The sequence below is a fragment of the Cyprinodon tularosa genome, unplaced genomic scaffold, assembly GCF_016077235.1.
Source record: "Cyprinodon tularosa strain WSP-4 unplaced genomic scaffold, ASM1607723v1 ctg42, whole genome shotgun sequence".
Classification (NCBI taxonomy): Eukaryota; Metazoa; Chordata; class Actinopteri; order Cyprinodontiformes; family Cyprinodontidae; genus Cyprinodon; species Cyprinodon tularosa.
In genome coordinates this window covers 1,117,894-1,356,536 of record NW_024039141.1, presented here as the reverse complement: position 1 = coordinate 1,356,536, position 238,643 = coordinate 1,117,894, and the positions used below count along the sequence as shown (strand labels likewise).

Genomic DNA, 238,643 nt, shown 5'->3' with positions numbered 1-238,643 from the left:
TCCCTGTCAATATTTCATTAGAACAAGACATATTTTTATTCTGTTTTTTTAAGGAAGATCTTCAGTCGTCATTAGGTCGATCTTTTTAATAAAATTTATATATATATATTAATCCGGACATTAAAATGTTTAGAGTTTCTTCTAGGTACTTAAAACTCAAGCTTTTTTATAGGACATATCAGGGACTTGATTTGTAAAAAAAAATATTCCTTGCTATGGTTCCTTGAAAAAATTGTTCCTTGGTGAACATTAAGCAGGTTTTCCATATATCTTTTGGGCAGGTATGTTTTTCCCCATTAGCCCAGCCACGCCTGAAAATGTTCACCACTGTTTTATTTATCTACTATAGATGGCTTTGATAACTTTATTTGCTCTTGAACCTGTTTAGATAAAGACATGCCTTTTTTGGGGGGAAACAGAAGCAGATCAGAGGAAATCTGGCAAATTTATTTTCCCAGCAATATGTTTGCATTAGTCCAAACTAATGTGAGTTAAAAAAGAAAAGTATCTACTGGAAACACAGTTTCCCAGTTACTTTAAAGTTGAATTAATTTTTCTCTTTGTAGTAGTCAGTCCTAAAGAGTCACTAACATGGCTCTAAGTCTACTCTCCTAATTATCTTTTAACATATTTTTCCCTTTAAGGCCAAACCATTTGTTATTTTTCCTCCCAGTCCCATTAAATTAGTAAAAGAAAAAAAAAAAAACTGTGACAGCTGGTTGCTTCCACATTTCCACACAAACTGGGATTGATTCATTACAGCCAAGGTGGATGTAAGCGTGTCCCCAGAGAACATATGTAATTTAAAACAAATCTAATGTATAACAGATAAATTTAATTTTCAAGATTAGTTCTATTAAAGTTGCCATGAAAAACTATCATTTCAGATATATTTTATGATTTAAATGGGTAAAGAAAAAGAGTTTATGGGCCTGTAATGAAATTATGATCAGAAATTAGAGTATTCAAACTACATAACCCTGAAACATCCCAGTTTGTTGATGCAGACATTAAATATTCAGACTTAGCCTGAAGACAGGAGTTTTTAATTCTCAGGAAGCAATTTTATTCCAACAGCTGCACCAAAATACCAACATGTTAGATAAAGGAGAAGCAGATAAAACACCAGTGGATGAAATAATTCCTCTCTCTCCTGATCATCTGAAATCATTAGTTTATACTGAACACCAAAATAAAAGTACTTCAGCCCATCCTGCATAAAAAAAAAAACCCATAGCATTACATTTAATGACTTAATAAAATGTTTTTATAGTAAAAAAAAAAAAAAAAAAAAATCCTTTGGCTGCTTACTGTTACTGTCAGCTCACTGTTAATTCAATGGTGTTCTCTAGGACAGATCGACGGAGACAAAACTATAGTGAATATTAGATCTTCATTCTTTGCTCAGTTATTTTAGTGTTTTCATGATATCTTTCTCTTTTTTCCTATGCGGTAATATATACATTACAGTTCAAAAGTTTGGGGTCACCCAAACAATTTTGTGTTTTCCTGAAAAGTCACAATTATTCACCACCATATGTTGTGAAATGAATAGAAAATAGAGTCAAGACATTGACAAGGTTAGAAATAATGATTTGTATTCGAAATAAGATTTCTTTTACATCAATCTTTGCTTTCGTCAAAAAATCATCCATTTGCAGCAATTACAGCATTGCAGACCTTTGGCATTCTAGCTGTTAATTTGTTGAGGTAATCTGGAGAAATTGCCCCCCACGCTTCCAGAAGCAGCTCCCACAAGTTGGATTGGTTGGATGGGCATTTCTTGTGTACTATTTAATGAAGATGAAATTCCTATACCTGACATTATGCTTTTATTTTGGAATAGTAAGACTTTATTTTCATATTCAGAACATAAATTTCTCAGTATGGCCCTACTTATCTGCCATCCATCCATGAACAAACATGAGATTTTTGACCCCATAACTTCTTAACCAATACAACTAGACACAGCTTCCTTATTCTTGCAAAATACTATAGCATGGTGTCATCTGCGAACATTAAGTTCAAGATCCTTTTCATTGTCACATAGATCACTGCATTGCACCTTCAAATACACCTTGCTAAAATAAAACGTTATCAACAAAATTACTCCTGAAGTCAACTAAACGAGCTGTAGATCAGCATAAATAAATTGATGCACAAAAGCCTTGGAGGCCAGTTAGAGGAAAACGCAAGGCAATTGAGTAGAACACAGAATCCATAATCTAAGTATCAGAATGATCTGCAAAGCTACAAAGCCATGGCTGCCTACCTGAAGAGCATCAATCAGAGAAGCCCCTAATAGGACAGCCATGTCTGAAGGAGCTGCATGGATTCACGGCTCAATAGGAACATGCTCTCAACAGGAAAACTAATAGTTATGCTCTCCACAAATCTGTATGTTGTTCTTGTTGCAGAAGACAGCAAACATTAGAGAAATGATAAACATTTGGAAAAAGGTAGTCTGGTCAGAAGAGTGAGAAATATAGATTTTTTTGTGGCCTACAACTGCCACACATTACCTAGAACATGAAGGCAGCATCATAGTTTGCAGATCTTTTCTGAGGCAAGGACAGGGTTATGCTTTCATCCTCTGACATGAGAACTGCCTCGGAGTTTGTCTTCTTGTGTCGTTCCTAATCTATTTAAGGTATCTTCTATTAAATCTTCTGCTTTCTGTATCTCTGCTTCTGCCTCCTTGAACCCCAGTCGGCGTCGGCAGATGGCTGCTCACACTGACTGGTTCTGCTGGAGGTTTCTTCCTGTTAAAAGGGAGTTTTTTCTCTCAACTGTAGCTGCATGCATGCTCAGTGTGAGGGATTACTGAAGAGTCAATGACAAAATCATCAAGGAGGAGCATGTCCTGAAAGTCGATAACTTGATGAAATCAAATTATTTTTCTTGACGAAAACCTTTAACTAATCTGACTGTGTTGTCTCTGCAAAGTGCCCTGAGATGACATGTGCTGTGAAGTGAAAAGTAAAAAACTGGTGATCTAGCAGAGTGACAACCCCAAAGCTACAGTGTGTAATCATTAGAGGGATTAACTGACAGAAATATAATATATTCAACATAAGCATGTTATTTTTTTATCATCTACTAACTAAAAGTCTCTATCTTTATGTTTGCATTGCCTTAGAAATTACTGTTTATAATTACATAGGAGTCGGCCTTGCATTTATGGAGGCGGACATCTTTGCGCTACGGTGGCCCAGAGCTGACAAGCTAGGGACTGTAGAGATCCACTTTCTCTTCCTTGTCTAATAAACTCTGTGCTACAGTCAAGACTTGGACACTATAAACAGGGAATATATAAGCTTCCCACCAACACAATCTCTCAATCAAACTGAATGACTACAAGTGTGTTTATATATCACTAAGACAGCTCCCTGAAACATGATGTGGAACAAATAATGGCTATTCTACTGTCTTAGGCCTACATCAAATCTATATCCTACCCAGACTAATAAAATACTATTCACTGAATTTTCTAGTTGACATATTGAAAGGTGACACGGACCTTACAAAAGCCATTTTGTACCATGACGGCCTCCGTATTGTTTGAGGGGGAGAAACGGTGGCGGTATCCGTTAATGACTCTGCATTCTGACCGTTGTTGGTCAAATCACACACTGTAGCTTTAAAGGTTAAGATCAAAACAGAGTGGCCTAGTCAAAGTCCAGGTGGTTAACAGGAAAGAAGTAAAGACTAATTTTTTCCTCTAGTTTGATTAATTTTCAATTACTTTTTCAATGAGGAACTGGTTAAAATCCGTCCAAAGATTGGCAGCCGGATCTGAACTCCCCTTCCCTAAAGGAAACGGCCCACCATGTTTGACATGTCTCGCTTTATTCTGCAAAAACCCTGTTGAAATGTTGTCACATGGAAATGATATCTTTTGATTACTAACCAAAGAAAATGGAATAGAAAAGGAATCCATGTCAACCATGAAAGCCGTTACAGAAACGTTTTCCCACTTTATGTTCAACAAGCCATTGATCTTCCTCCTACTGAGGATCCAGGGAAACGATGTCATGGAAGCTGAAATGATCAAGTGACTCTAACACACTCTGGTCGTGTTTTTTTTTTTTTTCTGGCGGACAAAACAACATTAGACGTTCCCTTAGGAGCCCCCCGGCCTCCCTTCCACCCCACCCCCCCCCCCCCCCCCAACCCCCCCCGCAGCCCTCCGGCCCCTCCTCTGGGACCGCAGGCATCACACCCCACTCTCTGCGAGGCCTTTCGGCTGGATTATAATTGAAGCCGACGAATAACAAAAACATCCAGCCAATGTGACAGACCGAGGCCTGCTGCGCTGCATTGTGCACCCTTCGCCACCTCCTGAGAAAGTTGCACATTATAGATGAAAGTAGACTTTGATAAAGCCCTGCTTAAAAAGAAACTAACTGGATGATTATGGCTGGATGGGCCTGCTTTCATGCGTCAGATATCCAGACAGATGAGTTGATGTTAATGACGTCCTTCTAATCTAACCTAGGAAGCGATTATGAGACTATTCATTAGTGACTCCCGGCAACGCTCAGCTACTGCCCCTAACAGGTTATCCACTAATTATTCGGAGAACATAGCTCACTATGATGTGCCACGGTTGTGTGAAAGAGCCTCAGATATTACTGGGGGTGCTTTTTTCTTTTTTTTTTTCCCATGTTGCTTTTTCTCTTTGTGTGTGTCAAGGACAAAACACGCAAGCATTGAAGTTACAAAGCAATCTGAGGCAGACCTACATGAGGGGGGGGGGGTGATTTCTCTCTATATATGTTTTAAAAAAAAACTGAGTCAGAGAATCTGTTGTTCATTCGTACGTATCTGCTCTGTGATTGGTGTTGTTTGTCTGCATGTTTTAAGGAGGTAATGAGAAAGCCATTCTGCTGTTTACCATTCAGCAGTCTGCAGGCGCCAAGAGAGACAGACACACAAAGGTCTTTAATAATATCTTTAATATGGACTGCGACCTTCTGCTGAAGGAGAAAGTTTCAAAGAAACGGCTTCAGATAAGCTGATAGGGTAATATCAGCATGTTGCACCCACTCTCTTCTCTCTGTCCTCATCATATTACGCGGCCTGATGATTCAGTGCTGGATTTAATGACTAGATCCCCCCCAAACATCCCCGAAATCCTGCATTTCTGCTCCCAGGGTGACTATTAGGAGTGCACAGGTGATAAAAATGTTTCATCCAGACGTCAAATCCCAGCTGACCCCCCTCCTCGGCCTGTTGCTGACATCTTCTTCATGACGTTAAAAGAAGGGCAGGTGGAGACTCAGGGCGATCCCTCTGCACCAGAAAGACAGCTCCCTCCCATCCCGCTACAATGCAAAAAGCACACAGCCAAGGGCGTCCACGCCTTGATAAATATGCATCGCAGCCTCTGAGAAGATGTAGTTATTTCCACCGTCTTGTGTGGGAGTGTAAATTTATGTGCGTAATCCCTGTGTACTATATCGATGCTCCTGGTCAAAGGCAGAATGAATATTCACACAGGCATACACTAACACACACATCTAGCTAGACACCCCCCCTCCATGTTTTTTTTTTTTTAAAGTCAATAAACAGAGCGGGTGGTATCAACATCTCTACACTCACTTTGCTGCTGCAGATGATGCAACCCCTGAGCAGAGCCTTCGTGATCCGGGTCAAGCGTTTGGAAAATGTAAACTCGCTGCAGATCTTCAGAATCTTTTCTTATCCTCAGAAGCATGAAGTGCATTTTGCTCTTCCAGAGGAATTAAATGAACCATAAAGTCGTCTCTTTTTAGGTTGGAGGTTTACATTTATTCAGCCTTAATGGCAGCATTTTGTCTTATAATGAAGGATTTATCCCATTCAGCCATTTTTCAGAACAAAGGGCTACATGATTTCTGAGAATTAAAAATGTGAAAACGACGTTAATTATAGTTAACTCTCCTTTTTATGACCGGTGAGCTGTAGCATCTAAACAAGGAAAACGACTTTATGTGGACATTAAAGGCAGTTAAGTTTCCATTTGGCTTCAAAATATGTTTTAGATCAGAACTGATCAATCACCTGACACTTCTAACACTGTGTACCAAATATTGATTGATTGACTTTATTGATCTTAAAGTGGAGAAATTTACTCATTACATGAACTCAAATAGTAAAAAGAGAAGAAGAATGTGCCAAAGGAAGAAAAAGGGGCATGGGATATATATAGTATATACAGTGTGCCCACATATGACAGTTTTTATTTTGTTATTTTATAGCAGGATTATTATACTTTCACAGGGTGTTTACATTGGTATTTATATAGATGGGTATTTATATATATATATACTTATTGAGCTGGGGGCTGCTCAGTGGAACAGTGGGTAGCACTGCTGCCTTACAGCAAGAAGGTTCTGGGTTCTATTCCCGGCCTGGGGTCTTTCTGCATGGAGTTTGCATGTTCTCCCTGAGCATGAGTGGTTTCTCCCCGGGTAATCCGATTTCCTCCCAAAGTCCAAGAACATGACTGTTAGGTTAATTTGTTTCTCTAAATTGTCCTTAGATATGAGTGTGTGAAAGGTTGTTTGTCCTGTTTGTCTCTGTTTTGCCCCGCGATAGAGTGGCGACCTGTCCAGGGTGGACCCCGCCTCTTGCCTGTAGACAGCCGGAGATAGGCAGCAGCAACCAACCCCGCTTGGGATAAGCATGACAGAAAAAGGATGGGTTATTATACTGGGTATCAAATATAGAGAAACGGGTTATTGCACAGGGTATTAAATAGGAATTGCACAATTATTATTGCCTTTGTAGTGTCGCATAGTGATGTCTGGTGGCTGCAGGGATGAACGATCTGCGGTAGCGCTCCTTTTTACGAACAGGGTGTAAACATTTCCACTAAAGGAGCTGCTCAGCTCCTTTACCAGTCTGGTGCAGGGGATAAAAGGTGTTGTCCATGATGGATGTAAGCTTGGACGGCACATAATGAAGTTCTTTATAATTGTGACGTTGCACACACTGATATTAACTGACTTTATTTATCTTGTCCACCTATAGATCTTCCAAGTTAATTTGAACAGCTACTTTATGGTTTGGAGAAGTGGGGATTATGGACTCAACTCACCATAAATACATTTTTGACAATTCTACAACTTAAAGGTTTATTGTGCGTGTTTTAAAGTACAAGGGTTTTTAAGAGAGAGCCACAAGTGCTGTTACAGACTTCATATAAATAGAACTTGCTGGTGTAATGAAAAGGGCTAAATTGGAGTCTGGTCTATGATGATTTTCCCCTTTTTCTAGGTGTATGCAGACTTGCAGAGGTGTCAAGAAACGAAGTACAAATACTTTGTACACTTTTTAGGTATCTATACTGTACTTTACTCCATTACTTATTTTTCTTTCTACCTCTGACTTCTACTCATTACATTTTCACACAAGTATCTGTACTTTCTATTCCTTACATTTTTCAAACAAACGGTACTCCTTACTCTTGGCTTCGGTTTAATGTTTATAAATATTTATTTCACGTCATGTGTGCCATCCAATGCAGATCATTGGCGCCATCCACATCTGGGGAAAACTAGTGTAATTGGATGAGTCGTATAACGCAAACACTCATTGGTTAGCTAAAGGAAATCATCAGAAGCAAGCAGGTGTTCTTCAAACTGCAAACGTGAATTGTCTATGGCATGCTTCAGAAAAAGATGTTGAAATGTCTGAAAGGTCGGACACAGACGAGAGCGTATCGGGAGATGGAGACCAACAAGACCTCCCTCATCCTTGTCCTTGGCCCTATCTCCAAGAATTTTTCGAAATAGTTGAAAAATTGAGCTTTCAATTTATATAGTGGCATCTGGCAGTTTTTTTTAAAGGTTACTTTATACTTTTATACTTTAAGTAGTACATGTCAGATTAAATAATACTACTTCAGCGATAGTTTCAAGGTGTTACGTCATTGTATGTCTCGTACCATGTCTGTTGGTTGTGCTGTTCTTTTTACATATCTTTGCAGATGATAAAGCAGACTGAAAATGTTTTATCATTATTTCCCTTTTATCTCCTCTTTCTTTCATCTTTTCTCCTTTTTTTTGTTTTTCCTCTTCTGTTCTATTTACATTGCAGTGTCCACATAATCTGTAAAACTCCCTGCATAATTATAATAAAGCAATGCATATGCATAAAACAAGCAGAACCCTATTGCGATAGCCGTACTGTTCCACTTGTGAAAGTAAAATCTGTTGGGCACTTTTTAGCATCAAGACAATTATTCTCATTGCCATATTGCCAGACAGGACATTGTTAACAAAAAATAAAAATAAAGGTTACTTTATACTTTTATACTTTAGTAGTATTTTTGGAGCACATACTTTTTCACTTTTACTTAAGTAAAGAGGTCAAGTTGATACTTCAACTTTCACCAGTGTTTTTAAACTGCAGTATCTAAACTTCTACTTAAGTAACAAAAGTGTGTACTTTTGACACCACTGGGTGTATGCACAACACTGGAGTCATGTTAATGTGCTACCAGAGCAGCAAACACAAAAAACAAAAGTTGTCTTTCTTTAAAGTTTTTGGCAGGAGATATGGAATGTACCCTTCCTCTGCCAATTTATGCAGATAGGAAGAACACCTTTGGAAATGTTTGGAGGTGAATTGTGAGCAGACTCATCCAGCATCAATGTCTGACCTCATAAATATCCTTAAAATGTATGATACATTTCCACATTTTGAATAGATTATCGATCAGTTAATGGATCTAATCTGTTGTGGGAGAGATTTCAGTACTGGTGTAAATATTAGAATTTCTCAAAGCTTTTCCTCTTCACACTAAATCAACACAAATTGCTAATATTTCTGTGAGCCCAACTGTGCAAAATGATCCAAAAACACATCAAAGCTCATTTTATACTGGATAAAGAGGACTATAATAGAGCATCAGAAATAACTCTGGTCTCACTATACTAAAATAACCTGTGGGCTTTCTTTAAAATCTGATCAATCTGATCAATTTTGGCAACAGGCATAGCCAAATATCAGAATTATGCCAAAAGCCTAATGAGGGATAGAAGAACCAGGTGTTTGTCAGCAAATTGCCTAAATTTATCAAAATATAACTGGAGGGGTATTTTTGAACCTACATATGGAAGTATTACACTAGAGTCATAAAACATTTTCAATTGATTCTAATTTCCGCATCTTTGACATTACAGGCTTAACCCTTTAAAGCTCGATCCAAGAATAAAACAAAACAGAAAATTACTTTTTTTGAAGTCCTTAGTTGGCCTTTTAACAAAATATGTAAAAAGAAAAAACAGAAATACATTTTTGATATTAATAATTTATTACTATGCGATAAGTCAAGATTTTTTTTTTGTAGTCTTCTGCCCTCCGTTATCAGGTATATCTGATTGTGTACAATAGGATTTTGAGCAAAGTTTTTACCATTAAATTATGCAAAAGGTGTCAGACGCAAAACATTTCAGAAACCGTATGTATCAAATATGATGCATTTGGCATTACAGGGTTAAAAAGTGCTTTCTTTTCTTCTGGTCTTATAAAATGTACAGCTGTTTGTGTCTGGCTACTTTTCTGGTGTCCAGGATAAAAATAAAAATAAATGAACAAGCAAACAAAAAAAAAATGGATTTAATCAATATGGATGTCTAATTTAGTACTGGAATGAAATTACATTTTTATTTGCTTTTGGCACTTTTTGTTAAGAAAATGTTTGGCGGGACAATTCACATCATCCCAGAGCTTAAAAATATTTAGAATTGTGAAAATCTAAATAAAAGCGTTTCATTAAACCCATTTAGACACATCCTAACCAGAGATTAAGGGATGGGAGACGTTAGAAGTTAATTCCACAGAAAATGAGTCCATCAGAACCTGACTTGAGGAGATAACTTGGCTGATTGTCATTTAATTGGAGGCTGAAATTGTTGAAAATTTCAAATGTGATTCTGTGGGATGTAAATCAGAGAATAATCATCCCTGAGTTTTTCTTTTCAAAAAAAAGAAAAACTCCGCCTGGAGTCTGTCTCTTTAGACTATGTATATGTATGTATATATATATATATATATATATATATATATATATATATATATATATATATATATATATATATATATATATATATATATATATATATATATATATATATATATTTATACACACATATATATAGTTTGTAATGTTTTTTCATGCATGATTTGATGACTGCTCAACATACGGCGCTGTAGCTGGTCAGAAATTCAATTTAATTCCCTCCCACTCATTTTATTTATGTATCTCTAATTCACAACAAAAAATCATCCTGAGGCACTTCGCAAGAAAAACAACCTAATTTGTATGAAAATAGATCAAATCTAATTAGTTTATATGAAGCCGATTCCTTCAAGTATGATTCATTCCTCATCTGACAAGATTCATTTCATTCTAGTTCAATCTGAAAGATGATAGAATGAAAGTTAAAAAAAGAAAGCCCAGTCATTGAGTCAATGACCTTACACCGATCATGACCCCAAACCCATAAGCAAGCATATGATGACAGTGGAAACTAACAACTGCCTTTTAATAGGCCAATTCTTAGGTTCTTGGTTATGAGCTAATGGCAATAACCCGGGGCGACATGAGAAAGTGGAAGACATGAAAATTAGATCAAAGTGTGCAAAAGGCCTCCTTATGTTTTATTTTCTTTTTCCTCTTTATGCTAGCGCTTTGAGATTATCATTGCTATTTCTTTTTTATTAATATTATCTTTATGAACCTCCATCTTCATGGCTATGAACCTCATCTTTCATAGTGTTTAGCAGCAGGAATCCTGGTTTGGTGTTGAAACCTTTAAAAAAAGGTGACTGAAAAATCTGAAGAGAAATACTTAACAGGGACAAAGGAGTTCCGGAAAAATCCAAAAAGCACTGATTGAGTAGCCTAGTAAACTAGCCCCACCCGCCAGCAGCCAAAATCCTTTTTTGCCTGCAAGTTGGTCTAGCCTCGATCAATGCCCCAGGCCCTAGAACTAGCTGGCCAATCACAATGCATAGATGTGTTTTGAATTTTTGGATGCAGAGCGGGTTACTGATTCAGGAGTAATTCCTCTGCAACAGGAAAACAAGAAGCTGTAACTACTATAAAAACAAAAGAGGGAGAAAATAAAGTTCAGGGCAAAGCTAGTTCAGTCTCTGGCAATACAAAAAAGTACTGATGAAAGCAAACAGTCTGAGTCAGAAGAAAAACCATAATCTATAATGATCTGTATTGCAGCAATGACATAAAAATGTAATGCGTAAAGTGGAAAGTCTTTACTGTGAAACTAAGATTTTTGGATGGCAGGTGTATGAAAATCAGCAGCAACAGCGTCATCATACAGGAGCAGACACGCTATGTGTAGCCTGTTACTGCAGTCTCACACGATCAGTTGTTATGAATATTAAACCAGGTGGTGATAGCAAACTGATTTATAGCCTGGAAAATTCAGCTTATTAGATTTTAAACTTAATTTACAATCCATGCACAGGATGGTTTCTTGAAATAAACTCAGTTTGTTTTTATATGGGGGGGTCTTTCCTATTGTTTTTTTAGTGGAGCGACAGATTGTTTTTATTTTTTTCTCCAATGTGTCCCTGAAAATATACATGCATTGCCACTCAATCAGACTGCAGTCATTCAGAGATGAGTTCAAACAATGATCCATTGTGTGCAGTGAGTTCAGTCGATCAGAGAAAAACCCAATCTGTTTGTTCTGTGGGTTTAATATCAAGCAGAACCCTCATGAGGCGAGACATTCACCACCAGACTAATGGTAGAAAATGTCTGGAAGAAGTTCACCTTCCGCCACTATGGGCACTAATCTCAAAATAACTTGTTTAATGATGCCTTTAAATTATTCTTTTCCTACTATGGGATAATGATACATACAAAATGGAACGCTTAAGGAGAACAAAGTGAGCATGTTTAAATATATTTTGGATTTGATCTCATAAACATAGAGTGAAAATTATATATAAAAGCTAAAATTGAAATACCTCAATCAATTTAAAAGAAATCACCTGCTTTGTTTGCTCATCTGAACACCTTGTCTTAAAGAAATAACAGAGTTTCTATGACAGGATGCTTTGCTTTATCCATATCAAAACCCTTTGCAATGAGTTTTGTTTTAACACTGAAAGTAGAAAGTTGAATTTATCCTGTATCCATTCATTTATCTAAGTTATTCCATAAACCACTATTGTTTGCACCAAAACAAACCTCAGTTTACGGGATGAAATATTTATCTTTTTGGAAGCTTCACATTGACAAACTATGCATTTAAAAACATAAAAAAAACTGAACAGCGTATGGAGATAAGTTAACAATCATTTTCCTCCTGGACAGATTTACATGAAACCGGATGTTGTGTTTCTGTAAGAGAAAAGATAGAAATATCTGTTTTATTGGCATTTAAAATTTCTGGCATTACAGCAATAAAACCTTTGTTTTTAAAGCTCACCTGTATGTTTCCATTTCAGTTTAACTTTAGTGATGAGCTCCTAGTCTCAGAATTTAGAAGGCCTCTATGCCATCACCCTTATCTTTATCTATTAACATATTTTTATATGGCTATTTAAAAACTACTATCAGTAAATCTAATCTCCTCCATTATAATTATCTGCAGCCCTTTCTTTGGAACAACTGAGGGTCTCAGACCAGAACACATCTTTTACATGTCAGCTATAAAGACTCAGGCTGTGAGGTTTGCAGTCCACTGGAGACAAATCACCATTTCATAATCACTGCACATTAACTGGACAGTATGGTCTGATGGAGATTAAAATGTCTAAAAAAGATCATTATATTCCAGTATAGAAAAAACCCCCACAAAAAAGAAGGTTATTCTGCAACCTTTCATATCTAAAGAGTCATTTTGCTCTGAGTCTGGCTAAGTAGAAGTCCTTTAGAGCCACAAAATATGATAGGATTTTTATTAATAAAACACAGTTTATTATTTTATTTGAATATCTGTCATTATTTGCATTTTTAGCTTTTAAAATAAGAAAAAATATAAAACGATTATAGAGAGTAAACATTGATTTTCTTCAAAGGGATACTATTTAATGTAAAAAGAAATTATAATAATAGAATAAGCTAAGAAAAATAGCTCTTAAACATATCTATTGTTCTTTTATTGTCATTCTGTTGTGAAAATTCAATAATATATTCTTTAAAAAACACAAACGCTTCTAAGACTGCTATTTGTTATTATAGTACATTAGTTTATTCTGTATATTGTTTTTAGCCACTGCAAAGAGGCATTGTCGAGGGTTGAAAGAGCCACAGGTTGCAGATCCCCGTTCAAGCGTTTTATTGTAGTGAAGCAGACATGTTCATCATCTCACATCCTTTCCGATTATCCACATGTTGTCAATCTGATGAAATCTTCTTTATTACAGCAGTTTCTGTTTTAAAGTTTTATGTCATATCATCACTTCATCATTTAACAAATCAATAAATTTTATATATTTTTTTTCTGGACCCTGCATTGCAAAAACGATCTAGAAATAAGTAAAAATTTCTTAAATTACGTGTATTTACCCTTAATTTGAGCAGGTAAATGAGGTAGTTGGCCAATGGAATGAGTAATGTTACTCCTAAAATAAGATAATTAGATGATATGCACTTGAAATAGGACAATGCAATTGTGTTTTCTTATTTTAAGTGTAAATTGTCTTGTTCAATTGGCAAAATGTCTCTTTTACCTCCTCAATTCAAGAACAAATGCACTTATTTTAAGAAAAAATTACTTATCTAGATTTAGATTTTTTGCAGTGTGTTAATTAAAGGTGTCGCCTTTTTTGGAAAACACTTTCAATATATTCAATACACTTTGGTCGTCGGACAAACTCCGCCGCTGAGAGTTACTCACCAAAGCTGTTTTTAAAAGAATGAATCCGAATGAATTTCCAAGCGAATGAATAAACCTAAACCAGCTACATGTTCTCTCTTTTTTTCATACCCAGTCATTCATGTCCTTCAAGACTTTTCAGTCGTGTCTCATGAATCATTATGATTCATGAGAGTCCAGACTCAGCCACTCTGGGACCATGTAGCTTTCAGGTGTGCTATTTGAAATAAGCTCGGGCTATTGCATTCACTGCTGGCAAATTTGACCAAATGGCCCCTTTTAGGCTTCTTTGCTCAGGCATAGAGCTGTTAATAAAAGGATGGATTCATGCAGGTTAAAAGTGTCATAATCTTATTGGAGATTTCACACTGCCTGTCAGACCTGGTGAGCGTCAAAGGCTGAGATTTCAGCATTTAACATTCTGCTCTCACTGTGTTACAGCCACGGGCCACTCTGGAAGAGTTACCTTCTCTGGATGAATTAAAGCTAAAACTCTCCTAGTTTCACTGGAAAAAAATAACATGCATGAGAGGTTTGGTAATATACAAATGTTTGGCTTATGGTCTTCAAAATAAGATAGAAGTAAGTGAATCTGAGATTGGTTTAAAATAATTTTAAAACTTGTACATTTTGCTGAAAACTTACTTTATTTTTGGCAGCAAACCTAACTCTGTGTCTCAATCAAATTAGAAAAAAACCCACCAAATCCAAATAAAATGATTAAAATACAGTGAGAGTAAACATGAAGAGTGCAGTTAGGTGTCTCCATGTGAGTGTAAAAGAAATGTAAACCTGGAGAGCTTCCAGCTGTTCCCCACAGCTGGGCTCTGCATCAATGAAACCGTCCATCAAACACACAGAACTGCCAACACCACGCTTTTCATGCTACGCTACTAACAAACTGCTTTTATTCCTTTATTTTAGATATCTTCATGAATGCTTAATTGCACCATATATATTTAATGCTCTGAACTTCCATATCAATGCATTTTTTTGCACCATGTCTTTTATCTCTCACACTGTTTACATTTGATTACTGCTGCACTTTAAGAAAATGGAAATGTCAAGAGAATTTCGTTTTGTGCGGCAGTGACAATAAAAGTTGTCTAAGTCTAATTAAACAACAATAAATAACTGTGTTCATTTGTGTTCATTTATTAATATGGATGCTTCCAGATTAAAGAGAAAGGGACAGAGGTTTTTTCCAACAAGGATTCATTGATATATTTGTTTTCCTTTGCTCTGTTGCTGAGTTTGTCCTCTGATTTTATTGATTATATTTGAAATATGTATGTAGATACTTAAAATGGGAAAGAGCAAAAAAATAAAAAGCTCCAAATTGTCTATTTCTATCAAAACATTGTATTGCATTGTATGTTTTTTTTTAAAGGACTTGTGTTATTTATAATTCTGTCATCTAAAATCTATTTTTCCTTTTTGGTGTTTTTGCCTCCATATAGATTGGATCTTTTTTACTATTGTCATGCGCTTAAAACGGAGCAATTTCTTTTATTGTGACGCAATGCTGTGAAGACAAAGAATAAGGTAATGTTGCACATTCATTTCAGTAGGAGAATCTGGGCTTCAAGAGTTTTCAGTTTTTACAAACCCTTAACACAATTTGCCGAGCAACTGAATGAATGAGCGCCTCTGTGTCAATAGCGAACAGATGTTTCTTTGCTGGTTTGGTTTTTAGTAAACATTTGTTGAAGTATTTTTCGGTAAGTAACACTTTCGATTATGGATTTGCTTTTTCCAAGCAGGAAAACTAAAAACTGTTTTAGTTTTGAAAGGGTTTTAGTCTTCCGGGGTGAGCTTTGGTGAAGTCATCTGACTTGAAAAAGCACTAAAAGTTGTATCTTTCTCGTAGTAAAAATGAAGACTGACCTGAAATGAGGCAGAAGAGACTGACAGGAATTCATTAAATACTTTATTTTGTGTCCACTTCACTAAGTCAGATATTCCTAGAAGTTTAACCATCGATCCATGCTTCCTTTCCTATGTGCATGCACCCTAACACTTTGGTTCACTGAGGTCCTTTCATGAAAAAATAAATTAAAAAATCATATCATCTTTGGTCTATGAGTGAAATGTCTTACTAGCCTTTTTCAGACTGCTAGACATAATAGGAGATATTGTCTTTTGGATCTTTTATTCATGTTATAGCCTCTCTGTGTTTAGTTGAAAGAAATAAAAACTTTGTTACAGAAGTGTCAAGTAACAAAATATAAATACTTTGTCACATCACTGAAGTAGAAATGTCGGCTATCTATACTTTATGGGAGGAATTATTTTTTTAACAGCTTTTTACTTCTACTGCTTACATTTTTATTTGATTTTTTTTGCAATTATCTATTTTATTTTGGCTCATTTTTGTTATGTTGGTATTTAAAAAAAATCAAAACCATCAAAATAATTTGTTTCACCCAGACAATTTCTTTGTGGTTGGACTGCACCAACTCGTTGTTCTCCGCATACCAAAATAAATTACATTTTTTATTTAATTACATAAATAAAAACAAAGTTAAATTTCACATTATTGCTTTTAGTTACAAGTCTAAGAAATTTAAGTATAAGGAAATTATTTTCCAGAATTGTAGAAACAGGTTTCTTAACAGGGTAGTGCAGTAAAGCATCTGTCCTGTATTACTTTCACTTTTATACTTAAAGTAGTTTTAAAAATTGTGTTTTACACTTTTACTTGAGTAAAAAGCTTAAGTTGATTCTTTAACTTCTACAAAAGTGTTTATACCTACTTTAGTAATACACTCATACTTTTGACACCTCTGTTCATTTATGATTTAACTAAAGAGGTGATTTTACTTTCCTTGCTCTCTAAACCATAATTCGAAAAATTCCTTTTGCATTCTCTCTGTCTGATATAAACATTTATTTCAGGATTGTAAACATTTAGTGGTGGCAAAGAAAGAGCACAACTCTGTATATTTAGTCATCTAGCTTTGAGATTGTACAATTTGTCATTTTCAAAATTCCTTTTATGAGTTGATTCAAATAGAAGCAAAAATGTGTTTTAGTACAGTGAGGAAAATATGGTATATGGATATGCATGGGACTTATTTTAACTAGCTCCAAAAAGAATCAAAGCTGTTATACCAATGTAATACTATAATTAATTAATACTTTGAGTGGCAGATGTTGAATTATGGTTTTAAAGTCGGTGAGGTCAAATTTTAATGTACATCAAGGCATTTCAAAGTACTTTATATGATCGAATCCTCAGAATGAATGTGCAGTAAAATCACTAAAAACATCAATCAAGTACACAGAAAGACATCAAAACATCTGAATTTTGACACAAAATCATAAAAACACATGATAATCATAGAAAGATGGTAAATGTTTGATCACATGTTTATTTTTTAAACCAGTTTTTCATCTGATTTTGTTAACGGACTACTAATCAAAGGCAGCTCTAAACAGGTGGGTCGTCAGCCTTGAAACTTAAGCCTTGTTTTATCTTTTTTTGGCAGTTTTCTAGGAGTTTTTTCCGGATTAAAGATGCATAAAATGTCATGATCTGCCACTCTGCACCTTTTGTTTCTGTGTAAGTTTTAATTTTGGGGTCTCAGTTATGCTTTATTTAATATTATTCTGTTTTGTCAAGATTTATATCATTTATGCTTTTATATATTCCTTGATCCGGTTTTAGTTAGTTATTCCTTCTCTTATCCTCTAGTTTCCCCCTTGGTTAATCCTTATTTTATAGTCATCCGTTTTATTCCTCTTTAGCCTTATTTAAGTCCTTTTCTAATTATAGCTAAGCCCTGTTTTCCCTGGTTGCTCTTTGCTGCCCCCTAGTTTCCTTTTCCTTTCCCTTGGCTCCTTTCTAGCTGTTTCTGTCCACACCTGCTCCCAGTTAACTGATTACTCCTCTCCTGGTTCTGTCTCCCATATATAATCATCCTCTGCAGCTCATTTGTGCTGGTTTCTTATTGTTCCTCATGTGAGTTTTCATTGGCAACTCCTGTTTTTTGGTTTTCTGTATTTTGTTATTTTTGCTTCTTCTGCCTTAGATCTGCATTTCATCAGCACAGGCTAAACTCTGCCTTCTTTCTTTCTGCTTTTGGGTCCTCCAAATACCTCCACATAACCTGACATAAAAACTGAGGCTGTTTTTCCATGTTTGGTTCTGGGGTTATGAAGCAGTGTTGAGCCAGAAAACTTGAGTGTTCTTCAAGGTTGGAATGATGATGGTAAGCCTTTAATGTATTAAAGGAATAGTACACCCAAAACATGATTAGCCTTCATTTTCTACTCACCCCCATGCTGAACAACACTCTGGAGTACTTTTTTGATATCTCAAATGCATCTGGAGATCTGGGAGGCTTCTTGCTGTCTGCTGACATTCAAATAATGGAGGTCTATGGTGACCGAGACAGAAAGGTCCATAAAAGTCCACAAAAAACGTGTCAATATTCCTCCATACTGCTCGTCCAATGTATTCCAAGTGTCCTGAGTGGGTAGCATCCAGAATTTACTCGAAACGAAGTCATTTAGAATGTTTTTAGAGCGCGCACACGCGCGCTCACGACGCTACGGAAGCCGGCAGATCAAACAAGATGAAAGTGCGCATTCAGCGTCTGCTCTTCCAATAATGCAAGCGTAGAAGAAGAAATGTGCTGTTTACCTGTGCAAAGAAAGAAACAACGAAAGAAAAATATCCGAGGACTTCAGTGTTGAGGAAGAGCATGAGTTCTTTGCCGAGCTGAATGCGCTGGTTTGGTCTGCCGGCTTCCGTAGCGTCGTGAGCGCGCGTGTGCGCGCTTTCAGGAAATCCTATACACTACTGTTTATGCTCTAAAAACATTCTAAATGACTTAGTTTCGAGTAAATTCTGGATGCTACCCACTCAGGACACTTGGAATACATTGGACGAGCAGTATGGAGGAATATTGACACGTTTTTTTGTGGACTTTTATGGACCTTTCTGTCTCGGTCACCATAGACCTCCATTATTTGAATGTCAGCAGACAGCAAGAAGCCTCCCAGATCTCCAGATGCATTTGAGATATCAAAAAAGTACTCCAGAGTGTTGTTCAGCATGGGGGTGAGTAGAAAATGAAGGCTAATCATGTTTTGGGTGTACTATTCCTTTAATATCAGTAATTCAAAGTCTATTCTCTGAGCAACAGAGAACCAGTGGGAGGACTTTGTGCTCTATTTTTCAGCCTTAGTGAGAACACAAGCAGCAGCATTTTGGGTTAGCTGCAGTGGTCTGTTAATTTGTTTTTGTTTTTTTTGGCAGACTTGCTGCAGTAATCAATGAACTAAAAGAGTGAGTTTATTTAGATTTTGACATCATTCCTTTAATTCTGGAAATGTTCTTCAGTTAGTAGAAAGCTGTAATTATGATTGTTGTCTCTGAAGGTTAAGATCTGAGTCCATTACTGCATTCAGATTGTTCACAGGTTGTTGTAGCTGAAGCTAAGCTCTGAATTTTAATTGCTCTTTCTTAAGTCCAAAGAGAATAACTTAAATTTTGTAAATACAGCCCTGTGTTTTGGGAAAAAGTATTCATCTCTGTAATAAATAATAATGATACTCACTGTTCTAAATGTTTTTTTCTTCTTCCATCTGTTATTTTCAAACATGACTTTGGCAATAATTTGGTTTAATCTTGGCTTTTTATTTATTTTTTCACCTATTTAAACTTTTAAAAAGAAGTTAACTTTACACTATACTTATAAGCAAGGGTGTAGGAATATGTTTACAATTGGGGGGGACACATGTCGGAAATCTGAGATTCGTAAATATTCAACAGAAACATATCTTAAGTACGCTACTTAAAAAAAGGCTATTTAATCTTTTACTTTATTCCTTTATAAATGTGTTTGCAAAAATAATGCATTTAAAATTAACATAATGCATTTGTTCATAAGATGTGAGCATATCACCAAACAAAATGACTGGAGTCTTTTATTAAGCAAAGGGAGATGTCTTTCAAGGGCTTCAGCCCTTGGCATATTTAGTGTCCGCATACGCACTAGAAAATCTAAACAATTCAGTAGGCCACACAAGTGCAAAGTTTGATATGTTTTATTTTGTCAAACTTGCAATAATGGTCAAAAATGAATTTATATAGGTTGACTGACAGAGGGAGCTGACAGTGTGTTGAGGAATTATGGACAGGGCGCTTTGAAGCATCTGGTTCAAAAACGCATTATCAACCTTTGGTAGAAATCCATCCATCCTTCCATTTTCTGTACACCCTGTCCCTTAGTGGGGTCGGGAGGTGCTGGTGCGGGGTCCACCCTAGACAGGTGGCCAGTCTGTCCAGACCTTTGGTAGAAATGGCGCCTTTAATTCCAATTTGCAGTACAGAACAGAGAAAACTACAGAGTTGTCAATGTTGTGTTAATCTGTTTATAGTCTAAAAAGAGGAGCCAGCAGTTTATTTGAGGAAATAAAGATGCAGAAGTTAATTAGTTGGTTAATTAGTGGTTGTGCAGCAGTCCACTGCACGACCAATGCGGCCGCCGCTGCTAAGAATTAGAATTAATTCTCCCTGTGGTTAACTAACGATCAGGAGCGCGGCAGGTATAACATCTGTCCATTTCGGCGAATCAAAACCATGCAAAAAATAAAAAATCCTCGTAAAACGCACGCCCAGACCGGGCTAATTTCAACACAAGTTGTGTTAGGTGACTGTTACTCACACTGACGTTTCTCTTTTAAAAAAATATGAGTAAGTCCTGCTGCTGTTTCAGCCTTTTAGTTGGTGGTGGCATTGTACTGAAATGAGATATAAAAAAAAAAATATATAAAAAAAACATTATGGCTAGCGTGGCAAACGTCTAGAGAAAGTTAGCAGTTAAATATTGGATGAGTGATCAGCCCAAGACTACGGAAGAGGATTAGGGCCACTGGAAAAAAAAAAGTTAAGTGATTTTTACATTTTATTTCAGTTTAATACGGGAAAAAGTCAGAATTCTGACTTTTATTTTCAGAATTAAGACTTTTTTTTTCTCAGAATTCTGACTTTTTTTCTCAGAATTTTGAATCTTAATGTAGATGGACACCATGAAGGCAGAGATGTGGAGCACTCAGCTTCACTGACAAAGATGTGAGTTGTTTGAGAGAGCCAGTGACACATTGGTGGAAAATGACAGAATTAGGCAACTTTTTACGTGCCCGAGGGGTCCCCCCATTAATGGAGGAGCAGAAGGTCATTAAAACAAGAGATCTAGTCTCTAAAAGAGACATGGCTATGGCTTGATGCTAACATGTTTGTTGTTAAACATACTTTTGTTGTATTACATTTGTGTTGTGTTTTCCAAATAGTGTAGAAAATTAATGGTAGGTTTATAATTTTTACCTTTTATGAGCAGGACAGGAAGCAGAGAAGTGTAGCATTACCTCCAACTAGTTAAACTCATAATTATGAAGTTATTCAACAAATTCCTGAAGTAAAAAAGTGCAACTTTTATTTTTTATTTATTTTTATTTTGTTTTACCAGATTTGTTGATTAATTTCAGAATTATGTATTCCTTCCAAATTTCCAAATCTGAAGAATTTTTTTAAACCAATATCTACATTATTTAACATTTAGTTTGTTTTAGCAGTACTTCCTGTTATATTTCTTTATACGTATATTTAACATTTTCTTGCACAGCAAGCTCAGCAGATTTGAAATTGTGTGCTTGTGTAAACACAAGTAGTCAATCTTTACTCTAAACATATATTCTGGTTATTTTTTAGTTAGCCCTTCTTGTTTTTATATATCTGTATAGTACCCCCCCCCCCCCACCAAAAAAAACTGTAAATTGATTAGAAACATTAATCATCTGTCAGATTTCTGAGAAAAAAGTCAGAATTCTGAGATTAAAGTCAGAAATCTGAGAAAAAAGTCAGAATTCTGACTTTAATCTCAGAATTCTGAGAAAAGTCAGAATTCTGACTTTTTCCCCCATGTTAAACTAAAAAAAAAAATTAAAAATCAGTTAACTTTTTTCAGTGGCCCTAATCCTCTTCCTACAAGACTAAGATGCCTAAACCAAAAAGATTCAGTTTCTGTATATGAAAGTGAACTGACAACAAGACGTTATAAATAAGCAATATTCATAGCAGCATTCCGGACAGACCATTTTACCTCATTCACAAGTTTCTGACTTTCTGTATCGCTGTTTCCCTCTGAGTGCTCAAACGCTCAACAGTTCACAGAGGGGAGGGGGAGTACAGTGACGTAACGCTATGCTGCGCCTTCAAAATAAAAGCACGATAGTTAAAAAATTGTCAAAATCTAATATTTTGCGGTACAATTTTTGGGGGGGACATATCCACCTGGCTTTTATATTGGGGGGGACATGTCCCCCCCGTCCCCCCCGCTTCCTACGCCGCTGCTTATAAGAAAGACTACCTGTAAGATAATAATAATTGAACTTTATTGATCTCACATTGGAGAAATTTATATCTGCATTTAACCCATCCCCTTGTGGAGCAGTGGGCTGCCATTGTGTGGCGCCCAGGAAGAAGTGTGGGGTTAAGGGACCCAGAGTGCAGACTGGGGATCGAACCGGGTACTCGCAACCTTCTCAGAGCACAAGCGCACTGCGCTAAACCACTTGGCCAATATTTTTTTAAAATCTTTTTCTTAATACAATCCACGTATTTCAATGTGTGACTTTTATTCTCTTTAACTATCTGTGTGGCCTCCATGCTGCTCAAATTTTTCTTTTCTTTTCTCTGTCCAGCACTTTAATATGTATATAAATTATAATAATCTTTTTTTGCTGCAGAAGCGTCTCCTAATATTTTACCAAATCTGAAATGATAATATTTATATATATATATAATGGAAAATCAAAGAAAACATCTGTACCAGCCTATTTTGGAATTACAATTTAAACAGATTTTGCAAATCTAAATCTTTCAGATCTGCAATTCAACATTTCACTTTTTAAAGCTTTCCTTATTCGGATATGTCAAAATCCTCCTTCTACAACAACAGCAGTACTAAAACTAGCATGAAAAAAATCACAATCAATAAAAAAAGCTCCAATCTAATTAGATTTTCTCTTGAAACATCTTTATTGATGACGGAGGTTGAAGCGATATTTTGAGAAATATGAATCTGATCTCCGTTTCCATGGTGTCTCTATGGAATTAATTAGCATATGTGCTATACTTAACACAAGAATGCGTAAAAGACTTCTTCTGTAATAAGTTTTCTTTTTCCAGGGAGCAACTTAATTATGTTTGTGGTTAATACAGGAGGGATATAGATAGAAATATTAGGTAAACATGTGGTTATGTTTGAGTTTGTACAGAGGATCAAGTGTGGTTTTATAACAGAAAATTACACATGCAATCAGAGGTAATGTGTGTGACAGAGTTACAGTAAAGGAACTTATTTCTTCTTTGTTTTCTTGGAAGCCATTACATGCTAATCATACACCCAGATCATAGAAAATAGTTTTAATTTTGAGCTAATTCTTTAATGGCTCTCAATGATAAAAAGGAATTTCTATGAGAAAGCACCATTATATAATATATTAGTGTTATATTAAAGAGACAGAGAGCGCCAAGTTGACTCAAAATAAGATGTAGGCTACAAAATTGACCTGCAGGATGTTAAAATCTTTTCTTCAACATGCAGCAACTTTCACTGTAGTTTCAGTCAACTTACAGGATGCAGGTGCTCACATCCAGTCCTCAAGAGCTACTATCCTGCAACAATTTGATGCAACCATTTTTAACACACCTGAATCAAATGAGTGGCTCATTACCTCGCCTCTGCTGAGCTAAATGAGAGGCTTTAGGCTTTAGATTCAGGTGTGCTAGAGAAGAGATGCATCTAAAAGTTACTGGATAGTAGCTCTTGAGCACCCTTGTGTTAAAGGGTTAGCACTAGCATTTAGTGAACAACATGAGTAGTTTACATGATATTTACCTGGGAGGTCAGGGTGGTACCAGAAAAAGGGAAAAAAAAAAAACATACGGGAAAAAATTCTAGAAAACTGCAAACATGCAAACTCCATTTGCCTTAAGGCAACAGTGCCACAAACTGTAACCAAGCAGCTTTATTCAAACAAAGGTTTACGTTTTTCTGTTGAAAAGCTGTTTTTAATAGGATCTGTCTAGATACAATTAAAAAGATGTGCAACCAGCTATAATAACATCTGAAGAAAAGAGGAAGAAAAAAAAAAAAAAAGGCTTTGCAGTGTTGCCACCAGGAAAGAACGTCAAGCTTGATTTAAGACTGTAGCTGTATGTGTTGAGTAATATATAATTTTTGGAACATATTGAATCTCCTGTTGGGACATAACATCTGTTGGCAACAAGAAAAGAGAGATAATGATGAGTGAGGGGGGGCTGCTGCTTATCTACAGCGGTCATTTGGTCAGAGGCAGGGTAGATTCAGGAAAGGTCACCAGTGCATCAACACAGGACAAAACTGCAGCCACACATTCATTCTGAAGAGAAATTTAGAGTGATTAGTTCACACACATACATATATATATATATACATATATATACATATATATATATATATATATATATATATATATATATGTATATATATATCCTGTAGAAAGCTGGAGAACCCAGAGAGAGCCTACACAGCAGAGAGCATACAAACCAAAGACTGTAATGAGAGCCCAGGACCTTCAAGGCACCAGTACCGTTTATCCACTGCACCGATGTATAGGGAAGTATTAGCAAACAGAAAACATGTATTACTGCACTTTATAGGTATTACACTCACCGGCCACTTTATTAGGTACACCTGTCCAACTGCTCGTTAACACTTAATTTCTACGCAGCCAATCACATGGCGGCAACTCAGTGCATTTAGGCATGTAGACATGATCAAGACAATCTCCTGCAGTTCAAACCAGGCATCAGTATGGGGAAGAAAGGTGATTTGAGTGACTTTGAACGTGGCATGATTGTTGGTGCCAGAAGGGCTGGTCTGAGTATTTCAGAAACTGCTGATCTACTGGGATTTTCACGCACAACCATCTCTAGGGTTTACAGAGAATGGTCCAAAAAAGAAAAAACATCCAGTGAGCGGCAATTCTGTGGGCGGAAATGCCTTGTTGATGCCAGAGGTCAGAGGAGAATGGCCAGACTGGTTCGAGCTGATAGAAGGGCAACAGCGACTCAAATAACCACCTGTTACAACCAAGGTGGGCAGAAGAGCATCTCTGAACGCACAGTACGTGGAACTTTGAGGCAGATGGGCTACAGCAGCAGAAGACCACACCGGGTGCCACTCCTTTCAGCTAAGAACAGGAAACTGAGGCTACAATTTGCACAAGCTCATCGAAATTGGACAATAGAAGATTGGAAAAACGTTGCCTGGTCTGATGATCTCGATTTCTGCTGTGACATTCGGATGGTAGGGTCAGAATTTGGCGTCTACAACATGAAAGCATGGATCCATCCTGCCTTGTATCAACGGTTCAGGCTGGTGGTGGTGGTGTCATGGTGTGGGGAATATTTTCTTGGCACTCTTTGGGCCCCTTGGTACCAATTGAGAGTCGTTGCAACGCCACAGCCTACCAGAGTATTGTTGCTGACCATGTCCATCCCTTTATGACCACAATGTACCCAACTTCTGATGGCTACTTTCAGCAGGATAATGCGCAATGTCATAAAGCTGGAATCATCTCAGACTGGTTTCTTGAACATGACAATGAGTTCACTGTACTCAAATGGCCTCCACAGTCACCAGATCTCAATCCAATAGAGTATCTTTGGGATGTGGTGGAACGGGAGATTCGCATCATGGATGTGCAGCCCACAAATCTGCGGCAACTGTGTGATGCCATCATGTCAATATGGACCAAACTCCCTGAGGAATGCTTCCAGCACCTTGTTGAATCTATGCCACGAAGAATTGAGGCAGTTCTGAAGGCAAAAGGGGGTCCAACCCGTTGCTAGCATGGGGTACCTAATAAAGTGGCCGGTGAGTGTATATCTTAAAGCATATACTGGGTGTTTTTGGGTATTACTGGGATGGGATACATTCGAACATCCCCAAATTTGTGTTTTTTTTCCCCCTCTTTTGCAGAATAGATCCATCTATTAGCGGCTACAATATCCTCCACTACTGGTTTCCTACAAATCACGCCACATCCATCGTACTGATGGAAAAGGTTGAAGAAATGTCTAAAGCAGTAGAGAAGGGAAACTATTCTGTAAGTTATTTTGCTGACCTTAAATAATACTTTTTTAGTTGATTAGAAAGCAAACATCTCCCACATATTTCCTTCACTGATGATGCCATGTTGTTCCACGCTGAAGAAAATGTGATATAAATGGGAAAAAAAGTTTTTTGTTTTTTTTTAAGGAAAAATTTACATAAAAATATAATGAAATTTAGAAAACAACAACCGGAAATTTAGTCAACATTTCTGTTGATATGGAGATGGTGTTGTAGTTAAGTGTGGAAGGGAAGATACATTTCTTTGTTATTGTCAGAGGCGTGCACAGACATTTTGGGGGGCAGGTGCTCAGGAGGGGGGGGAGGGCACTTTTTAGCGCACGTGTAACACTTAATTATAAAAAAAAATAAACGCATGTTGAATGAAATTTGACTTTTATTTGTAACATTCTCTAAACGTGAGTTTTCAATGGAAAAAAGTCACATCACCAACAGAACAGACTAAAGCATACTTCTTTCATCTGGCTCATCTCCCTGTTTTCCCTCACCCATCTGCTCTCCCTCATCCTGGTCTTTTTCTGTCTCTGTGTCTTCCCTGAACTCTTCCTCATCTCCTGTCCTGGTAGATGTTGATGGTATAGAGCTTCCCTGCTGTGACTGGCTACAATATATTAATAATAACCATCATGACAATAATAATAATAATAATGATAATAATAATAATAATAATAATAGCTTTAACAAATATGCCACATTAGTTTAAATAATGGGCTATTAAGGCAACATGACTGGAAGTCTTGTCACGTGGATATGACTTATGGTAGCCTACAAAATAATAGCTATTTTAATACCTGCTGCACAAACCACTTAAAAATAAAATGTGAACAGCTTTTAAGATTTTTCAATATGATAAACCTTCCTTTCTTGGCATTGTGCTGCAATTACTAAATCAATATACAATTAAGACAATAAAGAGACCAAAATGTGTTAATTTATGTTGCCTAACAAAACCTATACAACAGAAAACGTTTGTCTTAACACATAGATTTGTACAGAAGAGGATTAGGGCCACTGAAAAAAAAAAAAGTTAACTGATTTTTAAATTTTATTTCAGTTTAACATGGGAAAAAAGTCAGAATTCTGACTTTTTTATTGTCAGAATTCTGAGATGAAAGTCAGAATACTGAGCAAAAAGTCAGAATTATGAGAAAAAAGTTAGAATTATGAGATTAAAGTCAGCATTCTGACTTTTTTCCAATACTAAACTGAAATAAAATTTAAAAATCAGTTAACTTAATTTTTTTTTCAGTGGCCCTAATCCTCTTCAGTAGATTTGCAATTGCAAACTCTACCAAAATTATTTGTAGCCTATGTGGTCGTCCTCACGTTATCTGTCATTGACTTGGGCTACAGTGTAAAACTTTCAGAATCAGAATCAGGTTTATTGCCATTGTTAGTGAAGGAGTTCACAAACTAGGAATTTTTTATGGTACAATCGTGCAACATGAAACATATAATATGGAATAGGTAAATAAAATTATAAAAATATCTAAAAACTGTGGGTATACGTCATGCAATAAAATAGACTAATGTATACACTTAAGATAAAAAATATGGATACAAAATATAAAAAGTAAAATAGCATCTTACAAGGAGACAACTAGTTTATCTGGTGACCAGTCGGCAAAATGCGTGTTTGGTGCTGCTGAATGAGACATTTTAATGCACAACAAAATGCAAGATTCTGCTTGATCTGTATATTACCTGGCTAATGGGGCACGGGAGAAGCAGCCTGTCAGCGACCGTTCCTGCTATCTGAAAACTGCTATGATGCTGCGCATCTGGCATGCCCTGCGGGCGACCGAGCGAGTTCACGTGACAAAGGAAGAGAGAGAGGCTGGTCGGGTGTGCGCAGGTAGGTCGGTCATTTCGGGGCATTGTTTCAGTCGTTTTTAATGGCTCAGGTTTTCAAAAGATCATTTCAAAACCGACCTCAGTAAAATCTTAATAATATTAATAATAATAATAATAAAAAAAAAAAACGAGTTTCAAAAGGGCATTTTCTTTGATAGAGGGCAAACTTCCTAGTGCTTTAGCACCACCTAGTGTCTATGTGTGCACGCCCCTGGTCATTGTTAATGATAAATGTAATTGGAAGTCATTTAAGTAATTAAAAAATGAAATATAAACTTTACTTTATTAGATAGAAAAGTAAAAGATTAACTGAATGATGAAGCCATGTATGTTTATGTTTTATAACTGTGTGATTGTTCTTTATGTGGTTGATTATTGGTAGCCTGACGTAGTCCGACGAGTCTGATACTGCTCCATAGAGCTGTGATTATGGGGCGTGTTTCGAACGAACCAGGAAAAAAAATGCCTCTGCACTCAATTGGATAGATCTACAACCAATAAGAGCAACGGAGTGCGTGACGTATGTTAAGCGAGGCATAGTTGTTGTCCACAAAAATCAAAGCGTGCAGTTTCACGCCTAGAATAAGAAGATGAGACTTGATCGCGTTTCTCTGTTCCTCTTTTAAAATTAATTTGCTGTCTATATCTTCTAGAACAGACCTAATAGCAGAATCTACTCACCCAAACTCTCCAGCGGCAGCCATTATTGTTGTCACCCAAGCGCGCTTTGGTCACGTGGTTGATTACGTTACACTTGATCATCTGTCCATCATCGTATAAAGCCCGCCCTGACAATTTGATTGGATCGCCTGACAGTGGGCGATAATACTCGCGCTACTATGGAGCAGAGCCAGACCGAACTTCCCCGAACTCAAACCTTGTGGGCGGGACTAAGTTCGGACTGGCACCCAGGCTAGATTATTGGGTAATTTGGGGGTCTACCTGTAAAACATATTCCAACTCAATACATATTAACACAAAAGACTCATCAGCATAGAGCAGCAAAGAGAACCAATAAATCCAAAACTCTTACAATTGAAACCGATGATGCTTTATGTCATAACTGCTTTGATGACCAAGGTCCAAAATCCTTTTACAAGTAAAGCTAAAGTAAACATTAATTGCATAAGAAAATATTTATAATTTTAAAGGTTTAGAGATGAAAAAATAAAACATAAAATCAGAATGTATAGCAAAGTTAATGTTACACAGGATTAGTCTATGTCATAGTTTAAAGGTGTAGTGGAAGATTTTTGCAAATTTTTGAAAAAACCCACCTTCTCCACTTCAAAAAAAAAATGCACAAGCACAACCCTGTACCCGCTCCCGAGAGGGAATGTCTATTAAAGGTGTGTGAGAGCGTGCACGAGCACATTTCTCATGCACGCTCTGTTTAAAAGTTACTGTTTGCATTACTTATACAAGCTACTTTCCAAAAGAAGATTTGTATTTTTTCCACTATGTCAGACTCTCCACCGATAAGGGAAAATGGAGAAGAGCACACAGGACGACCTTTACGTAAATATATCATCAGCATGATTGACAAGTAGGAGGACCACTTATTTAGATGATTTAGATGTTCCACCTGAAAAAAGAACATCCTCCACTATTTCTTTAACCTAAAATATAAAAGAATGCAAAATAATGTTTAAAAAAATAAACAAACCCAATATAAGGACTCGTGTTAACTCAGTGAGAAACCTAATGTTTTTTGAGATCCCAACTAGATATTTCTTCCTCTCTTTCTATTTGGATAAATATTTACTGATGTTTACACTATTATGGTATATTTTTTCTAGCATTTTTTTTTTTTTTTTTTTACAATGATAGTGGTTATGTACAAAATAAAAGTTCCCATTGCTACCCCCTTTCATTCATTTTTATTGTTTATGAAACATGAATTGTTTTATTTATGAATTAATTGAATATCAGAATCAAATCAAAGATGACATGTCATATAATATTTTGAGCTCTCAAGAGTGCTATTAGCCATGCACATTTTAAATATTTTATTGGTGATCAAAACAGCTGTGACTAAACATGTCTGCTCTGATGTTGAACATAAAGAACGACTAAACGACGTTTTTACCCAGTTTGCTTCATACTTCCTGTTTAGTCTTTTTTTTTCCAAACTACAATGCATATTTCTATTCATTCATTTGCTTTTTTAAGCAATAATTTGCTTCTTTCTGTGTAAAACAAAGGTAGTTCTACACAAAATTTACCAGAGGGGCCAGGATGGGGGTGCAATAAAAAGTATATTAAGTCAGCCACAAAGCCATAGTTGTATATTACTAATCCAACAGATGAAAACTGGTGTTTTTATCTTAATCCAGCTAATGTCAACAATGGGTGGTGAGGTTGCTTGAGGACCCAGATGCAGAGACAAGTGAAGCAGGGATGAGTTCTGAGAGGTTTAATTGTTGACCAAAAAGCAGCAGAGGCAGAAAACCAGAAATCCAACTCAAAATATAAAACAAACCAAAATCATGGAGACATCAGGGTAGAGACGAGTCTGAGGAGCCAGGGAGAGACGAGCAGAGTAGAAAACACAGCAACAAGAAGGAACCAGCACTGAGAGACTGCAGAGGTGGAGTATTTAACCCCTTGAACCCTACGGACCCACCGGCGGGTCCAGCTGCTACATGACCTTGTAGTTTTACCAAACCCCCAGTTTTGATGTAAAAAACATATTTGGCACAGTTTGGTGACATTTATGGATAAATGTGCCAAAATGGCCTCTCCGCCTAAGAAATTTCTCACTAATACCATTCTAAAATAAATATGATTCATCTGATTGAGTCCACATTTTGTATATTTTTACACAACATTTAGATTTGAAAGTCTGTACTACTTTTTTGTGCTATAAATAATATTTTGGTAGTGTTTTGCAATGTTTATTTCAAAGAAAATTTTGGCGAGGTTCAAAAATTGCAAAATATTTTGTATTTTGTCCCTAATATTTCAGGCAGGGTCAAAGCTACAATGGTGCTGACACCAGAAAACCATTCTATGACATCTTACCTTTACAGACGTACCAAAAGTTTCTTCTTAAATCTAATAGCTTTGGGGCTATAAGTTATTTACTTTTGTGTGTTTTTGTCAGGCAGAAATTTATTTATATCCCCTTAGGGTGTAAGAGGTTAAGGACAACCAAACAAAAGGATGGACTAACGAGCTGAATGGGGAGCAGGTGTGGGTGGAACTGGCAAGAGGGAATCCAAGGGAAAAGAAAACAATCACAAGGGGGCAACAGAGAGTAACTAAAGAATGCTTGAAGATCATGGAAAATAACAAAACAACTGATAACAGAAAACTGAAAACTCAGAGTCACAACAAATAAGAACCATAACAGCTAAAGCTTAAAGGTGACTGATATTTTTTAATAATTTAGTAAAGGTGAGAAATTTATTTGGTCCAAGGAACAAATCAGCTTCAAACTGCAAAAATGGTCCATATAATCAGGCTCTAGCCAAAAAACCTTTGATAACAAAGAGCAGATTCTGTTAGATTAATAATCTGCTAATCTTCTTTCAAGAAGATTCTACTCAAAATAAGTGCAATAATCTGCCAAAGCAGTGAGACAATTACACTTTCTTAAGACTTCTTGAAATCATGATGTACATTCTCAAAACAAGATCAAAAGCATCTTGGCTAGCTCTAATATTGTTAAACAGTTTTCACTTGCAGTCCCTTCTGTCAGTGCATATCATAATAAGAAATAATTTTGGTATTACACAGCAAAAACTATTCTAAAAAAATAAAAATGTATCTTAAATATGCATATTTGCCCATAAACTGAGCAGATAAATGATAAATAAGCTGATATACCCAAGGAATTTGTTCTTGAAATAAGATAAATATGTATTATCTACATAACATAAGATAATTGAGAAGTTTAAAAAAAATATTTTAAAGGTAAATATTCTTATTGTATTAGCAAACTCTTACTTACATTCTCAAATCAAGAGAAATTACACATTTGACAAGAAAATGTAACATTTTAACATTTGCAATATATGTTTTATATACAGGAGCCATAAGACGGGCCAGGATCAGTACTAGAGTCTGTCTAGAACTGCAAATGGCAAACGTTCCAAGAAATTAATTTTTTATTTTTTAGTGTTATAAGTTGGATGACTATAAAGACTGTTAACATATGCCGTTTTAAATGGATTTATATATGGATTTAACTTTTAGATTTGAACTGTAGGAATAAACCAACTTTTTTGACCATTTTCTTATTTATCAACATGGATCTTTACTGCGTCCAGTCCAGTTTGCGTTATAGTGAGCGAGCCCATCATCCAGCGCTGGCAAACACAAGTAGCCTATTCATTATTCATGTCATTGCAGTTGCTCTGTTATGATACAGTCCTGTTTGGAGTGGGCTACCTGATTTGTTCAGCGCGTCCGTCAAAGCAGTGCGTGGCCTTGCGTCGGCTGGCTGTGTGCGCTCATAGGTCGGGCATAGAAGAATCACAGGAGGAGGGGGGGGAGGAACGGCACGGTGCGCGCATACGAGACTGCGCGTCGCAACGGAGGGGGAGAGGTCCAGCTGCAAAAAAAAGAAAGAAAAAAGAACTGGAAAAAAAAGAGAAAAAGGAGGAAAATACGGCGTGACAGTGACAACATCAAGCTTCTAGTAAAAGGGCGATCAGACGCGAGAGGAGGAGGAGGGGGGGGCCGCCGCCAAGCAGGAGTTTCAGAGTCGACGGCCGCTTTGCCTGTCCCGAGAAAAGAGGCGATATCGGGACATGCTGGCGGTTCCGTAACGCGTTTCCTGGAATACGAATCCTTCCCAGGCTGAGCGACATGGAGCGGCGGCGGAGAGGAGAGCCGCTCCGTCTCCATCACTGAGAGGCGCGTCCACCTGCTATTACTGGAGGCCCGGGCTGCTGCTGCTGCTGCTGCTGGTGGAGGGGGGGATATGCAGGGGAAGTGTTTGCATTTCGGGAAAAGACGCATCTTCTGATACTGTCCAGCGCGCCTGAGAGGGATCCCATTGCGACGGAGGAGAAAAACCAAGGAAAAAAAGGGGCGAAAAAAAAAACCCCGCACACGCGCTCCGGAGGTAGGTCCGCAAATTATTATGCTGCTATTCAACGTGCCGTGTGTGGCTGAACAGCCAGCGAGCTCTATTAGGTATGCACATGACAACTAGGACCACAAAATCGGGTTATATTCCCCAGATTTTGCTGCGATCAGGCTTTTATTTGTGCTGCTTTATAAAGGAGGAGAACAGCGTGCATGCGGTGGAGAGTAGCAGCCCTGCCTCTTTGGAACAGCTGCCTTTAAGCCTACATTCATCCGTCTCTGCTCCATCGATTACCCATTCCCTGCGAAAAAATACCCCCGCTTACCTAAAGCTCAAGCCCCCACCTTTTCTCTGAGGTTTAAAATAAATAAAAATTAAAAAAATCAACATAAATAAAGGATCCCACGTGTGGCTGCTCCAATGTGAGGCAGCTATGCTCTATGTGCATGTTTTGGAGACAAACAGTGGCCTGTGAACGTCATTTTGAATAAACGTTATGCATCCTGAGCAGTGCTGCCCCAGTATGAATGCAAAATGAATGGATCCAGATTCCATACTAATGAATGATTCATAAATGGGTTATTGTGACCTAATGGGATAACACATTTTGCAGAGACTCATCTAATTTATCATCCATTAACAGTATTTTCTTTATTTAAATGAAAAGGAGATCTGGCCTTAATGTAAAGCATGGCAGAGTGCACACAGGTGCAAGCAGGGGCATGTGTGAATGCCTGCACTGTGGGGTCACTAGATCAGTAGCTTAGTGTGTCTCTGCTCCCCTTTAAGGAGGCTTCATGACAGATGTTTACTGGAAGTCCCAGCCAGGCACACAGCCAGCAGCATTCTAAAAAATAATGAGCTGCAGACCTCAGTAACAGCCTGTCTGCATGGCTCTGTGGAGGTGTAACTTTGCACTAAAGAAGATTTTAGTTGCATCACATCTTACAAGTACAGAAATAAATGCCTGGGTGATTTTATTCGCCGAGTATGAATTTTAAATCAGAATGTTGAATGTGGATTTCTGACTGGGTTTGATGTAACCTTTTTTAACAGCCTTTTCATCACTTTCAGGGTATGTAGAGCGTTTGGTTCCTGGACATATAAACGACATGACGTGGATAAGTCAGGATTTTTCAAATACTCCTCTGTTAAAAGTTAAAAAGCAGTTAAAATTGTACCTGCTGGTTCTTGATGCGAAAGCTAATGACAATTTCAAAAGGGAAGTGGACTTGCACCATCTTAAAGCAGTTATATGTATCAAACTGGTATTGGATATGCTCATTATTTTACAGATAGGTTGATAATTATTCAGGCAGAATGTAGAAACTGGAGGCAATGCAGCAATAATGAGCTTCCTGCGTGAAACGGATACCGAGAACAAACAACGTGTTTGCGAGTAGAGTAACAAATAGAAAAATTAAGCTCTATAAAAGTTGAATTTTGTGAATTCAGTTGCTACATTTCTCCTTTGTATAGCACTATAGTTTTATATCAGAGATTTACTCTGGAAAAACCTGTTTTGTTTCCAGCAACTTACCTCACAGAGAGAACACTGATGAGCAAAAGCCCTGGGCGTTTCTTTTTTTTGTTAAACTAGGAGCTTATGAAGAAAAAAAAAAAAAAAAAAAAAAACATCCAATGCTTTAAAGGTTTCTAAATAGTATTTGCATAAACTGCAGTGAGTTTCTTTGGGATGATTTGATTCTTTCTAAATCCAAATATGAAGCGAATTCTTTATTGTGGGGAAATTTACCCTCTGCATTTAACCCATCCCCTTGGGGAGCAGTGGGCTGCCATTGTGTGGCACCCAGTGAGCAGTGTGGGGTTAAAGGTTTTGCTCAGGAATCCAGAGTGGAGGCTGTGGGGATTGAACCGGGTATTTGCAACCTTTTCAGAGCACAAGCGCACTGCTCTAACCACTAGACCAACACCATCAAGGATATTAACAATTGTTGCATTAATCTGAATATTTTGTTGGATGGTCTGTGTCAGGATTTTTAGCTGATCCTGTTTTCCCCTAAGAAATGCGACATAAGATGTTATAGGAATTTGATCAATTATTTTTCTCTTTTGTTGCCGCCAGCACATGGGCGGTTCTAGACAGGGGCCAACGGGGGCCAGTGCCCCTGTAGATAATGTCCTGGCCCCTGTACTGAATAAATAATAAGAAATTTTAATGATGGAACAGACATAGTTACTCATAGGTCCTTTGGATCTATTTCATTCTTTTTCTTTACAAATTCTGTTTTACTGATTATTAAAAAAACAATAAGGTGATAGCTTCAGTGGTATTGAGATAGGATCCCTGTTTTCATCTATCTGCTAAATGTTTTTTTCACAACAAATAAAAAAAATGCTCTAATTTTTACAGATGAATTTAACAGTTTTTCTTGAGTTCTAATTCCAATTTTATAGAAAATGGTAGTTTTAACTTAAATTAGGTCAAGAATATGTAAGATTCCTAAATGATAAATGTATATTGACCTCATAAGAAATTTAATTTTTATTGAACCTAATTGAAAAGAAATTTCATTTCATGCAGCTCTTATATATTTGAACCTCTTGCCCTGTTTTTTTATTTCATGCTTTTCTTTGCCCCCTTGAAAACACGCTGGCCCCCTCCTGGCCCCCTGGTACATTTGGTCTAGAACCGCCACTGCACCAGCAGTTATTATTTACAGGTTTTTCTAATGACTATTTTACATCCTACTTTGACAGTTAGCACAACTTACACAGTTTGTGCTCTGATTATTCCTAAACCTGCAATCTGTTTGAGTATTTCCAGAGAATTTAACTCCTTGACTTAACTCTAGATCCATCATTTACTAAGGCAATCAGAGGTTGAAAACTCAATAGGATCAGAGCTTCCCTGCTGTAATCTGTTTAACCTTCTTTTTTTTTGTGGTGCTGAAAGCCTCACTCTGTAGTTGCCTGAATGTGAACCATATACACCTAAAATACATTTTCCTTTCAAACACCACCTCATATGTCTGTCATTCCTCTTAGTTCATTTTAAACACCTCACAGAAGCTCGGAATACTTAACTTTGAGTTTTTTTCCACTCAACAAAACCATCCAAACTGTGCTGTTATCAGAGGAGCCTTGCAGGGCTTATGGCGCGTTCACTGACTGAAATGAGATCAGATATTTGAGCTTTTGACCGGTCAGGGCAGCTCAAGCTGAAAATTGTCCAATTCCAGTGCATCTCTACATAATAATTTTAAACTGCAGGGGGTTCAGGAGGGGATAATGCCGCTGCCCTTTCCTCCCCTAATGTGAAGACAGCAGAAGAAACCAGATGGAAGGCCATGCATTGATTGAGTCAAACAAAGCCTTTAAGAGGGACAAATTGAGTTGACAGGTTCATGGGTGGTGTTGTTATCATGTGAGGCGGCACAGTGGACCACAGGGCCAAAGGCAGCGTGACGAGTGGAGGCTAGAGCTCCTCTTTGATGCAACCTTATTTGGAGATCATTGGTTTGGAAAAGATGATCTCCATCGAGTCATTATGCACCTCAGACATGTCATGTTCCGGGGGCATTTCTGAGGCACAGTTAACTTTTCAGGCAATCTTATTCTTTTCATTAAAGTGCTATTTTCCGTTCTGTTCTATCTGATAGGAAATTAAGCCCAATTACGCATTGAGATGTCGTTTCTGTTGCAAGGAAAGCAAATGAGGAGCATCTTTTTTTTGGGGGGGGGGGGGGGGGGGGGGGGGGAGTTATGTTGCAGCAATAAAACCAGCAGCCTGTGTACACAGATCCTTATCTTCCCCTCATGTTCGCTGTGTGGCTACATCAGCCTGCAGACCTCAGAACGACCCTCAGTCATTCTGAACTGATCTTCATCAGCCGTCCTTTTAATCAACGAAGGTTATTATTCATAAAGCAGCATCTTGATTTGGATTAATATTTTACACTCTGTATATTTGCTTCCCTCTCACGTGGCAGAGGGATAAGATCCCCCTCTGTATCATATAGAAGCTGCAGGTTTAGAGTTTTTACCAGGTGACAACATCTCATTAAGCATACAGAAAAGGGCTTCCCTCGGCTGCGTGGAGCCCTGCTGCGCTTTATGACTGGTCTGCCACATTTTGCTCTGCTGGCTGCATCACTTCAAGCACCTTAGCTCTGTCTCAGTCCTGGCAGATGCATGCTGGGCCCATCAGGACCAGCTGAATCGTATCAGCGCACTGTTTATGTCGGAGGATTGTACGCAGAAGCCTGCTGGGTGGACCCAAGCCCCTTGTTTAGGCTGTGAGATGCTAGCTGCAGCCCAGCGGAGGTAGCCTTTCTCTGTGCTGCTGCTGACTTCGGTAATTAAAGGCAGAGGTAAGTCCAGGGGAGAAGGCTGGGCTCTGATTGCTTTTCACTGCGGTGAGGAGGGAGCTGCTGCACATCCTGGGGGACTGAGGCGCTGCTGAGCTCTCTGCTCCCCCCCCACCACCTCCTCAGCTGGGAAGGGCTCCAGGAAGACACTTGCACATACATTGTGTTGCATTGATATTCATACCCCTTGAACTTTTCACATTTTGTTGCTTTAAACACACAAACTTCCGTCTGTTTTCATTTGATTTTATGCAAACGATTAACCCCACAGTTGCGAACAATTAGAATAGAGAAAGTGGTTTTTAATACGTTTTCTTTTTTTACGAATTGAAATCTGAAAGACCCTTCTCTTAGCATGCATTTATTAGTCATCCCCCTTTACTCTGATACTGCAAATAAAAACTAATACAAATAGCTTCTTTCAGGAGTTGTGGATTAGTGTGTCTAGTATGTAATTTAATCTCATTATTACATTCCTATATAATTGTTGAATAGTATTATTACCCTTGACCTCCGTTTTATTTTCGACCATTACCTGACCTCAGTCACTAATTTCCATACATTCCGTGGGAATAAAAGACAATAAAGGAGCCAAAATGCCGATTATCTGCAGACAGTGTTTTAATATGTTGCACCTGGAATGTATCGATGTAATGCACCAAAACAACCCTTTTGTAATACAACATTTCAGACCTTTATATTATGATTAGGCTTCTAATTTCAAACATAGTGCAGCTTTTCACTTTAAATTGAGTATTTACTATTATATTCTGTTTAAATCAACTCAAGTATTAAAGGTGATATTCAGTGTAAAATTTGATGATAATGTAGTGTCACTTTTACTGTATGGTGTTGATTACCTGCCAGTCTCCGAGAGGCCTTCTGGATCTTGGCACCAAATAAATGAAATTAACTCTGAAAAGTTGACACTTGCTATAGAGTAAATTACACTAATTTGGAGTGGGACCGAATGTTCTCTTAAACATAATTACATTCAACTCTGTATGTGCAAACATGTAGAAGAAGGTGCTCTAGTATTATAAGACTCACTATTAGCTTTTTGATACCAGCAGTGAAACATGATGGTGACAGTGTCATGTTGTGGGATTACCTTTCCTCAGCAGGGAAGAGCTGATGTGAACATAGATGGAGAAATTGAAGGAAAACTATTCAAGTCTGGAGATTATTCCCTCCCAGTTACTTTGAATGGCTTGACTTTAAAGTTTATTCATACACTGATTCCAGAATCCAACATCAATATAAAGCAATATATTGAATAGGGCTGAAACGATTAATTGGATGAATCGAGATTACTTGATTATTGAAATAATCCTCAACTAATTCAGTAATTGATTAATCATTAACTGGAGTATAGAGCCCCTAAAACGGGTCACCAACCTTTTTAAGGCTGAGGGCTACTTCATGGCTACCGAGTCATAGGAAGGACTACCAATACTGACCTATGAACTAGAGGGATCAGTGTTCACCTACAGTAAATCTCATCCATAAAAACTCCTTTTTATTCTTTTATTCATTTCTAATTTTCTTTTTAATATTGTCATTTTGAAACCTCTGAAATATGATGAAATAGTTAACATGATGAAAAATACATAAATGATTCAAAAGAAGAGCAACAGAATAAAAAAAAATAGATTTAACCCACTGAGTGAGTTCTTCTGTTTTCAGAGGACGAAGAGGGTGGTCGTTAAGGGCCCCTTGGTGCCCGCGGACCCCTGCCCTAAAACATGCATAATTATAAACATAATTATATTGAAAGTATAATAAAATATATAAAAATTTTGCATTTAAGATAAAAAAAAACAAAAAAAACCTTTTTCATCTGACAATATGCTCTATCCAGAACTCATAAAGTGGAAAAGTTTTAGTTTCACCTGGTTTAATTTTATCAAAAAAAATCTTGTTTAAGGAACTTTTTGTTACCTGATTATTTATTAAAAAAAATTATCAACAGTTAATCGATTTGCAAAATAATCATTAGCTGCAGCCCTAATATTGAACCCTGACGTTCACAGATCCTCTTCTTCCAGTTTGACTGCATGACGAGGACTGCAGAAAGGCCGGTGTCTGACTGTGCAAAGCTGGTAGAGACCCCCTCCAGAATGCTTTAGCTGTCATCTCCCCAACAGTTGGTTCTACTTATTTCACTATGAAAAAATATAAAAAAAAACTATTTAGAATTGTGCCTCTAATTTTGAACTATTTTGTTTTGGTGTATACAAAAGACATCCCTTTGTGGTTGTAAAGTGACAAACTGTGGTTTTAAGGAGCAGGGATACTCTTGCCAGGCGGTGTAAACAAATACATCCTGCTGCGCTCTCAGTGTCCCAGAGAGAGACAGAAAAATGCATCTGTGCTGAAAGGCAAACTGTGTTCATTTCCTTCAAAGAATCTCACCTTCCAGGAAACACAATGCTTTAGTCCTGATGAAATAAACTCTTTTAACAGATAGATGTAATCAGTTCTATGTTAGGACTCCCTGATGATCAGTAGTAGCTGAAAGGTTCAGAGGCCTTTTCACCTCTTTAGTAGATGCTGAACTAATTGCGATTTCCCCTAAATTTTGATGTTGGAGCAAACAAAGAGATGTTCGCATTCTAAATCCTATCAGAAGAGGAAAGTTTTCTTTTTTTTGTTTTTTTTAGTTGTCTCTGGCTGAATAAGAGGGTTTACACCAGTAAACGCCTCACAAGTTGAATCAGAGAGATTCCTGTTGAAGGTAGAAACAAGAGCGCTTTGAGGATTGGAGGTTCGCAGAAAGAGACGAGAAGCGTTTGGATGCTATTTCAGCACCAGGTTCTGCCTCGTTTCTTGTCTCGTGTTCATAAATTACTTCTGCAGGGATAATTAAAGCAATGCATCAGGATTCCAGCCATTAACAAATAAAAGTCCAATTAAAGTGGGGTCTTTTTTATCCACTTTCCGCAGTGTCTACTCGATCTCAATATGCAGGCCGGTGGCCGCTGGGAACACAAGCAGGCAGGCTCAACATTCATAGCTCATTTCCTGCTTCCACATCAGGCCCCTTATATTGCAGATGGATAGATAATGTGAAATTTCCCCCACTCCTGCTCACCCGTCTCTTGGGGCGCTCCTTTAAATATCAGGTAACTGAAACATATAGCCTGCGACAGTGGATTAAGAGCCTACAGAGGTGTGGAGCTAATGCTCTGGTCACAGATGCTCTGAATGGTGCGAGAGCGGCGCAGACGCAACATGACTCAGAAAGCGAGGAAGCTATATGACAGGGCTGTATTTTAATTGGTTTCACACAGTGCATTCATATGTATTGTTCCCTTTTTAATGGCACACATAGTGGCAATAACAGCTCGGCTTTTTATTATATAATAGCACTAATAGATTCCCCTTGTCTGCAATGCCCCATGTCTAATTTAAACATGTTTCTTCTTCCATCAGAGCTGCTTCATATTCATGTTTTGATGTGGATACAGGGAAAATAAGCTAGCCTGAAATGAAGGCAAAGAGGATGTGGAGAGCAGACAAGGGACAGTGGGGAGGTTTAGAGGAACACAGCCCAGATAAACTTTCTTTAGGTACCGTTTGTGCTTCCTTCCAGTCAGAGAAAACATCCAGACAGGGTCGTGTCTAATAGAGAGAAGCTCACTGCGCCATGGATGTTTCCCTGCACCTTTTATTTTCTAAATGCTGTTTTGTCTGTTTACCACTTAACAAGCCACCAGTGCCTCAAAAAGAAACCCTGCTTTATTCATGCTGTACATAATTACCAGCTATTCAAGGCAGGCTTGTTTTCTGCTCCAAACAATGCAGGGAATTTATGTACGAATAACAGACAGGCTATAGTTTTTGTTAGAAATCCCCTCAGCAGTGTTTGTAAAATCTCTGTCTTTGTTGGCGACAGTTAAATATCTGTTGTGTCGTGGTTCTGTTTTAAGCCTTTTTAAAAAAAAAATTTATAGAACGTATCATTATGATTTTAACCTATAAAATATTTTTGATCGCCAAAGGGAGCAGATCGAGGGTACCGGCTCCTACTGAAGTGTTCAACATTTTTAACGGGGATTTTAGATCATAAACAACATGCAATTTGTTTCAAAAGTGGAAAGCAAATGGTTCAATGGGGTGGGAGGTGTTTGGAAAAATCTGTTTCAAAGTATTATAACATTATAAGATGTGAATATGGTTTGAATTAAGCTGCTCTCCTGCAGCTCTTGCTCTGTTTATGGTGGTTGTTCTTCTGAAAGGACATCCTTTACCCCAGCCTGAAGTATCCTGCAGCTGCTAACACGTTCTCCTTTCTGTCTGTGCTGAAGAGAAATATTCCCAAAGCAACATGAGGCCACCACCATGTTTTCACATGGGGATGGTGTTTTTATAGTAGCGGTGTGGGGGGAAAAATCATTTTGGTGATCGTCATATTCAGGTGCCAGATGTAATTTAGATTTTTCAGTTCCTATTATGGATAAAAAAAACAAAAAAAACAAAAAAAAAAAACATTTTGCTTAAAACAATGAGGGGGAAAATGGGCTACCTCAGCACCATCACTCTGGGTGATAGAGCTGCGGAACCCTTTTTCTGTGTGGTGCAGCACCTTATCTGTAGCTCAGGCAGTCACAGCTGAAGATGTGGACCGACTCAAACCCCAAACATCATGGATACCAAAATAACTAAATGATCAATATACCTTCTGATGAATGTATACAGCACTTGCTTTCTATCTACACATTTAATTTTGATAGCTGGGAAAAATACTGCAATATATATTGATATTGCAATATCTTGACAATATCTTATTGTGACACGTATCGTATCGCAACACCCATGCCAATTCTCACTCCTAGTTTATAGTATTCTTTCATCACACAGTATTTTACTTGTTGGGTAAAAAGTTGCAGCTTGAAATACTTGTTTTTTAAAAGAGGTTTCCCGATATAGCTTTTTAATTTACGTTTTCAAACCAAAATTACAGCTTTTAAAACTGAGCGATTCGATATTAGCATGAATCATGCATTCTTTTATTACTTATTTTGTATTGTAGAATGTTTAAAAATGTGTGATCACGTGATATTACTAAAACACAGAACAAAAGCCAACAACAACAGATGTGGAAACAATTTATCCATTTTCTATTTTGTGATATAATCCGTTTTTTTTTGTTTGTTTGTTTTTTTGTGGCTAATATTAGATAGATATCCGATATTTTAACTGATCAGTACACCACTAGTTTTAAATGTTGTGATTTACTTCTTGTCAGACTATCAACAGATTCTCCAACCTGAATTGTGGATTTATGAGTTCTTTTATAAAAGCAGCCTTTAGCTGCTGGTGCACTTCTTGTCTGTCTATGCTGACAGCAATGCTTTGGAAGGTTTGCAGATTTTACATTGTAGACTGTACATTCAGTTGGCTGTGCTGGATTTTATTGTAATATTAAAGGGAGTTAAATACGGATACAAGCCCAACTTTTCAGATATTATAAACCAGGTATAATTATTTTTCCATTTGCCGTTAGTGTATCAGCTAAAATCAGGATAAAATGATGATGCCTGCTTCAGTTCATTTACTACAGCATGCCAGAGGCAAGACAAAAAACTCGCACTACACGTCTGAGCCTAAGTCTAACGTTTGTTTCTTTTAATGTTGGAAAACTGGATTGCATTTATGAATCTGAAGTCGGATCTGACCCCAATGTGGTGGATGATTCTGATGATGATACAACAGCATGACTGCTATTCCACTACGGGTAATAATTATAATCATTCACAGCTAGTGGTCCTTGTCGCAGGAGTGGGGCACAATGGAAATAATAATTAGGACTTCTCATTTCAGATGCATCGCAGGAGAGTGTACAAAGTATGCACTGTGGCTGCGAGGCTTCTACAACGTACAGCTGTGCGTTTGCTCGTCTGATTCCTGCCGTGTGTTGGCCTCGGCTACGGCAAGCCTTGCTGAGATTTTTATGCAAGCCGTGGGCCTCATTTCAGTATTACATCTGACAACACACACTGTGTATTTTACATTATGACACTGACCCAGTCATGGCTGTCATAAACAAGTAGCTAATTGTAGCATAAAGTGCGTGAAAGGGGCCAGGATCGGGAAGTGACATTTATTCCAGGCTCAGCCCCTGACAGCGACGTTCAGTGACGTGACGAGCCTCTTGTCATGCGCAAATAGACATTTTTCAGCTCGCCATCACTCTCTCTCTCTCTCTCTCTCTGTGTCACTTCGCTCTTCTAACCCATTTCCCCCAGTCATCATTCAGCAACACTGTCAGAGTACAGCCCACATACATCAGAGCTGAGCCGGTAAAACGCTCGACACAACGAGTCAAATATGCACCTCTGGGTAGCGTTTGCTGATAAAAGAGCTAATTTATCATTTAGTCACACAAAGCCCTCCACATTGTGAGTATTGCTGTGTACATTTTTGTGCAGGATTTCTGTCCATGCTGAATAAATTCCAGTCTCTCTGTTTGTTGTGTGGAAATATATGTCTAGAATAGCAAATAAAGAAAAGATGAAAGCAATATAACAGCAGATGAAACATCTCATGCAACTCCTGTTTTTTAATTAGGGCTGTATCCAGAATGATGACCTTTAAAACCTTTAATCTTCACATAATTTCAGTCTGCATCATTAGTGTTTATTTTAGCCATTTTTATGCAGTGGGCTTTAATTAGAGTGAAAATGGGCTGTTTGGTTGCTTCATGCCAAGAAAAAAAAAAAGTTGGGTTCAGTTTATTGTTAACTTGTTAAACTGAGAGATAACTTGTAGCTTTTGCTTTAGAGGTTAACATTTTAAGAGAATAATAATGATAATAAGAGCTGTGCCTGCTTTAAATTAATTTTTCTTTAGATGTCTTGGACACGTTTGTTGACAGAACTTAACAGGTAATTGCAAACTATTCTGATTAGAGCCCAATTTTAGACAGAAACAAGCTGCAAGAAAAGCTTCAGAATTAAACATTCACTGAGGTTTAAGGAAAAATCCTTTAAAGTCTTTTAAGATACAACAAATGTCAGTGACCAGAATTTTCTGAAGCTGTAGCTGTCAGGGTTAAAACAGCACTACTTACTAAATGTAATTACATGTAGAATTTTCACATTAGTATTTACATTTTAAAGTAATACTTCCAAAATGTGCACACTAAATTAGGAGCTGTGCATTAAATTAAATAATTTTTGTAACGCTTGGACTCCTTGTTGGAAAAAACATAAAACATAAATAAAAGCAGCACTACCGTGATCTCAAACAACTGTACAAAGTCAGTTCTATCAAATAATACAAACTACATGCTGTTTAGTGCTGTTTTACCAACAGACCTTTAAAAAAAATTCTTTAACAATACAATATTGCTCTAAATGATCAGGGTGGTACATGGCCAGTTCTAGATAGAGGCCAACGGTGGCCAGTGCCCCCATATAACAGGTCCTAGCCCCTGTAAGGGCCCCTGCTCTGAAAACATACACTACAAAAAACTGAAAATACAAATTATCTTGGCAGATCATCTTATTTACCTCCTCTAATTATGGTTAATGTATTTATTTTATTAAATTATACTTATTTAGATCAGTTTTTGCAGAATAGTCCTAAATCAATGTCTTATGATGATATGCACCGACAGAACAGTCTATTACTGATTTGTGCTTTGGACTAATTCAGTATTTCAATTCTTTAACAATTAATTAGAAATTGAGGTCAGCTTTAAGGTTCCGCCAAATTAAGATAGAAACACAGTTTTCTTCTTTTTTTTCTTCTTCTTCTTTCAGGAATCTGCAACCTTGGCTTTGTGGCTAACTTAATATGTTAAATGATCCTGATAATGGACTCACAGTAATTTATAAACAGTGATCTTAGTCAATTAATTTTTTCTACTTTTGCAGTTTTTTTACCCAAATAGTAGAGGCCACCACTTAGAAAAGCTAACTTTTTACTTCTAGGTTTTATGCTTATCAGAAATTGTGCTGTGCACAATGGATGTGAGCATCCAGACCCCTCTGGCTTTTAGAAATCTTAGCGATTTGCTCTGTGTTTCTGATGTTGCTCTTTGCCAAGCCAAAAGCTAATCGCATGGACGATGGGAATCTGTTAAAATGAGGCTTGAGAGTTTGGAATATTGTTGGTATTGATGGATGTGTTATCTACTGAGACATTTTAAGTTCCTCAGTAGAATCAGGAATATTTACAGGCACTAAACAAAAGGAAAAGCTTCTAGACGTTGATGGCTTTAGCACGTTTGCTCCTATTATTGCATAAAATTTCTGCAAGTCATGTTTTTCCATCTGGATGATTAGAGCCAATCAGAAGTAATCAGTCCTGATTTTGTATTTTTAATCAGCCTTGATGGTTTGCCATAAGTTTGGAAAAACATCAAAACCAGATTTATGGAAAAACAACAAAGACAATTACAACAGTTTGCACTCATGAAGGTTTTAGTTATGCTTTGCAAGCTTTTTTAAATCAATTAGATTATGCATGGCTGCAATGTTTTACAAATGTAAGATATGATTTATTATATTAGATACATACATTTTTTCCCCCACAAAATTTTACATGTGTTGTGGATTTTAAAATGACTCCCTTCCAAAGCAAGACCCTGTCAGGGTTTTCTGATGTTTTTTTATTGATTTACATCCATTTATCCAAAGCCTGTTTTTTTTCCCAGATCACAATGGATTACTGTATTTTGCAAGCAACATGAGAGTTTTTGTTCAAGGATTATCAGCATCATTTGCTATTAATAAACAAAGTGATCTAGTGGGGCTGTAGCTGTAATCCATTACATCCCTTACAAGAAGAGTAAACAAGTTACACATGTTTGGTACAAGAAAATACTGAAACGAAAAACAAACAAACATGCATTTATGCAAATAAAAACAGAGCCATCCCCTAAGAATGTAAAAACAGAACAAATAATATCAGATTATTAGCATTGCATTTATAAGTTTACAAAGTTTACCTTTATTATCCTCATGGTTCAAGAAATGAATAAATGTATTTTTTAATACATTTTAGACATAAAGGAAACAGCAAACTGCACTCAACTCCAGGCTGAATTTAAATGAGACAATTCATCTTGGGTTTCCTGAAAAGAGAGATTAATGGGTTTCTAAGTTGTGTTGAGCCTTAAGTCAAAGTTTGCAATAATTTAAAGGTGGCTTCCATTAAACTTTGCTAGATTACCGCAGGATATAGAGCTATAGAATGCACACACAGCTTCTTAACCGTCACTTTGGTTGTTTCTCTTCTCAGGAAGTGGATCAGCAAATGCCTCTGCCTGTGTTGGTTTTTGAAAACTTCAAATAAAATATTTTATACTTAAAATGTTCGAATACCAGATTTTTCCTAATTGGTTTTACATTTTATTAATATATAACATATCACAGATTAGAAATGGGAGAATGCAACATTTTTTCTTGAATCACTCGTACGACTTATTTAAGAACAAATTTGTTCGTACGAACACATTGTTCTTAAGGCTAACATATTTGAGCTTTTTTTGAATAAAAAAAACATATTTTTTATTATTAGTGAGATTATCTTTAAGGATATTTTCACTACAGAATGACATTAAAATAATTAGAATCTTTTATTTTAGATTTTTTGTTGTTTTTGGCTGAGAATAATGTAGATTTTTTTTTATCAAATAATATTCTGTAGAAGAAAATCCACACATAATCTTCATGAATGTTTTGTTTTCCTTATTTTATAAGATAAAAATACCAATAAAAAATACCAATAAACTTCCTATAGCAAATTGCCTTCTATATTGATTCATGGTCGATATAAGATATCCTCCATTATAAGGCCTCCATGTTTTACCTGGAAAAACTGGTAGGACGTGACAAAAACTACTGTACTTCATTGTGAAAAAATGAAGGAAAAATAAACAGAAAATTGAAGATTATAAAACTGTATTTATGATCAAGATATAAAATAGTTTATAATATTTTCTGTCTGAACTGACTTTATGGCCAGTTGTTTGCTTAACCTGTAAATGTTGACTGTAGCCAACACTAACCTGCCGTTTTTACTTAGGGTAAGCTAGTTTTTTGTAACATGAATAAATTGATTCTTCTAATCTGAACTAAAGTCATTAATACACAGATTAATACTGATGTTCCTTTATAGTTTAATTTTATCATCATTTCTAGAACCTGCCTTTAGAAGAGGTTTATTGAACTCTGATTAGGGTCACTGTGTAGTTAAAAATGTCCGCCTGTGTAAAATGATGAGGCTTCTTCTGGCCTTTTCACTAATAAATAACACTGCTTTTGACCCAACATTTGGTTAAACATAATCAAATTCTGTTTAAACAAAATAAACTTAGAAAGTAGGTTAAATATATAACCTGTCTGCCTTTTGTTTGCAATGAAAACATTGAAGTTTAATACTGCTCTTCTTAGCCCTACTTACATTTTTCTAGTTGCTCATAGAAGATATAAGATATTAGCTCTTGAGCTTCTTTTTTATATTTTCACCTCCTTTTTATTATACGGTTAAAAATGCAACAGCTCATTATTCATCAGTTCTGAAACTGTGGCCTCCACGAAAGCAAATCTCCCTCTAACTCAGATTAAATGTCTGTAGCTGCAGGCTCTCTGTGGTAGGACACTGACTGGCACTTACTGAGAGAAGTCTGTCTAGCTCATTTCAACACCGATAGTCTTTGGCCGACTACAGCAGCTCACACAATTACAGATCTGCGGTTCGCATAAAACATCCAGGAGAAAGGAGAATGTACAGTCTATTAGCTGAGAATGTGGGCCTCTTCACCTTAACATGGGCATTTTGCAAGAAAGAGATTTTCTGCTCCGTTTGCACTAAAGATACACTGATCACGCTTTTCATCACCCATACATGTTTTCTGTTCATAGGTCTGAGCTGTTTATTCTGATTCCTGCAGATTTATGCATTTTTTAAGGGCTTCCATGCATTAAAATTGATGCACTTCCGTTTCTTTTACAGAAACAATGAATAGAGAAATTATCTTTATTTTTTCATCAGCGCATGCAGCCATACCCTAAATCTTCTTATTTTAAATAAAGTGAAAACACTAAAAAGTGATTGAACTTTTCTTTCAACTGAAAAATAGTGTCAATTAAGTACTTTAAGATTTTTTTAACACTGAGCTGCAATACTGTGGGACTAAGGCTTTCCCGTGACGCTGTAAAATACAGCATGTAAAAATAAACAACTATCTTCTAGGGCTTCTCAGCTCTGCGATGTCCCTCTCTGGTCAGTCTATCATTTAGTCATTTGCTTTTCTATTTAGAAATGAATATAAAAAAAAAAACAGGTGAATGTTTTATTTTAAAAATTCCAAATAGAAATTAAAAATTAAAAAGTGTTTCTTTTTTCTGTGTCGAATGGAATAAGCAAAACTTATAAATTGAGTTTTTTTTTCTGTTTTGATTATCAAAAAAATAACAGAGAAATGAAGAAATTTGTTGTCACTTCATAAGAGCACCAAGTTTGTCAAGGTGTCTTTTGAACCTTACTAAGTTATTATTTTAAACATGGAAAAACACGGTTTGTCATCTGCAGAAATCTCAGCCCAGATGTTAGAGGATGTTCAGCAAGAAACGTGAGATTTAGCCATGAAAATGGATTCAATGGTCTGCATTTGAACCATTGGTTTAAGGACCAACTCTTACATCCTGAGCCACAAGATTGCAAAACCTGTTAATTTTTCTCTCAGAACATCTTCCTCTCTTACTTACTTGTGATGCTCCCTGTCAAATTTGGTGCTCTTGTGAAATAAGTGACTAGATCTGCTCCCTGGAAAAACCAACAACTTGTTCTTTGTTATCTATTTCTAAATGGAAAATCAAATGATGAAAATATACTCTGATAGACAAAATCAATGTAATCAAGAAGGTATTTCTTATTTTTCTTTCATAATTCACTAATGATTTATTCCCCAAAACGTACAGAGCATTGATGGAGTACCTAATTTTATTAAACTCTTAACTTTTTTTCTTTACCTGTCGAACCAACCAAGGCTTTAAATTGAGATTCTCTTTATTAAACCTAACCTTGCACTGCAAGCTGGATTGTTGCGAGATCCGAGTTTTCATTCTCACATCAAATCCATCTTGAAAGACTCCTGCTAATACGTGCTTCTCATAACAACCAGCGGGTCGGACCAATGACGTGCCAGCAGCGTTTTTTGGGGCGGGACATGTAGGAATGATGACAGTCAGAAGGGCCTTGCCAAGGCATAACAAAGATGGCTACGCTGGAGAACTCACCTGTCAAAAAAGGAGGAAAGGGAAGCACTTTGTGCATTTGAAAGATGTCTGTGCTTTTCTTCTGAAAGTATCTGGTGAAAGTTTGATTTATCAGCTTATTCCGCTAGTTGTGAAAACACTCAAGAAGCTACTGTATAGATGATTTGCTGCTATGATTGGTTGATTGCGTATTATGGAAGGCGGGTACTAGCTGGCACATCATCCAATCAGCTCGAAGTCCCTCCTTTCACGTAGCGACTGAACGGCGGCCATCCCAGATGGATAACGTAGACCTCTAATCAGTTCTACACATTTCAATCAGGCTGCTGCAAGGTTATATTAAACCTAACATTCACTTAAAAATCAGGTGTTTGTTTTACTTTATTTTAAAAACATTTTAAAAAGAGGACATTTAAAAACCCTGCTCTGCACATAAATTTATATGCTTCTTAAAAAGCTATAAATGCTACAAAGGAAAACTTCTAACATGCACAGATGGACTTTCTATGCTGAAAACAGCTAATGTTGTTAAGTAGGCTTTACTAGTTAAACCACATCTGTACAACTTTTTCACGACTCTGTTTCCTTTCAGCTTGAAATTTTTCTGTAATAAGATAAAAGGTTCCAAAGAAGACCAGAGATATGACTGATTTTGGAGCCCACCACTACTTTAGCCATGCATGGGCTCTTCTTTTTGTTTTTAAAGAATTTTAAAGAATGTGCAGATGAAAATATGAAGAAAAAGTATTGATAACATCAAGATAGGATGAGTCCTTTGTCATGTTTGGCTTTAGGTGCCGCGCCCACATGCAGAAACACACTCGGGAAAACAGTCACAGTCTCGGGGTCTTTATTTACACTTAGTCAAACAGATCACAGAGATTATGGCAACCAAAAACCACTAGAACTGGAGCGCTGCCAGGAAACCGGTCTCGTCTAAGGAGGATAGAGAAGAGGTTAGAACGCGGAGAATCTGGAGGAAGAAAACAACGGATCTGAGCTTACCACAGAGCGCGGACACCGGACCGGGAGGGAGCAGTGAGAACTCGGCGCTGCCTGATGGTGATGTGACAGGCGTGGCGTGACCAGAGAGCGGGGGAATGTGGAGTTGTCCGAGCAGCCTCCGGGAATCCGGGGATCAGAACCAGCGGGAGGAACCAGGGAGAAGCGGGAGGCCAGGGACCCACAGACTGGGTGACCAACCTCGATACTCCTGAGAGGACCTGGAAGGATCCGCCACGAGAGGAGGTGATGACTCACGAGAGAGAACCTGGGAGACACAAACGTAGGAGTATGAGCCAGAGAGAAGGTAGGTTAGGCGAAAGGCCGTGGCCGATCAGGCATACCGCAATGGTAACACTCTGGCGTCCTCCTGCTGTCTGTGCGCTGCTCAAATAGTGCAGGGCCGGTGCTGCTGAACCACTAGCAGGTGTGCGTGCCCCGCCCTCCAGTCAACGACAGACACCTGTGAAGGTAAACAGAAGAGGCCGAGGCCTGACATCCTTAAGAACCAGAAGGTTTTTGTAGGTTTTTTTTCTACTGCTCTCTCTCAAAGATAATTCACTTATATCCTAGATATGCTTTCTTTGATTTTTTTAAAATATATTTCAGATTAAACCTCCAAGTATGTGCAGATAAATATGTTTTCACTCTAGCATGATATGAAGCAACTTTTATATTCCTAACGAGGAATTTCAATGAAGCAAATTTACTGAAGTCTTCTTCACCAATGTGGGCTTTTTGTTGCTCAAGTCGTCGCTCTGTTTCTGTCTACTTGGCTAAACACTTTGGAGATCACAACAACAGGTATTTCTGTTTTTGTATTCAAATGGGGTTGTGCAGAACATACAGTCCTTTGATATCTGTCTCAGAGATGCTTTTGCAGGAGCAGCGTCGCACTTTTTTTTGCTTTTTGTGTGCACTCTCTTTGGATTTGCTGATGGTTTATTTATGCTTGCAATTCCATCGAGACGGACTCTTTGTAAGGGTAGACGCATCCATAGGAGGATCTAATAGGTTTAAAAACTGCTATCAAAGATATATGCCGCTGCAATGTTTTGGCTCAAGTGATGAGGCCTCTGGAGAGATTGGGTAATCTGTGTCTCCTTTGTAGGATATGTGTGTCTTTCTGTGCATAAATGCAAACAAAAGCTCACTTTTAGGAAGGAGGAAAAAGAAATTCTCTGGATAGACTGTTAATCTCTTGCTCCCCTCTTTCTGGACCTAGTGACCTAACACGAAAATTAGCAGAAACAAACAGTCTCTGTGTCTTTGTTATGCTTTTACAGATCTGCCCACAACAACTAAGACTCCACAATGAATGCAGTGACAGCGTGCCAAGCATTCAAAAACACCAGTGTGTACTATACGTACACATTTTGGCCCCCTGAGCTTCTTACGTGGGCATAGAAGTTTTTTTTTTCTGTATTGGAGAGAGTCAGTCCGGGTTTATATTACAATAAAAATCCTTTATTTTTTTTTTGTTTTTTTTAAATATGCATTTTTAAAAACGCAAAACGAGTGAATGCAGTTATTTGGATAACCAGTGCCCACAAGGAACACATGTTGAGAGGACAAAAGGCTTATTGTTAAAAGGAAGGTGAAAGAATGTATTAAAAAAAATATAAAAATTGCAATAATTTACACTTTGGCTCTATCTCTGGGGGGTTTACGAAATGTTAATTTAGGCCTCCCATTATAAAATGTATTTAAGTGAGACTAAGAATTAATTCCATTAATCTTCGAGGCAGCTGGGGCTTCTGTATCCGTCGAGACAGTTTTCTACTCCCTCCCGAGACCTGTGGGTTTTCCCATCACTTTTAAAATCAATTACCTCTCTGCCTCCCTCGCCACTCCACCTCTCTAAGCACTCTTGTCATATTCTTCATTAGAAAACCTCAACACTTCACCTATAGTGCACAATGAACACCTCATCCAGAACTCGGTGTGTTTTAAAGTGTTCTCCGAGTGCCTCGCTCTGATTTATTAACATGTCTTACACAGGTGCCGACTCCGGCCTGTGCAGGAGCTGATATAAATAGGAAGACGCTCTGCTCCCAGTTTACCTGTTAGTCCATGACGAAGGCTTTGAGAAGCAGCGGGCGCCCCTGGGGGGGCATCATGTTATTCTCCCTCGCACGCCATCTCACAAACTTCTCAGGGCGCTAACTGAGGGGAATAAGCACGGATGGGCTTGACGGCTGCTTCCTATTTTAGTCGTCTGCAGGTAGGCGGATGAGTTGAACTGTGGAGGATCTCTGTGCAGCGAAGTCTTTGTCTAATTAGTTTGTCTAATTATGTCTTTGTGCTGGAAATTTCCCAAATTAGTGGTATCGTGCAGAATGTGAGTGTGCTCATTATGGTTGTCATGAGAATTGTTGCGGCACTTTGAGAAGAAAAGAAAGAAAGAAAAAAGGAAAAGGGAGCTTAGGGGTGTCACTGGACCCCGAAAGATCTCCAGCCTTGTCGAAATGCCTTTATCAAAAAACAAATACAGTATCTCAGCTAGGGGAAATGCAGCGCCAAGATCCGTTCCAAAAAAGAAAAAAAATTCACTGAGAAGATGATACTTTAGCCAGCAAAAACACCCTTCCCTGTGCATAGGCTGCAGCTATTTCTGGCAGACCATGAAAAAGGTCTCCTTTGATTTGCCGACGTGTCAGCTGTGACATCGTCACAGCATCTGGGGTTTAGGTGTCTCATATGCAGGCACCGTTTGGCTTCTTGCAAGGTGCTGCGGTGTCGCTCTCATTCCTTGAGACCCTAACACTGATACTGTATAAAGGTGGTAACATTTCTGAGACATGCATTGAAGGTGTATACTACTGGTGCTGCAAAATCTGATGATATGATATGAGATGAAGAGATAAAGCCTCTTCATAAAAAAATACTAGGGTGCGCAATATAATAAAGGGGGATAACAGGAAAAAAAGGGTGTTTTTCCACTTTGCTTTTCTTCAGAAAAATCTAAACCTTATCCTGGAATAAATAAATCTTACTCCACTTCTGCTCCATTTCTAACCACCTCAATTAAACTATCCAGGCTTTTCGTAATTCTTTTTATTTTTTTATTTTACCAGAAAGAATAATTTCCATTATTTTTAATGGCTGCAAGAAGTAGCTCTTGGATTTGAATCCCAGTCTGAAGTCTTTAGGCATTGAATTTTCTGCTTCTCTCCAGCTACTTCCACTTCATCCCACGGTTCAAAAACATGACTTTTACGTTAGTTGGTCTCTCTAAATTGCCTTAAGGTATAATTGTTTAGTGAGCATGGCTTTTTGAACAAAGTGTGCCCCGGCTCTCACCCATTGACCTCGGGCACCAGGCACCCCCGCAGCTCTACTAGTACAGGCAGGTGTAGACAGTAGATTAAGAAAGAAAAAGCCTTTGTATTACCCAGCCCTCTTTACTTTACCAAAAAAAAAACCTTTAAAAAAACTGTAGGAAGTCCTATTTGCAGTGTGCTGCAAGGGAAATTCAGCAAATATGAGTAAAAGGATCTTGTCTAATGACATAAATGTAACTTTTGCTGTGTTTGGCATCGGTTTTTTTCACTTTGACCTCCTGGTCAGAATTATTGGAACAACATAAAGCCAGAGTTACAGTTCAGAGTGAAACTTATGATATCTAGAGGCTGTGGTTCACCTCTTGCATCTGACTCTACAAGCTCCGATGCAGGTTGTTTTTCTGTCACTCTGACTGTGTGGAGGAACTGAGTCACGTTTCTTTAGATCTGTCACGACGTCTCACAAATGGAAACAGTGTCCCGCATTTGACTGGTTCAAACTATCCATCCATTTTTCCCCCCGTCACTCTTATCCAAAGCAGGGTCGTGAGGGGTGCTGGTGCCTATCTCCAGCTGTCAATGGGCGAGAGGTGAGGTACAACCATTCACTCACACCTAAGGAGAATTTAGAGAAGCCAATTAACCCAACAGTTCATGATTTTGGACTGTGGGAGGAAGCCGGAGTACCTGGAGAGAACCCACAAATGCACAGGGAGAACATGCGAACTTCATCCAGAAAGACCCCGGGACAGGAATCGAACCCGGAAACTTCTTGCTGCAAGAATATACCCACTGCTCCATTGAGCAGCCCTGGTTCAAAGTATGAAAAGTCTAAATTAACTGCTGCTTTTCTTAAATATAAAGAAAGCAGAGCTGCTGTCATTATCACAGCAGTACCCCACGTCATGTCCAACCTGAGCACCATGCTCTTAAAACAAAACAAGACAGTTAAAGTATTTTATTATATGCAAATGTCATGGAAACTAGATTTAAACAAAGCCTGTGAACCTGTAACCTGACTCCGCCAGATGTATTTGCTCCGCATATCCATCCGGAAACCTTCGGTTGAAGTAATTTTGGGAAGGGGCGAAAATATTGGTTAGCTGATTGGCCTATGTTGGTGATAGACGGGCCAAATAAACCAATCAGATCAACGAAGCATATGACGTACTAACAGCCAGGCTACTCTTGCCGAAACCAGTCGGGAGAAGAGCAAAAACATCTCCACAAAAGCCTCCAGAGCAGTGTTTTGCTCTTCTTTCACTGAAGAAATACTCTGTAATTCCGATAAAACTTGCTCGATAGCCACGCTAACGCTAGTTTCATCGGCTGAAGCCGCCATGTTCTTTAGACTGAATTGTCGCACTTCTCGTTGCTTCACACCTCAACCCCCCTCAAAGCCAACGCTGATTGGACGTTCGTTTGGTGAACGGCTCCAAATTTTCTTCAACGGAGAGTCTCCAGACTGATTAGCGAGTGAAATCTTGAAAGGTCGCGAGATCAGGATGGTCTCACGAGGCTAGTGAACCTGTTAATGACTGGATGAGGCCAGTGAAAGGGGATCCTCGGAACTTTTTTGTGAAGATGGTATTTTTTACACTTCATACAGCCAGAAGAGTGATGTAAAATAACACTGTAAAAGTGAGTCACACAAGTAACATGCAGCTGAAAAAGCCATGCATGTCTTTCATTGCCCCTCATTAGCATCCTTGATGTCCCGAGTTTTTTCTTAGAAGCTCAAAGACGTTCCTTGTTTCACTTTATCTGTTATCTACTCCTGAAGTCCTGCAATGGGGTTAAGTACTCTGTTTATTGAAATGTTTTGTTCTTTTTATATCTCCTGCTTTATTTAACCATTCAAAGATTTTGCTTAGTATTTTTCCCCACAGCGGACGTGTTTTACTGTGTCTCTCCCATCCTGTCTGACTCATGACACTCCTGTCTCTGGTCGAACCGAAATAGACCAGGGATCTGCCTCGGTCGAAGCTTCACAAGCAGAGGTGCACAGAATCATGTGCAGTCTGACCATCCCCATCCGTTTCAATGAGATGCAATCGCCATGACTTCATACATCCAAATTTTACGCTGTATTGGACACTAATTTGTGTCCCGTGCATTCTGGTTTTCAGACTGAGCGAGTTAAAGATAAGACATATATTGAATTATGCTTGTAAATTGATGCCAAAGACAGGCTGTAAAACTGTAAAGCTGATAAAGACAACATTAATAGCAGCTAAATGTGATGCTAAAAACTCTTGACTCAGGTTTAACAGAAGAATTTGTCATTTTAAGGTGATGAAATGTGAACCGTGTTTTGAAATCAAACCCATTGTGTTACTGCTGAGGCTCAGGAGCTTTCTGAGCTGAGCTAAAGCAGCATTTTTACCTCTGACTGTTCTGATATTTAAGCTTATCGGTTAAGAATACAGGTAAAAAGCTTGAATTACATGTAAAAAAAAAACAAAAAACCTGAAAATGTCAATCAATGCAATAAAAACATGCTTTTGTTTGTTCCCAAGGAGAAACAGAATCCCAGGCTAATGGACTTGTCCTCGGTGGTGAAAAATGTCTTTGACAAATAAAAAGATTTTTATATTCCCTCTGTTTTATATTTGTCAGCTAGCAGCTTTCTTAAGTGAAGAGAAAACAGAGATTTAGTGATTTGCTACCCTAAACACATTTGGGATGGAGGATAAAAGTTTGCCCAGGGCCTCTTTAGGTCATCATCAAGTATACATCCAGGTTGAGGTGAACAAATTGGCCTTTTTTTCTTTCCAGTCTTTTTCCAACATCCCTCGTTCCCTTCGTTTTACCTCCTCTCCCTTTCCTCACCCCTCTGCTGGGCCTACAGTAATTGGTATTCCGAGTGGCAGCTGGGATCCATACAAACATAACAGACAGAGAGAGACAGCAGGAGAGAGAGGCAGGGTATATATATATGTGTGTGTTACCGTGTTTGTGTGAGTGAAAGAAAGACATGGAGGCAGAGAGAAAGAGAAAGCCAGCAAGTCAATACGCTGGTTCATTAGAGCAGTGAGTCACAGTGGCCGCTGCCTCGTTTGTTTGTGTTTGTCCAATACAGTTTCTTAAGGAGAGGCCACCGTCGCTGTCCGCTCACACTGGCACCTGACAGCAACACACCCCAGGCCGCCTGTTTTTCTCTGATACGTCCTGTTTGGACATCCCTGCCTATTAAATGATTACAAAATCAATAGGTGTGAATAAGGCATGGGCCTTTTCTCAGGATATGCGGGTAATGTTTACTTACTGAACCTTTGTGAAACATTTCATGAGAACTGGGAGCAGGGATTAGATGAGGGCTTCATGGAAAAACTGTTAAAACCAACATGTCTGTGCAGAGAAATTAAAGTGACATTAGATTCGTGTTCATAAATCACTCAGTCTCATTATCTATCAAAATCAGTATGTAGATTCAAGACTTTCCAGGGAACTTTCATTTTCATTTAATTTAACTGTTTGTTCTGCTGCTTTTTGCCGGGATAAAACATATTTACCCCCAGTGAAATCCTTTAGGGGGAGGGTGCCACTTTTTTAATTTTTCACTTTTGACAGATTTAGTCTAAGATTTGCAGAGAAAGAGTTAGGATTAGTTGAACTTTAAAAAAATCATTTTATTAATTAACGTATATAACCTGAAAATGGTCAGCGGCTAATATTTCTGTTCACTTTAGCAGTACAGTTTTACTCATTAACTGCTTATAGCTATTTAATACCTGAAAGAGGAAGTTAGTCCTTTAGTCAGAGGACTATTTTAAGGTAGAAAACGGTTTTATTTAAAAATGAAAAGCTGCAGCTTCAGACTTTAATCCTCCTTTGGGACGTATCTCCCTGCCCTCAAATAATTATTACCTCTTAATGTTCAAAACTTCCTATGTAGGGATTATAAATCAGTTTCACAATATAAACCCAGTGAAATGATTACAGGTTATGGCAAAGTTTGAGTCCTGAAGATAATTATCTGTCCTTGATTCTCCCTTCCTGTGCTTCAACACTAAAGTAAAAAGTAAAATTAAAGGCCTAGCTTACTTTACTAACCTCTTAATGACTCTACGATTAGCGAGTGTTATTTGTAAGTTATAAAATATAACAGTTGTGACGGAATAATTGCTTGTTTATTTTGTGCGTATTGCGGAGAACTGTGCCAGGAGCTTCTGTCCCACTGAGATAGATGTTGGTAAAAAAGGGAGGTTAGTTATCGCTGAGAGATGCTTTGGATTCTTCAAGCGGAATGCCCAAAAAAACAAAAAAACAAACAAAAATAAAACAAGGGGAAGAAAAGAAAAAACAAGGCTTTTTAGCTTGTTTTGAGTAAATTCACATCTAAGTTGAACGGGCTTCATTACATCTGATAATGAAACTTTGCACACATTATTGCTGCCGCTCACTCAACAGGAGCTACATGGAAGTATAATTGTTTAGATGCTATCCGGTTATCTATAAAGTTATTCAGGGTGACCTCAAATCATTTTATTTATTTATGCTAACATATTTAGCAACATAGTCAACACCATTACTGTGGAAGGTGAAGCTTTAACCGATCTTAAGCGTTCTGAGGCGTATCAGCAATTGAAGCCATATAAAATCGTCTGCTTTTGCTTTAGCATGCTGCTAACAACTGAGTGTTTGCTCAGTCGGAGCCACGCTGGGGCTGAGTTCTTGTGTTGTTGCAAGAAATATAGGGAGCTGGCCGCTTAAGTGTTCCTGAATTTCTCAGATATGCAACTGTAATATTATTGGAAAGAAAAATACAATATTTATCCGTAATATGACTTTTTCTATGCATTTGAATCTGTTTATAAATAATCATAACTAATAATATTACTTGAACTTTATTGCTCACGGCTGCCATTGTGGGGCGCCTGGGGAGCAGTGTGGGGTTAAGGGTCTTGCTCAGAGAGCCAGAGTGGCAGTCTGTGGGAGTGGGGCTCGAACTCAGAACCTCAGGATTCCAAACTATATGCCCTATCCACCTGGTCCCCACTCCCCAACTTAAAGGAATAGTACACCCAAAACATGATTAGCCTTCATTTTCTACTCACCCCCATGCTGAACAACACTCTGGAGTACTTTTTTGATATCTCAAATGCATCTGGAGATCTGGGAGGCTTCTTGCTGTCTGCTGACATTCAAATAATGGAGGTCTATGGTGCCCGAGGCAGAAAGGTCCATAAAAGTCCACAAAAAACGTGTCAATATTCCTCCATACTGCTCGTCCAATGTATTCCAAGTGTCCTGAGTGGGTAGCATCCAGAATTTACTCGAAACGAAGTCATTTAGAATGTTTTTAGAGCATAAACAGTAGTGTATAGGATTTCCTGAAAGCGCGCACATGCGCGTTCACGACGCTACGGAAGCCGGCAGACCAAACCAGCGCATTCAGCTCGGCAAAGAACTCAGTCTCTTCCTCAACACTGAAGTCCTCAGACATTTTTCTTTCGTTGTTTCTTTCTTTGCACAGGTAAACAGCACCTGCCGGCTTCCGTAGCGTCGTGAACGCGCATGTGCGCGCTTTCAGGAAATCCTATACACTACTGTTTATGCTCTAAAAACATTCTAAATGACTTCGTTTCGAGTAAATTCTGGATGCTACCCACTCAGGACACTTGGAATACATTGGACGAGCAGTATGGAGGAATATTGACACGTTTTTGTGGACTTTTATGGACCTTTCTGTCTCGGGCACCATAGACCTCCATTATTTGAATGTCAGCAGACAGCAAGAAGCCTCCCAGATCTCCAGATGCATTTGAGATATCAAAAAAGTACTCCAGAGTGTTGTTCAGCTTGGGGGTGAGTAGAAAATGAAGGCTAATCATGTTTTGGGTGTACTATTCCTTTAATATGTTAATTTTGAATTTGACTATTTTTAAGATGCAGTTTTCTTATGTGGGTTCAGGTGAAGGTTGGGGTTGACAGGGTTAGGAATTCATGGAATGATCAACAAAGAAAATAAATTAGTAGTTCATATAAATAATAATTACCGTAATTGACATTAGGTTTAAGATTACTTCAAAATAGGAGTTAACAATCACGACTGTGTACATGTCAAACAGCACGTAAATGTAGAATAGGTTATCAATCATAGGATGTAACTGAGTTGATGGTTATTTCTTTAACCTAATATTCAAACTTATTTTCTTAGCTGTGATTTTACTCTTCTTCAAAATCCAACATTGTTCTTCCAGTGGTCATGGCCAGAGCACAGTATGAGGTAAGGATGTTCCTCCTTTTCCTTCTCGTTGACCAGAGCAATGGAGGAAACATACAGGTTGTTTTTCTCAGTGGCCAATTACATTTTAGATTCAGCAGCCAAATCCAACGTGGTTCCCTGTGTGCTGATTCAGCAAAGGCCAAAACTATTCACACCCCTGGCAGCTTTAGATGTTGGTTTTAGTTTCATTTAACTGATATTTTTGGTCATCCATCCATCCATCCATCCATCCATCCATCCATCCATCCATCCATCCATCCATCCATCCATCCATCCATCCATCCATCCATCCATCCATCCATCCATCCATCCATCCTTCCATCCTTCCTTCCTTCCTTCCTTCCTTCCTTCCTTCCTTCCTTCCTTCCTTCCTTCCTTCCTTCCTTCCTTCCTTCCTTCCTTCCTTCCTTCCTTCCTTCCTAGTCCTGTCAGGGTCGTGGTGAGGTCAGCGCCTATCTCCGGCAGTCTGTGGGAGAGTGGCGGGGTACACCCTGGACAGGTTAGGGTTAGGTTGTCGCAGGGCAGCACGGAGACTCACAAAGACACACGACCATGCACACTCACTCACACCTAAGGAGAATATAGAGAAGCCAGGACATTTCAGCCCTTTCCTCTTAACCTACCTCTCTCTCTTTCAATATCCTCACAAGTGGTTTGCCTTAATCAAGCCGCGACCAGAGAACAGTCCTCTTGTCTTTGTTATTTTTTTGTTTTCCTCAGAAAATCCACTTTCATACTTTCAGTCATGTTTTTGGACTGTTTGAGGAAGCCAGAGTACCCAGAGACAACCCGCGCACTCTCAGGGAGAATATGCAAATTCCATGCGGAAAGACCCTGGGGGTAGAAATTGCTTTCAAGGCAACAGTAGTTTTTGTTTTGAATAAGAAATAATATAATATAACTTAAAAAAGGACTAAAACAGCCTAAAAAACATTAAGAATATAAGAAGTTTAAAACTGTGTTATTTTTGTTTCTTGCCTTTACATTTGATAGAGATTGCATTTTGTTATTTATAGTCTTCTGAGTCATCAGTGAAGGCCTCCTTAGTGTCACCCTGATCCTTTGCTCTCCCCACAGAGTTTTTACCCTTTTATTTTCTGGTTCTTTATTTGAAAGAATGCTGACAAGAAGCAGGCTTTTAAAGAGAAGGGAAGAAATGCAGCATAAGTCAACAGGCCAGGACTTGGACCTGTGAAGGGCACGTTAAGGATGGGGTTTCATGCTTTACCCTTGCGCCCCCTTTGAATCACTTTTCCCACAGTTTCTTAATGAGCTTGGCCAATCAAACAACACAATATCAAACATAAAGATGGCGTTAAACCTTAATTTATCAGGATTTCTGTGTAAATTACCGTAATTTTCAGACTATAAGCCGCACCTGAATATGAGCCGCAGAAGCTAAATTGCATGATTTGTACATATACAAGCAGCACATGACTGTAAGCCGCAGGTTTTTTTTTATGTTTAATTACCATATGGTTCATGCACAGAGAGGATTGTTGGGAAAGAGGCAACTGTTTGGGGAAGCTCCTATTTATTAACATTTCAACACAATTGAATTGAGACAATTCCTTCTGCCGGCGTCTCCAACGTCTCACCATCGACTCGTTGATTCCAAAGTTACGTGCAGCGGTTCTATTTCCTTCGTTTATTGCCAAATTGACTGCCTTTAACATAAAAGCTGCATCATATGCATTTCAATGTTTGTTTTCCATAATGAGGGTGTCACACAAACTGTCTTGTGCTCGCAATGTCTGTCTTTCTCGGGGTCTGCTTCAGGAGGACGTCCGTATTCCCGCCACTTGGCTACTTGTGTGTTGAAGCAAATGTGAAGTCAACAGGGTGGATGGTAAAATCCATAGATTTAGGTACCGTATTACCCTAGTGGCCGTTAGCTGTAAAAGTCCATTGATAAGCCACATTGTTATATAAGCCGCAAGGTCGAAAAATGGTCGAAAAATGGGGAAAAAGTCGCGGCTTATAGTCAGAAAATTTACGGTAATGGATTTCACTTTTGGCACATGTTGAACGTGCTTTTCTGAAGCCTAGAGTTCTGACTAATTATCAGTACGAATTATGGAGTATTATGGAGAAATGACTAGAAACAATAAGTAGGAATATGATCTTTACTGTTTATTACTTATCTCACAAATACCGTAGTAAGAAAACCAAACTTTTCCACAGAAATTGACAATGAAGTTTGCCTAAGTCTAAGAAATTGCACCGAGGGTCAATCATAGAGCAGCACTGTCAATATTAGGGCAGATAAAGAGAGAGAGGTTGATGTTCTGAGAGAAGGTTTATAGAAAATTGGAGGTTCTCATTTAGGAGATGAACATTACACTGACCTTGTTGAAAATATGAAAGTATGAAAGTGGATTTTCTGGGGAAAAAAAAAAAGAAAACACAAGAGGGCTGTTCTCTGGTCACAGCTTGATGAAGGCAAACCACTTGTCAGGATATTGAAAGAGAGACAGAGAGGTAGGTTAAGAGAAAAGGGCTGAAATTACCTGCTCCTCTCTGGAAGGCCTGTTTATTTTGGAGGAAAGAGTAATATGATGGTGGGTGTGTGGCGGTCAGCCCACAGCTGCTTGGTTCTGCGGCCCTCGTGGTGCACGGTGACCTCTCATTACTGCTGCTTGAGGAAGCGTGAAACGGTGGAGATCACTGCAAAGGGCAGCTGTATAGATGCGCCTAACCTTTTAAACCATCGAAATACGTCAACCATACAAATAACTCATTAACCTTATCCATTTAAATAGAAAGCTCCTACTTTTCTCCCTGAACCCCCTTCTTCTCTGCAGTATTTGATTTGTTTAATTGGCCAGCGTGCACGATGCAAATGGCAAGTCTCTTTGTAGTGCAGTGTGGTGGAGGAAGCAGACAGCCAGACAAGGTGGATTTGGCCTCCTTTGTCCCCATGCTTAATGAAGGTGGGTTAGAATTTGGGGGGGAAGGGGACGTTAGATGAAAAAGGTGAAACCATGCTAGCATGTGAGTGTGTGTTGCCAAGGAAGTGGCCTCCTACTCTGTCCGGTAGCACAGGAGGACATTGATTGGAGGAGCTCAATAGCTTGGGCCTTTTAATCACCTCACTCAGAGACGGCATTGTCCCACAGGCAAAGAGAATAAATGCTGGTAATACCCCCGTGCATATGCACACAGCCACTGGCTCCCAGCCTCTTACAGACCCACACAGGCACAAATCAATAGAGCTGATTACCAACTGGGCGGCCTCAGCTATCAATTGTCTGCAGGGCCGGCTTCCTTCTCCCCAATATTTTGCCAACTTCTGCCTCAATTTGAACACAGGCTGACAGCCCAACACCTGAGGTGACACCACAGGCGTGACTCATGTTTTAATATGCAGAATTTATGCACTAATTTGACATTTTACATATTCTAATGGCTTAGCACAGGAACATTCCATTCTTATCATTTATTTTTCTCACAGTTCTAAATGTATGTTTATTTCTCGAAACAGGTTGTAATATTTTATGTCTGTATGCTTTCCAGAAGCATTGAAATATGTCAATTCTCATGTGATCTGGTCTGAGTCAAGAGCAGATAAATGTTTTTGCCCATTTTCAGCTGCATCAAAACTAAAAATAAACGTAGCTTTTTAATTGGATGGCAGGAGATGCAAATATAGCAAGCCAATATCAAAGAGAGCCAATTATCCCTTGATTAGTTTATAAATGCTGTAGCAAACAGCATGTCATTGGTTCAAGTCGTTTGAGGTTTATTAAAAGTTAGGGTAATTGATGAAAAAATTGAATATTTTGATGTTATGTTGGATTGAAAAAATATTACCTCTAACAACAAAATCAATAAAATAAGAGTTCATTCAAATTTGACTTTATTATAGGGCTTCACCGTATTTGAAAAAAAAAAAAGAAAAAGAAATGTGCAGTAATATCTTGGAATATGTGATGTTGATATAAACTGCAATCAAAAACATTTTATGCATACAAGTTTAAACCATTTCTGCTGTGTCAAATGAAAAATATAACCAAATATTCTACTGGCAGTAAGAGTTTGAATGAATAGCACCTCAGTATTATACTAACATTCATTGCAGTTCAGTGTGATATTAATATTGGTTACAGCTCTACTGCAAGGACCATCAATTTGGGATACATAATGCAGCCCAATCCTTAAAAAGCAATTTGAGCAATCTGAGGTGAACAAAATCAGAACCAACAGGTCAGACCTGAAAGAAATCAGGACATTTGCTTCTACCAGTTATGAGCTACAGCGTTTTAAATCTTTGCATCTATTTTTCATTTCCCAGGATGCAACAGATTAACATTAGAGCATTTGCTAAAAGTGGAAAGCAAGAAAAACAAAACATTTCCTTTCACTCATAATTTATTTAGGTTTTGAGAACATTAAAATGCTGTGATATTAGTTAGGATTCTTATTTTGGACTGAAAAATGTGTTTGATAGAATCTTGCCTCGCAGCTGTAGAAGCATTAGGAAATAAAGAAACTGCTGCTTCAATCTAAGATGGGAGTGTTTAAAAATGATTTGCTTTCATGAGAAAGAAAAGGAAAATCTTCAGCCTCTCAGAAGATCTCAACGACCAAAGTAGCAAGAGGTTTAAATAATGCACCTCTGGGCTTTAATCAATAATCTGGTGTTAAATTCAAACTTCTCACTGTAAAATCATTCAAAGATATTTTAACTGCAAAGAGCAAGTGCAGAGCTTATTACATTGTTTTCAGGACGGCAACAGAAATAGGACAATAACATGATCTCACAATTCAAGACATGCAATTAGCTTACAGTTTACAAACTTTCATTTGTTTTTCAAAATCGCAATGTTCCAATCAGTGTCAGTTGGATACTAAATCCCAGTATGTTAAATCTACATCAGATCTGGGGATCAAGGGTGGGAAAACTCTCCCAACCTGGTCAAATATATAATTTGGAGGACATGGTATATAAAGCATCTTTAAAAATTGACTTTAATTGGAAATATATTGCTGCTCAACTAAGCCCCAGAATTTGACCTAAATATTAGCACACCAGTTTATTTAAATATAAAGACACATAATTAAACTCGTTTAACTTTGTCATGTTAATTGAAAGGCATTAAGTACACTTGAAACAAATTTGCAGCTGAAAAGGATTTTCTATTTGGCTTTATGATCTTATCTGTGAGGATTCTGGTGAGAAATTGAGTATAATTTGCCGTATCCAATTTTCTCAACCACATATTGTTTGTGTTTATGTTGATGGGGTGTCACAGTTATGAAGGTCAATACAAGCATTCCAGTATTTCCTTTGGTTTTATCTAGTGTTTTACATTTATTACTGAAGGACATTTATTACCAAGCACTGACCCTGGTGAGACGGAGGACGAGCAGGAACCGGAGGCATCCCACAGTTTCCAGAACCTCCATGCTCGACATGCTACACCTAGCAAACCATCAGAACAGCGTCGGGTTTTATGGCCGGCTGCAAACAAGGAGGCTCAGTGGCGGCAGTTTGATGAGGATGTTGATGCTACTCTAAATGCATCTTGCAGAGGAGAAGTTGATCAGCGACTCCAGTTGATGAGCACACTAATCATCAGCATCGGTGCAGAGAGATTTGGCATAAAATTACCAAAGGCTCAGAACTTTGCTAGGCCAAACCGGCGTGAGACCAAGATCTCCCAGCTCAGGAAAGAGCTCAAAGCCCTGAATCGCCAGTATAAGAAGGCGGGTGAGGAGGAAAGACCAGCCCTGAGAGAACTCCGTGGCATCCTGAGGCAGAAACTTATATCTCTGCGTCGGGCTGAGTGGCACAGGCGGAGAGGCAGAGAGAGGGCTCGAAAGCGAACAGCCTTTGTTGCAAATCCGTTTGGATTTACGAAGCGGCTTTTGGGGCAGACGAGGAGTGGGACCCTACAATGCTCAGAGAATGAGATCAACCAGAGCCTTAGTGCCACATACAGCGACAGCAGGAGAGAGGAGGAACTGCCTACCTGCAGAGAGCTACCCACACCTCCGATACCATCTGTCCAGTTTAACATTAAGGAACCCACCCTGGCAGAGGTCAGGAACATCGTACGAACTGCACGTACTAGTGCAGCCCCAGGTCCAAGTGGAGTGCCCTACAAAGTCTACAAACATTGCCCGAGACTCCTTGAGAGGCTCTGGAGACTTATTAGGGTAGTATGGAGGAGGGGGAAGGTGGCCCAGCAATGGTGTCACTCAGAGGGTGTTTGGATACCAAAGGAGGAGAATGCGAGTGACATCACGCAGTTCCGCACCATCTCCCTACTCAGTGTGGAAGGCAAAATCTTCTTTAAGATTCTTGCTAACAGGTTATCTGAGTATCTCCTGAGAAATTCCTACATTGACACCTCTGTGCAGAAGGGCGGAGTTCAAGGCATGCCAGGCTGTCTGGAACATACAGGAGTGATCACCCAGCTGATACGGGAGGCGAGAGAAAACCGAGGAGACCTTGCAGTCCTTTGGCTTGACTTGGCAAATGCCTACGGATCTATTCCACACAAGCTTGTGTCAAAAGCTCTGACAACATACCACGTCCCTGAGAAGATCACTGAACTCATATGGGACTACTACAGTGGTTTCAGCTTGAGATTCACCACTGGAACAACAACATCTGCATGGCACCGCCTAGAGAAGGGCATTATCACTGGTTGCACCATGTCAGTGGTGTTGTTTGCCCTATCTATGAACATGCTGGTCAAGGCTGCAGAAGTGGAATGTAGGGGCCCCTTGTTCAGATCCGGCATTCGCCAACCACCAATTAGGGCCTACATGGATGACCTGACTGTCACATCAACATCAGTGACTGGATGCCGGTGGCTCCTCCGCGGTCTGGAAAGGATCATGGCATGGGCAAGGATGGTATTTAAGCCAGCCAAGTCCAGATCCCTTGTCCTGAGGAAGGGGAAAGTGGAGGACAAATACTGCTTCTGCGTGGATGGAGTCCCAATTCCGACAGTGTCAGAGAAGCCTGTGAAGAGCTTGGGGAAGATCTTCGATAGCACTCTGAAGGACAAAGCAGCAGTGGAGGCAGCCCAGGTAAAGCTAAAGGCATGGCTAGCAGCAGTGGACAAGTCTGGTCTCCCGGGGAAGTTTAAGGCATGGATATACCAGCACGGAATCCTGCCAAGACTTCTGTGGCCGTTACTGATTTATGAAGTTCCAGTAACCATGGTGGAGGACTTTGAACGCAATGTCAGCCAATACCTTCGCAGATGGCTTGGTCTGCCAAAGAGTCTCAGCAGCGTTGCCCTCTATGGGCACTCCAACAAGCTGCAGCTTCCTTTGACAGGCGTGACGGAGGAGTTTAAAGTCACCAGAGCCAGGGAGGTGTTGCTTTACAGAGACTCTGCTGACACCAGAGTCTCTTCTGCCGGCATCACAGTCAGAACTGGGAGGAGCCCGAGGACAAGAGCGACGACAGATGATACAGGGAGAGATTCGTGCAGAGGTGGAGGAGGAACGCCAAAGTAGGATGGTGGCAATGCGCCAGCAAGGAACCTGGACCAATTGGAACCATGCCTCCGCCCGGAAGATCACCTGGACAGAACTATGGAAGTATGAACCAGCAAGACTTAAGTTCCTGATCCAGTCAGTGTATGATGTCCTTCCAAGTCCATCTAACCTTTATACCTGGGGCCTTGCAGAAGCACCAACATGCCCACTGTGCCCGGCTCATGGTTCCCTGGAGCACATCCTGAGCTGCTGCCCTAAAGCACTAGGAGAGGGAAGGTACACGTGGCGCCATAACCAGGTGTTGAAGGCAGTAGCAGACACCATCTGCACTGGAATCCTGGAGTCAAAGCACCAGTCCCCTTTGAGGCACAATACCTTCTTTGTCAGGGCAGGGGAGAAACCTGAGAGAGCAGGTAGGGGCACATCCGGACTGCTAGCCGTGGCTCGGGATTGGCAGTTGCATGTGGACATCGGAAGGCAGCTAAAGTTCCCAGAGCACATTGTAAGGACGTTACTGAGACCAGATCTGGTCTTAACATCAGACTCAACGAAGCAAGTTGTGTTGCTGGAGCTTACAGTCCCCTGGGAAGACAGGATGGAGGAGGCTCATGAAAGGAAGAAGGCAAAGTATCTTGAGCTGATTGAGGCATGCAGATGCCGGGGATGGAGGGCCCGCTGTGAGCCAATAGAAGTGGGCTGCAGAGGCTTCCTAAGTCAGACTGTGCGTCGGGCATTCAGGCTCCTTGGCATCAGAGGGTTGCTTGAGAGAAGAGCCACCAGAAACATCAGTGAGGCCGCTGAGAAAGCCTCAAGGTGGCTGTGGATCAAGAGGGGAGACGCATGGAGTAGCGCGCTGCTTGAACACAAACTGGGGCCTGATCAACCCCGGTTGGGTCGCCCAGACGAGGGTGTCTGAAGATCAAAGACCCGAAACACCCTATGACCCTGGGTCCTTCACTGACGATGTGTTCAAGCTTCACCGGTTAGGTGTTTGAAAATCTAAAAATCTATAAAAAAAAAGACTTTTGCTCTCTAATGCACCTCTGCACTCTCTGTCTATCCATATCGAACTTTTGACTGGGACATTTTGTACTCACAGCACATCAATTTAGTAGCTGCTTTAATGACAAAGCAAATGTTTTTGGTTTCAGAAATATCTTGCTGCAGTTGTTTTTTTTTTTTTTTTTTTTACAAAGGATTTCATACCAAAAAAGTAATAAAAAACAAACAAAAACACTGAACTTTGTTTTCCAAGTTTGAAGACGTTTTGCTTCCATCCAGGAAGCTTTCTCAATTCAAAATATCTGGATTAGCGTTGAGTTCCAGGTTTATAGAGTGGCTTAAGCGAAGCCTTGTTTTGGTGTAGAAAACATACAAATTGAACTGAAAGAACAGGTGCACTCCTTAGTAATGGGGAGTTGTTGAGGTCTTTGTTGGCCTGCAAAGCCCAATACAGACCCATCCCTCTGAAAAGGGAGACTTTAGGGTCGTTATTGGCCTGGCTGACCCATGCATGGCGATGAGGATTGAGATGATAGTGGGAAAAAAAATCTCATAATTCATCCGAAGTCAAATGTCGCAAAAATAGGATTCAATTTACAATCAATGGAAATAGGGTTGAATGTACAATGTTCTGAAAATTATATACAATTTAATTTATTATGTATTTTATTAGCATTTTTTTCCCGTTGGAAAAATTTTAGCTCAGTTTCAGTTTGTGGAAAATAGACTCCCCATTATTTAGAAAATAAAGTTCTTTATGTTTTATACTTTTTATCCATATGTTCTTTAAAGTGTTTTAACTTTTTCATTTTACTACATACACTAAGTCTGAAAAAAAAAATGTTCTCATGTCGATTCTGAAAAAAAAGCTATGAAATACTCTGGACTCAGAGTCGTGTTGACTCTGTGTTTGTTTCATAAAATACAGAGGCCCATTTGGCTCATTGAACAGATGTCTTATTTTGTGGCGGTGTATTTTAAACACCAAACCTCCCGGGTTCTGCTTTATAGCTAAGAGGTGAACCAGAGGAGCATAGTAGGAAGAAGTAACACTAGAAAATGGGATTTGACTGTAACCTGCTTCACCAAGAGTTAAATCTGTGGGTGTCAAATGACAAATGCTTACTCTCTGAGTTGAGAATTAAGTGCTGTTCTGACCCAGTTGTGAAGAAAGCATTTAGACTTACACATCCCATTTCTAAAAATGGCCTTTCCCTCATTGTCACTCTCTGTTTTGCACTCTATCTCCATCTCTTCTCCCTCTGGCTCCCTCCCTCAATCTGTCTCCCTGCCTTCTTGGCTGTCATACCTCCTTATACTGTTTAGAAATGCTGTACATTGTGTTACGGGGTTGCGACTGATAGCCTGCCAATTTCAGCTGTGGCACATCAGAGAGAGAGAGAGACCCCCCCCCCCACTCCTTCCACCATCCCACTAAAACGCAGAGACACACACATTAGAGCCGTGACAGTGTGCTCCTTTTGCTGTTTTCACTGATTCCACACAGCCTGATTAAGTGTTTCATAAGAAAGCTTGGGGTTTTCATTTATTATTGAGCAAGACTACTGAGCACACAGTGGCCAAAAGAAAACTGCAGCACGGAGCGCCTCAATGCAGGAAAACACAGAAACTCCCTCCTGCCGCGGTTTGTTTTGCAGACGTGCTGCAGCCTCAGCAGCAATACACAAGAATTAGTGTTCCTTCCCATCAGAGTCTGAGATCATTTATATTTCAGTCTGTGCAGCCTATCAATAAGCCCGTAGGCCGGGTTTCAAAAACTAATAACGTCGGTGACTTTAAAAGGAAAAACAAATATCAAAGAAAGGAGGTGTATTAGGAGCCAGATATGGGGGGGGGGGGGTGAATATCGAGATTTGCTGATGGACTTAAGGGCAGAGTGGCGTTGTTGTTCTGTCCCATGTCTTCCTTTTTATTCCTCCCAAACACATTTTGCACACATTCTTTCTCCAGCTAACACCATTCTCTGGATTTTCCTGCCTCGTCTCGTTGTTTTCTCCTCCCCACCCTCTGCCCTCCCTTTCCCATTCCCTCACTCTCCTTTTCTTCCTCTGTGTGTATCTTCTTTCTTCTCCGTCTGTCCTCTGCCATCCTCCTCCTCCCACCCCGCCTGCCCCTGTCCTTTGGTTTTGAAGCCAAGTAAAGGAGTCGCCTTCTGAAGCTACGGGGAAATAATTTGTGCCTCAGAGAACAAAGGGAAATCTTTGCTGTGAGAGTAATGGAATGGATTTTGTGATGTGGATGAAAATTGTCTTCATTTTAGAGCCTCATTTTAGAAGACAAAACACTGATAAAATGCTGAAGAGAGGAAAACAACATCAGTGACATGTCAGAAGCATTAACTGTATCCTTTCTTAAAAAGTAGGATTATTCTGAGGGATGTTATACTATAATGTTATACTAATAGAATAAAACACATGTAAGACAAAAAAAAATGCAAACAGAGTGTCCGAGGAATCCTGAAAGTGAGGAGGACACTTTTATGTTCTTTCGTTGAGCCTTTTTCATGAATCGATCGACTGCAGACAAATGAGCAGGACATTAATTCAACTCAAAATTAGCTGGGAAAGAAGCTTCTGTGATAAATAACATTTATACCTTAAAAGTAAACTCTGCATGTAGCTTGTTTTCTTTTCTTGGAATGAACCCATCTGGATTTTACAAAAATAACTACAGAAAATTGACAAGAAGATGACATTTAACAAAAAAACAAACAACAAAAAAAATGTTGTTTTGCTATAGTTAAAAAGCAATCGGTTGTTAAAGATTTCACCAAATCTAATTCTAGAGAAAGATATAAAAACCTTTATTTTGGTCAAGATCAATACTAACAGTCCCCCTCACAGCTGCTCTGCCAAAACTATTTATAAAAAGGAATCAGTTTGTGAAAAGTTTCTAAATCACCCAGTTGAGCTCGGTTGAAGGTAGCTAACATCCGGTCCAGCTACAGTAAAGGAAAAGAAGATTTCTCAGAGTAACTTGGGCTTGAACACAGACATATATACATGGACGCCTCGTTGGGTGCAGGTTTGCACCTCGAATTCACCGCCATATTGTATGTGGCAGAAAGTAGTTAACAACTGTTGTAGTAAATGTAGATCAGCTGTGCCAAACCATTCTTTTTCAAGGATTTTAGCTTGCATACAGTACAGACAGTAGTTTTGCTGTTTTTAGATATAGATGTGCATATATAGATTTTGAAGTATTGTAAATATATGATCATTATTTATAATCATCTATCTGTCTGTCTGTATGTATATATATGTATGTATGCATGTGTGCATGTGTATATGTGTATATATATATATATATATATATATATATATATATATATATATATATATATATATATATATATATATATATATATATATATATTAGTGCTGTCAATCGATTACATTTTTTTTATTGCGATTAATCGCATTTTAATCATTTTAATCGCACATTTTTTTCCTGATTGAAAATCATTTAAATACTCTCGATCACATACAAAAAAATACATACAGGCTAGGTTTGTGCCAATGTTCTTTTTTTTAAATGAGAACAGGTCACAGATACTGATTTATGCCATAGAAACATATGGCAAGAAGATGGGGAGGCATGTAGCAAAAAATAACAAATATGTAGGCAAAAAAAAGGCCCTGAAAACAGGCTGATGTAAAAGACAGTTTTTACAGTTAATACAGTCTTTTGAACAAAGACAAGCATTTTACCCTACTGCTATAAAATGTAGTACAGTTAACATTAGATGTTAATTAACCCAGGTAATAATGAACAATTTTCAATCAATACATCAAAATCAATAGACCGACATCACTAGATGGAGGTAGTCTATGCTCTAGAAAGTTACTTTTCAGCCTCTTAACAAAAATGAGAACACACACACACGCGATACTGACCTGTGGCGTACACAGATGGCAAGAGTGCCGTAGCAGATTCCATTTCACCTCAGTAATCTGTTTTCAGGTTGCTACTAGTTACCAGACACTCAACTTGTTTGTTGGTGGTGGGGCTTAAAGAAAAGGCACTAGCGTCACCCAGTGTATGAGCGTCTTTTTCCCTTGAGGAGCTCCGCTCTCGAAGCCTATGGAAAATGCATAGACTGGGGGAAAATAGCCCCGCCTTCCCGCAGGCTGCAGCGGGATGTACTTGGAAAATTGTACCATAAAACCACATAGCGTTAATCTCACGTTAAAAAAATTATCGCCGTTAAAATGGCCTCGCGTTAACGCGTTAATAACGCGATAATTTTGACAGCACTAATATATATATATGCACTGTATATATATAGAAATATATGTGTATAGAAAAATATGTGTATAGAAATATATGTATGTATGTCATAAGACTGTGTCACATGTGAACCTTTATGATCTGGTATAGACACAGATTAGGAAAAGAATTTTTGGGGGAGTACTAAAGAGATAAAATTACTGATATAAGTTTAAAAAAGTCCTAGGACAATAAAGTAAAAAAAAAAAAAAAAAAAAAAAAAAAAGACACAAGTGGTAATATTATGAGAAAAACAACATATTATTAGAATTGGGGGGAACATCTCCAGAATAGTCACAATTTGCAGAACTATTTCAGTCCTGGAGTAATAGGGTCAGGTTAGATTCTTTTAATTATTTTTATCCTTTACAAGAATAAAGTAAGGAGAATTAAACCAAAGGGATAGGAAAATAAACTTGTAATATTAAAAAAAAATATATATATAGGAATATAAAGTATTTTCGGAGATATAAGTGCCTCTGATTCTGTTTAAGTGTCTGAGTCTATCAACATATTTGCAACATTCAACATGGCGGACGCTCTGGCTCATCCACAGCATAGGCAAATCCTGTCAAAAGAGCGTCTACGTACATTATGTCTATGGGCCTTACCCCATGTGGACACTGTGTGACTGACACCAAAAGAGCGAAATTTAACTTTTTTTTTTTCTCTACGTATTTTCATAACCATAACCAATTCTCCGTAAACAGGGATGTCAACCACCCATTTAACCAGAATACCATTGGCATGCTGAGCCTGAATGCATTACTCTTAAAACATAAATGCCTTGCAACTACTGCATCACAGCAAATATTACATCCAAGCAATGTGTTTACCATGGCGATATATCATGTACTGATATTAAAATTACGTTTGCAGTTCCATACATTGTGCAAATACATTTAAAATGTATTTTTTGTTCAAAAAGTAAATTATACATTTCTACAAATAAATAAAAAATAATCTGAAAAATTACATCTATATCTTTCTATGATGTTATGGATATTACTGTAGAATTTTGATGATGTTTGTTGGCGGATAATTCACTAGTTTGTTTTGCTGCCTGTTTTGGCTATTATTCCCTTGCAAGAGATCACTGCTTATGCGACAAAGTAGGTAAATAAAAGAAATCACTGGATGAATCCACATTTATCTAGCTCGCCTCTTTTATTCCGTACCCTCTGGATGTGCCTGGCACTCTCACCGAGATTTAGCATCAATATCAGGTGTGTGCATCAGGGTTAGTCAGAGTCCATCCAGCTGGCATGAAACACATAAATGCACTTAAAATCCAAATATGTCATCAAGTAGTATTTTTTTCTCCCAACACTGAGATGACATTAACTGATCATGCAATTACAATTTCACCAACATGGTTCAGCTGTGGTGTCAGATAAAAGATGTTTTTCTTTGTTTTGTTTTTCTCTTCATAGGGAACCTAAAATATTATTACCCTCCACTTCTCAGTGGAGAGAGCATGCTTTTTTTTTTTTTCGCTTCAACAGGAATCCATCCAACATAGACAAAACAAAAATGGTCATTAACAAGAAAATTACATTTTGAAATAAAAAATAAATCAATATTAACTACTTGGAGGGGTTTAAAACCTGCATTTATGTCCCAAAGACCTGGAAAAGATTTGGAAAAGATTTGAATTTTGTTATTGCCTCGATCAAAATGATAATTAAACAATCTGATGTTTTGTTTTGTTTTTGTACATTAAATACATCAAAATGGAAACTTTGCACATTTTTCGATGTAGGCACATTAGTATACTGCACAATCTTTGATGTACCTTGTTTTTGGCTAAAAAAGATTAGAAAAAAAAATTAAAACCTCTCAGGATGCAAGTTTCTTCCTTGTTTGATTACATTTAATTGTTAAAAAATATGCATGTGAAGATATGTATGGGGTTTGATACATGCATAGGACATAAATATAGATTGTGAAGCTTTTATGTTGATGGAAAAAACACCATCTTGTGAATTTTGGTGGAAATGCTGCAGGATGTGATTTTTAGTTACTGTTTGGTTTAATGTTTTTACATTTCTCTTCGAGGATTGCTTTTTATTTAGCATAGAGCAAATCATATCAATAAAACTCCTTATTGTACTTATAATTGACTATAATTAGCAGTTTATGCTCTAATGTTATTATATGATGTTTATAGAGGTGGTTTATGGCTTTAGAGATTCATACTTTAGCTGAAGAGTCTGTTGGAAGAAATACTTATATTTTGATCCAAACAACTTAATCATATGCTAAGATCCTAAATTCACCATGGTTACAGTGCTTAAACTTCCTGAATTTTTTTAAATGTGTCCCTCACAGATGACTTCAGGAAGCTGCTGAGAAGAGGTGTTTCTTTCTCTACCTGCCTCTATTTTCTGTGTGCTTTCAATCAATAATCCCTAACATCTGATGATAAGCCAACATATTCCCCGTTGCTGCTAGCCTCAAGTGTTGCAAATACGTTGCGCTCTGTTGTATTTTCAGCCTCTTTAGTTTTGTGCTTGATCATGGCCTTAGATAAGAAACGTGGAAGTTTTCCATTATACGTCCTTTGCATCAGGTTACCATGACAACCTATTATGCTACAGGTGGCACTGGGTGAAACATGCAACTGGTTATTCCTGGTTTCTGAAAATGCTACAAGACACTTTTAATGTGTGTCTTTTTTAAGTGCTTAGAATCTTCTGGACTTTTCAGCTGACAGAAAAAAAGTGCTCATACACTGAGGGATGAAAATATTTATCTTCTGCTTCTATTCTAATGGGAGCAAAAGGTGACATTAGGTGATTAAAACCTTGTTTGATATTTGAAGGTAGAAAGAAATGCAATATTTTTCCTATTACTAGAGAAGAAACTTGTAAATTGAGACAAGGGCAAGTCGGTCTGATTTTTTGTGTATGATCTGAGCTGCTGTGTGAATGTTAGTCTTTTGAGTGCATTTTGGAGTCGGTGAACTTCTGTGTTTTTCTACCACTTTCTTCTCCTCCGCAGCCACTAACAAACAGAGGGATAAGGTCAGAATCAACTTTCGCTGGGATTGCTGAGACCAAAAGCTCTTTGGGCTGCTGAAAAGCATCAACAACAACAAAAAAAACAGTTTCAGTTTTGTTTATTTTGATTTGACACCCTTAAGCTTTACCGTGACACCGTTTTAGAATATCAAACCTTTTAGAAATAAAACTGCTTTTGCATGATGAAGACTAAAATATGCGGTTTTCTTTAAGACAGATTTTTTTTTGGCTGCATGTGGTTAAATTGTTGAATTTTTTTTTTTAAACACACTGGGCTTACAGCATGCTGAAGGCTTGGGTGCTAACCTTATCTTGCATCTGCTTAAGTGCAGGCGAGCTAAGCCACTAAGGTCTGAGAAGAGCTTTTTCACCTTAAAACCTTAGAAAAGCAGCAACACTGAACCATAATGTGTCAAAGGAGCAGAACCAAAAAACATTCAAAAGAAAATAAAAATGGTTGTAGAAGTTGTGATTTAAGAGCAACTTTACTGAAATATATTCAGCAATGTTTATATTGTAATTGGGTCTAGATAAAGGTCTTTATTAAAGTATTTATATCTTATTTTACTGCCAAAACTCCTTGCTTTAATTTCTAATTTTCTTCATTATAATTACCACCAGCTTTTTGAAGGCAGTATAACCCTACGTTGAACAGCACAAGACTGAGAGTTCAAAGTTGCTTTCTGTAGCTGGGGGTGTCTGTTTACTCTGCATTTTATGGTTTTGGTTCTGATTAAGTTTTATCTTTGAGTTTTCATTGGTTTTATGTCCATTTTGTGTTATTCTAGTTATTTTTGATTGTATTTGAGTTCTTATGTATTTACCCTCTGTTGCCCTTTTGTGTCAGTCTCCTTTCCCCTAGCACCCTTCTAGAGTCCGTTGTCCACACCTGCTCCCAATCTGCTGATTAGCCTGGTCTTTGTGTCTGTCTCCCATATATACACCTCCTGTTCAGTCACTGTTTGCTGGTTTGCTCGTCGTCATTTATTTACTCTTCATGTGAGTCTTTCTGGATTTCAGTATTTTGTTATTGGTGGTTTTTGCTTCTTTTGACACTTTTTTGAATGTTAAACTTGCAAGTAACAACCTCAACCTTCATCTCTGTATTTGGGTCCTTCAAACTTCCACCCGACCTGACATTGCAGGGCTATTGTTGAATGACATACAATTCTGCATCCATCAATCCATCATCTTCTGCTTATCCGCGGTCGGGTCGTGGGGGTAGCAACTTCAGTAGGGAGGCCCAGACGTCCCTCTTTCCAGTCACTTGGGCCAGCTCCTCCGGGGGAATTCCTAGGCGCTCCCAGGCCAGCCGAGAAACATAGTCTCCTCCTGGTGGGACGTGCCTGGAACACCTCACCAGGGAGACGTCCAGGAGGCATCCTAATCAGATACCCAATCCACCTTAACTGGCTCCTCTCGATGTGGAGGAGCAGCGGCTCTACTGAGTCCTCCCCGGATGACTGATCTTCTCACCCTATCTCTAAGGGAGAGCCCAGACACACTACGAAGAAAACTCATTTCTGCTGCTTGTATCCGGGATCTCTTTCTTTCGGTCATGACCCAAAGCTCATGACCATAGATGAGGGTAGGAACGTAGATCGACCAGTAAATCGAGAGCTTTGCTTTTTGGCTCAGCTCTCTCTTCACCACAACACAATTCTGCATTTAGTTTCAAAATTAAAGGAAGCCATGCAGTTTATATATATATATATATATATATATATATATATATATATATATATATATATATATATATATATATATATATATATATATATATATATATATATATATATATATATATATATATATATATAATTAGCGCATACCGGGAATTTGTTCCAGAATCCAGAAAAAAATACAAAATGAATAAGAATTAAACTGACTTTGTAACGTTTGTACTGTACTCTTATTTCCCTGTTTAGCTGTAATATACACAAGATAATCCAGCCCAAAATTGTGAGGAAAAATGTAATTTAAATACTGAACAAACATTTTTTTTATAATCCTGGCAGAGTGACTCGATGCGTTCCAGTGGTGGCTTCATTTTTTCACATACACACATGTTAAGACAAACTGCACAGAAGCCATGTGCAGCCAACTTCAGGTTAGAGAGATGAAGAGACAACAGCTGTATAATTCCACCTCAGGGCTGAATCCTCCTATGCTGTCAACACAGCTGTCAACACAGATGGAGGATGACCTCATCGGCGCTTGCTTTTAGAGTCGGAGTTAGTCATCTTTAATTCCCGCCGTTGGCGCAATAAAAACATTTTCAAGCTTTAAAGTAAACTTTCACTTATTGTGTTAGCACTGAGGTCAATTCATGATGTTATTCTAGTGTAAGGAAAAACAGATTTGAATGAGTAACAAATTGCACATAGTTTATAATATTGGTTTATTTTAGTAAATTCAAATTGGAAAGTTAAAACAGTAATTCAGTTCAGAAATTGAATCTCGGATATTAATTTCCCACAGAGTTTCTTATTTAAGCAATTTCTTTTAACTTTGACAGTCGTAGTCAAAGAAAACCATAAAGAAGGTATTTTCAAGGGAAAGTTTGAATTTTATCGACTTAAAAATGATGTTGATGCACTGTGCAGCATATGCACTTAATGCTTAGTCAGGGCTCCTTTAATAGGAATTTCTGCATCCATTTGAAGTTGCATGGAGTCAACATGATACTGCTGAGGTGTTAAGAAACCCCAGGTTGCTGTAATAGTCCTTCAGCTGCTGTAATATAATGGTCATTACAGCAGGTATTGGTACTTTTGGCAGTGTAGGCAGGTGTCAAAGATCTGCTGGAAAATGAAACAAAACATTAAAAAAAAGACTTTTGACCACTGACCAAGCAGCCAGGCCTTTTTTCTCTTTAGCAAAGGAGAAGAGCTTCTGACATCTCTGTGTGTCGGGAGTAGCTTAACACAAGAAAGCAACAGTTGTGACCCACATCCTGGATATGTCTGTGCATGGTGGCACTTGAAGCTCTGACCCAGCTGCTGTTTACACCTCGTGAACATGCAACACATTCTCAAACGTGTGTTGCTTCACAATCCCCTCAAGCTTTTTCTTCTGCTTGTTTTTTGTTGATATGCATGGGTACAACAGAAAGTATCTTAAATAATTACCTTTTTTAACTTACCCCTCCTGTGGAAGATGTCAGTGACAGCATTGTAGGTCAACTCAACCGTCTTCTTCATGACTGTTTAAGTCAGGGGTTCCCAAAGTGGGAGTTAGGACCCCAAGGGATTCACCGAACACCAAGTGTGGGATCAGGAGATCATTCTGATGCAATCCCTGATGAATTTGGCGTTTTAAATTATATGAAAAACACAAATGTGACTGAAATCAATACCTTTGCAATGACAATAGAAACATTTATTTATTTATCTAATGCATGATTCAATTGCTAGATATACAACTAAATTGTAAAATGCATGACTGATAGTCCCAATAAATAGTAAATCAATTCATCATCATGAATCGTTTAAATGATTAATTGATTAAATATCCTTTAAAAAGTTATAAAAGAGAAAAAATAAATAAATTGTATGAAACAAACTCCATCTATTTTCATCATGCTTTATCCCAGCTGGAGTCGTGAGGGCTGTTGGTGCCTCTCTCCAGCTGTCAATGGGTGAGAGGCTGGGTACACCCTGGACAGATCGCCCGTCCATCGCAGGGCAACACAGAGACAAATTCATGCACACACTCACACCTAAGGAGTATTTAGAGAAAAATTAACCTAACGGTCAAGTTTTTGGACTGTGGGAGGAAGCAGGAGTACCCAGAGAGAACCCACTCATGCACAGGGAGAAGATAAAAAACTCCATGCCGAAAGACCCCGGGCTGGGAATCCTTGCTACCCACTGTTCCACTGAGCAGTCTAGAAACAGACTATACATTGAAATAAAAGTGTGTACTTTAGGGGGTTGCCAGTCTCCTGCTTTGTGATATTTGGGGTCTCAGGCTGAGATGTTTGGGAACCCCTGGTTTAGATTTTAGCACATTTATGCAATTAAAAAGAGAGTTAATTTGGTTTTGAAAAGTGTGAAAAAAGAAACTGAATTTTGACAACAAGGTTTTTTGGTTTATCCTAATTCCATCGCACCCAGCTGGTTCACATTTGGGTAATAATTAATTTAATTCTTCCTCTAAAATGAGATTTGACATGATGATGACAATAAAGATCTTTTTCTTTGTATTCAGTTTCTTATGTTTGTTTTGTTTTTTTCCTAGCCAGTATTTCTTGAGTTTTGTTTTAGATGTGAATGTTGTGCAGAAAAAAAAAAACATTAAAAAGAACCCAGTTCTGATTAGCTTCCCTTTGCTCTAAACTATCTGTTTGAGGATTTCTGTCTTTGTGTATATTTGATCCTTTTGTGTTTGAGTCTCTATCACAGATAAACACTTCCTTCATGTTTCGATCTTCATCAACAGCTTTTAATGCCTTTGCATCTAGTGAAAAATATCCAATCAGATTTACTGAAAGTGAAGCAGAAGCAGAGTGAGACTTAGAAAGTGTCCCAAAATAGCAGATGCCTCTACTGACACCGTCCCTGCTTTGACCAGGATTATTCCCTGACTCGGGCAGCATGGTGTTGTGATGGTTACCACTGTTGACTCACAGCAAGCATCTTGGCTTCCTCTTAGGATTTTGTTTTCTGCTTAAGGCATGCGTGGGCCTCCTGCTTCCTCCCACAGCCAGAAAAACATGTATATTAGGTTAATTGGGCTTTCTAAATTGACCGAGGTGTGAGTGTGAATGCTTGTTGTCTCTTGTGTTGGCCCTGCGCTGAACTGGCAGTCTGTCCAGGGAGCAGCCCCGCATTTCACCGTGTGAAAAATCCGGGATTGGCTCCAAACTCCTCACATCTTTAACACGGTGAAAATTAATGCTCACTTACTCAGCTCCAAGTGGTGACATTTATGCAAGAAAGTTAAAAATGATCAAGAAAGATTTTACCTCAGCATGTCTATAGGCTTTTTTAATATGGCAGGCGTCCATTCATAAACAAATTTAGCAGCCAACACAGTGACTAAGCAGTCGCCCTCTGAGACGCTGATGCACCAGCTGCACTTTCACGTTTAGACAGCAAGAGTTTGATTAAACGCAACAAACAAACGGCTTGACTTACAGAGTTCACAACACCTAATAGTAACAGTGATTTATTGGCTGTTTGGTAATTTAACCTAGCAAATGTGTGATAATAAAGATATGATAAGGAGTTCAAGGATGGTATGGTGCTCCAGCAAAAGTTTAATAAAAGAAAAAAGTGTAAAACATTGTCTAATTACTTTTATTTAAACATTAAGGTACATATAAGGCTTACAGCTATTGAGAGTACATATTAGCTGTAACGATTACTGTCTAGTCATTCAGTTTAGATTTTTTTTGTTACTTTAATATTTATTTATATTTATGAATATATATATTTATATTTTGATGCATAAAAAACATTGATTGTATATGAGGTCTGTCACTTTAAAGATTCAAACTGAAGCCTTATATTAGACATTAAGGGAATATTTCAGCTTAGAACCGATAAAAACAGTGTTTGGAGCGATAAATAAGATCAATTCCAGGTGAATACAGTCATTGTCTGAATGTTTTGCTCAGAATAGTTTGTCCTTTCAGTTTATTTCTCTTTAAATAATTGATGAATTCTTGTTTTCTTGCTATTTAACAATCTTATATATACATCTGCACAATATAATGATGGGCAACGTTATTACAATGTCGCAAAGGACTGCCTGTATGCGGTATGATCCACTGCTGTTATATTTTGCCAGCTGGAAGGATTTTATTTATTAAATGAGATGTAGAGGATGTTGAATGAGATGCTAAAGCTCAGGTAGAGAAGCGGGAAGATAGTGAAGTTGGTAAAGAAAGAGATTAATGAGAAAAATTTGGGTGAGATGAATGATCGTCCTGATAATCAGCAATACGTCTGTCATGTTTACCTAAAATCATGCAGCCACTTATACACTATAGAAGTTGCAGCAGGATGTTTATTTCTCCTTCTGATTGGCTAACTTTGGCGCGGGTTATTTCGCCGCTTTGCTGTTATGTGTGTTTGCAGCTTTCGTGGTTGTTCTACTGCTGGATGTTTCATAGCAACAATCCATCAAATATTACCAACTTTAGAGATGTTTTATAAATGCTTTGAAAACAGTCTAATTCAAGCTAATTTTCTTTATGTTATTAATCAAGCACTGTAATGGAAAAAAAAAGCTATGTAACTAATAAATGATGCCTACCAGTAGAAGGGTCAGTTGAAATCAATCATCCAGGTAAAAAAAAAGGAATTTCTGTAAATAAAAAAAAAAAAACGGAACACAATAGTTTATGAAGAAATTGGGAAATAAAGATTGAAAGGGATCATAACTATTTTCCTAACTGTCATAGAGAATTAAACCTGCACGGTTTGTAGCTATAAGCAAAATGAGTTTTTACGCCTAAATGTATGAATTCATAAATAGTTGCACAAAAAAATAAAAATGAATCATATGTGCTTTTACTGTCAGTCAGATATTAGCTTAATTTCAACATTGCAGCTATATTTACAGTACATTTCAGAGGAAGTGGCCATGTAAATGATTTGGGGGGGAAGGCTATGGTTGGGTAGACTGTGCAGGACACCTGGGGGTCATCTGGTCCGGGTGGGGAACTAGATGGGTTAGTGTGGCGGTGACACCGCTCCCCTCCCCCCCATCCGAATTTCATGTTCACCTATTGCGTTATCCACTAATCTCGGGACCAACCAACAGCGCTGCCTGTTCCTCGGTCCTGGGATCATTGGATGTGATAGTTATGTGTAAATGTGCGTTCGCTTTATTCTTTTTTATTCACAGAGACTGTGTGTTGAGAGTTGGGGCACAAGGGTGGGAAGGCGTGATTGAGACTGTCAAAATTTTTATTTTTTACTTGTCAGGTTTGGGTCTGAACTGAACATCTCAAGTCTCCATTAAGTGCGGAGCCCATTCCCCCCATCCTGCTCCCCCTCCGCTGGCTGATGCTTGGGCTCGCTGGTGCACTGGTGGTGCTCGATGTTTGGGAGTAGATTCCTGGGCGGGTACAGGCTTATTCCTGGCGGCTGCTCCGTGGGGCCTGGTCGGGGCTCCCGCTGGGGGCCCATAACCTGATCCACTCCAGTGTGTCTGGCTGCCGGCACAGCCCGCAGACTCGTCCCCGTGGCTCCTGGGTGCTCCGGCATTTCGGTGGCTGGGGGTTTTCCTCTGGGTCCTCTCTCCTCCCTTGGTGGGGGGTCAGATTTCCTGGGTTGGCCCCTCCTGGGCGCCTGTGCTCTTAGGATCACTTTGGACGTCTGGTGCTTTGGGTCCCCTGGCACTCACCTCGGTGCTCTGGAGGGGCACGTCTTCAGCTCTTCACAACCACTATTGAGCATTTTTCCTTTGGATAAACTTTACATGCTCAAGTGCACCCTCACAAACAACTACAGGTGCTTGGTTCCAGGTAGTCAGAGATTCACTTCCATACAGAAAGCCCATATTCTTATCTTTAGCTACCACATTATACTTGTCAGATTAAATAATACTACTTATACTTCAGCGATAGTATCAAGGTGTTACTTTATTGTATCTCTTATACTATATCCGTTGGTTGTGCTGTCCTTTTTACATCTCTTTGTAGGTAAGATGTTTTACCGTTATCTCCGTTTTATCACCTCTTTCTTTCTTCTTTTCTCCTTTTTTCTTTTTCCCTTTCCTGTTCTACTTATATTGCAATGTCCATAAAATCTACAATACTCCAATACAATTATAATAAAGCTATTTAAAAAAAAAAGGAAAAAAAAAAAAAGAGTAAATTTCCGTATGAAGCTAATTAGTGACTGAGTGTTTGAGGAATAACAGCCAGTCTCAGAATGTTAACTATTTCATTAATGATGTTGTCCTCATAGGTTTTTGAACAAGTATTGTTTTATTTTTAATCATAACATTTCAAATTGGTTCCCTGTTCTTGAGAAAGGTGCTTTAATTTGTCTTGGACAGTTTGTTTCTTAGAATTGTTCTTTCAAACAATAATTCAAAATCAGTATTTCATTTAACTAAATTATTATTTAGTATATTTTTATTCATTATTACTTTTTTCAGTTTTGTGTTATTTTAATTACTAGTGAAAATTGATAATTTTCTTTAATGGGAGGGTTTGTAAACTTTCAAGAAAAGCTGGATATTTAAAGAATGATGGGATTACTTTATAAAAGAAAAAAGCAAGATATATTTTTTCCCCTGAGGCAAATGGTTGCTTTCTTTTCTAAACTGTCTGTTTGCATAACTTAAGTTAGATTTAAAGCAATCTCTATGAAAGACTAATTATTTAATAATACTGATTGCAAGCTTCAGTTGTTCATTAGTTCTGCTGCCTGCTTGTATGCGCCTTTCGAAAGCCAAAGGCATCATGCACAGAGAAATATCATGGTTGGCCTTCATTTTCCACATTTTTCACATTGTTAAATTGTTTAGAGGCACAAGCTAAGCCAAGCATGTGGTTAGTTTTAATATGTGATATTCTAAAAAAAAAATAGGAAAATAAACCAATGTAGATAATGTTACCCATAAAACTGCAACAGAGCAAAACAACCCTCAATGTTGCTTTTGCTCCCGTTGTTCTACCTATAGGGGTTTTCTCTTTGTTGCTCATTAACTCTGCAGTAGCACAAGTGTAACCGCGTTCACAAGAAGTTCAGTAATATTTAACAGGAGAGGGCGTTTTTTTATTTTTTATTTTGAAGGCATGTTAAAGAAACAGATCCTTCATATGAACCAACATCACTCCTCTGTGATCATTTCTGGGCTCATAAAGAGCAGACCTGTTATAGGTGGCAGCCTGCACATACAGCTATTAATCACAAGCCCATAGGTAGTAAACACTCTTTGATGGTCATTGAAAAACAATTCTATTACAGAGGTTAGGTTGTCTAGCGGTTAACCTTCTCCTCTTTGATGTATAGCGGCATGGCTCTTTAGCTCTGGAGGAGGAGCAGAGCATCCTCACCTCAGCTGGAATGTCCCCCTTCAGCAGCTTTCCAGTCGTTGTGCAATCATCGTGCAACCTTTTGTTTCCCTCCCCCTTGTACCCCTCCTGCCACCTCCCAGTTGTACCCTTCCTCCCCTTCTTTTTTTTTCTCCCTCCCTTCCAGTCATCTGAAATGTGCCCTGCATAAGTGGTGGCAGCTGCTTAAGTGCTGAGAGGGAGGAGAAGGGGAGAGCAAGTGGAAGGAGGGAGGTTAGGGCCGAAGAGGAGCGACAGAAAGAGCCTGACTCACAGTTAGCTTTGCTTTCCCTCCCTGAATGCTGCAGCATCTACTCCTCCCATTGCACTCAAGGTCTCTCCCTCATGCTTTTGTACACATACACACTCATGTATGCACACGTGCTTTTGCAAGCATTAAGAAGAAGGCTTCTTCACTGGGATGTTTTGAGCGGATTTGTTTTGCCTTGGTGCATTATTTTTTCCTTATAGGGAGTTTACTATCAGCATTCTATAATTTTGATTGTTTTATTGTGGGAAATTTAAAGCAAACCCGATTAAACTGACTGTACTTGATGCAGCTACCAACTGTAGGTTAGAGGTTTAATGAAGGGGTAGCAGATAGAATACACTAAATAACATACAGGTGGAATGGTGACAATTGTCTCTGTCAATAAAATGTCACATGAACTATCTGTGGAGCTTAAGGGCAATTTAGCCAGGGTTTGTGCCTGTGTCTTTAGTGCTTTTGTGACAGTGGGCTTGATAGCTAAAAGCACACTTCCCTGCAGTGGAATTACATAGAGGCGGCGATGGCAGCAAAAGCCCAAGGCTTTTATTGGCTGTCATTCAAGCAGGAGAAGCTGGATGGAGGCAGCAAGGCCACCATGGCATGAAGCAGGACAAAAGCTCAATGCTAGGCTGTAATTGTTCAGGAAAAAAAAAAACAGACTCTAAGGTTCAGATTTGAACCTGATGCACGGTATTAGTGTCATAACTCGGCTGTAGCCTTGATTTGGGTTAAGATTTCAGTAGTTTTCTCACATTCAAACAAAATGACTCTAACACCTTACTTTCAAAGCAAGGTGGGCTGTTAAATGCAGAAATGTATATTAGCATGTTTTTGTTTTTTTTTTACATGCAAGGTCAAGATATGTGAAGTCTCTACTTATATTTAACTGATCAGTTAAATGAGACTAAGTTGATATGCAGCTGTTAGGTATGTAAAATTAAAAATACTACTGGCAGATGGAGGTTTAAAGTCATCTTTTCATTTCATCATCATGTTTAATCTGTCTGGAGGTATCTCTAAGGATCTTTGAGCGGCCCGGCCGGAGTCCTGACTTTAATCTGGCTGAGAATTGGCAGAAGGAGCAAAACATTAGGGTGATGGCAAGGAGGTCATCCAAACTCAAAGACAGAAATCATCAAAATACCTATGGAAACATGAAAAACGCTGGTCAGCTATTTTAAACAGATTACTATCATGGAATTTCAGACTTCAAATTTTTTTTTTTGGAAAAAGTTTTTTTTTAAATGTATATAAAGGTTAGTGTACTTTTTTCATTTTGATATTCCTTTTGTGTTATTTGATTGTCTTTTTGAAAAAAAAAAAAAACATAATTTCTAACAGAAACAAGCTTCTTGGTTGAATGAAAACAATTTAAAATTGAAATCCGCAAGGGATATTTATTATTTTAGTCTGACTAAAATATTACTGAACATTTTTAGCATAATTATTGCATAAGAAGTCATCACATTTATCAACTTTTTCATGGTATTGTCAAAATTTATTATAAATACTAACACAAGTGGAAAGCATAAAATTAAAAGAGAGACGAGTACAGTAGAATTACTGTGTCATTACAGTGAAAATTTTTTCTAAAATTATTATTGAATTGAAATTATTATTATAATTATAAAAAAAAGTAAATACAATTAATCTAGATTTTAATTAATCTGCTGTTGTGGGAAAAAAACCCAATTTGACTTGTTAGATAAAATGGTTTTACAAAATTTTTTATCAACTTTTCTTGGTTTTCCTGGTTTAGATGTTTTCCGTTTCTCCCTTTTCATACAGTTCAAATATATGCATTAGATAGTATAGACCAGGGGTCACCAACTTTTTTAAGGCTGAGGGCTACTTTATGGGTACTGAGTCATAGGACGAGCTACCAATACTGACCTATGAACTAGAGGAGTCGGCGTTCACCTGAACTTCATAGATAATAAACATATTTCTATTGTTTCTTTTCATTTTTTATTTGCTTTTAGATATTCTCATTATGAAATCCATATAAATCCTCAAATGTTCTAATTTATTGATACGATAAAATGCTTCAAAATAAGAGCTTCAGTAAAAAATAACATTTCAGATTTAGTCCACTGCTGAATTGTTCTGTTTTCAAAAGATGCTGAGGGCACCCCATGTTGTCCTTGAGGGCCCCTTGGTGCCCACGGGCACCACGTTGGTGACCCCTGGTATAGACGTTATAGATTAAATCTTTATTGAATGGGGGTCATTGCAGTCCAAATGTTACAAGCCTTAGTGTTATCAATCATGAAATACAAACTACCTTATTCCAGATGAAAGAAAAAAATTTGCAAAAACATAGCAGGGGGGGGAAATTAAACAGTGAGATGCTTCATTATTTGTGGAACTTGTAGGCAGTAGATTTTAATCAGTTGTAATGTATGTGCTTATGCAAAAAAAAAAAAAAATGTATAATCTAAAAAAAATGCAACTTTGTCTTGCTAGAATAGTCGTAGCCCATAGAACTTTTGTTTTGAGGAGACTTTTAGTCTGAGTTCCATAAATGTAAAAAACAAGACAATAAAAACAAAACAAAAATATTCCAAAGATAACAGTTTCTAAATTAGCATAATTAGCGTTGAAATTGATTGGATTAACTCAAATTAAATACAAATGAATCCAACCCAGGGAAGGTTTGAATAAAAAGTACAAATTTTCAATTGTGTTAGTATGCAGGGATCCAGCAGCTGCATGTTTAATGAACTGCAATAATGTATCTGCCTAATCTCTGCTTGTAATATTTTTAAAAATGGAGATTTAAGAAAATTAACACATTTATCAACATGTCTCTATTAAATGATGTGAGTGACAGATTATAGTCTAAAGCCCTGAGGCACAACACTGCATTCAGACTCTGCTGTTTTTATTAGTGGACAGGATACTGTAAGCCTGAGGCAATTATTTTTCCCAAAGGGTCACATGCTGTTAGTCATTAAGGACTAAATCATTGGCTGAACTCTATCTATCTATCTATCTATCTATCTATCTATCTATCTATCTATCTATCTATCTATCTATCTATCTATCTATCTATCTATCTATCTATCTATCTATCTATCTATCTATCTATCTATCTATCTATCTATCTATCTATCTATCTATCTATCTATCTATCTATCTATCTATCTATCTATCTATCTATCTATCTATCTATCTATCCATCCATCCATCCATCCATCCATCCATCCATCCATCCATCCATCCATCCATCCATCCATCCATCCATCCATCCATCCATCCATCCATCCATCCATCCATCCATCCATCCATCCATCCATCCATCCATCCATCCATCCATCCTAGTATTGTTTAGGCTACAAACACAACAGCAGAGAATGCTTTACGATACGCTACTCGTCATACAGAATTGCTTCGCTGCTCTCCACCATTTTTAGAAACCTTTAAGTTTACCTCATTTTGGCGACCCTGAGTATCATTAATTTTTCACCTGTCTTCCAGTAGAAATTACAACATGTGTGGGTGTTCGAGTGGAATTTTTATTTTAGCAGGTATTTAACATGACTACGATACCACATGAAGGCAGCATTCATCTTAGGGTCGTGGGTTTGAGCCCCACATTAGGCGAGCAACTATTTACAGAATTTCCAAGTTAGGTGGGAGGCAGGTTGCCTAAGACTGAAATTTCCACTCTACCTGTGTTGGTCATTTTACATCTGAGTGCCGTCATGAAACGACAAAGTTTATTGAAATTTCAAACGTCCAAGAAAGTAAAAGCCTGCCTAAAATCTTTACTTTCTAGTGAGCTAGATGGCTACCTCCCATATTTTATGTTGTACTGCTAAAATATCATACCACTTTTTTTTACGTATATGTGTGAAATGGCAAACATGTTCTTTAACATAAAATGTTTCTTTTCTTTTTTTTCAAAATATAAGCAGTACATTCAAATTTATGTGGAGAGTTAGAACTTAATGCAGGTTTGATTTCTAAAATTATGTAGACCAGCTCACATGTTTTAGGCTCCAGAGAGCTTATTATTTTTTGATGGATTCTATTGTGACATTTACGTTAACTTATGTAGAATTAGCTGAAGTAGCATGACGCTGTTAGTGAAAAGTTTTTTTTTTTTTATTAGTGACATGTAGTCTTAAAGATGCATTAAACACATGGTGCTTGTCGTGGGTTGAAACTAAATCATTATTGTTTGTGTGGTATCATTATTTGCAGAATCTATGTCTTTAAGAACCATTGGAATGAAAAAAGATGCATTTCTACAGATACTAACAAACATATATGTCACCAATTGATTGAAGCTTTCCAGGTACAGATTTTATATCTAAAGATGATAAAGGGTGAAGCTTGAACATAGTGATGATTGGGGAAAAAACAATAAGAGTTTGGTAAATCTGGGTTTATCTCAATCAATAATCAACAATGATGCTGGGATTGCCTTTTTTCCTCATTTTGTGCAGCTCTCGTTGAAACATTTCCTTGTTTTGCTTGCAGTCCATCAACAAAGGTTTTGAGACAAAAAAACAACAACATTTTATTAGCAGTTAGGCTTGCTTATAATTTCACAAATAAATTTCACTGCTAACCATGAAGAATTTCCATGAAGTCCTCCCAACCCATAACAATACCCTGGAATCACTCAGAGGAAGCTCCTTTAGCCATCCTAAACCACCCTACACCTGACTGCGGTCTCCATCTTACAGACATTTCTGAATCGTTCATTCTGACTCAAGATCACAGTGCTTTTCATAACCCATTTAAGCCTGACTTCAGATATCTTTGTTGATAGTGGAATGAAATGAGAGATGGATTAATTTGTTAACCTGGCAGTAGCCAGATTGATATGTGTAGAATTGAGCAGAGTTCTATGTTATCAATCTGGCATGGCGGTTCAGTTTATCTGTTAAAAGGCGGGACTTTTAGTACAATACTTGCTGATTGGGTGAAGTGCCAGCTAGTACCCGCCTTCCATAACACGCTTTCAGCCAGTTTTAGCAGCAAATCGGGACATTTAGTGTTTTCACAACTAGCGGAGGAAGCTGATAAATCAGACTTATTCCAAATCCTTCCAGAAGAAAAGCAAAGACATCTTTCAAATGCACAAAGTGCGTCTCTTTGCTCCTTTTTTAAGCGAGAAATTGTCACTATTTTAGCTAAAACCGAGTCAATTGCGGCATTGACAGGTGAGTCCTTCAGCATTGCCATGTTTGTTATGCTCCAGCAAGGCCCTTCTGACTGTCGTCATTCCTGCATGTCCAACCCCAATAAACACTGCTGGCATGTCATTGGTCCGACTCACTGGTTTTCACGAGACGGATGAATTAGCAAGATTCTTTCAAGATGGATTGGAAAGAATCTGGCTTTTAGCGCAAGGTTATGAATTTGCCTGAATCGGTTTGTATTCTGATTGAGTTTGTTACGGTGAAGAAAACGCCGAGCCGTAAGCGAAAGCTTTTCATTTACATTCTGACACCCACCTGTAGCAATGAGGTAAGCATAATCATTAAAAGAACGGGTTCCCAAATAGAAGTGGATGAAATAAGCTTTCTCTTTATAGGGTGACAGGGCCTGGTGTTAGAGCTGGAGTAAGGAGCTTTGTTACCCAGGTTAGAGCTGCTGCTTTTCCACACCGAAAGGAGTCAACCCAGGTATTTAGGGCCTCCTATGTTTTCCTGCCTCTATTTGGAGATTTTCTAAGAACTGTTATGAGACCCTGAGAAGGTCCAGAACTTGCTGGTAGGGCAATAGACCTATTATGTACTGGGAACATGGCAGTATCACCAAAAATGAACTGGACATTTTTTCTTGGGGAGATGGATATCAGACTTTTCTTTGGAGAAGAAAATGGTTGGATAAAATTTATTGCATGATAGTCAATGAAAGCACAAAAAAGTGGCTCCTTATTTGTCATAGATTTTTATTTTGTGGCCCTAATCAGAAATAACTCTTACATGACATAATTATACCTTACTGTGAAAATAAAAAGTGTTTTCTCAGTCCAGAAATTGCCACCTCCAAATAAATGCAATGTGGCTGCAGCAGCTTTGTTGTGGTGGTTTAAGAAGTAATGCTGATGAAAGCTGCATAGTAAAATGAGTAACAGTGAGAGAAGGGAATTTATGCCAGTTGCTGTTTCACACATAAACCAGAATGTGTTATGCAAGACACTGAACACAGGATCCACCTGCATTTGACCTCTTTAAACTGCAGATGTCCCCCATCAACGCTCTTTATTTGCTGTGCAACAGGTGCCGTGCTAGTTGCACAGGTCTATGCCTAGATTTAGCTGTGAGCTATTTAATTGGAACAGCGTGGGCAAAACACATAGAGGCAAACTAGTTATGAACCCAAAGATGTTCTGCATGTAAAAGGTTTGTTTTTACGGCTCAATTGTACAGAAAAAATAAGAGAAGTCTTGTTACTGCCAACTTTATTACAGTCATACTCTTTTGGCCAGAGATAACATTGAACAGAAATTCTATTAACATTTTGTATCATACAAATTTATGTAAAAATTATAATGGTCAGGGTTTATAAAACTTCAGCAGTGACCTAGAAAGATTAATGGTCTGTTTGATATTATAAGAACAGTGTTAAATATTCAGAATGTGAATTTAAGGGAGGATAGTGGATCCTCTTTGTCAACCCACTGACATAAGAATATAAAATAAAAGTATTCAGGGAGCAAAAGAAGAAAGCACTAAATGTTTCTGTATTGAATGTCAACTAGTATGATGTTCAGCCTGCGGTTATACTTACATATTTAGGACAGAACTGTTATCAACAGCAGCCAACTGTGCTCATTGCTTGACCTTTGTAAATATTGGGGTTTAGAAGTGTAATCCTACAAAAAGCATGTAAAATTCACAAAGTATATTGACCGATTGTGACCCACTTTCACTTCAAATCAGTTAATTTATATACCACCAATTTGCAGCAAATGTCATTTCAGGGCATTCTATAAAAATAAAATGCAACAGTCTATCTGATGAAAGCTAGACAGTTGTTTTGAGTTATTGGCTTGCAGCATTCACGCCTCCTGGGTGAGCATGTACTGTTAGTGGTCTCCAGCTCCAGTCCCTTAGGGCCGGTTTTCTGCAAGTTTTAGATACAGCTCCGTTCCAAACATGACTTAAGTATAAGCTCATTAGCAGAGCTTCACTGCATGTTCATAAGGGTGTTTAGCAGTTTGATTCAGGTGGGTAGGGCAAAGGACATATCTGAAAATTGGAGGACAGCAGCCCAGGAGGAATTGATATTTAGACGTCTGATGTAGTCACAGAACTGATGCTTGTATTGTGCGGTTGACTATGCTGCAATGCCTCATAGTGAGCATGCATGTAGCGACAGCCGCATTTCAAATCCTCCAGCAGAACCAGTCTCAGGATGAATGACTTTCTCCCCCAAAGAAGCTGGGGATTTGAGGAGAAAGGGCATATAAGCTAAAAGAGCACAGATGTTCTGATTTAGGAGCAATTTATATGTGAGACAAAAGTCAGTAGTTGATGGCAGTACGATTTCCTTTAGTCGTTGCATCTTGGAAAGAAACAGCAAAATAGATAAGCTCTTAGTCATTGTTCAAGGCTATGGGATGAAAGAAAGCACATAAAGATAGAATAGAAAAAAACAGAATTGAATTACCCTTAATTACTTCCCTGTGGGAAAATTCAGGTGTATTCGTGTGCAAAGTAAATATGCAAATTAAAGGATAAGAACACTAAAAGAAAAGTATCAAAAAGTTGAAAAATATATTTCATCAAATGAAAAGAAAACACATCTCACAAAAGAAAAAACTGTGCAGTAACTAAAAAAATCATTCTGGGATCATATAAATATTGACGATTAAAAGAAAAACTGCAACTCATTTATTGGAGAAAAAGAGAGCTGTGCCAATCACAGCAAGAATGTAGGAAACAAAAGCATTTTAAACTGTGCAAATTTATATACTGATGTTCAAAAAAGCCTGCAGAGTAGCCCAGTCATTTTTGCCTGCCAGTGGTCTAGCCTCGATCAATGCCCCAGGCCCTAGAACTGGCAGGCCAATCACAATGCAAACTGATTTCTGGATGTAAAGCGGGCGGGGTTTTGAGGGCGTGACGACAAAGCTGCACGACGCTGGAGAAAGCACAACAAGGAAGATGGCAACAACTATTGAACAGTTCTTGTTTGACTCAGCTTTGGAATCAGTTTTGGAAGGATTAGACTTTGGGTTTTCATTGAAACGTGAGCTGGAATAGGATCTACGCTCATTAATTTTTAAGTACGACATATTCGCCGTTTTACCGACAGGCTGTTTGTTTACATTCCCCCACCAGCTTTCTGTCCCGCTTACTACGTCACAGTCAGTTGTGCTCATTGGTCAGAGCGTTTGCCAATAGGCACAGACATGATTTGAAAAACAATGGGTTGTTCTAATCAACATCCTTCCGATGTTTCATTCATCTGGACCAACTAAATTACACATTTAATCTCACGTTTAGTCTGGTTTATCAGGCTACCTGCAGAGGAGATACCCGTGGAACCTGTACAGCTGACATTATGGTTGCTACATCTGACTGGGCCTGTTGGGGACAGCATGGTTCATTGAGTTTAACAGCAGCTGGGAGGAAAGATCTGTGATAACCAGGGACGTGCACACATAGACACTAGGTGGTGCTAAAGCACTAGGAAGTTTGCCCTCTATCAAAGAAAATGCCCTTTTGAAACTCTTTTTTTTTTTTTATTATTATTAATATTATTAAGATTTTACTGAGGTCGGTTTTGAAATGATCTTTTGAAAACCTGAGCCATTAAAAACGACTGAAACAATGCCCCGAAATGACCGACCTACTTGCGCACGCCCGACCAGCCTCTCTTTCTTCCTTTGTCACGTGAACTCGCTCGGTCGCCCGCAGGGCATGCCAGATGCGCAGCATCATAGCAGTTTTCAGATAGCAGGAACGGTCGCTGACAGGCTGCTTCTCCCGTGCCCCATTAGCCAGGTAATATACAGATCAAGCAGAATCATTTTGTTGTGCATTAAAATGTCTCATTCAGCAGCACCAAACACGCATTTTGCCGACTGGTCACCAGATAAACTAGTTGTCTCCTTGTAAGATGCTATTTTACTTTTTATATTTTGTATCCATATTTTTTATCTTAAGTGTATACATTAGTCTATTTTATTGCATGACGTATACCCACAGTTTTTAGATATTTTTATAATTTTATTTACCTATTCCATATTATATGTTTCATGTTGCACGATTGTACCATAAAAAATTCCTAGTTTGTGAACTCCTTCACTAACAATGGCAATAAACCTGATTCTGATTCTGAAAGTTTTACACTGTAGCCCAAGTCAATGACAGATAACGTGAGGACGACCACATAGGCTACAAATAATTTTGGTAGAGTTTGCAATTGCAAATCTACGGAAGAGGATTAGGGCCACTGAAAAAAAAAATAAGTTAACTGATTTTTAAAATTTATTTCAGTTTAGTATGGGAAAAAAGTCAGAATGCTGACTTTAATCTCAGAATTCTAACTTTTTTCTCATAATTCTGACTTTTTGCTGAGAATTCTGACTTTTTGCTCAGTATTCTGACTTTAATCTCAGAATTCTGACAATAAAAAAGTCAGAATTCTGACTTTTTTCCCATGTTAAACTGAAATAAAATTTAAAAATCAGTTAACTTTTTTTTTTCAGTGGCCCTAATCCTCTTCTGTACAAATCTATGTGTTAAGACAAACGTTTTCTGTTGTATAGGTTTTGTTAGGCAACATAAATTAACACATTTTGGTCTCTTTATTGTCTTAATTGTATATTGATTTAGTAATTGCAGCACAATGCCAAGAAAGGAGGGTTAATCATATTGAAAAATCTTAAAAGCTGTTCACATTTTATTTTTAAGTGGTTTGTGCAGCAGGTATTAAAATAGCTATTATTTTGTAGGTTACCATAAGTCATATCCACGTGACAAGACTTCCAGTCATGTTGCCCTAATAGCCCATTATTTAAACTAATGTGGCATATTTGTTAAAGCTATTATTATTATTAATATTATTATTATCATTATTATTATTATTGTTATTGTCATGATGGTTATTATTAATATATTGTAGCCAGTCACAGCAGGGAAGCTCTATACCATCAACATCTATCAGGACAGGAGATGAGGAAGAGTTCAGGGAAGACACAGAGACAGAAAAAGACCAGGATGAGGGAGAACAGATGGGTGAGGGAGAACAGGGAGATGAGCCAGATAAAAGAAGTATGCTTTAGTCTGTTCTGTTGGTGGTGTGACTTTTTTCCATTGAAAACTCACGTTTAGAGAATGTTACAAATAAAAGTCAAATTTCATTCAACATGCGTTTATTTTTTTTTATAATTAAGTGTTACACGTGCGCTAAAAAGTGCCCTCCCCCCCTCCTGAGCACCTGCCCCCCAAAATGTCTGTGCACGCCTCTGGTGATAACGCTCCTTTGTGAAGCTAAAGTGAATCGGTAAAACTGCCAAAGTAAAAATACAACCAGAAGCTTTGACTACATTTAGGTAAAATGTTCGGGAACCATTTCTCACTTACAAACATGACCTGTATTTACGCAGACATAAATATCAAAAAATGTTCCACAAAGTTTAGATGTTTCTAATCAAAACAGAATTACCACAATTTGCATGGAGTGTTACATGATATAAAACAATAAATATATGTTTATTCATTTTTACTTTGATTCAGATACATAGACTTAATACAACTTAAATAATTTTTTTAGGACTTACTGCAGAGGTTATCATCCCTTTTTTGTCATCCCACTTTAGATGAACTGAGGTATAGAATGTTTATGTTAGTTTAGCAATCAGTTCAGCTATCTGACTGGTATATGCTTGCAGTGTGCTGCTTAACATTAGCAGATTTTAGGAGTATACTGTTAGCCGGCAACAGGAAGGGCTGTGTTGGCTTAAGTTAAGCTCTCCAGTCATTTTCTCAAACCTCCAATGAAAAAAAATTAAATCACATGAATTTTATGAGTGTTTCTTTGTGGTTTGACATTTCTAATATATTCATACCTAGAGGCTGTTTAATGTCTATAACAAAGTTATTAATCTTATAAGAAAAAACACATATCAGCTGGGATTGATTTAGAAATTATGACAAAATATCATGAGAAGCTTCTCCTCACTTTAAATGTTTCTTTTTTGTCTGTCTAAACAGCTATTTCAAACGATAGGGGTTTCTTTGTAATTCTCTCTCTGGTTAAACATACCAATGATCAACCCTGCAGTTTGTTTCATATGTCTTTTATTATTTGATGTCTCCATATACATAGTAAGCCTTTATCTAAGCAGGATTGCTAGTCTTTGATTAAAAGGTGTCATTTCTTGTGATACCTCCACAAACTGCCTGTTAATTGCCAAGCCTGTTGCATAAGTACTTCAACCAGGTCTTAAGAAAAGTGGACAGATTTGTTTTTGATTTTTTTACTCCTGTCGCCACCTGATCACTGCAGACTGTGCTTAAGCCTGCCATCAGCTAATTAAAATTGTGACGTTTCCTTTAGTATAAAATCTGAAAAATGCTTTCCTGGAAGAGCTTAACGTGCCTAAAAAATTCAAACAATTAGACATTTTATCCCAGCATGGGAAACACTTTTATAACTAAATGTCTCACGTTGTGCTTGAATATAAGTGGTCGCCGCTGCAGCTTTCCAGACTGATTTGCAGTGCTGTCAGTCTAGATTCCATTGGTAGGCCATATTCAGTTGTTACTTCGCTTTCAGGTTGCAATTATTTTTTTCTGTTGGACATTTTTTTTTCTTTTTTCGATGCAGTAAGTATGTTTAAGAATAATTGTTTCTTCAGTCTGCAATATATTCTTCATTCCTTTTTATTTTGCTCTTACACAGTAGTATTTAGATGTATCATGGTAAAATTTACAGACACAGTATATGCCTAAGCAATTATATAGAGAGGAGGCCAAAAAAAAAAGGTGAAGCAAAAATCGCAAATCAGGAAAAAAAGCTTCCTTTGTAAAATGTGAAATATTTACAGGATAAATTTAATTTATATCTGTCTCTTTTTTTGTTGTTGCTTATTTTCCTTTACATGTTGAACCTTTTTCCTGTTTTTCCTTCACTGTCCTTTAGTTGATTGCCTTGATTGGGAACACCTGCTCTCCTCTGTTTGATGACTTCTTGATTATCTTAAGTCAAACTAATTGATTACATCAGAGTTTTGTTTCCTGGCTGCCAGCATCAACCTTGCATGAGGAGATGTCCTTAACTTGTCAATCTAAGATAGATTTTCTATACAGAAAAACAGCGTTTTTTTCCCTCTAGTTTTACTCTTTACAATAAAAGCAATAATATCTTTGTAGTTTTACTGTACATTTAGTTTTTTATTCTAGATGCAACTGTAAAATGCTGTAAATACATGCATTTACCTCATCAGAATTTTTTTTTATTTTTAAACATTTTTCAGACCATTAAACCATATAATAATATCCAGAGTAAATACAAAATGCAGATTTCCAACCAATCTGTCCCCTCTTGTAAATTTAGGAATTAAACTGATTGCTTGCCTCAGTTTCACCTAAATTTAACGTTTCTGACAACATGACGTAAGCTAAGAGGTTTAAAAAAGCAAAAAAAGTAAATCTTTATTATAGATAGATTTGTGTAGCTTTTTTTTTTTCTTCCTCCAACTTTGATTTTCTGCACTAATTATTAAAATCTACACAGAGGGAGCCCATTACATTACTCCCATCTACTTACCAATTCCAAAAGTAAAAGTAGGGTTAGTAGATTGCATGAAATATATATATATATATGAATATGAGTCAGCTAAAGTCCAAATACTATTCTACCGTGACTGATGTTACTGTCCAGACTTGGCATCCTGGTACTGATTCCAAGCATCACAATAAATTATAGGACAAAAGAAATTAGAATTACATTAAATATGGATTAATGCTATAATTAAAATGGTAACTTAAGGTAAAATGAACTGAAGTGCATGCAGTTTCTCCTCTTTTTTCCTGATTTTCCTTACTAGCTTTGTTTCCATCCAACTGAAACTGAAGTTTAAGTGAACATTTAAAAGTTTGAAAAAAACAGAATTACAAATTAGCGGAGTTTTTATTTGGTTTAAAGTGATTCAACCAAACACCGCAAAACGTTATTTCATCACATTTTCATGGAAAATACATGGCTGTAACAAAGTGATGAAAGGTCAGTAATGGAAGAAAGTTTTAATGAATGTGTTTCTATCAGGCAGGTTGTTCTTTGATTAACATGTCAGCTATAATGGCGATGTTGCTTCCAGCCATGTCTATGAGGAGAATAGGAACATGAGGGACAAAGCCAAAGCAGAAACAACAGATCAATCATGTAAGGTAGAAGTCCACTACGTCAGAGCTACGTTTCCATCTGCCGTTTGCGCATTAACCCTTTTTCATAAAAAACAAACACCACTTTAAGTGAGAGGAAAACACTTTTTGAGAATCGAGGAATTTTTTTTCAAATTTTCCATTAGAAAAAAGCTGATGGAAAGGCACCTTCTGACTATTAATGCTATCATTGTTTTATTGTATACTGTTCCCATTTTGTTTCAGAGTTGGGTACAAATAGCTTAGGTTTAGTTTAGTTTTATTTGTCTTATCTTTTCAGCATTCTTTAGCAGTTGGATAAATATCTCTAGATGCTATTTATCAGCAATAAAACTAACTGACATTATAAAGAAAGTACAGCTTTCCATATTTCAACATATTCATTAAAACGTCACATCATTACTGATCTGTGTTCCCCCCTGGCTTCCTACCTGAACTTCCTGTTTATTACAGCCACGCGTAACTCCAAAGACATTAGGCTTTGCCTCGCCTGGTTAAATTGCTCCAAACAGGTGGAAACATGTCTAATTAAAATAATATTTTCTTTCAACATTTAAGAAGTTTGCTCAAATTTGACATGTAAATTGGAAAGAAACAGGCATTTGTTAACAAAATTCCACCTCTTAAAGAAAGAATGGAGGGGAAAAAAAGAACAATGGCACATAAGTGTAGCAAATATCTATAAAGAAGAATATATTTAGCTTTATGGTAGAAGATAAAAGTGATTTAGAGCTAGCTTGAAAGCTAAAAATGGAGCAAACCTGATCTTGAGTTTGTGGGTGTGACCTGGTAGGGTTAAATGTATGGGAGAAAATGTGTATAAATAAATAAAAACTTTTGACATTTAATTTGTAAAAATCTCCCAGCAAAAACTGACCAAAATCAATTGTGAAATGTCAAATTTGAAAATTAAAACGCATTAACAGAAATGCTTTTTCATTTTAAAGTCAAAGCTGCATTTATTTTTAATCATTTAAAAAAATGAATAACCTCAACAGCATTTTCGTTTTCTTTTTCTGGACTGCTTATTTTACTTTGTCCAAATGATTAATATAATAACATTTGACATTATACTATCAAAAGGTGTTCTAGAAGACGTGATCAAAATGAATTTTAAAACATTAGCTTTGAAAATGTAAATGTTTTAGCAGAAAAACGTATTCATTTCATTGTCGAAACATTCTTTTCATTTTATTCTTCAAGACTGCTAATTGTGAGACAGAACTACAGAAAAGTGTTCCATAAATAAATTTGAATTCTCATTTCCAAGCAGCGCAGGAAGGCGACATCAGTGGCTACGCTGCTACTCCTGCACCATTATACATCATGGACATTAGCGGGCTTAGATGAAGACAAAAGCCCATTCATGAAAAGCATTTCTATTAATCAATTTTCATAAGAAAATTGGTACAAATCTGCTTCCATACCTTATGTAACAGATTTTTAGCTTCCTAACTGGTTGGTAACTGTTAGAAAGTGTTTATATATATATATATATATACAGTGGGGCAAAAAAGTATTTAGTCAGCCACCAATAGTGCAAGTTCTCCCACTTAAAAAGATGAGAGAGGCCGGTAATTTTCATCATAGATATACCTCAACTATGAGAGACAAAATGAGAAAAAAAAAAATCACATTGTCTGATTTTTAAAGAATTTATTTGCAAAATATGGTGGAAAATAAGTATTCGACCACAAACTTTTCACAAATGATTTAAACTTATTTTAAAAGGAATTTTTCTTCTCCATTGTCTCGGCTGGAGAGTCAACAACATGATGCAAATGACTGTCTACTATCTCTACATGCTTATTCAGGACGGCCAAATCCTCCAAAGTCAGTTTCTCCATGCAGTCAGTTAGGTTGCCTTCGATAGAAACTTTGAACCAGTGTGTCTGTATGACTTTGTTGTGTTTTCTCTATGAATTCCCTTATATATAAATAAGTTTAATTGAACTGAATGTTTACCAAAGTGTCTTGCCTTATAATTAAACCATCAGCTCAAGGGATAGATGTTTGGTAGCTATGCTTCATTTGTACCAGATAAATCATGATGTTGGTTGAGGAAAAAAACATATGTATAACAATATCTATATATATGCATACCAAAGGAAAAAGGTGAACTGATGATAGAGGAGTTGTCTGGGGGGAAATATGAGTAATGTCCCAGTGATAAAATATGTGTGCCCTCCGGAGCTTCTCTTCTCCGGCTGTTTTTCTGAGGGCTTCATCAACAACAGTGCCTCTCTGTTAGGGAACTCTGTTGTTTGGGATATAAGAGTCTGTGCGGGGCGCGTCTCTGAATGGCTGCCCAGGGCATCGAGCAGAACGAGGCACAGAGTGAGCTGCAGCGGGCATCTCTGCAGAAGCAGCAACCCTGTTATTCAGCCGTTGGCCTGTGCTCCACTACATTGTGTATACATCTGTAATCTTACCTACCCCCTGGGCTCACACAGACCCCCCACTGCTGCCATCTTCCACCATTTTTATATTATTTCTTTTTTCATATCCATCTCAGCACTTCTCTCCATACTCCCTCATCTTCACGTCATTCCACCCCCCCCCCTCCTTTTTACACAAAGATATAGTCAGGCAAACACACCCACACGCTTTCTCACGTTGGCTCCCATACGCAAACACATGAAGGGCCTTGAAGACAAACCATGTGTGAGATCATGCAGCCTTAATGTGTCAGGGACATTACAGCCTGCTTGCTTTCTCTGCTTATTTAAACCATTAAAAAAGTGTTTCAAGAGAATCTTTCCCATTTTGGGGGGTTAGTTTTTCATTTTTCATAGATTGCATGAGCTATAGAGAAAGTACAACCTCTTCAGCTGAAATTGAACTGGAGCTGTTTAAATATACATGAAACTGAGGGCTCCATGAATGCAATCCTGTCCTGGATGGTGAGCAGTTATGAGCTGTGTCATGTGTCGGCGCTTTCAAACCAACTCTCAGCTACAAGCTTTCATCGGCCTTTGCTTCTCTGACACCCAGACCCTTGCCGCACCCTCCCTGCTCCCAGCGCCGCTCCACACAAGCCTTAGCGGGGCGTTCATTTGTACTTTCTCTTTGTCGCCTGGGCTGCGCCGCCACGTCTCAGCCCGACTGCTGTGTCAGGGATGGTGTGAGGCTCTTTCATGTAAATTGATGTTTTTATGTTAAATAAATAGAAAGATGCTTTTAAAGTGCATTTCATTCTTTGTTTTTACATCTTCCAGCTTTTTTCTTGTCCCTTACAGGCGGATCTGCTAGAAGCTCCAAGCTGATATTCTGCATTGACAGTCCAAGTGATATATTGTCATCATCTCCTGGTTGATATGTACTGCTGTTCCCTTAAGGATAATATGCGCCTTTCATGCTCTGGCTTGAGGATTTCATAAGATCCTGCTGCTGCCCACACTTCAATAAATCCTTATTGCTTTCAATACATTTTCAATCAGTTCAGTCACCATTTCCTGCAATCGCTGTTGCATGTCTTTATTTCTGTAAACTCTGCTTCTAGCTTCAAGGTTTGTGTGTATATTTCTAATGGGAGGCATTATAAAACACATCTTTTAAGCCCCCACTGGGTTCAAAACAACAGGAATGTATTTTTCCCTCTCTTTCTTTCCTCAGACGGCAGCAGCTTTCACAATTGAATCTGAATGCCATGCTTTTAGCGCCAGGGTTGTTTGATTATCCACAGACAGGGAGCTGTGCTGGATTCCATTCCTTTCATCATGCTTTAACCAGTGTGAGCTGGCTCCCCTGTCGTATTTTATGAGAGGTGATTTTTTTAGGGGCTCTCCTTTATGCAGATGATTTTGGCTGCCTCTCCCCGGTCTAGTCTTCAAGAGATGGATATTGGTTTTGACAAGAGAGCTCACCCCGCTACCTTCACTCTCACCGCGCTGTCTCCCTGACTGGATATTCTTGTCCATATGCTGATGCAAGTTACACTTAAGAGTGGTGAAGGGAGGAGGCGAAGCATCTTCAGGTGTTTTCAGAATTAAGCACAGTGACAAGAGCCAGAAACCTCATTGACCTTTCCCAGCCCTGCAGAGAGCAGCGTTACTTGCTGTTTTTTGTTTGTTCTTTTAATACTCTGAGTTCATGTCCACATCAGTTGACTGGTGTCCACACTTTTTACAATGTGTTCATTTAAAGATAATCTATTGCCCTACAGGACCAGGAACTTAATACCATTTTTTTGTTTATTTTTTTCTCCCACTGTTAAGTGTTTATGGGTGCATGTGCCTGCAGGGGTTTCTTCTGCTAGTTGAGAGGGAAAAAATTGAACAAAAGAGCTGAGCGACATAAAAAAAAAAAGTCCTCATTTTATTTTCTCTCAGATTGGAAAAAAGTGATTAATATACTTCAGATCCTGAAAAAGTTTCAACAAGCAGTTATTTTTTTTATGTTGCAAATAAAGAAAAACATTGACTACTTCAAACTGACAAATATGCTTATTTATCACATCTTGTTTGGATAAATCCTTATGAAGCTGATGTGAATCAGAGGTCAGTCTACACTGCAATGGAAAAGTACTTGCATTTTCCCATATTTCTTATGTTTATTTCTGCTTTTCCAGATCATGAAATGATTTATTCATTTTGAACAAAACCTGAGTAAATACAAAAAACTGTTTACATCTAAAGACATGTTCTAAATGTTTTATGTAAAAGTTATTAAGCCCTGAAACAAATGCTTCAAAAGCTCCTGGAAGAAAAAAAAAACAGTTGTGAAGTATTTGCAATAATCGGAAATGAATGTTTTACATCACTTTGAAAGAATTTTGGTCAACTTTTAAAGAAATTACATATTTCAGACACATTGCAGGCGTTTAAGTAGTGTTTGTTTATTATCAGCACACACCATCTCATGAGATTCAGTTCCAAACTTTGACCGGAACACTACCTGTTTTTATCCACAGGAAATTACAAGAAATTTTGAGCGAGCTTTTAAATTGTCAAAAAAACAAAGAAAATGTGAATTAGAGGTGTTTCCATCCATTGGAGTGAATTAACCAGGTTATGTAAAGCGTAATGTTGTCATGTGTATACATTATGAGTGGCTTTGATAAACAGAAAGTAGGGTTAGCAAACTAGCGCAGACCACAGATCAGTGATGGACAGAGATTCAATGAATGTTTTGCTGTTGGGGAAGTTGGAATGACTTGATCATGTCAGCTAGTGTTGGTGATGTTACAGTACATGCTATCTGGAGCATTGAGATAGAAATGCGATTCTAACTAAAGTAAAGTAAATATTGGCTAATTCAGAATTTATTTGACAAATGTGTTTCCATTTCATTTTGCCTTTTGTATCTGTGCTTCATTCTATATCTGCTTCTGTCTCCTTAAACTACTGTCTGCCTCGGAAGATGGCCGCTCACACTTAGTCTGGTTCTGCTGGAGGTTTCTTCATTTTAAAAGGGAGTTTTCCTCTCCACTGTCACGACGAGCATGCCTGGTGAGAGGGATTGCCTTTGAGTCAATGAATCTATGCAAACAGTTGGTTTGCCTTAAATAGAAAACTTTCAACCAATCTGACTGTATGATCTAGTTGTCTCTGCAAAGTGCCTTGATTTGAGACATGTTGTGAATTGGTGCTATATAAATAAACTGAGTTGAATTGAATTTAAAAATGTAATTGAATCTCCTCTGCACATTTGCTTTTGTTTTATTTTATAAAAAGTCAAAAACCATCCCAAGCTAGCATATAAACTTTTTTGCAAAATGTATAGGTTGATTTGAATTTACTTCTGCAATACTTTAGAATACAAAACGTTGATGGAGAGACATCTCCTAATTTAGTGTGTTGTGCCTCTGCCTTAGATGTTGTTCTGGGTTGAGTGTAATATGCGTTTCGAGCAATTTTGGTTGGCTGGTCACTCCTCTTTTCGGAACAGTCCCTTTACTCTAGCCTGAAAAACCAGACTAAATGTGAGATTAAATGTGTAATTTAGTCTGGTCCAGATGAATGAGACATCGGAAGATTGTTGATGAGAACAACCCATTGTTTTTTCAAACTGCTGTCTTTTCCTATTGGCCAACGGTCTGACCAATGAGCGCAACTGACTGTGACGTAGGAAGCGTGACAGAAAGCTGCTGGGGGAGTGTAAACAAACAGCCTGTCGGTAAAACGGCGAATACGGCCTTTCAACGAAAACCCAAAGTCTAATCCTTCCAAAACTGATTCCAAAGCTTAGACAAACAAGAACTGTTCAATAGTTGATGCAATCTTCCTTGTTGCACTTTCTCCAGCGTCGCGCAGCTTTGTCGTCACGCCCTCAAACCCCCGCCCGCTTTGCATCCAGAAATTCAAAACACATCTCTGTGTTGTGATTTGCCCGCCAGTTCTAGGGCCTGGGGCATTGATCGAGGCTCAACCACTCGCAGGCAAAAATAATTTTGGCCGCTTGCAGGTGGGGTTAGTTTCCTAGGCTACCTTTTCTCCATTTCAGGAAAATGTATATCTATGTTAAATGTACAAAATGTCACAATTTGATTCAAACAAGGAATTGGAGGTGGTGGGGGACTATGAATACTTTGGTGTTCACCTCAACAAAGAACTCCTGGAGACGTAATTCTATAGCTGTTTACAAGAAAAGACAGAGCAGACTGTATTTCATAAGGAAACATAGGTTCTTGAGTGTTTGCAGCAAGATGCTGCATATTTCTACATCTGTTGTGGAGAGTGATCTGTTCATCTGCTGAGGTAACGGCACCAGATCATAAGACTTCAAGAAGCTCAACAAACTGATAAAGAAGACCGGCTCTGTTCTAGAAATGTATCTAGATCCTCTGAACTTGATTTCACAAAGAAGACTTCTTCATAAAACAAAGAACATTTTGGACTATAGTCAGCATCATCTTCAGAGTGCTACAAAAGATCCTTCCTGCATACAACTACCAACATCTACAACAACTCATTTAAAAAAAAGCCATATAAATTAATGCAACAGTTCATTTTTTGGCAGGATTCAATTCTTGATCCCTCTTGCAGCCCTGTCAGTATAATAAAAATATATATTTTTTATTTTTTAAGGTTTATATAAATGGTTACAGTATACTAATTCGATTTACATGAAAAGCCAGTCTAATGTATGAATATATATTTCTTCTTTGAAAAGGAAACATGAAAGTGCTCCATTACTTACTTTAAACTGGCAAAACAGTTTAGAATTAGTACCGACATTATTCTACAATTATAAAACTTTTGTTATTTTGTAGTCTGTGTGTAGTTCTGCCGCTTTTGCCCTAAAAATCTGAGGATATAAGGTGCGTTCTCTATTATGATATTCATTTTCACCGCAACATGGCTCCATTGCGGTCGCCATCTTGTTGGTATGCTAGCAGCACTGCTGCATTATGGGTAATTCTGAAGCTGAGAGTCCCATCGCCTGCATTGTGATTGGTCTGGCCAGATATGGCCGGAGTCAACTGCGGTTTTACCAGACTGAATTACATTTAAATTGAGCGTACCAATTAACTTCATAAAGTGGTAATGACTAGCTGAACCAGTTTAGCAGTAGTTGGAGTAATTGAGTTTTCTGCTTTGAAGAGGGCCTTGTAAAGTCATGACTTTACAAATTTTACATAGCTCCCTTTGGTTACATGCAAAGGATTTCTGATTAATTAAGGCACTCTGTTGGCTTATTGTATTTTATTTCTGTGTTACACTTAGTTTTTCCAATATTTATTTGTAAACTTTAACATTTTCTATAATGACCTTAGCAAGACCACTTGACTGGAAGTAAAACATGCATGGAATTAGTAACCAAGGAAGTAATGGAGACAAGCAAGTTAGCATTTTTCTGGTAGAGATGTGAAAAAAAAAAAGTCCAAGATCAAGTGTGAAAATGAGAAAGAAGGAGGCAATAGACAGAAGTTACATTCAGAATACAAATCAAATGTGTTGTTTACTAAAGTCGAAGCTAAAGCTGCCGAGATGATGAGCAGCAATGTTCATATCTGCTAATATCACCCAGTACAAAAATTGATTTCAGGCTCAAGAATAACTTAGTTAAAACTATGAGGACAAACAAGACTTATTGTTTTGTTGTTTTTGTTAATATTTTTTTTTTATAATTGTGTCTCCAGGCCCTTTTAAATAAAAGTGACTATAATATGCTAAATTTTTGTGCAGTATAAGCCTCATTCTGGACCTTTTCTATTAACCAATTATCAGATATCTTTTTTGTTTTTCACTTTCCATGAAATAATTATTACTGTGACTAACTGAAGTCTAAGCTGCTTCCCTAACAGTGGACAAAAAGTATCCACACAGCATGATGCAGCCACCACCATGTTTCATTAAAGGAGGTGTGTTCTGAATGATCAGAATATTTTACATAAAATTACATATTGAAATTCCTTTTTTTTTTTACTTAGTTTGGAAATGCTTGTCCAGCTTTTCTTAAATTTTGACATATCTTATAAGCTTTAGAGGCGATCATTTGGTGGAAACTGCTTTAGATATTTTCCTGGGGTAGAAGGGATATCTCATGGGGTCCCAATAAAACATGTATGACTGTGGTAGGATATGAACTTAACAGAGATAAGGAGTGATGTTTTTAGTAAATTCCTGATCTAGGTTTAGTTCGGGCTACAGATGTGAAGCTTTTATTACGTCGATTTTAATTGGAGTTTATCTAGTGTTATTCTCATCTAATTCAGATGGCATCAATGAGCAACAAGCAGCTAAATCTACACTATGAAGTCAGCCATACTGTGTGTGATAACTGTCTCCTATTCTCTCTCCTCTACCCCTTCCTACATAAATAGTATTGCATGAATGCCTGGATAAGCGTTTGCCATATAACTATTATCTACTTGTTCCTTCCCTTATTTGTGTAATTGCAATGCAAGAAGTTTTGACTGTAAATCCCAGATGTTGGCAGGTCATCCTCTCCTGCAGTATTCTGGTAAACGGCTGCCTTACAGCTCTTGTTTTTTTTTCTTTTATTTCAATCTGGCAAACATAATGAAAGATATCACAAAGCAGAGCTAGGTAGGTCGTTTTTTTTCCTCCTATCCCTCTCCAGCTGAATAGATTGTAGAAAAAAAGGAGAAAATGTCCTCCCCTCTTTGAGCGCTGAAACAGATAGAGTAGCTGTGTGGAATAAAGGAGATGCCTCTTTCTCTATCGCACTCCATCAGCATTATTTACCAGACCTGCCAGTTGCTTTGTACAGCACCTCTCCCTGCCAAGTAGGCGACTGGCGTCCGACCAGGGGCTAGTGACAACAGGCTACAGTGGAAAGCAGGGAAAGCTGTGTAGATGAGCCAAGTCTGTTCATTCCAATAGGCTGCAGAGTGAAGCACAGACATCTATCTGTGCTCAGTAAGCAGAACGTGGCTCTGTTTCTTAGTGATTGGAAACCTAACTCGCTGTTTTAAATTAGATGTAAAGCAATAAAAGCATTGCGGTTGTGTCTGCAGGTCAGATGTTGGACCTTGCTGTTTTAATGGCTTACATTGTTTTCCTGGACTTTGATTGGCTAAGCAGTGTTTTAACTGTGGGGATGGTGAATCGGGCTTCTCAGAACGGCTGTATTAAATGTAAATGTTTCTTTTGTCATTCCGGTTAGCTGCCCTTACAGAACCTATGGAGAACATCAGCATTTGGTTCTAGGATACTGAAAAGTCATTTTTTTATCCACAGCGTGTCACAGATGGTGGGAAAGCCTTTGTAATGCTAATATAATATCACACTGTGTCGGCCCGGCTCTGCGGTTCTCTCTGTGTACCAAGCAGTCTCGCTGTAGAGTGATTTACCAGTATGGAGAAAAAAAGACCTCCCTTGGTTTGCACTGAAAATGCTACGTGTTGTCGGGTCCCGCCGTTCGGCCTGCTGCGACTTTGCCCACCTTGACTTTATTGATTCACTGGTCCATCCAGTTCTGTGTGCCATTAATTAACTCTGTCTCTAAATGTTTGTCACATTGTGCATGCTTATTAGGCAGGATATTACCAAGGGATGTGAGGCGCTGAAAGCAGCTAGAGGGATAAAGCAGGAGTTGCTTTTTACTGGACATGCTGCAGATTAAAAGGAAAGAAGAAAAAAAACCTTTGTATTGTGACATAAATCCACATTTCAATATAAAAATGTGTTTTTCTATAATAGGCGGAAAATTGCACCTCCTGCTACTGTTGGCCACCTCCCTGGATGCGACCCAATGGCAGGGCACTTCCTCCCGTTTTAACCAATGGCTTTGTCTCTTCTTCCATGGCAGCGACTCAGGCGCTCGAGAGGAGGAGATAGAAACATTGATGTCTTTCTCTAGCTGTGCCACGTCACAGCGTTGTGTATTCCTTTCCTAGCCCTCGTCCCTGATATTTGAATCGCAAAGGGGGAGCGTTTCATATCCATGCTGGGAGAAGAAGGGGGATCTTGTCTGTCTGAAAGAGCATGCTGGATTAAGGGGGTTATTTCCCCAGGGGGGGATATGAGAGTGAGTGTCACTCAAGTCGGCTCTCACGCTGCCGCTGCATGTTGCCAGGGAGCCCCCCATCTTTGACTTCTACCACTCTCCTCTCCCTCTGCCACATCCTCATCATGGCTACCATCTCTCCTCCCTTTTTTTCTCCCTCTGCGAGTCCTTTGCTGCCCTACAGGGAGTGGAGAATTGCGTGGTTCTGAGGGGTGGTTGTTATTCCAATCACACCTCCGATGCAGCGAGGGTCCAGTAAAGTACAGAATAATTGGCAGGTCCCAGACAGCCATTCTATTCTCATATGTGTGTGTGGCTGTGATGGGAGGGGGGGAGGTTGCAGTAGGTGCAGCATTCATGGGTCATTTCATTAATTACTTGCTATTGTGTTTTACGCATGTTCTCACATTCTGTTTTACGCAGTAAAAATAAGTTATTTAAAGGGAATAGAGGACTATCTTTTATTACCAGGTGGATCATCTACTGTAAATAATTGGTCCTCCTAATTGTCAATCATTCTGGTGATATGTTTACGAAAGGCCGTTCTACCTGCTCGCCCCGTTAGCTATCTTTTTCTGCACATGCACACTTTGTGGCTAAAAGCCCGTAGGCTGTCGCTACCCAACAACGGCAAATAATTTCAAAGATGGCGCAGGCACCATGAGGAGGAGGAGATACATGACCAAAGGAGCAAAAAGTGGTGATCATCTGTCTAAACAGTCAGTTAACTGAGTTTGCTATGAAGTCCACTATATAGTCCCCTACGGAAGAGGTTTAAGGCCACTGAAAAAAAAAAAAAAATGTAACTGATTTTAAAATTTTATTTCAGTTTAGTATGGGGAAAAAAGTCAGAATTCTGACTTTTTTCTCAGAATTCTGACTTTAAACTCAGAATTCTGACTTTAATCTCAAAATTTTTACTTTAATCTAAGAACTCTGACTTTTTTTATTGTCAGAATTCTGAAAACTTTTTTTTTTTTCAGTGGCCCTAATCCTCTTCCGTAGTCCCCGCTATATTTGTACACACTAAGCTTGTATGAGCTATGAGAACAGCACATTTTAAACTTGGCATGCATGAGGAGAAATGGGCTTGTGCATGCTTTTGCACAGAAAGGGCGGGTCTTTAGAAAAAAGACTCCGAAATACCTTTAATAAGCCAATCAGTGATATAAAGAATGTAGATGTACAGATCAAAATGTTTGATCGGTTTTGTATCTTTGTTAAGCTTATAGATCAATTACCTGTTTGTTTGTCCCCAAAATACATTTTTTGAGGTACTTGTTATCTTGATTTAACTTCATGACTTTTCATTTATCATTTGTGTGAGTGGAAGTGGAAACGTTACACTGTGTGAGAGTGAGCTGTCCCTGTAAAACCTGGTTTCACAAATACTTTAAAGCAATGGTTCTCAACCTTTTTTGACTTGTAGTGAACAAAACTCAAGTATTTGATTTAATCTTCTTAACTTGAACATTTAATTATTTGGCAATTTATTCTTTCCAACACATGTATGAAAAATAAAATAGATATGTGGCTCGGAAGTCAGTAAGGAATCAAAAATAAATACAAAATAAAATCCTGCTATAAATCTACCCTTATAAAACTGGAGCTCCTCTGGGTAACTCCCCTATAATCACATTTAAACTTGAGGAATTGGGAACAAAATACTGAACAAAAATTATAGTCACTTTGACTTAGTTTATTTTACATTCTTTTTATCCTTCGTGACACCTGAGCTTGCTTTGATTAGCTTAGATGTTGGAAAACAGCTGATACCAGGCTGTTCTCTCATTCAGTCTGTTCCTCTGCTTGATTTTGTGTGTCAAAGCTAAAGGTGAACTCAAACATATAAAAATAACTTACTTTTCGGTTGAAAGAGCTTGTTTTATTTTTCAGGTGGGTCCCAGATCCCAGCCCTATTTCATTTTATCACCTGAGAGATAAAACATTTTCATGACCAACTGATTAGACAGATGACATTTTTAACTGCCTTTAGCATCTCATGTTAGTATAATTTAATTTCACTAGTCTTTAATGTTTCAATGGTGATTTTTGAGGAAACTTTGCAATACTTTATGAACCATCAGCCTATTTTAATCCACCATGTTCATATGAAACCAAATGAAAACAACTGTACTGATTCATTTGACCTTCCTGTTATCTGCCTCAATTCCTGCTCTCTCTCATTTTCTTGCAGCCTTAATGAGCTACAATAATAGCAGAATGTTTATGACTCAGTTATGCTACATGTTTTGCATTCACTACTTGGAAAAATTATCACATCTTTCAGTGTTTGAGTTTGAGCAGGGTGGGCAATATCACGATAGCAGATTGTGAAGAACTAATAGGTGTTGACGATCTGCCAAAACGGAGAGATCATTGGCTTGTTTGTAGGACACATTCTACGCAATCAACTTTGCTCGGATGCTTCTCGCAGCTTCATGAACTGGTTTAAATGTAGAAGAAATAACACACTTTTTGATAAGTAGTAGATATTTTAGTTGTAATGTGAAACTACCGTTTAAAGAATATATTTTTTCATGCATCTCAAAGTATTTCAGATGAAAGATTAGAGGTGACTGCAGAGAGAAGTGAAGTAAACCTCAGCTCTTCGTGACAGAAGTTTCTTTGCTCTAAGTGCTTTACAATGTTTACTGTTTACTGAGGGCTACATGTTCTATGTAGGTCAAATAAAACAGTATAATATATTTATTAGTGTGAAATACTGGGATATAATATGTTTCCAATCTCACCTATTTATGTAAAAGAGTCTATATTTGGGACTTTTGCATACACATTAGTCTTAAGTAGGGTTGTCAATCACTGTGTCATTGACCTTGATTTGTCTTTTGCCTATTTGATCCCCATGAAAAGTCCTTTATTATGCATTTTATCAGTCAGTGATGATCTGTTTATAGGTGAGGGTGATTATAAAAGCTGATTCCTGAAGGAGATTCTTCAAGCAGTCTGTTCCATTTCTCATCATTGTTCTTACACTGGTCTCGATGCTGATCTTCAAAAAGTAGCTAAGGTGTTTTCAGTTTCCCTCATGCCATTATGATTTAATTCAGACAGATGTTAAAATTTGAAATAATACAACAAAGCAATTTTATTTTAGTCCATTAGGGGTTTTACTAGCCGGAATAAACAGGGGAAGTTTGTCATCATATCGTAAAAACAAGACAGCTTTTCTTTTTAACAGCTTACATATGTTTAATATTAGACACCTCACTGATGCAGAAACTACAACAGTATGTTCAACGCTGAAGAATGTTGCAGCCTGGAGGACCTGGTTGAGCTTTCGGTTGAGCTGCCATATGTCATTTAATATCCCATAAAACTTAGCTCAACTAAGTTTTCCATTTTAAATCAGTGTGACTTTGGTTTGTCCAGTTTTTCTAAGTTATTTGGATTGTAGCTTTATTTTGTATATATATATATATATATATATATATATACACAACTCCTCTAATTGTGTGTGTGTGTGTGTGTGTTAGAAAGGTACAAAACTCCACAGAAGTAGAGTAAGTGTGTTTTTTTTGTTTTTTTTTACAGTGTCCTGTCTGGCAATGTGGCAATAAGAATAATTGTCTTGATGCCAAAAAGAGCCCAACAGATTTTACTTTCACAAGTGTAGCAGTATGGCAATTGCCATACTTCTCCACTTGTTTCATTCATATAAATTGCTTTATTATAATTATGCAGGGAGTTTTACTGTTTATATGGACACTGCAATGTAAATAGAGCAGAAAAACAGAAGAAAAAGAAAGAAAAGAAAAAAAGACAAAAGATGAAAGAAAGAGGAGATAGAAAGGAGACAATGACAAATAAATAAGTGCATTTCTATTAGCCATCAAATTGCACCAATTGTAACTATGAAAGAATATTTGTTAAATTTGCTAAATTGATCTGTAGTTTAGAAAAACTCAAAATTTTGAGTTTTTTTCACTTCAAATAGGTGGTTATTTTGGTTGTAATGCAATTCTTCTTCTTTTGTGACACTCCAATGCAAACCCTTTTTTCGCAGCATACGGGTCACATGATCTGCGGCTGGACGTTACTGCCTTGTAAAAAGAAGAAGAAGAAAACTGTAGTAGCTGGAGGATGATGATGCCCACTCCAGCTGTGGCTGAAATATGACATAGCTCGTGTGTTTACATCCGCCACTGGCATGATGTTTTCAAAGTTATCAGGTGAACAAATATATTTATGTTCAATTTTAACTGCATTTTTTTACTGAAATTTGGGATTTAGCAGAATATCAACATAATTGTGGCTACATTTGCAATGGAATCGCAGCAACTGGGTGAGTTGGTGAGGGGGCATAAAGAAACATTAACGGCTTGGCCAAACAACCTTACCAATCGGTAAGGAAAGTAAAGCAATGGGTAGGTTAAAAAAAAGGTAAACTAAATAATTCAGCAAATAGCTAAGTAATTGGAGCATGTTGCCTGGCATAGGTGCAGCAAAGGCTTACTGGCAAACAATGCTTTATGTGGCAAAGTCAGCTTTAATATAATTGAATTTACCACAAGTACATAAGACTAGTAAAATGTTTAGTGTAAGTCGTGGTAAATACTACTGCACTTGTACACATTTTTTATGTTTCAGGTGTATCTTGACCATATTTCGTAATACTGAATAGGTTAAAACAAAGTTTGTTTATTCTGTTTACCTGTTGAAATGTCTGGTATGTGAGGGTTTCATTTATAGCTTCTATGAGAGAATAATTATGAAAAAAAATTGTGACTAAACTAAAGTTGGAATTTCTATTTTAAAATTGTAAAGTTTAAAGAATAAAATGATTTCAAACAGGAAATTTAAATGAATGAATCTACAAACAAAGAAAGGATGAACATTTATAGGGCATTTATCAGGTAAAAATCAACATTTTGTTTTCACTTTTAATGATTGTTGCTATTCTTGCATATATATCTTGCACAGAGTTGTACTTTACTTGATTTGTGTGTCTCTGAGTATTCTGATGAGTTATACAGTCTGTGCAGCAGTCCATCCTTGTCCTGTAAAAAAAGGGGTTATGGAGAATAACTATCTGAGATCCCCCCCCCCCCCCCCCCCCCCCCTACAAAGCAGCTACCCTAACCGCACTGTGCAAACAAACGCTAATTTTCTCTGATCAGGGATGGGGGGATGTGAGGCAATACGCACTGATTGCAGCTCAGAGTTAGGATGTAGTGTTTTTTTTAGCAGCTAATCTGCATAGGGCAGAAAGCTCTTTTTAAACTAATATCTAAGCCGTGGAAATTTTATTTTTTTGGCCTTGAGAGATCTCAGACTTTGTTCATCCTTCAGAAGCGGTACGATACAGCGAATAGCTCAAGTCTCAACAATGAGATGCCAAATTTTTATTTAAGGTAAATTCATTGAACTGTTAATTTCATTTAACTGTTTCAGAAATTATAAGGGACTAGATGATCCCTTCTGTTTATATTTAAGGAACTTATATGACGTGATTTCCTCACTTTAGAATACAAACAGATTGAAAGACGTTTTCCTTAAATAATCCTGCAAACCTGGAAAAAATTATCTCAAGTAACAGTTTCAAAATTATGTTAACGTAAGAAATTGGTATTCAGTTTTATTTATTTATATATTCATCTGCACTGATTTTAGTTGAACATATTCCTCATTAAATGTTTTTCTGTTCCTTTCTGCAAAAAAGTGCTTCAAATATAAGATATAAATTGAAATACTTTGTTAAGACCGTTGTTTCTGTAAAAACAGTGTTTTCTTCACCTGCAAGCTGCTGTAATTGCCCCATATGAGTGCAGCCTTGTAGGCAATCTTTACTTTTCTGCCTGAAACATGGCTGCCCAAGCTTTATGTGTGATGGATTCATCTTTTTTTTTTTTTAGTTTCAGGATTCTGGTCGCCAGCAGATTTCTCTTTATTCTGGCAACCTGACCCAATATTTAACCTCACTTGGCATTGAAGCCCACTCACAGGGTGTGTCAGTGATCATAAATTCCCGTCAGGTGAACAAAAGCCCGACTGAAGCAAATCTTCGTAAACATACATCTCATTAAGTGAGGGTCAGCCTAAGTCAGAGCGCAGGGGTCACAGGTTGGACATGTTCACCCCCACCCTTCTGACTGATTGTACACTGGGGTGATCTGATACACATCAATGGAGCTAGGCGGGGCAGCTAATCAAGCGTGGGGGCTGGTAACGTGGATCAGTACCAGCACCAGGGAAAACGAACCAGCACTATCTGCTGGAAAACCCATTGACCTGCAGACCTAATGAAACATTCATCCCATAACTGCCCCGCTATATTGATTAACCATTCTATGCAGTTGTAGCCAACACTGATATCGAGTGTGATTTTGCTTTTTCTTCATCTCTGCTGTAGGCATGTCTTTTCTTGCAGAGGCTAAATTAAAATGGTTACAGTATACCGCTGTGTTGCTACATGTACTGTTTTTTCTGTCTAAGTCTCTCTGCTGTGATTTCCTCTCATTGAACTCGGCACCATAGCGACAATCACTTCTTCTGATGCCCTTTCCCTGTGATCCAGCTTCACCTTTAAGGGCTTCTCATTATGAAGGACACTTAGTTCTTACCTGAACATGTCCACACACACAGGGCTGAACACAAGCACACCTTTGCCTAAAGAAAGGAACAGCTAGAATAGCCGGATTTAAAGCAGTTCACCTGTTTATTTATAATAAGCAATGCTCACGCTGTCTGTTGTGAATAGAAGAAAAGGTACAAGCCTTGAAAACTGCACAATTGTCCATTATTCAAAAGCTTTTTATGTGATTGCAGTAGAACAAAGTAGCAGTAATAAAAAATATTGATCACTTCAACCCGTAAAGTGTTTGACAGGAATTGTTGAGGCAGAATCAGGCATTGACTGAGTGCCTTTGCAGGCATGTAAACCTGCAGGACATTATGTCACCATATTAGTACCGATCACTGCAGTTTAATGGCCCCCAGTCCTCCCAGCCTGATTTAGATTCAGCCCAGCAAATGAAGCGTAGCTCTAATAAATGCACCTGTTGGAAATATGATAATTTCCTTTCTGATGGCTGACCTTTTTCGCTGTAGCGGTAAAGATTATTTGAAGCATGCATGCATCCAAGTGCACGCCTTTGTCAGGAGTTCAAAGGGCCATTGTTGTTGCTTTTCGGCTCTGCTTTTCTGGGGGGTGGATGCAACTTTTAAATTTATCAGCTGTTAGTCATACATCAGCTTCTTTTTTAAATGTATCGAGTGGGAGCATCGTGGACGCGGCGATGGGAACAGGCACGTGCGTGTTTGCACTGCCTCATTAAACACTCGTTTCATAAGACTGACCCTTCAGGAGCAGTGGGTGGACCGAACACAATCCGCTCAAATGAGCAAATGCATGTGCAGCATGAAAGTTTGGGGTGTGCTTGAAGCATGTTCGGTTTCAGACTTCATTTGTGATATCTGTGATCAAATAATTCCACAGTGCGGGGCCCCACGCAGCTCGCTCTGTACCCTCCGCCGCACTTGTTTCAACCTTCTTTGTACTGCATGCCGGGCTCGTTATAACAACCTTGGGCTAGTCGGGCTGCTTTTTGTTAATGTCACCACATTAACCGTGTGTGCTTGTGTGAGCTCTCTTGTGCCATAAAGAGATGGCTTTGTATGGATGCAGGATATATCCATATGTGTGCGATGATGCCATTGCTTCTGTCTCATTAGCGCCTGAGCTGAGGCCCTGAGCTCCTTCTTGCGCTCCACTGGGACAGCTGATGAGGCCTGACTATGTGACCTTTAACAACCTAATCAACTTTTAACACCTCGCCTACCGCCTGCCTTATTGCCATTCTTCTCTCTGCCATTCACCGTCATATCCTGTCTATTTTTTTTCTTCTTTTAGTTTTAGTCTGTTCTAAGCTGTAGACTTGTTTCCCCCCATCATCATCCGTGCATGTACGAACAGAGCAGCATTGTACACACTTACAGCAGCTGTCTCTAGAGGGAAGCGGGATGTATTGTAATACTCTGTCTATCTGCTCACTCTTGACCTTCTCTTTGCTTATTTTTCTCCTTTCCTTATCTCTTACTGTCCTTTCTCCCCACATCGAAGAGCTCAGGTTATACAAAAGATAAACATAGAAAGGATAACCATTTTTAAACACAGACATCATATATCTGTTCTGCCCTGGTTAACCTTGTTCCTTCTAAAATGGAGATGCACCAAGAAATGTAAATATTACAAAAGGTTACTTATAAACATTTGATTAAATAAAGAGGCAACAGAAAATATTTTCTCTATTTTACTGTCATTGGCTCTTATGAGATTCTTGTTATACTCTACTGCTGAGCATAACAAGGGAATTTTCACTGTATCATAGAATAAAAAGATCAAAAATAAAATGTAGGCATTATCCGATTTAAATGCATCGTCCTGTTTCTTTAAATTGCATTTTATCTGTAACACCCCTGAATCAAGTTGCTTCATTTTATTCTTAGCAAATCATCAATTTGTGCATTTTCTTGCTTATAAACAAGTTATTGGAGGACTGAAATCGGAGGCACCTGATCCAAATAGGTAAATTAAATAAATAACTTTGCATAGTGCTTCTTGAATAATATAATTATTGTTAGCTAGTTTGAACCTTAGGGTTTCAAAAGAAATTATTTAATCCAGCGTGATTTTAAATTACAAAATAGATGAAAATACCAAATCAGTCCTCAACTTAAGAGTCTAAAGTCTTACTCTCTGTTGTTCTTCTGCCGCCTGAATAAAAATAGAAGCATTACGGTAAATACAGTTCTTCTTTTAAAAAACTCAAAACTTTTAAACTTGGCCTGACTCTGATATTAAACATAGTTTGAGGATTTTTTTTTTTAATAACTTCCACAGTCGTTGTTAACTTTTGCTGCTGCTGTCTCTTTGGATCAGGCATTAAAGTCGATTATATTTATTTAGATTTACTGACAAGAGGCAGCTAATCAAGCATGGAGGTTGGTGGAATCTGTTGGCTCATCCAGAAACATTTTCAGCTTTAAAATGTTAGCTGGTTTAAGACCCACCAGCTGAAAATGTGTGAGTTCACAATAACTGAATTTTCTAATTCTATCTTTACTAACTGTACCTATAAATGTATTTATTTTTGGTTGGTCTTTCAAACAGAGACATGACTAAAATCATGGAATATACTACCTTAAATGTAATGGTATTTTTTAATAGCTTATTGTACAGAAGATTGTATCTTTTTGCCATTTTGCTCTTTAGAGTACTGCAGGTATAAAAAAGCTCATATTAACTTGTTATTGTGTTACTTGACCTTCAATGGTAGCTGACAGCTGTTTGACAGACAGGCAGCATATCTATTGTCACCTTAAGGTTGCACTGCTTTAACCTCCACACTATAACTAATATCCCTTTATCAGATTTTTACTAACTTCCAAACAAAGTGCAAAAAAGAGGAGGCTGCTTCTGCATCAATACATGGTCCCTGCCACTCCCCCTGACCTTTAGCATCTTGGTAACTAAGATCTATTTAAGGTGTGGATATAAAAGGCTATGCAAGTCCATCAAAGTGGCCAAATATATTATTGACAATAAGACTATTTTTGCAGATTATCTAATAAATAAATTATTCCATCCAGGCAGACTTTTGTCAGTAAGTACAATATTACAAACTGGAATTGTTAATAATTAATATTTTTTGCAGCCCTAATTTTGCTAAATATAGCAAAAAAGAAAAGTATTTCTTAGTTGTAGCATTAAACCTAAATGCTTAACATCATCAAAAGTTTGGGGAGAGTAAATAAATGGAAATAAATCTGTTCTCACACTTGACCAAAATATGATTAGTTAAATAAGATGATTTATAAAACTATCTATATAGGCTGAACCAAAGGTTTGGTGTTAGAATTTAAGACTTTGTAGGCAGATATTTTGATTTATGGAAAAAATAAAAACAGAGTCTGAGGAAGTTTCTTCCTGGCTACAATAATGCTTAAAGCATAATACCTAAATGCTGTTTTTTGGCTTCAGACAGAAAAACCTGAATAAAGAATCGAATATATGCTAAAAATCACTGTTTAGACTCCAAAAAAACACACCCTCTTTTTCTGTGAAAACTGCACAAAAGGCACAAAAACATAAAAAAAACACAACTGATGCTATAAAATGCTCTACAGTCAGAGTTCAAATGCTCTGAAAATCCATTAATAGATGCAATGAAAAATCTGAAATTTAAATTGATCTGGACTTTGCTCCTCTCAACCACACAGGAAAGATACAATCTGGCTTGTTGTCAGGATTTAGATGAAAAAGCCAGCAGTGGCAATATGAGTGATGTATGTGTGAATGCAAGCATGTGGAACCGGCCTATAAATCCATAAATCCACCATGAATGGAACTTTATATTTCTATTTGTTTATCTCGTTTTGTTTTTGGGGCAACAAATGTCTGGCATATGTCAGCAAATCATTGCCAATCTTCTTTCTGCATTCAGTAAAACAGCGTGGCTCCACAGTAAGATGATACAGGTGCTAAACTGAGCTGCCTGCAGTTCAAACTTCACACCCACAGCAGTTAACACATTAGTAGATTAAAAATATAACAGAAAGGGTCTTAGGCTACTTAGCAGCTTATTGTCTAAAGATGGAAATGATCGAGACAATAGTTCGGTCAACTTTTATAACTGGAATCTTTATTTGCTGGGTAAATAGATGATGGACACAGCAGTTAAATCAGTAAAATTCAACCTGAGAAGCTGTTCTTGTTCAATTGCACCTTTCATATTTACTAACAATCCAGTGCCAATAAATGTGTAAAAAGCCTTTAAATATGTTTTTCTTTATTTCAAAAGCATAATATTTCACTAAAGGATCACTTCCAGTTCACGTGTAGTGACTGTCCTAAAACCTGTAAATCTTATTTTACCCTTTTCCAAATGAATCAGTCTCACAGATTAAAGCAGAGATTATTTTTTTATTTTTTTTTTTTTTTATGAGAATGTCCTGCTGCTGTCATTAACAGTCAGGCATGTAACTTTTAGCCACTAGGGATGCTTGATCTGTAACTTTTAGCTTTAGGGCCCAGAAAGCCACTGGCAACACTGTCATCGCAAATATAAACAGTTTTGGAATTGGATTGCAGATCACTTTGGACCATCTGACTTAAACATGTTTGAGTTAAGACAAGACAACATTAAATATATCTCAAAATTAAAGCCTTGACAAAGATTTTTTTTTTCATTTTAAAATTACACGATCAATATCATGGTTTACAAATTCCTTCTTTACAGAACATCTTAATACATTTTCATGTATGAATCATGAATATAACTAGCCTCACGAGACCTTTCTGATCTCGCGAGCTTTCAAGATTTCACTCGCTAATCAGTCTGGAGACTCTCCATTGAAGAAAATTTGGAGCAGTTGACCAAACGACCATCCAATCAGCGTTGGCTTTGAGGCGGGTTGAGGTGTGACGCAACGAGAAGCGCGACAGTTCAGTCTAAAGAACATGGCGGCTTCAGCCGATGAAACTAGCGTTAGCATGGCTATCAAGCAAGTTTTATCGGAATTACAGAGTATTTCTTCTCCCGACTGGTTTCGGCAAGAGTAGCCTGGCTTGTGGTTGTGTTTTCGTCGTCGCTCTGTTAGTACGTCATATGCTTCGTTGATCTGATTGGTTTATTTGGCCCGTCTATCACCAACATAGGCCAATCAGCTTAACCAGTATTTTCGCCTCTTCCCAAAATTACTGCAACGGAAGGTTTCCAGATGGATATGTGGAGCAAATCCATCTGGAAAGGTTAGAATATAACAGTTTTATACCCACCACCACCCCCACCCCCCCCACCCCCCACCCCCACACACACACACACACACACACACAAACACACACACACACACACAACACAAGCAAGATAAGAGATTGTCACAATTAAATGTATGTTTGAAGTAAGGATATAAAAGAGAATGAAGTTAAAGTTGCTGGTTAATTTTATACCTTCCACACTTCAACATGAAATTGATTATAAAACAACTTTGACGTCTGTAACGATCATGTGGGAGGTGTAATTTAGCTTAATTTACCGGTTAAAAGAAAACATGACTATGTGGAGTTAAAGCTAGAAACTTGAAATGTATCATCAGGGGAAACTGTAGAGAAATATGATGGTGTGAATTGAATCTATAAACAAGGTACTCATGTGACAAAATGTATTCAGGTTAGTATAAAGTGAAAAAAACAAAGGTGACTCTTTAAACAACTATCAGGTTAATGACTTTAGCGTTCATAAACCGACCATCCTCACAGGTTATCCATAGTGCTTACTAATTACAACTATAAAGAAGAAGTGCGGTTTTCTTTTAACTGGGGCTATTTTTATCTAAAAGATTACTATGCTAAGCTAAGATTTCATTAAAGATTGGGGAGGAAAAGTCACATTTAATATGAATCAATATATTAAGTTATTTAAGTAGCCCATGTCTGATTTTTTTCAGCTTTAAAACACTTATTGAGGAATAGCTTATCTAAAGGCGAACGCTACATTCAGTGTGAAAATGTGTCTAATGAAAGATATTAAATAGATTACAAGTCTGTTTGACTCTTAGGTTTCTAAAGGAGTTGATTGTCTAATTTAGAGATTTATGAAGTACTGTATTTGCTATCTAAGAAAGGAAATTTAAGAGGAAAAATGGGGGAAAAAAATTAACCGAAGGTCCAGGTTTAGAAAAATCTTCTAGAATGAACATCAACATCTGCCTTGGACAAAGAGAAAGAGCTCTGTTTGGTCCCACGTATTCATGTTGCTCCATCATAACTGGCTGTGGCTTATGGGTGCTGCTTCTATTGGCCGCCAAGGTGACTTTCAGTGAGGCCCGAGGCAGACACTTTGTTTGCTCCTGGTTTGGATGTATGAAGTTTTCTCTTTTGATTTGGAACGAGGTTGTCTCTGCAAAAACGTGCATCGCCAACACTTAACAAGGACTCAAACACACTTTAAAGACATGCAAAAACAAGACAAAATCTTTCAGATTTATCTGCAATAAATACTTTCGATCAGTGTAGGAATTAGGACTAACGGTCCTCACTAATGAGGTGCCTCTGGATACTGCATCCTGTATCAATTCTAAGAGACAAATCTTATTTTTGGACTTGAGCGTCTACATCAAGCAAAGCTATCCAGAAGCTGAGTTATTAGCAAAAGCCATTTTTTGCTCACCTTAACATGAATTACAGGAGTCTAGAATCAGTTTTTTTTTCACCTTTAAAGCTGAAAAGTCACTCAGATATTAAATTTTACCCACAACATTTAATCTGATCTGTCTAGTAGGTTTTTTAATTACATTCCAATTTATAAAGGCAGTTTAACATTCAGAATTATGAATCTTACCATAATTAGCTAGGGATTATTTAGGATTATTATTTAGGATTATTTTAAGTAAACTGAAATGTAATGGTTAAGCTGCATAATATCCTTTTTAGTATCTCATTAGATTTTTTTTCTTTATAATGTAATATTACATCCTTCCAAAATGTCATAAGGATCATTTGAATATAACTGATTATGTGGAGAAATATGCTTTAATTAGACTGAGGGAAATTATAACATTCAACTGGTTAGTTGAAGTGGGCAGGAAAACAATAACTGTGTCAGAGCTCGGAATGGAGGAGTCAGAATTCAGGCAGACAGAACAGAGGGGATTTCCAAAAAGCTGTTTTATTAACTGCTCAGCAATCTGTGGCTCGTCAGCTGGGCCAGGATGACTTGAATCTCTGCAGAGGTAGAAACTCAGGTTAGTGACCATGAAACTCTGACGGGGAACAATAGCGAGCATAGGAGTCACTTTCCTGAATCCAGCCAATGGGCTGCCTACAAGATGTGGTGGGCGGCACCCAGATGTCCCAGACGCTGCAGCCCAGAGATCCAACAGGAGTCCGAAGCCAGGTCAGGCAAACAGCTCATAACGGGTTCAGAGGCCCAGGAGTCCAAAGACAGTTCAGGCAAACCGTTCAAATGGGAACAGGCTCAGTGGTTGAGAGGCAGAACAAGTCGGGATCAGGTAATCAAAAACACTCAAGCATGCCAAAAACCCTCTTACCACTGGCATGAGAGAACGAGAATAATCTGGCCCTGATAACTGGATGCACAGAGGCAGGAGCAGGTGGATCAGATGAGCAGTGATTAGAAACCAGGCAGAGTTAGACAGGTGAATGGTTAGTAATTAAGCCAGTCATCAGCTCCAAGATCATGACAAACTGAAAGCTCAAAATCACAGTTGAGAATCCCTCCACAAAGAGTTGATATAATATTTTAATAATGTTAAAATCTTTTAATGCCTTGATTTGACAGACATTATTTATAAACCGTCTAAAATCATGTTATCATGAAAATATTAACTTATAACTGAATAGTACTAAAATCCATGAATCTGCAGTTCATAGCTTTCAACTCTCTTGTGATCACAGTAAACTGGAATGTTGGTGATCGTCTGTGAAGAAGCTGGAACATCTCCTCCATAAGGAGTTCTGCACCTTTTTTTTTTCTAGCAGGCTGTAATCTTCCAGGATGCAGCAGCTACAACGTTCCCAATCTGCTTCTACTGATTCTGCTGCGGCGATAAACATCCTAATCCCGATTCCTAGTCAATCTGTCCTAATCGGATGCTTCCCTGGCTCTTCAGCACACTGTGATTGACGATTATTATCTCAAGCGGATGCTGTATCTGTGCCATCTCTGTGGCTGGGTGAGGGATCGGAGGTGAGGAAGCCGGATCAAATAGAGCCTGCAAGCAGCTGACAGAGACGGTTCACAGGAGCAAGGGCTTGTGTAGAAGACACCGATGAATTAAGATGTATAGATAAGAGAGGTTGTTTTTTTTCACCTCGTCTTGGAGACATATCTTTGAGTTTTGTCCTCAGCTGCTGCACTGACTTTAACTGACATGTAATCTTTGTGAGTTAGCAAGTTTGAGCTTTCTATTAGGAGGTTGCTGCAATAATAAAAGTACATGCCGCTGCTGTAGTTCACAGTTTTAGTTTGTAAAGTTATCTTTTATTACATTTCTTTATATAAAGCTTGAATAAAAACTTCTAGCAGTAGCTCCATATAGTAACTGCTTACCCTTCAGCTTGATGAAGACATGCGTGACATATTTACCGAGGATGATTTAGCACCTAAACAACCAGATGTTTCCCTCAGGAGCAGCTTGATGGAAAATATAAACTAAGGGGAAGCTGAATGTTAATGTTCATCTTCTAAATTTAAATTTATAAACATCATTTGCCATCAGCACTGCTTTTTGTAAAGCATACAGACGTTTAGCTTGTCAAACAGCAAATAGGATAAATTTGAATTGTAATAAAGTGACTTGAACCCCAAGATTGGGTTAAAAGTTCATATTCCCAACAAAGAAAGAAGAAAAATAAATAAATAGCTAAAAAAATAAAAATAAAAAAAATAAGATTTATTAAAAAAAATAGTATTTCGGGTAATATATAATCAGTTTTAATTGTAAATACCAGTAAGGAAGTTGTGGATTTTATATCAAACATAAAGTTATGATAAATAATTATTTAATGGTCAGATTGCCTCATTTTTCCCAATCATATGTCCTTTTGGCTACACTCCAGCTGATGCTCCACAAAGCTTGTTTTTTTACAAATGCTCACCTCTGCTCAGGTCATGGTTGATTTGTTTATCGATCAAGGCGACTAGAAGAGGGTCTCACCCCACGGAAATGTTTTCAACTTACAGCTGAGACTAAATAACAGTTAGTTTTATGGAGAGTAGATACATCTGCAGACAGATTTTATTAGGTACAGGTACCTGCATGCAATATTCAATATTATTTAGTTCTCTGGTATTCGCTAAAAGATCAAAAACACGATCTGAGGGTTATGATTACTTATATTACTTCATTTATTTTTATGGTTTTGTTCTTTTTTTTAACGCTTTTATATTTCGGATTATTAAAAAAAGACCATTACGAGAAAAAAAAACTTAAGCAGTTATTTTCTTGAAGAAAAACAATACTGTACATCTAAATTAAAGCTATAGTGTGTAATAATTACATGGATATACAGTCAGAAATGTAATATATTATACATAACTATGTTATTTTATCGTCATCTACGAGCTCAGCCTCTTAACCTTAATATTTGCGTTGCCTTAGAATTCGTTATTTATAATTACATAGGAGCGGGTCTTGCAGCCATGGAGGCAGACATCTTTGCGCTACGGCAGCGCAGAGCCAACAAACTAGTTTGCGAGATCGCCAAAATGTCACAACGATGTAGAAAAAATAACGGGTTATTTATTATCTTAAGTCTACATGAAACCTATACCCTACACAGACTAATGAAATACTATCTGTAAAATTATCTATGTAAACAAACCTCATCACTTGAGAAGGTAGGTGATGCGGACGTGGTGGAAGACATTTTGTCCCGTAACGCTCGCCGTACTGTTGGGGGGGAGAAGCGGTGGGGGGGAGATGTTCATATTGCTGCAGTCTGACCACTAGATGTCGCTAAAAGTTACACACTGTAGCTTTAAACCTGGCCTATCTAATAATATGCCTACTCTATTTAATAAACCATGTATTGACCAAATTTTTTATGTTAAGTATCAATAAACAAACCTTAGTATAATTACTGCCTGAAAAAAAGATTCATAAACTCAACCACAATACTTTAAAAACCAACAAATCTTTGCTCAAAAAAGACTGAACAGATAAGAAACAAAAGTATCCGGTAAAGGGGGACCAATCTTTTTTTTTTTTTTTTTTTTTTTTTAACCACAGCGCGAGCCAACCAAAGTTACTCATCCACGAGGTCCCTTAAAAACCAGCTCATCGCCATAAGCACACAGGCTTTAATTGTTGCAGGGACACATATGCTTTTACGCTCTTCATTTCCTTATTTAAATCATTTCTATAATGCTTTGGTCTGAAATATATATATATAAATATCAGTCATAACAGACCTCACTCAGCAACTTATGAAAAAGAGGAGACTTAAAGAAAAATATAACCCCAAATGACGTGTATGTTTGCCTTATTAGGCTGGCTAGAAAACTTTTATTCTTAGAGAATAGCAGGTAAAGCTTAATCAGTTCACAATTATGACATAAGCTGTACTCCTATTATTAATGTTTCTGACAATACTTTTACACAAACTATAGATATCGCTTAGAATGTAAATACTTTCACAATATAAATGAAAATAGACCTCAAAGGCCTTTAATCCTTTAAGTGTTGTGATACCTCTGTTGTGCATTCCTCTCCAAACGGTTTCATTTCTAATGTCTGTGTTTTATATATCTGTGCATTCTGAGCAGGGTGTCTCAACAAAAAAAAAAAAAAAAAAATCATAATAGGCCCGAAGACCCAAAAAAGATCCTTGATTTTTTTTAACACGTTTCTATACGAGTCAATGTAATACTGTCGTTCAAAACATGCAGCAAGGCTTTATCCTTATGGAGCTAAAAGCAAGTGCAGAAACAGAAGTTACAGTGCTGTCAAAATGCTTTCAAAAACATCAGCCTGTAAGTCATGGCCATAGGTGGGTAGAGAACCCAAAAAATTTACTTAAGAGTAGCACTTCATTATATTTGTCCTCAAGTAAAAGTAAAAAGAATTCTTTAAAGAAATTATTAAAATAAAAGTATTTTTAATGATTATTTTGCAAATCGATAAATCTGTCGATTATTTTGTTCAATTAAGCCAAAGGTTCCTTAAAGAAGATTTTTTTACTACATTAAACCAGGTGAAACTAAACTTTTTCCACTTGAAGAGTTCTGGATAGAGCATATTGACAGACGAAAACCGTTTTTTTTATCTTAAATGCAAAATGTGTATATATTATTTTACAATTTCGATATAATTACTTCTCTAAGTGGGTTACTCTGTCAGCTAAAGGCAAGTTTTTGAGTCTCTATACTCAAATTAATACTAAATTAGTCTGCGATTATTTCAATAATCAATTAATCACAATTAATACGTTAAAGGGACACTATGCAACATTTTTCAGTTAATTAATGTGTTCCATAACGTTTTGGATGATTAAATGAGTCATTTCAGGTTGAACAAAGGTATTCTCGGCCGCCCTGGTGGTCTGTGGGGGAAATACTGCACTTGCAACTGCAGGAGCACCGACCCGCACCCACAGGCTCAGAAGTCTCGTGAGAGTCAGTCTTGCTTTACGGCGAGAACTGCTACACACCCCCAGTTAAAAGCATTCTCGTTGCTAGCACAGTGGCGATCTTTGTGCAGTTATGCTACGTTCACGCAGCAAAAGCAGCAAAATCGCGTCTGCTGCTTCCTTTTTGCTGCTTGTACCAGTTAGTTCTGACGCGTGGCTGAAGCAGCTTTGCTGCTCTGGCTGTGTCTGAGGCGCGTTGGGCGGAGCTTCACTATCCTTTCTCTGCCTTGCAGCTATATTTGCTGTGATCAGTGGGAATAAAGTAGTTTTAATATGTGTTTAAGTGAGAAAATACACCTGAAAACGTAATCAGTGCAGTCAGTTCATTCAGATTATTATCCTGCCTTCAATATTTTTTCTGTCGGAGCCGCTCAGACCCCCACATACCAGGGATGCGCCGACAGTATGGATCCCTTCATCAGCAGCGGTTCACCGCGGCAGCTGGTAGGTGTTTTTCATCTAAATAATCCAAACTGCATATTCTGCCGGAAGATTTCTGCATTTTAAGTTAATTTAGGCGTCAATAAACTGTTTAAGAGGAGTGATCATCAGCGCTGTGTCTCTCTCCCTGCGTTAAACGCACCCGACGCGCTGCTTCAGCTGCTCAGACGTGCTGCGCCTGGTGCTCAAAACGCGCCGCGGGACCTTTTGCTGCGCCTTGACGCGCGTCAACCATTGACTTTGCATGTAAACTCGCTGCTTCTGTCGCGCCAGCTACGTCCAGTGTGAACGCAGCTGCTAAGCTCAAAACAACCGCGCCTGGCTTGACGGAGAAACCAGGAGAACAGCTGTGCATATTTACGACAGTGCACTTTTACTTTCGCCCTCTGGAGGGAGCCTCACTGGAAAATCAACACCGGTTGCATAGTGTACCTTTAATTGTTTCAGCCCTAAATTACATTTTTTAGACCAGGTTAAAATATAGAACACTATATTTTTACTCTCTCTCCAAATCACACAACAGATTCAGCAGAAGTAAAATTACATTTAACCAATCAGCCTTGAGTACAAAAAAGAAGAAACTGTTTCTCAATGGTGCATATTTGTTTAAAACAACCTTGTTTTCATTAGGTGAATTTACTCATAATGGATGGAGTAGCCACACATTTTACTCAAGTAAGAGTAGTAATACTTTATCATATTTTTACTCAAGTAAAAGTAAAAAGTGCATTGCTGTAAAGCTACTCCTGAAAGTAAATTTCTTTCAAAAAGTTACTCCAGGTTGTCATTTTAGCTTTCAGCTGCAGCCCATTGCTTTGCTGTGTTTGTTGTTTCTGTTGTCAGACGGAAGTGACCCTTCAGACCAACAAAGTAATTCAGTTAATCCTTCTTCATACTGGTTGAGGCTACAGAATAACCCCTGAAGTGTTTTGCATAAGCAAAAGGGGCTTTACCCACTGATGTACTGTATATACATTTCCATGAAAAATAAATGTAACCAGGGAGAACAGGTTCTAATTCTGAGGCATGGTGCAATGACTTGTGTGGGTTACACAAAGTGTTTAAACATTTAGATTTATCCACTTGCTGTCTTGCCTATGAGAGAAAAAAAGTCACATTTGGGGATTGCAAACAGGAAGGTATGTCCTTGTTTAGCCGTTTTACAGCAAATTTTCTGGCATAAAGGAGAATAAATTGTAAGAAAGAATTGAGAAAACTTAATGGATTGAAAAATGTGTGTATCAGCATCTAAATATATCAGAACATGGACGAAAGTAAATGTTTGTGGACAGGTAGAGCTTCCAATTACACAAAAAAATTTATAGAAAGAAATACATTTTGCATGAAATTCCCATTTTATTTAAGGTTTGATGTTTAGGATTAAACAATAAGCAAGATATAGGTTAGAAATGGGAATGATGGAAGTGTTCTAAGGTGAAACCCACTGCTGACAACAAAAAAACCCAACAAAAGCTGAGCTCATTCTCAGAAAAAAGTGCAACCTGCTGTGGGTCAAACACAGCAGTGGTAAGGTTAGTATCTGGAGCTGCGTCTCTCGATGTCATTTTTGGAGGAGATATGATATAAAGCTAAAGCACATACAGTTGAAAAAACTGGAAAAAGATTAAAGGCAGACAAGAAAGTCTACTTCTGAATTATTTAAAAAAAGGCAAAGAAGGATTTTTTGAGTGGCCTTCAAAGCCAGGTCTGAAATATGATTGAGATGATGAAGATGAAACTTTATTCATATATTTGATGGCCATGTTTTAGAACCAGCAATTATTTATTCACCTATTGTCATTTGGGTAATTTAGCATTTTGTATTTATGCAGGTCACATATGTCCAATAATAAATTATCATTGATCTGAAACTAATAATTGTGACAAAAAGTTAGAAACTGTAGAAATCTGTGTAAATCTCTCTAGAAGCTGTGAAAAGCTGAGTGGACTAACAACTCGGCGTCTTGGACCAATGAAAGACAAAGAAATAAATATATTCTGTTTTTTAGTTTGATCACATTTAAAAGCTTCCTTTAATCAAAATTTCCACTTCTTAATTCAGTAATCTTATTTTTCTCCAGTTCAAATGTCCTTCTGGAAACGTAAATTTGAGCTTCCCAGTTCAAACAGAATGAACAAATGTTCTCAGACTGGAGGCAAAATTCCTTCTGCTGCTGTTAGACTCAGCCCATGATGAGCTGAAATGAGCAGCAGTGCCCATGAAGTAACTGTTTGTCCGCGTTCAGCCAAGTAACCCAGGCAGAGCCTCTGAGAGGAACAACATGGAAGACATTCTGTTTTCTGGCTTAGTAATTCTATTTCCATTTACTGTCTAAAACAAAAAAAAACTTTAACAAATAGTCATTTTTATTTTTGGATCTCTCCAGATTGAACCTGTAAAAGTTTCCCGTGTGTGTTTTGCTTTTGTATTGCATTCACCTGTGTCTGCATTGAGTCTTTTCTGCAGCCTGACCATATATAGGGCTCAGGGTTATTGCTGTGCGTTGCATATGAAATGGGTTACTCATTCTGTCTGCACCGAACTTGCTCTGAAACTATACACCTGTGCTGAAAAGAGGACTCACCATTTCAGGGCTGCCTGTTTGGATCAGCGTTCCCTGTGGTGCGGTGCTCTCTTTCAGAGCTCCTTCCTCGGTCACCTGTTCCTTGGCCCCTGACTCTCCCCCTGCTTTGACACAATGGGCCCTTTGTACCTGCATGTACCACTGCTGTGCAACATTCCTTGCTTCTTCGTTTTCCCGGGAGGGGGGGGACACTTATATGTAGTCCAACTCTGACTATCTCTGTCAATACTGCTGCTTCACAGAAGAGAAATTCAATCGAACGGAAGAGAAGCGGGGAGAATCGGGCAACTGGGAAGTGGCTTGCAGGAATTAGATTGTGGCGCTGATAAGTTCTATATAGAGCGAGTACACACGTTCTTATCTTGTTATCCAGCTTGCACATTAACACATGATCTGTGGAGGAGGGTTTAAAAGGATAAATCAAATTCTAATCATTGTGTTTGGCTTTCACCCACTCTCTGCTCTTTGTCTCTATTTCTGTTCCTCCCGATGCAAAAGGACCCCCGGGCCCACGAGGAAAGAACAATGGAGGGGTCAGAAGTACCAGCAATTTTCCCTGCACCTGCTGAACGCTTCAGAAATGAGTGCTCCGGTGATTACGTGGCCTAATATGCGATGTTTAAAGAGCAGTTTCCTGCAGCAGAGTTAAATGCTAGTGCCCTCTGTGAAGTATTAATGATGTGGATGGATGAATCAGGTCGAAGCAAACCTGTTGACGGCAGCCACGGCGCTCTCCAAAGCTGTGCCCAGACATCAGGCTTAACCGCTTGGCAAATTGGACATGCTTGTTGGCTGTAGCTCCAATTTATGTGCACTCTCTATTGCAGTTAGTCCATCTTCATTATTGTAATAGCCTCTCGTCAGGTCTTGACAGAGTGCTGGATATGTTAAAAGAGGGAGGGAGAGAGGAGGGAGTGTGGAGGGGGGAAGAAAAATGAATAATGTGGAAAATAAACATTTGAGGCAGTGGAGCTGGCTGGGAAGACGGGTGTTGGGAGTGCTGGTAAATGCCCAGCTTTGATTTCTACTCTCTGCCTCCCTCCATGTGATTGTATGCGCAGGCTTGTGCCGTGGGATGTTGACGCTGTGGATCCTCAGGCATGGGGCTTTATCTCTCACACATGCACCTTTAAACAGATCTCAGCGCTGAACTCCTCGCAGCAGCTCTGCGGCTTGAACAGCATCCCAGCTGCGCGTTGTGTCACACTTCTCACTGGCTCCAGACAGTTTTTTTTTTTATTTAACTGCTGCCATGCGTGTTTCATTTTTTATTTTGATCAGGCTGATAAGGCCGAGCTCAGCCCAGCCAGCCAGTTCCATTTAATGTCATTTTGAAGAGGATGTATTTATGGCCTGAGGTAGAAGTTTAATATTTTGATTATTATTACAACTTGGCCTAAGAATCCTTTTGGAGCTCTGTAGATGAGTGCTTAATATCAGGCTGGAAGTGTAGTAGTGCATCTGTTTGAGGAAACAGACAAACAACACGTTTTTTTTGGGGGGGGGGGGGTTTGGACCGAAAGTACATACATTCTTTTTTTACTGGTATTTATGCCAAAATTATGCTTTATACCAAAATGTTTGCCTTCATATTTCTGTTATGTTTGTTGAATCATTATCTCATCTAAACTCATCTTTATTACATTAGCATATCTGCACAAGATAAATTAGATCACATATGCGTACTGTAGAACTAAATGTTCACATAATCAGTGAAATGTTTAAATTAGATTTCAGTATTACTTTACATTCCTTTAAAGGAATATTTCAGGTTTTTATTTTTAAGTGATGTTCTGTTAAAATGTTAAAATTCAGTTAGTGTCTTACCCTAAAGCAGTGGTTCCCAAAGATTTTCTTCTGGGCCCCCCTTTGGATTACAATAAGATGTCCACGCCCCCCCCCCCACCCCCCCCCCCACCCCCCCCCAAAAAAAAAGAATCAACTGGGCACACACATCGTTCAACCAGATATATTGAACCTATACACATATTTTGTTTTCAAACTCCACTGAAGTTTATTTCACACTTCAGGTTGCAACAAAACAAACTACACCATCTTTACAGTGGAACACTTTTGTGTAACTGTATTTTTTTTATAGTTCTATACTGTAGATTACTTGTCTGTGTTATTTTAAACATATTTCTTTTTTTTTATTTGTAACAATATTTAACTTTGCTATAATCTATACATTAAAAAAGCCTCTGTGCAAAATGGAGTAAAAACATTTAACAGCTCCCTGAGAGTTTTTTCTTTGTACTTTAATCCTCCCATCTTTTCAGTGGCTGTAATGAGCCTGCTTTTTGCCCCCCCTAGGGGGCGCGCCCCACACTTTGGGAACCACTGCCCTAAAGGTATTGTGGAGGATTTTTTATAAGACCCGCCCATCCACTGTAGAAAAAATGTGTGTACAAAAGCATGCACAAGCCCATTTCTCCTCGTATACATACAGCGGGGACTATATAGTGGACTTCATAGAAAACTCTGACGGTTCAGACAGATCCTCAGTTCTTTTTGCCCCGTTGGTCATGTAACTCCTCCTCCACCGTGCGGTGCCCTCGCCATCTTTGTTAGTAGTCGCCGCTGTCGGGTAGTGACAGCCCATGGAGTGTCGCTGTAACAGCAAATCCTATAATGCTTTGTGTGGAGAGCTCTCGGCACAAAGAATTCCGGGATATATCTGCCTCTTCTGAGGCCTTTCTTTTCTTCTCCTACACCTCGTAGACACTTTTTCTTTCACGACCCTCTGCCATTTTCAAATAACCGAGGTAAGAAAGGTGACTTTCTGAAACCGTAGCTCCCTGCCTGAAAGTGCGCATGCGCATAAAAAGATAGCTACGGGACGGGCATGTAGGAAAGCCTTATATCACTGGAATGATTGACAATTTGGAGGACCACTTATTTAGATGATCCACCCAGAAATGAAAGATTGGTTTCTATACCTTTAAGTAAATTTGCATTTTGTATTCTGATTAGTCGTTCAAAGAGGTTAAAGCTAATGTTGATTAAGGGTGTGCAAAATAATCGTCATGACGATGCATCACGATTCTAATTTTTGTGAACTACTGCATCGATTCTTGAAGGCAAGAATCGATTATTAAAAAAAGAAAAAAAAATGAACAAATAAAATACATTAATGGTTGGCGCACATCAGCAAAATCAAGTGGAATACAACTTCCAGTCCAGCAGATGTCGCTGCAGATGTCATATGATATGTCATATGCAGAGTCATATGAAATAAAACATGGAGGACACTATGAAAATTCACCCCGCAGCTCCATCACATTTCAAGTCAGATGCTTGGATGCATTTTGGCTTTAAAAACAAAGAAGGTAAAACGAAATTGATATGATGCACGTAATTTGCAAAAGGGGAAATGTCATACATTTGAATGTTTTGATTTTATTGGTTTAAAGGACCACTGAGGCCATGTAAACTGCACTGATTATCCTTATTTTGTTATTTTAAGTTTGATGAATCCTAAGATATTTTTGTCAGTGTGTCCACGCCAGTAATAGTAATATTTCTGTCCTGTACTTGTTTTCATGGCAACACCTCCAAAAGCCATTTCAATAAATACATCTATGTATGAATTTAGTTGCTTTCAGTTATGTATCAATTGAAGACACTATCCAGATCATAGCCAGCCAGTCAGCCACTGGTAAGGGCTGTATCTTTTTCTTACAGTGTTCAGTGAAAATATCGCAATGCATCGCAATATTTCAAGTATCATGATGCATCGTGATAGAATCGCATCATGGCATGTGAATCGTGATTCGAATCGAATCATGACTTCTTTGCCGATACCCACCCCTAATGTTGATACACTTATATTGAGCAGGTAGTCTAAAAAATAATGACAACTATATAAACAGGATGTGGAAGCAGGAAGAAGTATATAACTAATGTTCTCCTTGTGTTGAACATGAAGAAACAATCAGAATGACTGTTTGATGTAAAAGTAAGACAGAATAAAAACAACAAAACAGCATTTATTTTCCTTTGCTTTCATATCAAAAAGTTGCTCCTTGTCAAGAAAAGCTCTGTGTGTTTTATTCTCAGCATGTGTTTCTGACAGGAAGATTATTGATGGCATGCAGCCTCCTGACTCGATTTACCCAGCAAAAAAAAAATCCTCATCCTCTGTAAATAAACGCTAGAATCAAACAGTATGTCAGCTAAAGGTTCATAAAACAGCATTTTTATAAACTGTTTAGTTTTGTTTTGTTTTTTTTAATTAGAGTTGTTTAAAGACGGGGAAAGTCCACTTTGTTCTAGTTTCCTCCTTGCCAAGCCTCAGCTTCAGACTCATCACAGCCAGCCAACGTGGATTTATAAGACAAAAGATGCCAACATAGTTTATCACAGAATATTAAGTGCTTATAAGCTATTAACAGAGCCTCAGTACAAAGATCCTGAAATGTTAGACAATGTTTAAAGAGATCTTTATAAATTAGCATCTTTGCTGTGTTCTTATCAGTCCACAGACATGTCGTAGAGTTTTGATCTCTTCTCCCCTGAAAATGCCTGCCTCTTGTCAGGAAGTGTGGAAAGGGTCTCTGACCTTGAAGCCTGGCCCAGCTGGGCTGGTGGAGGGGCTGAATATGCTGGGAGCAACAGCAGCAGTGACAGCTTACAGCTTTAAAGGACCACCCAACAAAGAGTATGATTGCATGGACCAGCTCACAGCTAGACATATACTGTATGTTAAACAGAACTGGTATCACAAATAGAGTGTGACACTATCGACTGTATCCTCTTGCATACAGTCGATAAGCAAGGCAAGGCAAATATATTTGTATAGCACAATTCAGTACAAAGACAATGCAAAGTGCTTTACATGATTAAAATACAGGAAGATAAAACAGAATCAAAGCAAGTAGGAAAAAAAATAAAATAAAAAATACTGAAACAAAAAAGAATATTAAAAACAGTTGGACTAAAGAAAATATATTTTAGTTGAACTGTTTAACTAGAACAGTTGAATGCAATCCTAAACAAATGACAAACAAACAGACATAACAAATTTTTAGTCTTGATTTAAAGGAACTCAGGCTCTCCGCACTTTTACAGTTTTCTGGAAGTTTGTTCCAGATAAGTGGAGCATAGAAACTAAATGCTGCTTCTCCATGTTTAGTTCTGGTTCTAGGTATGCAGAGCAGGCTGCAGACAGAAGACCTGAGTGGTCTGGAGGGTTGATACACTGATAGCAAGTCTGTGATGTATTTAGGTTCTAAGCCATTCAGAGATTTATAGACTAACAGAAGTATTTTAAAGTCTATTCTCTGAGATACAGGGAGCCAGTGTAAGGACTTTAGAACCGGGGTGATGTGCTCTACTTTTTTAGTCTTAGTGAGGACACGGGCAGCAGCGTTCTGGATCAGCTGCAGCTGTCTGATCCACTTTTTAGGCAGACCTGTGAAAACACTGTTGCAGTAATCAATTCGACTAAAGATTTTTAAGACTTAATTTCTTTATTTATTACTTGTTTTATAATTGCTGCAACCATATTGGACTATTAGCATAAGGTTTTTAGTGACTGTGACTCGCCCACCTTGAAATCCGACTTCATGCTGTGCACAAATCAAATCCACCACCAGCCATCCTTAAAGGAAAAAATAACATTTGCACCAAGTTTTTTGCTCCCGATGATTACATTTCATCACTGTGTTTACATAATGACAATAAAATTTGTCTAAGAAGTCTAAGAAAAGTGTTTTGGGGTTAACATCATGTGAAATAAAAACATGAATTATGCTTGATATAAAATGAGAAATATTAAAAACAATAGAATTATTTTGGTTTTAATTATTCAATGTTGAAAAGCAGCATGTAGTCGTAATTGTCCTTTCTTCTTTGTTTAAATTGTGCAACCGCTGATTTTCTCTTTACCTTCTGGTATTATGGATGGGCGTTACTTATTGATTGGACTGCAGGTACAGCTGCACAGGAAATTAAATCACAGTCTAAAAATCTGCAAATTCACAGTTTCACATATTTGTTCAGTTTTTAGATTACTAATGCATTCCCTCTGTGCATCCTAACAATATATTTAGTCAGTTGGATGGGCTTTTCCAACCTTTGATTGCCTATGATAGAAGTTTCTAACTGTGTCAATGTGACTGTAGCAGCTCACAGAAAGCGACAGAAACATGACGACAGTTGTGAAAAATGGAGGAGGTGAAATGCGGCTTAGTTGCAGCTGATATCGTCATTACAATATTCAACAATGTTTTCACAATATCATGTACCTAGTTGCAAGAGTTGTTTCTTTTTCAGAAATGCATATTTATACTTAAGTGCCTCACCTATAAGGCTTTGTAACTTTGAAAACATGAGAAGATGCAATGGCTCATGAGGTAATTACCCCTCTGAGTTGGTGTGTTTGCAGCTGCAGGCTGAAGCAGGGTTTCCCTTTAGGTGGCTCTCCTACTAAGGTCAGTAAACAGCTAATGGCATTTAGAGAGAAGAGGATGAAAGAGATGGCACTTGGTTGTAGTCAGCTGTGCACTACCTTTGTCTTATTGTGTACCGTCTGTCTTAATCTCCCAGCCTCCCCTTTCGCACCACAAGGTGATCATGTTATTAGATCCCCTCCCTCGGCTCATTTGTCATCCGGCAGCACTGCTGCTCAAGAAAGGGACGGCGAGGCGAGAAAAAGAAAACATCACAAAAAAGGGAAGGAACTATAACATCATATGTTCATCATTTACTACCTAGGAGTCTGTATCTTTTCTTTCTTCCAGAATTGCTTCTTTACAGTTTTCTTTACTCGTATCATATCGACTTAACCCGGCTTGCGCACTCAACACACATGTGCTGTGCATGCACACTATGACTCCCACCTACACTTTGACTTGTGGGAACTGCTACAAATAAAAAGTATTGCCAGTGTTCAGAGCTTCTGTCACTTCCTCAGCCACAGTGCTTTAATCTCTCCTTTTCTTTTCCTTTTGCTGCTAAGGGAGGGAGTCAGCTAATTACAATAAACAAATATACTCAGAGATGCCTATGCGGGGCTCACATAGGTTAACAACTCAGCTATAAATGTTAAATGAAGCTAAAATAGCTTACAGTTGCCATAGCGATTCTGGCTGTGAATCTTTGTGTACTTTGTAGGTTAGAAAAGTTTGAATTAATCTTAGAATCTGTCATACAAAGAAAAAAAAACAGTCACTGCTGTCACTGCCTCAAAGGTCTTTTTGACGTCTCAATCTGGGTATTTGTTTTTTAGTCTTTTACTCTCGCTCTGATATCTGCACTGCTGCATTAGTCACATGTGAGTTAATCTATCCAAATACTCTTCATAACCATGCTTCTTCCTGTCTTTGTGCCTTTTTTTTCCCAACAGGTGGGACTGTCAGGATGATGCTTAGGTGGAGCAGCGCTGAGCCGTATTGATGGATGTGTTAGCAGACAGCAGTCTCACATTGATTGTGAAGACTTCAGAACCGGAGAATGCAAATTATGTGGAAAATACAGGTACCAGCATCTCTAACATGTAATTTGTTTTACTTAACGTATGTGATAGAGCAAAAGAAAATGGTGAATGATTTCATTAACTGGAGGATGGGATTCAATGTTTACTCTTTTTGTTAAGAAAAAACTAAATAGTATGGTATTAATTTGTTTTCAGCATCCTTTCATCTCTACCCTAAACTGAAATCCAGTTAAAAGCAATGAAATAGTAAATAGTATGGGAAAGGAGAAACATTAAAGAAGAAACAGCATCATGAAGATCAGGGAACACAGGAAACAGGTTAGGGAGAAAACTGTTGAAACGTTTAAAGCAGGGTTCTGATAGCTTTTAAAAGTGCAATGATTAATCCATCATCTGAAAAGGGAACATGTTTGAAGAGACTATAAACCTTCCAGGATTGTTGTTCAAGAAGCTTATGGTAACTCAACAGTAGTTGCAGAGATCCAAAGCTTAGGAGGAAGATTCCGTTCACAAAACCACATTTGTTCTTCTACTGTACAAATCTCGCCTTTATGGATGAGGGACGGTGAAAAGCAATTTTTAAAAAGTCCCATTTATAGTTTGTCGCAATCCATAATCAAGAAAGGGCCCTTTGTAGATAAGATTAAAATGTAATGCTAGATCTACGTGTAATGGGATACGTGTGGCATCAAACACTCTCACCGTACCCTCAAATCACTATCCTCACCAACAAAGAAAAATGGTGGTGGTTGCATCATGCTGTGGGAATGATTTCTAAAGTAAGGACCGGAAGCTGATTAGAGTTGATTGCATTTAATATTTCAGTTAATATCAAAAACTAAAAGAGAAATCAAAATGAAAAATGAATTCAGCTGTGCTCAGAGTGATCTGAGAAAATAACCAACTAGAGGCTTGACAAGAACTAAGACTGAGGTGGATGTTAATTTACCAGCAGGACCCAACCACACTCAGACAAAAACTGGTTGATCCCAAAGACAGAACACTGGAACTAAAGCTGAGCACAAAGGACTGCTTGGACTCCTACACCGGAGAAACCATTAGTCTGTATGCTTGTACCCGAAAAACAAAGGACCAACCTTTAAAGACCAAAGTGATTGATTTCAAATGATTTTGAAAAGTGGGGCAAAGGAAGCTACCTATGTTATAAGAGCAAAGTGGTCTGACCAGAGGGGGAAGATTATGGTTTAAGCTCCCAAGCATCTACAACTCTGTCCTTCCAAAGAAGTTACCAAGCAGTCTCATCATGATTCAAAGTCCAACAGACTTTATCCAACCAGGAAAATGATTTGCTTCTGACTTGGACTTTATTAAGGATGATGGGTCTCCACATGCTTAAAAACATCAGCTCTCCAACTACAGGTTGTTGTTATGCGAGCTGACAGGTCTGATAAAGACTGCTGGATAGGTGTCGAAATGTTTTCAAAAACACTGAGTGAAAGTCCTGTTGACTCCAATTTAAGCCTGATTTGTGGCTACCAGCAGGACCTTTACCAGAAGGTGAGATCCTTTGAGAGAATTCCTGAATGTTGTAGGCCCAACTGTCCTGTGGTTAGAATTTATTACATAAATTTATAAAGCAGCTGCGTTGATGTATGGCCGCATGTCCTCTTGGTTGCACCATAGGTCGCTGAGTTCATTGTCAGGCTTGTTTTATCTTATATTTTGCATACTAAAGTGAAACAATTAGACCCTTCTAATTTAATAAACATGCAAAAGAAAAAGATTAGAACGCAGAGAAAAAAACAGTAAAAAAGAGGAATCCCTTCCATTTAAAAAATATAATCATTGTTGGGAGCCCAGGGAGCAGTGTGGGGTTAAGGGGCTTGCTCAGAGACACAGAGTGGTAGTCTGTGGGAGTGGGGTTTGAACTCAGAACCTCAGGATTCCAAGCTCTATGCCCTAACCACCAGGCCGCCACTCCCTATTCAATTAGATCCAGTTAGTTTGTTCTCAGATGTTGTCTTGAGCACAAACTTTGGGAGGACCCCTAGATTCTTTAGAGGTTGATTATTGAAAAGTGTCTTTTTATACTGAAAATAAATTTATGTTAAAATCAACTCCCCACTTTTGTCATTATGCAATCAGATAAAAGGCCCCTGAAAAACCAAGTTCCCAAATGTCAATCCAACCCTACCCCTGTTTACCAGATACATAACGAGAGCTATAATGGAGACATTTAGAATGGCCCAGGCAAATTCCAGCTCTAAATCCAATTAGGAAACTATGGCTAATTTTGAAAACTGTTTTCATAAATCCTCTCTGACTGAACTTGAATTATTTTGTAAAGAGAAACGGGCAACATTCTGGATGTGGAAGCTTTTTGAGACTTGAGGCTGATTTAAACTCAGAAACCAGGTTGTCTGCTTGTGTGTCGCAGTGAACACAAATGTGCCCCCGCCCCTGCCGCAGACACTCTGCTGCACCTCTCCAAATTTGTAGTTGACCACAGACAGTGCCGCAGACAGGTAGCCTGGGTGCCATTCCGAACTTAGTCCCGCCCACAAGGTTTGAGTTCGGGGAAGTTCGGTCTGGCTCTGCTCCATAGTAGCGCGAGTATTAAAGCCCACTGTCAGGCGATCCAATCAAATTGTCAGGGCGGGCTTTATACGATGATGGACAGATGACCAACAGTAACGTAATCAACCACGTGACCAATGCGCGCTTGGGTGACAACAATAATGGCTGCCGCTGGAGAGGTGAGTAGATTCTGCTATTAGGTCTGTTCTAGAAGATATCGACAGCAAATTAATTTTAAAAGAGGAACAGAGAAACGCGATCAAGTCTAATCTTCTTATTATAGGCGTGCAACTGCACACTTTGATTTTTGTGGACAACAACTATGCGTGGCTTAACATACGTCACGCACTCCGTTGCTCTTATTGGTTGTAGGTCTATCCAATGGAGTGCAGAGGCATTTTTTTTCCTGGTTCGTTCGAAACATGCCCCATAATCACAGCTCTATGGAGCAGTATCAGACTCATATTCTGACTAGAATTGAGTCGGACTACGTCAGGCTAGCAGACAGGAGGACTCTGATTGGTCAAATCTACATCCGCTCTACATTATGCATATTTCCTGTTTGTTACCTAAGCAGCTTGTTTTGTTTGTATTACCGCCATGGTGGAAAACGACTCAGGAAGTTGGACCAGTTAGAAGAGCGAGGTCCTCCGTTGTCGCACAAACTTGCTCCCACATCTTCTCCGTCTCGGCAGTATCTAGATCCACAGCTAGTTTGTGATTGTCCCTCTTGCGTTGTAGTGTGGAATAACATAGCGCAGACCACTCTTCATTATAGGGCATAGATTAAAAATATCTGCAACAAGCTCACTGTGACACACTGCTGCAGGGAGTAGAACCAGCCCTTTACTCTAATAGACTTGTAAATGTAAGGTTCAACAAACAACTTAGCATAGAGGGCTGAGCTACAATGCACGTATCTATTGTCTGAGTTCTATTTGAGAGAATCTTTGAAAAAAAAACGCTATGTGGTTTCTATTGCTTTTAACAAATATGCAGTATTTAGTGTTAAACCCTTAAAATATGTAATTAGGTTTGTGGTTTGGAATATTTCAAAATGTGAAAAAGGGAAGACAAATGAATCTTTCTGCAAGGCTCTGTCAGCACACTAATAATTAGGTTTCATTGACAGTCACCATTTAACTTAGCATGCATGTGTTTGGAATATAGAAATTGTGGAAGATAGTCACGCATTTCTAAAGGAAAAATGAAAACTCCTCCTAGAAAGGGCTCAGCTGTGATTTGAACCCTTTGCTGTTTTTTTTTTCTTTGAGACAGCTGCACTAAAAACCAATAAAACAATGTCTTATTTGCCTACTGTGTTTCAGTTTTTGATCTAAAAGGACATTTTTTCCAAAGCACAGCTGAGCTTAAATTAATGAAAGCTTTAAATAGACAATTAGTCTTACCATGCTTGTGAAATAGCTGTAAGGAATTCATTTTTTACCCTTAGTTTTAAGCTCTTGGACAAAAACAACCCCTAAAAACAGAGACAGTGCAAAGACAGCTTCTTTCAAAGGAGAAAAGACGACAAAACATTAATGAGGGTTTATTCAGCTATTGTTAATCCTCTCTCCTTATGCATCTTCAACTCAAAAATATTAGTTTAAAAATGTTGTTATTAAAAGCTGCAAATGTGAACGCAGGGAGAATGTTATAGACTCAAACACATTTTTTTATCTCATGACCATGACAAAATAGATGCCTTTAAAAAGTCTAATTTTCATAGATAAGTTTGTTAATTCCCAAAAACTAATTCTAGGTTAAACCTTTTTGTTATTCTACCAAAGGTTATACTTCTTGTCATGTTTTCATAATGGGGGCATCTACACACATTGCTTCACATGTATGGTTTATTAGAGTGGTCTATGTAATATTATCTATTATGTCTTAATAGATTAAAAAAATCTAATAAATTTAATTAGACAAAAATAAATAGATTCTGTTTAAAATTCAGATTTGAATGGGCTACGTAAAAAAAAAAAGATCCAAACAAAAGTGCCATATGTGAAAGTCTAATAAGTGGTTGTAATGCCTTTAGATACAACATTAAGGTTTCCTTTGATAAATGACACTGTATCACGTCCATCATTTTTATACTGTTTTTACATTGATTAATTTCACCCGTATTAGGGAGTTTTTATCCACAAATGACCTGTTTACTATGATGTCTTGCCAAATCTATTGGATTTACTTTAAATTTATAACCTTAAATTTCCCTTATTGAGCCGTTAAGAGGAGGTTTTGAATTGGATCACTGTCCTGCTGTGTAACCCGTGTGGTTTTGATTAAATTACAAACTGATGTCTAAATTTTGTCCTTCAGGATTTCCTGCCGTAGAGAAAAGATCATTTCACAATTTTAAAGCAGTAAAGAAGCCCCAGAACATAACCACTTCACCACGGTGTCTGACTAAACCCGGTGTTGGAATAAAGGAACATTTTGCAGGACACACACTTCTAAAACTCTGTCTCTTTATTTCCTAGAATATTTTCCCAAAAGTGATTTTTCGGTGTGCTGCAATTTCAATTCAATTCAATTCAGTTTATTTATATAGCGCCAAATTCACAACACGTCATCTCAACGCACTTTACGGTTCAACCAGATCATACAGTCAAATTGATTCAAAGTGTTCTATCCAAGGAAAACCAGTTGATTGCATTGACTCATTGACTCAAATACAATCGCTCACACTAAGCATGCTTGTAGCGACAGTGGAGAGGAAAAACTCCCTTTTAACAGGAAGAAACCTCCAGCAGAACCAGGCTCAGTGTGAGCGGCCATCTGCTGAGGCTGACTGGGGTTCAAGGAGACAGAAGCAGAGACACAAAAAGCAGCTGTAAAAGGCAGCCCCGTCCAGGAAACATACAGCCAGGCAGACGAGCTCGGAGCCAGCTCCCATGCCAAAGGATGAAGAGAGCACATCCAGCCAGTCACGGTCAGAGAAACAGGACCACACAGGAAAACAGGCCAATCTCCAGCATCTATAAACAAGGGTGTTGATGGAAGCAGCAAAGCTGATGTTTCTCTCCAGGATGACGTCACAGCCAAACAGGAACAGACGAGGCAAAGCTACTCTGAGGAAAAGCAGAGAGAGCATAGAATTAGAGATTGAACTAAGATTCTACAGAATAGGAGAATAGAGAGAGAATGAAGCAGAATGCTGCAGGCCTGTGAACTCCTGGGAAGAGGCTCCATTGTTCCACATCTTCTCCATTTGTTGTTAACTAAAATCTCTTTCAGACTGATAGGTTTTCTTTCATTTGTTTAGATCAGGATGTCATGTTTTGTTTTCTGAAATCTTTTATTCTACTCCAAGTTGCCAGACAGACTCACTTGTTAACATAAAGGACCAGGTTTGTTTGGATAGTTAACTTTTTTACCTTAATAAAGGAAGTTATTTGAAAACTCTTTTTTATATTTACGTAGATTATCTTTTCTTTTAAAAAGGAGATCTGACAGGAGACAAAGACTTTTCAGTGCATCTTATATTGGAAATTTTTTTATAACATTAAAATCTATATGTGGATCCTATTAAACTTCCCAAAAGCATGCAAAAGATAGATGCTTCAACTTGCTTTTACAAATCTCAAAATTACAATCTGGAAAGGAGTGAAATTTAAAGGCAGCAACCTAAAGCCCATAAAAACGAGTGTCTCTTTTGTTGTGATGTACTATTAGCTCGTTCTTGTTCTGTGTTTTTAATGTGTTTAATGAAAAGAAACCAGAACAAGTAGAAACTGTGTAATTAAATATGTACAGTACTGCATTGTTTCTTCACCTCATCTGTGATCAAAGCAGCTATATCTAACTATGCTTACATTGCACCTTTTCAAGTTGGGCTACGTTGTAGCCACAGCTGCCCCAAGGCCCACTGACTGAAGCGATGTGCCGCCGGGCCCTCTGGCCACCCGTGCACAAAGTTTCTAGTCCAAAGACACAAAGACGGAGACAAACGAAGCTTAGTTTCAAACCAATGACTCTTTGGCTGCAGGATAAACCCCTGTATCCTAAACCACTGTTGCTCCAGACAGTAGCGTAGGATAAGAACTGAAAGGATATTCCATTTTATGGTTTACATATGTAACCCACTGAGCTGTATCTGAGGTACATGCTCAGGCAAGTTTAATATTTTACTTTCATTATCCTGTAAATACAGCTTAAAGATGATAATTCTGCATTCTCCGTTTAAAGTAACTTAGCCACAGATGTCTGCATTTACACATCCATAAAGGATACGCAGCAGAGGGGTTTTTATCAGGTTTAGAGAATATTTTTGCATTCACTCATGCCAAACCTCTATACAGTAAAGAATATACACTGTTTTTATATTCATGTTTATCTCCAAAGTATTTCAAAGGAAAGGCACATAACCTTCGCTTGCACTTTTATGATACAAAACAGAATAAAGATGATAGTGGGGACAACAGCTCCAACATTCTTTATTAACATAATTCTTCATCCTGGTTTCTATATTGCTGCAATGTAATATCTTAACTTTCAAATGGTATGCACAATCAATTCATGTTTGCCAGCAGCACAGGCTGTTCGGCTTTACAGAACATTTTGACCCACTATTGTGAAGCATTATTTTATGATTTATGATGCAACTTCAGTGAGGCAGCGCTTATCAAACCCCAACAAACTTCATGGCACCGTGTTAGCAGTGGATAATGGTCCCACTGCTGTTGCTTAAAATGCTTGTTTGCATCAGAGAGCAATGTTTTAATCCTCTTATTTTCGAGAGGCAGAGCAGGTCATTGTGAAGTTGACCTTTCCTTATCTTGAACTTAAATTCATAATAATTCAGGACTGTTTTGCTTAAGATGAAATGTACTTTTTAAGCTATAGTTGGCAACATACATAACTGCCATGCTTTTTGCTGACACAGCCATTGATTTAGACTTAATCCATAAAAATTGTTAATGGTTTAGATAAGAAGCTCAATGTTAGTCTAACTTATGGCTTCCAAAGCCATGTTTGATGTATGTTTTGGTTTCTTGTCATGTTTGAACCAATAACTGATAGATTTTAACCAATTGACCAAAACACTGCAAAGACAACTGAAATTTGCAGCTGTTTATTCTCACAAGCCAAACAGTCTCTCGGAGAAAAGATTAAAGTCATATTAGGCAAAGATTGGACTATTTTTCCTTAATGACTAGATGCATATTTCAAAGAGTAGACGCAAGGCTTTCAAACCTTTAACAATGTGTATCAAGTGTGAATATGGTGGGGGCACCATCATGCTATGGAGCTGATTCTCTGCTTCTGTTATAGTGTAAAATAACAAAGAAGCATTTCAGGATCCTTTAACCTCCCTTCAGATCAAACTGGCACTGTTGGTTGTCCAACAAGACGGGTTATAAACAGAAAACAAGCCAACATCGTGCATCTGAAATGACCCTGACCCCAGTGAAAGAAGAATCTATTAAATGCTCGAAAGCCAGCATTAAAAATTAAAATCAGGAAATTTATCTTAGAACAATGTACTCAAGTAGAGGAAATTTTACTCAGAGGTGGATAACATTTGGTCTGTCTCTGAAAAGAGACAATTAAAATTAGAATACCAATAACAGCTCGAAAATACTGTGAATACTAATCCATTTTTCCTGTGTGCTGTACAAAAACTATTGTTTTTTTACACTTAATAATTTTAGTACATGCAATATTCCAGAGAAATAGGAGAAATATATTTTAGAATATTTCTTAACATTCAGAAGTATGTTAACTCTAAAATGACTATATGTTCAAGATAAGATAAGGCAAGGGAAATTTATTTGTATAGCACAATTCAGTACAAAGACAATGCAAAGTGCTTTACATAATTAAAATATGGGGAAATAAAACAGAATCAAAGCAAGTAGGAATAAAATAAGAAAAAAATAAATAAATGCAGACTCCAACAATGACGTCTTTACCAACTTCTGTCAAACCTGTTGACTTTATAGCTCCCGGACGTTTTTTTTTCAAACCACAAGATCCCTGATCGTGACACAATATGACAGCCACAAGATCCCTGATCTTGACACAATATGACAGCCACAAGATCCCTGATCTTGACACAATATGACAGCCACAAGATCCCTGATCTTGACACAATATGACAGCCACAAGATCCCTGATCTTGACACAATATGACAGCCACAAGATCCCTGATCTTCACACAATATGATACCCGCAAGATCCCTGATCTTGACACAATATGGTACCCACAAGATCCCTGATCTTGACACAATATGGTACCCACAAGATCCCTGATCTTGACACAATATGGTACCCACAAGATCCCTGATCTTGACACAATATGATACCCACAAGATCCCTGATCTTGACGCAATATGATACCCACAAGATCCCTGATCTTGACACAATATGATACCCACAAGATCCATGATCTTCACACAATATGATACCCACAAGATCCCTGATCTTGACACAATATGGTACCCACAAGATCCCTGATCTTGACACAATATGATACCCACAAGATCCCTGATCTTGGCACAATATGGTACCCACAAGATCTCTGATCTTGACACAATATGGTACCCACAAGATCCCTGATCTTGACACAATATGATACCCACAAGATCCCTGATCTTGACACAATATGATACCCACAAGATCCCTGATCTTGGCACAATATGGTACCCACAAGATCCCTGATCTTGACACAATATGATACCCACAAGATCCCTGATCTTGACACAATATGTTACCCACAAGATCCCTGATCTTGACACAATATGTTACCCACAAGATCCCTGATCTTGACACAATATGATACCCACAAGATCCCTGATCTTGACACAATATGGTACCCACAAGATCCCTGATCTTGACACAATATGGTTCCCACAAGATTCCTGATCTTGACACAATATGGTACCCACAAGATCCCTGATCTTGACACAATATGGTACCCACAAGATCCCTGATCTTGACACAATATGGTACCCACAAGATCCCTGATCTTGACACAATATGGTACCCACAAGATCCCTGATCTTGACACAATATGGTACCCACAAGATCCCTGATCTTGACACAATATGATACCCACAAGATCCCTGATCTTGACACAATATGGTACCCACAAGATCCCTGATCTTGACACAATATGATACCCACAAGATCCCTGATCTTGACACAATATGGTACCCACAAGATCCCTAATCTTGACACAATATGGTACCCACAAGATCCCTGATCTTGACACAATATGGTACCCACAAGATCCCTGATCTTGACACAGTGTAACAGCCAAAAATACAGAAACAAAAAACATTAAAAAAAGTTGGACTAAAGAAAATAAAAAGTTGAACGAATAATGTTTTAGTTGAACTGTTTGACTAGAACAGTCGAAGGCAATCCTAAACAAATGTGTTTTAAGTCTTTATTTAAAGGAACTCAGGCTTTCCGCACTTTTACACTTTAAGGTAGGATCTTAAGCTTCGAATAGAAACAGTTCAAACAACCATACCTGAAAACCTTTGGTATCTTGTGTGAAATCCTCCACAAATTTGAATAAAAATAAAATAAATCAAGACAAGAAAAGCATTGTGAACCCTAAACAACATCCTTGGGTAACATTTGCAGAGCAATGAAGGGTCCTTGTTCATCTCCTAAAATAATTAAATGCATGTATGAACACGGTGAGAATATCCAGCTATTACACGGTTGAGCGAAGAGACAGTGTCTCTGTCTACAAGGCAAACATGTTTTCTTGTGCAAAATAAGCAGCTCAAACCCCAGATCAAGAGCAGTAAATTCTGTGAAAATTACTGAATCAGGCCAATGAGAGGAAGTATCACAATCCAATAAAAAGGATGAGTTAAGAAATGTTTAATGTGATCTGATAGAATAAATGTTTGGCCATAAATTTAGAGGAAAAAGAGGAAGCATTTGTAGCCAAATGACCTCTTTAGGCTAAGAAGTACAGGGAAGGCAACATCATTGTGAGTTGAGCTAAAGGATGAACTGGTGCACTGTATGAAAAATGGAAAGCATCATGGAAAGACTAAAATATTTGGAGATATTGAAGAAACCTCTGAATCTAACAACCAGGCAGGTAAAGTCTGAGCAATGTCCTTAGATTTTTTTTTTGAGTAACCGTCACAAAACTCTGGTCTCATTGCCAAAGCAAACCAGGTTTGTGAGCCTACAAGCTAAGCTACATCCATGCCCTCAGGAGCAATGAACCAGAAGTTAAGATTATTTGCACCAAATTTTATAACAGTGCCATGACATTAACAACTCTTTCTTTTTTATTCTTGATTAGAAGCTTATGGAAAATTATCCAAAACATTTAACCCAAGTCATACAAACACAATAACAGTAAATATTAAGCATATGTATGTAAATTAGAAAGTAAAAAAAATCATATTTAAAATCTTTTCTAACTTATTTCCAGTGGTTGAAAGAAAAAAAGTACATTTATTTGATTACTGTACTGAAGTACTTTTTTCAGGTATCTCACTATACTTGAGTGTTTATTTTTGGGGAAGTTTGGGCTGTAATTATAACTTTCACTCCACCTCATTTTGACATGTTTGACACCACCAAGTCAAAATTGTACTTTCTACTCCACTACATTTCGAAGAAGCTACTAGTTACTTGTTCCTTTTGGCTCAGCTTAGCATTGCAGCTTTGGTACTGTTTTTTTTCTTGAAATTCCATTTCAACCTGAAATGGAATTTCTTGTAAAAAGTGCACTATTTATCAACCTTGCTCTGAGTTAATTATATAGAAGCATACGGTCTCTAATAATCAATTTATCCGTTTGAAATCTATGCTCCGTCATACTGTCTAGTATTGGTAGAATATTTTTTCTCACTAAAATTTAAATGATATTTTTTAAATCTAAATTTAACCCACTTATTGGTCTTTAATTGGTACAAAAGATTTATCTATCTTTATCAACATGCAGGATGGCAGCACTTAGGACTGAATTTGTAGCAGGTAGTTCAATGCATCAGGTGGTTTCTAAAAGTTACAAGGTTTTTTTAAATTATTCTAAAGATTATACAGAAATGTACTGATATTGGAAAATTTGATTTGTATTTCAGAATACATAAGTACTTGTAAATGCATGTACTTCTGAATACTTAATTATTTTTAAAAGTGAGTACTTTATTACTTTAATTTGAGTAGATGTTTGATTGAGTAACTTTTCCTTGTATTTGAATAAGATTTTATTATAGGTATCAATACTTTTACTCAAGTACAACTAAGTACTTCATCCAGCACTGCTTATTTTTGAAAGTAGAACTCATTTTTTAAATTCTAGCTGACTTAAAAAAAACAATATTTAATCCAAAAATAAATAAATAAATAGAAATAAAAAAAAAAATAAATAAATAAAAAAAAAATATATATATATAGGCCTATATATATATATATATATATATATATATATATATATATATATATATATATATATATATATATATATATATATATGCACTTGCCCAGAAATATATGTATGAAATATGACTGTTTTTAACAGTAAGAGCGTTGCATAAAAGCACATTAAATCAAAATTTGTGCACCCAGTTCTATCTAAATTGTTTAATCATTCTGTGCTGAAAAAGAACAGTTGAAATACCTTTAATAATATTGCCTCAAATTAATATACTTATGTCCAGCCTGAGAGTATTTAAACTTCCCATCATATTTTTTTGTTTATACCGAATAACCCCCACCATACCCCCAATTCTCTAGTCTCCTGCACAGAGAAACATCCGGAGCTTTGTTTTCAAACTTTGTACCTTTAGTTAACAAGAATCGGTAGATTTTTGCTTCCTGTTGATTTTGGTCATAGTGAATTTCATAGTCCATCAGAGTATCTGAGCATCTTAAATTAATAAATGAGATTCATCCTGGTGTTTTACTTCTGGTCGGGTGAAGTGAGAAAAATCTCACAGCTAATCCTGAGCAACTCCCCTGCTCCCTGAGAGGCACCCAGAGGAAGAGAGAAGCAGAGAAGAAACAGGGAGAAAACATTTGGAGTATGAGACCAACAGAAGAGAAGAGGGAAGGTTGAAAGCAGGCCCATTGAACAGGAATAGGGCAGCTTTTTGAAAAAAGGACAGCTATGAATCATGCTGCAGTTACTCACCACTTATTATGGACATTCTGTACTAGCTCGGCTTATTCTCTGCACCACCATTCACAAAATGTCACATGTAGTGGAAACATAGCAAAGAGGGGGTTCTGTGGCTGGCTAACTAGGGAGAACACCTAAGCCCCCACCGCTCTGAGCTACAGAGCAGCTACCACTGTTTGTTATTGTAAATCTTCTGCAAACCAATGATAAAGAAGATGGTTGAGCTAAAAATAATTAAATAATTGATACATTAATGAAGAAATAACATAATAAAAAGCCTGTTACTTATATATTTTGCTCTGTAACTTATATTGTTATTTGTTTCCCCCTCATTATGTAGAATAATTCCTATAATTTCCAATGCAGGCAGCTTATAGTTGTCTTTCGATTTTCCTTATTCATATTCAGTTCTATGATGCAAAATGAGAGATATGTAAAGGTTATGAAAGCTGATTCACTTATAGAAGAGAAAAGTGACGATAGAAAGGTCAACCGCTGAAGTTTAAGTCAACACTACTGATGATTAACACAGTGACTTTAATCTAGTCTCTAACAAAACTAAAACACCAGCATCCGACCCAGAGATTTAAAAGTACTCTGTATGAAGCCGAATCTACCTTTAATTCGATACAATGGAAAAATGTCCAAAATGGTGAGAAAAGCAGAATCAAAATGGATGTTTTACCTTCTACTTCACTCCGATTTTACCATGAAGTGTAAAGGCATGCATAACATTCCTCAGTACATCATTGTCACCAGAAAAGCCCATTTTCTATGGCAAGCCATGCTGTGTTTAGGGTCAAGGAGTGTCATTGTAGTTAAACAAGGTAGAAATGGACTGGATAAATTAAATATTTAGAGAGGTGATTTGAAAATACATATATTGATGGCAAGTTGTTTTCAATTATATAGTAAGGTGAACAGTTAAGCTTAAAAGCATTAAACTGCTACCAATAAAAGTGGTAGCTTTGTGACTTAAAGAAGATTGTAGTTTATTTTATTTCTATATGTTTTTCTGACGATTAATTTTCTTGATCCAACTATTAAAATGATTGATCATGGGGGGGGGCTACCAATCAATCTATCTAATCTATCACAGCAAAAGACAAAGATGTATTATTAGAATTAGGGCTGTGCAATTTATTGTATTTGCAATAAAATCAGTGTTATGAAACACAATTTTTAAATCAACGAGGCGCTTAATTTTGGTCACATTACATTTACCAGGAGGAAAGCACTGACTTTCTCACCTCAGCCCTTAAGGCGGCAGTTAGAGAGTTGCAGCTGGCATGCAGCTCCATGCACGTGAGTAGAAGTAAGCACTTTTCCACACCATCTTAAGAGTAATGCCACAATGGACTGTGGACAGACAAGATTTTAAGGTCATGAAAACATTTAATCCTTGGAGGGAAATATCTACATTCTTGTGGTTGGTGTAGAGAAAAATCTAAATAAAAATCGCAATCACAATTTACATTGATTTACATTGAACTGTGGACAACAGCAGATACATGTACTTACTTTACTTTACTGTCTGATAAATCACATTTGGGTTTGCATCCTTCCAATCAGTAATATTAATGTTTCATAATCCTGGAGAAAAACTGTATTTTTTAGTTGAGTAGAACTCCATCTTTTTAACATATTACTTCCACAACACCCCTTGTTTGTGCACAGCTGGTCTTTTCTGTTTTTTTTTTTTTTTTCTGTCACCATTAGGCAACTGTGAAAAAAGTCAATAAGTAGTCCAATTTATAATTAACATAAAATATTTTCAGATTATTTATCACTTAAATATGGCAATGACTTCATGTTAAAGTTGGTGTGGCAGAAAGATTCTTTTTTATTCTAGTAAAGTGTTTAAAAAGGACCCTTTGGAAAGGGAAAGTGTAACACTGTTTATGTATTTTTATTCAATGTACTTTTTGACATATCTGACTGTATTTAGACATGAAAAACCCCTTTGAAGGAAACTGAAATGACTGAATGTGTGTAGCTTGTGCTGCAGTAACAGATGAGGCAGCAGTCACCAACCAGTGCCTCTGCTTGTGTCCATCAACATGTCCCACAGCAGGTCCCTGTTTGTTCATGGAGCTGACTGGCACAGGGCAGCTCGGCCTGTACCTCAGGTGGGAGAGCGCTATTGCCAGAGTGATAGAGACGTGATCCTGAGAGGTACGGTTGCGCTAACTGGTCGGCTCTGGTCCGTTCTGTCCCAAGGTTGGCGGCAGTCGAGCTGTCTAGCATGGCTGGACTTGGCAGCACTGGGGATCAGAAGATCACCGCCACCTGCCAGCAGTCAGGGTCCCCCCATATGCTCAGTAGTGAACGTCTTTGCCAGACTGCATGAACTGTGTCACATCTAGAGTTTATTTTCAATGAGCTTCCCTCTTGATAAAACTATTACAATACTGCAGCTGTGTCAGGCTGATCTCAGAGTCTGTTAAAGCTTGTTTTATTGTCAGTCTATGCTCAATTCACCCAGCAAGCTGGATATTGAGTCCTGGCAGTGTTGAGCATTTTGGATGCTTATCTGTGTACATTTGCCAGCTCAGATTCAGTAGTAACATTATGCTGTATCGTATCAGCAAATATGAAGCTGCTGATCCCCCTTTGACCTCTAATGTCAAATTCGATTTGTCAGCTGCAGTCGTTGCTGAAAGACCATCTCTGTGTGTGCGTATGTGTGTGTGTGTGTGTTTGTGTACCTGTCTGACTGACTGATCTGTGGCACATTCTGAACAGCTGAAGAGCTAATGGTCCAGCTGGAGACAGATGGCCTCTCGATAACACTATACCCCCAAGCCAATACTCACACTCTATCACTCTCTCGCTTCGACACACACAAACACACACACCCACACACACATAAACACAAGCATGAACACGCTCCTGCATGAATCTATGCATGCACACAAACGTTGGATAGGGTACATTGTTAATCCATTACAAGACCAGAGGAAACACATTTCTCATTTTGTGTTTAATGTTTCCAAGCAATTTTCAACAATCATTCTGCAACATTTTGGGGCAGTTTAGGTTTTGTGCAAACACATAGGATGCTAGTAATTGTTCTCTATTTACCTTCTTTTCATGTAGTTTCCTTATTTCCTTGGCTCTGCCCTTGTATAAAATATGTTATCAATCTCCTTTTTGTTGTAAAAAAAAATATATTTTTAGACTATTTCCAATAGCTTCAACACTCTGTCTTTCTAGTTATAAGTAGTATCTCCTATGTTAGTCCTATAATACTTTTGGTATCTGGTATATATTCAAATGCTATAGGAATATGTACAGATTTACATAATTAAATGACAGATTTGATAAAAAAAAAACACCATTTTGGTCTTAAGTCTGTCACTACAGCGAATAGAACATGATCTGGATCTATGGATTGTTTTGGGATATGTTAAATGCAGCTGCCTGAGCAACACAACTATGAGACGCCATATAAAACTCACAAACACACCACACAAGGATGAACGCAAATGCTAATCAAAAATGTTCACTCCATAACAATGCTAGTAATCTCTATATGCTGTGCTGAAACGCTGTATGCACTGACTGATATCCTGTCCGCTTGAATTCTCAGTGAAGCAAAGAAAAAACACCTTAAATAACCTGACGGATGAGCATAAAAGATCGCACAAAGCAACATTTCAAGACCTGACCTAACTCAGTGTAATTAGAGCTTAAACCATTAGTTTAATTGGGATTAATTGATTATTGAAATCATTGTCAACTAATTTAGTATTGGATTAATCGTTAACTGGAGTACAGAGGATCTAAAACATGTTTAGTTGATAGAGCGACCCACTTATAGCAGTAATTATATCATAATTTAAAAAAATATGTAAACATTTTGCATTTGAAATAATCATTTTTGTCTGTCAACATGCTCAAGTAGAGAAGTTTTAATTTCACCTAGTTTAGTTTGGTGTAAAACCTTCTTTAAGTAACCTTCTGCTGTCCTATTATTTATCAATTAAATCGAAAAAATTATTGACAGATTAATCGATTTGCAAAATAATCATTACTTGCAGCCCTAAATGTAATATTTCCTTATACTATATGCTCTTAAAATCTTAAGTTTTAGTTGCCAAACGCTGATTGATTTGAGAGAGTTACTTTCTAACATCAACAGGATATCTAGCTCATAGTTTATTAGGTGTTAAAGAAAAAGATTGAGCCTTACATGATCAGGAAAATTCTATTCATTTAAGTCAATTATTACTTTGCATAAAAAAGAATGGAAGAGACAAGTTTACAGGACAATAAGCCACTTCAAGTCAGCATCGGAGGCATAAGATTTGAAAAGGTGAAACACATCCACATTTTAGCTAAATAGGACAAAAGGCTCTCTACCCTCACACATGGCCTCACACAGGGTTACCTATTAAAACAGAAACATACGAAAAAAGATGCGTGAAAATAAGTGTTTATTCTGAATGTATGTGAAAATCCTGATACCTGCATAGTTGTTTTCAATATAAATGTTGTTCTTAGCTATTTATTGTCTCTTCTTACCTGCAATGACCCCTCATTGTTTTCTGCCTCTGATTTAATGTCTTCTCCCTGACTCTGCTTTTTCTGTTGTGGCTATAAAGATTTCTCTTAAAAGCAAAAGTTTTGCACAAAAATTTAAATATTGATTTTATTCTTACCTTGAACTAACTACCAATTTAACTTTGGTAACAACTCCATTGTTATTATTGTTAACAGGTTTAATTTCAATTCAATTCAGTTTATCTATATAGCACCAATTCACAACACTTGTCATCTCAAGGCACTTTACATTTCAACCAGATCATACAGTCAAATTGATTCAAAGTTTTCTATCTAAGGAAAACCAGCTGATTGCATCGACTCATTGACTCAAATTCAATCCCTCACACTGAGCATGCTTGTAGCGACAGTGGAGAGGAAAAACTCCCTTTTAACAGGAGGAAACCTCCAGCAGAACCAGTCTAACACTTTATGGACATTTAACATTTTACGATGTTGTGGATTTAATGAGTCATGATTCAACTAACATTATCTACATGCAAAAGCATTACACAACTCACATGGTTTGTCTTCAGAACCCCCACTATTAAACACACTTGATGAAGTTTGCTAAAGTGGATGGGAGGGTCATTACTTTCTAACATAAGGCCAGATGGGTTTGGATAGTTTTATTTATCTTAGTAGATTAGAAAATGCCTCCAAATGCAACCTGTCTCTAGTGTTAACTAAAGTCATGATCATGACCTACTGACATCAGCATTATATGCCATGATTTTCCATCATATTTCTTCCTGTAAGAGAAGTCCAGTGAAATCTGAGCAGGTCATATTACAGTTCATAATGGCAGCCTGCGTGTTTGGTTAAAAAAAAATCCACTTCCATCCTGTTATCTTAAATGAATCATTTTGGAAACGACCCATCCACATTTGATGAGCTGCTCTTTAGCAGTAAATGTCCAAATGTAATGTCTGGAGGTAGAGAAAAAACGGATACGGAGAATGTGGGATCTGGGGGTGTCATTCCACGTTGAGTACTTTCTTGTGATTGGCTTATACAAGGAAGCTTTTCGATTGGTGGCAAACCATCCCGCTTAAAAAAATAATACATTTGTGTATCGAGGTATGTCAAGGGAGTCTCAAAAATCCACACACAAATGCAATGAAGTTTAAAGGCCACTGGTACTTTGTAATTTAATTTATAATTATTTATGGACCACAAATACTTTGGTGAATCACGTTCTGTGCCTGTGTGGATCTTGTGTGAATCGTGCTGTGCGTCTGTGGATCTTGTCCTTTGTGTGTGTGGATTTTTTTGTGCTTGAGTGAATCGTGTTGTGCATGTGTGGATCTTGTCCTGTGCATGTATGAATCACATATCTGTATTTGTGAAAACTGAGACCAATCTAGCTCCATAGTTCTGACTCTCTAATGAGAACATGTGTCAGTCCCAGGCTTTTTTCTGTGAGGTCATCCTTGCTCAAAAATTCAAATGAGCTGATGAAGAACGCCTCGCTGTGATGCTACTGCCACCTCTGAGAAGTTGCTACTGTAACAGCTTTCTTACTCTAATAGGAAAAAAGATGATGCGTTTTTCTCTTGAGGTTTTCCTTCTTTAAAGATGACAGCAGAGCAGTCACAAATTGATAAAAGGCATTTCGTCTTGCACCACTGTGTCTGCAGGATGCAGACCCACAGAGACCAGCTCTCAGAAATTTCATTACCTCATTAAATCACTCACAAATCCTATCCATATTCAAAGATTTACTCAATGCCAATACAGCCGTGCTGAATGCTATTCGCTTAGCAGCCTTTGCCTCAAGCATTTATCACTACCTCAATAGTGATTAGGCGTATCCAATTCTAAAATGGGGGTTGTTGCTAGTTAACCTCTGTGAGCACATTAATTGCTGTGCTGTGTTTTTCAATTTCAGATTTTCTTCCTGGCACCGATTTAAAGAATATGTGTGAGACAGCAGCTTGGGATGGCGGAGTAGGAGGCAGGTGGAGATGATATTGGTTATACAGTCTCCAACATATGGGCCTGTCGTGTCCCATGTGTACATACCTGCCTCTGCTGCTGTCATCTAATTATGCAGAGCAAACAAAGCTATCTGCCTTCTGGTGCAAGCCGGATACTCTCAGTTTTGATTGTTACACGCCCAATGGACGTTGTCAAATGATTTTGCTTTTGTCATAAAATGCTTGTTGTAAGTTTACAAAATATTTTATTGGAAAAGTAATTTTAACTTAGATTTTTAGCTCTTGATCTGTATTTTTTATTCAATGTATTTCTGTTTAAAAGTGAGACTCAGACTCTGGCATTTAGTTAGATAGACGCTATAAGGACGCTTTAAAAATGTGTCTTTGAAAGTTAAGGTTTTGCTTGTGTAGGTTTCTCTTTAAAAAGAAAAAATACTTGTTGCTAGAAAGTTTATCAACAGATTTATTAACTATCATTTGATTAAACTGAATGAATTTTACTCCCTACCACAGAGTACAATGTGACCAGAGATTGCTTTTACTTCCTGCACCAGTGTGACAAAATTAACAAAATAAAGCACTTGTAATCGATACCTTTGAAATAAAAAAGCCTAAATATGCAGCAAGGTATAAATATTGAATATAATGAGACAGATAAAAAAAAAAAAAACATGTCAGTCATGAGGGCAACCTCATATCAAAAAGAACATGGTTCTAAGAAGCCCTTTTCTATAATCAAGACAACATTTCTATGTTTAGACTATATTTCTGAAATTTGTAAAATATTTATGGGTTTTGTCTGGTTTGCATTTCTTTAATTTAACAATTCTAGTTCCAAAAAAACAAATGTGATTTTAAAAATGTAAAGGTGAAATGGTCAGCAGTTCTAAGTCTTAACGGATTCTTCATGTTGTATTAATCAAACATGGATCTTAAAGTTTTTCAAACATTTATTCCTTAGAAAACAAAGTAAGGGTTTGGACTTGCTTAGTTAAAGTCTAGACTTGAATAGCAACGGCCATAAGTTGTCGCAGTTGCTCTTACTCTGGTTTTCTCTATAATAGAGACAAGATAGAGGTTTTGACAAGATAGAGAAAACAGGAGAAATTTGTTTGTAGGCAACTACTTTCCCAGAACTCTACATATCTTCTCTTTACCACCAGGTCCCCTCAACTCTCAAAGGGATTTTTTTTTTTCATTTTATTCTTTTTCTGTGATACATTTCGTTTAGAATTGTGCATACAACAGAAGTTATTTATTTCCTGGCATCCCATTTAATATATAAATAATTATTGCAAATTTAAAAAAATCTTGTTTAATTATTTATGTGCCTGTTGTGAGTACAAAGAGTCAGCACCTTTTTAATTATTTTATATTTTACTTATTTTACTTCCCCTTGCATTTTATGCATGTTTTATTGAAAAAGGTTGCTGTATATTACATCTTGCATATAGTCTTTAGAGTCGACATGCAAAGATGTTCAACTTGACATTGTTAATACCCCTTATTGAATCTAGTACAAAAAGTTAATGAGTAACGTTTAAGAATAGTATCACAAACTGACATTTAGAGCTCCAGGGGGTTAATTGACATTAATTACATTTGAGCAGCCGAGAAGAATTTGACTACCACACAAAAAAAAACACTGTTCAGGATTACAGTTCAAAGCACTGAAATCCTTTTTTACTTTCTCCCTGCAGGGGTATGTGTGCAGAGTGGTGAGCTGAGTCTATGCAGACTCGTGGATGCTGCGCTCCCTCCTGGTTCTTCACGTCCTCCTGCTGCAGAGACGCCACAGCAGGTCTTCCCAACCCTCCAGAGGACCACTTCTGCACCATCGCCCCTCCCTCTGGCCCTTGGTGGGGACCTCTCTCTGGCTCAAGCAGTGGCACATTGCCCTACATCCAGTGATGCTCAAACTATAGGCCCCCACCTTCAACGTGCTCCTCCACCACTTCCCCACCCAACTGCAGGCTCCTGGGCCCTAACAGGAGAACCACAGAAAACATCCCCTGCACTGACCATTACCCTCCCACTGTCTAGTACAATTATGGAACCTGGCACTGTGTCTGCACTGACAGAGGAGTGTCTTCTTCAGCCTGCTCAAACCTGCCTTGGCTGCCTAATTGAAACCCGTGACGCTACGGATCGCAGTACCATCCAGAACCCCCCAACTAACCCCAACACCAACCCTGATGCAGATCCTGGGCTTAGTGTACGGATAGGGGATGTAAGCCGAGAGGACTTTTCTGACATCAACGACATCAGCATTCAGTGCCTGAGCCATGCAGGAGAGCCGGCAAGCCACTTTGGTGAGCAACTCCTCTCCGACCAGCTACTTAGCTTTCCTCTTCCCAAAGCCCCAAATGAGGCCAAGAGAACTGAGGAAAATAAAACCACTGTGGACTGTGATGACCCAGAAGATGATGCCACAGCTAAAAACCTGTATGAGGGACTGCTGCTGGATAAAGTTAGTGGAGAGGAGGTCCTGTTGGCTAATGCGAGTCAGGACTGGGGCTATTTTGAGTCATTCATCAGCGAGAGTAAGATGGAACTGCTGGATCTTTGCTCCAAGAATGAACTTTCTGTCAACCTCTTCTCCGAGGAGGATGTCGACAATCTATTTGATGATGAAGACGATGATTCAACGCTTAGCAGTGATGTCTGCTCACTTAAGATTCGCTACGAATCATTCCAGGACAACATGAGGGAAAAAACAAATGTACTTCAGGAGGAGACGCAGTTCAACTTCTTCCCCAGTGTGCTGGCCAACTGTGCCAAGAAAGAGGAAGGATCGTCAATATTAAAGAGGAGCACTGAGGAGATCCAATCCAAAACGGATGATCTAATACTGGAGGCAGCACAGGAAGGAAGAGGTGGTGATAGCAGTGGTAGGAGCCCGCTTGACGGCTCTCAAGGCTCCCCCATGTCGGCCTCCAAAGTCAGCTACCTAATAGACTTTAATTCCACAGAGGAGTCCGGAGAGTTCAGTGATGATAGCTCGTGCACAGGCTCCTCCTCAGACACTTTGCAGGAGGGCAGGTTTAAAAAGGGTCACTCAAAGAGATTTCTCAGCCCCTCGAACCCTCTAAACTACGGCCTTCGGTCAAAGAGAAAGGTCCGATACAGCGATGATTACTTGTATGACGTCGACTCGCTTGAGAGTGAAAAGAATGCTGAAAAAAAGGAGAAAGGTCCCACAGGTCAGAAAGAAGAGGAGGATGTGGATTGGTGTCCAAAAAAACGGCGAAAATCCTATCGAAAAGAGCCGCCTGTGGTCATCAAGTACATAATCATCAACAGGTTCAAAGGAGAAAGACTCATGTCAGTAAAACTGGGCAAGCTTGATCCTTTGGATGGAACAGTCAGTCTAAATGCTGATACATTAAGCAAATATGAAACACTGTCTCCTCTGAAAGATTTCTGGCAGGAGAAGCAAAGACAGAGACAGGAACAGCTTAAGCTGGCTGCCAGAGATAAACAGCAACGGGGTTTTCATCTGAACGGACGCCACCATCGGCCTTTCAGTTCCAGTCACCCCAAAAGGAAATACAAAATTGCAAACAGGCTTAAGGTTCAGAGAATTCAAACTGTGGAGCAATCAGTAACAACACAGGGTTCCCCTCTCTCTGATCAGAGCCATGCAGGTGTCACTAAAGAGGACCCCTCCCCCACTGCAGGAGGAATAATAGCAGCCACAAGCCTCCCTGTCACATTAGACTCAAGCTCCACAACGCACACAATCAGAACCAAGAGCCGCTCTCAGGAATGGGAGGAGAGGGAGGCGAGGAGACATGGAGGAAAAGTCAGAATGAGGAAATTCAAAAGTGAGGCCAGGCTGAGGAGTATGAAAATGAAAAAGGCAGAGGAAAAGGAGGGGAGTGGTGTGACAAATGAAACGGATGCCTGTGTCAGTGCAGTACAGATTGAGGAGCCGGCTGCTGGGTTAGAACAGGCAGACGTTAGTTCAACTACAATCAAACCCAATTTCTCTGACAATACCACCAACACTCATGCATCCGAGGAGAAATTTCCTTTTGTCTCCTCCGCCTGCTCTCCTGACAAAGCACCTTCCTCAGAGGAGGTGGGGACAAGTGTCCCTGTCATCCCTGGGGGCTACTTGCAGACCCTGTTAGATGCTACAGATTCTTCTGGTGGAACAGCTATCTCCTATTTCCCCCAGCAGACGTCAAGGCAGCAGTATCCTTTGGGGCTGTCCCTGGAGGAGAAACAGTTTTCCTCTCTGCAGCTTGCCCAGAGCTGTGTGCTCTCGCCCCCCTCAGAGTCGGAGCTCCAGCAGTCTCCTCAGAATTGCCCCAGCTTCCCCCAGATGTGGCACCCGCAGCTCTGTACTAATCACAGCCAGAGCTTTGGGCCTGAGACCCCCGAGACTCCCATCTTACCCAACAACTTCCCAGCTGCTGCTGTGCCCCTGAATGACAGCTTGCCGGTGTCTAACTACAGCCAGCTGAGCCCTGAGGCTGACAGGCTGCTTTATGAGAAGAGCTACCTGACTGAGGCGGGGCTTCAGCCTGGGGCAGATCTGCAAGCATGTCAGTCTGCCTGCGTGGAGGGCCAGGTGCAATACCAAAGAGGGTCCCTGTGCACAGACAATGGTAGGCTCATCAGCTATGACTCAGTGGGCTCCCTGTCAGCCTCCTCCAGCAATTACAGCTCTCTCAGCCTCAAATCTTGTGAACGAGAGGGTGAGGAGGAGGGCCGAGACAGCTTTTTAGCTCACTGCAGCCCTAAAGTGGTGATTCAGCAAAGTGTGGATGCCCTTACCCCTCTCAGGGAGTCCTCAGACCTGCTGGATATCTCCAACTTCACTCCTGACAAGTTCAGACACTCATCACTGTCAGAACTTTCTCCTCCTGAGACCCCCAATCTGTCCCCCCAGGTGGTAGGGCGTGAAATGAAGATGGCAGGGAATGTTGGAGAGTACCAGGATGTTAGCGATATGACTATAGACTGCAATAGGGAGATGAAGTGGAACTGTGAAGCTATACAGCAACAGGAGCACTCAACAAATGCATACACTATGGAGGATGGTCAGTTTCCTCTGCACAACTTTAACAGTCAAGATGTCGAAGGCTTGGACAAAAAGGAGCTGGGAGAGTTTGAGGAACAGTCTGGTGCAAAAAGCATAAAGTCTAAGAGGAAAGGCAGCTGCAAGCAGACAGCCACAGGGCAAAGCCCAAAGAAAGGCCGTGCTCCCAGAGCTCCAAAGGCAGAAAAGGTCAAGACTCCTAAGCAAAACTCCCGGTCGACCAAAAAGATAAAGGCCATGTTAGAGGGCAAGGCAGCAAAGAATCAGGCTGGTGGTGTAGGCCTAAGTGAAAGTAACAGCACCGGGGACTGGTCGGGCACCGGTTGGTCAGAGAGTAACAGCCTGGTAGGGGATGACCAGAGAGAATTTGAAGAACCCTCCAATATTCTGTCCAACATTGTGTCTGGCATGGCTGAGGTCCAACGGTTCATGATGGCCTCTATCGAGCCTTTGTGGAACCCAATGTCCGAGGCCTGCATGCCCTCTGAGGCCAACAGCCTCAACCTAAAGACCCTAAAGATCTTAGCAGGCACAGAGGCTGACCTGAAAAAGAAAGGAGCCGTACTAACAGGGGCCGGTAGAGGCAGGAAGGCAGGTGGAAAGGGAGGAAAGAACCAGGCCAAATTCAACCCGGCCCACCCTCTGTTCCCTCAGCTCGCGCTGGGCTGCAACATGTTCGACAAACCCAGCTTTATTAACCCTGGGCCAGCACACAAAAAGCTCTACCGCCACAAGACCAGCGCAAAGTTCCCTCGGATTGAGACACTGAAAGGGAAGCGAGCTGAGAGAGACCAGAATAAGGACATAGCACTGATGACTTCTTATGAAAAACTGAGGTAATATTTTGTTATCAGCTGCTGTTGTTCCCCTCCTTCTCACTCCTACCCCCACAACCTCCTCAGCCCTCCCTCCCAAATATACCCACACTGATGCTATGCCAGAGCTGCATGAGTACTTCGTTTCCCCTGACTACTCCTGCTTCCTTTTAACCCCCCCTATTCCCCTGAAGAGGAAATGAATATCTGCATGAAAAAACTTCTTGTACTTTGCAAACTACCTATTGAGTGATTGTGTCAAGCTTGATTGAGATTTGAAACGACCATGGCTGCATTTTTTTTCTTGCTTTTATTGTTTCTTGCTTTGTTTGTTACTCTTCTAGTTGTTTTTGTTTTACTTTTGTCTGAAAAAAAAGAGAATAAGCCTTGAAAACAGTTCTGTCGCCTTTTTGAGGAACTTTGTTTTTTTTTTCTTTTTGTATTTTCTAAGCAGAACTATCTGCCCTGAATTTCAGATTAATTTTGCTTTTCCCCTAAAGATGTAGCTATATACACAAATGCATTGAGTGACATCTACGCACCCCACCCCCCTCCTCATCTGTTTTTGTATGCAGAATATGGATGTCCTGTGTTGCTGTCCTTCATACACTGCCTGGCTCATTTCAAGAGGGGAACCTACCGTTAATGAGCCCTATTTAAGAGCGAGACATCTTAAACACAAAAGATGGGACCATTTTGTATTGATGACATATCAGACGTCTTTTCTTTTTCTTTCTCTCCTCAAAGTTGGAATGACTCCCCATTTCCTTTTACTGAGTGTTTCGTTTACTTCTGGAGTTGAGAAGAACTAATAATCCAAATTTACATTTTTACGCCTTGCAAATTCATAAAAGCTCCACCCTCAGAGTATTTTTGTCAATGTTGTTGTACAGGGACATGCAATATTTGCAAGAAAAGATGATTATAATCTTAAAATCGATGTGCCAAAAGTAACAATGCTGTGTAAATGATCTCTTATATATGTGTGAATATTTGCTGTTCCTCTTTTCTATCCATTGGAATATTGGCTGCTCGGGTTGGAGACTCCTTACAGAGACTTGCAACTACAGGAATTCTTTATTTGAGATGTTTTCTCTCTCCTCTGACGAAAGGCACCAACAGCTGGCAGTGGTACACCGCCACTCACAAAACCAAATCAGAAAGACTCTGAATTCTCCTCATCCCCCCCTCCCAACTTTGTTTGCCAAATTCAATTTACCTCAACACCGCCTGGCATGGAGAAGCAACAAAAGAGAAGCAAAGGGGAGATGAAGGACTGGGTGAAAAGAGAGGTTCAAAAAAACCTCTCTCTGGACCAAGAGGCATGTTGTGGAAATGTCTGTGGGTAAGCAGGTAAATGACATGTCATTTGGGGCTGCGCCTTGCTGAATAGCTGTTTGTACTGGAAATTTAAGTGGGATTATCACTCGTAGAGATTCTGATGCATGCATCAGCTGTGAATGGACATTTTTGCAGTTCGGTTTATTGTGAATGTGAAAGTTTTCAGTACAAATGGAATCAGTAATCTTGTAAATGAAGGAAAGCATGTCTTTGCATTCACTCCTCATATAAGCTTTTATTTCTGGAAGGTAAATATAAAATGACAATTTTCAGAGATTCCCGTCCGTTTTTGGTTTACTAACATTGCCTTAATTTATAAGTTACACCTCCTGTATCACATATCATCACATTTATTTGATATTATCAAAACTTTTATTTATTTACTGTGTATTATTTTTAAGAGTTTATCTGTAATTTCAGTCTATGAAAAATATTGTGACCAGTAGACATGGGCCGGTATGAGATTCTCACAGAATGATAATTTTGAGTTAAAAATACAACAGTTTTTCTGTATCACAAAGTTACACACACACAAAAAAAATATTAACGTTATCTAATTTAATGTATTTCAGTCAAAACAAAAACTCTACTGCTGCTAAAATAATATATTGACTTTTAAAGTATTAATAGTGTTTTCTAGTATAAAATTATTATAATTTTGATTTTGATTCACAGACGGAAAATATAAATACCCCATTAAATTTAGTTTAGTTCATACATGCTTATTAGTTCAATAACAAGCTTCTTTGTAGTTTTACTCGTTATAGAGTAACACGAGAATAACAGGCCTGTTTTGGTTGGTCAATTAATCATGCTGTCTGCTCAATCTGCTGCTTTACAGCGGCTGATAATAGTTTTTAAACAGGGTTGTCTCAATTGAATAATTAGATTTTTATAAACTTATAGTTCTGTGAGGTTATTATCAGTAATTAGCTGTATAAGAAAGATGTCCCATAACAATGATGATAATAACTAGTAAAGAAATCTTTAGAGTGAAGGAGTGGGAGAAACCTAATTTTTTTGTGGAATTTAGCAAACTAAATTAACTCAAAAAAGGGTAATTATTAAATTTATTCTCTTTTGCAAGCAATCGTTAATCTGTATTCCCATGCTACAGTTCCTACCATACTGCTACTTTGTCCGTCGAGCTTGATCGGCTGCAACTGTTAAATAAAACTGTTGGATTTTTTTTTTTTTTTTGTTGATCAGGCTGTCATTTATAAAAAGCAGAATTGCAGATGGTCCCATCCTGTGCTTTTCTTTATATTTTGAAATTATAGCTGTGATATGCTGGCCATGCAAACTAATAAACCCAGTGGCCTTCCTTTAGAAATAACTTCATCTTGGTAAAACATTGGCTATTTTCCAGTTCTTTGTAATTTGTGCCTCATATTTAAACATTTTCAGTTTAAAATGTTCTAATTTACTAAATGAAGGGTTCCCCCCCCCCCCGACTAGAACTTAGCCTACCAATACTCTGAGGATTTCTTTGCTCTTTCTTACTTACTGTGATATAAATTGTCTTACAAGTAAGGGCTCTATTGCTAATTATAACTTTACAGACGTTCACTTTGAAAAAAATTCCTTTTGATAAAAGTTATAAAGTAGGTGGCTTTTTTAAATTTCATATGATCTGTGCCAAATATTTTTTTTCAAACTGCCAAGTTTGTTTTTCATATAAGCTGGCTGGCTGCCAATCTGAAACAACTGGGGAAGGGGAAGCTATGTATTTCTCCAGCTAAAGCTCACAACTATTACCCTGACACTTTCTGTGTCGTCTTATGAGACGTGCTTTGAATTGTTGTATTGGCATGACAGAACAGTTTCAATAGTTTTTCAAACAGAAACATTTTAAAACCCTGTCGAACCTTAATACCAGGAACCGGCCCATGCCTACTCTACTGAGCAGTAATATATGACCACCATTATAATGATCTATTTCACAGCCAGCATGTTGACTTTAATGAGCGGTGAAAACATTAGTGTGTTAAGAAGGGCTGCATTCCACTAAGATGAAGTTCCAGTTTTGCACACATTCTGCCTAAACAACTCGCACAGATCCAGCAGTGGAATGCTGCCCTCTGTGAGACATCTATGGCTTCACTGCATGTTTAATTCAAAATGTCTGTCACCTCCCTTTGGGCTCATTCTCTACCTCAGAGCACCAAACAAAAGTTTAGAAATCAGATTTAAAAGTAGACCTAACAATCATATTTAATAAGAAATTAAATGTTTAGATTATATTTCATAACCTACATTCAGGACAAATGCAGAGCCAATCAAGCAGTTGAGTATCTTACACATATCTACCGAGGCAAGGTCTATGTTTTTTTTTCTCTGTTTTGAACATTAAAATTTTGAACACAGCAGTAATTACATAAGACTGCATGGAGAGGTACCGGCAAACTGATTGATTGATTCCAAAACAGCCTTTGTCACATTGAATATGGCATCTCTGACACACAGGTTATAGAAATTGATTGCTTGCATACGGCAAGGATCATAATCAATCTTTTTGTGTCTCTTTTTTTCCTTTCTACTCTGTCATGAAAAGCTGGTTACTTTCTATAGTGTATCAGGGTTAGGGCCAAGACAAGCTGCTGATGGGAAGCTCCACATGGGCTGAAGGCCCATTCAGTCTGCCTTCTCTCATTTCTGCCTATTGTCAAATTGAATGTACTTATCTAAGTTCATCTAAATTTTTATTTGATCACTTTACTTTTTTTCTTAGTTTTTTTTTTTCTTTATGTTTATAAAATGTGCCACTGTTGAGCTGCCTCATGTTAATGGTGCTAAGAAAGCAGAAAATTCCTTTCTTTGGGTTTGACTTTTTTTCCCAGCGTTATCTAAAAGAAAAAAAAAGAGAAATGCAAAACAGATTAGGTACCTAACCCTGTTTATGAATGTATATTACGATGTTATGTTTTGTTATGTTATGTTTGATGTATTCACTTCATGATTCTTTGACACTGATTGGAATTACTTTTGCTCTTTTCATTAAAAGAATACCGAGCTTTATATATACTGTCTAGAGTTGTTACCAGAAGGAATCTTAATGAACTCTTGACACTACAAAATCTTGTATATTTTTTGTGTGCCAATTTGTAACATATTTTGTAAGTGTATATTTTTCTTAGAAAGTGCTGTGAAGTATTTGTGTGTGTGAGTAACCTTTTATGCGCCTCTGTGGGCAGTGGAAAGGATATACGACGACACGTTTCTGGTTTTAAAAACCAAAATATGAAAGTATCAACAGAAAAACTAGAAATATTTACATTTTGTTGGGAGTTTTGTAATAAGATCATGATCTTGTTGTGAGAGTGTTGTGTTACTGTGCAAAACACAAATAAGCAAAGAAAAAAAAACATGAAATCTTGGGGAAAAAATATAATTTGTGAACAATTTGCTGTTTTATAGATTTTCATGTAAATTATTTGAGTATTACTTTGTTTTTGTTTTTTGTTTTCTTTTTTTGTTGTAACTGTTGCAAAGGTTTTAAATATTTGTGATCAAGCCTGTATGGTGATAATGTAATATTGGTAACTTGCTGAGTTTTGTAATAATGTTTATGGAGTAAATATACAAATTAAAATAAGATTTTGAATGCTGCTTTCTGAAGAGAGTTGGATTGTGTTTATTACTGCCCACTTTATGACTTTATTATATTAAAGAGAAACATTAACTTCTTTATGAAGAAATTAAGTTTAGTTAATATATAAAGGTTATCTTGATTTTGTTGAACTACTGGATAGATATGAAGAGAAGGAATGAGAAATAAAGTTTATCCTCCCTATTTAATGTGTAGAAAGTCAACTGAGACTGATATAAATGCAGTGCTATTCTGCACAAACTATGTATTCCAGCCTCTATATTCTTAGCATTAAGCAGGTGGAGCCAACTCCTCATTAATAACACATGCATAAAAGCAGAAGAACACAATTGATGTCAAAGTTAAAGATTTTTTTTCTTGTGCACTCGTCTTTCTATAATGTTTCCCTGTTCATTTGCCTATTTGGCCTATATCTAAAAACAAAAAAAAAAAACTAATATGTAATTTTGATAAGCCAATAGTCCTGCATGTTTCAGTAAACTAACAATGATAGTTGCATGGATAATTCTAATCTCTGAGTTGTTATCTGTGCTGCCAAGTGCAAACCCTGTCTACCTTTATATCTCCAATTAGTCTCTCCATGTTTGTTATACAGCGGGATTCTTAGACAAAAGCCATTTTAATTTCTTTACAAGTCTTGCTTTCGCTCCCACTATCTTATGTCACATCTAATTAGCACTCAGGGTCAGGCATTGCCGGAGTGACTGCTCATCCATAACTTTGAGCCGGAGCCGCCGCGGTCCTTGCAGCAACTCATTTTGGCATGCTTAATTGGAGCCTGAGATACAGCCTCGCACCATAAACAGACCCTGTGATGTATGCCTCCAAAATTGTCAGCCGGTATTAGCATTGTTTTTGTTCTTTACTCACCCGTAGCAGATAGGGGAGCGAGCAAATTATAAGATGGAATGTCTAATGCAATATATCAGGTGCACCTGTAGTTATTAAATGAGATCCTGCTTGTTTTGTCATTGCCTGCTTAAACTGCTTGGACAGAAATAGGAAGCTCTGTCACTAAGACAACTGTTTGTCACTTTTTTGTGTTTGCTTTTTTTTTATGATTGCTAAGAGGACATCACTGTGACATTTCCAAAAGAAATAGCATGTCTAATTTTGTGTATTGTAGGAGCTCAAGTGAAATCATAAAAACTTAAGACAACAAAGTTTTCAAAAGGATGGTTATGCATAAGAGACTTACTTTAAACGAAGCCTTTTGATTACAGTTTTACAGGCAAATCTGATGTGTTCAGTTGATTTCCCTAAGCCGAAGCTCATCTAAAAGATGCCTAAAACCAAGATTGAGGTATATATCGATTAGACAGAATATCATTTACAGGCTAAATTATTTGACCAATTAAATGTAAGTAATAAAATCATAGAAGGATATTTTTTTTACTGTTTTACAAACACTTAACAAATGTAGGTTACAGCTACCTAAAACCTATTACAGTTTATCTGATATTTTTAACCCACTACACCAAGAGAAAAGTATTTTTAATCAAGGAATGTAACATTGTGGCCTAGGATAACAACAAGGATAAGTAACAAAGGGTCGGTGCAATAGGTGTTGGCTGTTGTCGTGGTGCTGGCATCAAATTGGAAAGTTTAGAGGAAGGAAAAACCATATCCATAAGATGATTCTGAGGCAAAAGCCTAATCAAAGGTTTGGCTGGTAAAGGTTTGAAAGGTTTGGACTGGATTTAGTGCGTCAAGAGCCATAAAAGCCGCAGGGTCGTAACAATCGGGCTCCTTTCAGCCTTTCTTGAACCAAAGACAATGTCAAAAGTGTAATTTTTGGAACTGAAAGAAGAAATTTACCTAAACCCCATAAAGGATCAACGAGGTGTTATCAAGAGAATTGTGAGACTCCTGAACCAAATTCACACAAGGTTTCTTCCTCCTAGGCATAATCATTAACAGAAATGAATGCTGGAAATATGCTGTGTATTAAATCTTGGAAATATAATGATTCATTGTTTCAAATAGTACACACCGTTGTAGGAAATCTTCAATTTCTTAGCAATTTCTCGCATCGAATAGCCTTCATTTCTAAGAACAAGAATAGACTGTTAAGTTTTAGATGAAAGTTCTCTTTTTTGGCCATTTTGAGCATTTAATTGACCCCACCAATGTGATGCTCCAGAAACTTAATCTGCTCAAAGGAAGGTCAGTTTTGTAGCTTCTGTAAGGAGCTAAACTGTTTTGAGATGTGTGAACAAACACATTGTACAATTAGAACACTGGAGTGATAGTTGCTGGAAATGGGCCTCTATTCACCTATGTGGATATTGCACCAAAAACCATCTGCAGCTAGAATAGTCATTTCCCACATTAGCAATGTAAAGAGTGTATTTCTTTAAAGTTAAGACTAGTTTAAAGTTATCTTCATTGAAAAGTACAGTGCTTTTCCATCAAAAATAAGGACAATTCAATGTGACCCCAAACTTTTGAACAGTAGTGTAGTCTTTTTATATTTTTAGTTTTCTTGATAATCATCTTTGTTGTAAACTGTGTTCTTCAATGTCATATAAAAAAAATCACTGCCTCAAATATGGATGCAGGCAGATTTTTTTTCCCCACTTCCTGGTGTAATCTGAGTTGCTTTTAATGGAAACAGGGAATTTGCCATCTCTAAATCCACAGCAGAGAACACCACATGAAGCTGGTTGTAAATCTGCAACACAGGTAAAACCTTCGGTACATAACATTTCCCATTTGTCAGATCAAATTAATTTCACATTGTAGAAACTGATTTATTAAACCATTAAGACAGTTTGCATCACACATGTCTGCATATTTGATGACATAGAGAACAGGTAATGAAGAAAAGAAACCTTCAAGCAGCTATTAGAACCATATATACTCCTAACTCGCTCCTTCCAAGCGGAAATGCAAGTCAATGTAAATGAAAGAAAATGCATTATTTTTACCAGCGACGTAGAGAAGCATAGCATTGCCTGAGGACTTTAATGAAGCATTTTGCCTGATCAGCAAACCGTAAGGCAAAGACGACAGATTTTTTTTTCTTCAAATCTAGAGAAATAAATTAAATTCATTCAGCTAAAGCAAACTATTTTACTTCCTGGTGTCATTGGTTTCTTTGTCTGCTATTTTCTCATTCATTCCATCCATAAAAAAGCCGTTGTTATTTCATGGGATCAGTAACGAGCCACAGAGGGAGTCTGATGGTGCATTTAAAGCTCATTAGAAGCTAGATAAAAGTAGAAAGTTACAAAAATGATTTAGTAATATCTATTTTTCTTGTGAATTCTGTGTAGGTTTAAAAAACCCAAACACATTTCTTTTTTAAATATAAAGTAATAGTGCATTTAAAATCACACTCTTCATATAGCAATACCTTTTTTAATAGGAAATGACCCACATCCCATTGATGATCAAAGATAAAACATTTCTTAAATTGTGAAAGCAATAAAACATTTGTCCTCTCTCCAGTGTACAACAGATACAGATTATGCCATTTCCCATATTATAATTGCAGTCTTCTCAAAAATTAAAAAAATATACAAACAAATTCATGTTTAAACTTTCCAATCCTTGACTATAACTGTTTGTGAGAAGGTTTGTGCCATTCTCCAACATATAGGTTCATGCCGGACAGACGGACAACACAGAGGACAGACGCCCATGCATGCACACAATGAAACCTAAGGGCAATTAAGAGGTAACAGTTGTGTTTCCTGGACTGTGGGAGGAAGTCAGAGTTCCTGGAGAGAATTTTATGTACAAGAAAATGTTGCAAACTTCCTACACAAAGACCACTGATTAAAACTGTGACCTTCTTTTGCAAAGCAACAGTGTTACATACTGCACCATCCTGCTACCCATTGTTTAACCTTCTCTTGGAACAGTTTTGGAATTTTCAACTTATTCATGATGCATCTTCTTTAAGTTATCTGTAGTAGAAATTATATTGATTGCAAATAATCCATAAACAATGTTCAGATATTCAAAAGATTCAGTTTTATTGAAAAATAATTTAACTAACCAGGCAGAAAATGACAAAAGAAGTAAATTACAATTGAAAACAAAAGTTAGAGTGGAAAGTACTGGACTGGGTGAGACAATCAACTCAGATTCCCTGATTGACAGTCCTGTCAGCATAACTCCACTAACAAACCTCCTTGGCTCATAAATATGTTTTTCTTCTGCCTGTTGAAGTTGAAAAGTCATTTCTTTTTATGACAGTTTCAAGACATGTCCCGAAATGATTCCCTTCTATTATTCTAGACAGACAGACAGACAGACAGACAGACAGACAGACAGACAGACAGACAGACAGACAGACAGACAGGCAGGCAGGCAGGCAGGCAGACAGACAGAATCCATCAATAGGAATTGTCCCCTCACGAAATGTTCTCACCACTGGATATTATAAATATGATTAGGTTATGTACACAGCTAGAAAAAGTCACAAATGTTGCTTTTGTCAAATATAAAGTTAGGTACAGAGGGAAATAATGGAGTGAGGCTTTATTCCATGTGCTAAACTCTTAGGTTCAATAATATGACCTTGTAATGTTTCAGCATACAGAATATGCTGAAGTGATTCAGAGTGATTCTTTGCACTAAAATTTGTAGGAACAGTTTTGACACACTTCTAAACTTCGAATTTCCTTATTGTGATATCAGTCACAATAGGGAAATTTTGTGTGGATAGATAGATAGATAGATAGATAGATAGATAGATAGATAGATAGATAGATAGATAGATAGATAGATAGATAGATAGATAGATTGATATATAGATGATAGATAGATAGATAAGATAGATAGATAGATAGATAGATAGATAGATAGATAGATAGATAGATAGATGTGTGAGTTCTAAAAGGAATAAAGATAGATAGATAGATAGATAGATAGATAGATAGATAGATAGATAGATAGATAGATAGATAGATAGATAGATAGATAGATAGATAGATAGATAGATAGATAGATAGATAGATAGATAGATAGATAGATAGATAGATAGATAGATAGATAGATAGATAGATAGATAGATAGATAGATAGATAGATAGATAGATGTGTGAGTTCTAAAAGGAATAAAGATAGATAGATAGATAGATAGATAGATAGATAGATAGATAGATAGATAGATAGATAGATAGATAGATAGATAGATAGATAGATAGATAGATGTGTGAGTTCTAAAAGGAATAAAGATAGATAGATAGATAGATAGATAGATAGATAGATAGATAGATAGATAGATAGATAGATAGATAGATAGATAGATAGATAGATAGATAGATAGATAGATAGATAGATAGATAGATAGATAGATAGATAGATAGATAGATAGATAGATAGATAGATAGATAGATGTGTGAGTTCTAAAAGGAATAAAGATAGATAGATAGATAGATAGATAGATAGATAGATAGATAGATAGATAGATAGATAGATAGATAGATAGATAGATAGATAGATAGATAGATAGATAGATAGATAGATAGATAGATAGATAGATAGATAGATAGATAGATAGATAGATAGATAGATGTGTGAGTTCTAAAAGGAATAAAGATAAGAATAATTTGTCTTTTGTTCCCTGCAGATGGCTCTTGTATGCAATACGTAAAGCACCTAATTAATCAAACTCACTAGGATTTTTTTGTAGAGTTTAAGACCAAACAAAATATACTGAGTAACATTACATCCAGAAAAGTCTGTCATGTTTTTACGCAGGAGGGAACCACAAGGATCCCTTCCTTTAATGCCTCTCTCCTGCACATTTTGGCAACCAGGGCCATCCTTTAGGCCAGAAAGTATATATACTTCCAACAAGATGTTCTAGTCTCAGTACTATGCACTATCGTTTTTAATCTCCAGAGGGAAGGATCTGGTAGATGTTGTTTTATTGTCTGTCTGACAGTATTTTTAAAAAGAAGTGGCGACTCCTAGAGACTTAAACCAGCATAACTGATGTTACTTAGGTGGTAGGATGTATACAGCATCATAAAACTATAGGTGACAAAAAGCATTACATGATTTTGACATGCTTAATGATTTAGTCTTTAATTTTCATTCTTTTTAGCTAATTAGTAAAAAAAAAGTTATATTAAAGGAACCTCATTTAAATGATAATATTTAGTTTTCCATACACTTGACAATAAAAACTTTGTTTACCTAATTATAATTTAATGCATGAATTAATCCAAACCATTTACCAGCATCATTATTTACCTTCATAAATGTCTCCTTATCAGCAGTTGTGAGAAGCTCCTGAGAAGGTTATAGTTGTAAAATGAATTTACATCAAAACAAAGTGTCACAGTTAAGTTAGACTCATCTGGGAAATTATACAGCATTTCAAGATGAACCGAAACTGAGTAAAGAGCAGAAAAAATACCCTACAATATATTTTTTCAGCTTTGTGTTAAATGATTTTTCCTACATTGACCACATAATTTCAAGGAGTAAAATGTCTTTTTTTTTTTCAAATGACCAGCATGACAACTCTGATTCAAAAGTGGAGAAAACAGAAGAAGAAGATGGGGAGGAATACTATCAGAGCAGGATGCCTATTCATCTGCAGAAGAAGAGGAAATATTTCCAGCTAAAAGAGAGACTTTCAGTGAGTGAGTGCTATGATGAGTGCTGTCTCCTTATTAAATTAAGTCCTTCTGCCATGTGAAGAGGGAAACTTCAGGAATTTTGTCAATTTGTGCTGAAAGGAAAGCTGTTTATTCAGGCAAAGTAGATTTGGAGTTAAAATTTCAATCAAGTTGCTTTAAATCGAGGGTTTATCGAAGCTTGGTCCTTATGGCACGGGGGTGTATACAGAATATGAGGATTGCAGATTGGTTAAAAAAAACAAGTGCTCATGTCATGATCTGGCCTGTTTGCTCTCCCTTAATTAGTCATTCCTTTCACCTGTCGTTTTTCCCTCCCTGCCTCAATTATCATTTATTCCTCTCACCTGTTTCCTCTGGTTTATATTCAGTTCAGCCTGAGCATTCAGTGCCAGATCATTACTTGTCCTTCTGTTAGTCTGTCTGTTCAGTTTTTTTAGTTCATGGTTCATGTCCTGGATCCTAGCAGCCAGTGGAAAGAGGGTTTTTGTGTTTGTCTTGTCTCCTGATCGTCCACTGTTCCTCCCCCGCGGAGTCCTCTGGGTTTTTGGCTCATTATGTGGGGAGGTTCAGTTTTTATCCAGTAAGCCTGGTTCCAGGGAGGAGACCAGTTTAAAGTCCTGCTTCAAGTTCCGATTCCACGTCCTGTCTCGGCTACCCTCTGCCACTGTGCCTGCCTGTCTGCACCTGATCCTGTCTGCTCCTGTGCGTGACCACCTGGTCATGCTTCTGGTCCCAGTCAGACGCTGAACCCTCCTGGGAGCCTGTGGATGCCTGGAAGTCTGCATCCTGCCACCTGTTTCTGTTCTTGCCTGATCTGGATCCTGCCTGTTCTGTCGGTTCCTGTCTGTTCTGGATCCCTGACCAGGATCGACTTCCAGCATCACCTCTGGGACTGCAGCAATTTGGGACATTCTAGGACTGGACTGTTAAACCAGGTAAGTGGCCAACGCAGATGATCTTCTATCAGATGATCGTGGTCACTTACCTGTGTTTCTCCCACTACAGAGTGTCTGAGATTGGGCGGTGCCCTCCCGCCTGCAGTGTCCGCGAGCCACAGCTCCGCTTTTGTTTTGTTTTATTTAATAAACGTTTGAACTTTCCTACTGACTGGCTCTCCTTGAATACTGGGTCCATCTGTCTTCTGTTCATGACAGCTCAAGCTTTTTAACTCGATCCACATTCAATATTATGGTGAATAACCTGTCTGTGCTTATATCTGAGATGTTAAAGGAGTTCATTATTCATATCAGGAACTTGAAACTACCTTACAATCTAGCATCAGGTTGTTTAAAAATCCAAAGCTAGATACATTTTTTTTGTAAACATTACATGTTTTGAAACTCATTCATAGTAGGGAACTTAATCAATGATTATTATCCCAATATTATAATATATATAAAGGGGGCCCAGTCTGAAAATAGGAAGAAAACACATTTAAATTCAGTTTAAAGGTATAGCACATTGAAAAAAGCACAAACTAACAAACGTAAATAATAAAAAAGCAGGATCTTTGCATTTTCACATTTATATAGTCAATCTTTGACAAATACACAGTCCTGACAAAATTCTGTAATGTAAAAATGAGACCTTGAAATGTGATCATTCCAAAAGTGTCTAACATTAATGTTCTGTGTGAATCCACTTAAAAAATAAATCTATTAGTTGAAAAATGTAAGCAATGTAAAAAAACAAAACAAGAGTGCACACATTTAGACAAATGTTTTATACTGTATATTGGATCTGAACGCATCAATCCATAGTTTCAATAAAATAACACATCCAGACTTGGATAAAATCAAAAAGACTTGGACAACTTTTATTGTCATTTTGTATGCAAAGAGTGTATAAAAAAAATTAAATTTCATTTTATACAGCTCTCATGACATTTCCATTTCTTAAAGTGCAGCAGTCATCAAATGTAAACAGTGTGGGAGAAAAAAACATGGTGCAAAAAAACCCATTGATATGGAAGTTCAAAGCCTGATGATGGACCATTAAAACCAAACCAAAACTGGTAATGCAAAGAGAACATTTAGAAAAAAATATTTTAACAAACAAGAATAAGGGGGTTGTATGTTCTTTGCGTCTGACTTGGAAGGTGCTTAGGAATGGACCTATGTGCTGTTTAAAAATCAGAGCTCCAATTGCAGACTGCTCTAGCGAAGCTGACACTGGATAGGTGTTGAAACTAAGTGAAACTGGTTGCCTGCAAATAAAGCCTTTTTTTGTGGTATTAAGAGTAAAATAAAAATGAAGAAAACAAAATAGCATAAATTTAAATACTAGCTATTTTGCAAATTTCTCCTGGGACTATTTTGAGTAATGAAGGAATGCAGGCGCACAATATACAGTTATATTTCAGGACAAAAATATCTATGAAAGAAACTGAATTTTATCACTTTATTGATTCTCAGATCAATGACATCAGTTTTAAAGATTAAATCAGCAGTTTGTAATAAAATCACCATGATTGTGAGGAAAACTTAGTTTCTTGGCATAAAAAAACAACAAAAAACAGCATATTATGGAAAGAACTACTTTTCAACTAATGTCAGCAATGGAGGGAATTTGTTAAACACTTAAATGCTGTGCTTAAAACATTTAGAATTATACAGATAATCTGTTGATGTGTTATGAGTCATATAAAGTAGGGCTGCAACTATAGATCATTTTGCAAATCGATCTGTCAATTATTTTTTCAATTGATTAATAATCAAATAGCCAAAGGTTCCTTAAAGAAGAATTTTTAGTATATTAAACCAGGTGAAACTAAACATTTTCCACTTGAGGAGTCCTGGATAGAGCATATTGACAGAAAAAAAATCTTAAATGCAAAATGTATATATATATACATCTTGCATTTATATATATATATATATATATATATTTTTTTTATTATTATTATTTTTTATATAATTATAGCTCTAAGTGTGTTGCTCTGTTAGCTAAAAGCATATTTTACAGTCCCTACACTCCAGTTAACGATTAATCGATTACTTAATTGGTTGACGATTATTTCAATAACTGATTAATCACAATTAATCTGATTAATTGTTTCAACCCTAATATAAAGTATGTCAACATTTCTATCAAAAATAAATCTAAGGATAAGTGTTATGGTCTCATTTTACCTGAGTGAGGAGGAGAAATGCACTAAAATCACACCGTTTTCACACTTGCTATTTTGAAAAATGTCCTCTATAAATAGAAAAAATAAGTGGAATGGATAGAAGATATCCTTGCTTCCTTTATCTACAGAGAACAAATTTAAATTATGGTAGTCAGGAAGATAGATGAATTATGATTTCTTCAGATGAAAATAAGATTTTTAACAAAAGTTAATACAGTCATGGACAGCTGTGGACAAAGATTGTTCCCACAAATCTAATAATGTTGAAGAACATGGTTGAATCAGTTTAAGAGTGTTTTTAGGGGTGCAGATTTTTATTACTCTTAAAAAATATGTAAGCCCCCCCAGTCGAATCTTATATAGGTCAAACTAAAGGTGGTACAATTTTTCATTATTTAACTTTTACGTCCCCACAGCCGTTATGTGACTGGGGTTTATAAACACATTGGATCTTTTGTGTGCTGTTCTGACAACCTCGCAGTGTGGACAGACTCCACAGCTGCTTGAACAGAACCCATGTTCTAAATAAAACATGTTTTCACTCACACCAGCTCTTCCCTACATCAAGAGTGTGGAAGAATATTTCACCCTAGTTTAGTCTGTCAGGTAGGCTTCCTCGTCACGTTGCTTATAAAAACGCCTCTACAGCTACAATTGCTTATGTACGTAATGTAAATTATACAATGTGCCTGGATTCTTGGGTACAAATACAAACCTGTGCCAATATAGCAACAATTAGCGCTTGTATTGTGTACCTGCAGACAGTCTCAGGGACTAAATTGCCCTCTTAACCATTTCCGGAAAATCATTACAGCCTTCCTACAAGAAAGAAAATGGAATCCTGAGCTCGCTTGCTGCTAAACCAGTCTGTTTTCATCGTATATTCTCGAAATAGGAGTCGTGTCGCCCCGCAGTATAACTAACAACATCACTACCAAGGTAACGGAACTATAATCTGTTAATAAAACAAAGTATTTCGGGTGGTCAACTCAGTTCTTTTAGACTTAGCAAATTTAGCTTGATCTGTGAACGTCACTGGTTGACGTCGTTTGCTAAGTTAGCTAGCGTAAATGCTATGTGGGACTTCATGTTTTTTTTTTACCCAGTCTCCTGTTTAAGATGGATATTAAAGATAAAGATAAGCTCGTATGTTTATTTGATATAAGTGTTAATTAATTCATCCACAAAATAATAAAGTTAGTTAACTGTACCGTTTGTAGCGTACATAGTTAGCCGCTCAGTTACGCCAGTTAGACGCTAACTAGCTTTAATGCTACAGTACCGGGTTGTTTGGTCTTTTTATTATCTTGTTTTACAACGGAATTTACGGATATTAGGTTGGGTTTTGAAATATTTTCTTATGTTGTCACCTTTGAAACTCCTAATCGCCCCTTTTTGTTTCAAAATTACGATATTACCGTTTTAACACAAAGCTAATCAGCAGCTAGGAAACGCAAGTCATAAGATGCCATTTTGTTTTTATCTCGACTTTGACCAACATACTTGCTGTAGACTCGGACTTTAAGAAGCAAAGTTTAGAGAGGGTTTAGTTTATGTCTAACCATTCAATTGATCTAATTTGACATTATTTTCCTATTAAATCGTATATTGTTTGTGATGAAAAGCCAAGACAGCCCGGTGCTTTTTGAGGCTGGCCTGGCACCCTGCTTTTTGAACTGAACCGAGTTATAGTTTAACACAGTTTATTCTACGAATCGATTTTGTGATCTTGTAATTTAAGTAAAACATATCTTTATTTGTTCTTTTGTCAGACAAATAAACTATATATAAATAATGATTTCTTTAAACAGAATTGTTCAGAAGCCCTGTATGGCAAGAGGTGATTGATATATTTTCCAAGTAGTAGAATTGCAGTTAGGTAATTTACAATAATGTAATCTACTGGAGTGATCTGATTCCATCAGTTTGCAGTAAACCATGTGAAATGTTGTGACCCAAACATAATGGTAATCACAAAATACAGCTTTGATCCTATGGTTTAGTGGATTTATTTTGATCGAACAACGATCGAAAACGAACAAAAATCAGACCAAAACCATACGAAATATACTCACTTTGCATTTAAGATTACTCATTCACGAGTCACATAGTTTTGGTACAAATTGGGGGGAAAAAATCATAACAAAACATAATTTCTTCACTGATTATTATTCAGTTAATCAATACAGCTCTGCTTACTTCCAGAATCGTACATTATATTGAATTCCAACTGTTATGTCAGTGTCAAATATACAGTATCTACAAGGTTGCGATAGTTGCTGGCCAAAATGCTAAAGCTCCTGGAATGTCAGAACAATTACAATGGAAGACATCACATAGAGGCAGAGGGAAAATCCCAATTACCATATTTTCACGACTATAAGGCGCACTTAAACGTCTTTTTTTTCCCCTCAAAATGTGCGGTGCGCCCTTTGGTGCGGTGCGCCTTATGTGTGTTGTAACTGCGACTTTTGAGACCACCTCATTGAAGAGATGATGAAAGAGTGGCTGAATGTAAGGAGACCAGGTGTTTTTTTTCCACTCATCACTATCGCTGTTAATATGTAACTCCATGCGTGCCCATCTCACAGCTGATGTGAAAAACATGGGGAAACAAATTAACGCTGTGCTCGCTGTTCAACCGCTCGACATCGGTGTGAACCGGACCCAGCAGGTGCAGCAGAAGCAGCGAGTTTACATGCAAAGTCAATGGTTGACGCGCGTATAGGCGCAGCAAAAGGTCCTGCAGCGCGTTTTGGTGCAGCACGTCGGGAGCGTTTAAGCATCTGACGCACCGCCAACGCGCTGCTGCTGCTCGAGATGGAAAAATTGAAGTTTTGCTGCTGGACGCGCCGCATCAACCAATCAGAGAAGCTGATCTGGGAGCTGACAGCGAGACAGACACATCGCTCTGATGACATATGATATTAACGCAAATGAAACAGGCTGGATGGATGAGGAGATGATGAAAGCGTGGCTGAGGCAGGTGTATGTGAGGAGAACAGGTGTTTTTTTCCACGCATCACCATCGCTGTTAATCTGTGACTCCATGCGTGCCCATCTCACAGCTGATGAGAAAAACATGGTGAATCAAATGAACGCTGTGCTCGCCGTTATCTCGGGGGTCTGACAAAGGAACTTCAACCGCTCGACATCGGTGTGAAGCGGCCGTTCAAAGTAAGGCTGCGAGCGGCGTGGGAGCGATGGATGACAGACGGAGACCACAGTTTCAGGATAAGTGGAAGGCAGCGCCGGGCAAGTTACGCCACCGTTTGCGGATGGATTGTTTATGCTTGGACTAACGTGTCTGCTGGCTCTGTTGTTCAAGCTTTCGCAAAAGCCGGCATTATTTCTGAGGAGCTGCGCTGCACGGAAAGTGACTCTGACAGCGAAGAATGGGAAATTGGCATGTCTGATTTAGCGCAGCTGTTTAATTCAGAAACAGAGGAGGATGACTTTGATGGGTTTGATTAATACTTTGTAATACATTAATAAAGCACAATCATACTCAGTTTTGCTCCCGCTGTGTTTTTCTCCCTGAAAACTTAATTCAACGGCAGCCTCTGGGCGGGTCTCCTCCTCTTCACCGCGGTGGCTGGCAGGTGTTTTTTCATCTAAATAATCTAAATCTTGCAGCTATATTTGCTGTGATCAGTGGGAATAAAGTAGTTTTAATATGTTTTTAAGTGAGAAAGTCCACCTGAAAACTTCATAATTGCAGTCAGTTCATCCAGATTATCTATTTCTGTCGGAGGCGCTCAGACCCCCACATACCAGCGGTGCACCGACAGGAGAAATCCCTTCATCTGCAGCCTCTAGGCCGGGTAGCCTCCAGGTTCACCGCGGCTGCTGGCAGGTGTTTTTCATCTAAATAATTTAAACTGCAGGCACCAGGATACCGGTAATAAAAGCGAACAAATTCCGTCGGCAGGTTTCAGGATTTTAAGTTAATTTAGGAGCGATCACAGCGCTGTGTCATCTGTGATGTGTCTGTCTCACGGCCAGCACCCAGGTTTGATTAATACTTTGTAATAAATACATGAATAAAGCACAGTCATACTCAGTTTTGCCCCCGCTGTATTTTTAAATACGCATTAGAGGTATTTAAAGGTAGTAGAGGACATGTACCTGTATATAAAAAACGCGCCCTATAGTCCGGTGCGCCTTATGTGTGTGTTAAATACAGAAATGGGACACATAACTGAGAGTGCGCCTTTTAGTACGGTGCGCCTTATGGTCGTGAAAATACGGTACTATCAACTATAATCCGTGTATCATTCGTTCTTTCTATTTTCAATTGTCAATCAAAAAACAAAAAATAAAAAATTGACTGGTTATTTTGTTTTTTGTTCTTTATGGTTAAACCAAAAACGAAAAAAGGATTTGTTTTTCATATATCAATTTTAAGCTCAGATCAAGAATACGAAATGGAAAAACGGACAGCAACGCATAATTTGATTTTAATATTTAATCGGTACAGTTTACGTGACCCGGAAGTTTGGTGGAGCGTTAGCTAAAAAAACAATTGGCTTACCCCCACCACGTTCGATCAAGCTGCACCAGATAAGGCAGTCGGACCTATCAGCCATGGACAGTTACGTGTTATTTCGAGGATCCAAGCGTGTGACTCTTAAGGAGGAGGACATGACAACGGAGAAAATCAGCAGGATTTTCCAGGTATAACTTTTGTCTTGAAACTTTTCTGTGCACTGTACTGTTAACTAGCAACAACAAACAGCTTCTGATCAACATAGTGTATGGTTCTAGCGTCGCCATGGTAACCACTTCATTACCCCAACTGCTGCGCAAAGAGCTATTTCCGGGTCACGTAAACTGTACCGATTAAATATTAAAATCAAATTATGCGTTGCTGTCCGTTTTTCCATTTCGTATTCTTGATCTGAGCTTAGAATTGAAATATGAAAAACAAATCCTTTTTTCGTTTTTGGTTTAACCATAAAAAACAAAAAACAAAATAACCAGTCAATTTTTTATTTTTTGTTTTTTGATTGGCAATTGAAAATAGAACGAATGATACACGGATTAACTATGATATCCATATGACATCACAATTGTATGCTAATATAACATAGTATTTTTGCAAGAAGTGCTCTTAAAAAGATTGAATACCTTTTTTATGGATGTCCAAATTTATTAGTATATACAAAAGGGGAAACATTGTTTTTGAATACTGTTTCAAAATTGTACTGTTTGTTCCTCAGAAATAAAAACATATGCTGGAGAATTCAATTGTTAACAAAATCTGGTTTAGCAAATATTAGAAGGGCTTGTTTGCTCCTATCCCAGTAAATACTTTTTTATTGGGGAAAAAAAAAATGTTAATCTAAAACCCATTTTCCGTCTTTGCAATTTGATCTTCTACGAAAGGCCTGCGTAATTAACCAGAAACTAAAACATCAAAAACGACTAACTTTTTGGTTAATAAAAACAACTTTAAATCAACTAAAAGTATTGATAATTTAGGGCTGTGGGTACTTAAAAGAAGTGGCAAGTTTTAAGTTTTTGCATTACAGTCATATAAAACTAACAGATTTGTTGAGCTGAAAATGATATTTAGGCTGTGTCGATAACTGTTTTGTTTAGCTTACTAGTTACCTAAAAGTAGAGTAGCAAAAAGGTTTCCTTAGCTGTCCCGCCACCCCCACGCTCGAGGTGAACGGCATTCAAAGAATGGAAAGAAATATAGTTACAGGCCTCACTAATGGAAAGAATTCTTAACAGTTTTTTTTTTTGTTATTTCTTGCAGTAACTGGATCTTGCTCAAAGTTGCAGAGTATCCCATTCATTGTTCTACCCTTCAGAGTCAATGGAGGGGTCTGACAGCGTGGAGCAAGGCAGCGGTGACCAGTCAGAGTCGCAGCGCAGAACGCAGTTGGATCGTCTGGACAGAGAAGAGGCCTTTTATCAGTTCGTCAACAATCTCAGTGAAGAGGATTATCGCCTTATGAGAGACAACAATCTCCTGGGAAATCCAGGTAATAACGTGTTTAGGTTTTATCCTGCAATAGGATGGTAAAATAAAGTTTGACTGGATTTTTCTTGACAAACAGAAAACCAATACTTCTGAAAAAAATTCTAAAACTTAGTTTTGCCACAGGTATTTTATTTATTAGATCCAGGTTTTGATCTGAACCTGTGATTTTTAACCAGACTTCACTGGTTTGTTTAGAAAACAAACAAGACAGTGACTGTCACTGGTATGGAACATTTTACAAATGATATAAAGATCACTGGACTAACTGGACTAAAACCCTAGATGGTTTAGGAAACACTAGACTGAGTTAAGGATTATATTTTCTTTAATATCTTGTCCATCGCAATGTACCAGGCATTACAGTTTGGAAGATATTAGAAAAAACATCAGTGGTTTAATAAAGACCAACTTTAATATAGTGTCTAATTTATGAAGTGTGGACATAAAGACAAAAAAGCAACAGCCAGTCACTACTTAAAATACAGAATATTTTATATGTTACTTGAAAAACCAAGAAATGAATGTTTGTTTTAGGGCTGCAATTAACTATCGATTATTTTTCGATTAATAATCGGCTTGCGAATGTTTCTTTTAAGAACTTTTTTACATTAAACCAGGTGAAAAAAAAACTTTCCCACTTGGGGAGTTCTGGATAGAGCATGTTGACAGAAATATATTTTTATCTCAAATGAAAAATGATAATTTCATACTATTTAATACAATTTTGGTATAATTGATGCTCTAAGTGGGTCGCTCTGTCAGCTAAAGACATGTTTTACAGTCTCTCTACTCCAGTTAACGATTAATCAATTACTAAATTAGTTGACTATTTCAATAATCTATTAATCACGATTAATCCGATTAATTGTTTCAGCTCTAGTTTATAAAAAAAAAAAAAGGTAATTTTTGAAATTTGCCAAATCCCAAAAATCATGAAGACATAATTTATAAAAACATAGAGTTATGACAAATGGGGAAAAAAAGTGGATATTTAGTCTCGGCTTATCTCAGTTTTATAAGTACGGTCTGTAGTATTCCGCCTTTATGTATTCGATAATTTAATTATCTATTTATTTTTTTCACGTCTGGCTAGTTTCCGCTTTTTCACTATACTTGTGTTTGCTCAAAATGCAACCGCCTGTGGACAGTCGAGGATGTCCAGTCCTTTTCTGTCCCTGGACAGTGGGTGGGGGAGTATAAGTTTGCAGCGTTTAGTGGAGGACCAAGGAGGGGGAATTATGTGGGACGGTCGCATGTCCTGGTAAGTCTGGAGGTTTTTTTTAGTATTGTACTATTGCTGCGTCCAACAAAAAAAATATGATTTGAGTTCAAAATGACAGGTTTAAAATGAAAAAAATACTTGACCTATAAGGTTTAACCTTTTTATGTAGCTGTATTTTGGTTTCAGCCTGCTTCTTTTTCTATCCTTACAGTTAGTCTGCTCTTTATCTCTGTTTATAGAGAATAAAGGTGGCATTTTCTTCCACGAATTTACTAAAGAGAAAAAAGTGGGTTATGCCCAAAAAGTAGTAATTAGTAAAACATTGGTAATATCTCTTCCAGGTGAGGTAACTGAGGATGAACTCTTCAATAGACTTCAGCAAATCAAAGATGGTCCAGAGCAGCCGATTAACAACACCCCTAGCCCCGAAAATAGTGAAGATCCCGTTGGTATGTTAATAAGATCATTTACTTTTTGAGTTCATGGTGAGTATCTGCATTTCTATGTGATTTACCTTTTGTTTTCTGTCCTCACATAGAAACTCCAGAGAGCTCTGAGGATCCCCAAGGTGGGGACAGCCTGCTAGACTGGCTCAATACAGTGAGGCGGACCGGCAACACGACTAGAACAGGACACCGTGGAAACCAGTCATGGCGGGCTGTGAGCCAGACTAATCCCAACTCTGGTGATTTTCGCTTCAGCCTTGAGATAAGTGTTAACCGCAACCTGGCCGAACAACAGGCAGCCGCTGAGGGAGAGCAGGGGCCTTCAGAGCAGTCCCCAGTGGTCCAAGAAGAAGACGCTGCAGAACCTGAGCCGCTGGTTCCTATGGAGACGGAGACGGTCGAAGAATCAGTTGTAGAAGAAATGGCTGTCGTCGTTCAACCAGAACCGGAACCAGAGCCAGAAGAAACGGCTGTTGAGGAGGTTGCTTCCCAAGAAGCTGTAGAAGAACCTCCCAGTCCAGCTCCCCCTCCAGCTCCAGTTGCAGCTGCACCCTCACCAGAGCCCTCACCGGAGCAACCCCCACCCTGTTCTTCACCAAGGAGGGGACAAAGGAGGCCCCGCAGCTGTAGCCCAGAACCACGCAGGACAAGAGCTCGTTTAGCCAGAAGCCGGTCACCCCTCCGTTTGGATCAGCTTGATGGTCTACTTGGTCCACGACACACCTACGGTCCTCAAAGCCCCAGTTCTTCCACCGACACACCTCCAGCTCCTCAAGTGGAGGGCAGTTCTCGGACTCGTCAACACATTCTCTCTAGGCCGAACCCAGCAGATGACAGCGCTCCACCACCCAGCGTTGAAGTAGAATCGGCCCCTGAGGCCCAGGAGGTCCGGCCTCAGGAAGCAGAGTCTACCGGGAACGAAGGGGGCTCAGCGGAGCGACGTCCCCCTACTATCATGCTCGATCTACAGGTGCGGCGTGTGCGTCCGGGTGAATATCGGCAAAGAGACAGCATCGCCAGCCGTACCCGATCACGCTCGCAGAACTCCAACAACACATTTCTCTACGAGAGTGATCGAGGAGGTTTCCGTAGGACCTTCTCACGCTCAGAGCGTGCTGGAGTGAGGACCTACGTCAGCACCATCCGAATTCCCATTCGCAGGATTTCAGACGCAGGGTTAGGAGAGGCTACATCGATGGCTCTTCAATCTATGATAAGGCAGATTATGACAGGCTTTGGAGAGCTAGGCTACCTCATGGACTCCGACTCAGATTCTTCAGATTCAAACCGCGGTACCGGGACAGCCGCGGACACGGACAGCCTCAACAATTCAGATGCTAGTAATGCTGAGGCGTCCGCCGCTGATGAGCAACCTGCCGCAGCTGCTGCTGCTGCCGGAGCCAGAGAAAGGACAGTTGAGGCGGACGTAGATGAGGGTCTCACCGCCGGCCCACAGGGTTCTGCTGGTAGGGCTCGGCCCAGACCCCCCATCAGCCTGGAGGAGCCCAGCTCTCTTCCCTTCCTCCGACTCGCTCACTTCTTCCTCCTGAATGACGACGACGATGACCAGCCTCAGGGGCTGACTAAAGAACAGATCGACAACCTCTCTATGCGCAACTTCGGCGAAAGCGACGCCTTGAAGACCTGTAGCGTCTGTATAACGGAATACGCAGAGGGGAACAAGTTACGCAAGCTTCCCTGCTCCCACGAGTACCACGTGCACTGCATAGACCGCTGGCTCTCTGAGAACTCCACCTGCCCCATTTGTCGCAGGGCTGTTCTGGTATCAGCCAACCGGGAGAGCGTGATCTAACTCTCAACAAACTCCAACCTTTTCAATATCTCAACTAATTACACATCCAAGTCATGTACGACGCTTTGAAGAAATGTCTCCACCGTTGAAATATATTGTTTTCTCGTTTTCTGAGTTGATGTTTCATTTGAGGTGCTCAGTCTCTTGACATGCATTCAGACTCTACTTTTGACATTTGCTATTGGCTTCCGGAGCTGAGCAAAAGCAGTGCATGCTGTTTATCAACCTGTAGTGTCCACGAAGTGTCGCCTTGCACCAAGCCCCATGTAAACAAGCAGACCTGTAATCTTGTATGATATCCTTTGATTATAAATGCCGTCGCACACCTGCAGGTAGTTTAAACACTTCAGATATCTCCCTTTTGGTATGAATACTATATAGCACCTCAAGCACAATTCTTAGTTGCAGCAGTTTAAAAGTATTAGCTGTAAATAAGCTTGTAAAGAAAAACATTTTTGATTCTTTGTATCAGTGAATTGGTTTAGGATTGTAAATTATCTCATGGGAATCTGAGTCATTTCAAGTTACAGTTACTTCAAGCTGATTTAGGATGATGGGGGGGCGTATGAGTATGAGCTTGCATAGTAAACTTATGTATACATTTGTTGGGTTTGCAGGTAAGGGTTTAACTTGAGGTCATTTCTGTTCGTACAACCAAAACGATGCCCTGTTCTGGAGTTACATTTGCCAATTTTTTATTTTTTTTTTATTATATATAAAGCATTTTCATTTCTACATGATTTCCTGTTTTAAAAAAGTACTGGAAAAGAAAATCTTCCAGCATGGATTCAGATAGATTTCTCCCCTTTGCTATTTTGTCTTACATAACCCAATATTTTTGCTCTTACCTTTGCAAATCGCATGTTTTTCCAATCAACTGAACTATAGAGAATTTTTTAATTTTAGGTTTTCATATTTTAAAGAAACTCATTCTTAGCCCCCTTTGATAATTAGTTTAATCAAATTAATCTTTACAAGATATGAAGAAATATGGCCAGTTTAATAGGATATTAAGAGGCAAAATGTTGGAATAAAACATAGCTGATGTAAAAGGGCAGGATGATGGTAACATCCACCATCGTCATCGACCACAATTTATCATTGGATTTAAAGTTGCTCCTCCTCCACTAATCAATTATTCCCTTACTCTCACTAGCAGTTGCTAGCTATTTCCTTGTGTTTTTCTTGTACTGGGTTAGTAATACAGTTAGACTGGTTTAAAATTGGAACCATTTAAACCTTTGTTGAAACCAGAGTTAATCTCTAAAACATAGCTCACTTCTTTCTGCAAGTTGTTGAATGATATTTATTAATGAATGGCTCAGACTCTCAGACATCGACAGAAAATTAAAAGTTAATTCAACTGTTTCTTGAGCAAATCCTACCATGTGGTGTGCAATATTTGCAAAAATGTATAAGGATAGTAAAACAGACCAAGATTTAAATGTACAATTGTTAAACTGTTTAAATCCTAAATGAAGACGTATAACCCTTTACAATTTGTGCCGAAGTTGATTTTTATTTAGACGTTCTGTAGGTTTTAATAACTGTTAATAAACAGGAACGTGGGTAAAGGAGCTAAAGGGCATCGCTATTGTTTGCATCCTGTCTCTCTTTCACTGTTTGGTGTCTTAGCCACGATTATTACCTCCCCTCTGTGGGACACAGATGTTTGAATGCAAGATGTTGAATAGCCGAAACATGTAAAAAGGAAAGAGTTTTTTTTTTTTTTTTTCTGAGGGTTGAGTTTAAGCCCAACATTGTTCTGTGAAATACCCAGTGCAGGATGTTAACTGGGTGTTTTGATGAAACTAACCGCTGAATTAAAGAAATGTTATGAAAGTAATACATCGGAGGGAAGAGTTCTGTGCTCTGCCTGTGGTGTTTTCTGTGTGCCGGTAGATGGAATCACAGATGGTTTTTAAAGATCTACCAATAAAATACCTGATGGTTTCTCCTGCCCCACCAATCACAATAAAGACATGCGACGTTCACCATGATACAGCCGTGGTAATGAGTACTCAGCAGCAGTAGTTGAGTAAAAGTATTGATACTCCTAGTGAAATCTTACTCAACTCCAAGTAAAATACTCACATTTGAAAATAGTTAAGTATTCAAAAAAAAATTAACTTATATCAGTACATTTGTTTACTATTCAGTGTCATTTTAAAGAACCTTATAGCTATTAGAAGCCATATCATGTATTGATATGTAGAACCACCTGCTACAGATTCTACACCACCTTTCAGAACTTCAGCATAAAAATGTCACAAGAAAATGGTAGCTATTGTGATTATTTCTTAAAAACAAACCAAAAAGAAAACAGGATTGTCTTAATCCTCCACAATTTAATTATGGAATAGAGGTTCAACATGGAATCTATCACCACAAAGAAACTCCGGTTTGAGAACTCATCCTACTGAATTACCGGACCACAAGGCAACAAATAGGGTGACCATATTTTCATTTGGGAAAACCAGGACACCTTGGGGACTTTTATTGAAAATGCTTTTCAATAAAAGTCAACAGCAATAACTACAATAAACGATAATTTCATTCAAAATGTATTTATTAAAAATGCTTAACAATTCCTGTAATGAATGAATGGCACAATGAAAGAAATAATGTCTCATCTAAACATCCCTCACTTAACAATAAAAGTTAACAACTCTCAACTCCCAATAACACATGATACTCAGCCTCAGCAATGAACGAAATGTCTATTCTGTAGGCTATTGCAATAAATAAATTAACAAATGAGCTAATTAACAAAAAATACCTCTTGTGTAGCAAAAATTATTCAAAATGTACCAAAAACGAACAAACATATCAATAGACTATCTTTACTTTCGGAGTCCAGGTGGCTTTTCAGATCCCTTGCACCTCCATTGGACACAGAGATATAATGTGCCTGCTTTGCACACTGTGCACAAGGCCTCCCATTTGTCTCGACCCTGTCTGAAAGCGGTGAAACTCTTTTGTAAATCGTTGGTAAACATACATTTGCGCTTTTGCATGTTGGCGTACTGACAGCCACGCAATCTATATTCTGATTAAGAACAGGGCTGCCCGCACTGACGCGGCTCAGGGATTACGTCACACGGATATGTCCCGGGAAATACGGACATTTGGCCACCCTAAATAACACCTTAATAAAATGTATAAAGTACTAATATCTGCACTGAATTTTGTCACATTTGTGGAATGTCGTTAAATCTCAAAAATAGTTTTTGTCCAAATTTAGTCCTAAGGGCTGCTGTCTTGCATTCTGAAATAGGATTTCAACACGTAAGACCAAAATAAGCAACTAGCTGCTTCCTCGAAATGTAGTGAAGTAAAAAGTACAATCTTTGAAATTAAATGTAGTGGAGTGAAAGTAATAAGTGCCACCCCAAAAATTAATCCAGTAAAGATACTCAATAAAAGTAGTACAGTAATCAAGTAAATTTACTTTCCACAACTGTCAAACAGATAAGATGCAAGGTTTCTGTCAAGGATATTATAATTAGTTTTTTTATTTTTATTTATGTAGTGTAGTTTAGAAACTTGAGTAAACTTAATTTTGAGTTCATGCTCAGACTTCTTTCAGTTTGGATCTGGGTGTGTATAGAGAAAGGTTTTGGCTTTGAAGAAATGTCTTCAAAGCCAAACCTTACAGGTGCTGGTCATAAAATTAGAATATCATGAAAAAGTAGATTGATTTCAGTAATTCCATTTAAAAAGTGAAACTTGTATATTATATTCATACATTACATACAAACTCATATATTTCAGATGTTTATTTTGTTTAATTTTGATGATTACAAATGACAACAAATGAAAATCTCAAATTCATCATATCAGAAAATTAGAATATTGTGAAAAGGTTCAAAATTGATGGCCCCTAGTGCCACACTCTAATCAGCTAATTAACTCAAACCACCTGCAAAAGCCTTTAAATGGTCTTTCAGTCTAGTTCTATAGGCTACACAATCATGGGGAAGACTGCTGACTTGACAGTTGTCCAAAAGACGACCATCGACACCTTGCACAAGGAGGGCAAGACACAAAAGGTCATCGCTAAAGAGGCTGGCTGTTCACAGAGCTCAGTGTCCAAGCACATTAATAGAGAGGCGAAGGGAAGGAAAAGATGTGGTCGAAAAAAGTGTACAAGCAAGAGAGATAACCGCACCCTGGAGAGGATTGTGAAACAAAACCCATTCAAAATGTGGGGGAGATTCACAAAGAGTGGACTGCAGCTGGAGTGAGTGCTTCAAGAACCACCACACACAGACGTATGAAAGACATGGGTTTCTGCTGTCGCATTCCTTGTGTCAAGCCACTCTTGAACCACAGACAGCGTCAGAAGCGTCTTGCCTGGGCTAAAGAGAAACAGGACTGGACTGCTGGTGAGTGGTCCAAAGTCATGTTCTCTGATGAAAGTAAATTTTGCATTTCCTTTGGAAATCAAAGTCCCAGAGTCTGGAGGAAAAGAAGAGAGGCACTTCATCCACGTTGCTTGAAGTCCAGTGTAAAGTTTCCACAGTCAGTGATGGTTTGGGGTGCCATGTCATCTGCTGGTGTTGGTCCATTGTGTTTTCTGAGGTCCAGGGTCAACGCAGCCACATACCAGGAAGTTTTAGAGCACTTCATGCTTCCTGCAGCTGACCAACTTTTTGGAGATGCAGATTTCATTTTCCAACAGGACTTGGCACCTGCACACAGTGCCAAAGCTACCAGTACCTGGTTGAAGGACCATGGTATCCCTGTTCTTAATTGGCCAGCAAACTCTCCTGACCTTAACCCCATAGAAAATCTATGGGGTATTGTGAAGAAGAAGATGCAATACACCAGACCCAACAATTCAGAAGAGCTAAAAGCCACTATTAGAGCAACCTGGGCTATCATAACACCTGAGCAGTGCCACAGACTGATCGACTCCATGCCACGCCGCCTTGCTGCAGTAATACAGGCCAAAGGAGGCCCAACTAAATACTGAGTGCTGTACATGCTCATACTTTTCATGTTCATACTTTTCAGTTGGCCAACATTTCTATAAATCCTTTGTTTTTATTGGTCTTCAGTAATATTCAAATTTTCTGATATGATGAATTTGAGATTTTCATTTGTTGTCATTTGTAATCATCAAAATTAAACAAAATAAACATCTGAAATATATGAGTTTGTATGTAATGTATGAATATAATATACAAGTTTCACTTTTTAAATGGAATTACTGAAATCAATCTACTTTTTCATGATATTCTAATTTTATGACCAGCACCTGTAAACGGTTCACCTACATGTTTAAGGAATAAAGCAGACATGTTACATTGATTTAGATTTCATTCATTACATCATTAATCTTTAAATTGACACCAAAATTAAAGACACTGAGGAAAAGAACAAATTGTCTTTCACATCCAGACCTTCTCCGGTCAGAATTATAAACCGGTCTGGGTGGTTTTAAAGTGTTTTAAGGTAATGATAAAAGTGACAAGCAAGACAGAAATATGATATGGATGTATTGTATAAATCACTTCTATTTAGTGTCTAATCCAAATTTATTTTTAAGATATTTTCATGCAAACAGGAAATTTGTTTCCAATAGAGAAAATTAAATGTATCAAAAACCTTTTCAGGTATTTTGCCCTTTAGGTGATAAAGTTCTTGATATTGGATAGTCTCCTTATCATCTCTGTAATCTGTAGGTCCTCATATAGATTATTTTATTAGATTACAATCCAAACTCTGGCTCGGCCTTTTTAAGCCTTAATTTGACGTCTCAGAAGAAACAGTTTGGAACAAGATTAAACCTTTAATCTGGATTTATAATAATCTGGGTCTTAAAGGTACATGTTTACAGTCTTGGTCTAGTCAATTTAATGGAAGATATGTTGGATTAAGTCAATTTCAGCGTTGTGGGTTTGCAAGATTTATAATAATATTACTAAAATCCCATCAGCTACATTTTATTCATACCACTATCTTTAAAAAGAACATTTTGAAATAAATGTTTTCAAGTATGGAAGTTTGATATGGAAAATACACAATACAGGAACTTTAAGTCGTAGGGAAGCGGCTGTTCCAACCTGTGCATTTACAAATTCTCCCAAGTGGTGCACGACTTTACACGAGTAAAAAAAGTGAATGTGATTGGTCGTTTATCAAAGGGGCAGGATTGTTGTGGTGGAAGGTTCGCAAGCAAGTTTGGTTGTGGCTGGTGTCTCAGAAGCATCTGGCTAACCAGTTAGCAACTTAGTGCTAGTAGGTTCCCAATGGGAAATTAAATTAGGACCAAGTAGAACTTGGAAACGACACTGTCAAGGAACGCTATGGACAGCGGAAACATGTAAGAGGAGGAGAGTTTTGTGTCGGAGGTCGTGGATGAGTCTTCTCCGTCATACATTTTTTATTTAGAGGAGGAAAGCGGGGACGAAGATGTTGTGGAAGAGGACGCCATGGCGGCAGAAGCTTGGTTTGGTGTAGAAGGCTTACAGCCGTACATGTTTGAGCCCTTGCGACGCTGCCAGTTCTGGTAGCTCTGCGCCTGCCGAAGACACAGACGTCCATCCCTGTGAACACTGGGACCGAACTCAATGGGAAAGGAAATGATTCTTATTTCAACTGTTGCGTATATTAGCTGCGACATATAAATCAAGATGCTATGACTGAAAAAAATTTATCGACAGATGAGCGTTGATATCTGATTGGCCGAATTTATGTGTACAAGCTGACGTATAACTAACTGGCCTGCATAAGATAAGGGCGAAAACAGATTTTACTACAGGATTTTTTTAAAATAGATTTTTTCTAACTTTTGGGACAATATGGTCTGATAAAGAGTACATTTCTATACATGTTTAAGCCAGAATTATTTGAAATTTAAATATGACTTCCCCTACAACTTTAACCTAAGAGGTGACTTCTGTTTAGAAGACTTTTTTTTTTTTCATAACTATCATTCTTTGTAAAACTGAACTTCCACATTTCCGTTATTTTTAACTGGTAGAATTAATATAGACCCCTAAAATGAGATAGGCCAGTAATGACGGATATAAACCGGACCCAAATGAAGTGGTTTAATGCTTAATAGAAATGATTTGTTGTTATTTTAATGCGGTCTGCCGAGACCAGTTTGGTGGGATCATAGTCCGGATGGAGGTCGGATAAGGAAGTGTTTCGGTCGTTTCTCGGAAAACCTCCACTCAGACCTGAACACTCCAGTAAGGATGGCGCTCCGGGCAGCTACTAGTCGCTTTTTCTTTTTCCAACGGACATATTTTAAGGTAAACTCTCTAATCATCCCTTTGTTTACAAGCGTCCACTGTTAGTCACTACGAGCTTAAAAAATCGAGCCAAATTTAGATTTATATACTTCCGCGTAAAGCTGGACCCTTTTCTTTGTGTCCTTTTGGAAACGTTTAGCTCTAACATTAATATAAAGGCCCTTGTTAACAGCTTTGGACCAATAAAATGTCTACCAGTCTCTAGTTGTTCGTATTAAAATGATTTCCGTCTGAATTCGACTAACTGTTGCATGCTTTGACCGCTGGGTGGTGCTGTTCAGTCGATTTTAGAATAGAGTAGAAAATCCCTATATTGTCCCGCAATGGGGACATTCAGGTGTTTACAGCAGCAAAAATATTATAGAAGAAATGGTTACACAAATGTGGACCTTTGAAAAATGTATAAGATTAACATAATAGTTAAAAAATAAGCAAATAAAATACTGTACTGTAAAGTGTTTTAACGATATAAAAATTGTGCACCTGGAGACTAACTAACCAATATATTAAATTCAGTGTATTTCTATAGCACCATTTCACAACATGTCATCTCAAAACACTACAGTTCACCAGATCATACAGTCAAATTGATTCAAAGTTTTCTATCTAAGGAAAACCAGTTGCTTGCATGGATTCATTGACTCTTCAGCAATCCCTCACACTAAGCTTGCTTGTAGCGACAGTGGAGAGGAAAAACTCCCTGTTAACAGGAAGAAACCTCCAGCAGAACCAGGCTCAGAGTGAGCGGCCATCTCCTGAGGCAGACTGGGGTTCAAGGAGACAGAAACTATGGACATTTTTTACAGTAATGGATATTTGATATTTGAAAATAGCAGCAACATCAGAGATGTGCAAAATGACAGCACTATGCTATTTAACTGACTAAGATAGAAACTACAAAAATCAGCATGAATGTAAAAACTTATAGGGGTGGTTATAAAGTCCTACAGCTGCTGGGAGGAAGTTTCATTGATAACGCTCCCTTGTACAGCAGTCTATCACTGAGGAGCTCTGCAGCTCTGCAACAGCTTCATGCATGAGGTGGGAGGCATTAAGCAACAGAGATAAATTAAAGATGCAAGAAGCTTTTGTTCAACATCCAGCCTGTCAATGTGAGTTTTTTTTTTTTTCTGATTTGCTTTTGTTTCACCTGTCTTAGGTCAACATCACTGGAAGTCACCTCGCTGTTAGATTTAAGGCGACCTGTCCTGTTGAAGTGAGCCATTTGGATCATTTGGTGCTGACAGTAAAAAGCGTGCCAGACACAATCAACTTCTACACATCAGTACTCGGAATGGAGGTCATCACTTTTAAGGTTTGTAATTCTTCAGCAGGCATAGGGAAGATGGTTATATTAAACAGGGAAATGGACACAATTACAGAGCAATACGGAAAGAAAACCTGTTAGAGGCTACAAAAGTCCTGAGATGGATACTTCGGTTTATCTTCCAGCATGGCAACAGCTCAACATACTAGCTGCACGCAGAATAGATTCAATCAGTGCCTTGAGATGACATGTGTTGTGAATTGTTGCAATATAAATAAACAGTATTCAACTGAATTGAATCTGAGCATATTTTAGACATTATTTCAATTCAATTCAGTTTATTTATATAGCGCCAAATTCACAACACATGTCATCTCAAGGCACTTTACAGTTCAACCAGATCATACAGTCAAATTGATACAAAGTTTTCTATCTAAGGAAAACCAGTTGATTGCATTGACTCATTGACTCAAATACAATCCCCCACACTAAGCATGCTTGTAGCGACAGTGGAGAGGAAAAACTCCCTTTTAACAGGAAGAAACCTCCAGCAGAACCAGGCTCAGTGTGAGCGGCCATCTGCCGAGGCCGACTGGGGTTCAAGGAGACAGAAGCAGAGATACAAAAAGCAGCTGTAAAAGGCGGCCCCGTCCAGGAAACACACAGCCAGGCAGACGAGCTCCAAGGCAGCTCCCATGCCAGAGGACGAAGAGAGCACATCCACTCAGTCACGGTCAGAGAAACAGGACCACACTGGAAAACAGGCCGATCTCCAACATCTATTAACAAGGGTGTTGATAGAAGCAGCACAGCTGATGTTTTTTTCCAGGATGACGTCACAGCCAAACAGGAACAGACGAGGCAAAGCTACTCTGAGAAAAAGCAGAGAGAGCAGAAGGTTAGAGATTGAACTAACAGATTCTGCAGAATAGGAGAACAGAGAGAGAATGAAGCAGAATGATGAAATGGGGGTCCCTATGTCCTCCAAAAGTCTAAGCCTATAGCAGCATAACTATAGAGATAGCTCAGGATAACCTGAGCCACCCTAACTATAAGCTTTATCAAAAATGAAAGTTTTAAGCCTAGCCTTAAAAGTAGACAGGGTGTCTGCCTCACGGACTAAAACTGGTAGTTGGTTCCACAGGAGAGGAGCCTGATAACTAAAAGATCTGCCTCCCATTCTACTTTTAGAAATTCTAGGAACCACTAGTAAACCTGCAGATTGAGAGCGAAGTGCTCTGTTAGGAACATAAGGAACAATCAGATCTCTGATATAAGATGGAGCTTGGCCATTTAAGGCTTTATATGTGAGAAGGAGGATTTTAAATTCTATTCTTGATTTAACAGGAAGCCAATGAAGAGAAGCCAGGATAGGCGAGATATGATCTCTCTTTTTAATTTTCATTAGAACTCTGGCTGCAGCATTTTGGATCAGCTGAAGGCTTTTAACTACAGTTTGTGGACTTCCTGATAGTAAAGAATTACAATAGTCCAGCCTTGAAGTAACAAATGCATGGACTAGTTTCTCAGCATCACCCCTGGACAGGATATTTCTAATTTTTGCAATGTTCCTCAGATGAAAGAAGGAAATTCTAGAAACCTCTTTGATATGGGATTTAAATGACAGGTCCTGATCAAAAATAACACCAAGATTTTTTACTTTATTATCTGAAATCAGTTTAATCCCATCCAAATGAAGTGACTGGCTAATCAGTTTCTTTTTCAGAGACTCTGGTCCAAAGACTATAACTTCTGTTTTGTCTGCATTCAGAAGCAGAAAATTAAGAGTCATCCAGGTTTTTATGTCTTCAAGACATGCCTGTAATCTATGTAATGGGTTAGCTTCATCTGGATTTATAGACAGATATAGCTGGGTATCATCAGCATAACAGTGGAAATTAATCCCATGCTGTCTAATAATTCTACCAATTGGGAGCATGTATAAAGTAAAGAGAATTGGTCCTAGCACTGATCCCTGTGGTACTCCACAGGTAACCTTTGAGCGTGTTGAAGATCTATCATTAACATGAACAAACTGAATTCGATCAGATAGATAAGATTTAAACCAGTCTAGTGCTGTTCCTTTAATTCCAACAAAATATTCAAGTCTTTCTAAAAGAATATTATGGTCAACTGTATCAAATGCAGCACTAAGATCCAACAGGACGAGCACAGATACAAGTCCATTATCTGAGGCCATGAGAATATCATTAGTGACTTTCACCAGAGCTGTTTCAGTGCTATGATGAGCTCTAAAGCCAGACTGAAACTCTTCAAAAAGTTCATTATGGTGGAAGTGATCGCAAACTTGTTTGGCAACTACTTTCTCAAGAATTTTGGATAAGAAAGGAAGATTGGATATAGGTCTATAATTGACCAAGTCATCTGGGTCAAGAGACGGTTTCTTAAGCAGAGGTTTAATTACAGCAATCTTAAAAGCTTTAGGTACATATCCCTGTAACAGAGATAGATTAATCACATCTAAAATGGAGGAGGAGATCAAAGGGAATACCTCCTTAAATAACCTGGTTGGAACTGGATCTAACATACAAGTTGAAGGCTTAGATGAAGACAATAATTTTGCTAATTCAGAGAGTTCAACTGGATCAAAGCAGTCTAAACCCGGTTCAGATTCCATGACTACCTCAGGTACAATCGCGGATAGAGGAGTGCTTATGATCTTATTTTTAATAAGATCAATCTTATTTATAAAGAATCCCATAAAATCATTGCTGCTAAGAGCAGGTGGAATGGACGGTTCAACAGAGCTATGGCTCTGGGTGAGTTTGGCAACTGTATTAAAAAGAAATCTAGGATTATTCTTATTCTCCTCTATTAATGAGGAGAAGTATGCTGCTCTTGCTTTACAAAGGGTCCTCTTATACAACTGTAAACCATTTTTCCAGACTAGGAAGGACTCTCGCAGGCCTGTGGAGCGATATTTTCTCTCCAGTTTCCTAGCATTTTGCTTCAAAGTACGCAGCTCTGCATTAAACCAAGGAGCAAGCTTTCTATTTTTAACGGTTAGAATTGAATAGAATTTCAATAAAAGATCTGGTAAGACCTTCAGAACTACTACTAATAGATGCTAATTTACTGTAGATTCAGATCCTTTATTGTTATTGTTGATTGGTACAACACAAATGAATGCATATTCTGTAGTTCATTAAAAAAATATTGGAAACTTCAACTGTTTGAATCAACTTGTGTGTGGAATATATAATAATGCAAATAATGCAAATGCAAGAATGTTTTTTTTTTTGTTACAACCAGGAAAAATGTTAAAATGTTATCACTCCATGTAATCAACAGGATGGTGCTCTGTTAGGTGGTTCCTAAAGTTGCAACAGACACAACTGCATAACATCCCTCCTGACCACAACCACAAGAATCCAAAATGTTTCAGGAAACTTAGATGATGAGTTTCTAAAGCATCTATTGTCCTTCAGGATTTAAAGAATCAATTCACAAGGAAGAGAAATGCTATTGGCTTATTCAGAGCATGAAATCTGTGCTGAATTAATAGCAATAGCTTTTTTCCCACTTTGCTTTAATACATTTCATTTATTTTCCATCAGCTATTTTATTTAATTTTTCCTAGGGTGACCGTAAGGCTCTTGGTTTTGGGAAGCAAAAGTTTAACCTTCACCAGTTGGGACAAGAGTTTGAACCAAAGGCGAAACATCCAACCTCAGGCTCTGCAGACCTCTGTCTCATCACTAAAACCCCTTTGACTGTAGTGGCTGACCATCTGAAGGTACTCTCAACACACAGAGATGGATAGCTTCCCCTCTGAACTCTTTATGTAACCTTAGTTGCCATAAACTGTTTCCTTTTATCTTTTTTGCAGGTTTGTGGCGTTGACATTGAAGAGGGTCCCGTACAGAGGAGTGGAGCCGTGGGATCCATCACCTCACTTTACTTCAGGGATCCAGACCACAATCTTATTGAAGTTTCAAACTACAGCCAGTCAAAACCAGACGGCTTGGCATGAAACTTTAAAAAAAGGAAAAAAGTGCTACTGTATAATCATAAAAGTTTTAAACCAAATTAACTTCACCAGTTATTAATGACTGTTAATATCTGCTATAGAGATAGATTGTAGGCAGCATCCACCAGCTCAATATATTTTATTTGTTGCTTTAGGAAAAAAGTGTAAAAGAAAATAAAATATTTTCCCTTTTACAAAGGACTGTTTTTTTTTTTTCCTCCAGGATAACATTTAGTAAATCTGATTTGCAGGAAATGGTGTATGACTAAAAGCTGTGGATAACAGTGTTAATAGACGTGTACTATGAGGTGTGTTGCTTATGTTACATGTATTACGGGGTAATGATATGTACACACTACACATTTATGCTAAAATCTTAAGCTCTTTAGATCACTATGTAGTTCCATAATGAAGTATTTGGATTGTTCTTAGATTTATTATGTAGCAGGAGAGAAAATGGATTCAAAAAAAGTCAACTGAAATAGATGTCAGAGTAAAATGTAATTAATAGGTGATGATTCTCCAATGTTTAGGAGAGTCACTGCTTGTTTTTTGCATAATTTAAAAACCAATTTTGTGTTAAATGTATTGGTATGTTCTTATACGTTCAAATTAAGTTTAAAAATCTCAGATTTATCTTTTATCTGGGGTTTGTATTTAATTCCCTGAATGGGTCCTTTATTCATTCAAATTAAAATTCGATAGACGAATAATTAATATATAATTAAAACATCAATGCATCCTCATTTCAATGCCAAATTAAGGAGAAAAGAACCCCAAAGAGGACAAAGGTTCGATTTGATTAATAAACAAGATACAAATTTAAAGGGAAATGTTGGCAAAAGAAAAAATTGTTCAAAAAAATATTTGAATAAGTAAACAGATTAATAAAAAAAAAATACAACTGAAGACGAGATAAATTGGAAGAATGAAATGTCAATAAAATACAGATTTTTACACCACTGCACCCTGTTGAAACATTTTTAAAACTCAATGTCAAATCACTAAGCAAACAGAGCAATGGTTGCATTACTAGAATGTGATATTTCTTTATAATAACAAAGGAAAAAAAAGAAGCTATAAAACGTTCACATCAAGAAGATGTTTTTTTCAGTTTCTAGAAATAACTGCCCTCTTAATTGGCCAATTCCCACCAGGAGTAAAGAAATGGAAAAATAGCAACAAAAAAAGGTGGAATAAAGATAAGAAAGGAAGAAGATTATATAAAGTACAAAAGTCATTATGAAGTAAAAATATTAATGGGAGAAACAGAAGGGCAGAAGTAATAATGATCAGAGCAAGAGTGGACCATACCTATTTAAATGACAATTTATATTTAATAGGGAGGAAAAATAGTGATAAATGGGAAGGGTGTAGAGAAAAAGAAAATGTAGAAGAAGTACTCAATAGCTGTAAAACTTAAGAACATAAAAGGGAGAAATTGACAAGAATGGTTGGAAGGACAGGCTAAACATTGAGTCTTATGTTGGGAAATGAAGGAAATATAAAGGATATTTACAGATAAAGGAAATTATTATTTATTCATATTCAGTATGCAAAATAAAAAAAAATAGAATTTGATCAATGTAAAGTAATGTTGCTGACACTCGTGTACAGTAGGTGGCGGTATGCACCTTAAACTTGCTTGCGTTCCGCCATAATAGAAAAGACGAGAAGAAGTGTTTCAACCAGATGGTGGCGCTGCTGAGGCAGGTGACACACGAAGAAGAAGAGCAACAACATGGGCGCTGTGGCGTTTCAATAAAAATACCAAAAACGAGCTTAAAAAAAGAGGCGAAATTTTACTTGCTACACAATTTATTTAGTCTTATTAACGTAAGTAACCAGTTTGTGATCTCGATAAGAAGTCTGATAAGCATTTATTTTATATTGGGTCGTAAACACGTTAAATTGCTAATTGTTGTGCTCAACTGAAAAAGAAAACCGTGGATTAAACGGAGTTTTTTGTAGATAAATATTTCTTATCGCTCTGTATATAGGTTGTTGAACAGTAGGAGACCCAATCATGACCGAACAGCCCAGTGTCAACTCGGAGGGGATCGTGGGTCTGGATGAGCCCAAGAAGATGACCAGAGAGGACTGGAGGAAGAAGAAAGAATTGGAGGAGCAAAGGAAACTCGGAAATGCTCCAGCCGAGGTGGACGAGGAGGGAAAGTAAGTGTTCCTGTGTGTACCTTGATCATGCATAACTTTGTGACTACTAGAGGGTAAAGTGATTGCCACTGATGGTTTCCCCCTCGTTAAAACTGATTCGAATCAAGTCTAAACGTCAGTGTTCAAGCACGGTGGTGGAGGGGTAATAACCGTGGCTCCTCAGAAAACTAAAGCTCTTGATTCAAATCTGAGGTTTTTAGCTTAACAGGTAAAACTTCATCAAAGCTGGGTCAACCCAACTTGCGTCTTGATTGGATTTATTTTTTGATTGTAAGAATGTCTCTCCATTAAAAGGATATAAGTTGTTAACCAGGAATCAAAGCTCTGTGTGTGTATACAAAAACATGTCCACCATCAAGACTAATTAACACAGAGTTCTTGTTTTTGGTGTGCTAAATTCCCTTCTTAGCAACACATCTGTTGCGGCGTATAAACTAAGATTTTAATTCAAACGCAGCCGGCTAAGACGAGGGGTATGAGCTACTGATGACGCGTCACACTGAACCATTACAAATCACGATGTCCTTTTATGTTCCCATCTCTCGTCCTTAATGCAAAGTTGTACTTACATTGATGAGTCGTACGTGGATACATCAGATACATGATGTTATATAAGACAATCAATAGAAAGTTTCTCCCCAAGCTCACCCAGCCGCAGTAATCCAGGTCAATGTTGAACCCAGATGAGCACACAAACTAATACAATGACACCACAGCCAGGGTGCCACCCATAGATGCTGGTGACTGTGTCCACCAACGTCAAATGCTTGTGCACATACACCCACACAGAGGGAGAAAAGTATCAGAAGAGCACAAGATCTACATATAATAATTTATGGCTCCTACAGCACCAGTCATCGTACTTTCATCTGTTGAGCTGCCTGTGTCGATTGACTTCATTAAAACAGTTTGATGGAACCTTTAATGGTGTTTGGAGGACACAGAATTTAATTTTGTTTTATTTTTTTTTAACTTAATATAGAGTGAAGAGCTTTCTAATGAAAATAACTCAACTACTTTCTCCTTAAAATGAAATTGGAATGTAATGTTATTAACTGTGGGTGCTTTTTCTCTCCAACAGGGACATAAACCCTCACATCCCTCAGTACATCTCATCAGTGCCGTGGTACATCGACCCATCCAAGAGACCCACTCTAAAGCATCAGAGACCACAGGATGAAAAGCAGCAGCAGTTCTCATCCATTGGAGAGTGGTACAAAAGAGGAGTGCAGGAGGCAAGTATGAATCAGGTGCAATCAGATCAGATTGTTCAGTTGATCCAAACTAATTTACTTAATTTGTGTGTTTTGATTTTACAGAATGATATTACCACAAAGTACCGCAAAGGTGCTTGTGAAAACTGTGGTGCTATGACCCATAAGAAAAAAGACTGCATGGAGGTAAAAAAAAATATATGTTTGTTTCCCTCAAAGGTGGAAAGAAAAATCACAGTTTCTTGTTTATTTCAGATCCTAATTTAATTTGTTTTCTCAGCGACCCAGGAAAGTTGGAGCCAAATTCACCGGAACAGGCATAGCTCCAGATGAACACTCTCAGGTCCAACTGGCGTTGGACTACGATGGAAAGCGGGATCGCTGGAATGGGTATGATCCTGAGGAACATCAGCGCATTGTGGAGGAATACTCTAAAGTAGATTTGGTAAGGAGTGCATAAGAAATATAACCTTTACCGTCTTTCTTTTAATTCAAAAACAGTTTCCTACTAAACTTCAAAGTTAGCCTTTGTCACAGTAACAGCTTCAAATACCGATACAGTACCTTCACAAGCTATTCATACGCCTTACCAAAAAATACTAATAAGGTGCATGTTTGCTTCTTTTTTTTGTTTTTGTTGTTGCTGTTTTGTGTTTTAATAAATAGAAATCTAGATAAAATGATGTGTTGAACCCCACCAAGGTAACACCTGGGAGAACCAATTTATTGCAATGACAGTTGTAGATCTTTTGAGGGTTTATGTCTCTTACCTTTATTAGGGGTGGGTATTGCCAAAGGAGTCACGATTCGATTCGAATCACGATTCACAGGCCACGATGCGATTCTATCGCGATGCATCACGATACTTGAATTATTGCGATGCATTGCAATATTTTCTCCTCCATGTTTTGTTTTTGAATGACTCGGCGCAGTAGAAATGCTTGTGACACAAGGCAGTGTGCATCAACACATCCGCAGCGACATCTACTGGACTGGAAGTTATATTACACTTGTTATTGGCTGATGTTCGCCAAGCATTCATGCAATTTTATTTACTAATTTTTTTAAATTAATAATCGATACTTGGCGTCAAGAATCGATGCAGTAGATCATGAAAATTAGAATCACGATGCATCATCATGATGATTATTTTGCACACCCCTAACCTTTATATATCTCTACAGTAAGATTTATTGGATTGCACCAACAGATGGGAATATTTATGTCTTGCCAGATTCTCAGTCAGGCTTAGGTCTGGACCTTTACTGGGCCCTTCTGTATAAACAGACTTTGATCTAAACCAGAATTACTCAACCCTGGTCCTCAGGGTCCACTGTCCTGCATTATTTAGATTTGGAGGACCTGAATTAAACAGCAGTAGCTACCAAATACTACAATATTATTTCAATCATTCAGACCTGGTTCTCTGAAATAGCAAAACACTTAAAACATGAAGGATAGTGGAACCGGGGTTTAAAACCCTGATCTATTCCATGCTATAGCATGTCTAGCTGAATGTTTATGGTCATTCTTGTTCTGTAATGCAAATGTCCGCCTTAAGTCCCAAAGTCTTTGCACTGTTTCACAGGTTTTATTCCAGGTTTGCCATGAATTTATGCCCATCTACCTTCCCCACTGCTCTGACCAACTTCTCTATTCCTGATGAGTAGCAGCATCTCCCCCATAATGTTTCACAGCAGATTCACTGAGGTAGTTTCAACAAATGTCAGACCAGAGCCTCGTTTTTCACACAGTGTCCCCTGCAAGGTTATAATGGTGAACTAAAACTATCAGAGCAACAAAAACTAAAATTAAAAAACATTTTCATTAACTGAAATTAAAATAAGTAGACTGTGCAAAAAACAGAAGCTAAGAAGTGTTTACAAACAAAATTAAAAGGAACTGAATTTCTAGAGAAAATGTGCTTACTTTTCATTTGTTTCTTTGTCATAATGCATTATTATGAGTTCTAGTTTCCGATTGCTTTTTTCACTGTTCCACATCACACCAGCAGATGGTAGATATGGCTGTCGGGTCGTTTGTGGCGCTGCTGCAGTCGATCCCTATCTTAGATTTTATTTTTATGATCTGTTTTTTTCTGTCTTGCTGTTTAAAGCTACAGTGTGTAATAATTACAGGGATATACAGTCAGAAATGTAATATATTATACATAACTATGTTATTTATCATCATCTACGAGCTCAGCCTCTTAACCTTAATATTTGCGTTGCCTTAGAATTCGTTATTTATAATTACATAGGAGCGGGTCTCGCAGCCATGGAGGCAGACATCTTTGCGCCACGGCAGCGCAGAGCCAACAAACTAGCGATTGTGAGATCGCCCATTACGCACGAAAGTAACTACGGTAGTCTACATGAAATCTATACCCTACACAGACTAATGAAATACTATCTGTAAAATTATCTATGTAAACAAACCTCATCACTTGAGAAGGTAGGTGATGCGGACGTCGTGGAAGACATTTTGTCCCGTAACGCTCGCCGTACTGTTGGGGGGGAGAAGCGGTAGGGGGGAGATGTTCACGTTGCTGCGGTCTGCAGTCTGGACGTTAGATGTCGCTGAAAATTACACACTGTAGCTTTAACATAAAATATTCAAACTCTAGCTGAAAGTAATAAAAAATAACTGAAACTAAGCATTTTCAAAAAAATAAACCAAACTAGCTAACAGATTCTTAAAAATTAAAACTGAAATAGAAATTAAAATCAGAAGTCGAAACTAAAAAATAAAACAAAACTTTCCAAACTGCAGAGGTTTTAGCAAACTGCAAGCAGGACTTTGTTTTTTTTAACTGCAGCCTTTTTCCTGAAGTAATGATTACCGGCTGCTTTCCACCTGAGCTATTAACTTCTGCAGCTCCTCTGGAGTTGCGGGAGCCCTCTCCTCTTGGTTTAACTTGTAGCAGTTTGCATCTGTGCCAGATTCTTTCCATTTTCAGCTTATGGGTTTAGCATTGGCCTTTAAGTCGATCAAAGCCTGTAATGTTTTTCTAACGGGGCGTCATCCCTGATGACGATGATGCTTCTCGATTTATAGAGTAATAAATTGTTAAAGAAGTTCCTCTTATTGGCGGTTAGATTTCTTCCAAAGGGGATTGGTTGCTTTATATTCTATTGATGCTTTCAAGCTAAAGGTTTCAGATGGATGGGCAAACCTTTAAGATGTTGCTGAAAAACCAAGCATTATATCAATTTGTCAAAGGAGTAAAAACTGCTTTATTGCTCAATAACTGTGGTGTTGTTTTAGGCCAAAAGGACGTTGAAGGCTCAGAAGCTTCAGGATGAGTTGGCTTCCGGGAAGTTGGACCAAAGTGTAAGTGACCCGCCTGCTGATGGACTAGAGTTTGTCTTCAAACATGGAAATATACAAATGGCTTTCTGTGTTCTCCACACAGCAACGGGAATATGACAGCGAAGATGAGGATGAGGACAAATATGCAGATGACATCGACATGCCGGGTCAGAACTTTGACTCCAAGAGACGCATCACAGTCAGGAATCTGCGTATCCGAGAAGACACGGCTAAAGTAAGAAGGAAGGGCTGAAGGAGAGCTGATATTTCACTGACGGCGTCCTGTACTGATAGGAGCCTTTTCTTGGCTTTACCCTCCTTTCTAATTGAGCGATGAAGCTCTGATCTGATGGAATTCAATTAACTAAACTTTGTGTCTCTTGCAGTACTTGAGAAACCTGGATCCAAATTCGGCATACTACGATCCAAAAACCCGAGCGATGAGGGAGAACCCGTACTCCAACACTGGCATGAACCCTGATGAGTAAGTTTTGGTTTCTGCTTTCTGAAAGAAACGTCTTTGCCAGACTTACGCTGAGATGATGTCAAACTGCTCGGTCCTACAGGGTGGGTTACGCAGGAGACAACTTTGCTCGCTACACCGGAGCCACAATCTCCATGGCTCAAACGCAGCGTAAGTCCAACATTATTCCACTTTTCACAGAACCTCCACACCTTATTTCCTCCTCTACATGACTGATAAAGAGGAAGGACGGTTCATATTTGTCAACGAGAGATTCCCCAGCAGACCAGTGGTTAAAATAAAAACATTTTTCTTGGTTTTCCACATGAAGTTTGGTTATGATTTGCAGCTGGAGAGTCCCCTCTGTCCTTGAATGTGATTGGAGTTTTCTGCTTCCTGTAATGACCACTGTTCTGTTGTGACAGTGTTTGCCTGGGAGGCCTACGAGAGAGGCTCCGAGGTCCATCTTCAGGCTGACCCCACCAAACTGGAGCTGCTTCATCGTTCTTTCAAAGTCAAGAAGGAGGACTTTAAAGAGAAACAGAGAGATAGCATCGTGGAGAGGGTACGCTCCTTCTTTAGACTTTATGAAGTGTTAGTCGAGGTTCTTAAAAAATGTCTTTCTGATTTTCTGTCTTCAACTGAATCTCATTCCAAGGTCGTTGCACAATATTTATGAGTCATTTGTTACTGGATGTCTTCTCTGCTTATCCACAAAATATTCAGCATAAAAGTAAAGAATACTTTAAATTGATTTTAAATGCATCCACTATAATTTTAATATTAACTCTCCTTCTTCGCTGTGCGTCACCAGTATGGGGGTCAGGAGCACCTGGACGCACCGCCGCGGGAGCTGCTGCTGGCGCAGACAGAGGACTACGTGGAGTATTCGCGTCACGGCGCTGTGCTGAAGGGACTGGAGAAGGCGGTGGCCCGCTCCAAATACGAGGAGGATGTCCTCATCAACAACCACACCGTAGGGGCAATAGAACTTTTGTTTGATTTAACGCTTTGCTGTTTTATTTTTTACGCTGTTGTTTTTTTAGTATTGGTTTGATTTATGTTGTTGCAGTGCATATGGGGCTCCTACTGGAAGGATGGCTGCTGGGGATACAAGTGCTGCCACTCATTGGTCAAACAGAGTTACTGCACAGGACAAGCAGGAATTAAAACGGTAATCAACAAAAATTTTTACATTTAGTAAAAAAAGAGAAACGCTTTCTATCAATCCCACTACTTTCAGAGTAATAGCTTGTGTTAAAGTCTTTATTAGGTTTATTTGAAAGATATTAATGTATAAGACTTAACATCCGTCCAGATAACTCCTCCACACATTGAGGAAGGGCTAAAAAACCTTATTGCTATTGAAGCTGCCTGGTCAGACTGCCTCATTAAAGTATGTTGATTAGAAGAAAAGGGTTGTTGACAATATAATACACTGGCAATATGTAGCACATAAACAGAGCTTAGAGAGGAGTTTGAAGCAAATCCCACAGAAGAGATATTGGAGGATTGGACTGCCAAGCATTAAAGAATTCCTGTTTTAATGTGAACATATTTCCAAAGGTACCAGAACCATGGTCAGCAAACTGACCAACCTGAACCCCATAGCGAAGCAGTTCTGAAGAGGAAGATGAGATTCAACAATTTAAATGATCTAAAATCTGCTAGTATCGTAGGGAAGTCATATTTAAATGTCAAATCATTCTGGCTTAAACATGTATATAAATGTACTCTTTATCAGACAATATTGTCCCAGAAATTTCAACATTTCTATTTAAAAAAAAAAATCCTGTCTTAAAATCTTTGGGGGGGGTTTTCCCCGTTATTTATGCAGGCCAGTTAGTTTTACGTCAGCCTGAACACATAAATTCAGCCAATCATATATCAATGGTCATCTGTCAATCATTTTTTTCGCTCATAGCATCTTGATTCAATTGTCGCAGCTAATATACGCAACGGTTGAAATAAGAAATAAGAATCATTTCCTTTTCCATTAAGTTCCGTCCCAGTGTTCACGGGGATGGACGTCTGTGTCTTCAGCAGGCGTAGAGCTAACAGAACTGGCAGCGTCGCAATGGCTCAAACATGTACGGCTTTAAGCCTTCTACACCAAACCAAGCTTCTGCCGCCCTGGCGTCCTCTTCCACAACAACTATGTCCCCTCTTTCCTCCTCTAAATAAAAAATGTATGACGGAGGAGACTCGTCCACGACCTCCGACACTAAACTCTCCTCCTCTTGCATGTTTCCGCTGTCCATAGCGTTCCTTGACAGTGTCGTTGCTAACTGCTACTTGGTCCCAATGGAATTTCCCATTGGGAACCTATTAGCACTAAGTTGCTAACTGGTTAGCAAGATGCTTTTGAAACACCGGACACAACCAAAAAGCTTGCGAACCTTCCGCCACAACAACCCCGCCCCCTTGATAATCGTCCAATCACATTCACTTTATTCTCTCGTGTAAAGTCGGGCACCACTCGGGAGAATTCGGAAATGCAACGGTTGGAACGGCCGCTTCCCTACGACTTTAAAACAATATGGACCTTTTTAACCTGTCAGCTAAACCAGCAGCTGATTGTCTCCATACTTCATATAGAAAGAGATCTAACCCTGTATTGAATGTTTTACTGGACGGGACCGAGCCAGTCTGTTCTTTAGGCCCACGTTCCCATTTTATGGTATTGTTTCAAACAGTAACTTTTTTTTTTTTCCCTCCTTAATTAGGAAAACACGGGTGAGTGTGCTCCGTTTGAAGAGGGTCTGCAGGAGCCACAGGAAGAAGAACAGCCAAAGACTTTGCTAGAAGTAAGGTCCTAAAAAAAAGATTTAGCACTTAGTGATCTGAGTTTGTTTATTATATTGTATGTTTCCATCTAATGCTGATGTTTCCCTTTTTTAATTTCTAGATGCATCAAGAAAAGATGAAAGAGAAGAAGAAGAAAAAGAAGAATAAAAAGAACAAGAAGCACAGCTCAGACAGCAGCGACTCGGAGGATGAAGAAAAGAAGAAGGAGAAGCTGAAGAAGGTAAACAAGCTTTTTCTGGTGAAAGAATTTTACCGTTTGCATTTTCACTGAGCTCTGCTCGTCATATTACCACCCAGGCCCTGGAAGCGGAGGACAAGCGCGTGAAGCATGTAGATGCGTTGATGCAGATGGATGAGAGGAAGAGGCCATATTACAGCCTACAGGAAGTTAAGGCACCGACTGAAGAGGAGATGGAGGCCTTCCGTATGAAACGCAGTCGACCTGATGATCCCATGGCTTCCTTCCTTGGACAGTGACCTCCTCTTAATCCCTGCTGATTATCCTTAATGTTCTGCAAGGACTCTAGAAGAGTTACAGCTATACTCCATCTCTAATGCTGAACAGGTGTTTGACACCTTCTGTTCCTGTACTTTTCTTGGAGGCATAAAGTTTAGGAGTAATGGCTGTAAACTTTTTTTTTATTGTATTTCCTTTTTGACACATCCTAGAACTTTACATCAAAATTTCATTTTGAACAGCGCTATATGTAAAAAGTACTTTAAACCGTTTTTCTTTTTTTTAGAAACCTCTGCATAAGTAAAACTTCTAAAATAATACAAACCAGCTAAAATGTCAAACTTTAATAAAAATAAAAAAAACATCAACCTGCGTTAAATGGATTTATCTACTGCACTTGAACTGTTTTTAGAGTTTTGAGTTAAATTTTATTTTTAGATATGATCTCGTGCTACATCACAACTTCTAATATTAAAAATATAGATTTGGGATTTAACTGACATTTTGTTAATCATAGTTGAATAAAATAAAGCTGCAGATTGTTGAGGTTTTGCAGTTCAGCACAAAAAATATTTTGTTCTTATTGGAGTTAAATGTTCTAACTTTTGAAGCATTAAAATGCAAAACTTGTTCCACACTTTATGAAATCTAAGCACAACTGAAGAAACGATGTACTAAAAACCTAAAGTGTAACTCACCCCATATGCAAACATTATCCAACTTTTGTTTTTAAACATGTCACCATAGAACAATGGTTGGTCCTAATGGACCCTAAGGGGAGGGGCTAGGTGTGGGAGTTCAGTGTCAGGATGAGGGGAAATGGAAGCTAGCTTAGTCATATTTAAATGAGCAGAGATTCCACAGATCTTTTCAGGTTGAAGAGGGACCTTAATGGTGTAATACTTTTCAGACAGGGCAAATTGAGGGTCTTTTTTCATTTAGGGATTTGGCCTGGCCAGGAGCATTCAGGGCTTTTGCCAGTGATCGTATCTGTTTCTTTTTTCCCCTAGGGTGGCTAACCACCTTTCGAAAAAAAGAACTGAACCATATTTAGAAACATAATTGAATTTTCCTAATTCATATTTGAGTAAAATATTTCTAAAATCCTCATATATATATACAGCAGGAAAGCAAACATTTGAGGTAACAACAAAGACAAAGGCCTTGCAAAGAAGTATCCCTTTATTATTTTCCAAGGAGTTGGCAATCCTCAGTTGTATTAATTGTCTCTTTGATCACATCTGATTTGCAAATGAATTTAATTACTTTTTCTGCTATTTTAATTGTTTATTTTAATTGCAAACAGTTTAAAAATATAAATTCTAGTCAATTTTACCATTGGTAGGGGTTTGAAGAAGTTCAGATTCAACAAAATAAATGACTGTGTGTCTTTTATTGACATTTCTCTATCATTAAGAGAAATGTCAATAAAAGACAAAGATGATATAATAATTGAACAGAATGATCTTTTATTGTCCATCTGGAAATTGATGTCTATCAGCAACAAGGGAAAAGTTTACAACAAAGGAAATGCTGGAGAGCAGAGGTATTCAATAGGAGGTCGTGAAAGTTTTGGTTGATTAGACTTTTTTTTTTATATTTCCCTCCTGTAATTTTTTCCACTAATTGAAATGTCTTTAAATCCACATTAAAATTAATTCACCACACTGTAGTCAACAGATAAATGGAGACAGAAGATGTCTTTCAGTCATCAATGCAAACATTCAGTGACACACAGGAGCTCTTTCAAACTGGGCACCGTTTCATTCACAACACCTGTCCCATCAACAAGGAATCTGAATCAGAAATACTTTAATAATCCCAGGGAGGAATTACTTTTGTTACATGACTCCATCTGTAATAGAGTGACTATAGGAACAGTTTGATATAACACAGTTTCATACAATATATATATAGTTAGGGGGTCCCTGCTCCATCTCACCATCAGTTTGGGCTGGAAAACATTAAAGACCACTGCTGTAGAGTTTTTTGAAAAACTGTCCTTGTGCATGTTGTTAATTTAATAGGAAATCGGGCACATATAGTGACCACAATCTGCTGAGCTAAAATCAATTCCTCCCCCAAACTCTGTGTATTTTATTTTACTATTTATTCCTTCATGACATAAACACATTTCTAATAATCTTTCGGCCTTTGATCCTGTTCTGCAAACCAGTTTGTTCAAGCAGAATCACACCTACTTATTCATTTCTCGTAGTAACAGTTTGTTGCTGAGTATTGTCATGGCCTCAGCTGTGGTATCCTTGTGAACTGTCTTGAAATTAATGACATCATGCAGGAAATATTCTTTGGGCCCAGCTGTTGCATAAACAGGGCGGATGTTTTGGACTCTGGTTCCCTGGTTCAAGCGGGTCTCTGCAGAGCTTCTCTTGAAGAACATTAAAACAGTTTACTGAACCTTCATGAGGAGAAGTTGCTGCATCTTAATGCTGATAAAAAAGAAGAAGCAGAGCTGGAAAATGACCCAGAGACGTCATTTCTCAACCAGTGAGTTGATTCTTTATCTTTTTAAAGCTGCAGACTTGTTCCATTTGTAAAACATGTACAGAGCAACTGGCTCCTACTCAGCCTTTAAAAAATAGACTTATAGCTTCTTCAAAGGACTGAGTAAAACGTTAAAAGTAACCACAACTTTAAAATGAATGCTTTCCTGTTTTTAACAGTGGCACTTGCATAGACTCTGTACATTCTGTTCATAGAACATCTTGTTAATTCCATGTTTTCCTCCTTGCATGAAAAAGCGAGTCAAATAGAGGGCCTTTAATAGGTTCTGTCCCTCATCTTGTGCCTCTGCAGTGGCTGCAGTGCTCCAGATGTGCATGATCGTCTGTTTGCTGCCTGCTGCCATCACCCAGACAACAAATTCCTCATCAAAGAAAGGTCGTAATTACACCATCCATTCCTCTCAGCTGGTTTGCAGTCTGCCTGGCCCGGCAGGACCACCAGGACTGCCAGGAGCTCCTGGACCCCCAGGGTCCATAGGCCCTATGGGTCCACCAGGGTTGGATGGTCCAGACGGAAAAGATGGAGAAAAGGGACAGAAAGGAGATGGAGGTAACTCACTGCAGCTTTACCCAACTTTCAGCGTTAATCTGAGTATTCAAAAATATGTTTCTTTTACTCTATGCTAGTTTTGGCTTAATAATTAGCATGCAGTTTAATAGGGTTTGATAAAATACAGACTAATACTAGATATTTTATAACAGTCACTGATAGTGTTTATCTTTCACAAAAATCCCAATAATTAATGCTATAGTGTGTGGCTGTTCACAATGTATTGAAAAACCAAATCAAATCTAAAACAGAATTCAGAAGGACCCTAATTCTTTGCCTTTAACTCCAAGTTTGCATCTGTTTCCAGTCTAAGACCACCATGTGTTGAGTTGTTAACAAGTTATATTGTGTCTTCCCTCAGGGGATCCAGGAAGAACCGGGAACCCTGGCAAGCCAGGTGTGAAAGGCCGTGAAGGCGTTATTGGCAAGGCAGGACCCCGGGGACTGAGGGGCCAACGTGGACCACCAGGTGTGGCAGGAAAAGAAGGAAAAAAAGGAGAAATGGGAGACAGCGGCCAACAAGGAGCCCCTGGTGGCTGCAACTGTGGCACTGTGGCTCGATCGGCCTTCTCTGTGGCGGTGACAAAGAGTTATCCAAAAGAACGAATGCCAATCCGTTTTAGCCGGATCCTTCTAAATGAAGGGAATCATTATAATTCCACCAGCGGGAAGTTTGTCTGTGAGATCCCCGGGGTCTATTATTTCACCTATGATATAACACTGGCCAATAAACACCTGGCAATTGGACTGGTGCATAATGGTCAGTACAAGATCAAGACATTTGATGCCAACACAGGGAACCATGATGTGGCATCCGGCTCTACTATACTCCACCTCAAAGAGTCAGATCAGGTGTGGCTGCAGATCTTCTACTCAGAGCAGAATGGACTCTTCTTTGACCCTTTCTGGACAGACAGCACCTTCACAGGGTTTCTCATTTACGCTGATCAGGAGTTTCTCAATGAGGCGGATAACAAGGCAAATTCTCAGGATGATAGTTGACGCGCTAGACCTAAATACTCCAGTTTTATTGTCTGATTTATTATAGGGAAGAAATAAGATGCTTCACAATTCTTCCAGCAGTTTTAAAAAAAATATCCTGCCACCAGGGGGTGTAACAAGTAAAGAAACTGCTGAAAATCAGAAGGACAAAAAACAAAAGGATTTGATGCTTGCAATGATCCCTTTCATTTCCCTGATATAGAGACAACTTTTAGAAAACGTTTTTCCCCTTTCAAAGACTACTCTCATGGAGGTGATTGTAAATAATTTCATTAATTAATCCAAAAATGAGGAGGAAATGCAAACAATATGTGGCTTCAGTCAAATTTATGATTCAAAGAATGGTAAGAACTCCAAACATGTTGAATACATTTTTAAATAATTTAAGTAGTAAAAATGTTTATAAAAAGCAATAAATTAATTAAAAAGGACATTTTACATATTAGATCTAATAAATTTTCCTTGTTCTGTTATTCTTTTCCACATCAGCTTTGGACCCTTGACCAAAAAGGTAAATCTAAACAAAAGACTGTGAAATTTTAGCTTGTCTTTTTTCTTAACATGTGATCAGAAAGTAAAAGTATGATCAAAGCATAGCTTAAAATTAGCTTTAGAAGCAATTATGTTAATGGGACCACTTGGTTGCTTAATGTCAAAGTCAGAGAGCAACAGAAAAGAGAAGATATTAAAAAGCATTATTGATGGAAATTGACATTCAATTCAGGATGAGTTTATTCCAGTCTGAAGTATTTAGATATAATTCAAATGAAGTGAAAGAAAGCAGAAGTAGACCCGAAAATATGCAAATTATTATTTAAAACTAAATAAGGGTTTCCCAATACAGAAATTGAACTTTGAATATACCTATATTGACCCAATACAATATAAGTATAAGTGCCATGAGCATAAATGAATCATACATACTGTTTTTGCTTATTTTATAGGGTGGAATGATAGAAAGGCATGATTGAGTGATATTTCTCAGATAGAGAACAGAAGTCAACAACATCATGCGCTTTATTTCTTATTCACCAAAGAGCTGCATGAACCTTAAACAAAGGCAGATTGAAGCAAAGTGTTTCTATGAGCTTTCTAATCTCAGAAATTAGACACAGGTATATTCCAATATATGATATCAGACCAATTCTGATATTAGTATCGGATTGGGACAGCCCTAGAAATAAGTAATGTAAACTAACATTTATGCATCCTTCAAATGTTTTTTTTTTACCTTCTCAATACATTTATCCTATGATCTGATTTACAATTTGGTTAGTTTTAGATTTGTATTACAATGTAGGAGAAATTAACATTCAAAGTTAGAAAGGAAACGTGGAATTTCACAATTTTCATTTTTACTTTACAATTTTGTAAATAATAAATATAAATAAACATATAAATTAATTAAAATATAATCATAAATATTTGTTTTTGCTTTATTTTTACTGTTGCTGTATGACAATATTAGCCCTACACACAAAACCCTCAACTTTGGGGAAATTATGGCAACTTCAATTTAACATACCATTAAATAGTTCTATTTAAAATGAATGAAAAGTTGTTGTTTTTTTTATAACATATCATTAATTAAATATGTATTTATTTTTCATTAATTCAATCAAAAAAATCCTTATAATTTAAAATACCTAATTATTATTTTGTGGTTGACTCTTAATCTAAAACTATAAAATAAGTATGTAAAAAATATAATTTAAATATACATTTCATATAATAAAACAGATTCTTATGCTTGTAGATTTATAACATGTAGACATTTTCATTTCTATATGTCTATTGAATTGCGACACTTTTTGAGCCTCCTTCCTGTAGAGTTGGAAGCATGAATTAAATAAATATTAAAATAATGGTTTAAGGATTTTATTATTAATTTGCTATGTTTATATATCTAAATACATTTTTATTTTTTTATTTTTCAATTTTTTCTAAGGTTACTACATATTTACATTTGTATTCTACCGCCTATATTGGATTTTAGCAACCTATATTAGATAGTTGTAGTTTTTATAGAGACCTGGTTAAAAGACTACAAATCCCATGTTATAGTAGGAGGAACCTAACGTGCGGCGCACGAGCCCAGCAGCAGCAGCTGGCGCAGCCGAAGAGGCTACTTTGTCAAAGCCGAGCCACCGGAGAGAAAACGGCGGCGCACATTGTGGCAGGAAAAAAAGTGTGAACTGTTTGGGGAAAACAGGTTGAACCGAAGAGCCTTCGGTGGAATTTTCTTATTGGTGGCTGTCTGATGAGCTCCCCATCGGACGTGAAGTTTTGTGTTTTCGGCGTCAGAGAGAGGTCTGTTTAAAAGTTGAGCCGCGGAGGAGTTCTCTCATTCAGGATGTCGGACTGAGACAAAGAGGGTCTGGGGGGCATTCCCGACGGAACGGTGAGAGCCACATGTATTAACTACTGCTGTGAAAAGTTTTACTTTGAAAGAAAGCCGGCATTATTGTTGAAATAAAGCTGCAGTTTTTGGTGTTACTGGAATGTTTTTCTTTGTTTTAAACCTGTGAAGAAAATTAGAGCACGATGGGACGGCATCTCGGTCTCACGCCGTGGTAATATTCTATTTACGAATTAAATTCTGTGTTTTATTTTATTTATTTTTCTGATTTAATTGATAGCTTTTAAATGGAAGATATGTTAAACGCTTTATAGAAACAATGTGACCCGCAGCGTGGCCGAGCGGACATTTAAATGAGCCATTTAAATATCCTCGCAGAGAAGATGGCCTGTGTTAGCAGAGTACTGCTGTTTAATTAGCACCAACATTGTTCTGGTTGGTTTATTTAAAAAATATATATATATACTTTAAATATATATTAATTTAGTTTTAGCATTATATTTTTCTGTAATTAAAAGATTTACAGAAAAAACATAAATTCTAGTGCTTATCTCAAGGATGTTGCCTGTAAAGCTGCATTAAAGCTGTAAATATCGCAGCTTTAATCACTTTTTGCCTTGTTTCCTGCACTTTGAGGTATCTTATCTTTGTCCCGTTTGGGATGCATCCATCTCAGCAGGTTAAACTTGATTGTGGTCGCCTCCCCTGAATGGGAAGGATGGAGAGGGAGCTGCAGTGGTGGAAAGGACAGCTGGCTTCAGACATCCATCAGTCCTTACGCAACAAGGTGAGTTAGCCTCCTATTAATTAATACATTGCTTTTATCTTTAATTGAATGTAAACAGCATTTAAAGACTTCCAAATGACAATATGATCACATGTGTAGTTTGAAATTGAAGTAAATTATTTTATTGGAGTCTGCTGCTGTTATTAATGTGGATAGATTTACTTTAAAGCGTAAGAAAATTCCTGAATACTCATCATTAATATTAGATGGACTAATAGTCATTTAGATTTTACCATTAAAATAAAATCAGCTTTGAATTATTGTGTTAATTTTAATTGACTTGTAACAGTTCTTAATTAGGCAAAATGAAGATGATTTTTAACCATAATAATGGTAATGTAGCCCATTGTTGGCGGAAACAAAAAGGTAATCTGTTTAAATCCATTGCTAGTGTAAATCCCATGGTTGAGTTCTAAAATACGGCTAAAAGCTCTGCAAGTTGTTCAAAATGAAGGATTTTGATATTTGATGATAAAGGCTGAAAACCTCACCTGTGACTCTGTTCATTTGACATGTATGCTGTTTTTTTTTTTTTTGTTAGTTTTTTCTCATGTTGGAATTAAGTGAAGTGGGATTTTCAGAATTGCACCATGCATTTAAAAAATAAGTAGTTTTTAATGGATTAGCACAGCCAGTGGTACACATGCAAATTTAATAACCGGAACAAAGACAGCCACAGACTCCTTGATAGTGACAGAGATATAATTACTGCCTTTTAGTTTGGAACAAGGAGGTTATTTTTTTGTTACACGTCTAAGTCAGCCTAGTTTTACAGGAACTTTTCATCCAAATATGTTAACTTGTTTTTTTCTATTGTTTTGATATTTTAAAATGAAAAGTTTAGACAAAAAATGACTGTATGTATGTTAGAAACATTTTCAAACAACTCATTGGGGAAAATAAATACCTGAAAGAGGAAGAGTTTCTTTTAAAGTGACACCAGTATCATGTGTGTAGGTGAAAATGAGAACACTCTTTCAGTTTTAGTATTTAGCCGACCGATTGCACAAAGAAGTTTACAATTAAACACGGGAAAATTTGTGACACATAAGTTGTAAACAGCTTAATAAAAAATTGTATGGATGTAGTGAAAATTGCAACAAAAAGTATTCAATGATTGTTTCACTCTTTTTAGGGATTAGAATTAAATAAAGTTAATTGACCTCTTTATAATCATACATTTATATTTTCTCCAATTAAAGAGCCAGGGAGAATATTCTGTATTGAAGCATGAATTGTTCTACATTATTTTTCACATGTAGCATTGTAGTTTAATCTTAATAAGGAAGGTTACATTTTCTTTTATTCCAATGCACTGTATGTGGGCTAATTAAGTGTCTGTTCACATATCAGATTGGTTGATTGTCATCATAAAATGTGTTTAAAAATCCTAAATAGACAGAATATTATATTATTTAAAAAACTCATATTTGTGTAAATCAAAAATTGTTTTATATAAGAATAAGTCCCTGAAAAAAGTATTATGAAATATTTTTTATAATATTTGCATTTAATTGAGTCTTGAAAAGCAGCCACTGTAGCATATTTAAAGCTGGTTTTGACAGAGAATGACTCAGCCAGTAATATTGTTACCAAACAATTAAGGGTATCATCCCTAATGTTGGTAAAGCTGTTTGTTTGGTGTTGATGCTTAGTAAAAAACACTTTTTTTTTCTCCCTGGCAAACACTGTATTTGTAGCTTTTTAAAAACAAATATAAAATGTCTTATCAGAGAGAGGAAAGTAAAACATTCATGCTCTGTTTCCTTTTTAATCTTAATTTAGATATAACTCTATTACTAGATTTAGTAATTAGAAATGTGTTAATTATTCCCACGGCGTGATCGTGCCTTTCAGTGTTTCACCCTAATTGAGACATTTAAAAACTTGACTGGCATTTTCAACAGATGACCCCTGTGGAGCGAAAGGCCCTATGGGATGTGAATATCAGGTGTCTATAAATTGTTTTTCATCTTGAGAAGAGTGATGGTTGTGGCATTTAGGAGTTCTAACCAGATGTTTTTCAGTCATTTGGATTCAGATTTCTCACGCTGGACATTGTCTGACTCAGAAAAAGGGAAAGAAAATCTGCATGGAGGCGGAAACTGACAGAACACCCACATTTTCTTTCCATTTACTATAATCAGAGAGCGTTACTGTCAGCCTAATGCTGGGGTTTGGTCGCCCTACATCTGTGTTTCCCACTGCATCTTAACCAACAGTCCCAGTTTATTATGGTGTACCTTGTAGTACAATACCTTTGTTGAACACGGAAGAACACACTTAGCATGACTCATATAAGAAAATCACTTTATTGTGTCCTCCTGTTTAAATCGCGGTGTGTTCAACTGAGTCAGCAGTGAGGATGCTCTGTAGAGGGTTTTTCCAGGTACAGAATACCACTCTGTTTTGCACTATATGATTCATAAATGATGATTCTGTATAATTTCCCCTTTTCTCTCGTGCATTTTTTTGTTTTCTTGTTTTAAAAAAAATATACCTTAGCAGTGATTGCATTTGTCTTGAAATGCATTTCAGGAAATCTGATAAGCTATCATGTGTTATAACCTGTTGAACCTTCTGAAGCCATTACAAATCATGTTTAAAGGGAAGAAAATAGGATGACATTAAAGGGTTCTCTGTATAGCCAGAAAAAAGCTTTTGTTAAAGGTTATGTCCAGTTAGTATTAAACCAAAAAAAAAATGGCTAGCTTTAAAGAGAACACACAAGTATGAGGAATCTAAGATTATTAAAGAAAAATCCAAGTTACCAAATGGCTAAGACAGATTTAAACTGGGTCACATTTTAAGGTTTTAGGAATTTACTGCAAAACAAGCTCACTTATGACCAAACTTATGCTTAACTTAGAGTCAATAAAATCGCTGATGCTCTTGATATAAATGCTGCAACATATCAGAGTGTTTAAAAATTTAAAGGCGAACATAAACAAACTGTCTTGATCAGCAGAGATTGTTAGATATTCTCCTAATTGTTAGATATTTACTTAACCCTCACCCCATAAAAAAAAAAAACTACAGTGTAGTATTAAAAAATGGTGGAATCATTATCAGAGCCTCACACAGCGTTCAGATCTCCTGCATGGCGCCCGCACCCCCAACGTCTCATCCAGCCCTAATGACGTTTGCTGCAGTGATAATGCCCTGATGTGGGAGATAGCAGGGCTGTGTAGCATGTGGCAAATTATCAGACATGCAAATCAGCAGGCAGCTGTGGAATCCTTAATTACGGTGCGGTTCCCCCCACAAAGGCACTTCTCTGCTCCATGCAGACCCCACCACCACCTCCCAAGCCCTCCAGACTGCAGCAGCCTCCTCCCTTCAACCATCCCCTCCTTCATCCCCCCTCCCTTCCTCCTGCTGCCCTTGCACCTCTAGACAGACAGATGGACCAGAGGCAGTGGGAGGGGAGGAGAATTTTGGGAGGATCAGTTGATATGGGAGTTAGAGGCTCTGGGGGTGGTGCTGCTGCTATAGATTGATGCAGGGAGGGGGGGCACTGTTTATTTTTGGATTCCATTGAAGTGTCAGTCGGAGCATTGCCCTGTTCTTTTTTTGGGGGGGTAGGTGTGCCCAAAAAAAAAACAGTTTGAAACTTGACTGTGTTAGCAGTTTTGCCCTCACTGCAAATGCTATTGACTGTAAACATGTTTTCCTGAGAGCTTATCTTAAAACTTGGCTACTCTCCAGCTAGCAGATATTTTTGATATAGAACAATATACCAGCTGTTTAATGAGCAAGAGTCTTTCCAACCAGCAGAACTCACTGTAGAAATGATAGGAAATTATGCCACTTCTTTGAAATTTTGCTTTAGTCAGGCAATGCACATAGAAGTATATACTTTCCTGATTGTGTACACATTGATCTACCTGATGGCATTCTCTAATCAAACCTATATTATTGTTTGTTAACTCTTATTTAAAAGGTTTTCAGCATTGTAAAAGGTAAAGGCTGATTTATACTTTGAAACTAGGCCGTCTGCCTAGGTGTCGCAGTGAATAAAGACGTCTGCGCCCCCTCCGCAGACACTCTGCTGCACCTTTCCCAAATTGTAGGTGACCGCAGACAGGAGGTCCGCTTGTTTTGTTTGTATGACCGCAATTGCGGAAAACAACTCGTGAAGTTTGACCAGCTTGAAGAGCGAGGTGCGTGAAAACGCTGGGAGCCTTTTTCCACCTGGATCCCTGCTCTTTTTCGCCCTCATGTCCCTCCGTTGTCGCACAAACTTGCCCCCGCTTCCTCACCGCCTCGGCCGTATCTGCAGGGAGTATAACCTGTCCTTAACCCAGCTTAAGCGTTTTTGGCTGCTCTATAAATGCCCATGTGCCATTTTAAAGGTTTTTGGAGTCTCAGGCAAAAAATTTTTTCTTTCTAGCTTAGTTGAAGGTGATTCAGAAAGAAACCCTAGGCTGATCTAATGCTAATGCCCAAGAGTGTCTTCTTTCCACTTTGAAACACATGCAGCTAATTGAACATGAATAGGAGATGTGTTAGGGGTGAAACCTAATCCTATCTGCTGCTGAACTCTGGCAGAGGAAGTCCCTCCCTCCCCAGGCTACACGCTCACAAACCCTAACCCATTGTTCAAAGCTGCCTTCAATGATCCAAATTAGCTTCAGCTTTCTGTAGCAGTTTCAAATTCAGCAAGGCTGAATCATTTCTTTCTAATGTTGAAACTATCTCTCTTTATGAATGTTTTCAGCATACTTAAACTCAGTCAATGGGAGATGTGAAAAGATCACTATTATCATGCATACCAATATCATCCCAACTTCCTGCCCACCCTGCTCCTATCACCCCCTGTTGTTTTTTTAACATGTCTCATCTTTCTTTTCCCCTTCCCAGGAGCTGAAGCTGCCTATCTACCGGGCCCACTCTCCTCAGATTGGAATGCGGCGCTACTTTGCAGACTTGCTGGCCATCTTAAGCAACCGATACCAGCTGTGTCCCACTGCACGTCACCTGGCCGTCTATCTGCTCGACCTGTTCATGGACCATTATGATGTTGCTGTGAAACAGCTCTACATCATCGCCCTCTCCTGTTTGCTGCTAGCCAGTAAGTTCAGGAACTGTTTTAAAAAAACTTATTAGTTTTAAATAGCTTCCTTTGTTGGAAGGAATATTGAGAATTTTGTCTTTCGTTGCCTTACAATAGTTAGTTTTATTTTGAAAATGGTATGTTATTTCATCTGGATGTAAACAGCCGCTTCAGCTGGATCTCTCAGCCTAAAGCTTCTGTGGTTTCTGCTAAAGGTGAAGCATTTCCTGAAAAAAAGGCTAATTTAAGCATCGCAGTAGAGACCCTCAGACTTCACTCTCACAGAAAGTGAGAGTAACACATTTAACACTCATTTAACATTAACAGTTAAATGTGTTAGAAATAAAAACAGTTCAATGTGATTGAAGCAAGTTTGACAACTTTAAGAATGTGCATTTGAATTAGTATTTTTTTTTCTTGTGTGGGGGTTGGGCGGTTAGAGATGGACCACTGAGATTTTTTGGTTTATGTATGTATCAAAGCATTAAATATATTTAGAATCTATGAAAGGTATTATGAGGAGAAACTTTTCTCTTGTTTATAAAGAATTGACTTGTTGTTTATATTAGGATAAGAGGTGATAATATTTGATATATGTGCCCGAAATTAGTCTTTTGCGCAGATTTTAGTAAAGCAGGGTTTTACTATTGAAGCAGAAATCTTTATAGATTGGATGGGCATTTTAATTAGTAGCAGTTTGCATGTTGAGCAAAGCTAGTATTACCTTTTGTCTATAGTGTCTATAGTGTGTATGCCTTGTAGAGTTTGTCAGCATCCCATAACTGGGAGATTTTCACCATTTACAATTGCTTTATGTTCTTTAAAAAACATAATTTTTCTCCTAAAAATGATGAACAGGGCAGTTTTGATGTAGGATCTTTATCTTCATCATCTTTATCTTTTATGATTTCCTTTGTAGCTGAGAGTAAAACCTGCTGAAGATGAAGAGGAAAAAAAGGCTTTAAAGGAGATTTTGGTCTTAGAACTGAATATATATTGGTGTTCTAACAGAAAGTTCCTCTTTTAAATCATAGTTTGCTTACAATTAGTTATGTTTTTCTTTTTTCTCTCTTCTCGATAAATCTTTTTCCAGCTATTTTTTGTGCTTTCAATTTTTCCTCTTTTGCTGTGAAATCTTGGTATTTTTTTTAGCTTTGTGTTGAAGCAGGTGCGTTAATCATTCATATCCTGCTGATGCACAGTGCAGGTTGCTTGGTGGTTATTACTGTCTCAATGTCTGTCTGGTGATTAGCAGACTGTGAGCTTTTTTCATGCATTAATGCAGCCCTTGGCATCATGGATAATTAGACTAATGATGCTGTCAGAATGGGAGTCTGGAAGAGAGCATGTTCACTTGGGAGTATGTGTGTGTGTGAGAGGGGGAACATGTGAGTTGAAACAGACTATCTTCAATCAGAAGTCACCATGTTGAGATGATAAAATAATTTCTAGAGATTATAAAATAGATTTTAGAGTCATTTTAGTTGAGTTTTTTTGTCCAGACCTGAGTGGAGTTTTGTTTAATGAATCTCTAACACATTAATTAGACTTTGTATTGAATCTTCTAATCGTAGCTTTCATTTGCTATGGCTCTCTGTTCTCCTTTGCTCCTCCAGCACTCGGGGGAATCTCTGTCATGATTGATGAAGGCTTGAAAGACCCCTTGATTCACAGTTGACTTAGGTTTTCATCTGTCTTGAGGTGCTTTGGAATCTGGCCTAGTTATTGAACAACCTGCCTGGGTCTCACTGCTCCCCTCTGAAACACTATTGTCTTTCTTTTAACTTTCCTGCCTTCTGCACTTGTTTAATTAATCTGTACCCTCTTTGTGCCTCTCAGCAGTCACTGGCTAATCCTGTTACTCTATTGTGTGTGTGTTTTTTGTGGGCACTAATGTGTGTGTGGGTTTGTGTGTTAGCAACAGATGAGTTCCTCTTCCTTTTACAGGACAGAGATTATAGTCGGATTTTTTAAAAACCTTTTAGGACCAATTGTTATTTACTGCAGGCCATTTATTTAGAGATACTGCCTAGCTTTGAGAGCGCTTTTAACCCCCCAACAAAAAAAGGGCCACTCTGGGCAGAATCCATCATCCCAGAACCACGAAGTTTCCTTTGTGTTACATTCCATGAAGTCCTGCAGTGATCACATCAGTCTTCCTGCCCAGTTTAAGTCCACAAAGTCAGAGCTTTGCATCCTGCAGCTGTTTGTCTGTATAGATGACATCATTACTGTGTTTGTCAGCCAGAACAAAAATGTTATTGTATTTTCTATTTAAGCTTGTTTTTGTTCTTTTCTGCTTATTCTGGATTAATGCTCTTGTCTGGATTTATCGCTGAATGTTATTTTTTTAGTAAAAAAAAAAAATAGATCAGCTTGATGTAAAAAGCTTGTATTAGAAAAACAACAACAAGAACAATAAAGAACAGCCTGCTGAAACCACTGAGCACATGAGGCACAGCCATGTTGACCACAGGGTGCACATACACGGATGTCGGAGCCCGGGGGTGGGGACGAGCTGTGTGCTGAGGGGCACCTGCCATATGCTCTCCGAGTCAGACCTCAAACAAAAGCCAGTCAATGCAAGCAGGCCGGCCAGCCCCTTCCCAGAGAGGGGGGAAGGGGAGCACACTCTGAGGAGTGGAGGTTATTGTGTATGTCTGCATGGAGCAGGGTTTACCATAAGACAAGCAACCAGGAGGATGTGGTCACCATGACAACTAAATTATTTTCTTTCTAATGGTATATATATATATATATATATATATATATATATATATATATATATATATATATATATATACCAACACGAAAAACAAACAAACAAACAAATGGCTTTTTAAAGCCAGGCTTCCAGTTGCATTTTCGTTTTCTGCTGCCTGCACCATTTCATCCATGCTTCTCTCACCTTGTCAGGGTTGGGCACAGAGTTGTCCCGGGACAGAACTCTCTGTAAAACCAACCCCACATTCCCCGGGGGCTAGGAAGTGAACAGAGCAGCACTTCAAAGCTAGTTTGGCTGCTGATGTTAAACAGGGTGAATTGAGGCAGAGGGGGTGGGAGAGGTGGTGAAACATGTTAGAACTTCACCACCCAACAGGGTGCCCTGAAATGCAGAATAACAGGGATATCACTTCTTTCCTCATTCCTTTCTCAAAGTCAAACCAATCACATGCAGGTCTCTTGCATTTAAGAAACCCTTGAATGAAATACAGACTAGTTTTAAAGGTAAACACTGAAGGAAAGCAGAAAACTAAATGCCTCTGCCAAATGAGAATCGGGTGCTTGCGTCTCATTGAATCCCACCCAAAACTCTTGACACGCATATGCATAGAACAGGGTTTCTGCAATTCTCTATGTTCACCCAAGCATTCAGATTTTTGGGTCAGAGGTTAGCTTGAGACTACATTGTCAGAGTCCCTGGGTCCTGGGGCAGCAACACAGAGATTAAGTGATGGAGCTGTGACCAACTTCTTGCTCCCAGTGACACATAAAGGATGGATCAGGAGAAGAAGTCTCTTCATGGCCGTCAGTTCAAATAAAAAAATAGAAAACAAACAGATGGAATAATTAAGAATACTTTAGGAAGTTAACGTCAACCTCTGCATTTGCAAAAAAGTAAATAAATGATAGGAAATAGATTAAACATTCTAGCTATATTAATGTTTCAACTTATCTCTAAATTTTGTAATGAAATAAAAATTGATGCTGTGTTTAAGTTTTTCCCATTTAGTACCTTTATGCCCCATAAAAAAACAAAAGGTAAATGACTTAATAGTTCCCTGACTATCTTCTTTTATATATAATAAGCTTAAAGATGTTATATTTACCATTAGTTTTATCTTAGACGCTCAGGAAATATTTATTTGATGTATTTTTTAAGCCTGGACACTTTCGCACATGAGCTATTTGGTTGAATTTAAACGGACCAGAGTTTGTTTTCTTGAATTGTTTGTTTTGTTTAGTGAGAGCTAGCTTGCAAATCAACTCAGCTGCAGTTCACTTGCTGCTGGAATGCAAACCAAGAAGAGGAAGCGAACCAGCTGCAAATATCCAGTGTGCAGAGTAACATGCTGGCCATCTCTTATTGGGTTTTTTTGTAAAAAAAAAAAAAGCAAGTATTTTAGAACATGAAAGTAGAGCTGGAGACCTCAAGACGGCATTAATGTGCTGTTGCGTCATGGCTTGTTTTGGTTGTAAACAAGCTTGCTAAGCAGGGTGGTTTTCTTCTTCCTCTACATGCCTACCTCAAACGTCTGCTTGTTTCCATCAGTTCAGTCACGAACAAGGAGTTGCTCTAACAGTGTAAAGATTTTTCATGTAGTTTTGTTCATGTGATATTAAATAAAACCAAATAAAGGACAGAACATTTTCACCAATTGATGAACCGGGTTTTCCCGACTATCCTGATATATAAACACTTTGAGTTGATTATTTTGTATCACAGAATCTCCGCTGTCTGAGAATACGTTCCTCAGTTTTACCATCAAACCCTTATCAGTTCCAGCCTATTTCCACCTTGACCCTTTTCCCAAACAGCACACCTGGGACAAGCCTCTGCATCCTGGTCTCACCTCTTGCTAACCCTTGACCTCTTAGCTCTGTCTGTTGACTCGCCATCCCCATCATCTGTAGCTGCTGTGAGAAATGATAGATTGCTTGTGTTGGCTGCGTATGGAGGGGCAGCTTCTGGAGATAAAAAACGAAGCTTGCTTTTTCCCTTTGCACTACTCATCTGTCTCTTCTTGCTTGCTGAGATGAGATAGGATCAGTTTGCTTCTTTTTTTTCCAGGTGAGCTGAACTCAGAAGAGAGGAATGCACCATCTAGCTCAGCCAAGACAAAACTGATAGGAGCTCTTGTGGTTTAGGTTTGGTGTAAAAGAGCAACAGAGGATCAAGTACATGCACAAAGTCCAGTTTGATAGATCTTGTAATGGTTAATATAAAAGGCATGACTCTTTACTGAGGTTAAATCTAACCTGTGTCTATTTAGCCTGTATTTAAATAAAACAATAGATTTATCTCTGTTTGTAAAATTTAGTTTGAATGTTCCCCAGGTTTAAATGCAGATGGTGAATATCTCCAGTGTGAGATCAGTAAAGTTAAACTCTTATTATAAAGTTCAATTATTGTTATTATTAAATTAAAATAGTAACATTTACAGATGGTTTCATGGTGGTTTGGATGTTAGCACTGTCACCTCACAGCAAGATTAAGCACTGAGTGTTACTAATGTTTTGTTTTTTACTCTGAGGGTCTTTCCTGATTACACGCAGCCTGTTTCCGAGGGTCCCCAACAAGATAAAGCTGCTTTAAAATGCTTAAAAAAAATTATGATTTCAAAGTAGAAAGGTTTGGTAAAAAAATGCCTCTAATGTGTTTATTTCCAGCAGCATAATATCATTTAGATTTGATAGAAATCTCTGAGTTGGATGTTTGCTTTAGCAGTTGGTTGTAAAACTGCAAATTAAACTTTTTTCCACAGAACACCTACAAGGTCCCAAGTGTTTCCTGTGTGAGATTTCAAAACATCAACAATCAGCTTTCACATAAAACATGGTCTTCTCTAAATCGTTTGGTTTTGGGTTGGTTTGTTTTCAATTGTACCGAGACTTTTTATCTGATAGCAAGAAAATAAAAACTGACATTAGAAGGTTTGTGGATTTTAGATATCCTGTTTATTAAACACATATTCAAGTTAAAAGCAGGTTATGGTATTTTTGTTCTCATGTTGCAAACTTCGCAACTTTCCCTTACACCGAATCTCCAGCGGGTGACCTCTGTTCTCTGGCAGAGGTTGTTATATACTCAGCTGTCGTTCTTTTGCAGCCAGCTGAAATCATTTGCTTTTTCGCCTTCTTTTTTTAAGATGCGTTCTCATCAGTAATTCTGTTGGTGGCTCATCCACAACTGTGGCGAACACTGAAGGGAACTGGTTGGATTATGTCTCAACTTCAAAGACCCTGGCTCTATGGGTTGTTTCTGGGGGGATGGCTTTTTATGGCTGTTTTTGTGGACATCTAGCGGCATGCATAGCACTGATCTTGAGGATACAAGGGTGAGAGAATGTAGCAAGTGTGCAGTGAGACGTGGAACGAGTCATGGTGGCTGTAAACGGCTGTGTTTCTTATTGTGCTTCCTGTTCTGCAGTAGAAACACTAATTACACATTACTCCCACCTCCCTGCTCTTCGGGCTGCAGCTCCCTGCCTTCTACACGTCCTAGCCTCCTGCCCTGTTTAATGATAGGTCACAACACTGGTGATAAAACTTACGCCGGGCAGCAAGATGCTCCTCTAGACGTGGGGATAAAGGGATCAATGGGTTCTTCAGTATGTCAGGCAACGGCTCAGAGTGTTTCCTTTGACTCTAACTCAGTAATGCCAATAAACACTCCTATCTTTAATGTTTGGTTGCCATGGTTTTAGATCAGAAGATTAACTCCACTGAGGCTTTTTGTTGTTCTCAGCTTGAAACGTGACATTTTTATCCTTAGAGGGCGTCTTAAACAGTCTCTCTCTGATATGTCCCTGCAGTGGTGCATAAGCAGCTTGTTTCATTGAGTGTGGCAGATGCATAAATCTGCTGTTGTAATCAGCAGCAACCTAAACAGTGTTGGTCAGAACTTGGAAATCTCTTTTTAAAATGCTTTCTGGAACAGTTAGTGTTGTTTTTAATTTTAAAATTTAGAAAAGTTTATGTACTACTGATTTATTCTATATTTCCCTCATACCAGCACTGATTAAGCCTTTATATTTAAGGAGCTCCTAAGTCTAATTTAAAGTCCTCTCTGGAAGCTGTGTCTAGTTTTAATGTGTGGCTGTATCAGAGTAACCTGACACCCTCCTCGCCCTCATTCCTAATTTTTGGAGAGGCGGCCTCTTGGAGCCTTGGATTAAAGGCAGGAACAACCCTCTTCATTGGCCACATGGACCCCTGAGGCCCCGGGGCTGTTGCTATGGAAAAAAAGTAGCTCTTAAAATTGAGAGGGAGCTAATCACAGCTACATAGTTCTTGACTGTGAGTTTCTGGATGAAATTTTAGCTCTACTTCCTGGATATAACCAGGTTCTCTAAGTCATTTACTCTGTTGGATGTTTTTTAGGAGTTGAAAGCTTAGGTCCTTATTTTTAATCTAACAGTATCACTGTTTTCAATCCTTCATCAATTTTTATGCTATTATAGTGATTATTGCTGCAAAAATTGATGCAGCTATATAGTACTCTCACTAACAGTGTGTGTTATTAATACTGTAAAATATTTTAAAATGAAATATTTGCATGCAAATCAGATAAACTCTTAGTGTAGTTGGCATAGCTGCTGTTCTCTAAGAAACTCAACCTCAAAGAGAGCCTAGTTGGCATTGTAAGAATATTAACATCACCTTTTACCATGTTGATATCATGCAATTTTCAAAAAATTAGGTTAGCCATTAGTAATAATAAATTAAAAAAACTGAATTTAGAAAAAAAGAAAATATAGTTATTAAAAAAAACATGAACACAATCCACACACCCACCCTTACGCCTGGTTTCAGTATTCCATTGGGGACTTTCCATTGACTTCCATTCATTTGTTGGCAAGTTTTACAGCCTAACCCTGACCCTAAACCTGACCATTATGGCTTCATACCTAAAGCTAGTCCTAACCTAAACTGTGTTCAATGTTCAGTAGGACAACTGCACCTGTTGACAGATATGTTTGTTCACTGTTAATGAGCAAGGTACTTACATTTGTCAGGGACGTTTTTTTTTTTTTTTTTTTTTACTTTTTGTAGAATATTTTTTTAAATAGAAATTCAAACACAATATTTTATTTGACTAAATTATCATTCAGTAAACTTGTATTTATTATTACCTGTGTGAATTTAAAATGTTTTTTAATGGGGGGATGCAAGCATAACATCTATATATGTGTATATATGTGTGTATGTTTGTTTATTTATATATATATATATATATATATATATATATATATATATATATATATATATATATACATATATATAAATAAAATTATTTTATGGTTTATAATAATTTTTTATTTTCCGGTAATCCTCCATGGCATTTAATGAGATGAACTACCTGTTGTTAAATTACATACTTTTGTGTTTATCTTGACTTTTTCTTTTTTTTTTTTTTTTTTCTAGGTAAGTTTGAGGAGAAGGAAGACCGGGTCCCTAAACTAGAGCAGCTGAACTCTCTCGGCTTCATGTGCAGCCTGAACCTGGTTCTTAACAAGAAGGATCTGATCAAAATGGAGCTCCTGCTGCTGGAGACCTTCGGCTGGAACCTGTGTTTGCCCACACCTGCCCACTTTATCGACTACTACCTCCATGCCGCTGTGCAGGAGGGCGACCTCTACAACGGCTGGCCGCTGTCCTCCCTGTCCAAGACTAAGGCTTTTATGGACAAATACACTCACTACTTCCTGGAGGTTTCACTGCAGGGTGAGTTTCAGAGGAAAGGATGTAAATAACTGAGACTTCCAGCTAGTAAAGACTGAACAATAAGATTTTTTTTCTTTTTGTAGATCACGCCTTCCTGAATTTTAGACCCTCTCAGGTCGCTGCTGCTTGCGTTGCAGCATCCCGCGTTTGCCTTCAAATTTCCCCTAGCTGGACAACTGCTCTTCATCTACTAACAGGGTACTCCTGGGACCACCTGACCCCATGCATCGAGCTAATGCTGCTGTAAGAGATGCACAAACACACACAAGTAAAAGAAAATCAGTAGGTAGGGCTTAAAGACTAGAATATAGATTTTCAGGCCAGGTCGGGCCTTGATGTCACGCAGGTCGGTCGGATGCGGCTTGGTTCTGAGATTCCTTTTTTTTCCACCAGCTTAGTTAATTTTGTTTTAGTGGCTGCAAACTGCTGCTACACTTATAAATTAACCAGTAAGATCCACATATGATGATGTAACAGCATATAGAGACAGATACAGTTTGTTTTCATAATGTTTTACATTTTCTCTTGTTAATTGTTTTAAAGTTAGCCTTTCCATGACCATAGCTGCATTATTTCTTGGTCTATTTTCTATAACAAAGACTGTCTATATGGAGGAGAGAGTCAGATATTTTAAGTTCAGCAAGATTGTAAGTTGCCAAAATTGTTTTAAACTAGTACTCATCCATTTGAGTTTATGTAAAGCTGATATTTGAAACAAATGTCTGATAAACTTTCTTTGAAAAATTGCTCAAGATTAGTTCATGTTAGATCTGAGGTTGCCAAAATAACCAATACCTTGACATAATCGATTAAGACAAACTATATTTTCTAAAGATTCTCCTTTTCATTAAAACTAAGGTCAGCTTCACCTGACCATAATGGCGCTGGCAGTTATAAAGAATGCATAAATTTTTGAGGATACCGCCTGCTGATGAGTTGATGAGGGCAAAAATATTATATATTATAATAAGTTACATAAAATTGCTATTGTTACTATTTTCCATTAAAGCCTGGGGAAGTCCCCTCACCTCCTATTCCCTCAAATTGGTTTGGCCACCAACAGCTTCTTTAAAGTTTATTATTGACGTGGATAAAAGAAATGAGGCTGTGCTGCAGGTAGAGACAGGAAAATCCTGGGCTTGAATTTCTCCCTCAGCAGCGGCTCAATCACTTTCATGTAGAAAAAGTTTCCCGTTCTCACCTGCAAACAGCCCTCTCTCTGTGCAGGCTGTCATCAGGGTTTGTTAGTGCTGTAATGACTAAGAAACTCAGCAGTTTCTGTCATGGACCTGTTGGGTATTTTTGCCAGATGAAGTTATAATTAGGAGTGATTCAATAGGTGTTGTTAAAGGGCTGCACTGTTTCCAATTTGCTCTAGACTGATGTGAACTGCTGTGAACTACCAGGGGCGTTCACAGCTTTACCCACAGGATCTGGGCTGAATGCTAGCGGAATGAAAAGATCCTGCTGTAGAACCCCAACTGCTTAAGAGACGTTTTAACATTCACATTTTTGTGCTCAATATATAATTAGGGTTAGTTGCGACTGGAGCAGGTATGGAAAAGCCAAAAGTGCCATGAATTTAGTACATTAAAAAGCTGCAATATTTCTATTTGTAAGTGTAAACATTTCAGCTGTACTTATGATGCATGCAAACAAATTTATCCTAATTAAATAATACATAATTTTGTTTAATTATTAGATCCACATTTCTACATTATGGCTCAGTAATCAATTAATCTCTTGCTTTACATATCAAAATCTTTATTGCTACTTGAAAGTTAGTCATTATGGTTTATATTTTTAGGGTTAACTGCAGCTGACGTTTATTTGTTCTCATGTAAGCAGGCAAAAAGAGTACTTAAAATTGTCAATGGGGCCCATATCCTGGCAGTAAAGGTTGTCAGTGTGACCTTTCAGGGATGGCCAAAAAAACCAGCAAACCTCTTTATTGACAAATCAAAGACAAAAGAGGGGTTTGGAGTAATGTTCTCTATAAGGGAAATAATCAAGAAAAAAATTAAATGCTGAGTGGTGTGGCGTTCTCCCCAGCGTATTTCAGCTTAGTAGTCCTCTATTTTTAAAACTGTCCCTGCTACGCTGGAATTAAGGCTGCTAAACTAATTTTATGAGCATATCAGCCCTTTGACTGACTTCTGACCCCCTCCCCTGTGCTCTGTCCAGCACGTTTTACCACAAACCCTGGTTACACTGACATTTTAAAAATTATACTTAACCCATTTAGGCCTAAAACGCCTGGAAAAAACACCTTAAAAACCTATGGCCGATTTTAAAAAATACCCCTAAAACCTGAAGTTTTTCTGTAAATTCAGCAACTGTGTCAACGCCTAAATTATTGATATCTCAGCTTCTGTAGCAGATAGAACTCAAAATATATTTTATCTTTGAAATTCTTCCAAAAAAAAAATGTGAAAAGCAGTAATCAAAAAAAAAAAAATTCAACCTTTTATTTTTTCCATATGTGATCATGTCTTCATTGAGAATGTGCAATATAAAACGTTTTCAAAATAAAGAACAAACATTACATAAATAACTATCTGATGATTACTTATTAACAGTATTATTATGCATAATAATGCATATGTCTGTGTTATAAATTGCATACAACCTACCTCCAGATGGCCACAAATCTGTCCCGGGACATATTTTGGGGGAACTGCGTCCTGAAGAGAGGTTTACATACACAGCCCAATAAATGTCTTCATCTCCGTCACAGTCACGGGTGACCACTTTGCCATCTTTGCTCTTGTTGGAGTTTGGTTTGTTTGGTCACTGTACCTATTCGTCTCGGTAACTAGATGCATCCAAAGTTCTTCATTAAAAATATGCTCAAATGCCTGCAGCGGTGTGGCGTCTGCAGGCAAATCAACTTTCACTCCAGGTGTGCGGTTGAAAACACTCCGTGCATTGCGGTGGTAGTTCGATTGGTTCAGCGCGTTCAAAGTCATCATTTTCATCTATACCGTCATCAAAGCCGACACACTCCTCAAAATCACTGCCTTCCGACAACTCTTCTCTGTCAAACTCCTCCATGTTTGCTTGAAAAAAACTTCTTTCTTCTTGCTTGACTTATATGCTCTCCCGGCGTCAATGGTAGAATGACGCAACAGCACCCCCGGCTTGAATGGTAGAAATGCGGTAATGCTTTCCCGGCCTAAATGGGTTAAATAAGGCCGATACATTGACTTTTGACCATAAGACAGACGTACGCTTAAACCAGATCCATGTAACCCTGTATTTATTTAATTGTTGTTTAGTTTTTTTGTTTTTATTTCTGTCAGTTTCATTTCTTTATGGCATGATAACTCGACTAAGATTGTTTGTTGACCGATGTTTTCATGGATTCAATTTTGATTTCAGGTCATTTCAGCGTGTTCTAATGCTTTAAATTTAAACCCTTATTATGTAGCTCTGGCTGAATATTTAGGACCATAGTCCTGTTGAAGGGGAAATTTGCCATAATGTCAAGTATTTTCCAAGATTGTTATGATTTTAGTTCAATTCATCTTCATATCATCTCTTTACTGTTAATCCTGGAGAAACAACAAGTCCTGGATTTTCTCTTGGTTTCTTTCAACAATAGTTTTCCTCCTCCCTTGAAAATTTTTGCTCTTTCAAATGCATTGCACAGTGGGCCTCTTGGCTGCAGTTTCTGGCTGGCCCATCAGTTTAGGTGGATAGAAAATATCTTGGTACTACAACAGGTCTGCCCAAGCTGCTCTTTGCATTATTAGATGCTGAATTAGATGTTGCTTTGTCAGATATTTTTATATAAAACACAATATTCTCCTATTCGATGTGGTCTGATGGCTGTTTGGTGCATTATATTAAATGTAATGCCAGTTTTCAGTTTTCCATTTGGAAAATAAATATCTTTGATCATTTTGCCTCTTATACACAATCATACGCTGCTGTGTGTTTGTTAGTATACTGCTCTATAAAATGACAAAATGACTTTCTTCATGGAAACAGCGTCACTGACAAATTTTTCCCTGTTTCTTGTGCTAATGACAGGGCCCATGACAACGATGTGAAGGAGGCCAATAAAACCAAATCCACCCCTCCCCACCGGCCTTCCTCTCTGCAGTCACAACCTCCGACTTCTCACCTCTCTCCAATATCTGCCATCCAGAGACCCGCCTCGTCTTCGTCTTCCTCCTCCACCTCCTCCACGCCACAGTTGCTTTTCCAGCCAGACAGCTTCTCGCACCTCTCTCAGCATTCCCCATCTCTGTCCCAGCTCCAAGCACTAGCTGACTCTCAGGCTTTGGGCTCAGTGGTAAACATGTCTCAGGACTTCCTTCAGAGCCACAGGATGGGGCTCCTAGCTGGGCCCCCATCCATCACTGCTGGGGGAGCTTTCCCCTCCTACCCAAGCCTAACCGCTGGTCTTCAGCCTGGGGCCCGTGCTCTGCCTCTTCAGAGCCCCATATCTGTGCAGATGGCCCTCGCTGCAGAGCCACGGCACTGTCTGAGCATGGCTTACAGCGGGGGCTACCTCGGGGCTCATCACACGTTCACAGCCGGCTGCTTTGACAGGTGACGCCAGGAGACGGAGAGGGAGCACAAACCCATACGGGAGTCCCCCAGAATGCTTCCGTCCCACTTTCCCACCCCGAAATATCCATTTACAGACCTCCTCTCCCTCTCCGTCAGCACAGCAACACCTCCAGCCACCCCAGCTTCCCCGCCGCTCTCCCACAGACGCCTAAAACGTAAGCAGAGGGCCAAAGGCAAGACAGACCCAGTGGAAGTCATCACGCTGACATGACGAACGCTCCGCTGCCTCGAGTGGAACCCTGAGGTGCTGCAGAAATCTTTCCACCATATTCTGAACTGGCTTTATACATGTGTGTTATTATAAGACTGTCATCACTGTGAATGAGATGAAAGCAGCAGTGTGATCAAACACCCACCTCATTCAGTGTCTGCTCTCAGTTGTGCATGATAGCAGAGCCAATTTTAGAAGTGCACAGAACACAACGTATCTGTGGTGAATGCGTCTTGCTGCTCAATGTTTTTATTTTTCTTCTAATCCCAAAAATGTAACATTTTATAAGAAATCTGGCTAATTATATTTTTATGTAAGCTGACATTTGACTAAAGATATCCCGAAGTAAATGGAGGCATAAAATGGTTGTAAATGCCTTTGAAGATATTTTTATTCCTCTCTCATAAATCAGCTAACATTTGATGTAAAGAGCTGAAAGGCTTCTCTCATACTTCCCACCAACATAAGACCTCAGAGGAGACCAAGAACTTGTTGTTCTGTGCACAGCAGGTGACATGGATTGGCTCGAAAAGCCCTGCTGTTTTCACTCTTTCTCATTCTCTCATTCTCCCAAAGTTGAGCCTTCACACATGCAGGTTTAAATGTGGCTCTCCTGCAAGCTTTCCTCATACCGAAGTTTTCATTTCTTTAACACAAATTGATGTGACTGGACCAGCCTGGCGATGATGATGATTATGTGGAGGTTTGTTGTATTGTACATATGAAATGCTGCTGCCTTCTTAAGAACTGTTGGTTCTGTCTGTGTTTATGATGTTTACATGAACCACTATCAGGGACTTTATCAAGATTACTTGAATATGATGCCATTGAAACATTGTTATAGCTTTTATTTATGACTTTTTTTATTCTCTTGTTTTGTTTGGTGTAGTTTAGCTTTTTAAAACCAACGTAGAAATCCAACATTTAATAAACGAGTGTAGTTTTCTTTTTCTGTATGTTCAGGCTCAGGTTTTAAGGCTGAAGCTGCCTTTTTTTAATCGTCTCTCCTTTTTGGGCTTTAAAGTGGGTGCTACTGTAGCATCTACCCCCCCACCCCTTTATCACTGGATTATATTACTTGTTTCTGACTCACTAAATGCGTTAGCTGCATAAAGGGAAAGGAAAAAGTTTTGTAGCGTCTGGTTTCACATTTAAACATCTGCAGGCAGTCATCTGTAATTGCTTCCCAAATTTGTAAAGCTGCAATCCTCCATCTTCCACTTCCTGTTGAAGCGTAAACACATTCCTAGCTTCCCAGAGTTGATCTCAAAGGTTGACCACCGGTCACCACGCTGGAACTTCACGTGTTTTAGGGCTCTATTTGGTCTAAATTAGGACTTCAGTTGTGAATTATTTTCTCAAAGAATCATGAAATATAATATACTGGAAATTGAACCTAAATAATAATTACCGGTACCTGTAGAAATATGAATTAAAAGATAGTTATAGATAATTTCAAAACAACTTTTAAAGTTTAAAAAGACAGGAATGTTCAATTTTTGATTCTGTTGTGCTAATGACAGCTAGCCTTTTCTGTTACTGTACAAACCCTGAGGAAACGGTACCAACTTCATAGGCAAATTGAAATAACTGTAAAATGTTGACATATTGTTGACAATTAATGTTAAATTTGACTTTTCTTGAAGTGAGGCTTCCTGAATTTCCTACTGAACATTGTTTCCCCCACAGATTGTGAAGATATGTGTTGTTGAAATGACCTGAATTAGCTAAATCGGCGTCCGTCTTACTAGCTGCTAGCTTTTCACCAGTGTCTTTTTTTAAGTAACAGCACTATGATTTAGCAAATCAACATGAGCTCTTCCTTCATAAGAAGCGGAAGTGACTTGATAAACACTAAACTAATAAATCAATTCAGGTGTGTGTATAATACAAATGGTTAAACATTCATTAAAAACATAAAGTAACATTTATTTGGCACAAGGTGAAGCAATCAGACCCGTTTGTTTCCATAAACACTTATTCAGGGTGAAAAGGCAGCAGATAGAACCACATTGCATTTTGTTTTCTGATCAAAAAGTCAAAATCCCTTCTCTTACTAAGGGAATGGTTGCTGATAACTTCCTAGAAACTCTTTACATATCTTAATTTATTATGTCTTCTACTAATATGGGTGGAAAAGTAAACATTTCAATTAAAATCCAGCAAATCTGGATGCTAATTGAACTATTTCAGTTTACTTTGGAGGATTGCTGATTGCTTGTTTTGGAGGCTCTAAAAGTTAGGGAAAAAAACAAAGAATCAAACTATCTGAATATTTAATGTTTTGGCTTTAAAGGTAAATACACAGTTTGTTGTAGACACAGCTTTACATGGATTTCTGCAAGTTGAAGCTCCTGAAACATTCAGTAGCTGAAACAACCTGCTTCAGTTGGTGTTTATTCCAATTTACTGGAAAGCTATTTTTTTTCTGTCTTAAATGAATTCAACTCTGTTCTTTGTTTTCTTCTTCGTGTACCATTTTGTTATATTTTATACATTCCATATATTTGAACTATGGTTTAATTTTATTATTTCTGCTGTTGATGTAAACTAGATTAGTAGTTAGTTTTGTTTGCAACTTGTCATTGAGGTGTCAAAAGGTGCAATAAGTTGTCTTTGGGTTTTTGCAGACCACAGCCATCACTGACTGATGCGTACCACTGGTTCAACGCTATTAACTTATTTTGTTTCTAATTAAATGTGTCATTTAACTTGATCTCCACTATAGGGTTCTGAACAGTTAACGTGTTGCATATTGCAGCTACATGCTAAGAGTGATAAATATTACGTAATACTCTGAGCTTTGACTGTTTAAATGTTTTTTGTTACCTGTCTTGACCATGAAAAGTGCTCAAGTCACTCACCTCACAAGACAACGTGTGTTCTTTGTAACAGTGATGAAATGACACCACAGACATTTATTTTTTTATTTCTTTATAACAACTTGTAGTCTTGGTTTATCTGACACTGAATGATGAAACATTTTTATTATTGTGCCACAGTGAAATAAACCCACATTTGTGTTGATTTTTGAGATGTGTTTCCTATCTCTTGAATAATTTCATCAAAATGACTGTAATGTTCATGAAAATTAGGATTTTAATGTGAAGTTAAATCAAATCTTGCTATTTCTGTAGTATCTAAGCGTTTATAATGCCTCTCTAGTGAAGATGTGTATAAATCCGTAACATTGAAATAAGAATTTACTTCCATTAGTCTATTCTCACACTGTAAAAATAAAGGGAAATCACAGTACCTAAACATAAAGAACAATCTGTGATTGTTAGTAGATAAACCTTTTGTGATTTGGACAGCATTTATTCATTTATTCTTCTGTCTGGTGAACAATTTTTTCGACCTTATGTTTTATAAAACATTTTTTCATTTAATTCAATTCAGAAATGCTTCATTGACCCCAAAGGGAAATAAAAATTTGTAGAAACTGGGTTAATTTTAACAAGTTATTGTAGATGTTGATAGCTGTAGCCAGAAAGGATCTTCTGTGGTGCTCTATCTTG

At 38.1% G+C, this 238,643-nt stretch overlaps 6 protein-coding genes and 1 pseudogene across 8 annotated transcripts; all 7 read left to right on the top strand.

Moving 5' to 3' along the window:
- Window positions 1–32,442: 32,442 nt before the first annotated feature.
- nexmifb (neurite extension and migration factor b) lies at window positions 32,443–167,451 on the top strand. Its single transcript, XM_038299074.1, has 4 exons — window positions 32,443–32,966; window positions 137,402–137,532; window positions 158,326–162,511; window positions 163,066–167,451. Exons 2-4 carry the CDS (start codon window positions 137,451–137,453, stop codon window positions 163,148–163,150), a joined length of 4,353 nt encoding a protein of 1,450 aa, XP_038155002.1. The 5' UTR covers window positions 32,443–32,966; window positions 137,402–137,450; the 3' UTR covers window positions 163,151–167,451.
- LOC119792455 lies at window positions 65,408–68,440 on the top strand (annotated as a pseudogene).
- Window positions 167,452–177,961: 10,510 nt separating the features above from the next.
- On the top strand, window positions 177,962–188,604 carry rlim (ring finger protein, LIM domain interacting). Of its 2 annotated transcripts, none has more exons than XM_038299100.1 (4): window positions 177,962–178,114; window positions 182,943–183,171; window positions 184,734–184,841; window positions 184,931–188,604. In XM_038299100.1, exons 2-4 carry the CDS (start codon window positions 183,003–183,005, stop codon window positions 186,649–186,651), a joined length of 1,998 nt encoding a protein of 665 aa, XP_038155028.1. In that variant the 5' UTR covers window positions 177,962–178,114; window positions 182,943–183,002; the 3' UTR covers window positions 186,652–188,604. The 2 variants fall into 2 exon arrangements, with proteins under 2 accessions (XP_038155028.1, XP_038155029.1); XM_038299101.1 differs by having other exon boundaries at window positions 177,969–178,114; window positions 182,998–183,171.
- A 5,090-nt stretch (window positions 188,605–193,694) lies between these two features.
- Window positions 193,695–199,371, top strand: glod5 (glyoxalase domain containing 5). Its single transcript, XM_038299173.1, has 4 exons — window positions 193,695–193,919; window positions 195,079–195,234; window positions 198,788–198,943; window positions 199,037–199,371. Exons 1-4 carry the CDS (start codon window positions 193,863–193,865, stop codon window positions 199,178–199,180), a joined length of 513 nt encoding a protein of 170 aa, XP_038155101.1. The 5' UTR covers window positions 193,695–193,862; the 3' UTR covers window positions 199,181–199,371.
- Window positions 199,372–200,900: 1,529 nt separating this feature from the next.
- slu7 (SLU7 homolog, splicing factor) lies at window positions 200,901–209,884 on the top strand. The gene is made up of 15 exons (XM_038299172.1): window positions 200,901–201,013; window positions 201,178–201,352; window positions 202,434–202,587; window positions 202,672–202,752; window positions 202,847–203,011; window positions 205,834–205,899; window positions 205,982–206,113; window positions 206,265–206,362; window positions 206,445–206,512; window positions 206,767–206,906; window positions 207,156–207,317; window positions 207,414–207,515; window positions 209,068–209,148; window positions 209,250–209,369; window positions 209,447–209,884. Exons 2-15 carry the CDS (start codon window positions 201,204–201,206, stop codon window positions 209,624–209,626), a joined length of 1,698 nt encoding a protein of 565 aa, XP_038155100.1. The 5' UTR covers window positions 200,901–201,013; window positions 201,178–201,203; the 3' UTR covers window positions 209,627–209,884.
- A 2,037-nt stretch (window positions 209,885–211,921) lies between these two features.
- On the top strand, window positions 211,922–214,995 carry c1qtnf2 (C1q and TNF related 2). Its single transcript, XM_038299115.1, has 3 exons — window positions 211,922–212,114; window positions 212,424–212,681; window positions 213,043–214,995. The coding sequence occupies exons 1-3, from the start codon at window positions 212,030–212,032 to the stop codon at window positions 213,681–213,683; spliced, it is 984 nt and encodes a 327-aa protein (XP_038155043.1). The 5' UTR covers window positions 211,922–212,029; the 3' UTR covers window positions 213,684–214,995.
- Window positions 214,996–215,704: 709 nt separating this feature from the next.
- ccnjl (cyclin J-like) lies at window positions 215,705–238,159 on the top strand. Of its 2 annotated transcripts, none has more exons than XM_038299112.1 (6): window positions 215,705–216,084; window positions 216,722–216,829; window positions 221,693–221,903; window positions 230,034–230,333; window positions 230,417–230,576; window positions 234,369–238,159. In XM_038299112.1, the coding sequence occupies exons 2-6, from the start codon at window positions 216,752–216,754 to the stop codon at window positions 234,895–234,897; spliced, it is 1,278 nt and encodes a 425-aa protein (XP_038155040.1). In that variant the 5' UTR covers window positions 215,705–216,084; window positions 216,722–216,751; the 3' UTR covers window positions 234,898–238,159. The 2 variants fall into 2 exon arrangements, with proteins under 2 accessions (XP_038155040.1, XP_038155039.1); XM_038299111.1 differs by having other exon boundaries at window positions 215,707–216,084; window positions 216,719–216,829.
- Window positions 238,160–238,643: the final 484 nt, after the last annotated feature.

Coding starts and splice junctions, on each gene's coding strand:
- nexmifb (XM_038299074.1), top strand. CDS start 137,451: ATGGATGTGTTAGCAGACAGCAGTCTCACATTGATTGTGAAGACTTCA. Junction 137,533..158,325: donor AAATTATGTGGAAAATACAG/GTACCAGCATCT, acceptor TTCTCCCTGCAG/GGGTATGTGTGCAGAGTGGT. Junction 162,512..163,065: donor ACTTCTTATGAAAAACTGAG/GTAATATTTTGT, acceptor TTTTGTATGCAG/AATATGGATGTCCTGTGTTG.
- rlim (XM_038299100.1), top strand. CDS start 183,003: ATGGAGGGGTCTGACAGCGTGGAGCAAGGCAGCGGTGACCAGTCAGAG. Junction 183,172..184,733: donor CAATCTCCTGGGAAATCCAG/GTAATAACGTGT, acceptor TATCTCTTCCAG/GTGAGGTAACTGAGGATGAA. Junction 184,842..184,930: donor AAATAGTGAAGATCCCGTTG/GTATGTTAATAA, acceptor GTCCTCACATAG/AAACTCCAGAGAGCTCTGAG.
- glod5 (XM_038299173.1), top strand. CDS start 193,863: ATGGCGCTCCGGGCAGCTACTAGTCGCTTTTTCTTTTTCCAACGGACA. Junction 193,920..195,078: donor TCCAACGGACATATTTTAAG/GTAAACTCTCTA, acceptor CACCTGTCTTAG/GTCAACATCACTGGAAGTCA. Junction 195,235..198,787: donor TGGAGGTCATCACTTTTAAG/GTTTGTAATTCT, acceptor AATTTTTCCTAG/GGTGACCGTAAGGCTCTTGG.
- slu7 (XM_038299172.1), top strand. CDS start 201,204: ATGACCGAACAGCCCAGTGTCAACTCGGAGGGGATCGTGGGTCTGGAT. Junction 206,114..206,264: donor TCCGAGAAGACACGGCTAAA/GTAAGAAGGAAG, acceptor TGTCTCTTGCAG/TACTTGAGAAACCTGGATCC. Junction 209,149..209,249: donor AGCCAAAGACTTTGCTAGAA/GTAAGGTCCTAA, acceptor TTTAATTTCTAG/ATGCATCAAGAAAAGATGAA.
- c1qtnf2 (XM_038299115.1), top strand. CDS start 212,030: ATGAGGAGAAGTTGCTGCATCTTAATGCTGATAAAAAAGAAGAAGCAG. Junction 212,115..212,423: donor GAGACGTCATTTCTCAACCA/GTGAGTTGATTC, acceptor GTGCCTCTGCAG/TGGCTGCAGTGCTCCAGATG. Junction 212,682..213,042: donor GGGACAGAAAGGAGATGGAG/GTAACTCACTGC, acceptor GTCTTCCCTCAG/GGGATCCAGGAAGAACCGGG.
- ccnjl (XM_038299112.1), top strand. CDS start 216,752: ATGGGAAGGATGGAGAGGGAGCTGCAGTGGTGGAAAGGACAGCTGGCT. Junction 216,830..221,692: donor ATCAGTCCTTACGCAACAAG/GTGAGTTAGCCT, acceptor TCCCCTTCCCAG/GAGCTGAAGCTGCCTATCTA. Junction 230,577..234,368: donor TGCATCGAGCTAATGCTGCT/GTAAGAGATGCA, acceptor TGCTAATGACAG/GGCCCATGACAACGATGTGA.